General features: G+C 37.4%; 2 protein-coding genes across 2 annotated transcripts; one reads left to right on the forward strand and one right to left on the reverse strand.

Moving 5' to 3' along the window:
* The first annotated feature begins 10,924 nt into the window (after positions 1-10,924).
* Positions 10,925-167,830, forward strand: ZDHHC15 (zinc finger DHHC-type palmitoyltransferase 15). The gene is made up of 12 exons (XM_059050472.2): positions 10,925-11,386; positions 22,241-22,267; positions 39,460-39,554; positions 88,934-89,054; positions 96,967-97,036; positions 98,488-98,520; positions 99,240-99,360; positions 103,922-104,054; positions 105,858-105,984; positions 116,027-116,130; positions 146,822-146,900; positions 162,480-167,830. Exons 1-11 carry the CDS (start codon positions 11,251-11,253, stop codon positions 146,866-146,868), a joined length of 1,014 nt encoding a protein of 337 aa, XP_058906455.1. The 5' UTR covers positions 10,925-11,250; the 3' UTR covers positions 146,869-146,900; positions 162,480-167,830.
* A 39,296-nt stretch (positions 167,831-207,126) lies between these two features.
* On the reverse strand, positions 207,127-239,900 carry UPRT (uracil phosphoribosyltransferase homolog). The gene is made up of 7 exons (XM_059050473.2): positions 239,335-239,900; positions 224,265-224,307; positions 221,485-221,554; positions 220,361-220,423; positions 211,926-212,087; positions 210,496-210,594; positions 207,127-208,338 (listed from the first exon to the last, which is right to left on the reverse strand). The coding sequence occupies exons 1-7, from the start codon at positions 239,712-239,714 to the stop codon at positions 208,232-208,234; spliced, it is 924 nt and encodes a 307-aa protein (XP_058906456.1). The 5' UTR covers positions 239,715-239,900; the 3' UTR covers positions 207,127-208,231.
* Positions 239,901-288,358: the final 48,458 nt, after the last annotated feature.

Genomic DNA, 288,358 nt, shown 5'->3' on the forward strand with positions numbered 1-288,358 from the left:
GATGGCTTCACAGGCAAATTCTACCAAACATTTAGAGAAGAGTTAGCACCCATCCTTCTGAAACTATGCCAAAAAGTTGCAGAGGAAGGAACACTCCAAAATGCATTCTAGGAGGCCACCATCAATCTGATACCAAAACCAGACAAAGATACCACAAAAAAAGCAAATTACAGACCAATAGTACTGATGAACATAGATGCAAAAATCCTCAACAAAATACTAGCAAACAGAAACCAACAATACATTAAAATGATCATGCAGCATGATCAAGTGGGATTATCCCAGGGATGCAAGGATTTTTCAATATCTACAAATCAATATGTGATACAACATATTAACAAATTGAAGAATAAAAACTGGATGATAATCTCAATAGATGTAGAAGAAGCTTTTGACAAAATTCAACACTGATTTATGTTAAAAAATTTCTGGAAAGTGGGCAAAGAGGGAACCTTCCTCAATATAATGAAGACCATATATGATGAACCCACAGCTAACATCATACTCTATGATGAAAAGCTGAAAGCATTTCCTCTAAGATCAGGAACAAGACAAGGATGTCCACTCTAGCCACTTTTATTCAACATAGATTTGGAAGTCTTACCCATGCCAATAAGAGAAGAAAAAGAAATAAAAGGAAACCAAACTGGAAAAGAAGAAGTAAATCTGTCACTGTTTGGAGATGACATGATACTATACATAGAAAATCCTATATACACCACCAGAAAACTACTAGAGCTCATCAATGAATTTGGTAAAGTTGTAGGATACAAAATTAATACACAGAAATGTGTTGCATTTCTATACATCTACAATGAAAGATCAGAAAGAGAAATTTAAAGAAACAATCCCATTTACCATCACATCAAAAAGAATAAAATACCTAGGAATAAACCTACCAACGGAGGCAAATATCAGTACTCTGAAAACTATAAGACACTGAAGAAAGAAACTGAGGATGACACAAACAGATGGAAAGATCTGCCATGTTTTGGATTGGAAGAATCAATTTTGTCAAAATGAGTATACTATCCAAGGCAATCTACAGATTCAATGCAATCCCTATCAAATTACCAATGGCATTTTTCACAGAACTAGAACAAAAAATTTGAAATTTGTATGGAAACACAAAAGACCCCAAATAGCTAAAGCAATCCTGTGAAAGAAAAACGGAGCTGGAGGAATCAGACTTACTGGCTTCAGACTATACTACAAAGCTACACTAATCAAAGCAGTATGGTACTGGCAAATAAAACAGAAATGTGGACCAGTGGAATAGGAGAGAAAGCGCAGAAATAAATCCATGCACCTATGGTCAATTAATCTATGAGAAAGGAGGTTAGAATACACAACAGAGAAATGACAGTCTCTTCAATAAGTGGTGCTGGGAAAACTGGACAGCTACATGTAAAAGAATGAAATTAGAACATTCACTAACACCATACACAAAAATAAACTCAAAATGGATTAAAGACCTAAATGGAAGACCAAACACTATAAAACTCCTAGAGGAAAACATAGACAGAACAATCCTTGACATAAATCGCTGCAATATCTTTTTGGATGCACCTCCTAGAGTAATAAAAATAAAAACAAAAAAAAATAAGTGGGACCTAATTAAATTTAAAAGCTTTTGCACAGCACAGTAAACCATAAACAAAACAAAAAGCCCACAGAATGGAAGAATATATTTGCAAATGAAGTTACCAACAAGGGATTAATCTCAAAAATATGCAAACAGACTAAACAGCTCAATAAGAAAAAACAAACAACCCAATCAAAAAATGGGCAGAATATCTAAATATACATTTCTGTAAAGAAGACATATAAATGGCCGAAAAGCACATGAAATGATGCTCAACATCACTAATTATTAGAGAAAAGTAAATCAAAACTACAATAAGGTGTCACCTCACTGGTCAGAATGGACATCATCAGAAAGTCTACAAACAATGAATGCTAGGGAGGGTGTGGAGAAAAGGGAACCCTCTTGCACTGTTGGTGGGAATGTAAATTGGTACAACCACTATGAAGAACAGTGTGGAGGTTCCTTACAAAGCTAAAACTAGAACTACCATATGACCCAGCAATCCCACTCCTGGGCATATATATATGCAGAAAACTAGAAATGAAAATGAACATGCACCCTAATGTCTATAGCAGCACTATTTACAATAGCCAAGACATGGAAGCAGCCTAAATGTCCATTGACAGAGGAATGGATAAAGAAGATGTGGTACCTATATACAGTGGAATATTATTCAGCCATAAAAATGAATGAAATAATTCCATTTGCAGCAACATGGATGGACCTAGAGATGATCATATTAAGTGAAGTAAGTTAGGCAGAGAAAGACAAATACCATATGATATCACTTATATGTAGAATCTAAAACAATAATAGAAATTATTGACAGATAATGGATAAAGAAGATGTGGCACATATATACAATGGAATATTATTCAGCCATTAAAAAGAAACGAAATTATTTGTAGTGAGGTGGATGGACCTAGAGTCTGTCATACAGGGTGAAGTAAGTCAGAAAGAGAAAAACAAATACTGAATGCTAACATATATGTATACATACATATATATATATATATATATATATATATATATATATATGGAATCTAAATTTTAAAAATGGTCCTGATGAACCTAGGGGCAGGACAGGAATAAAGATGCAGACGTAGAGAATGGACTTGAGGACATGGGGAGGTGGAAGGGTAAGCTGGGACGAAGTGAGACAGTGGCATTGACATATATACACTACCAAATGTAAAATAGATAGCTAGTGGAAAGCAGCTGCATCACACAGGGAGATCAGCTTGGTGCTTTGTGACTACCTAGAGGGGTGGGATAGGGAGGGTGGGAGGGAGAAAGTTCTAATTTCAGTATTTTACATGTATCTGTCCAGTTTTCACAGCACCACTTATTGAGGAGTCTGTCATTTCTCCACTGTATATTCTTGTCTCCTTTGTTTTAGGTTATTTGTCCATAAGTGTATGGGTTTATTTCTGGGCTCTCTCTTCTGTTACATTGATTCATGTGTTTGTTTTTGTGCCAGTACCATACTGTTTTGATTACTGTAGCTTTGTAGTATAGTTTGAAGCCAGGAAGTCTGACTCCTCTAGTTCAGTTCTTCTTTCTCAAGATTGTTTTGGCTATTTGGGGTCTTTTGTGTTTCCAAACAAACTTTTAAATTATTTGTACTAGTGTTGTGCAAAATGCCATTGGTAATTTGATAGGGATTGCATTGAATCTGTATTGCTTTGGGTAGTACAGTCATTTTAACAATATTAATTCTTCCAATTCAAAAACACAGTATTCTTTCCAACTGTTTTTGTCATCTTTAATTTCTTTCATCAGTGTCTTATAGTTTTCAGAGTATGGACATTTTACCTCCTTAGATAGGTTTATGCCTAGGCATCATTTTTAATTTTTTTTGATGTGATGGTAAAAATAGAACTACCATATGACCCAGCAATTCCACTACTGGATACATATCTGAAAAAACCAAAAACACTAATTCAAAAAGATACATGCAACCCAGTGTTCATAACAGCATTATTTACAATTACCAAGATATGTAAGCAACCTAAGTGTCCATACAGAGATGAATGTATAAAGAAGATATGGTACATACATACAATGGAATTTTGCTCAGCCATAAAAGAAAACCAAACAAAATAACGCCATTTGCAGCAACATGGATCCACCTAGAGATTGTCATACTGAGTGAAGTAAGTCAAATATCATATGGTATTGCTTATATATGAATTTTTAAAAGGGGTACAAATGAACTTATCTACAAAACAGAAATAGATTTACAGATGTAGAAACCGAACATAAGGTTATCGGGGGTAAGGTGGAGAGGAATAAATTGGGAGATTGGGACTGACATATACACACTACTGTATGTAAAATAGATAACTAATGAGGACCTACTGTATAGCACAGGGAACACTACTCAATACTCTGTAATGGCCTATATGGGAAAAGAATCTAAAGAAGAGTGGATATATGTATATGTATAACTGATTCACTTTGCTGTACACCTGAAACTAACACAACATTGTAAATCAACTATACTCCAATAAAAATTTTTTTAAAGATGTGGTATATCTGTATATGTGGTATGTGTGTGTGTGTATGTACACAATGGAATACTGCTCAGCCATAAAAAGAACGGAATTTTGCCATTTGCAACAACATGGATGGACTTGGAGTGTGTTATGCTAAATGAATTATTCCAACAAAGACAAATACTGTATGTTGTAACTTGTATGTGTAATCCAAACAATAAGTGAATAAATATAACCAAAAAGAAGCCAACTCACAGGTATAGGGAACAAACTAGTGGTTACCAGAGGGGGAAGGAAGGAGTGGGGCAAGATATAGGTAGGGGATTAAGAGGTACAAACTACTATGTATAAAGTAAATAAACTACAAGGATATATTGCATTTCACAGGGAATATAGCCAAATATTTTATTTAAAAAATTAAAAAATAAATGAACCAAACAGAAATCCTGAATCTGAAGAATACAATGACAAAACCTAGAAAATTCAATACACAGCTTCAACAACAGACTCAATTATGCAGAAGTATTGGGTTGGCCAAACAGTTCGTTAGGGTTTTTCCATAACATCTTATGGAAAAACCCTAACGAACTGTTTGGCCAACCAATAATAACCAGAAAACTTGAAGGCAAGTCATTTGAAATAAGGCAATTAGAGGAAGAATTAGAATAAAGACTGAAAAAGAGTAAAGAAATCACACAGGACCTGTGTGACACCATCAAGCATGCAAATATATACATTATGGGAGTCAAAGAAGGAGAAGAGAAAGAGAAAGGGATAGAAAGCTTAGTCAAGGAAATAATGGCTGAATATTTCCCAAATCTTGGGATGGATATGGACATCTGGACTCATGAAACCAAATATCCCCAAGCAAGATCAAACAAAAGATTTCCCCACAGCACATGATAATCAAATCAAATTGTAAGAAGTCTAAGACAAAGAGAATTTTGAAGCAGCAAGAGAAATGCAATGTATGACATACAAGGCAACCCCCTAAGGTTTTCAGTGGATTTTTCTGCAGAAACCTTGCAGGACAGGAAGGAGTCAGATGATAAGTTCAAACTGCTCAAAGAAAAACATGCTAACTAGGAATACTATTCCAAGAAAAGCTGTCATTTAGAAATGAAGGAAAGATAATTGCATTCCCAGAAAAACTAGAGCTGAGGAAGATAATCACTATTAGATCTGACTCATGAGAAATGCTAAAGGGAGTTCTTCAACTTGAAAAGAAGCTAACAGCATGAAAACATATGAAAATATAAAACTCAGTGGTAAAGGCAAATATATAGTCAAATTCAGAACACTCTAATACTGTAATGGTGGTAATGTAAATCACTGAAATCTAAAATAAAATTTAAAATATAAAAGTATTAAAAGTAAATGCAGCTATAATAATTTGTTAATAGATACACAATATAAAAATATGTGAAAGGTCATAACAGTAGCATAAAATGTGGGGAAGTGTAAAAGTATTTTTTCAAATGACTGAAGTTAAATTCTTATTAGCTTAATACAGAATGTCATAATTATGCATTTTGTAAGCTTCACAGTAACCTCACATGCAAAAAAAACCCCTCTAGTGCACACACAAATGATAAAGACAAATGAATCAATGCATACCACTGGAATAATGAACAAATCAAAAGGGACATAGCCAGAGAGGAAAAAGGAACAAATAAACTAAAGAAACAGTCAGAAAATAATGAACAAATTGGCAACAATAAGTACTTATCTGTCAATAATTGCTTTAAAAATAACTGGATTAAGTTCTATCAAAAGTCACAGAGTGGCTGAATGGATTAAAAATAAAAGATCCAACAATGTGCTGCCTACAAGAGATTCACTTAAGCTTTAAGGACAAGTGAAGGGATAGAAAAATATATTCCATTCAAATAGTAATGAAAAGAGAGTAGAAGTGGCTATACTTAAATTAAACAAAATAGACTTTCATTCAAAATCTGCCACAGTAGACAAAAGTCACTATATAATGATAATGTAGTCAATTCATCAAGAGGATATAACAATTATAAACACAGTCAACACTGGAGTACTTAAATATATAAACGAACTATTAATCGAACTGAATGGAGAAATAGACAGCAATATAATGATAGCAGGGGACTTCAATAATCCACCTTAGGGAACTAGAACAAACTAAGATGAAGTTAGCAGAAGGCAGAAATTAATGAAAATTAGAACAGAAATAAGTTAAGTAGAGACTGGAAAGACAATAGAAAAGATCATAGAAACTAAGAGTTGGTTATTTGAAAAGACAAAAAAAATTGAAAAATTTTAGCTATACTGACTAAGAAAAAAGATAAATAAAATTTTAAATGAAAGAGAAGACATTTTACCTGATACCAAGAAATAAAAAGGATAATAAGAGACTTTAATGAAAATTATATACCAACAAATAGAATGACCTAGAAGAAATGGATAAATTCCTGGAAATATATAACCTACCAAGACTGAATCATGAAGAAATAGAAAATCTGAACCAACCAATAATAAGAATTTTGAATCAGTAATCAAAAATTTCCCAACAAATAGAAGTCCAGGGCCAGGTGGTTTCACTGGTGAATTCCAACAAACATTTAAAAAAGAATTAATGCTAATCCTTCTCAAACTCGTCCCAAAAAATTAAACAGGAAGAAATACTTCCAACTCATTTTACAAAGCCAGCATTACTCTGAAACCAAAGCCAAACAAGGACACTAAAATTAGGAAAACCACAGGACCATATCCCTGATGAACAAAAGTCTTCAACAATATACCAGCAAACCAAATTCAATAGCACATGAAAAGGATCATATACCATGATCAAATCAGATTTATCCCTGGGATGCAAGAATGACTCAACATATGCAATTAATAAATGTGACACATCATATTAACAGAATGAAGAATAAAAATCATAAGACCATCTCAATAAAAACAGAAAAAGCATTTCACAAAATTCAACATCCTTTAATGATTAAAAATTCTCAACAAATTAAGTATAGAAAAAATGTCCCTCAACTTAATAAAGGTAATATACAACAAGCCCACACCTAACATCATACTCAGTGGTGAAAATCTGAAAGCTTTTCCTTTAAGATAAGAAACAAGACAAGGACGCCCACTCTCACCACTTCTTCTCAACATAGAGCTAGACAGAATAGGCAAGAAAAAGAAATAAAAGGCATCCAAACCAGAAGGGAAGAAGTAAAATTATATTTGTTAGCAGATGACATGATCTTATATGTAGAAAACCCTAAAGACTCCACCAAAAGCCTGCCAGATCTAATAAATGAATTTAGTGAAACTGCAGGATACAAACTCAACAAAAATCAGTTACATCTTTATATGGTTATAGCAAACTATTGGAAAGGGAAATTAAGAAAACAATCCCTTTTACAATTGCATGAAAAAGAAAAAAAATACTTAGAAATAAATTTAACTGAGGAGATGAATAAATCTGTACACTGAAAACTTTAGGACATTGGTAAAAGAAATTGAAGAAGATACAAATAAATAGAAAGATATACTATGGTCATGGACTGGAAAAATTAATATTGTTAAAATGTCCATACTATGCAAAATGATCTACAGACTCAATGCAATCTCTGTCAAAATTTGAGTGGTATTTTTCATAAAAATAGAAAAAAAACTATTGCAAAATGTATATGGAATCACAAAAGCCTGAATAGCCAAAGCAATCTTGAGCAAGAACAAAGCTGGAGGCATCACACTTCCTGATTTTAAATTCTATTACAAAACTATTGTGATCAAAACAGTATGGTACTGGCATAAAAAACAGGCACATAGTCCAGCGGAACAGAGTAGAATCTAGAAATAAACCCACACATAGGCAGTCTACTGATTTTTGACAAGAGTGAATACACAATGAATACACAATGGGAAAATGATAGTCTCTTTAATAAATGGTTCTCGGAAATCTGGATATCCACATGCAAAAGAATGAAATTGGACACTTATCTTACATCAAACATAAAAATCAACTCAAAATGGATTAAAGACTTAAACGTACAACCTGAAACTGTAAAACTCCTAGAAGAAAACATAGGGAAAATGCTCTTTGACATTAGTTTTGGCAATGATTTTCAGGATATGACTCCAAAAGCAAATGCAACAAAAGCAAAAATAAACATGTGGAATTATATCAAATTAAAAAGCTTTTGCACAGCAAACAATCAACAAAATGAAACAGCAACCCATAGAATGGGAAAAAATATTTGCAAACCATATTTCTGATAAGGGGTTAATCTCCAGAATATATAAGGAGCTTATATAATTAATTAAATAGCAAAAAAACCCCTGATTTTAAAATGGACAAAGAACCTGAATAGTCATTTTTCCAAGGAAGACATACAGATTGCCAACAGGTATGTGAAAAGGTGCTCAACATCACTAATTATCAGGGAAATGAAAATCAAAACCACAATGATATATCACCTCACACCTGTTAAATGATTATCATCAAAAAGATGAGATAACAAGTGTTGGTGAGGGTGTGGAGATCAAAGGAGGCCTTGTGCATTGTTGGTGGAAATGTAAACTTGTTCATCCACTATGGAGAACAGTATGGAGGTTCCTCAAAAAATTAAACATATAACAACCATATGTTTCAGCAATCCCACTTCTGGGTATATATCCAAAGGAAATAAAAAAGGTTACTGAGGAAACATATGTTCTCCCATGTTTATTGCAGCATTATTCGCAATAGCTAATGTACATATAAAATGCTATTCAGCTGTGAGTAAAAAGGAAATTCTGCCATTTGCAACAACATGGATGGATCTTGAGGACATTATGTTAAGTGAGATAAGTCAGACAGAGAAAGACAAATACTGTATGATATCTCTTACATGTGGAATCTAAAAAGAAAATAAAAACAGATATTGTTACCAGGAGCTGTGGTGGGGTGGGGGGGGAATAAGAGGGAAGTTATTTAAGTGCACATACTTGCATTATGTGATGCGACAGAGCTGTTAGCTAAGGCTACAATGGCAATCATACTGCCACAATGGCAATCATACTGCCAAGCAATATGTTGTACACATTAAATTTACACAATGTTGTATGTCAAATATACCTCAATAAAAATAATTGTCAAGGGATTCCCTGGTGGGGCAGTGGTTGAGAATCTGCCTGCCAATGCAGGGGACACGGGTTTGAGCCCTGGTCTGGGAAGATCCCACATGACATGGAGCAACTAGGCCCGTGAGCCGCAACTACTGAGCCTGTGCGTCTGGAGCTTGTGCTCCACAACAAAAGAGGCCGCAACAGTGAGAGGCCATGCACCGCGATGAAGAGAGGACCTGCTCGCCGCAACTAGAGAAAGCCCAGGCACAGAAAACGAAGACCCAACACAGCCAAAAATAATTAATTAATTAATAATTTTAAAAAATAATTGTCGAAAAATGGTAGCTATGTGAGGTGATGGATGTTAATTAGCTTGATTGTGGTAATCATTTCACAATGTATATGTATATCAAATCATCAAATATATATACTTTTATTTGTCAACTATATCTCAAAAAGGTGGAAAAATATCTAAGTATCCATGTCAGAACCTTAGGGAACAAATCATTAATAAGGCTATTAAAATAAATATTGTAAACTGAAATGAGTCTGCATTTCATTACAACATTAATTTAGCAATACCAATCATGAATGTAACTTAATCTGAAAAGAAACAACAAAGTTCTTATATCAGTTCAGAAATTTACTCCATACATAACCATGAAAAAGAATAGAGAGCAACATGGGTCTCAGCAAAATCACAAATTTGTTCATGTCATAGACTTTTGTAAATCTTTGAACAGTAGGTATCAAATCCATAAATGTCAAAAGTTTACTATACTTCTATCACTGTACTTATGTCATTGAACACCTATTGCTCTGATGAGAACATGAACTTCCTGGAGACAGGCCCCCTTTTTTCATCCTTTTTATACCAAATTTGACTTAACACAATGCAACCACTCCAAGAACATTTGCTGAATTAAATTGCCTCCTAATTTGTGTCTCTGTTTCCAGGCCATCCTCCTCCATCCTTCCAGTTATTTTACAAAAATACAATTCTGATAATGTCGCCTTTATTGTCTCAAAATCTTTATTGGCTTTTCCTAATCTGCTTTACAAGATTACATCCACATACCCTGGCAGGGCATTCTGTGCCCACAGCCTGTATTCCCAGCCTCTCCTCTTCACATACCAACCCTCTCCTCAAGCCATGCTAACTGTTCCTCGAACACTTTTGGATTTTCATTACTCTATGCCCTTGCAAATGCTGTTTCCTCTGTCTGAAAGTTCCTTCCCCCTCCATCTGCCCAGCAAACTCATTTATTATTAAAGTTCAGCTTAAATATCACTACCTTGTAGCTTTCCCTGACCCCTCACAGAATTAGTATCTCCCCCATTTGCTTTTTATGTACCAATATGTTTATTTATTCTTAAAATGGACTAAGCTGACTCAGGGGAAAGGGAAGAAGAGAAGGAAGGAGGGAGCGCCCTGCCAATGGACTTACCCAAGCAGCGACTGCGGCACTACGTGTTAAGCATATTGTTCAAGCAGCAGTCGGAGGATGGGGCTGGATGACCTTTAAGTCATTAGATGCTACGGTTCGCATCTTTCACATCGCGTGTCTGTGTGCTCGTGTGTGTGTGTGTGTGTGTGTGTGTGTGTGTGTGTGTGTGTGTGTGGAGTTGGGAGGGAGGGGACAAAGAGAGAGAAACAGAGACAGAGATCAGAGACGAGACGAGGCGGGACGCAGTGCGGTAAGAACAGATGGGCGGACCCAAATTTCTTCCGCTTTACAGTTTTGCAGAGGTCTAGCCCTGCATCTAGTGCTGTGGCAAGGGGGTGGGAAAGGAGGAAAGAGGAGGGACTGCACTCCCTCTGAGAGTGTCCAGCCTCGACTGCCTGACGGATCACTTTCCGCTCCAACACCGCCAGTACCTCCTCGCCGTGACTCATGCCTATTGTGCCAGGCAGGGCGCACTCTGCCCTGCAGCCCCACAGGTGGTATCGACTAGGGGAGACTGTTCCCGCCAGGCTAGGCAGTGGAGCGCCGCACAACGCGCCTTCCCGCCTCTCAGCTGCTGCCCCAGCAGTTCCGACCCAGCGCCAGCAGGCCTGCTCGGTCGATCTTCGAGCCGAAGATGCAGCGGGGCTGGAAGATGGCTCTGTCCGGGGGGCTACGGTGCTGCCGCCGTGTACTTTCCTGGGTTCCTGTGCTTGTTATCGTCCTCGTCGTGCTCTGGTCCTACTATGCCTACGTCTTTGAACTCTGCTTGGGTAAGTGGAGCTAGCACCTAAGGTGGGGAAATTATGCTCCCCCTATGTTCTTAGCCCTCACACTGCGGTTTTCCTTTAGCTCCCTGGAGAGCTCCTGGTCTCCAACCTCTGGCTTCCCACAGTATTTCTTGCGGCCTGCCACGAGGGTCCCGCCATGTCACCATCGCTTCCTACCCAAGGTTTCTTACATTATTTCCTGGCCCTACCCACAAGAATTTACTGGCTTTTTCCACTGGGGCCCCCATTTGTCATACAGGACAACCACTTGTGCCTTGTGCTCTGGTTCTGGGGGCTCCCATCCAACTGAGTTGAGGAAACAACATACCCTGTATACTTAAACTGTCCATTTACACTATGAATCCCACCAATTCACCCAACTAGAAGCCCCACATTTTCCCATTCCTTCCTACTAGGAATCCCAAAATATTTTCTGTACTCTCTTACTAGCCCGCCTTTATCCAACACTAGGATTCCTCCTTTTTCCGTGATCCTCTCAAGCCAGTTGAAGTGATTCACATTTTTCTGCCACTTGGGACCCCACAGTACACTTTGTTCTATCCCACTGTGGTCTCCTCTTTTCACAAAGTAATAAGCCCTCCATTCCTCTTTCCCTGTGGCTTCAACATTTTCTCATCTTCTCCAGCGGAATACGAGTCCTGCAATACATCCTGTCCTGTCTCCTCACGCAAAAGGCCCTGATTTTGTCACACTGGAGCTCCCTGTAGTCTCCTGCCTGCCTGCTTTGAGGTGTTTTCGCTCCTTCCCATTTGGGGCCCCACTGAACCTCATACTAGTCACCCTGCTTTTATCACACTATGGCCTGCTTTGTCCACTGTCTTCTCACACTAGAGTATCCTCATTACCCTCCCACAAGGGTTCCCACAGTATCCCCCACACCCCTTCCAAGGGCCATTACTTTTCTAATGATGATCTCCCCTTGCTATCTTTTTTGAAACCTACTTTCTACCTCCTGCAATACTCTTCCACTGTTAGCCACACATTTTGCCATCCTCTTCCTCTGGGTTCTTATTATCTTCACTTATTTTCCTCTAGGATTGCACTTGTCCTTTGTCTTCTCGAACTAGGGAAACACCATCCTTTCCTACGGGGGTTTCTAGTATTTCCTGCTCCTTCCAATGGGAGCCTCATTTCTTGTTCCCTCTCTTAAGACCACCCTTTTATAAATCCGGAGTCTCCTCTTTGTACCCTGTCCTGTAACACCAGGGAGCATTTCATCCCCTCCATATCTATGAAATGGTTCCCACAGTGTATCTTCTGCTTGCAAACTCAGAATTCCACAGTATTTCTGGACACAGATCTCAAGACCCTATCCCACTTGGATTACCCCCAGCCCCCTATCTTTATCACATATGGCTTTATAGTGTTCTAATCAATTCACAGTGTAGTCTTCATGGTATATCCTGTCTCCTCACAAAAGAGCCTCTGCTTTTCTCATAGTGAGATCTCCCCTTGCCTCTCACATTGAAGAATCCCTATCTCTTCTCAAAGGAGAATCCACTAATAGTTATTGTGACTTCAGTACTAGAATCCCACTTCTAACACCCTTAGAACTGTGTTCTACAATGTTCCCTATTCATTCAGTGTGAGGTCCCAGTATATTTCCAATCCCCTCACATTAAGTCTCCTATTTGTCCTGTTGGACATCCCCTCACAGAACACTGGCCTGCACAGTGTTTTCTTAACATTTTACATCAGATACCATTATTTAAAAACCAGAAGGATAAGGTAGCCTTGATTTCCAATTCTGTTTCTACCAGTCCATCCTGTCATCTTCACTTGACAATCTTTAACAAATGAGTAGCCTTGGTTTGAGAAAGTTAGATCAAATTTTCCTAAACTCACATATTTAGTAAATAATATAGAATAGGATATCAAAGTTGCCTGATAACCAAAGCAACACAACCAAAACAACAGATTTGAGTTTCAGTATGACTCAAAAAGTAATATTAAGGACCTAACTTCTTTCTAGAAACAGAACCTGTCTTTCTCCCTAATATCAGGTTAGAGCTGAAGTCAAAAGTGGTATTTTTGTCTTATAAATCTTAGAGTTTGGATTCTGCCACTTACTAATTAGGATACCTGATGCAACTTACCTAATCTCTCTCAACTTCAGTTGCCTCACATGCATTTTGCTTATATGGTTGTTCATTCATACCACAAATACTTCCTTATCACCTACTATATGCCATTATAGCATTGTTATGAGATTTAAATAATATGGTGTATGAAAAGCATGCATCACAGTTGACAGCACATTGTAAGAGCTGATTAAATAATAACTTGTTATTACCATTATTAATGGGGATATAGGTTTCTGCTTGACTCAAGAAAATAAGCTTAGACTTTAAACAGGGAGAAAAGTAACAGGATCCATTTTTTTAAGGTACAATTCACATAACATAAAATTAACCATTAACCATTTTAAAGCATTCAATTTAGTGACATTTAGTACATTCACAGTGTTATACAGCCATCACTAATATCTAGTTCCAAAACACTTTCATCACTCCAGAAGAAAACCTCATAGGCTTTAGACAGTCACTCCCTATTCGCCCCTTCCCCTAGTCTCTACCAACCACTAATCTGTGTTCTGTCTCTATGGATTCTGGATGTTTCAAGTAAGTGGTATCATACAGTATATCTCCTTTTGTGCCTGGCTTCTTTCAATTGGTGTAATGTTTTTGAGGTTTATTCACATTGTAGTATGTAACAGTACTTCATTTCTTTTTATGGCTGAATAATATCCCATTGTATACCACACTTTATCCATCTTATCCATTCATCCCTTGATGGTTGATGGACATTTGGGTTTCCACTTTTTGTCTATTCTGAATAGTGCTGCTATAAACATTAATGTACAAGTATTTGTTTAAATACTTGTTTTCAACTCTTTTATGTAAATACCAGGGAGAGGGGTGGTAAAGCTGGGCTGTATGTTAATTTTATGTTTAATTTTTTGAGGAACCTCCAAACTATTTTCTACAATGGCTGCACAATCTACATTTCTATCAGTAATGTTGGAGGGTTCCAATTTCTCCACATTCTCACCAAAACTTGTTATTTTCCTTTTTTTAATTATAGCCATCATAGTGGGTATGATGTGGTATCTCACTGTGATTTTGATTTGCATTTCCCTGATGACTAGAGTAGTGATACTGAGAATCTTTTCATGTGTTTGTTGGCCATTTGTATATCTTCTTTAAAGAAATGTCTATTCAAGTCCTTTGCATGTTTTTGTGTGTGTGTGTGTGGTACACGGGCCTCTCACTGTTGTGGCCTCTCCCGTTGCAGAGCACAGGCTCCGGATGTGCAGGCTCAGCGGCCATGGCTCACGGGCCCAGCCGCTCTGTGGCATGTGGGATCTTCCCGGACCGGGGCACGAACCCATGTCCCCTGCATCGGCAGGCAGACTCTCAACCACTGCGCCACCAGGGAAGCCCCTGCACGTTTTTTTTTTTTTTTTTTTTTTTTGCGGTATGCGGGCCTCTCACTGTTGTGGCCTCTCCCGTTGCGGAGCACAGGCTCCAGACGCGCAGGCCTGGCGGCCATGGCTCACGGGCTTAGTTGCTCCGCGGCATGTGGGATCTTCCCGGACCAGGGCACGAACCCGTATCTCCTGCATCGGCAGGCAGATTCTCAACCACTGCGCCACCAGGGAAGCCCTACATGGAGCTTTTTTTTTTTTTTTTTTTTTTTCCTGCACGTTTTTAATTGGGTTATTTCTCTTTTTGTTGTTGAATTATGAGATTTCCTTATGTATTTTGGATACTCAACCCTTATCAGATAAATGATTCACAGATACTTCTCACATTCTGTGAATTGTCTTTTCACTTCCTTGATAGCATCATTTGATACACAAAGTTTTTAATTTTGATAAAGTTCAATTTATCTATATTTTTTACTTGTGGCCTATGCTTTTGGTATCATATCTAAGAACCCATTGCCAGATGCAAGGTCATAAAGGTTTACCCCTGTGTTTTCTTCTAAGAGTTTTATAGTTTTATCTCTTACATTTAAGTCTTTGATCCATTTTGAGTTCATTTTTGTATATGGTGTGAGGGAGGAGTCCAGGTTCATTCTTTGCATATGGCTATGTAGTTGTGCTAGCATCATTTATAGAAGAGACTATTCTTACCCCATTGAATAGCCTTGACATGATTGTCAAAAACCAATTGACCATAGAGCTATGGATTTATTTCTGTACTCTTAATTCTGTACCATTGATTCATTTGTCTGTTCCTCTGCCAGTACCACACTTGTTTTGATTATCATACCTTTGTTTTAAATTTTGAAGTCAAGATGTGTGAGTCCTCCAACTTTATTTTTCTTTTATAAGACTGTTTTGGCTAGGGTCTCTTGCAATTCCATATGAGTTTTAGGATCAGCTTTTCCACTTCTGCAAAATGGTCATTGGAATTTTGATAAGGATTGTACTGAATCTGTGTACTGTTTTGAAGAGAATGCCATCTTAAAATCAAGTTTTCTAATCCATGCGCATGGGATGCCTCTTCATTTACTTAGGTCTTCAGTCACTTTCAGCAGTGTTTTGGAATTTTAAGTGTATAGGTCCTGAGCCTCCTTGGTTAAATTTATTCCTGAGTATTTTTTTTGATGCTATTATAAATGGAATAGCTTTCTTAATTTCCTTTTCTGATTGTTCACTGCTAGTGTATTTAGAAATAAAACTGATATGGAGTGTTGATCTTGTGTTCTGCAACTTTGCTTGAATTTGTTCATTGGTTCTAAGAGGGTTTTTTTGGTGGCTTCTTTAGAATTATTTATACCTAGAATCATATCATATGCAAATAAAAATAATTTTATTTTTTTTTCCAATTTGGATGCTTTTTTCTTTTTCTTGCCTACTTGCACTAGCTAGAACTGTCAGTACAATGTTGAATAGAATTGATGAAAATCAACATCCTGACCCTATTTCTTAGCTGAGGGAGAAGATTTCAACCTTTCACCATTGAGTATACTGTTAAGTGTGGGTTTTCCGTAAATGCCCCTTATCAAGTTGAGGAACTTCTCTTCTATTTCTAGTTTCTTGAGCATTTTTTTTTCATGAAAGTGTGTGGACTATTGTCAAATGCTTTTCTAGCATCAATTGAGATGAATGTGTGCATTTTTTTCCTTCATTCTGTTAATGTAGTGTATTACATAATTGATTTTCATGTGTTGAATCACTCCTTACATTTCTTGGGTGCATCTCACTTGATTATGATATGTAATCTTCTAATATGCTGTTGAATTTGGTTTGCTAGTAATTGCTTGAGTAGTTTTGCATCTATATTCATAAAAGATGTATGTAGTTTTCTTTCCTTGTGATGTCTTTATCTGGCATGGGTGTCAGGACAATGCTGGCCTCCTAGAATGAGTTAGGAAGTGTTCTCTTCAATTTTTTTTAACTTTTTGAAAATAATCTTTAATGAGAAACTTGAGCTTGCTTTCACAAACTTTTTTTTTTTTTTTTTGCGGTACGCGGGCCTCTCACTGTTGTGGCCTCTCCCATTGCGGAGCGCAGGCTCCAGGCGCGCAGGCTCAGTGGCCATGGCTCACGGGCCCAGCCGCTCCGCGGCACGTGGGATCTTCCCAGACCGGGGCACGAACCCGTGTCCCCTGCATTGGCAGGCGGATTCTCAACCACTGCACCACCAGGGAAGCCCTCACAAACTTTTTAATATCAGGTTTTTTATTTGAAATGGCTGTACATAAATCGTAATCAGGATTTTAATAGTTAGCATTGGAACACATATGTTGTAGCAAATGGCAGAATAATGTCTTTTATTCCTCAGCTGGCAGAAACCTCCCCCTCACCACTAGCCAGAATTTATATAATTTGATCTATTTAAGTTGTTATTTAAGGGTAAGATGATTCTTTACTTAAATCCAGCAGCTTTTCTTTTTCTTTCATTGACAAATATAATATCTTATGATAATGTGAATGGATTTAGAATGAAATCAAACTTGATCATATTAGTTTTTCTAAATAATAATGAAGCTTTTCCTTAAGCCTACACAAATGTTCTGCTGTTGGTTTTTAATCATTTTTAAGATTCATGTATTCATCTTGATTATTATCACCAGTAAATCACATTAACCCCACTTATCCAAAAAACTGCATGAAAGCATATAAGTGTGGATGGACAAAGTTTATGAATTCTCTTCAATTTTTTGTAAGAATTTGAAAAGGATTGGTGTTAATTCTTTAAATATTTGGTACAGTTTACCAGTGAAGCCATCTGGTCTTGGCTTTTTTCTTTGTTGGGAGATTTTGATTACTGATTCAATCTTTTACTTGTTAAAAATATGCTCAGATTTTCTCTTTCTGCTTTTGTCAGTTTTGGTAGTTTCTGTGTTTTCTAGAATTTATCCATTTCATCTAGGTTATCCAGTTTGTTAGCATAAAATTGTTCCTACTATTCTATTATAATCCTTTCCATTTATGAATGTTCTCTATTAATATCTCCACTTTCATTTATGATATTAGTAATTTGAGTCTTCCCTTCTTTTTTCTTGTCCAGTCTAGTTAAAGGTTTGTAAATTTTGTTTTCTTTATAAGGTCCCAAATTTCAGTTTCCAGAGTTCTGCAAAAGTTGATTCTGACAGTTTCTGCCACTTCATTCATGGCTTTTAGGGAAGGACAAAAGCCTGGAATTCCATACTCTGCCATTTTTGGTGATTAACAGTATCCATTTTGAGATTAAAATTAAAAGGTCCAGGAAATAATTCTACTGAGAAACTAGAATTTCTTCAAAGAGAGTCAGAAGAAATGAAAACTGATAAGTCAAAAAACCAGAAGGAACAGTTTCTAGAAACCAAATTTCTATAGAAGTAAAAGCTATCCATTTAAGCCTATATGAATCATGGTATTCTTATATCTAAAATAGTTTTATAACTCATCCATATATGAAACAGTCAAAAGCATCACACCTGAGTAGTTAAGTATCATATGAAACATCTAAAATAATTCCAATGATTCTTAAACCTGGATGATAATGGTAATCACCTGCTGAGTTTTGTGTAATACAGATTCCTACACCTCCACCCAGGGATGTGTTATATGAAGGAAGCCCTAGAATCTATATTTTTATCAGTTCCCTAGGTGGGTATTAAAATCATCTAGATTTGGGAATGGCTGCTGAAAAAGTAAATGAATGGCTAGTATGAGTAACTTTTTCAGAGGAGTAAATGAAGACTGGCATGATTAGTTTGCTTTCAACAAGCAGAACATAATGAGAAATGTATCTAGGTTCTCCATTTCAATTTCTATTCTCTCTCCTAACCTAAAGTATAAGAAACATCTATTGGAAAAAGTGAGTATCAAATTTATTCATTTTGACATTGAATACATTATTTTAAAACCATCGTATTTAACTTTGGGATCAATATCATAAATAATTTTTAAAATAAGACTTGTTTTGTCCCAAACTATTGTAAAACCTAACCTCACTGAACAGTTTACGTTTTTCAGAAAAATAATAAATAGCTAACAATAATTAAGTACCTATTACTTATCAGTCACCCAAGTACTTTACATGTATTTTATAATTTAGTTCCTATAACAACCTTATAAATTAATTTATCCTCAGTTTACGTATGAAAAAACTGAGACACAAAGAGATTAAATAATTGATCACAGAACAAGTAAGTCTCAGAGCCAGAATATGAATACATACCATATTCATCAGTGATGATTGCTAAACATCACTGCAATAAACTCCCTTCCCAAATAAGTCATCAATTAAAAGAGAACTTCATGATGTAACTGAGCACTAATCTCACTAGACTCATATTTTCAGCCTTCCCACTCTCCTTCCACAAGTTCTTTTGAGCTTCACTAATTTGGTAGCCATTAGCCATATGTGGCTATTAAACACGTGAAATATGGCATCTGAATTGAGACATGCTGGAAACTTAAAATATGCACCAGATTTCAAAAATTTAATGCAAAATGAAGTATGCAAAATATATAGTTAATAATCTGTGTAGATAACATGTTGAAATGATATTTTTGATATATTGGATTAAATAAAATATATTATTAAAGTTAACTCCACTTTTTCATTATTATTTTTAACTTTAAAAAATGTTCCTACTAGAACATTTAAATTACATGGTTTGTATTATATTTCTCTTGGACAGCACCGTTGTAGAATTTCTTCCATGTCCTTGGACTAACATTGTTGACCATCTGCATATGGTCCCAAATTAGGTTTATTCTACCAATACCGTTCTGTGAATTCTAAAATGTGTCTATTTAAAGGAAGTCATGATATGCGCTTTCGTTTGAAACTAGTTGTCTTTGATGAAAAGCCCTTGCATATATTCTACCCTTCCATACCTTTTCTCCATAGTTGGTTGCAAAGAATCAGTAAACAGGTAAAAGAAAAGAGCAGAGAGTAAGAAAAGCTATTTGATGATAATCCCAGTCACTTAACTTGCCGGTAGTGAGCTAAAATTTGAAGGAACAGAGCAGGTGTGTAATTATACATATCACCACATCACTCTATAATCATGTATGACAAATTACCCATAGTATGGCTAAGTGTACATTTCCCCAAGAGATTCATGATAAAGGATTCATTTTGGAAAAGTTTATAGTCATTTTCATTTTAAATATGACTGAAGTATCTTAGTCTTTTCCTTTAATAATGCAAAAGGCAATATTCGAAAAATAAAGGAAAGGCAGAACTACCAAGATAAGTGCCACAATGTTTTAGAATAAAGACCACTTTTTTTTCTCAGAAGTATGTAACTTCTAACAGGGAATTTTACAAGAAAATATTTTTCCCTTAGACTTATTGACTCTGTACAGATTTTAGGAGTGAAAAGACTTTAAAAGTCAAGTCCAATACCTAACTAATGTCTAAATGTCCTACAGGACATTTCCAAGTGTTTATAATGGGAAACTTACTCCTTCCCAATGCTGCCAGTCTGGCTGCTCATTGTTATCATCATCATCATCATTATCTTCTCTTTTATTGAACTGAAATGTGTTGACCTGCAGCTTTTACTCATTGGTTCTATTTCTGCCCTCTGTTCTTGTATCATATAAACCAATCCCACTTGCACATGATGGTCCTAAAATTACTTAAAAACAGCTATCCCCCACCTAGAGACTTCACAGGTCCCCACTCATTTTTCTGTATATACATTGTCTCATTCCAATATCTGCAAAGCACTGGATGTTCTCCTTCCCTCGCCCACAAATGCTGTAGCAAGTGGCCAAGCAAATGGGAGTTAGGATCTCCACTTTTTGTTTCGCAGTAATTGTTCATCGATAGAGGTAGAAGGAGATATACCAAACAGCAATTTGTCGGCTACTCTTTATTAATATTGTTCTCCAAGCAACTGTGCTCTCTCTAATTCCATTTTAAAGAGATGTTATTAACCCAATTCAGGGCCTAGTGGGACTGATGTAGTCACACAACATGTATGTGCAAAATCATGTAGTTCCAGGTTGACCCATCAAGACTTCTTGTTTCCACTTCCATTTGTCAAAGTAGAGGATGTGCTTCTGTCAATCATTCTTAACCAGGATTCTCTAACTGAAAAGAAAAAAAAAGAAATTGGTATCAATCTCCAGGCCAGTGTATTAGAAAAAAGAGGACATCAACTGGTCGGATTTTTAGCACAGACAAAATGGAACAGTTTTAACAAAGTCCATTCAAAAGATCATTACAAGGAGCATTTTTTAAAGATTCAACAAAAATAGACTTGCAAATAAAGAGGAGAAGTTATGACTAATGAAGAACTTGAGGAAATAACCCCTAGAGTATAGTCTCATTCTCTGTTTGGATTTTTCCCCTTTTCTGATCCTTAAGAGTTTAACAATGTGTATGAAAACCATTTTAATTTAATAGCTTCTCAAGATTGAGATCTATGCCTTATAATTTCACTTATACCTTAGCACCTAGTACAGATGCACACTTATGTTGGTGGTGAGTAAAGACAGGTAGGCCCCATTTTGTACAAATGACATTCTGAACAGAAGTTACATATATATCACAGTAAGCCAACAAGGAATGATTGGAGAAGGTAGACATAATACATAGAAAAAGTCCTGGAGACTGGAATATAGTCCCAACTCCACCACTAACTTGTTCTGTGACCTTGGGCAAATCATATGATACTACTCTAGTCCATTTTTCCCATCTGTAAATGAGACAGATAAACCAGATAATAGTTAAAGTCCCTTCCAGTTCTAATATTCTGTGAAATCTTCATTCAAATATAATAATTAATATTCATTAAGTACTTGCCTTGTGCTAGATACTATGCTAGACAGCATTTACATACATTAACTCATCTAATTCTCAAGTAACCTTGTGAGATAGGCAATGTTATGGAAGTTAAGGAACTTACCCAGGGTCACAAAATAGTGCAACTGGGCTTCTAACCCAGAAAATCTGACATCAGAGCTGGCATGCAACCTCTACACTATATTACCTCTAAATATACAAGAGAAACTTGGTTTTTAAAGATGTTCTACAGTGAATACTTTGGGAAAATGAATAGTCATCTCCTAATTTATCATCTTTTAAGTTCTTACTGCCATGTTATATAGCTTGAGTGTTTCCCATTTGTTGGCTTTTTTAAAGTCAGATTATCTTTGTATTTGTTGAATGAGTAGAAATTCTTACTCAAGGTTTAAAATGAAGGAAGGTAGCAAAAGATAGAATTTAATCATCCTTGCCTTGTGTTATGTTAGCAGTCTGGTGGTTTCCTAAAGTATCATTGAATAAATTACTAAAAATGATGCTATGGAAAAATGCATTAGAAAAATAATGTTTTAAGGATCTCTAATCTTGACCTTTCTCTCTCTTTTCACAGTGACTGTTTTGAGCCCAGCAGAAAAAGGTAAGCGGGTATTATAAATTGTTTTGGTCAAGACTGTATTCCTCTTTCTGTCTAAAAGTGAATTACATTAAATCCTATAAATTGAGCAACATTCCCAAGAATACACTGAGGTTAGTGGAAAGTTTAGGATAATGGTTTTTAGGAAGCTTACCCAGAGATAGAGAAGAACATATTTTAAGTAGCTCCTCTGGCTGTAGGACAGGAATTTGAAGTTACCAGGATTTATGATAGAAAAGGGCACAGGTAGCCACTCTGTTTGCCATACTAACCCTAGGCTTTCTCTTGGTTCATCACTATTGTCCTAGGTGCCTTACCTTTCTGCCCAATTCATTCCCTCTTCAAGCCCACAGCAGGGCTTTTAAGGGCTAAGTCCTTCACCATCACAGTTCCAATATATTTACTATACTACTCTTCACTCCTCACCCCCATTGTGGCTTGATCTGCAATTTATACTACCATTCTAAACAGACTGAGGCATTCTTCATTAAAAAATGTGTAAGCTAAACATGTGTCTTAACAAACCTTTAGTTTCACATTATTTTATCAGGTATAACCATAAGTATTCATATAGCCACTTTTAATTCTCACTTCATGGGAATTGTTGTAATTCATTAACTACATAACTTTCATATTATGCTGTTTTAAAGCTGCAGTTTGCTATTACTCATTTAACAGAGGTGTTGGCTGTAGAGGCAATAGAGCAGAGTGGTGGGAAGATAGTAGAGCATTGTAGTTAAAAGTATGAGAACTGTCTAAATTCAAATCCTGGCTCCACTACTTCCTAGTAAATTATTTGACCTCCTTGTGCTCACTTTATTCATATGTAGAATAGAAATAATAATAATACCTATTTCATAGAGTTATTGTGAAAATTTAATGAGGTATACATGTAAAGCCCTTAGAACAGTGGTAAATAAAGCACATACTGATGACTCAATAAATGTTTGCTACTTTTTTACAGCCTTAGAGGAAGTCTTGAGTTGCCTCTTATTGTTATGGATGGTTCTTAAAGTCAGAGATCATTTTCTGTATACATATATAAATATTTATAAATAAATGTCATTTTCCATAATAACCTTTCAAGATAAGTTGGGTGGGGGCTTAGATGATGCTCCACCATAATAGGAATAATGACAATAATATTGTTATTATTATTGGAAACTACAACTTATTGTGCAGAGTACCCTGCTAAGTATTGTGTGTGTGTGTATAATCTTTCAATATTTACGTCAACACAATGATGTAGACATTCTTATATCCATTTTATTGAGAAGGAAACTGAAGTTTAGAGAGGTTAAGTAACTTATCCCAGGTCATCTAGCTAGTAAGTGGTAGGATGCAAACCAAGAACTACCTGACTTCGAAGTCCATGCTGTTAAGCAAACCTATACTTGTTCTTTTTAATTTTCAGTCTACAACTCCCTCATTTGCTTAGTTGACCTCCTTACTCAGAAAATTGATGCTCAAATGATCATTTTTCTAGTGTCCAAAGTAGTATATTTTCATTTCTTGCGTGTTGTCAATGAACTCAGCCACACCAGTGTAGAGTGTCACTTGTAAGCCAAACTCAGTTCAAAGCCTTTCTAATAGCATGAATCCACTTACCAGAATTTGAACTCTTTAGGAAACTGTTACCACAATGTATGATTTTAAGGTCCCTCTGACTCTAGAATTCTGTAATTCCAAAGCACCTCTCTCCTGACAGCTCTTAAATTTATCAAAACACTAAAAAAATAAGATTAGACTTTGTTTCTTTATTATGAAGTGGGGTATAATGGGACAAAGCACAGGATTTAGGGACTGAAGATCTGGGTTGGAGTTCCAGCTCTATCATTTACTAGCTCTATGACCTTTGGTAAGTAACTCAACTTGTCTGAACTTCAATTTCTGTTAAATAAGGCTAGTTTAATAACATCTTACAGGTTTACTGTAAGCTAGCAGGAGTAAAAGTATATAGGAGTAAAATATGCAGCATTAAACTGCTTTGTAAATGTTAAGTATCAACAATCTCATTGTAACATTTTTTTATATGTCAGGATTCTCAAGACAGTAAAATCCATAAACTAAAATTCGCTTCAATTGTAGCCAGAAGTTTGAAAGTTAGACTTGAAAAGAGCTTCTGAACACTAGGGCAGGTTACTAGGAGATGCCATGAAAACTATTTAGAAAGTATCAGGCACCCAACTATCTGGCATGAATCAGTGAGCCTTGCCTAGAAGCAGACCAACAGGCCTAATGAGTATCTGAGATCAGTTCTAACCATATGAATCTGTGACTTGTTTCAAATTATACTACACTATTAACTTAGAATACAGTACAACATATGACTGCCAGTAGGAACATTATTTGGCATAAGCAAAGAAAATATAAGGGACAAAGAAATGAAAGCCTCAAATCACGTAACCTTTTATTCATTATTCACAGCTTAGGAAAACCATAGTCAGACATACTGCAAAAGTTTTTACATTTCTTGTCTGCTTAATGGTTCCTCTACTGGGTAGAAGAGTGTCCCTCCAAAATTCATGTCCACCCAAAACCTGTGAATGTGAATTTATTTAAAAATAGGATCTTTGCAGATGCAATCAAGTTAAGATGAGGTCACATTGGATTAGGGTGGACCCTATGGCTCGTGTCCTTATAAGAAGAGGGAAATTTGTATACACAGATACACACAGAGATAAGACAGCCATGTGAAGACAGAAGCAGAGATTAGAGTTTTGTTGCCACAAAGGAACACCAAGGATTACCAGAAATGGCCAGAAGCTAGGAAGAGACAAGGAAGCATCCTCCCCTGGAGCCTTCAGAGAGAACATGGCCTTGCCTATACCTTAATTTCAGACTTCTTGCCTCCAAAACTGTAAGAGAATAAATTTATGTTGTTTTAAGCCACCCAGTTTGTGATAATTTGTTATGACAGCCCTAGGAAACTAATACAGTTCCTGATAAATTTCAATATCTAATGCACTGTTAAGTAGCAAATTAGCAGACTTTGGTGTCGGATGTACCAGGGATCAAATCTTGACTTTGCCACTTACTATATATATGACCTTGGGGAACTTAAGCTAAGTTTCACTTTCTTCCTCTGTAAAATGGGAATAACAATACCTACCTTTCATGGTTTAAAGCACTAAATGAGATGATGTATGTAAGTCTCTTGGCATAGTACATGGCATATGATAAGTACAAAATAAGTAGTAATAGATACTATTGTTATTAACATTGGAAAGAACCTAAAAGATCTTTCTTCTAAGAACGAAAACATATTTCAGGACTATAATTCTGACTACTACCCTTGTAAATATATTGTCAAAATCTTTGCACTCATATTTTATAAGTAGAACAACTGAGACCCAAAGAAGTAAAATATTTTGACCTAGTCATGTTGATTCTAGTGCACAGAAAGGACTAAAGCTCAGATCATCTGAACCACAGTCCAGAATATTATATATTATGTCATCCTTGATTATACAGGACTCAGAAATTCTTTAAGATATGAGTCCATCTGTTCTTCCATAGACCAAACTAGAAAACACAATATTTGCTTTCATAAGAGTGTTTTGCATGGATGATCTCATTCAGCATCTTACTATCTGTATTTTGAAGACCTTGAGTAGAAGGTCTTCCCTCCTCTACTCCTAAAGTGAGGCTATGAGATGAACTAGAGGTTAAGAATTTGGTAGAGCCCAAGGATTGGTAAGGCTAAGGGATGAATTTAGAAATGAGATTAGGCACAATCTGTCAGGGAATCCACATATAATCAAGAGTAATGCATTGACCACAGTTGTTCATCTTCAAAAAGGGCCATCAGTCATTTTAAGCAAATGTTTAACTCATTATCTGAGAATTCATTTGTATTTTGAATGGTTTGCATACTAAATTCTCTAGTTTCCCATTTAAAGTTAAAAATGATTGTAATTATTTACCTTTTTAGAAATAGGTGCAATTCCTAAATAATAGAACTGTTATGGGCTGAACTGTGTCCCCTCAAAATTCATATGTTGAAATCCTAACCTCCAGTAACTTAGGATGTGACCATATTTGGAGATAGGGTCTTTAAAGAGGTAATTAAATGAAAATGAGGTCACTAGGGTGGGCCCTCATCAATATGACTCGTGTTCTTATAAGAAGAGGAGATTAGGAAAAAGACACACACAGAGAGAAGACCATGTGAAGAGACAGGGAGAAGATCACCATCTACAAACCAAGAGGAGAGGCCTCAAAAGAAACAACCTTGTTGACACCTTGATATTGGACTTCCAACCTCCAAAATTGTGAGAAAGAAAATTTCTGTTGTTTAAGCCACTTAGTCTGTAGTACTTTTCATGGCAGCCCTAGCAAACTAATAAAAGAACTTATTCGGGTTTCCATTTGAAAACTCTGCTTTGTGTCAGTTTTTTTTATTATACTAACCTTAATTTATTGGTGATATATTAGACACCATCAGGGTGAGAGGGCATTGGGAGGAAAAAGTTTGGGCCACAATATGATCTTTTATACTCACCTCCATACTGTATAGGGAATCTTCAATTTTTGTTGTTGTTGTTGTTTTCCTTTTTTAAAAATTACAGTATAGTTGATTTACAATATTATATTAGTGTCAGGTGTACAACAGAGTGATTCAAAATTTTTATAGATTATTCTCAGTTTATAGTTCAGTTATTCCCTGTGCTAGCTATACAATATCTCCTTGTTGCTTATTTATTTTATACATAGTAGCTTGTGCCTCTTTATCCCCTACCCCTATCTTGCCTCTTCCCCCTTCCCTCTCCCCACTGGTAACCACTAGATTGTTCTCTATACCTGTGAGTCTGTTTCTTTTTTGCTATATTCACTAGTTTGTTTTATTTTTTAGATACCACATATAAGTGATAACATACACTATTTGTTTTTCTCTGTCTGACTTATTTCACTAAGCATAATACCCTCCAGGTCCATCCATGTTGTTGCAAATGGCAAAATTTCATTCTTTTTTATGGCTGAGTAGTATTTCATTGTATATATATATATATATATATATATATATATCACATCTATATCTGTTCGTCTGTTGATGGATACTTAGGTTGCTTCCATATCTTGACTATTGTAAATAATGCTGCTATGAATATTGGGGTGCATGTATCTTTATGAATTAGTGTTTTTGTTTTCTTTGGATATATACCCAGGAGTGGAATTGCCGAATCATATGGTAGTTCTATTTTTAGTTTTCTGAGAAATCTCCATACTGTTTTCCACACTGGATGCACCAATTTACATTCCCACCAACAGTGTATGAGGGTTCCCTTTTCTCCACATCTTCACCAACATTTGTTATTTGTGTTTGTTTTGATGATAGCCATTCCGACAGTTGTGAGGTGACATTATGGTTTTGATTTGAATTTCTCTGATGATTAACAATGTTGAACATCTTTTCATGTGCCTGTTGGCCATCTGTATGTCTTCTTTGGGAAAATGAATATTCAGGTCTTCTGCCTATTTTTTGTTTGTTTTTTTGATATTGAGTTGTATGAGCTGTTTATGTATTTTAAATACTAACCCCTTATCATTTGCAAATATTTTCTCCCATTCAATAGGTTGTCTTTTCATTTTGTTGATGGTTTCATTTGCTGTGCAAAGCTTATAATTTAAATTAGGTCTCATTAGTTTATTTTTCCTTTTGTTTCCTTTGCCTTAGGAGACAGATCCAAAAAAATATTACTATGATTTATGTCAGAGTGTTCTGCCTACATTCTCTTCTAGGAGTTTTATGGTTGCCAGTCACATTTAGGTGAGTTTATTCACCTAATTCATTTTGAGTTTATTTTTGTATATGGTGTGAGAAAATGTTCTAATATCATTCTTTCACATGTAGCTGTCCAGCTGTCCTAGGCCCACTTATTGAAGAGACTGTCTCTTCTCCATTTTATATTCTTTTTTAATTGAAATATAGTTGATTTACAATGTTGTGTTAGTTTCAAGTGTACAGCAAAGAGATTCAGTTATACATATATATATATACTTTTTTACGTTCTCTTCCATTATAAGTTATTACAAGATATTTAGTATAGTTCCCTGTGCTATACAGTAGGTCTTTGTTGGTTACCTATTTTATATATAGTAGTGTGTATATTTGAATCCAAAACTCCTAATTTATCCCTTCCACCCTTTCCCCTTTGGTAATCATAAGTTTGTTTTCTATGTCTGTGAGTCTATTTCTGTTTTGTAAATAAGTTCAAGTGTATCAATTTTTTTAGATTCCACATATAAGCAATATCATATGATATTTGTCTGGCTTACTTCACTTAGTATGATAATCTCTAGGTCCATTCATGTTGCTGCAAATAGCATTATTTCATTCATTTTTATGGCTGAGTATTCCATTGTGTATATATACCACATCTTCTTTATCCATTCATCTGTCGATGGACACTTAGGTTGTTTCCATGTCTTGGCTATTGTAAATAGTGCTGCTATGAATATTGGGGTGCACGTATCTTTTTGAATTAGAGTTTTCTCTGGATGTATGCCCAGGAGTGGAATTGCAGGATCATATGGTATCTCTAATTTAAGTTTTTTAAGGAACCTCCATACTGTTCTCCATAGTGGCTGTACCAATTTACATTCCCACCAACAATGTAGGAGGGTTCCTTTTTCTCCACACCCTCTCTAACATTTATTTTTGTAAACTTTTTGATGATAGCCATTCTGACTGGTGTGTGATACCTCACTGTAGTTTTGATTTGCATTTCTCTAATTAGTGATGTTGAGCATCTTTTCATGTGCCTGTTGGCCATCTATATGACTTCTTTGGAGAAATATGTATTTAGATCTTCTGCCCTTTTTTTTTTTTTTTTTTTTGCGGTACGTGGGCCTTTCACTGCCGTGGCCTCTCCCGTTGTGGAACACAGGCTCCAGACATGCAGGCCCAGCAGCCATGGCCCATGGGCCCAGCCTCTCCGTGGCATGTGGGACCCTCCCAGACCGGGGCACAAACCTGCATCCCCTGCATTGGCAGGCAGACTCTCAACCTCTGTGCCACCAGGGAAGCCCTTCTGCTCGTTTTTTGATTGGGTTTATATATATATATATATATATATATATATATATATATATATATATATTGAGCTTTATGAGCTGTGTCTATGCTTTGGAGATTAATCTCTTGTTGGTCACATTGTTTGCAAATATTTTCTCCATTCTGTAAGTTGACTTCTTGTTTTGTTTATGGTTTCCTTTTCTGTGCAAAAGCTTTTAAGTTTAATTAGGTCCCATTTGTTTATTTTTGTTTTTATTTCTATTACTCTAGGAGACAGATCCAAAAAGATATTGCTGTGATTTATGTCAGAGAGTGTTTTGCCTTTCTTTTTGCTCTAGGAGTTTTATGGTATCTGGTTTTACATTTAGGTCTTTAATCCATTTTGAGTTTATTTTTGTGTATGCTGTTAGAGAGTGTTCTAATTTCATTCTTTTACATACTCTGGCCTCCTTTGTTGTAGATTAATTGACCATAAGTGCATGGGTATAATACACTATTTTATATTTATTATTGTAAAATTACTTTGTAATGAGGATTTGGGAACCAGACAAAAGCTCTCTTTATGGGCTAGCCCACTTCTAAAAGAATATTATGTTGATGTTAATATTAGTGTAATAATAATAATTATATATAATTATAATAATTAGTATCAATATGCTGATTTATATCAATATAATTTTGTTACAAAAATAATGCTTATTGAAAATTCAAACTAAACAAAAATATGTAAAATAAAAAATAAAGTCCTCCTCACACTCCCCCCTCCCCTATCAATGTCTATTCACAGATAGCTAGTATATTTGGTTTGATTTCTATCCTTCTAGATCTTTCTATCTGTATTTACATATAAACATATGATTATGGATTTGTATAATTTGTTTAGGATTGGTTGTTTTTTAATCTGGATGATACTGTGCATATTTTCCTATGATTTACATTTTTCACTTAATAATATATCATAGATATCTTTTCATATTAGTATATACAAACATATTTCATTTTTTTAATGACCTCAAATTATTCCATGGTATGGATATATTGATAGTATGGTTTATTTAACCATTCCTCAATGATGAACTTAAAAAACAAAACTTTATTGTTTTTCTTGATTATAAAGGTAATAGAATCTCATAAAATGCAAACAGTATAGAAGTGGATAAAATAGAAAGTGTAAGTCCTTTGTAGTCACTGCAGAGGTTAAGGATGAAGCAAGATTCAAGATTCAGTGGTGTGTATAGTGCACACCTCTTGATAAATGTTTTAAAAAGTGATTTTCCTTTCTTACATTTTGACAAGTCTCTTTTGCTATAGCTACATCTAGATGTTCTGTTTCAAAGATATGACTCTCCCAAGATTCAATTTGCTCCTCTCCAGTGGGCTGAGCTGCAACTTCCATGCTCCTGAGCCCTTCCCAATATGTCTTCTGCAGCCCCCACTTGTATCTGGCTACCATTTGGTGCAGGCATGTATGCAGCCAAAATGGTGAGATCTATGTATGTGAAGAAAGATCAGCCAGAGTTCAGCCAATGCTAGGTTTCACAGACATGATTTTGCTTCCTACCCTAGCTGTGTACCTGTCAACACTGTTTTCAGTCATACAGCCTATAACTTCTAACACATTTAAATGTGGCTATGAGGAAAATAAGAATATTAGACTTGAAGTAAGAATAAATAGCTAACTGTTAGAAAATCTATGATGAAAAGACATCAAAGGGAAAGGCCAATGTAATCTCTTATTTATTTATTTTCTTATTTACTTATTTATATTCTTTGGGTGTTAAACTAAATATTTTGAAGCAACTGACAAAGGATTAATCTCCAAAACTTACAAGGAACTCATGCAGCTAAATAACAAAAGAACGAACAACCCAATCCAAAAATGGGCAGAAGACCTAAATAGACATTTCTCCAGAGAAGATATACAGATTGTCAACAAACACATGAAAGAATGCTCAACATCATTAATCATTAGAGAAATGCAAATCAAAACTACAATGAGATATCATCTCACACCGGTCAGAATGGCCATCATCAAAAAATCTAGAAACAATAAATGCTGGAGAGGGTGTGGAGGAAAGGGAACACTCTTGCACTGCTAGTGGGAATGTAAATCGATACAGCCACTATGGAGAATAGTATGGAGGTTCCTTAAAAAACTACAAATAGACCTACCATACAACCCAGCTATCCCACTACTGGGCATATACCCTGAGAAAACCATAATTCAAAAAGAGTCATGTACCAAAATGTTCACTGCAGCTCTATTTACAATAACCAGGACATGGAAGTAACCTATGTGTCCATCATCGGATGAATGGATAAAAAAGATGTGGCACATATATACAATGGAATATTACTCAGTCATAAAAAGAAGCAAAATTGAGTTATTTGTAGTGAGGTGGACGGACCTGGAGTCTGTCATAGAGTGAAGTAAGTCAGAAGGAGAAAAACAAATACCGTATGCTAACACATATATATGGAATCTAAGAAAAAAAATTTCATGAACATCCCAGGGGTAGGATGGGAATAAAACACAGACCTACTAGAGCATGGCCTTGAGGATATGGGGAGGGGGAAAGGTAAGCTGTGACAAAGTGAGAGAGTGGCATGGACATATATACACTACAAAATGTAGGTTGGATAGCTAATGGGAAGCAGCCGCATGGCACAGGGAGATCAGCTAGGTGGTTGGTGACCACCTAGTGGGGTGGGATAGGGAGGGTGGGAGGGAGGGAGGGAGACGCAAGAGGGAAGAGATGTGGGAACATATGTATATGTATAACTAATTCACTTTGTTGTAAAGCAGAAACTAACAAACCATTGTAAAGCAATTATACTCCAATAAAGATGTTACAAAATATATTTTGATTTTTATCAGTTAACAGGTGAAGGAACTTGAGGCTAAAGACAACTAAGGTCACTTAACTATTAAAGAGTCATAATAAATACTACTTCAAGTGCATTTAATGTGTGCCAGCTACTGCTCTAATGTGCCTTACGTATATTGATTCATTTAATTCTCATTTACAGCCCTATAAAGTATCATCATATGCCCATTTACAGATGAGAAAACTGAGTATAGCAAGTATATTAGTTTGCTAGGGCTGCCATTACTAATTACCACAAGCATAGTGATATAAACCAACAGAAATTTATACTTTCATGGACCTGGAGGGCAAAAGTCTGAAATCAAGGCACCGGCAGACCATGCTCCCTCCAGAGGCTCAAGAGGAGATTCCGAATCTTATCTCTTCCAGCTTCCAGTGACTGCCTTTGTTCCTTGGTTTGTGGCTACATCACTTTACCTTAGAAAAGGCCCATTTTAAAATCTCTTTGTTTTTTGTTTTTGTCAGGTTTATTGAGATATGATTTACATACAATAAGAATCACACCTTATTAGTGTACAGGTTATTGAGTTTTGGCAAATGTATACAATGATGTAAACACCACTACCATCAAGATATAGAATATTTACATTACCCTCAAAATATCACCTCTCCCCAGAGTTCTCTGACTTTCCAACCTGGCGACCAATAATCGGTTTTCTGTCCCTATAGTTTTACCTTTTTCAGAATGTCATATAAATTGAATATTACAATGCATAGCTTTTTGTATCTGGCTTCTTTCATTTAGCAGTATGCATTTAAGATTCATCTTTGTCAGTGCATGTATGAGTAGTTTGTTCCTTTTTATTGCTGAGTAGTGAACTATATAATAAATGTGCTACAGTTTGCTTATTCATTCACCAGCTGATGAGCCTTTGGGTTGTTTTCAGTTTTTGGCTATTATAAATAAAATTGATAAGAATATACATGTACAGGCCTTCATGGAAATGTGTGTTTTTATTTCTCTTGGGTAAATACCTAGGAGTAGGATTGCTGGGTTGTGTGGTAATTTTATGTTTATCTTTATAAGAAACTGCCAAACTGTTTTCCAAAGCAGTCCTACCATTTTATATCTCTATCAGTGATATGAGGGGTCTAGTGGCTCTGTATCTTCACTGTCACTTAGTGTTGTCTGTTTTTTTTGTGTATGAAGTGGTATCTCCTAAGGTTTTAATTTACCCTCTGTAATGACTAATGATAAGCATCTTTTCATGTGCTCGTTTGCCATCTGTATATCTTCTTTTATGAAGTGTCCAAGTCTTCTGCCTAATTTTTTTGAATTGTTTGTCTTATTATTGAGTTGTAAGAGATCTTTAAATCTAAATACAGGTCTCTATGTTTTTAAGCAAATATGATTCCTCTCCATGGGGAAAAAAATTAGGATCAACCAGGAGGGCGTTACCAGGAAGCATATTTCTGCTTAATATGACAAAGATGTGTCTAACAATCAGAGTTATCCAGTGATAGAATGGACTGCCCAAGAGTTGATAATTTTCCTGTGACTTCAGGTGTTCAAATGAAAGTTGGGTGACCAATTGTTAGGGATAATGCAAAGCAGATTTATTAATCATGGAGACTGCTGGACCAAATGACATCCAAGGTCTCTTTCTAATCTAAATTTTTATAATACTAGGATAAATCAAGTCAACATCATATTAATAAGGGAGAGGTCTTATTGGTTGTATAAACAAAACAAATAGATTCTGAGGGAACCAAGCTGGGATTTGGACAAACCCTACCACTTCCCCAGCCAGTGAAAAATTGGCTCACAAATCCCTAGCCACCATATAGACAGTAAAGCGTCTCTGTTCTGCTTCAGTGTGCTCTGTGAATATCCCTGACAACATGGGGGCATTGGGCTATACTTAATCCAAATGATACATACAGAATGATGACATCTCAACTGTCCATTTTAAACCAGGAAAGTAGACAAAGATAATTCCCCAAGGAATGTAGCTCTGTGTATTTCTTTATTCCCAAGATGAATGAATCAATGAAATGTTAAGTAGATGTTATCAAGAAGAGGACTAGAAACAAACCATTTTCCTCTTTTTGAACAAAACCATGGTGTGTCTGTCCCTGAAGTCTGTGTAATTTTTACCACCATATGTCAGAAAACAGATCACTAAGATTTAAGAGGAAGGATGGGAGAGGAAGAAAGCTGATGTTAATTAAGTCCTTAGAGTATGTAAGATACTTCCGTATTTAAGTCAATTAGTTCTCACAACTTGACAAGGTGGTTGTTGTTTGTGTGTGTGTGTGTGTGTGTGTGTACACACACACGCATATATATATATACCCAAAGTGGACCAAAAAGAGAGGCCTCTTCAGCGTGGAAAAACAAAAACTGAAAGGGGCTATAATCCAAGACTGTAAACACACGAAGGCTATATATCTTGTTAGCTTTGTGTTGTTTACCAAACTCCAATACACAGGACTAGAAAACTCTTTGAAAGTGAAAAATAGTTTAAGGCAACTAAAATGAAGCCCTGCTTTTGCACAGTGGCTGACAAACTTATGAGACTTACTACCCCCCAGAATTGGTATAGACTGGAGACATAATCAGCTTCATAAAAGTTTATATAAATTGAAGAGTGGTAGATATCTGATGGGTAACTAAGGGAAATTAGTATACTTGGAGACAACCCTAACTTTTGAAGTTGGTATCAATAAGGAAAACCATGCTCTTTCAAAACATGATGCCATGTTTTGGCTCTAGAATTTGATCTCACCATCAGAGAGACTCCTGGGGATAGCTGGCTAAACCTTAGAAACAACTATTGAGAAAATCTTGTATTCTCCTAGGCGGTGGCTAAATCATAGAAACAACTCTTGAGCCAATCTTATATTCTTGTGAATTGTCCCTAGCTCCTTGATTACAACCTATGGGCCTCTAACTCCATTCTCTCTAAACATTCCTTCAAATAGCTGAGAGACAAGTTTCAGCTCTTTGTTAGAGCTTTTAAGGCAGTGAAAGTAAAGTAAGGCAGTGAAAGTAAAGTAAAGCAGTGAAATCAAATATTAGAGTCAAGACCTCTTTACTAGGTATCCCATTCAAAGGGAGAAGTGACTATCAAGTTGAAAGTTTTCCCCTGATCATAATCTGGGGTTTTCTATATTGAGCCAAAATGGGGATTTTAGTGAGGACTCTTTCAATTGCTAAAGCTACAGCTGATATTCCTATTTGAATTATAGTATGTAATTGAAAGGTGCACCCCTCTCCCCATCACCCCCTTCTACCAACTAAAATGCTGTTTTCAATTGATATAAAAGATATTACAGAAAATAGTGTCTTTTAAAACTAAACATAGTTTCCAACATTAGCTTTTTAAAGAAAAAAGGTATGCTAGATAATTGCCACAGCAACAGCCTTAGCATTTATGTGTCTGAGTATATATAGTAAAGCATTATTATTTTCCTGTTTTCCCCATTTTGGTGCTGATCTTGCTGCATTCAAAGCAGTCTATCTGCTGCATTGATTTTTATTCACACAAGAATGTATACACATATATACACATGCACACATATACACACAAAATCATTCACTTCTCATTAGTCCCTGGGAGCAATACCTAGAAAGGCATCCTGCTGACTGAAGATGTTGCTAATAACAACTTTATGCTGCTTCCACCATGTGGTTTCAATTCCATAATTTTTATCAAGAAGTTTATGAGTCATTATTTCAGGAAAAAAGCTCAAGTAGTCATTCTCATTTCAGAAGCTATTCCCACAATGGGATATTGACATTGCAACCCAGTGACAAAATTCAGAACAACTGCATGCTGAGGTGGATTTTTCTTTGACATTTGGTCATTTCCTTATGGCTGATTTCTCCTTCTCCTGAAAACCTTTGTACATTATGAAGGGAAAAAAAAAAACCACTTGAAAGGCTTTTGGCTTTCATGTGGTAAACAGCTTCAGCGGCTTCAGATGCCCCATGACTGTGATCACTACCAAATAAGTGAAGGGCTCTACTTTGCCTGTTTGCTTAAAAAAGATATTTTCCAATTTCATTCTAATGTCAATGAGTAGTGGCAGTTCAGGGATACATTTCACAAGCTGTTTGATTTCTCTAGTTATCTGAAATCTCACTAGAGCGTCACACTTAAAAAGAAGGACTCAGTATCCTTGCAGTTCATAGGGATGATTATTCTAGGTACAAAATTAGTAATTATAGAGAAATATGTTGCTCATTTTTAAGACAGAAAAAGAATGGACTTCTATACATTTGGGACTATAGCTTAGGAAGATTATATATATATATAGGGAGAAACATAAAATTGAGACTCATGGGGCCTATTCATAATACTCACTGCAAGATGAAATGTGACAGAGATATGGTAATTGCCTGCCAAGGATTTTGGAGAGGAGCTTCCTCCTTGGGATGGTAAGCTGGACAACCCAATGACCTCTAAGGCCCTATTTCTCATGGTTCATCTGCCTCAGAATTACCTGGGGAAGTTGGTAGATTCTTGGACTCCATCACAGACTACTGATTCAGAATATTTGGTGTAGAATTTGGGAATCTGCATTTTAATAATCTCTCAAAGTGATTTTGATGCACACTAAAAATTGAGAACCACTCCTCTAGGGAAAAGAGCTCTGGACTAGGGGTGAGGAAACCTGGATTCTGGTCCCAGTGTTTCCGTAACTTTGCTGGGTAACCCTGATCAAGTCACTTACCCTCTCTAAGTCTCAGTTAACTGTCTGTAAAATGAGGATGTTGAACTAGATGATCTCTATGTTCTCATCCAACTCTAGATTTTTATGAAATCTATAGTATAGTCCCTATTCTACCAATCTACTGAATGACTTTGACTTAATCATTTGACCTCATGAGTCCTCATTTTCCATCCATCTATAAAGTATTCATAACTTCTATGAAACCATGGAATGCGGAAATGGGAGCCAGCTGTTTCTAGTTCTATGATTAAGCCAGGTATAGATTTGTACTATGACCTAGAACAAGTTAAAATCCTACACTTCCCATCTCAATCACTGGAACTAAAGCAAAGTAAATATCCTTAAAATACTACCAAGTGTAAGAGTTTAGTTCTCATCATTCAAATGATCCAAATTGCTGAACTTTATTGTCTTTGAAGTGCACAGTGAGAAGGTAAACATAAAATTATTTTCTCCTAATTTATTTGCAGCCAAAAGTTCCATACTCCCATTCCATACTGAAGGAACAGGGGTTACTATATGTCCCATGTAACTTAGATAGTCATGGAATCTTCCCTGTATAAACCTCCTAAAATCAAAGAAACAAAAACATAGCAAAGGATAACACAGAAGGAAACAATTTAAAAGTCTTGCCTAAGAAAAAATTCTAATAACATTTCACAAGGACTAGGCTGTGGAAGAAGAATTACTCTCATTTATTGGTGAGGAGAATGTAAAGTAAATAAAACTTTTTTAATGGCAATTTGGCAGTATCTATCAAAAGGCCTTTGTTTGTATCTAGCAATCCCACTTCAGGGAATTGATCCTATACATATTTTTAGTACATGTGCCAGTGACATGTATACAAAGCTTTTCATTACAACATTATTTGTATTAGCAAGAGAAGGGGAAAAACTAAGTATCCATCAGAGACAATCTGGTTAAATAAATTATGGTACCTTCATGCATTGGAATCCCATGCCACTTTTTAAAAGGAGAATGAGGAAGCTCCCTCGCTCCAAGTTATATTATGTGGAATGATCTCCAACTCATAGCAGGTGAAAAATAAATAGGTTGCAAAACAATGTGTACAGAATACTGCTATTTGTGTGAAAAAGCACACTGTTTTGGTGCTTTTATATGTATAAAATCTGATAGGATACAGAATGAAGTCATGATGCTTTGACTTTTGTGGCTTCCAGGGAGGGGTACTGGGTGGCTGAGGACAGGGATAGAAGGGAGACTTTTCACTGTGTACTATTTTGAACCTTATGAGTATATTACCTTTCAAAAATACAATGAAAAAAATTTAATATAACAAAAATTCCATATGTGTACTGTGTTTATATACTTATATAAACATAAAAATAGAGGATCTGGAATGATACACATCAAACACAAAATAGTTATTATGCCTTAGGAGGAAGGGGGGGAGGTTAGATATATGTGTGTGGTAGACATTTACTTTTACTTTCTATTGCTTGAATTTCAAAATGAGATTTCATAATTACTCAAAACAAACACATTAAAAAGGTCTTATACCACAGGGCTGGGAGCACTGGGCCAGCTTTTTTCAATTCCATCATAAATATGTGAGAGACTCAGCCTTATTAACTTTGTCTTGAGTCACATCATTCCCTTGCGTCTTCCTGATGGATTGAAGTAATCAGACCTTACTATGCAATGACTCACAATGAAACAGTAAACTGACCTTCAGTCTTACAATGACCTCTTTGGAGAATACTGAAATTTCCCATATCAGAAGAGCTATCTAGGAGGCAAAGAATATAAAAACAAAAATGGTGGGGAGCCACAAATGTCTCAAAGGTACGACTCACATTTCAAAAGTGTGTAGTCTTGGGGACTTCCCTGACGGTCCAGTGGTTAAGACTTCACCTTCCAATGCAGGCAGTGTGGGTTCAATCCGTGGGCAGGGATCTAAGATCCCACATGCCTCGGGGCCAAAAAACCATAATATAAAAACAGAAGTAATATTGTAACAAATTCAATAAAGACTTTAAAAATGGTCCACATCAAAAAAAATATTTTAAAAAAAGTGTTTAGTCTTTGGGGCTACTGAAACAAAAACTTGTGATTTAGAGTCAGAAGTCCTGTGTTTAAGACCTGGCTATATTATATAGTAGCTGTGTGACTTTGGATAATCAACTACCCCTGATAGTTAATCAACTGTCCTTATCCTGTTACCTATCTCACAAACTTGTTGAAAAAATAAAATTGGATAATATTATGAGATCACATTGTAAACTGTATAGCACTGTGCAAATACTATCATTATTATCTTTCAGTACCCACAGTGGCAGAGAGAATGACAATTGGCAACAGTAGCTTCCCCCACATTTTCATAAAGGACATTTCCCCTTTACTCCCAGAATCACATGGCAACTTTTAAAATATGCGACTTCCAGAAAGTTTCTGGTTCCAAATTTGGCATTATAAATTGTTTCTGTCACTGCATGGGAAAAAGGTAAGGATTAACCTTTCATAATAATACTAGAAAATACTTGGTAATAGGAAAACAAAATAGAGATTTGTTGAGATTTACATCTTACTGAACTCTTAGAAATGGCTGAAAATATAACATAAACACTGATTTTTTTCTTAAATTTCAGTTATCTACCTCATATTCTACCATGCCATCTTTGTGTTCTTTACCTGGACCTACTGGAAGTCTATTTTTACACTCCCACAACAGCCAAACCAGAAGGTAAGAATACTGTTTACTTCATAAAGGCTAAAAACAGAGGAAAGTAGAAATGCCAATAAGGCAAGAAGAGGGCAAAAAGAGGAGCAAATAATCTTCCATTACAAAAGAGAGATTCAGCGTGATCTTTAAAATTTTAAAGATCAGAAATGATAATGGATAAACATTATCATCTATCTTTATGCTGTCTACAAATATAAATGGATTAAACTATCCAATTAAAAGGCAGACGTTGGCATAATGGATAAACATTATCATCTATCTTTATGCTGTCTACAAATGACTCACTTTAGAGCCAAAGACATAAATAGGTTGAAAGTGAAAGGATGGAAAAAGTTATTCCAAGCAAATAGTAAGGACTTGTAGTGATAAATGTAAATTAAGAATAAGATAGTCTATTGAAGGAGTCTGTGAAATCACCAGCCATGGATATCTTTAAGACTAGGAAACCACTACCTGTATAGGTGATAGATTGAGAGAAACAAGAAACCACTTGGATTCTGAGGACTCATCTATTTCAATTCTATGAAACTATAATAACTTAGGACTCAGTGAGACTCTAGGAGACAACTAGAAAAAATTACAGTAGTTAAATTGATCATTTTCAAATTGTGTTCCCTTGAATGAAAGTGTTTCATGCAATATTTGGAAGGGTAAATACAAAAATTCTAATCATATCAGGCATTTATAATATGTGACTACTGTGAAACAGATTAGTTTCCAAAGTAGGAAAAAAAAAACAATGGAAGAAGTTTCAACAGCCTCCAAACATTAGGGAAAGTACTGGTTTTAATTTTCCCATTTATGGGATCAAAATTGTACACATACAAAATAAAATTAAACACAGAGAAAGACAAATATCATGTGATATCTCTCATATGTGGACTCTAATTTTAAAAATGATGCAAATGAACTTATTTACAAAACAGAGACAGACTCACAGATATTGGAAACAAACTTATGGTTACTGAAGGGAAAACATGGTGGGGAGGGATAAATCAGGAGCTTGGGATGAACATACACACACTACTACATATAAGATAACCAACAAGGACCTACTGTATAGCACAGGGAACTTTACTCAATATTCTGTGATAACCTATATGAGTAAAGAAAGAATGAATATACGTATATGTATAACTGAATCACTTTGCTGTACAACTGAAACTAACACAACATTGTAAATCAATTATATTCAAATAAAATTTTTTAAAAACACAAAGGAAGGTAGTAATGCAAGGATTGAGGAACATTAGATATAGGATATATAGAAAATGGCAGAAGTTCTTCCTTATGAGTAATTATTTGAAATATAAATGGATTAAACTATCCAGTTAAAAGGCAGACATTGGCATAACGGATAAACATTATCATCTATCTTTTTGCTGTCTACAAATGACTCACGTTGGAGCCAAAGACATAAATAGGTTGAAAGTGAAAGGATAGAAAAAGTTATTCCAAGCAAATAGTAATCAAAAGAGAGCAAGGGTAGATATACTAATATCACATGAAGAGGCTTTAAGGCAAAAACTGTTACAAGACACAAAGAAGAAAAAGACCTACTGAATGATGTCAGAAAGATGGCAGAGTAGGAGATACCAGCCTCTATCCCTGCCCCCCCAAAAAAAAACAACAGACAGCTATACAGAAATGAAAATATCCCTGGGGGGGCTCAAGTGTCTAGTTAAGAGCTTGCAGCAACATAGTGGGGAAACAATGGAGAATAACCACACAGAAAGGATTGCTGGGGAAATCAGCATGGCACAGACATCTGAAGAGGGCTAAGAACAAAGAAACAGGGCAGAGACTATCAGTATCAGCCCTGCAGCAGATGCCCATACAGTCCCCACTGGCCTGCTCTGTGGGGGATCCTGGCAACTTTTGCTTCTGAGAATCTCAACAGCTCCCATGACAGCCATGAATTTCGGCAGCTGTAACAGCAGAGGACCCCATAGTGTTTGTTGGTGTGGACCCCAGCAGCCTGCTCTGTAGAGGATACTGTCAGCTTTTGCCACTGAAGTAACCAACAGCCAACATTGCCACAGACTCCCCAGGGAGTGAGACACTGCTTAGACTTCTCTACAAGAAGAAGCTGCTGTTGTGCTGCCTCAGTACCAGGGCTGCTACCCGCCCCCAACACTGTGCTTGCCCTAGACACCAGACCTATGGCCACTCCATGTGTACCTACCACCTGATCCCAGCACCTGCCACCAGACTCCATGCATGCCCATGCTCCAGAAACTGGCTCCATGGCCACTCCACATACACCAATAACTCAGACACCAGAGCCACTGACACTGCAGGGTATCCCATGCCCCAGACACTGGAGACACTATCACTCCATGAGCACATGCTCCGGACCCTGTATCCACGGCCAATCTGCAAGTGCCCGCACCACAGAAACCAGAGCACTGCTGCAATGGGTGTACCTACCCTCTAGAACCCAGGTCCATTAGCTGCTTCACAAGTGCTCAAACATGGGACACCCAAGCCACTACTGTAGCAGGCTTATCCATGCACCACGCATACCTGCTATCCAGACCATAGCTCCATATCTGCTCTGCAAGTGCATGCACCTTGCACACCATTACCAACACTGCAGTGGGGTTGCCTGTGCCCCAGTCACTAACACCACCACCTCCCTAGACCCCCAAGCCACTCCAGTGGCTTCACACATGCCTCCATTCCAGACTCTGTCTCCATGGCTTCTCCATAGGCACCCATGCGTCAAACATCATAGACACAACAACAGTAAGTGTGTCCACAAACTGGACCCAGGGCCTCGAAGGATCCCCTCAGCCATGACTTCCACCATGCTATAAAAAGGTATCAGGAGGACCTCAGAAGCCTTTACCACTGAACACCTCAACAGCCCACACTTCTTCTGCAGACATCCACAGCCTTGGCCACCAACGTCTCCTTCAGTCTTTGCTGATGCTGATGACAGCTGACAGAGCTGCACAGAGACTACACCACTGCACCTTCCCTGGAGTCAGAACTGCTTCATCCCACCCAGCTGGCAGCCTTTTACCCACCAATAGATGAAGGGCTTTCCCCACTGAAACCAGTCCATAAATTCTGGAAGAAGTGATTGCTACATCAAATGTGAACACATCCATGCAATGATACAAGAAATACAAACACTCAAGGGAAAATAACACCAAAGGAGCACAATATTCCAGTAAGCAACTGTAAAGAAATGGAGATCTATTAAAAAAATCAAAATAATTATTTTAAGGAACTTGGCAATTTACAAGAGAACACAGATAGACAATGAAAAAAGGAACAAAACAAGAAGTTAAACAAATAGAGATAAACCATTAAAAAAAGAACAAAAACAATTCTGGAGCTGAAAAATACAATGAATGAAAGGAAGAATAATATAGAGAGCATCAACAACAGATTTGATGAAGTGGAAGAGAGAGCCTGAAAACTCAAGGATAGGTGATATGAAATTATCCAGTTAGAGGAACAAAAAGAAAAAAAGAATGAAAGTGTGAAGACAGTTCATGGGACTTATGAGACACCATCAAGCATAAGAATATATGCATTATGGGGATAAAAGGAGAAGAGAGAAAGGGGCAGAAAACTTATTTAAATAAATAATGGCTGAAAATTTCCCAAATTTGGGGAGAGATATGGATATCCAGGCACATGAATCTCAAAAGTCCCCAGTTTCAACCAAAAGAGGACTTTACCAGGACATACTATAATCAAACTTTCAAAAGTCAAAGACAAGGAGTTTTGAAAGCAGAAAGAGAGAAAGAGTGGTCAGTCACAAGGGAAACTGCATAAGGCCATCAGTGGATTTCTCAGAAGAGAAATCCTGTCCTGCAGGCCAGGACAGAGTGGAATGATATATTAAAAATGCTTGTAGAGAAAACTACAAGCATTTTTACAAAGGTTGTCTTACCCAGCAAAGCCATCCTTCAGAAATGAAGGAGAGTTAGTTTTCCACCAAACAAAACCTGAACGAGTTCATCCCTAGGAGAACTGCCTTACAAGAAATGTTGAAGATGAAATGAAAAGATGACAATTAGTAATGTGAAAACCTATGAAAGTAAAACAAAAATGTACTGGTAATGGTTAATATATAGAACAATTCAAAATACTGTAATACTGTAATGGTGGTGTGTAAATCACTTTTAACTCTGGTATAAAGATTAAAAAACAAAGTATTAAAAAATAACTATGGGGCTTCCCTGGTGGTGCAGTGGTTGAGAGTCTGCCTGCTGATGCAGGGGACACGAGTTCATGCCCCAGTCCGGGAGGATCCCACATGCCACAGAGCGGCAGGGCCCGTGAGCCATGGCCACTGAGCCTGCACGTCCGGAGCCTGTGCTCCACAACAGGAGAGGCCACAACAGTGAGAGGCCCACATACCACCAGAAAAAACAAAAACAAAAAAAACTATGAGTAAAATATTTTAATGGATACACTATAAAGTGATGTAAATTGTGAAATCAAATGCATAAAATGTTGGGGAGGAAGTAATATGATAGTGTTTATGTATGCAGTGGAAGTTAACTTCTTACCAGCTTCAAATGGAATGTTATAAGTATAAGGTGTTTTATGTAAGCTCCATGGTAAACCCCAAAAAACCTCTAGCAGATACACAAAAGATAAAGAAAAGGGAAAAAAATACACTACTACAGAATATCAAACCACAAGAAAAAACACTTATGAGGAACAAAGAAACTACAAAACAGGTAGAAAACAATTAACAAACTGGTATAGTGCATCCTTACCTATCAATTATTATTTCTAATGTTAATTGGTTAAATTCTCCAATCAAAAGACATAGAGTAGCTGAATGGATAAAAAAAAAGCAAGACACAGTTACATGCCTATAAGAGACTCACTTAAGATTTAAGGATACATATAAGCTTAAAGTGAAGGGATGGAAAAAGATACTCCAAGCAAATGGAAACCAAAAGAGATCAAGGATAGCTACAATATATCAGACAAACAGACTTTAAGTCAAAAACCGTAAGTGGAGACAAAGTAGATCATTATATAATGCTAAAAAGGTAAATTCATCAAGAGGATATGACAGTTGTAAATATATATGCACCTAACATTAAAGCATCTAAACATATGAAGCACATATTAACAACACTGAAGGGAGGAATAGAGAGAATAAAATAATAATAGAGGAGAGGAGCTTCAAGATGGTGGAAGAGTAAGACGTGGAGATCACCTTCCTCCCCACAAATACATCAGAAATATATCTACATGCAGAACAACCCCTACAGAACACCTACTGAATGCTGGCAGAAGACCTCAGACCTCCCAAAAGGCAAGAAACTCACCACGTACCTGGGTAGGGCAAAAGAAAAAAGAAAAAAAGAAAGAAGAATAGGGATGGGACCTGAACAAGTAGGAGGGACCTGTGAAGGAGGAAAGGGTTCCAAACACTAGGAAACCCCTTCGTGGGTGGAGACTGTGGGTGGCGGAGGGGGGAAGCTTCGGAGCCACGGAGGAGAGCGTAGCAACTGGGGGACGGAGGGCAAAGCAGAGAGATTCCCGCACAGAGGATTGGTGCCGACCAGGACTCACCATCCTGAGAGGCTTGTCGGCTCACCTGCTGGGACAGGTGGGGTCTGGAAGCTGAGGCTCGGGCATCGCTCGGATTGCAGGGACAGGACTGGGGTTGGCTGCATGAACACAGCCTGAAGGGGGCTATTGTGCCACAGCTAGCCAGAAGGGAGTCTGGGAAAACGTCTGGACCTGCCTAAGAGGCAACAGACTTTTTCTTGCCTCTTTGTTTTGTAGTGCGTGAGGAGAGGGGATTAAGAGTGCCACTTAAAGGAACTCCAGAGATGGGCGTGAGCCAAGGCTATCAGTGCGGACCCCAGAGACGGGCAGGAGATGCTAAGGCTACTGCTGTAGCCACCAAGAAGCCTGTGTGCAAGCACAGGTCACTATCTACACCTCCCCTCCCGGTAGCCTGTGCAGCCCACCACTGCCAGGGTCCCATGATCCAGGGACAACTTCCCAGGGAAAAAACATGGCACGCCTCAGGCTGGTGCAATGCCACACTGGCCTCTGCTGCCACAGGCTCACCCTGCATGCCCTACCCCTGCCTCCCCCTGGCCTGAGTGAGCCACAGCCCCCAAATCAGCTGCTACTTTAATGCCATCCTGTCTGAGTGAAGAACAGACAACCTCAGGTGACCTACATGCACAGGCGGGGCCAAATACAAAGCTGAACCCCAGGAGCTGTGCAAAGAAAGAAGAGAAAGGGAAAATTCTCCAAGCAGCCTCAGGAGCAGCGGATTAAATCTCCACAATCAACTTGATGTACCCTGCATCTGTGGAATACCTGAATAGACAACGAATCATCCCAAATTGAGGAGGTGGACTTTGGGAGCAATGATATCTATATATTTTCCCCTTGCTTTTTGTGAGTGCGTGTGTGTATGCTTCTGTGTGTGATTTTGTCTGTATAGCTTTGCTTTTACCATTTGTCCTAGGGTTCTGTCTGTCCATTTTCTTTTCCTTTTTTTAGTATACTTTTTAGTGCTTGTTATCACTGGTGGATTTGTTTTTAGGTTTGGGTGCTCTCTTCTTCCTTTCTTTTTTAAATTACATTTTAAAATCTTTCTAATTTTTAATTTTAATAACTTTGTTTCATTTCATTTTATATTTTTCTCTCTTTATTTCTTTTTTTCTCCCTTCTATTCTGAGCCGTGTGGAAGACACGCTCTTGGGGCTCTGGCCAGGAGTCAGGACTGTGCTTCTGAGGTGGTAGAGCCAAGTTCAGGAGATGGGTCCACCAGAGACCTCCCAGCTCCATGTAATATCAAAAGGTGAAAATCTCCCAGAGATCTCTAAATGAATGCCAAGACCCAGCTTGCACTCAATGACCAGCAAGCTACAGTTCTGGACACCCTATGGCACAACTAGAAAGATATGAACACAACACCACCCATCAGCTGAGAGGCTGCCTAAAATTGTAAAAAGGTCAAAGACACCCCAAAACACACCACCAGATGTGGACCTGCTCAAAGGAAAGTCAAAATCCAGCCTCATCCACCAGAACACAGGACCTAGTCCCCTCCACCAGGAAGCCTACACAACCCACTTAAACAACCTTAGCCACTGGGGGCAGACACCAAAAACAATGGGAACTATAAACCTGCAGCCTGCAAAAAGGAGACCCCAAACACAGTAAGTTAAGGAAAATGAAAAGACAGAGAAACACACAGCAGATGAAGGAGCAAGGTAAAATCCCAAAAAACCTAAGAAATGAAGAGGAAATAGGCAGTCTACCTGAAAATTCAGAATAATGATAGTGAAGATGATCCAAAATCTTGGAAATAGAATGGAGAAAATACACGAAACGTTTAACAAGAACCTAGAAGAACTAAAGAGCAAACAACAATGATGAACAACACAATAAAAGAAATAAAAAATTATCTAGAAAGAATTATTAGCAGAATAACTGACGTAGAAGAAGGGATAAGTGATCTGGAAGATAAAATAGTGGAAATAACTACTGCAGAGCAGGATAAAGAAAAAAGAATGAAAAGAATTGAGGACAGTCTCAGAGACCTCTGGGACAACATTAAACACACCTACATTTGAATTATAGGGGTCACAGAAGAAGAGAAAAAGAAAGAGCCTGAGAAAATACTAGAAAAAATTATAGTTGAAAACTTCCCCAATATGGGAAAGTAAATAATCAAGTCCAGGAAGCACAGAGAGTCCCATACAGGATAATCCAAGGATAAACACGCTAAGACACATACTAATCAAACTATTAAAAAGTAAATACAAAAAATTTATTAAAAGCAGCAAGGGAAAAACAACAAATAACACACAAGGGAATCCCCATAAGGTTAACAGCTGATGTTTCAGCAGAAACTCTGCAAGCCAGAAGGGAGTGCCAGGACATATTTAAAGTGATGAAAAGGAAAAACCTACAAACAAGATGACTCTACCCAGCAAGGATCTCATTCAGATTTGATGGAGAAATTAAAATCTTTATAGACAAATGAAAGCTAAGAGAATTCAGAACCACCAAAGCACATATTTTGAAGTGTCAAAAATATTCGTTAGTTATTAGGTGAGGTACAGATATCTTATCTTATTTAACATTATATATATATATATATATATATATATATATATTTTAACATCTTTATTTGAGTATAACTGTTTTACAATAGTGTGTTAGTTTCTCCTTTACAACAAAGTGAAACAGTTATACATATACATATGTTTCCATATCTCTTCCCTCTTGCATCACCCTCGCTCCCACCCTCCCTATCCCACCCCTCTAGGTGGTCACAAAGCACAGAGGTGATCTCCCTGTGCTATGCAGCAGCTTCCCACTAGCGATCAAATTTACATTTGGTAGTGTATATATGTCCCTGCCACTCTCTCTCTTCGTCACAGCCCACCCTTCCCCCTCCCCACATCCTCAAGGCCATGCTCTAGTAGGTCTGTGTTTTATTCCCGTCCTACCACTAATCTCTTCATGACATTTTTTTTCTTAGATTTCATATATATGTGTTAGCATACGGTATTTGTTTTTCTCCTTCTGACTTACTTCACTCTGTATGACAGACTCCAGGTCCATCCACCTCACTACAAATAACTCAGTTTCATTTCTTTTTATGGCTGAGTAATATTCCATTGTATATATGTGCCACATCTTCTTTGTCCATTCATCTGTTGACGGACACTTAGGATGCTTCCATGTCGTGGCTATCGTAAATAGAGCTGCAATAAACATTCTGGTACATGACTCTTTTTGAATTACGGTTTTCTCAGGGTATATGCCTAGTAGTGGAATTGCGAGATCGTATGGTAGTTCTATTTGTAGTTTTTTAAGGAACCTCCATACTGTTCTCCATAGTGGCTGTATCAATTTACATTCCCACCAACAGTGCAAGAGTGTTCCCTTTCCTCCACACCCTCTCCAGCATTTATTGTTTCTAGAGTTTTTGATGATGGCCAATCTGACCTGAGTGAGATGATATCTCATTGTAGTTTTGATTTGCAATTCTCTAATGATTAATGATGTTGAGCATTCTTTCATGTGTTTGTTGGCAATCTGTATATCTTCTTTGGAGAAATGTCTATTTAGTTCTTCTGCCCATTTTTGGATTGGGTTGTTTGTGTTTTTGTTATTGAACTGCATGAGTTGCTTATAAATTTTGGATATTAATCCTTTGTCAGTTGCTTCATTTGCAAATATTTTCTCCCATTCTGAGGGTTGTCTTTTGGTCTTGTTTATGGTTTCCTTTGCTGTGCAAAAGCTTTTAAGTTTCATTAGATCCCTTTTGTTTATTTTTGTTTTTATTTCCATTTCTCTAGGAGATGGGTCAAAAAAGATCTTGCTGTAATTGATGTCATAGAGTGTTCTGCCTATGTTTTCCTCTAAGAGTTTGATAGTGTCTGGCCTTACATTTAGGTCTTTAACCCATTTTGAATTTATTTTTGTGTGTGTTTTAGGGAGTGTTCTAATTTCATACTTTTCCAGGTAGCTGTCCAGTTTTCCCAGCACCACTTATTGAAGAGGCTGTGTTTTCCCCACTGTATATCCTTCCCTCCTTTATCAAAGATAAGGTGACCATATGTGTATGGGTTTATATCTGGGCTTTCTATCCTGTTCTATTGATCTATATTTCTGTTTTTGTGCCAGTACCATACTGTCTTGATTACTGTAGCCTTGTAGTATAGTCTGAAGTCAGGGAGCCTGATTCCTCCAGCTCCATTTTTCGTTCTCAAGATTGCTTTGGCTATTCGGGGTCTTCTGTATTCCATACAAATTGTGAAATATTTTGTTCTACTCCTGTAAAAAATGCCAGTGGTAATTTGATAGGGATTGCATTGAATCTGTAGATTGCTTTGGGTAGTAGAGTCATTTTCACAATGTTGATTCTTCCAATCCAAGAACATGGTATATCTCTCCACCTATTTGTATCATCTTTAATTTCTTTCATCAGTGTCCTATAGTTTTCTGCATACAAGTCTTTTGTCTCCTTAGGTAGGTTTATTCCTAGATATTTTATTCTTTTTGTTACAATGGTAAATGGGAGTGTTTTCTTAATTTCCCTCTCAGATTTTTCATCATTAGTGTATAAGAATGCCAGAGATTTCTGTGCATTAATTTTGTATCCTGATACTTTACCAAATTCATTGATTAGCTTTAGTAGTTTTCTGATAGCATCCTTAGTATTCTCTATGTATAGTATCATGTCATCTGCGAACAGTGACAGCTTTACTTCTTCTTTTCCTATTTGGATTCCTTTTATTTCTTTTTTGTCTCTGATTGCTGTGGCTACACCTTCTAAAACTAGATTGAATATGAGTGGTGAGAGTGGGCAACCTTGTCTTGTTCCTGATCTTAGTGGAAATGGTTTCAGTTTTTCACCATTGAGAACAATGCTGGCTGTGGGTTTGTCATATATGTCCTTTATTATGTTGAGGAAAGTTCCCTCTATGCCTACTTTCTGCAGGGTTTTTTATCATAAATGGGTGTTGAATTTTGTCAAAAGCTTTCTCTGCATCTATTGAGATGATCATATGGTTTTTCTCCTTCAGTTTGTTGATATGGTGTATCACATTGATTGATTTGCGTATATTGAAGAATCCTTGCATTCCTTGAATAAACCCCACTTGGTCATGGTGTATGATTCTTTTAATCTGCTGTTGTATTGTGTTTGCTAGTATTTTGCTGAGAATTTTTGCATCTATGTTCATCAGTGATATTGGCCTGTAGTTTTCTTTCTTTGTGATGTGTTTGTCTGGTTTTGGTATCAGGATGATGGTGGCCTCATGGAATGAGTTTGGGAGTGTCCCTCCCTCTGCTATCTTTTGGAAGAGTTTGAGAAGGATAGGATTTAGCTCTTCTCTAAATGTTTGATTGAATTCACCTGTGAAGCCATCTGGTCCTGGGCTTTTATTTTTTGGAAGATTTTGAATAACAGTTTCAATTTCAGTGCTTGTGATTGGTCTGTTCATGTTTTCTATTTCTTCCTGGTTCAGTTTTGGCAGCTTGTGCATTTCTAAGAATTTGTCCATTTCTTCCAGGTTGTCCATTTTATTGCCATAGAGTTGCTTGTAGTAATCTCTAATAATCTTTTGTATTTCTGCAGAGTCAGTTGTTACATCTCCTTTTTCATTTCTAATTCTATTGATTTGAGTCTTCTCCCTTTTTTTCTTGATGAGTCTGGCTAATGGTTTATCAATTTTATTTATCTTCTCAACGAACGAGCTTTTACTTTTATGTATCTTTACTATTGTTTCCTTCATTTCTTTTACATTTATTTATGATCTGTTCTTTATGATTTCTTTCCTTCTGCTAAATTTGGGGGGGGTTTGTTCTTCTTTCTCTAATTGCTTTAGGTGCACATTTAGGTTGTTTATTCGAGATGTTTCCTGTTTCTTAAGGTATGAATGTATTGCTTTAAACTTCCCTCTTAGAACAGCTTTTGCTGTATCCCATAGGTTTTGGGTTGTCTTGTCTCCATTGTCATTTGTTTCGAAGTAGTTTTTGATTTCTTCAGTGAACACTTCGTTATTAAGTAGTGTATTGTTTAGCCTCCACATGTTTGTATTTTTTGCAGATCTTTTCCTGTAATTGATATCTAGTCTCATAGCGTTGTGGTCGGAAAAGATACTTGATATGATTTCAATATTCTTAAATTTGCCAATGCTAGATTTGTGACCCAATATGTGATCTATCCTGGAGAATGTTCCATGAGCACTTGAGAAAAATGTGTATTCTGTTGTTTTTGGATGGAATGTCCTATAAATATCAATTCAGTCCATCTTGTGTAATGTATCATTTAAAGCCTGTGTTTCCTTATTTATTTTCATTTTGGATGATTCTGTCCATTGGTGAAAGTGGGGTGTTAAAGTCCCCTACTATGATTGTGTTACTGTCGATTTCCCCTTTTATGGCTTTTAGTGTTTGCCTTACGTATTAAGGTGCTCCTATGTTGGGTGCATAAATATTTACAATTGTTATATCTTCTTCATGGATCGATCGCCTGATCATTATGTAGTGTCCTTCTTTGTCTCTTGTAATAGTTTTTATTTTAAAGTCTATTTTGTCTGATATGAGAATTGCTACTCCAGCTTTCTTCTGATTTCCATTTGCATGGAATATCTTTTTCCATCCCCTCACTTTCAGTCTGTATGTGTCCCTAGGTCTGAAGTGGGTCTTTTGTAGACATCATAAATACGGCTCTTGTTTTTGTATCCATTCAGCCAGTGTGTGTCTTTTGGTGCGAACCTTTAATCCATTTACATTTAAGGACATTATTGATATGTATGTTTCTATTACCATTTACTTAATTGTTTCGGGTTGTACTTGTAGGTCTTTTCCTTCTCTTGTGTTTCTTGCCTAGAGAAGTTCCTTTAGCAATTGTTTTAAAGCTGGTTTGGTGGTGCTGAACTTTCTCAGGTTTTGCTTGTTTGTAAAGGTTTTAATTTCTCCATCAAATCTGAATGAGATCCTTGCTGGGTAGAGTCATCTTGGTTGTAGGTTTTTTTCCTTTATCACTTTAAATATGTCCTGCCACTCCCTTCTGGCTTGTAGAGTTTCTGCTGAAAGATCAGATGTTAACCTTATGGGGATTCCCTTGTGTGTTTTTCCCTTGATGCTATTAATATATTTTCTTTGTATTTAATTTTTGACAGTTTGATTATTATGTGTCTTGGCGTGTTTATCCTTGGGCTTATCCTGTATGGGACTCTCTGTGCTTCCTGGACTTGATTGACTATTTCCTTTCCTATATTACGGAAGTTTTCAACTATAATCTCTTCAAATATTTTCTCAGTCCCTTTCTTTTTCTCTTCTTCTGAGACCTCTATAATTTGAATGTTGGTGCATTTAATGTTGTCCCAGAGGTCTCTGAAACTGTCCTCAGTTCTTTTCATTCTTTTTTCTTTCTTCTGCTCTGCAGTAGTTATTTCCACTTTTTTATCTTCCAGGTCACTTATCCGTCCTTCTGCCTCAGTTATTCTGCTATTGATCCCATCTAGAGTATTTTTCATTTCATTTATTGTGTTGGTTTTTCGTTGCTTGCTTCCTCTTTATTTCTTCTAGGTCCTTGTTAACTGTTTCTTGCAATTTGTCTATTCTATTTCCAAGATTTTGAATCATCTTTACTATCATTATTCTGAATTCTTTTCCAGGTAGACTGCCTATTACCTCTTCATTTGTTAGGTCTGCTGTGTTTTTATCTTGCTCCTTCATCTGCTGTGTGTTTTTCTGTCTTCTTATTTTGCTTAACATACTGTGTTTGGGGTCTCCTTTTTGCAGGCTGCAGGTTTGTAGTTCCCGCTGTTTTCGGTGGTTGTCCCCATGGGCTGAGGTTGGTTCAGTGGGTTGAGTAGATTTCCTGGTTGGGGGGACTAGTGCCTCTGTTCTGGTGGATGAGGCTGGATCTTGTCTTTCTGGTGGGCAGGTCCACGTCTGGTGGTGTGTTTGGGGATGTTGGTAGCCTTATTATGATTTTAGGCAGCCTCTCTGCTAATGGATGTGGCTGTAGACCTGTCTTGCTCTTTGTTGGGGATAGGGTGTCCAGCACTGTTCATTGCTGGTCCTTGAGTGGAGCTGGGTCTTGATGTTGAGATGGAGATCTCTGGGAGATGTTCGCCATTTGATATTGTGTGGATCTGGGAGGTCTCTTGTGGACCAGTGTCCTGAGGTTGGTTCTCCCACCTCAGAGACACAGCCTTGACACCTGGCTGGAGTGCCAAGAGCCTTTAATCCACACGGCTCAAAATAAAAGAGAGAAAAAATAGAAAGGAAAGAAAGGAAGGAAGGAAGGAAGGAGCGAGGGAAGGCAGGAAGGAAGAAAAGAAGGGAGAGAGGAAGAAAGGAAGTGAGGAAGTAAGAACGGAAGGAAGGAAGAAAGGAAGGAAGGACAGAGGAGAGGAAGGAAGCGAGGAAAGAAGGGAGGAAGGAAGGAAGGAAGGAGGGAAGTAGGGAAGAAAGGAGGAAAGAAAGAAAGGGAGAAGACAACATAAAGTAGGTTAAAATACAGTAATTAAAATAAAAAATAATTTTTAAGAAGTAAAATTTCTATTAGAAAAAAACGGGTCAGTCTAACCCTAGGACAAATGGTGAAAACAAAGCTATACAGTCAAAATCTCACACAGCAGCACACACGTACACACAAAAAGAAAAAAAGGGGAAAATAATTGTATATCTTGCCTCCAAAATCCACCTCCTCAACTTGGGATATTTCACTGTCTATTCAGGTTTTCCACAGATGCATGGCAATTCAAGTTGACTGTGGAGCTTTAATCCGCTGCTTCTGAGGCTGCTGGGAGAGACCTCCCCCTCTCCTCTTTGTTCGCAGAGCTCCTGGGGTTCAGCTTTGGACTTGGCCCCGCCTCTGCATGTAGGTCGTCCAAGAGCGTCTGCCCTTCGCTCAGACAGGACGGGATTAAAGGAGCAACTGATTCGGGTGCTCTGGCACAGGCTGGGGGGAGGGTGGGGCATGGATGCGGGGCGAGCCTGTGATGGCAGAGGCCGGCTTGATGCTGCACTGGCCCGAGGTGCACCCCGCGTTTTACGGGGGAAGCTGTCCCTCGATCACAGGGCCCTGGCAGTGGTGGGCTGCATGGGCTCCCGGGAGGGGCAGTGTGGAGAGTGACCTGTGCTCACACACAGGCCTCTTGGTGGTGGCAGCTGCAACCCTAGCGTCCCACACCTGTCTCTGTTGTCCATGCCAACAGCCGCGGATCACGCCCATTTCTGGAGCTCCTTTACACGGTGCCCTTTATCCCCTCTCCTCACGCACCAGGAAGCAAAGAGGGAAGAAAAGGCTCTTGCCTCTTCGGCATTTCCATACTTCTCCTGGACTCCCTCGGCTAGCCGTTGTGCACTAACCCCTTCAGGCTGTTTTCACTCTGCCAACTCCAGACCTTTCCCTGGGATCCAACTGAAGCCGGAGGCTCAGCTTCCAGCCCCGCCTGCCCTGGCAGGTGAGCAGACAAGCCTCTCGGGCTGGTGAGTGCTGGTCGGCACTGATCCTCTGCTGAATCTCTCCGCTTTGCCTTCCATACCCTGTTGCTGTGCTCTCCTCCGTGGCTCCAAAGCTTCCCCCCTCCACCACCCGCAGTCTCTGCCCATGAGGGGGCTTCTAGTGTGTGGGAACCTTTCCTCCTTCACGGCTCCCTCCCACTGGTGCAGGTCCCGTCCCTATTCTTTGTCTCTGTTTATTCTTCTTTCTTTTGCCCTACCCAGGTACGTGGGGGAGTTTCTTGCCTTTTGGGAGGTCTGAGGCCTTCTGCCAGCGTTCGGTGGGTGTTCTATAGGAGAATTTCCACTTGTAGATATATTTCTGATGTTTCTGTGAGGAGGAAGGTGATCCCCACGTCTTACTCTTCTGCCATCTTCTCGCCTCCCACCAAACCACATTTACAACAAATGCTAAAGCAATTTCTCTAGGTGGGAAAAACAAGAGAAGAAAAACACCTATAATAACAAACCCAGAACAATTAAGAAAATGATAATAGGAACATACATATCGATAATTACCTTAAATGTAAATGGATTAAATGCTGCAACCAAAAGACAAACACTCGCTGACTGGATACAAAAACAAGACCCATATATACGCTGTCTGCAAGAGACCCACTTCAGACCTAGGGACACATACAGACTGAAAGTGAGGGGATGGAAAAAGATATTCCATACAAATGGAAATCCAAAGAAAGCTGGAGTAGCAGTTTTCATATAAGACAAAATAGACTTTAAAATAAAAATTATTACAAGAGACAAAGAAGGACAGTGCATAATGATCAAAGGATCAATGCAAGAAGCAGATAGAACAATTGTAAATATTTATGCACCCAACATAGGAGCACCTCAATACATAACACGAATACTAACAGCCATAAAAGTGGAAATCGACAGTAACACAATCATATTAGGGGACTTTAACACCCCACTGTCACCAATGGACAGATCATCAAAAGTGAAAGTAAATAAGGGAACATAAGTTTTAAATGATACATTAAACAAAATGGACTTAATTGATATTTAAAAGACATTGCATCCAAAAACAACAGAATACAATTTTCTCAAGTGCTCATGGAACATTCTCCAGGATAGATCATATCTTGGGCACACATAAAGCTTTGGTATATTTAAGAAAACTGAAACCTTATCAAGTATGTTTTCTGACCACAACGTTTTGAGACTAGGTGTCAATTACAGGAAAAAGTCTGTACAAAATACAGACACATGGAGGGTAAACAATACACTACTTAATAATGAAGAGATCACTGAAGAAACCAAAGAAGAAATAAAAATTACCTAGAAACAAATGACAATGGAAACACGACAACCCAAAACCTATGGGATGCAGCAAAAGCTGTTCTAAGAAGGAAGTTTATAGCAATAAAATACTACCTTAAGAAACAAGAAACGTCTCAAATAAACAACCAATCCTTACACCTAATGCAATTAGAGAAAAAAGAAAAAAAGAAACCCCCGAAAGTTAGGAGAAGGAAAGAAATCCTAAAGGTCAGATGAGAAATAAATGAAAAAATATGAAGGAAACGATAGCAAAGGTCAATAAAACTAAAAGCTGTTTATTTGAGTAGATAAAAAAATTGAGAAACCATTAGCCAGACTCATCAAGAAAAAAAGCGGAAAGTCTCAAATCAATAGAATTAGAATTGAAAAAGTAGAAGTAAAAACTGACACTGCAGAAATACAAAGGATCATGAGAGATTACTACAAGCAACTCTATGTCTATAAATTGGACAACCTGGAAGAAATGGACAAATTCTTAGAAATGCACAACTCTGTGGGGCTGAACCAGGAAGAATAGAAAATTTGAAACAGACAAATTGCAAGCACTGAAATTGAAGCTGTGATTAAAAATTTCCAACAAACAAAAGCCCAGCACCAGATAGCTTCACAGGTGAATTCTATCAAATATTTAGAGAAGAGCTAACACCACTCCTTCTTAAACTCTTCCAAAATATATCAGAGGGAGGAACACTCCCAACCTCATTCTATGAGGCCACCATCACCCGGACACAAAAACCAGACAAAGATGTCACACAGAAAGAAAACTACAGGCCAGTATCACTGATAGGCCTGGATGCAAAATTTCTCAACAAAATACTAACAAACAGAATCCAACAACACATTAAAAGGATCCTACTCCATGATCAAGTGTGGTTTATCCCAGGAATGCAATGATTCTTCAACATACGCCAATCAATCAATGTGATACACCACATTAACAAACTGGAGGAGAAAAACCACATGATTATCTCGGTAGATGCAGAGAAAGGTTTCGACAAAATTCAACACCCATTTATGGTAAAAACCTTCCAGAAAGTAGGCATAGAGGGAACTTACCTCAGCATAATAAAGGCCAGATATGAGAAACCCATAGCCAATATTGTCCTCAATGGTGAAAAACTGAAACCTTTTCCACTAAGATCAGGAACAAGACAAGGTTGCCCACTCTCACCAATATTATTCAACATAGTATTGGATGTTTTAGCCACAGCAATCAGAGAACAAAAAGAAATAAAAGGAATCCAAATTGGAAAAGAAGTAAAGCTGTCACTGTTTGCAGATGCCATGATACTATACAGAGAGAATGCTAAGAATGCTACCAGAAAACTACCAGAGCTAATCAATGAATTTGGTAAAGTAGCAGGATACAAAATTAATGCACAGAAATCTCTTGCATTCCTATACACTAATGATGAAAAATCTGAAAGTGAAATTTAGAAAACACTCCCATTTACCATTGCAAGAAAAAGAATAAAATGTCTAGGAATAAACCTACCTAAGGAGACAAAAGACTTGTATGCAGAAAACTATAAGACACTGATGAAAGAAATTAAAGATGATACAAATAGTTGGAGAGATATACCATGTTCTTTGTTTGGAAGAATCAACAATGTGAAAATGACTCTACTACCCAAAGCAATCTACAGATTCAATGCAATCCCTATCAAACTACCACTGGCATTTTTCACAGAACTAGAAGAAACAGTTTCACAATTTGTATGGAAATACAAAATACCCCGAACAGCCAAAGCAATACTGAGAAAGAAAAATGGAGCTGGAGGAATCAGGCTCCATGACTTCAGACTATACTACAAAGCTACAATAATCAAGACATTATGGTACTGGCACAAAAACAGAAATATAGATCAATGGAACCGGATAGAAAACCCATAGATAAACTCACACACCTTATCTTTGATAAAGGAGGCAGGAATATACAATGTAGAAAAGACAGCCTCTTCAATAAATGGTGCTGGGAAAACTGGAAATCTACTTGTAAAAGAATGAAATTAGAACACTCCCTAACATCATACACAATAATAAACTCAAAATGTGTTAAAGTCCTAAATGTAAGGCCAGACACTATCAAACTCTTAGAGAAAAACATAGGCAGAGCAATCTATGACATAAATCACAGCAAGATCCTCTTTGATCCACCTCATAGAGAAATGGAAATATAAACAAAAAGACATGTGGGGGGCTTCCCTGGTGGCCCAGTGGTTGAGAGTCTGCCTGCCGATGTAGGGGACATGGGTTCGTTCGCTGGTCCGGGAAGATCCCACCTGACGTGGAGTGGCTAGGCCCATGAGCTATGGCTGCTGAGCCTGCGTGTCTGGAGTCTTTGCTCCACAACGGGAGAGGCCACAACAGTGACAGCCCCACGTAACACACAAAAAATAAAAATATATATACAAGTGGGACCTAATGAAACTTAAAAACTTTTGCACAGCAAAGCAAACCATGAACTAGATGAAAAGACAACCCTCAGAATGGGAGAAAATATTTGCAAATGAAGCAACTGACAGAGGATTAATCTCCAAAATTTACAAGCACCTCATGCAGCTCAATATGGAAAAAACAACCCAATCCAAAAATTGGCAGAAGACCTAAACAGACATTTCTCCAAAGAAGATATGCCAATTTCCAACAAACACATGAAAGCATTCTCAACATCATTAATCATTAGATAAATGCAAATCAAAACTACAATGAGATATCATCTCACACTGGCCAGAATGGCCATCAGCAAAAAATCTACAGGCATTAAATGCTGGAGAGGGTGTGGAGAAACGGGAACCCTTTGCACTGTAGGTGGGAATATAAATTGATATAGCCACTGTGGAGAACCGTATGGAGTTTCCTTAAAAAACTAAAAATAGAACTACAATACCACCCAGCAATCCCACTACTGGGCATATACCCTGAGAAAACCATAATTCAAAAAGAGTCATGTACCACAATGTTCACTGCAGCTCTACTTACAATAGCCAGGAAATGGAATCAACCTAAATTTCTATTGACAGATGAATGGATAAAGAAGATGTAGGACATATATACAATGGAATATTACTCAGCCATAAAAAGAAATGAAATTGAGTTATTTGTATTGAGGTGGATTGATCTAGTGTATCCTACAGAGTGAAGTACGTCAGAATGAGAAAAACAAATACCATATGCTAACACATATATGTAGAATGTAAAAAAAAAAATGGTTATGAAGTACCTAGGGGTAAGATGGGAATATAGATGCAGACCTACTAGAGAATGGACTTGAGGACACAGGGAGGGGGAAGGGTAAGCTGCGACAAAGTGAGAGAGTGGCAGGGACATATATACACTACCAAATGTAAAATAGATAACTGCTGGGAGGCAGCCGCATAGCACAGGGAGATCAGCTCATTGCTTTGTGACCACCTAGAGGGGTGAGGTAGGGTGGCTAGGAGGGAGGGAGATGCAAGAGGGAAAAGATGTGGTGATATATGTATATATATAGCTGATACACTCTGTTATAGAGCAGAAACCAACATGCCATTCTAAAGCAATTAAACTCTAATAAAGATGTTTAAAAAATAAAAAATAAATTAATTAAATTTAATAATAATAGAGGACTTTAATATCCCAATTTTATGAATGGATAGATGATGTAGACTGAAAAGTAATAATGAAAAATCATATGAATAATTCAATAGACCAAATGCACCCAACAGATGTGCACAGAACATTCTACACAACAGCAGTAGAATACATATTCTTTTCAAGCACATACGGAAGTTTCTCAGGGATAGAGCATATGTTAGGCCAAAAAACAAGTCTTAAAATTTAAGAAAATTGAATTATATTGATGATATTTTCTAATATAATTGTGTGAAAGTAGAAATCAGTAACACAGGGAAACTGGAAAACTCACACATGTGGAAATTAACACCCTCCTGGACAACCTATGGGTCAAGAAGAAATCAAGAGAGAAATCAAAGAAATCGAGAGAAATCAAAAAATATGTTGACAAAAATGAAAATGGATTTACAATATACCAAAAGTTATGTGATGCAGCAAAAGTAGTTCTAAGAGGGAAGTTTATAACAATTAATGCCTACATTGAGAAAAAAGAAAAATCTCAAATAAACAACCTAAGTTTTCATCTCAAAGAACTAGAAAAAGAAGAAACTAAGCCCATAATTAATAGCAGAAAGGAAGTAACAAATATCAGTGCAGAAATAAATGAAGTAAAAACTAGAAAAAACAATAGAAAAGATCAGAGAAACAAGGATCTGGTTTTTTGCAAAGATAAAAAAAAATTGACAGACCTTTAGCTACACTTACTAGAAGCAGAAAAGAGAGAAGACTCAAATAAATAAACTTTCAAAAGAGATGTTATGAGTGATGCTACAGAAATACAAAGGATCATAAGAACAATTAATAAATGAACAATTAATTAACAATTAATATGAACAATTAATAAATTGGATAACCTAGAAGAAGTGAATATTCCTAGAAATATACAACCTTCCAAGACTGAAACATGAAGAAATAAAAAATCTGAACAAATCAATAACAAGTAAGGATTTTGAATCAATAATTTTAAAAAAATTCTCCAAACAAATAAAAGTCCAGGACCAGATGGATTCACTTGTGAATTCTGTCAAACATGTAAAGAAGGATTTATACCAAACCTTCTCACATTCTTCCAAAAAAATTTAGTATGCCTCAAAACATTTACAAAGACAGCATTACCATGATACCAAAGCCAGAGAAGGACACTACAAGGAAAGAAATTAGGCCAATACCCCCAAACAACATAGATATAAAATCCTTAAAATACTATCAAACCAAATTCAACAGCATAATAAAAGGATCATTCACCACAGCCAAGTGGGATTTATACCTGGGATGCAAGGATGGTTTGACATACGTATATCAATAAATGTGGTGCACCATATTTTTTAAATTAAAGATTTAAAAAATCATATAATCATCTCAAGAGATACAGAAAAAACATGACAAATTTCAACATTCTTTCATGATAAAAATTCTCAACAAATTAAAGAACAAATGTACCTCAACATAATAAAGACCATATATGACAAGCCTGTAGTGAATATCATACTCAATGGTGAAAATTTGAAAGATTTTCCTCCAACATCAGGAACAAGACAAGGATGCCCACTCTCAAAACTTCCATTCAACATAGTACTGGAAGTCTTAGCTAGAACAATTAGGCAAGAAAAGGAAATAAAAGTCATAAAAATCAGAAAGGAAGAAGTTAACTTCTCTATTTGCAGTTGACATAATGTTATATATAGAAAATCCTAAAGACTCCACCAAAAACAATTTAGAATAAATGAATTCTGTAAAGTTGCATGATTTAAAAAAATCAGTTGTGTGTTTATACCCTAAAAACAAGCTATCCAATAAAGAAAGTAAGAAAGCAATCCCATTTACAATAGCATAAACAAAGAATAAAATACTTAAGAATAAATTTAACCAAAGAGGCAAAAGATCTGTACAAGTAAAGCTATAAAACAATGATGAAAGAAATTGAAAACACAAATCCATATCATGCTTATGGATTGGAAGAATTAATATTGTTAAAATGTCCATACTATCCAAAGCCATCTATAGATTCAATGCAACCCCTATCAAGATTCCAATGGCATTTTTTACTGAAATAGAAGAAACAATCCTGAAGTTCATTTGTAACCACAGAAGATCCCCGATAGTTAAGGCAATCTTGAGCAAGAAAAGCAAAGCAGGAAGCATCACACTCCCTGATTTCAAATTACACTATAGAGCTATAGTAATCTAAACTGTATGATACTGGCATAAAAACAGACACATAGACCAATGGAACAGAATTAAGAGCTGAGAAATAAACTTATGTATATGGAGTCAACTAACTGTCAACAAAGTTGCCATGAATATGCAATGAGAAAATAATAATATCTTTCAATAAACATTGCTGGAAAAACTACATATCCACATGCAAAAGAATAAAATTGGACCTTTATCTCAGACCATTCACAAAAATTAATTTAAAATGGATTAATGATTTAAATATAAGACTTGAAAACATACAAATCCTAGAAGGGAAGAGAGGAAAACTCCTTTACAGTGGTCTTGGCATGATTTTTTGGATTTGAGACCAAATCACATACAAACAAAAGCAAAAACAAACAATTGGGATTATATCGAACTAAAATGTTTCTGCACATGAGGAAACAATCAGCACAATAATAAGGCAACCTATGGAATAGGAGAAAATATTTGATTACCATATATCTGAAAATGGGTTATTATCTAAAATATATATGGAACTCTTACAACTCAATAGCAAAAAGCCAAATATCCCGATTTAAAAATGGGCAAAGGACCTGAATAGATATTTTTCAAAAGAAGACAGACACATGGCCAACAAGTATATTAAAAGGTGCTCAACTTGACTAATCATCAGGGAAATGCAAACCAAACCTACATGAGGTGTCACCTCACAGCTGTCAGATGACTATTATGAAAAAGTCAAAACATAACAAGTGTTGGTGAGGATATGGAGAAAGGGAACCTTCGTACACTGTTTGTGGGAATGTAAATTGGTATAGCCATTATGGAAAACAGTACAGTGGTTCCTCAAAAATTAGTAATAGAACTACTGTATCATCCAGCAATCCCACTTCTGGGTATATATCCAAAGGAAATGAAATCTGTATCTCAAAAGAGATACCTGCATTCCTATATTCATTTCAGCATTCACAGTCATAAATATATGGAGATAACCTATTAGTTCACAAATGGATAAAGAAATATGATATATACATATAATATAATATTATTCAGCTTTTAGAAATAAAGAAATCCTGCCATTTGTAACACCATGATGTACCTGGAGGACATTATGCTAAGTGAAATGAACCAGACACAGAAAGACAAATACTGCATTATCTCACTTATATATGGAATTTTTTTTAAAAAGTCAGACTCATAGTAACAGAGCAGAATTGTGTAATAGTTATAAACATATATGTACCTAACAAGAGAGCTCCAAAATATAGGGGGGGGGGAAATGACAGAACTGAAGGAAAATATACACAGCTCTACAATAATAATTGGAGATTTCAATACCCTATTTTCAATAATGGATAGAACACCTAGACAGAATATCAATAAGGAAAGTCAGGATTTAACAACACTAAAAACCAATTAGATGTAACACACATGTATGGAACACTCCACCTCAAAAATAGAAGAATACACATTCTTCTCATATGCACATGGAACATTCTCCAGTATACACCATATGGTTGGTAACAAAAGAAGTCTTAATAAATTTAAAAGATTGAAACCACACAAAGAATCTTCTCTGACTTCAGTGGAATGAAACTAGAAATCAATAACCAAAGGGAAATTATAAATTCACCAATGTGTGGAATTGAACAACACACTCTTAAACAACCAATGAATTAAATAAGTATCCACAAAGGAAATTAGAAAATACTGTGAATGAATGAAATTGAAAAATAGCATTCCAAATATTATGGGATGCAAGAAAACAGTGCTCGGGGGAAATTTATAGCTATAAACACCTATAGTATAAAAAGGAGTAATATATTAATTCAGTATTTTTTATACCTTAAAGAAACAGAAAATCAAGAGCAATCTGACCCCAAAGGTAGCAGAGGTAAATAATAAGGATTAGAGCAGAGGTAAACTAAATAGGGAATAGAAAACAATAGGGATAATTAAGAAAACAAAAGTGGGGCTTTGAAAAGATCTACAAAATTGACAAACCTATAGCTACACTGACTAACAGAGAGAGAGAGAGGGAGACAGAGAGGACACAAATTACTAACATCAGAAATGAAAGTAGGACATTACTATAGACCTTATAGAAACAGAAAGGATTACAAGAAAATACTGTGAATAATTGTGTGTCAACAAATTAAATAACCAAGATGAAATGGGCAAATTCTTAGAAACACACTAACTAGTAAAACTGAATCAAGAAGAAATTTTAAAAATTGAATATACCTATAGTAAGTTAAAAGATTGTATTAATCAAAAACTTATCAAGAAATAATAGCCCAGGACCAGACAGTTTCACAAGTAAATTCTATCAAACATTTAAAGAAGAATTAGCACCAATCTTTCTCAAATTATTCCAAAAAAAGTGAAGAAGATGGAGAAACACTTTTACTACTCAGTGCATGTAGGCAAGAAAAATAAATAAATAAAAGGCATCCAAATTAGACAGGAAGACATAAAATTATCTCTGTTCACAGATAACATGATCTTACTTATATCCAACTCTAAAGGTTCCACCAAAAATCCTGTTAGAACTAATAAATGATTTCAGCAAAATTGCAAGATGCAAAATTAACATATCAACAGACTGTACACTAGCAACGAGCAATCAGAAAAATTAAGAAAACAGCTACCTTTACAAAGCATGAAAAAGAATGAAATACTTAGAAATAAATTTAACCAAGGAGGTGAAAATCTTGTGTACTGAAAACTACAAGACAGTTGCTGAATGAAGTTAGATACATATAAATGGAAAGACATCCTGTGTTCATTAATTGGAAGAGTTAATATTGTTAGGGACATCATTACTACCCAAATTACTCTACAGATTTAGTGCAATCTCTATCAAAATCCCAATGACACTTTTTGCATAAATAGAAAATTCCATCCTAAAATTCATATGGAATCTCAAGAGACTCCAAATAGCCAAAACAATCTTGAAAAAGAACAAAGTTGGAGGTCTCACATTTCCTCATTTCTAAACTTACTACAAAGCTACAGTAATCAAAACAGTGTGGTACAGACATAGAGACTAATTGAATAGAATAAAGAGGCCAAAATAAACCCTCACATATATGGTCAGATGATTTTTGAAAAGTCTACCAAGACCATTCAAGGGGAAAGGAGGGTCTTTTCAGCAAATGGTGTTGGGAAAACTAGATACACACATGCAAAATAATGAAGTTGGACCCTTACCTTATACCATGTACAAAAATCAACTCAAATGGATTAAAGACCTAAACCTAAACCTATAATTTTTAAAACTAGAAAACACTTAGTAGAAAAACTAGGGAATAAATTTCATGACATTGATTTGGCAATAATTTCTTGGATATGACACCAAAAACAGAGTAAATGAAAGTTAAAAACAAATTGGATGACATTAATACATTTAAAGTTCTAGACATCAAAACACAACAAACTGACTGAAAAGGCAACCTATGGAATGGAAGAAAATTTTTACAAATCATATATCTGATAAGGGGTTAATATCCAGAATATAAAAGAACTCTTACAACTATACAACAACAGAAAACAAACCAATCTGATTTCTAAGTGGACAAAGGACTTGAGTAGACATTTTTCCAAATGACCAACAAACACATGAGAAGATGCTCAACATCATTAATCATTAGGGAAATGCATATCAAAACCACAATGAAATACCACTTCACATACATTGGGATGGATACTATTTTTTTAAAAAGCAGAAAATGGCAAGTGTAGGCGAGAATGTGGAGAAGCTGGAACACTCGTGAGATGTTGATGGGAGCATAAAATGGTGCAGCCACTATGGAAAATAATACGGTATCTCCTCAAATAATTAAAAATAGAGCTACCATATGATCCTGTAATTCCACTTCTTGGTATGTACCCAAAAGAATTGAAAGCAGGGTCTCAAGGCAGTATTTGTTCACAAGCAGCATTATTCACAATAGCCAAAATGTGGATGCAAGCCAAATGTCCACTGACAGATCAATGGATAAGCAAAGTGTAATATATACAAACAATGGAATATTATTCAGCCTTCAAAAGGAAGGATACTGACACATGCCACCACGTGGATGAACTTTGAGGACTTTATGATAAGTGAAATAAGCCAGTCACAAAAAGGCAAATACTGTATGATTCCACTTACATAAGGTACTTAGAGTAGTCAAATTAGCAGAGACAGAAAGTAAAATGGTGTCTTCCTGGAACTGGAGGGAAGAGGTATAGGGAGTTGTTTAATGAGTATAGAATTTCAATTTGGAAAGATGAAAAAAGGATTTAGGATGGATTGTGGTGATGGTTGCACAACAATGTGAATGTACTTAATGCCACTGAGCTATACACTTAAAAATAGTTTAAATGGCTGAACTATATGTTGTGTATATTTTATCACAATAAAAAATGGATCAAACACCAAAATGTAAAACTTAAACCTCTTAAACTCTTAAAAGAAAACATAGGGTTAAATCTTAATGGCCCTGGATTTGGTAATGGATTATAAGACAAGACATTAAAAACAAGAAACAAAAGAAAAACAGATAAATTATACTTTATCAAAATTTAAAACTTTTGTGCATCAAACAACACTATTCAAAAAATTGAGAAGACCACTCAAAGAAGGGGGAAAATATTTGCAAATTATATATCTGATAAGTGTCAACTATCCAGAATACAAAAAAGATTCTTACAATTCAACAACAAAAAGACAAACAACCAAATTTAAAATAGGCAAATAATTTTATTTTGTATCTATACGAGATGATGGATGTTCACTAAACTTATTGTGGTAATCATTTCCTTATGTATATAATTCAAATCATTATGCTGTACACCTTAAAATTATACTGTGCTGTATGTCAATTATACTTCAATAAAACTGGAAGAAAAATATTAGGTGAAAAAATAGTATGGAAAATTAAAGGAATGATTGTATATACAAATGAAAGGAAAGACTGTACACCAAAATAGTAATGGCTCTTTATGAATAAGATTAGAAGGATTTTTTTCTTAATGTTTTTCTGTAACGTCCATATATTCTACAATGAACTTGTATTACTTTTATAAAAATAAAACAATAACTCTTGTATACTGATACAATGAAAAATAAAATTAAAATTTACATTTAGCCATGTGATCCATTTTGAGGTAATTTTTAAAAATTGGGGTATAGCTGTTTTACAATATTGTGTTAGTTACTACTGTACAGAAAAGTGGAGTTCCCTGTGCTATACAGCAGTTTCTCATTAGTTATCTATTTTACACACATTAGTGTATATATGTCAATCCCAATCTCCCAATTCATCCCACCCACCCTTTCCCCCCTTGGTGTCCATACATTTGTTCTCTACATCTGTGTCTCTATTTCTGCCTTGCAAACCAGTTCATCTGTACTGTTTCTAGATTTCACAGGTATACGTCAATATACAATATTTGTTTTTCCCGTTCTGACTTACTTCACTCTGTATGACAGTCTCTAGGTCCATCCATATCTCTACAAATGACCCAATTTCATTCCTGTTTATGGCTGAGTAATATTCCATTGTATATATGTAACACTTCTTTACCCATTTCTCTGTCGATGGGCATTTAGGTTGCTTCCATGACTGGCTATTGTAAATAGTGCTGCAGTGAAGACTGGGGTGCATGTGTCTTTTTGAATTATGATTTTATCTGAGTTTAAGCCCAGGAGTGGGATTGCTGGGTCATATGGTAGCTCTATTTTTAGTTTTTTAAGGAACATCCATACTGTTCTCCATAGTGACTGTGTCAATTTACATTCCCACCAACAGTGTAAGGGGGTTCCCTTTTCTCCACAGCCTCTCCAGCATTCATTGTTTATAAATTTCCTTATGATGCCCATTCTAAAGGGTGTGAGGTGATGCCTCATTGTAGTTTTGATTTTCATTTCTCTGATAATTAGTGATGTTGAGCAGCTATTCATGTGCCTCTTGGCCATCTGTATGTCTTCTTTGCATAAATGTCTATTTAGGTCTTCCACCCATTTTTGGATTGGAATGTTTGGTTTTTTGCTATTCAGCTGCATGAGTTGTTTATATATTTTGGAGATTAATCCTTTGTCCATTGATTCGTTTGCAATATTTTCTACTGAGGGTTGTCTTTTTATCTTACTTGTTGTTTCCTTTGGTGTGCAAAAGCTTTTAAGTCTCATTAGGTCCCATTTTTTAATTTTTGTTTTTATTTCCATTACTCTAGGAGGTGGGTCAAAAGAGATCTTGCTGTGATTTATGTTAAAGAGTGTTCTGCCTATGTTTTCCTCTAAGAGTTTTATAGTGTCCAGTCATACATTTAGGTCTTTCATCCATTTTGAGTTTATTTTTGTGTATGGTGTTACGGTGTGTTCTAATTTCATTCCTTTACATGTAGCTGTCCAGTTTTCCCAGCACCACTTATTGAAGAGGCTTTCTTTTCTACATTGTATATTCTTACTTTCTTTTTTTTTTTTTTTTTTAAACATCTTTATTTGAGTATAACTGTTTTACAATAGTGGGTTAGTTTCTCCTTTACAACAAAGTGAATCAGCTATACATATACATATGTTCCCATAACTCTTCTCTCTTTTTTCACCCTCCCTCCCACCCTCCCCATCCCACCCCTCCAGGTGGTCACCAAGCACAGAGGTGAACTCCCTGTGCTATGCTGTAGCTTCCCACTAGCTATCTAATTTACATTTGGTAGTGTGTATATGTCCCTGCCACTCTCTCACATCGTCACAGCTTACCCTTCCCCCTCCCCATATCCTCAAGTCCATGCTCTAGTAGGTCTGTGTTTTATTCCCTCCTACCACTAATCTCTTCAGAACATTTTTTTTTTAGATTCCATATATATGTGTTAGCATACGGTATTTGTTTTTGTCCTTCTGACTTACTTCACTCTGTATGACAGATTCCAGGTCTATCCACCTCATTACAAATAACTCAGTTTCATTTCTTTTTATGGCTGAGTAATATTCCATTGTATATATGTGCCACATCTTCCTTATCCATTCATCTGTTGATGGACACTTAGGTTGCTTCCATGTCCTGGCTATCGTAAATAGAGCTGCAATAAACATTTTGGTACATGACTCTTTTTGAATTATGGTTTTCTCAGGGTATATGCCCAGTAGTGGGATTGCTGGGTCATATGGTAGTTCTATTTGTAGTTTTTTAAGGAACCTCCATACTGTTCTCCATAGTGGCTGTATCATTTTACATTCCCACCAGCAGTGCAAGAGTGTTCCCTTTTCTCCACACCCTCTCCAGCATTTATTGTTTCTAGAGTTTTTGATGATGGCCAATCTGGCCGGTGTGAGATGATATCTCATTGTAGTTTTGATTTGCATTTCTCTAATGATTAATGATGTTGAGCATTCTTTCATGTGTTTGTTGGCTATCTGTATATCTTCTTTGGAGAAATGTCTATTTAGTTCTTCTGCCCATTTTTGGATTGGGCTGTTTGTTTTTTTGTTATTGAGCTGCATGAGTTGCTTATAAATTTTGGATATTAATCCTTTGTCAGTTGCTTCATTTGCAAATATTTTCTCCCATTCTGAGGGTTGTCTTTTGGTCTTGTTTATGGTATCCTTTGCTGTGCAAAAGCTTTTAAGTTTCATTAGATCCCATTTGTTTATTTTTGTTTTTATTTCCATTTCTCTAGGAGATGGGTCAAAAAGGATCTTGCTGTGATTGATGTCATAGAGTGTTCTGCCTATGTTTTCCTCTAAGAGTTTGATAGTGTCTGGCCTTACATTTAGGTCTTTAACCCATTTTGAGTTTATTTTTGTGTATGGTGTTAGGGAGTGTTCTAATTTCATACTTCTACAGGTAGCTGTCCAGTTTTCCCAGCACCACTTATTGAAGAGGCTGTCTTTTCTCCAATGTATATTCTTGCCTCCTTTATCAAAAATAAGGTGACCATATGTGTGTGGGTTTATCTCTGGGCTTTCTATCCTGTTCCATTGATCTATATTTCTGTTTTTGTGCCAGTACCATACTGTCTTGATTACTGTGGCCTTGTAGTATAGTCTGAAGTCAGGGAGCCTGATTCCTCCAGCTCCATTTTTCGTTCTCAAGATTGCTTTGGCTATTCGGGGTCTTTTGTGTTTCCATACAAATTGTGAAATTCTTTTTTCTAGTTCTGTAAAAAATGCCAGTGGCAATTTGATAGGGATTGCATTGAATCTGTATATTGCTTTGGGTAATACAGTCATTTTCACTATGTTGATTCTTCCAATCCAAGAACATGGTATATTTCTCCACCTATTTGTATCATCTTTAATTTCTTTCATCAGTGTCTTATAGTTTTCTGCATACAAGTCTTTTGTCTCCTTAGGTAGGTTTATTCCTAGATATTTTATTCTTTTTGTTGCAATGGTAAATGGGAGTGTTTTCTTAATTTCATTCTCAGATTTTTCATCATTAGTGTATAAGAATGCCAGAGATTTCTGTGCATTAACTTTGTATCCTGCTACTTTACCAAATTCATTGATTAGTTCTAGTAGTTTTCTGGTAGCATCCTTAGTATTCTCTATATATAGTATCATGTCATCTGCAAACAGTGACAGCTTTACTTCTTCTTTTCCTATTTGGATTCCTTTTATTTCTTTATGTTCTCTAATTGCTGTGGCTAGAACTTCCAAAACTATGTTGAATAAGAGTGGTGAGAGTGGGCAACCTTGTCTTGTTCCTGATCTTAGTGGAAATGGTTTCAGTTTTTCACCATTGAGAACAATGCTGGCTGTGGGTTTGTCATATATTGCCTTTATTATATTGAGGAAAGTTCCCTCTATGCCTACTTTCTGCAGGGTTTTTATCATAAATGGGTGTTGAATTTTGTCAAAAGCTTTCTCTGCATCTATTGAGATGATCATATGGTTTTTCTCCTTCAGTTTGTTGATATGGTGTATCACGTTGATTGATTTGCGTATATTGAAGAATCCTTGCATTCCTGGAATAAACCCCACTTGATCATGGTGTATGATCCTTTTAATGTGCTGTTGGATTCTGTTTGCTAGTATTTTGTTGAGGATTTTTGCATCTATGTTCATCAGTGATATTGGCCTATAGTTTTCTTTCTTTGTGACGTCTTTGTCTGGTTTTGGTATCAGGGTGATGGTGGCCTTGTAGAATGAGTTTGGGAGTGTTCCTACCTCTGCTATCTTTTGGAAGAGTTTCAGAAGGATAGGTGTTAGCTCTTCTCTAAATGTTTGGTAGAATTCGCCTGTGAAGCCATCTGGTCCTGGGCTTTTGTTTGTTGGAAGATTTTGAATCACAGTTTCAATTTCAGTGCTTGTGATTGGTCTGTTCATGTTTTCTATTTCTTCCTGGTTCAGTCTTGGCAGGTTGTGCATTTCTAAGAATTTGTCCATTTCTTCCAGGTTGTCCATTTTATTGCCATAGAGTTGCTTGTAGTAATCTCTAAAAATCTTTTGTATTTCTGCAGAGTCAGTTGTTACATCTCCTCTTTCATTTCTAATTCTATTGATTTGAGTCTTCTCCCTTTTTTTCTTGATGAGTCTGGCTAATGGTTTATCAATTTTATTTATCTTCTCAAAGAACCAGCTTTTACTTTTATTGATCTTTGCTATTGTTTCCTTCATTTCTTTTTCATTTATTTCTGATCTGATCTTTATGATTTCTTTCCTTCTGCTAAATTTGGGGTTTTTTTGTTCTTCCTTCTCTAATTTCTTTAGGTGCAAAGTTAAGTTGTTTATTCGAGTTGCTTCCTGTTTCTTAAGGTATGATTGTATTGCTATAAACTTCCCTCTTAGAACTGCTTTTGCTGTATCCCATAGGTTTTGGGTCGTCGTGTCTCCATTGTCATTTGTTTCTAAGTACTTTTTGATTTCCTCTTTGATTTCTTCAGTGATCACTTCGTTATTAAGTAGTGTATTGTTTAGCCTCCATGTGCTTGTATTTTTTACAGATCTTTTCCTGTAGTTGATATCTAGTCTCATAGCGTTGTGGTCAGAAAAGATACTTGATACGATTTCAATTTTCTTAAATTTGCCAAGGCTAGATTTGTGACCCAAGATATGATCTATCCTGGAGAATGTTCCATGGGCACTTGAGAAAAATGTGTATTCTGTTGTTTTTGGATGGAATGTCCTATAAATATCAAGTAAATCCATCTTGTATAATGTATCATTTAAAGCTTGTGTTTCTTTATTTATTTTCATTTTGGATGATCTGTCCATTGGTGAAAGTGGGGTGTTAAAGTCCCCTACTATGATTGTGTTACTGTCGATTTCCCCTTTTATGGCTGTTAGTATTTGCCTTATGTATTGAGGTGCGCCTATGTTGGGTGCATAAATATTTACAATTGTTATATCTTCTTCATGGATCGATCCCTTGATCATTATATAGTGTCCTTCTTTGTCTCTTGTAATAGTTTTTATTTTAAAGTCTATTTTGTCTGATATGAGAATTGCTACTCCAGCTTTCTTCTGATTTCCATTTGCATGGAATATCTTTTTCCATCCCCTCACTTTCAGCCTGTAAGTGTCCCTAGGTCTGAAGTGGGTCTCTTGTAGACAGCATATATATGGGTCCTGTTTTTGTATCCATTCAGCCAGTCTGTGTCTTTTGGTGGGAGCATTTAATCCATTTACATTTAAGGTAATTATTGATATGTGCGTTCCTATTACCATTTACTTAATTGTTTCAGGTTGTTCTTGTAGGTCTTTTCCTTCTCTTATGTTTCTTGCTTAGAGAAGTTCCTTTAGCATTTGTTGTAAAGCTGGTTTGGTGGTGCTGTACTCTCTCAGCTTTTGCTTGTCTGTAAAGGTTTTAATTTCTCCATCAAATCTGAATGAGATCCTTGCTGGGTAGAGTAGTCTTGGTTGTAGGTTTTTTTCCTTCATCACTTTAAATATGTCCTGCCACTCCCTTCTGGCTTGTAGAGTTTCTGCTGAAAGATCAGATGTTAGCCTTATGGGGATTCCCTTGTGTGTTATTTGTTGTTTTTCCCTTGCTGCTTTTAATATGTTTTCTTTGTATTTAATTTTTGACAGTTTGATTATTATGTGTCTCGGCGTGTTTATCCTTGGGTTTATCCTGTATGGGACTCTCTGTGCTTCCTGGACTTGGTTGACTATTTCCTTTCCTATATTAGGGAAGTTTTCAACTATAATCTCTTCAAATATTTTCTCAGTCCCTTTCTTTTTCTCTTCTTCTTCTGGGACCCCTATGATTCGAATGTTGGTGCGTTTGATGTTGTCCCAGAGATCTCTGAGACTGTCCTCAGTTCTTTTCATTCTTTTTTCTTTCTTCTGCTCTGCAGTAGTTATTTCCACTATTTTATCTTCCAGGTCACTTATCCGTCCTTCTGCCTCAGTTATTCTGCTACTGATCCCACCTAGAGTATTTTTCATTTCATTTATTGTGTTGCTCATCGTTACTTGCTTCCTCTTTATTTCTTCTAGGTCCTTGTTAACTGATTCTTGCAATTTGTCTATTCTTTTTCCAAGATTTTGCATCATCTTCACCATCATTATTCTAAATTCTCTTTCAGGTAGATTGGCTATTACCTCTTCATCTGTTAGGTCTGGTGTGTTTTTATCTTGTTCCTTCATCTGCTGTGTGTTTTTCTGTCTTCTCATTTTGCTTATCTTACTGTGTTTGGGGTCTCCCTTTTGTAGGCTGCAGGTTCGAATTTCTATCTATTTTTGGTGGCTGTCCCCAGTGGCTGAGGTTGGTTCAGTGGGTTGAGCAGGTTTCCTGTTTGGGGGGACCAGTTCCCCTGTTCTGGTGGATGAGGCTGGATCCCGTCTCCCTGGTGGGTAGGTCCACGTCTGGGGGCGTGTATGGGGATGTCGGTAGCCTTACTGTGATTCTAGGCCGCCTCTCTGCTAATGGATGGGGCTGTAGACCTGTCTCGCTCTTTGTTGGGGATAGGGTGTCCAGCACTGTTCGTTGCTGGTCCTTGAGTGAATCTGGGTCTTGGTGTTGAGATGGAGATCTCTGGGAGATATTCGCCGTTTGATATTACGTGGAGCTGAGAGGTCTCTTGTGGACCAGTGTCCTGAGGTTAGTTCTCCCACCTCAGAGACACAGCCTTGACACCTGGCTGGAGTGCCAAGAGCCTTTAATCCACACGGCTCAAAACAAAAGGGAGAAAAAAGTAGAAAGTCAAGAAAGGAAGGAAGAAAGGAGGAAGGGAGGGAAGGAAGAAAGAAAGGAAGGGAGGGAGGAAGAAAGGAAGGGAAGAAGGAAGGAGGGAATAAAGAAAGGAAGGGAGGGAGGAAGGAAGGAGGGAATAAAGAAAGGAAGGGAGGGAGGAAGAAAGGAAGGGAGGGAGGAAGGAAGGAGGGAATAAAGGAAGGAAGGGAGGGAGGAAGAAAGGAAGGGAGGAAGGAAGGAGGGAATAAAGAAAGGAAGGGAGGGAGGAAGGAAGGAGGGAATAAAGAAAGGAAGGGAGGGAGGAAGAAAGGAAGGGAGGGCGGAAGGAGGGAATAAAGGAAGGAAGGGAGGGAGGAAGAAAGGAAGGGAGGAAGGAAGGAGGGAATAAAGAAAGGAAGGGAGGGAGGAAGAAAGGAAGGGAGGAAGGAAGGAGGGAATAAAGAAAGGAAGGGAGGGAGGAAGGAAGGAGGGAATAAAGAAAGGAAGGGAGGGAGGAAGAAAGGAAGGGAGGGAGGAAGGAAGGAGGGAATAAAGGAAGGAAGGGAGGGAGGAAGAAAGGAAGGGAGGAAGGAAGAAAGGAAGGGAGGAAGGAAGGAGGGAATAAAGGAAGGAAGGGAGGGAGGAAGAAAGGAAGGGAGGAAGGAAGGAGGGAATAAAGGAAGGAAGGGAGGGAGGAAGAAAGGAAGGGAGGAAGGAAGGAGGGAATAAAGAAAGGAAGGGAGGAAGGAAGGAGGGAATAAAGGAAGGAAGGGAGGAAGGAAGGAAGGGAGGAAGGAAGGAAGGAGGGAAATAGGAAAAGGAGGGAAGAAAGGAAGAAAGAAAGGGGAGAAGACAAAATAAAGTAGGGTAAAATACAGTTATTAAAATAACAAAATAATTATTAAGAAGAAAAATTTCTATTAAAGAAAAAAAAAAAATGGTCGGTCTAACCCCAGGACAAATGGTGAAAACAAAGCTACACAGACAAAATCTCACACAGCAGCACCCACATACACACTCACAAAAAGAAAAAAGGGGAAAATAATAGTATATCTTGCTCCCAAAGTCCACTTCCTCAACCTGGGATATTTCGCTGTCTATTCAGGTTTTCCACAGATGCAGGGCACTTCAAGCTGACTGTGGAGCTTTAACCCGCTGTTTCTGAGGCTGCTGGGTGGGACCTCCCCCTCTCTTTGTTCGCACAGCTCCTGGGGCTCAGCCCTGGACCTGGCCCCGCCTCTGTGCGCAGGTCGTCCGAAGGCGTCTGCCCTTCGCTCAGAGAGGGCGGGGTCAAAGGAGCAGCGTTAACGGAGCAGTTGATTCGGGGGCTCTGGCTCACTCAGGCGGTGGGTGGGGGGGCACGGATGTGGGGCGAGTCCGCGGCGGCAGAGGCCGGCGTGACGCTGCACCGGCCCGAGGCACGCCGCGCGTTTTCCCGGGGAAGCTGTCCCAGGATCCCGGGACCCCGGCGCTGGTGGGCTGCACAGGCTCCCGGGAGGGGCGGTGTGGAGAGTGACCTGCGCTCGCACACAGGCCTCTTGGTGGCTGCAGCAGCAACCGTAGCGCCTCACACCCGTCTCTGTTGTCCGCGCCGACAGCCGCAGCTCGCGCCCGTTTCTGGGGCTCCTTTATGTGGTGCCCTTAATTCCCTTTCCTCGCGCCCCAGGAAGCGAAGAGGCAAGAAAAAGTCTCTTGTCTCTTCGGCAGCTCCGCGCCTGTTTCTGGAGCTCCTTTAAGCGGCGCGCTTAAACCCCTCTCCTCGCGCAGCAGGAGGTAAAGAGGGAAGAAAAGGTCTCTTGCCTCTTCGGCAGCTCCAGACTTCTCCCGAACTCCCTCCCGGCCCGCCGTGGTGCGCTAACCCCTTCAGGCTGTTTTCGCTCTGCCAACTCCAGACCTTTCCCTGGGATCCGCCCGAGGCTCAGTTCCCAGCCCCGCCCGCCGCGGCGGTTGAGCAGACAAGCCTCTCGGGCTGGTGAGTGCTGATCGGCACCGATCCTCCGTGCGGGAATCTCTCCGCTTTGCCCTCTGCACCCTGTTGGCTGTGGTCTCCTCCGCGGCTCTGAAGCTTCCCACTCCGCCACCCGCAGTCTCCGCCCGCGAAGGGGCTTCTAGTGTGCGGGAACCTTTCCTCCCTCTCGGCTCCCTCCCACTGGTGCAGGTCCCGTCCCTATTCTTTTGTCTCTGTTTATTCTTTTTTCTTTTGCCTTAACAAGGTACGTGGGGGGGGGTTTCTTGCCTGAGGTCTGAGGTCTGAGGTCTTCTGCCAGCGTTCGGTGGGTGTTCTATAGGAGAAGTTCCACGTGTAGATGTATTTCTGATGTATCTGTGAGGAGGAAGAGTGATCCCCACGTCTTACTCTTCCGCCATCTTCTCGCTCCCCAGGATTTTCTATGTATAGTATCATATCATCTGCAAACAGTGACAGTTTTACTTCTTCTTTTCCAATTTGCATTCTTTTTATTTCTTTTTCTTCTCTGATTTCAATGGCTAGCACTTCCAAAACTATGTTGAATAATATTGGTGAGAGTGGACATCCTTGTCTTGTTCCTGATTTTAGAGGAAATGCTTTCAGTTTTTCACCATTGAGAATGGTGTTTGCTCTGGTCTGTTATATACAGCTTTTATTATGTTGAGGTAGTTTCCCTCTATGCCAAGTTTCTGGAGAGTTTTTATCAGAAATGGGTGTTGAATTTTGTCAAAAGCTTTTTCTGCATCTATTGAGATGATCATATGGGTTTTGTTCTTCAATTTGTTAATATGGTGTACCACATTGACTGATTTGCATATAATAAAGAATGCATATATCCTTGCATCCCTGGGATAACTCCCACTTGATCATGGTGTGTGATCCTTTTGATGTGTTATTGGGTTCTGTTTGCTAGTATTTTGTTGAGGATTTTTTCATCTGTATTCATCAGGGATATTGGTCTGTAATTTTCTTTTTTTGTAATATCTTTGTCTGGTTTTGGAATCAGGGGGATGGTGGACTTGTAGAATGAGTTTGGGAGTTTTCCATACTCTGCAGTTTTTTGGAAGAGTTTCAAAGGATGGGTGTTAGCTCTTCTCTAAATGTTTGATAGTATTTACCTAGGAAGCCATCTGGTCCTAGATTTCAGTTCGTTGGAAGACCTTTAATCACAGTTTCAATTTCATTACTTGTGATTGGTCTGTTCATATTTTCTATTTCTTCTTGGTTCAGACTTGGAAGGTAATACCTTTTTAATAATTTGTCCATTTCTTCCAGGTTGTCCATTTCATTGGCATATAGTTGCTTATAGTAGTCCCTTATGATGTTTTGCATTTCTGCAGTGTCCATTGTAACTTCTCCTTTTTCATTTCTAATTTTTTTGATTTGAGTCCTCTCCCTCTTTTTCTTGATGTGTGTGGTTAAAGGTTTATCAATTTTGTTTATCTCCTCAAACAACCAGCTTTTAGTTTTTATTAATCTTTGCTATTATGTTGTTTCTATTTCATTTATTTCTGCTCTGATCTTTATGATTTCTTTCCTTCTACTAACTTTGGGGTTTTGTTTTTTTGTTCTTCTTACTCTAGTTCCTTTAGGTGTAAGGTTAGATTGTGTATTTGAGATTTTTCTTGTTTCTTGAGGTAAGATTGTCTTCCAATAAACTTTCCTCTGAGAACTGCTTTTGCTGCATCCCATAGGTTTAGGGTCATCATGTTTTCATTATTTGTCTCTAGGTATTTGTTGATTTACTCTCTGATTTCTTTAGTGATCTCTTGGTTATTTAGTAGCATGTTGTTTAGCCTCCATGTGTTTGTGCTTTTTACAGTTTCTTTCCTGTATTAGATTTCTAATTTCATAGCTTTGTGGTCACAGAAGATACTTAGTACAATTTCAATATTCTTAACTTTACCAAGGCTTGATTTGTGACCGAAGATATGATCTATCCTGCAGAATGTTCAACGTGCACTTGAGAAGAAAGTGTAATCTGCTGTTTTCAGATGGAATGTCCTCTTAATATCAATTAAATATATTTGGTCTATTGTGTCAGTTAAAGCTTGTGTTTCCTTATTTTTTTTTCATTTTGGATCATCTGTCCATTGGTGAAAGTGGGGTGTTAAAGTCCTCTACTATTATTGTGTTACTGTCGATTTCCCCTTTTATGGCTGTTAGCATTTGCCTTATGTATTGAGTTGCTCCTATGTAGGTGCGTAAATATTTACAATTGTTATATCTTCTTTTTGGATTGATCCCATGATCATTATGTAGTGTCCTTCTTTGTCTCCTAATAGTCTTTATGTTAAAGTCTATTTTGCCTGATATGAGAATTGATACTCCAGCTTTCTTTTGATTTCCATTTGCATGGAATCTTTTTCCATCCCCTCACTTTCAGTCTGTATGTGTCCCTAGGTCTGAAGTGGGTCTTTTGTAGACAGCATAAATACGGGTCTTGTTTTTGTATCCATTCAGCCAGTCTGTGTCTTTTGGTTGGAGCATTTAATCTATTCACTTATGTGTGTTCCTATTACCATTTTCTTAATAGTTTCGTGTTTGTTTTTGTAGGTCCTTTTCTTCTCTTGTGTTTCCCACTCAGAGAAGTTCATTTAGCATTTGTTGTAAAGCTGGTTTGGTGGTGCTGAATTCTGTTAGCTTTTGCTTGTCTGCAAAGCCTTTGATTTCTCTGTCAATCTGAATGAGATCTTTGCTAGGTAGACTAATCTTGGTTGTAGGTTTTTTCCTTTCATCACTTTAAATTTATCATGCCACTCCCTTCTGGCCTGTAGAGTTTCTGCTGAGAACTCAACTGAGAACCTTATGGGGATGCCCTTGTATGTTATTTGTTGCTTTTCTCTTGGTGCTTTTAATATTTTTTCTTTGAATTTAATTTTTTTTGATTAATATGTGTCTTGGTTTGTTTCTCCTAGGGTTTATCCTGTTTGGGACTCTCTGCACTTCTGGACTTGGGTGGCTATTTCCTTTCCCATTTTGGGGAAGTTTTCGACTATAATCTCTTCAAATATTTTCTCAGACCCTTTCTCTTTCTCTTCTTCTTCTGGGACTCCTATAATTTGAATGTTGGTGTGTTTAATGTTGTCCCAGAGGTCTCTCAGACAGTCCTCAATTCTTTTCGTTCTTTTTTCTTTACTCTGCTCCATGGCAGTTATTTCCACTATTCTATGTTCCAGCTCACTTATCCATTCTTCTACCTCAGTTATTCTGCTATTGATTCCTCATAAAGTATTTTAAATTTCAGTTATTTTGTTGTTTATTACTGTTCATTTGCTCTTTAGTTCTTCTAGGTACTTGTTAAACATTTCTTGTATTTTCTCTATTCTATTTCCAAGATTTTGGATCATCTTTACTGTGATTACTCTGAATTCTTTTTCAAGTTGACTGCCTATTACTTCTTCATTTGTTTGGTCTTGTATGTTTTTACCTTGGTCCTTCATCTGCTGCATATTTCTCTGTCTTCTCATTTTGTTTAAATTAGTGTGTTTGGGGTCTCCTTGCCACAGGCTGCAGGGTCGTAGTTCCTCTTACTTCTGGTGTCTGTCCCAGTGGGTGAGTTTGGTCCAGTGGCTCATGTAGGCTTCCTGGTGGGGGGGACTGGTGCCTGTGTTCTGGAGAGTGTGGCTGGATCTTGTCCCTCTGGTGGGCCAGGCCACATCCGTTGGTGTGTTTGGGGTGGCTGTGAGCTTCATATCACTTTAGGCATCCTGTCTGCTAATGGGTGGGCTTGCTTTCCTGTCTAGCTAGTTGTTTGTCATGAGGCATCCAGCATTGGAGCTTGCTGGCCGTTGTGTGGAGCCATGTCTTAGTGTTGAGATGGAGACCTCTGGGAGAGCCCCACCAATTAATATTCCATGGGGCCGGGAGTTCTCTGGTGGTCCAACCTCCTGGACTCAGTTCTCCCACCTCAGAGGCTCAGGCCCAAACCTTGGCCAGAGCACTAAGACCCTGCCAGGCACACAGCATGGAAAAAAAATGAACAGACAAAACCCCAAGAAAAATGGTAAAAGCAAAATTAAACAGACAAAATCACACAAAGAAACACACACACACATACACTCACAAAAAGAAAAATAAAAAAGAGAAAACAAAAAGGGAGAGAGCAACCAAACCAATAAACAAACCCAAAAGTGAAAATAAACACTAAGAACTAAACTAACAAAAACAAAAAACCAAAATCAAATCAAACACAGAAGCAATCTAAAAAAGGCAAAGAAGACATAAAACACACAAAAATGTTCAAAAGAAAACTAAAACAAAAGAAAGATGAAAACAAAAGGAAAAATGTATGAAACAACAAAGAAGTAAACATAGAAAAATATAAAATATAGTTTAAAATAAAAGAAAAACAATGCAAAACAAAGAAAAACCAAAACAAGTAAAAACTACAATATAACGAAAAAATACAATAGAAATAGGAAAAAACTAAATTAAAAATATATTAAAAATAAAAGCATAAAAGAGAAAATGAAAAGTAAATTAAAAGAATAATAAAAATCAACAAAATTTTGAAAAATAGTAGTAATAATAATAATATTTTTCTGTGGCCTCAGCTTTCTGTGTCCTTGCCCCCACAGTGAGCCATAGCCAGTCCCTGCCTACCTGAGAAGTCCTCCAATACCTCTAGGTAGGTCTCTGGACCTGCTGTGGGCACTGTGGCACCAGCTCAGACTCTGATCTGGCCTTAGTCCTGTATGTACTTGCCTCCAAAGTCCACATGCTCAATTGTGGGAACACCCGTCTGTTCAGATATTCCCAGATGCAGTGCTTACCAAGCTGATTGTGGGTGTTTAATCTGCTACTCCTGTGGCTGCTTGGGGAGATTTCCCTTTCTCTTTGGTCGCATGGCGCCTGGGGTTCAGCTGTGGCTTTGGGCCTGCCTCTGCATGTGGACTACCCTCAGGCGTCTGTTCCCTGCCCAGGCAAGAGGGAACAAAAGCAACGACTAATTAGGGCTTACTTGTTCTCTCAGTTCAGTGAGAGGGACAGATACGGCAGTCACAATTGGGATGTGCTGGGACTGGCTTGCAGCGGCAGAGGCAGGCATGAAGTTGCAACAGCCTAGGTGCACCATGCATTCTCCTGGGGATGTTAGCCCTGGGTCACAGGACCCTCAGCAGTGGTGGGCTGCACAGGCTCCCAGGAAAGTGTGGGCATTGACCTGCGTTTGGTCACAGTACCCTTGGTGGCAGCGGCAGCAGCCGTTGCACCCACCTCTCAGGCTCACGCCCACCTCTGGAGCTCGCATAGGTGGTGCCCTGCCATCTGTGAGCACATGGAGCAAGAAGCTCATATGGTAAGCCTGCCCCTCTCCTCGCGGACCCCATGACAATAGTCTCTTGCCTCTCTGGCAGGTCCAGACTTTTTCCTGGACTCACTCCCAGCTAGTTGTGGTATACTAGCCCCCTCAGGTTGTCTTCACACAGCCAGCCCCAGTCTTCTCCCTGGTGTCTGACCTCCAAAGCCCATGCCTCAGCACCCAGTCCCCACCTGACCCAGCAGGTGAGCAGACAGTGTATCAGGCTGGTGAGTGCTGGTTGGCACTGATCCTCTGTGCAGGATTCTCTCTGCTTTCCCTCAGCACCCCTGTTTCTCCTCTCTCCTCTGAGGCTCTGAAGCTCCCCCAATTCCCGCCAGTGAGGGGGCTTCCTAGTGTGTGGAAACTTTTCCTCCTTCACAGCTCCCTCCCAATGGTGCAGGTCCCATCCCTATTCTTTTGTCTCTGTTTTTTCTTTTTTCTTTTGCCCTACCCAGGTACATGGGGGTTTTATTGCCTTTGGGGTAGTCTGAGGTCTTCTACCAGTGTTCAGTAGGTGTTCTGTAGGAGTTGTTCCACATATAGATGTATTTTTGATGAATTTGTGGGGATGAAGGTGATCTCCACGTCTTACTCCTCCACCTTGAAGTTCCTCCATTTTGAGGTAATTTGTGGAAGATGTGAGGTATATATTGAGGGTTTGTTTTTTTTAATATTATGTCCAATTGTTATAGTACAGTTTGCTGAAAAGATGATCCTTAATGTTTTCAATAGGGACTATCCTTTAAAAAAATGGGCAAATGACTTGAATAGATAGTTCACTAAACAATACATATGTGTGTGTATATATGTATATATATATATATGTATATGTATATATAGTAGAGAAATGCAAATTAAGACCACAATGAGATAACATTTCACACTGGATGGCTAAAATATGACTAACTGAACAGATACATGCAAAAGAATGAAATTGAACCACATCTTATACTAAATACTAAAATTAACTCAAAATGTATTAAAGACTTGAATGTTAGACCTAAAACCATGAAACTCTGAGATGAAAACATAGCTGGTAAGCTCCTTGATATTGGTCTTAGCAGTGCTTTTAGGGATCTGACTCCAATGGCCAGGGCAACAAGAGGAAAAATAAACAAATGGGACTACATCAAACTAGAAAGCTTCTGCACAGCAAAGGAAATTATGAACAAAACGAAAAGGCAACCTACTGAATGGAAGAAGATATGTTCAAGTCATATACCCAATAAGGGGTTGATATCCAAAATATATCAAGAACTCATACAATTCAATAACAAAAAACAAATCTGATTAAAAATGGGCAGAGTATCTGAATAGACATTTTTCCAAAGATGTACAGATGGCCAACAGGCACATGAAAGGATGCTCAACATCACTAATCATCAGGGAAATGCAAATCAAAACCACAGTGAGATATCACCTCGTGCCAGTTAGAATGACTATTATAAAAAAGACAAGAAATAACCAGAGTTGATGAAGATGTGGAGGAAGGGGTACCCTTATTCACTGTTGGTGGGAATGTAAATTGGTGCAACCAGTATGGAAAACAGTATAGAGGTTCCTCAAAAAATTAAAAATAGAACTACCATATGATCCAGGAATTCCATTTTTGGGTATCCATCCAAAGAAAACAAAAACATGAATTAGAAAAGATGTGCACCCCTATGTTCATTGCAGCATTATTTATAATAACCAAGGTATGGAAGCAACTTAAGTGTCCATCAGTGGATGAATGGATAAAGAAGATATGGTATATATACAATGGAATACTACTCAGTCATTAAAAAGAAAGAAATATTGTCATTTGCAACAACATGGTTGGGCCTTGAGAGTATTATGCTAAGTAAAATAAGTCAGAGAAAGACAAATACCACATGATTTCACTTATATGTGGAATTTAAAATACAAAAGAAACAAACAAAACAAAACTGAACTCAGACTCATAGATACAGAGAACAGATTCCCAGAAGAGGTTGCCAGAGGAAGAGGGGTAGGAGGGAGGGCGGGAAATGGGTGATGGGGATCAAGAGGCATAAACTTCCAGTTATAAAATGAAAAATCATGGGGATATAATGTATAGTATATGGAATACAGTCAATATTGTGTTAACTTTGTATGGTGACAGATGGTAACTGGACATTGTAGTGATCATTTTGCAATGCATAGAGATATCAAATCATTATGTTGTACACATGAAACTAATATAATATTGTATGCCAGATACATTTCAATAAAAGAAATCATGGAATCATATACCATAAAAAGGTAAATTTTACTGAATGGAAATTTTTTAAACATAAAGGAAAAAATTGTCAGTGATCCTCCAATATTAAATCAAGCCAAATTCCTAATCACGTGAGCTCTCTTCCTTTGCCCAAGAAACAAAAAAGAAAATTGTAGGTGTGATAGAGTGATCAAATCAATTTTTCCAATTTCTCATGCTTTCCTGTAGTCATGAACTTTGCCATAACCTCTGATGTCCTCCCACTCTCTCTGCATCTAGCCATGTAACTTGCTTTATCCAATGGGATGTTAGTAGATGTGAGATAAGTAGATGCTTGACAGAGCACTTACATGTTTCCATTTGGATTTCTGCTCTTGCCTTCTATCACCATGTTGACAACATACCAGTATAGCCTGATGGGACACAAACATGGGAGCAGAATTGAGTCATCATGGTCATCCCAACCAAGATGGGCCAATAGTCAGACAATTACCAGATACATGAGTGAGTGGGGACCAGAACTGCTTAGTCAATTCAGCCAAAATTGCCAGCACACAGACCCTTGAACCTTGATGCTTATTATTCTAGATTTCAAAGTTGTATGTTATGAAACATTATTGTGACCATAGATAACTGATACAAAAAGTAAAGAATTATGAACCATAAGAAAAAGGCAAACACCAAGGAAAATGTTAACTTTGGGGAGGTGGGAAACTGGGAGTTGGGCACACTTTCTTGAAGTGCTAGTGTCTTAATTATTTTTAAATAAGGAAGGCTATCTGAATAATGCTATGCAGGAATATGAAAATAAGACTGGAGTAGAACCAAACTAGAGGTATATCATCTTGTGATCAGTTCATGACTTTCCCTAATAATGAGGGTCTCTTCACATCTTTGAATTTTATTCTATGAAATCAAATATGTACAGCCGGGGCTTCCATGGTGGTGCAGTGGTTGAGAATCTGCCTGCTAATGCAGGGGACACAGGTTCGAGCCCTGGTCTGGGAGGACCCCACATGCCGTGGAGCAATTAGGCCCATGAGCCACAACTACTGAGCCTGCGCGTCTGGAGCCTGTGCTCCACAACAAGAGAGGCTGCGATAGTGAGAGGCCTGCACACCACGATGAAGAGTGGCCCCCACTTGCCACAACTAGAGAAAGCCCTCACACAGAAACGAAGACCCAACGCAGCAAATAATAATAATAATAAATTAATTAATAAACTCCTACCCCCAACATCTAAAAAACATATACAGCCTCAGATGAATGTAATAAAATAATTGTAATAAAAACAAAACAAAGACAAAAAGAAAGAAAGAAGGAAGGAAGGAGGAAAGAAAGAAAGAAAGAAAGAAAAGAAAAATGTAAAATAACAAATGTTAATGTAAATATGGAGAATTCTGAATCCTCATACATTGCTACTGGGAATTTAAATGTTGTGGCTGGTGTGGAAAACAGTTTTGCATTTCCTCATAAGGTTAAACATAGAATTACCATGTGACCCAGCAATTCTACTCCTAAGTATATACTCATGAGAATTGAAAACAGTTGTTCAAACAAATAGTTATACACAGTTGTTCACAGATCACTATTCACTGTAACCAAAAGGTGGGAAGGAACCAAATGTCCATCAACAGGTGAATGCATAAACCAAGTGTGGTATGTCCATACAATAGAATATTATTCAGCCATTAAAAAGGAATACATTACTGACTCATGATACAACATGGATGAACCTTGAAAACATTATGCTAATTGAAATAAAGCAGACACCAAAGGCCACATATTGTTTGATTCCATTCATATGAAATATCCATAAAGAAAAATCTAGTGAGGCAGAAGGTAGATTAGTGATTGCCAGGGAATGGGAATGGAGGGAATAGGGAATCACCACTTAATATACAGAGGGTTTCCTTTTGGAGTGATAAAAATATTCTGGAACTAGATAGCAGTGATGGTTGCAAAACACTGTGAATGTACTAAATGCCACTGACTCGTACACTATAAAATGTACATATTAAAATGAAATTTTATGTTATGTGAATTTTAGCTCAATAAAATAATTGTCTTTGTCACACTATTTATAAAGCTTGTAGACCAGTAAAAAGGCTGAGTGGTTAGGAATTTTGTTGGCCTAAACTGGGTGACATGATGACAGGATTTAGATAATCACTGCAAATGTCTAACATTTAAGACCACATGTTAATCATTTATAATGGCTAAAAAGAAAAAGTGAATCTTTGGGGCCTATTTGATAGCCATGATATTAATTTATCTAATACCAAATACATCCCAGTCTATCACCAGTTGTCTCACCCAAAGTGCATTTACTGGCTCATTGCATCCTAATCCTCAAAAATGCTTGGTTAGTGCCAGAAATAGGGCATCCAGGCATGACATCCTATTCCAAACCAAGCCTACTGGCTATATAACCACAAGGTTTCATCACATACAAGCAGTAACAACACTGCCTCTGCCTTTCAAGCTGGGGCAGTATACCATAAGAAAGTTATATTCCCAAGACCATCCCTGAACTTAAAGGGCTGCCCCAAGGTGCTACTTTTAATTATCAACATTAAAAAGGAATTGTTTAAAACTTTATACTTTTAAATCAACTATACTTCAATAAGAAGGTTGAAAATAAGTTAAAAAATAAAACTTTATACTTTCCAGTTAGTATAATTGTTCTTCCAAGAAAACAAAAATAACCCAGTTGTTTTTATATTAAATTTATATTGTTTAGTTACCATTTTATAATATTGACCTATAGACTTTTGGTTCTGAAAATACTTAGTTGTGTGAGCCTATACAGTTCATCGCAGAATCCTTGGCTCCCTGGGCCTCCACCCATTAAATGCCTATACTGCAACATATTTATTGTAATAGCCAAAAATTCCCCTACACATTTCCACATACCCACAGGCAGTCACTCTTCTTTAGAATGACATGGTACCATAAAAATGCACCACAGGTATGGTTCTTAAAATAGAGTGATTTTATACATTTCCAATTTTAAAAGTCAGATATATTTAAATTATCTTAAATATTTTATTAATTTATTTGTTTTACTATTTTACTGAGGTATAAATACATACTCTATTCCAAGAACTAAGCTGTAAAGAGTATGATTTCATGATTTTTTACCTATATTTACACCCATATAATCACCATCCAGGTTAAGATTTTGAACATTTCCAACACCTCAGGAATCTCCTTCAAACCCTTTCCCAATCAGCTTCCTATCAGACATAACCACTAGTCTTTCTATCACCATAGAATAATTTTGCCTATTTTTGAGCCTCACACAAAAAAGGAATCATAGTATGCACTGTTTTGTGTAAGCCTTTCACTCAGTGTAATGTTTTCCAGATTCATTCATGTTGATGCATGTTTCAGTTATTCATTCCCTTTTACTGCTGTTAGTTATTCTTTTATCACAGTTGATTTATCCATTCACCAATTAAAGGACACTTGTGTTGTTACCATTTTTTTCTATTATGAATAAAGCTTCTATAAACAATCTTGTACCTGTCTTTTGGCATACACACAAACACACATACATATATACACACATACACACTCATTGTTCTCTTAGGTATATAACTGGGAATGGAATTGCTGAGTCATAGGGCGGCACATATTTAGCTTATGTAGATAATGCCAAACAGTTTTCCAAAGTGGTTGCATAAATCTACACTCCCACCAAGATCTTAAGATCCTCAAAATGCACCATAAAGGAAGTAAAGAGGAAAGCCACAGGCTGGTAGAAAATATTCAACAAAGGACTAGTATACAAAATATATAAATTTCTCCTCAAATCATTAGAATACAAATCAATAATAAAAAAGAGACATAACCCAATTATTTTTTAATGGACAAAAGACTTGAATGTAAATTGATACAGCCAATATGGAGAACAGTATGGAGTTTCCTTAAAAAACTAAAAATAGAACTACCATACAACTCAGAAATCCCACTACTGGGCATATACCCTGAGAAAACCATAATTCAAAAAGAGTCATGTACCAAAATGTTCATTGCAGTTCTATTTACAATAGCCAGGACATGGAAGCAACCTAAGTGTCCATCAACAGATGAATGGATAAAGAAGATGTGGCACATATATACAATGGAATATTACTCAGCCATAAAAAGAAATGAAACTGAGTTATTTGTAGTGAGGTGGATGGACCTGGAGTCTGTCATACAGAGTAAAGTAAGTCAGAAGGATAAAAACAAATACCATATGCTAACACATATATATGGAATCTAAGAAAAAAAAATGTCATGAAGAGACTAGGGGTAGGACGGGAATAAAACACAGACCTACTAGAGCATGGGCCTGAGGATATGGGGAGGGGGAAGGGTAGGCTGTGACGGAGTGAGAGAGTGGCATGGATATATATACACTACCAAACGTAGGATAGATAGCTAGTGGGAAGCAGCTGCATGGCACGGGGAGATCAGCTAGGTGGTTTGTGACCACCTAGATGGGTGGGATAGGGAGGGTGTGAGGGAGGGAGACGCAATTGGGAAGAGATATGGAACATATGTATATGTATAACTGATTCACTTTGTTGTAAAGCAGAAACTAACAAACCATTGTAAAGCAATTATATTCCAATAAAGATGTTAAAAAAGAGGCTTGAATAGGCATTTCACAGGAAGATACCCAAATGGCCATTAAACTCATAAAAAGGTGCTGAAAGTCATTAGTAATCAAAGGAGTGCAAATTAAAATCACAATAACATACTGCCACACGCTATCTGGAATAGTTAAAATTTTAAAGATTGGCTATATCAAATATTTCTAAACGATTTAAGAAATTGGACTTGTAGAAGAGACTTTAATTACTTGTTATTATCCAGCACTGTTACACCAGTCTTGTGAAGTAAGTATTATTTCCTCAGTTTTACAGACAAAGAAACTTAGGTTGAGAGTATCTGATTTTCCAAAGTGATTTTTGAACTATTAAATGGCAGAGATTCTTTAAATCCAGAGAATGTGATCACAGATCTTTCTCTTTTTCACCTCTGCCTACACTTTGGCCCAAACAGAAGAAAACTTACAGGTTTTTATTACTTTGGAAAATCATTGGCATTTTTTTTGCCAGATTAGCAAAGTGTAGCACAAACATGGCAACAAGCTCCATACCAGCCTAAAAATTTCTGAAATAGTGAGAATATCCAAATTTCTATTCATTTGAAAAATTATAGAATGTGGAGACAATGTTGCAAGTAGTCTCATCCAGCTTCTCCAAGAGTGTCACCTATGAAAAATACTCACAACTTAATAGCAAGCATAGTTTATCATCAACAAGGTCCTGGCAGCAAGGTATCACATATCAACATGCAATATCATATTGTATAATGGAGTGGAAATGGCATAAGTCTTGAGGTCAAGTGAACTGGGTTTGGGGCTTAGTTTTGCTGCTTTTATTAGTTGAGTGAGTGTAACCATAGACAAGGTACTTAATCGAAGTTTTATTTTCTGTAGTTATAAAACAATATTACCTATCACATAGTTATGAATATTTAGATAAAAGCCAAATAAGATAAATGAGATAATTATCCAGAGAAAGTTATAAGCCAAATTGGTACCTGAGCTTCAAGGATAGGTAACAAATATTTTCATCCAAATAGTTATTGTTTTTAATCTTTTCTGTGAATTTTGGAAAGTAAAGTCTTGCCTCTCACTTCTCCTTCCAGTTCCACCTGTCATATACCGACAAGGAGCGCTATGAAAATGAAGAGAGACCTGAGGTCCAGAAGCAGATGCTTTTTGATATGGCCAAGAAGCTACCAGTTTACACAAGAACCGGGAGTGGAGGTCAGTTCATCTAAAGTCGCTTAGGGAGACAGATCAACAAGGATCTCAGAAAGACTGAGTCATAAATATCCTCAATCTAGCCCACTTTTTCCTCCTTTCTTCTGAAGAACACTGTGGAGTTTTTTCTCAACATTTTATTATAAAATATGTCAAACATTTACCCAAGATGGAATAATTATATTATAAACATCTGTATACCCACCACTGGAGTCACCACTAACATTTTACTATATTGCTTTATCACATATCTGTCCACAAATCCACCCCTCTATCCATCATCCATCAAGATATCTTATTTTTAATTTTTTTTTTTACTGAAATATAGTTGATATACAATGTAGTGTTAGTTTCTGGTGTACAATAAAGTGATTCCATTAAACATACATAAATGTATATATATATATATATATATATATATATACTTTTTCATATTCTTTTCCATTATGGTTTATTACAGGATATTGAATATAGTTCTCTGTGGTATGCAGTAGGTCCTTGCTGTTTATTTCATATATACTAGTTTGTATCTGCTAATCCAAAACTCCTAATTTATCCCTCCCCACCTCCTTTCCCCTTCAGTAATGATAAATTTATTTTCTATGACAGTGAGTCTGTTTCTGTTTTGCAAAAAGTTAATTTCTATCATTTTTTTTAGATTCCACATATAAGTGATATCATATGGTATTTGTCTTTCTCTGTCTGTCTTATTTCATTTAGTATGATCATCTCTAGGTGCATCCATGTTGCTGCAAATGGCATTATTTCATTCTTTTTTGTTGCTGAGTAGTATTCCATCGTATATATATATATATATATATATATATATATATATATATATATATATATATATATATACCACATCTTCTTTATCTATTCATCTGTTGATTGACATTTAGGTTGCTTCCATGTCCTGGCTATTGTAAATAGTGCTGCAGTGAACATTAGGGTGCATGTATCTTTTCAAAGTATGCTTTTCTCTGGATATACACCCAGGAGTGGGATTGCTGGATCATATGGTAGTTCTATTTGTAGTTTTTTAAGGAACCTCCATACTGTTCATTATAGTGATTGTACCAATTTATATTCCCACCAACAGTGTAGAAGGGTTCCCTTTTATCCACATCCTCTCCAGCATTTGTTATTTGTAGATTTTTAATGATGGCAAGCCATTTTATTTTTTGATGCATTTCAAAGTAAGTAGCCAATATCAATACACATTCACATAAATATTTTGGGTGAAATTTACATACAAAACATGCACAAATCTTAAGTGCACCATTCAGTATTTTGACAAATGTACACACCTGTGTAACTAAAACCTCTGAAAACATTACCACACCCCACAAAGTTCTCTCATGCTCCTTCCCAGTCAATCCCACCACCACAACCAAAGACAACCACTATTCTGATAGTTTTCCACCATATATTACTTCTACCTGCTCTAGAATTTTGTATAAATGAAATCATACAGTATGTACTGTTGTATCTGGCTTCTTTTATTCATCATAATGTTTCTGAGACTCATTCACATTCTTGAATCCTTTTACTGCTGAGTAGTATTTCTTTTTTTTTACATCATTTTTTTCATCTTTATTGGAGTATAATTGCTTTACAATGTTGTGTTAGTTTCTGCTGTACAAAAAGGTGAACCAGCTATATGTATACATATATTCCCATATCCCCTCCCTCTTGAGCCTCCCTCCCACCCTCCCTATCCTACCAATCTAGGTCATCACAAAACGTTGAGCTGATCTCCCTGTGCTATGCAGCAGCTTCCCACTAGCCATCCATTTTACATTTGGTAGTGTATATATATATCAATGCTACTCCCTCACTTCATCCCAACTTCCCCTTCCCCCACTGTGTCCTCAAGTCCATTCTCTATATCTGTGTCTTTATTCCTGTCCTGCCATAAGGTTCATCAGTACCGGTTTTTTAGACTCAATATATATGCATTAGCATATGTTATTTGTTCTTCTCTAACTTCACTCTGTATGACGGACTCTAGGTCCATCCACCTCATTACAAAAACTCAGTTTCATTCGTTTCTATGGCTGAGTAATATTCCATTGAATATATGTGCCACAACTTCTTTATCCATCCATCTGTCAATGGACATTTAGGTTGCTTCCATGTCCTGGCTATTGTAAATAGTGCTGCAATGAACATTGTGGTACATGTATTTTTTGAATTATGGTTTTCTCAGGGTATATGCCCAGTAATGTGATTGCTGGGTCATATGGTAGTTCTATTTTTAGTTTTTTAAGAAACCTCCATACTGTTCTCCATAGTGGCTGTATCAATTTACATTCCCACCAACAGTGCAGGAGGGTTCCCATTTCTCTATACCCTCTCCAGAATTTATTGTTTATAGATTTTTTTTTTTTTTTTTTTTTTTTTTTTTTTGCGGTATGCGGGCCTCTCACTGCTGTGGCCTCTCCCGTTGCGGAGCACAGGCTCCGGACGCGCAGGCCTAGCGGCCATGGCTCACGGGCTTAGTTGCTCCGCGGCATGTGGGATCTCCCCGGACCAGGGCACGAACCCGTGACCCCTGCATCGGCAGGCGGATTCTCAACCACTGCGCCACCAGGGAAGCCCTGTTTATAGATTTTTTGATGATGGCCATTCTGACTGGTGTGAGGTGATACCTCACTGCAGTTTTGATTTGCATTTCTCTAATGATTAGTGATACTGAACATCTTTTCATGTGTTTGTTGGCAAGTATGTCTTCTTTGGAGAAATGTCTGTTTAGGTCTTCTTCCCATTTTTGGATTGGGTTGTTTGTTTTTTTGATATTGAGCTGCATGAGCTGCTTGTATATTTTGGAGATCAATCCTTTGTCAGTTGCTTTGTTTGTAAATATTTTCTCCCATTCTGAGGGTTGTCTTTTCATCTTTTTTATGGTTTCCTTTGCTGTGCAAACGCTTTTAAGTTTCATTAGGTCCCATTTGTTTATTTTTGTTTTTATTTCCATTTCTCTAGGAGGTGGGTCAAAAAGTATCTTCCTGTGATTTTGTCATACAGTGTTCTGCCTATGTTTTCCTCTAAAAATTTTATAGTGTCCAGCCTTACATTTAGGTCTTGAATCCATTTTGAGTTTATTTTTGTGTATGGTGTTAGGGAGTGTTCTAATTTCATTCTTCTACATGTAGCTGTACAGTTTCCCCAGCACCACTTATTGAAGGGGCTGTCTTTTCTACATTGTATATTCTTGCCTCCTTTATCAAAGATTAGGTGACCATATGTGCGTGGGTTTATCTCTGGACTTTCTATCCTGTTCCATTGATCTATATTTCTGTTTGTTTGCCAGTACCATTCTATCTTGATTACTGTAGCTTTGTAGTATAGTGTGAAGTCAGGGAGCCTGACTCTTCCAGCTTCGTTTTTCTCTCTCAAGATTGCTTTGTCTGTTTGAGGTCTTTTGTGTTTCCATACAAATTGTAAAATTTTTTGTCCTAGTTCTGTGAAAAATGCCATTGGTAATGTGATAGGGATGGCATTGAATCTGTAGGTTGCTTTGGATAGTATAGTCATTTCCACATTACTGATTCTTCCAATCCAAGAACATGGTGTATCTCTCCATCTGTTTGTATCGTCTTTTATTTCTTTCATCAGTGTCATAGTTTTTTGCATGCCGGTCTTTTGCTTCCTTAGGTAGGTTTATTCCTAGGTATTTTATTCTTTTTTTTGCAGTGGTAAATGGGAGTGTTTCCTTAATTTCTCTTTCTGATTTTTCGTTGTTATTGTGTAGGAATGCAAGAGATTTCTGTGCATTAATTTTGTATCCTGCAGCTTTACCAAATTTGATTTACTCTATTATTTTTCTGGTGGCATCTTTAGAATTCTCTATGTATAGTATCAGGTCATCCACAGACAGTGACAATTTTACTTCTTCTTTTCCAATTTGTTTTCCTTTTATTTCTTTTTCTTCTCTGATTGCCATGGCCAAAACTTCCAAAACTATGTTGAATAATAGTGGTGAGAGTGGGCACCCTTGTCTTGTTCCTGATCTTAGAGGAAATGCTTTCAGTTTTTCACCATTGTGAATTATGTTGGCTGTGGGTTTGTCATATATTGTTTTTAATATGTTGAGGTAGGCTCTCTCTCTGCCCACTTTCTGGAGAATTTTTATCTTAAATGGGTGTTGAGTTTTGTCAAAAGCTTTTCTGCATCTATTGAGATGATCATATGGTTTTTATCCTTCAGTTTGTTAATATGGTGTATCACATTGATTGATTTGTGTATATTGAAGAATCCTTGCATTCCTGGAATAAACCCCGCTTGATCATAGTGTATGGTCCTTTTAATGTGCTTTTGGATTCTGTTTGCTAGAATTTTGTTGAGGATTTTTGCGTCTATTTTTATCAATGATATTGGCCTGCAGTTTTCTTTTTTTGTCACATCTTCATCTGGTTTTCCTATCAGGGTGATGGGGGCCTCATAAAATGAGTTTGGGAGTGTTCCTCCCTCTGATATATTTTGGAAGAGTTTGAGAAGGATAGATGTTAGTTCTTCTCTAAGTGTTTGATAGAATTCTGCTGTGAAGCCAACTGGCCCTGGTCTCTTGTTTGTTGGAATATTTTTAATCACAGTTTCAATTTCAGTGCTTGTGATTAGTCTATTTATATTTTCTATTTATTCCTGGTTCAGTCTTGGAAAGTTATACTTTTCTAAGAATTTGTCTGTTTCTTCTAGATTGTCCATTTTATTGGCATATATTTGCTTGTGGTAGTCTCTCATGAACCTTTGTATTTCTGCAATGTCAGTGAGTAACTTCTCCTTTTTCATTTCTAATTTTATTGATTTGAGCCCTCTTCCTTTTTTTTCTTTATGAGTCTGGCTAAAGGTTTATCAATTTTGTTTATCTTTTCAAGGAACCGTCTTTTAGTTTGATTGATCTTTGCTATTGTTTCCTTCATTTCTTTTTCATTTATTTCTGAACTGATCTTTATGATTTCTTTCCTTCTGCTAAGTTTGGGATTTTATTCTTCTTCTTTCTCTAATTGCTTTAGGTGTAAGGTTAGGTTGTTTCTTTGAGATTTTTCTTGTTTCTTGAGGTAGCATTGTATTTCTATAAACTTCCATCTTAGAACTGCTTTTGCTGTACCCCATAGGTTTTGGGCCCTAGTGTTTTCATTGTCATTTCTGAGTAGTATTTCATTGTATGAATGTCATATTTTCTTTATCAGTTCACCAGTTGATGCTCAAATGGGTTGTTTCCAGTGCTCAGCTATTATGAGTAAATCTGCTATGAAATTCTTGTACAAGTGTTTGTACAGATATATCTTCATTTTTCTTCAGTAATACTCTATGGGGTTTTATTGTTAGTTGTCATCTACATGAGTAGAACAGTACTGGCTGAGCAATTCTCCTTTTATTTAGTTTTTAAAATAAATGTATGCATTTATTTATTTATTTTTGGCTGAGTTGGATCTTTGTTGCTGTGTGTGGGCTTTCTCTAGTTGTGGCGAGTGGGGGCTACTCTTCATTGCAATGCATGGGCTTCTCATTGCGGCAGCTTCTCTTGTTGCAGAACATGGGCTCTAGGTGTGGAGGGTTCAGTAGTTGTGGCTCGTGGGCTTTTTTTTTTTTTTTGCGGTACATGGGCCTCTCACTGTTGTGGCCTCTTCCATTGAGAAGCACAGGCTCCGGACATGCAGGCTCAGCAGCCATGGCTTATGGGCCCAGCTACTCCGTGGCATGTGGGATCTTCCCAGACCGGGGCACGAACCCGTCTCCCCTGCATCGGCAGGCGGACTCTCAACCACTGCACCACCATGGAAGCCCTGCAAGCAGATGCTTAACCACTGCACCACCAGGGAAGCCCTCTCCACCTTTTAAAATGTGAAAACAAATGCTTTTTTGACAAGTAATTCTAATGTTTCTAATAAGGAAGATCGTGTTTCAAGGCTTTGGGAAGTATACTGTTGGACACTTATGTTCATCTATTTATCATTTATTTATTCAATCAATATTTATTAGGATCCCATATGACAATTGGGGATGTCTTAATATAGTCTGAGTATTAGATGATATTAAAGATTTATTGTTTACTTTATTAGAGCATTAATGTCATGGTGGTTATGGTTTTTTTTAAGTCTTCATGCATTCTGAAGTATATTGAAAAGGAGACAGACAGGAAATTTTCTAAATAATTTCATACAGTAGTAAACAGAATGGTGTGATAGAGCAGATACTACAAACTAGAAGTATATGGGAAGAATTGGGCCCAGAGAAATATTCTGTTTGATCTCTAATGTGTCTTTTAAAACTTTGCATTTTTTACTAATTTTTAACAATTAGAATATTTCTGCATGAAAATCCACAGTTTAGGCTACTCTTGAAAACTCAGACACTGGTAACATTCAATCTGCATTTCCCCATGGCTAAAATTAGCTACAGCTGAGTAGTAGCCACTCTTTTTAAACATGGCATGAATTCTCAGGTTCTTCACTCACTACTCACTGTTCCCTGGACCCTTGAAGCATTTGTTTGCAGCCCTCATGATATAGAGTAATAGAGAAGGCTTCTCTGAGGCAATGTCCTTTGATCTGAGACCTTAATAAGAAAAAGTAACTTGCAGGAATTCCCTGGTGGTCCAGTGGTTAGGACTCAGTGCTTTCACTACCGGGGCCAGGTTCAATCACTGGTCAGAGAACTAAGATCCCACAAGCCATGCAGAGCCACCAAAAAAAAAAAGTAACTTGCCATGCTAAGGGTTTTGGAACTCCATTGAAGGTTTTTAGTGGAGAGTGATATGATCTGATTTAGATTTTAACAAATCACCTGGCTATTCTGTAGAGAATTTATTGTGAGGGGGCAAGAATGAAAGCAAAGTAAATAATTAGGCAGCTATTGCAGTCATCTAAGTTAGAGGTGATGGTGGCTTAAACTGGACAGTGGCATTTGACCGTATCTTTAAAATCATGTTGAAGGAACTAAACATGCATGTCCCTCTCCCCTCCTTGTTACCTCAGTTATACCCATACTTTGGTCACCACCACCACCACATTGCTAGAATGAACACAGAAACTCTGCTGAATTAATAGTTCATTATGTTGCATCAGTTATGTGTGCTTAAGGTACACTTTAGGCTTAATTATTATATTAGCTCAAATTTTCATAATTTTAGTTGTTACACTTAATAATCACATTAAACAATCATACTATATCAATGAACACAGAGAAAATTAGAAGGAAAGGAAAATGTCTTTCATGTAAGGAATTAAAGAAAAGAAGGAAGGAGGTAGAGAGGGAAGGAGAACTGATTTTTTATATCATACTTACAAAGTGAAAAGAATCCTGAACTAAAGGGTCAGAAAAACTGTACTAGTCAGCCTTGCCACTTGCTTACTGTGTGATTTTGTGTAAGTTACTTGGCATGGCTCAGGCCTCTATTTTCTATATCTGTGGAATGGTCAATCGAACTAATTTGTTCTAGAATGTCTGTTCTATTCTTCAAATTCTTATTCTAAGAACCACCTTCTTTACCATGCTTTAGGAGTTTTATCCACCTCATACAATCCAACCTCTGGAGACAGGAGATAAATTATGAATCCTGTTTTCAGATAGGAAAGTTGGAATAAACAGAGGCTAAATGATTTTTCCAAGATAACTCAAGCAATTGACAGTATAGTTTGTTTCATAATACAGAATTTTATGATCAGATATCCAGATATGAAAACGTTTCCCCTTATACTCATACCCCAAAAGGTGGTTTTAAGATTGATCCAACAGGGAAAAAATACATACCACAATTCTCTTACGTGATCTGTCTTTTGCTTGGTAACTTGAAATGAGATGAGTTTGAGTACCTGTAATCAGTGTATAACAAGCCATCCAGATTGGCTAGTAAGATATATGGTGTCATATTGATCCCTAACCAGTGCTAACCACCTTATTTTTCCTATAGCCGTAAGGTTCTGTGACCGGTGCCATTTGATCAAGCCAGATCGCTGCCACCACTGCTCTGTCTGTGCCATGTAAGTGACAGCCATAATTCCCCTGGGCTGAGCTTGGCCACTGATGGTTGCCTTAAAAACCAAGTGACTGATCCTAACATGTTGATCCTAAAGAGCATTTCCTTAAAATCATAATGAGCACATGCCAAATACCCTCACAGGGATGATGATGATTCAAACTATTATAATGATAGGAAAGAGAAATAAAACTGCATTTTTAAAAATAAACATTTTATATTAGAACAGTTTTAGATTTATAGAATCATTATAAAGATAGTTCTCATATACCCCACACCATTTCCCATGTAATATCTTACATTAATATGGTACATTTCTTACAATTAATGAATGAGCATTGATTTTTTATTTTTAGCCAAAATCCATACTCTATTTAGATTTCCTCAGTTTTTCCCTGATGTCCTTGTTCTGTTCCAGGGTCCTATCCATGATACCATATTACATTTAGTTGTCATGTCTTCTTAGGCTCCTCTTAGCTGTGACAGTTTCTCAGACTTTACTTGTTTTTGATAACCTTGACGGGTTTTAGAATTGTCAGGTATTTTGCAGAATATCCCTCAGATGGGATTTGTCTGATATTTTTATCATGATTAGATTTAGATAATGTCTCTTGGGGGAGGAAGACCAGAGAGATTAAGTGCCATTCTCATTATATCATATCAAGGGTACATACTATAGACATGACTTATCACTGCAATGTTAATCTTAATCATCTGACTGAGGCAGTGTTTGCCAGATTTCTCCACTGTAGAGTTACTCTTCTTCCACCCCCACTCCATACTGTACTCTTTAGAAGGAAATCTCTGTGTACAGCCAACACTAAAGGAATGAGAAGTGATGCTTCCCTCACCCTGCCTTGCAGTCAGAGTATCCACATAAATTATTTGGAATTCCTTTACATGGGAGATTTGTCTCTTCTCCCTCATTTATTTATTAAATCATTTACTTATATCAATATGTGGGCATGGACAATCATTTTACATTTGGGGTTATAAGTCAATACTACTTTATTTTTTTATTCAAATTGCTCCAACTTTGTAAAATCCTATTTTTATGCTAATAAATATAAGCTTCATGTCCTTCTTCTTGAGTGCTTGTTCCATCCATGTTTCTCTTACCCTTGATTCAAGCACAGGCTGCAGTCATGTTTTCTTCTTTACTTTTATTAAACTAAGTAAATAAAATGAGGAGAGGTATCTTGGACCTATTCTCTGTGGCAGTATCCTAGAGATCCCAATGCCTTTTAAAGGTTGGAATTTTAGGCATGTAACTTGCTGCCAGCATGATCCTAAAGTTTTGTGATTGGCTTATCCTAGGAACAACTGAGGACAAATAGTTTTAGAGAAGCTATAGTGGAAATCTAAGAATGAGTGTACTGGGACCATGTAAAAATACTGGTGATACGCTGAGTTCAATTCTGAAGTTTATCACACTGTATTTTGTTCCTTTTGTAGGTGTGTATTAAAAATGGATCATCATTGCCCTTGGTATGTCCTTTTGATTAATTTCTCCCCTCTAATAGGGTCAAAGTTGTTCAATGCCTACTTTCCTAAGCATAGTTGTAAAATGCCTGTTTCCCCTACCATAATTCATTGGGGTTTGTATTTGTGTGGGGACCAGGGAAGGCGTAACATTTTAAAGCAAGAATAAATATACCACCAAAGGTGTGATAGTGAATTCCTGGTGTCACAGAGCTAATGGTCTCTTGTCCATTAGCTATAATAGCGAAAGAGAGTACAGATAGTTGTCGTCTTTGACATTACATAATTCAGTTCTTTCTTTAGCTGTCTTGATGTTTGAAAAACTGGATTAATTTAAGCAATTCTCCAAATTTTGTATGTCTGACCTAGAGAACCAGTATGAAATCATCTTACTATAAAGAGAACATGCCATACTATACTAAGTATAGCTGCAGAGATTGTAGTAGTTTTTCAGCATCCAAGATCCAGGTTTGCTTGGATGTGTCAGGAACCAGTCCAGAACTATTAGGTAGGCCAGCTGTCTCTGTGTCAGTAAATAAAAGGAAAAACAAGTGAGACATGAACTTGTGTTTCCAGTCTGTTCCTATTAAGGGACTTCAATTTCTGTTGAGTTTCTACACAACAGATAATGAAGCAGCAGGGGTAACATAGTTCACTCTGTATCAGTGTGTTCTCAATCAATGGATCCTGATTTCAAATTAGTTTTTCTTTTTTTCCTTTTTTAGGGTTAATAACTGCATTGGATTTTCCAACTATAAATTCTTCCTTCAGTTCTTAGCTTATTCTGTTCTCTATTGCCTGTACATTGCTACAACGGTCTTCAGCTATTTCATCAAATACTGGAGAGTAAGTTAAAAAATCCAGAAGGGTCCCCCCACCAAGAATAAATATACACCTATTCCAGTCTGTGACATTGTTCACATTATCTTTTTTTTTTTTTTACATTTTGAAGTAGCTAATACTGAATTAATCAGAAGGGAAAGCACAGAAAACAAGTTTCCCACATTAAATATTCTGAGATTTAGGAGGCTGTTATTTAGATGTCAGTTAAAGCTTCTATCATACATGAGAATCTTGTTGGGCCTCCAGGAACCTAATCTCTTGAGACTTACTGATTCTTTACAATGTATTTATCTAATCAAGTTTTAAAAATCCACTTCTTACCAATTTTAGGTTTGAAAAATGTTGAAACTAATTCTAAATCCCTAGTTTCCTAAGAAAAAGGCTGACAAAGCACTCCCTCGTTGTCAGAAAATACTTTCTAAATCCCTGTTCAAAGGACAGAAAGATTCATTAACTCATCTTCACAAAAGACCAAAATGAAAAGGGAGAGTCTTATTTGAACTTTGTATGACAAACTCTGGGTAGGGTATTAGCAGAACTGAGTTCTAATACTGGCTCTGCTACCTGCTTCACTGGCTCATTGCCAAGATCAAATGAAACATGTTGAGGGACTTCCCTGGCAGTCCAGTGGTTAAGACTTCACCTTCCAATGCAGGGGGTGCAGGTTCGATCCCTGGTCAGGGAGCTAAGATCCCACATGCCTCGTGGCCAAAAAACCAAAGCATAAAACAGAAGCAATATTCTAACAAATTCAATAAAGACTTTAAAAATGGTCCACATCAAAAAAAAAAAAAAGAAAGAAATGAGGAAATCATAAGATATTATCCAGTGCAAGGTTAAAAGAAAAAGATTAACCTTACCCTGGATAATACCTTTAAAAAAATGAAACAGATGTTGAAAGTATATTACTTTTCAAAACATGATTCCAATCATTATTATGAAATCTTTTTAAAAATCCTACTTTCACCTTTCTTCTGCTTGAAGATATCAGTTATATCCCATCTATTTCCAAAAAATGAAGGCAGATTTTCAGTTTACATATGTATATGGGGTCTGCAGTAGTATAGTGATTTCTTTTTTAATTTAATGCCAATGGACTCCAGAAGATATGTCTTCCCCACATACAACTACAATACAGTTACTAAGACATTATAACCTTACATGATGAGGGCTTTCCAAACTGAACCTGAATAGCAAAAAGCAGATGTGGGCAGAGCTACTAGTTATTACTTTAGGAATTGCACAAGAGCCTGTATAACAGGAATATCTCACCTCAGGGGGAGAGGTAAAGCACATAAGTCCTGTGAGTAGAATATAGATTGTAATAAACTGGAGAACAAAAGGAGAAAGGCAAGGCAGTGAGAGCCTAAATAGCTGAGAATATTTAAATTATTAATTAGTGCTTTGATCCCTACTAGTGTAGAAAATATAGTGTAGAATATTATAGACGTATGGGCTTTGCATTCTCCCTTCGACTTGCTTAATCAATTCCAATATTTAATAACTTTAAGAATCAGGAATTATATAATGCATATCAAAATCTTCAACTCAGGGATATAAAAGTATAAGCAGAAATGAAGTTTTATCATAAATTTTCCCTAAATACAAAATGCATCATCATCCTTGTGTCTCTTCTTTGGCCCCTTTCCACATCGCAGGATCTCTTATCTATTGCCCAGGTTTCCATGACCTTTTTGGCATTCTATTCACACACTGAGCCACTACCATAAAAAAAAATCTCCTGCAACCAATTCAGCAGGGAAAGTGTCAGCCTTGGTCTTCACTACACTTTACTTGGTCCTTAACACAGTAGGCTACTGTTTAAAAGCTACCCTTTGATAACAGAGTAAACAATGTTGTATTTCATACATTTTGCCTTTGGCCCTCCTAGTCAGCCAATAATCAAATACCACAATGCCAGCCAGGTGCTGTATGCTTCTTTTACCCTTGAAAGATAATATCTAGATATGAATTAATCTCCAGAAATGTGCCAGTATTCACAAGCTAGGGGTGAAAATAGCCTTGCCCTTTTCCTATTCCTTCATTTTTTTCTCCACAATAAACTAGCTCATGCCTGACAGATGCCAGGTGAGGAAACCTGTCCTGGCTTGCCCTCATAATGAAAAGGGCATTGACAGTTCAGAGAAATGCTTCTTTGCAGTCTCTCCAGCCAGAGAGCACTTTGGTGTGGTTTAAAGATGGCTTTCTCAATTCAAATTGAATCCCCCCTAAAATGAAAAGTAAACACTGCCATGTATTTTAAAAGCCATGTATCAAGGAGACTAGCTGTGCTCCTAAGAATAGCAACCTCCATTTGTATGGTACTTTACCATTTTCAAAGCACTTTTATATCTATTACATCATCTTATCCTCACCACAACTTTGTGAACTAGGTAGAGCAGGAATTATTAGTCTAATTTAAAGATGATAAAACTGAGGGTCATAGTAGTTAAGTGACTTGCTCAGGATCACCCAGCTTCTAAGTTGCAAAGTGAGAACTTGAACTTGTCTGACTCTTAAGCCCAGTAATCTTAAACACTGTACCATGTCCTACTGCCCATTATGGTCCTACTATAGAGAAGCTGTAGCTCCTTTGAAATAAGAGTTCAGAAGACCATCAGATTGTGGTTCTCCTCTCAATATTAACTTAAAGAGTAGCACTTTGATAGGAAATTGATATTTGACTTATGAAAAAAGTAGTAATATACACCTCCCACACTGGGCCATAAATCTCCTCATAGAGGCTATGAATTCTTTTAGAACTAAGATAATAGGATTAATCTACCAATATTCCCCTGAACTGTTTCTGGTGGTTATTGCTTTGAGTAATTTAGCTTGGTTATCTCCTGAGTAGGTAATTTTGAACATAGGGCCCATCACCCTCTTCTAACAAAAAAGAAAATTAAATATTAAGGACTTTATCAAGGGACAACACAATAGATATGTTTTGACAGACAGAAGACAGTTCTATAAGAGCAATTAGGGAAGGGAAAGACTTGCAGCTCAGCCCCTCAGAGTGTGAACTGACTTTATATCAGTCTCTCCTGCCCATCTATTTCCTGTTGTCCATTTAAACATGAAAGATAAGAAGTAAAATAAATGTGAGCTTTAAAAGCTTTTGAAAACTTATTTAAAAAGTAGAGATTATGAAAACAAAAACACAGCCAGGCAAAAACCACTACAAAATCTTTCCTATAAATTCAAAACAAAACAAACAAAAACCAATCAAATTCAGTTTGGGTGCTTAGCCCAAGATTTTGTAGAGGAATCATTTCAAAAAGGAGTTTCACATAAAAGTTCCTGAAGGTCAAAGTCCTTGGTATAGCTATTTCCTGGGGTGCTCTGCCCCCAGACAAATTTCACCCAGACCACCCCTCAGCTGAAAGCATCTGACTGGTTTACTTCACCTTATCTTCATCCTTCAAACACTTACTGTCTGGAAGATTCCTAATATTTCCTTACATCAAAATAAATATATATCTCCTCTAAGAGAAGAAAAAAATCTGTACCGTCTGAATTTGCTAAGTGTTTCCAAGCCTTAACTTTCTCCTTCCAAACTGTAGTAGAACTAGATCCTAGTGTCAAGGTCCACTTCAACCAAGAATCACCATTACTACTCAAGAGCATTTGGAAATATTTCAAAGCAATTCATCACACCAAAACAATGATCAGCACAGGAAAGGGGGAAATAAAGAAAAGTCTTTCTCCCAAATGCTTACTCCAAAATTGAAAATGTTTTCTAAAGTTCTCTTCAGAAGACAAAATGTTACATGCTGTGCATGCTATAGAACTTTAGAAAATTCATTCTAGTCTGGGGCTGCTTTAAAAAGAAAACTGTTGCCATATGGAAAATGAGATGTCCCAGCTAACTATAAAAATCTTTAGCTACCTACTTTTACAATTGCCTGTCAAATCTTGCATGATTTTACTGTCTAAACAGCTGTTTCACAGGATGTAATATACCAGCACATTCTACTTCAACTATAAAAAACAACCACACAAAATTTGCAGTAGCTTTAAAATCAAGTCGACTTAGAGGTAGAACATTTTAAAAGTCTACCTATGTGTTTTAACTTCCTACATATATCACTGTGACATTTTTAGCACACATATATCCAAAGAAACATGACATATAAAGTATTCTAGAATAACCCACCTTGAAACAAGAGTATGAACCATATGACCTCAAGATCACCTCTAGCCAATGACTCAAAATTTACAAACTAAATGGAATACAAGCTTTAAGAGGTTGCATACCAGTTATGGCTTCAGTATACTCTTTTAACCTTACCCTTTTCTAATTGGTATATTATATACTCTATTTTACACTGAACTGCACTTAAGCAAAGATCCATTTTAGGCTGTGTAGGCTGATAGCATATCCATAATAAGGTATGGTCATACACAGAAAGAACTGTTTTGTAAAAATATTACAAAATCTACTTTTTAAATTACAGCTAGACATTTTATACATATGGAAGAAAGTACTAACCTATATAGAAAAACTAGCCAAACCTTGTGACTTTAATCCTTTGTTTCTGTTTGTTTATTATTTCTTTTCTAGGGGGAATTGCCCAGTGTTCGCTCTAAGTTCCATGTCCTTTTTCTCCTCTTTGTGGCCTGCATGTTTTTTGTCAGCCTTGTGATTCTCTTTGGTTACCATTGTTGGCTTGTCAGCAGAAACAAAACCACCTTAGGTAAGACTGGATATTAAGACTAGGAAAAATCATATAAATGTATATCCCTGTGACCTATGGATTGTTCCCAAGGAAGAGAAAAACTTCCAATGAAACATTTCACCTGCAGTGACATCTCTTTGCCTCCAAATAGAAACAGATGTAAACACATTTTACCAAACTGGAAAGCCATAGTGAATGAAGCTTACAGACTAAAGAGAACATTAGTGAATAAAACCTCACACAAAACCAAAAATGACCATTGCTTTTTGTGTGTGTGTGTGGTACACGGGCCTCTCACTGTTGTGGCCTCTCTCCCGTTGCGGAGCACAGGCTCCGGACGCGCAGGCTCAGCAGCCATGGCTCACAGGCCCAGCCGCTCCATGGCACGTGGGTTCCTCCCGGACCAGGGCACGAACCCGCGTCCCCTGCATCGGCAGGCGGATTCTCAACCACAGCGCCACCAGGGAAGCCCGACCATTGCTTTTTATAGTTCATTCTGGGTAATAGCTCCCCAGATTTACAGCTTGAAAATTTTGAAAGGGTGTTCACATGAGAAAGTGAAGGAAACAATCAGTACAGAAGGGAACATCAGAAGGAGGAAGTCAAGGTCAATAAAGATAGAAAAATCTAATTTATTGAACACTTCTAAAAACAGAGTCCTGAGAAAAAATCCAAACCAACAAATCATTGAATATCTATAGTTATCAGGAGCTGTGTAGAGACTGTGGGAATGAGATAAACACATTGAACAAGTGAGTCTCTAGAAAGTGAGCACAAGAAATGAAAATTTTTCCATTACTCTATACTCTGGGCTTTTATTTGGAGAATTGCATTTCTGATGGATCCAGTGCAATAATCGTTTTCATGGTGAAACAAATATTTATACTGTACACAAATCAATGCATGAGGGTTAAGGAGAAAGTGTCGGAATACTGAATGTTTAGCTAAGATAAATTTGGGGAAAGTATAGTGCAAAAGCCACTATGCTTTTGGGATTCATTTGCTAATAATGATAACAACTAAGAAAGTATTTGCACTTATTTTCTAAACCAAATATATATGTAGCACTTAGTTGCTAGGGTAGTAGATTAGCATATTTGGCTTAGAGATCAGCTACAACAGTAGAAAAGTACTAAAATCTTCATGATAACACAATCTGAAAACAAAGAACAAAAAAGAAATGGCCAGATATAGCCAGAGTCCAACAGTGAAAGTGTTTGCTTAATGGGATAAATGTGTATCTAAAAATAATGTGCACTGACATGGTCCAATTTCTCATAGTCATTGAGGTGATTATAGCTCACCCATTGACATTTTTTCTGGAGTAAATCTCAATTCCTTACGTTGCAGGCTTCAGTGTGAACATGTTCATCTCTGAAATGTTTCAAAACCAAATCAATGTCATTACCATCTCTTTGTGTCATTACTTTCATCCCAGCTCTAAATATAGAGACCATTTGGCTGTTACTGCCATTTAGATTCAAATACAGGGCTGTTAGATTTGTTCTTTCACTCCTTACATGCAGTACAAAATACATACTACCCCTATGACTGTTCAATTATTTCTACCATCATGTGTTTCTTCTGCATTTTTTTAAAAAGTGTATACCAATTCTTTATATTTAATAACAAACTTACTTTGTATTAACGTGATTAAGCTGGTTTTTACCAAGTAATTTAGCAATAACTAAGAATGAGAGACCTATGCTACCACAGCAAAAAAATATTGTAGAAGCAAGTCACATTCATGGAGAACTGTAAAATTGTAATAGTCCTGATTATTGCTCTCTTCTTTTCTTCAACTTCCCTACCCTGCCACAGAGGCCTTCTGTACTCCAGTGTTTACAAGTGGCCCAGAGAAAAATGGGTTCAACCTTGGCTTCATCAAAAATATCCAGCAGGTGTTTGGAGATAAAAAGAAGTTCTGGTTAATACCTATTGGGTCCAGGTAGGTAATTATTACCACTGAAAGAAGTTGATGCTGGACCATGCCTTGAAGTAGCAAATTCAATTTTGACTGTATTATGCACTAGATATCAGTCCAATGTAAAACTGTGTTTCCCGAGTTTTTCATTACTAGGTTAGTAAAGATAAATCAGGTGGTGAGGGCATGATAAAATAAGCATTCTCATGCTTTGTTTGTAACAGTGTAAACTGGTACCAGTCATTTGTAAATGAATTTGGTTTTAAAACAACTCTGTTGTTTTTCTTCTGTATATATTTGTACATATTTTTAATCACAGTATACATACCACTTTGAATTTTACATTTTTCACTTAAAATATAGTAAACATTTCCCCTTGTTGTGACATAGTCTTTATTTTTTAAATTTATTTATTTTTGGCTGCATTGGATCTTCATTGCTGTACACAGGCTTTCTCTAGTTGTGACAAGCAGGGACTACTCTTCATTGTGGTGGCTTCTCTTGTTGCAGAGCATGGGCTCCAGTCACGTGGGCTTCAGTAGTTGTGCATATGAGCTCAGTAGTTGTGGCTCGTGGGCTCTAGAGCTCAGGATCAGTAGTTGTGGCACACAGGCCTAGCTGCTCTGTGGCATGTGGGATCCTCCCAGACCAGGGATTGAACCCATGTCCCCTGCATTGGCAGGCAGATTCTCAACCACTACGTCACTAGGGAAGCCCTGTGACATAGTCTTTATAACCATTACTTTTAACTACATCATATTCCAGCCAGTGGGGAAATATATAGTCCCATAGTGTTGGATGTTTAGTTTGTTTCCTAATTATTGCCTGGAAATAATGCCACAATGAACATTTTTGTGCCTAGTTTATCTCTAGCTTTATTTTTTTCTAGCTTTAGAATAATTCCCAGAAATGGAATTACTGGAACACTGGACAGGGAGATTCTTAAGTTTTTTGATATATACAAATATATGGACTTTCTATCCTGTTCCATTGATCTATATTTCTATTTTTGTGCTGATACCATACTGTTTTGATGGCCATAGCTTTGTAGTATAGTCTGAAGTCCAAAAGCCTGATTCCTCCAGCTCCGTTTTTCTTTCTCAAGATTGCTTTGACTATTCGGGGTCTTTTGTGTCTCCATACAAATTTTAAGATTTTTTTTGTTCTAGTTCTGTGAAAAATGCCATTGGTAATTTTATGGGGATTGCATTGAATCTGTAGATTGCCTTGGGTAGTATAGTCATTTTGACAATATTGATTCTTTCAATCCAAGAATACAGTATATCTTTTCATCTGTTTGTGTCATTCTTGGATTTTGTTCAGCAGCGTCTTATAGTTTTCAGAGTACAGGTCTTTTGCCTCCTTAGGTTTATTCCTAGGTATTTTATTCTTTTTGGTGTGATAGTAAATGGGATTGTTTCTTGAATTTCTCTTTCTGATGTTTCATTGTTAGTGTATAGAAAAGCGACAGATTTCTGTGTATTAATTTTGTGTCCTGCAATTCTACTGAATTCACTGATTAGTTCTAGTAGTTTTCTGGTGATATCTTTAGTATTTTTTATTTATAATATCATGTCATCTGCAAACAGTGATAGTTTAACTTCTTCTTTTCCAATTTGGATTCCTTTTATTTTTTTGCTTCTCTGATTACTCTAGCTAGGACTTCCAAAAGTATGTTGAATAAAAGTGGTGAGAGTGGACATCCTTGTCTTGTTCCTGATCTTGGAGGAAATGCTTTCAGCTTTTCACCATTGAGTAGGATGTTAGCTGTAGGTTTGTCGAATATGGCCTTTATTATGTTGAGGTATGTTCCCTCTATGCCCACTTTCTGGAGAGATTTTATCATAAATGGGTGTTGAATTTTGTCAAAAGCTTTTTCTGCACCTATTGAGATGATCATATGGTTTTTAGTCTTCAATTTGTTGATGTGGTGTATCACACTGATCGATTTGTGGATATTGAAGAATCCTTGCATTCCTGGGATAAATCCCACTTGATTATGCTGTATGATCCTTTTAATGTATCGTTGGATTTGAATTGCTAGTGTTTTGTTGAGGATATTTGCATATATGTTCATCAGTAATATTGGCCTGTAATTTTCTTTTTTGTGGTATCTTTATCTGGTTTTAGTGTCAGGGTAATGGAGTTTCCTTAAGAAACTAAGAATAGAGCTGCCATATGATCCTGCAATCCCACTTCTGGGCATATATCCAGAGAAAAGCATAGTCTGAAAGGATACATGCACACCAATATTCACTGCAGCACTGTTAACAATAACCAAGACATGGAAGCAACCTAAATGTCTATAGACAGATGAATGGATAAAGAAGTTGTGGTATATATACACAATGGAATTTTACTCAGCTGTTAAAAAGAATGAAATAAAGCCATTTGTGGCCACACAGATGGACTTAGAGATTGTCATACTAGGTGAAGTAAGTCAGACAGAGAAAGAGAAAGATCATATGATATCAATTATGTGGAATCTAAAAAAATGATACAGATGAACTTATTTACAAAACAGAAACAGACTCACAGACTCAGAGAACAAATTTATGGTAACCAGGAGCAAAGTTGAGGGAGGAGATAGTTAGGCAGTTGGGGATTGACAAAAAAAAATTGTATGTCACTGGGCTTCCCTGGTGGTGCAGTGGTTGAGAGTCCGCCTGCCGATGCAGGGAACATGGGTTTGTGCCCCAGTCTGGGAGGATCCCACATGCCGTGGAGTGGCTGGGCCTGTGAGCCATGGCCACTGAGCCTGTGCATCTGGAGCCTATGCTCCGCAATGGGAGAGGCCACATCAGTGAGAGGCCCATGTACCGCAAAAAAAAAAAAAAAAAAAAAAAAATTGTATATCACTATATTGTACACGTATAACATATAATATTGTACATCAACTATACAACAATTAAAAATAAAATAATTTATAAATGAAAAAACAAATATATGGAGAAGAAAAACAACAGAGGGGAAATATACCCCCAAAATGCTCTAAGTGTTATGGGCAACAGTCTTAGAAATTATTATTTTTTGTCTCCACTTTTCATATTTTGGGATTAAATGCTTATATTACTCTCATGGAGGTAAAAGTTAAAGTTTTCAATTTAAACAAGAACAAAAAGCAAGAACAAACAAAGATTGATTTAGAGATTCTAGATAATTCTTATAATTGCAACAAGAATGAAGAGAAAGCAATGAAGGAGAGATGAGCTTGTGTCCTCTGAGTGACTTCATGAATCAGATTAAAACTACCATCAACTAAACCAGCTCTGGAGCAAAGCTTATTTATAGGCTTCTTGCATTCCCCTTTAGATCCATTCTTCAGACAGGGATATAGCCATTTGTTCACTTATTTGAGGAAACTTTCCTGGAGTAAGGTGGTAATTAAGAAAGATTTTCTCCTCTTCATTAATTGCCCTAGTAGTTCCTCTGTACCAGTTAGTGTTTTATAGGCTCATTTATTTAACAGATGTGGTTTATCCTGTGCCCTGGCTATAAATCACAAGGCAAAACTGTGTCAGTGGGTAATGTTGATTAATAACTAATACCTGCAATTATTTGCACCCCACTCACACACATACAAACACACAATATCACTACACCAAAGGGAGGTCTAAAATGAGTCTTCTTTGGAATAAAGAACAAGAGCAAAAATCAAAGCCCACTCACTTATAATCAGTATAGTTACATCCTCTGTAGAGAACTATCAATTCTGGGGGAGGATAATTGCCCCCAGGATCTGTACTCTTAGAAATGCCTCACTTTGGCTCTTTCTCCCAGCATTTTTTTTTTTTTTTTTTTTGTGGTACGCGGGCCTCTCACTGTTGTGGCCTCTCCCGTTGCGGAGCACAGGCTCCGGACGCGCAGGCTCAGCGGCCATGGCTCATGGGCCCAGCCGCTCTGTGGCATGTGGGATCTTCCCAGATGGGGGCACGAACCCATGTCCCCTGCATCGGCAGGTGGATTCTCAACCACTGCGCCACAAGGGAAGCCCTCTCCCAGCTTTTAATAATGTTTCTGCCATACAAGCCAAATAACAGGTCATTCAGCCATTATTATTATCTATCACCAATTCACAGCACCTTATCTCTGGTGAATTCAATGATTCTTTTTTTTTTATTCAAACAGAAAGTCAGAAAAATTATAACCATCCTCATCAGTACACTTAGTCCCATGTAATTAATTTTTTTTATCTTGATCTTTTGTTAGCACTTTTATGAATTCATCAGTTTTCCATTGGAGTTCTCAAAATGCTTATTTATTCAGTTCAGCAGTATAGCCAGTTACCAGAAACCTGTACTTGTCAGTCTTTTCCATGAATTCCTTGAAGATGAAACCCATTTATAGGAACATTTTTGCAAAACCATCAGAGTACACCCAGAACTCTCTGTAAATGACAAAAGACTTAAAAATGACCATGGTTAAAGTTTTGATGAAAGTTCATAATAATGCAGTTGACAAGGATAGTTAGTTATTTCTGAGATATACATTTTAAAGTAATAACAAGAATTATGACTTATTTTACCAAAACATATAAGATTTTTAGGAATTTCATGTAATGTCTGAAACATCTATATTAACATATTTCCATACAAATAACCCAAAGAAAGTTTAGTATTAGTTGTTTTTTGTTCGTTTGTTTTTTATACTGCAGGTTCTTATTAGTCATCATTTTTATACACATCAATGTATACATGTCAATCCCAATCACCCAATTCAGCACACTACCATCCCCACCCCACCACAGTTTTCCCCCCTTGGTGTCCAAACATTTGTTCTCTACATCTGTGTCTCAACTTCTGCCCTGCAAACCAGTTCATCTGTACCATTGTTCTAGGTTCCACATACATGTGTTAATATACGATATTTGTTTTTCTCTTTCTGACTTACTTCACTCTATATGACAGGCTCTAGATCCATCCACGTCTCAACAAATGACTCAATTTTGTTCCTTTTTATGGCTGAGAAATATTCCGTTGTATATATGTACCACATCTTCTTTATCCATTCGTCCGTCAATGGGTATTTAGCTTGCTTCAATGACCTGACTATTGTAAATAGTGCTGCAATGAACACTGGGATGCATGTGTCTTTTTGAATTATGGTTTTCTCTGGGTATATGCCCAGTAGTGGGATTGCTGGATCATATGGTAATTCTATTTTTAGTTTTTTAAGGAACCTTCATACTGTTCTCCATAGTGGCTGTATCAATTTACTTTTCCACCAACAGTGCAAGAGGGTGCCCTTTTCTCCATACCCTCTCCAGCATGTGTTGTTTGTAAATTTTCTGATGATGCCCATTCTAACTGGTTTGAGATGATACCTCATTGTACTTTTGATTTGCATTTCTCTAATAATTAGTGATGTTGAGCAGCTTTTCATGTGCATCTTGGCCATCTTTATGTCTTCTTTGGAGAAATGTCTATTTAGGTCTTCTGCCAATTTTTGGATTGGGTTGTTTGTTTATTTAATATTGAGCTGCATGAGCTGTTTATATATTTTGGAGATTAATCCTTTTTCTGTTGATTCATTTGCAAATATTTTCTCCCATTCTGAGGGTTGTCTTTTCATCTTGTTTATGGTTTCCTTTGGTATGCAAAAGCTTTAAGTTTCATTAGGTCCCATTTGTTTATTTTTGTTTTTATTTCCATTTCTCTAGGAGGTGGATCAAAAAAGATCTTGCTGTGATTTATGTCAAAGAGTGTTCTTCTTATGTTTTCCTCTAAGGGTTTTATAGTGTCCGGTCTTACATTTAGGTCTTGAATCCACTTTGAGTTTATTTTTCTGTATGATGTTAGGCAGTGTTCTAATTTCATTCTTTTACATGTACCTGTCCAGTTTTCCCAGCACCACTTATTGAAGAGATTGTCTTTTGTCCATTTTATACCTTTGCCTCCTTTGTCATAGATTCGTTGACCAAAGGCACATGGGTTTGTCTCTGGGCTTTCTATCTTGTTCCATTGATCTATGTTTCTGTTTTCATGCCAGTACCATATTGTCTTGATTACTGTAGCTTTGTAGTATAGTTTGAAGTCAGGGAGTCTGATTCCTCCAGCTCCGTTTTTTTCCCTCAAGACTGCTTTGGCTATTCAGGGTCTTTTGTGTCTCCATACAAATTTTAACATGATTTGTTCTAGTTCCATAAAAAATGCCATTGGTAATTTGGTAGGGATTGCATTGAATCTGTAGATTGCTTTGGGTAGTAGAGTCATTTTCACAATATTCATTTTTCCAATCCAAGAACATGGTATGTCTCTCCATCTGTTGGTATCATCTTTAATTTCTTTCATCAGTGTGTTATAGTTTTCTACATACAGGTCTTTTGTCTCCCTAGGTAAGTTTATTCCTAGGTATTTTATTCTTTTTGTTGCAATGGTAAATGTGAGTGTTTCCATAATTTGTCCTTCAGATTTTTCATTGTTAGTGTATAGGAATGCAGGAGATCTCTGTGCATTAATTTTGTATCCTGCAACTTTACCAAATTTGTTGATTAGCTCTAGTAGTTTTCTGGTGGCATTTTTAGGATTCTCTACGTAAAGTATCATGTCATCAGCAAACAGTGACAGTTTTACTTCTTCTTTTCCAATTTGTATTCCTTTTATTTCTTTTTCTTCTCTGATTGCCGTGGCTAGGACTTCCAAAACTATGTTGAATAAGAGTGGTGAGAGTGGACATCCTTGTCTTGTTCCTGATCTTAGAGGAAATGCTTTCAGTTTTTCAACATTGAGAATGATTTTTCTGTGGGTTTGTCGTATATTATGTTGAGGTAGGTTCCCTCTATGCCCACTTTCTGGAGAGTTTTTTTCATAAATGAGTGTTCAATTTTGTCAAAAGCTTTTTCTGCATCTATTGAGATGATCATATGGTTTTTATTCTTCAATTTGTTAATATGGTGTATCACAGTGATTGATTTGCGTATATTGAAGAATCCTTCCATCCCTGGGATAAATCCCACTTGATCGTGGTGTATGATCCTTTTAATTTGTTGTTGGATTCTGTTTGCTAGTATTTTGTTGAGGTTTTTTGTATCTATGTTCATCAGTGATATTGGTCTGTAATTTTCTTTTTTTGTAGTATCTTTCTCTGGTTTTGGTATCAGGGTGATGGTGGCATCATAGAATGAATTTGGGAGAGTTCCTTCCTCTGCAATTTTTTTGGAACAGTTTGAGAAGGATGGGTGTTAGCTCTTCTCTAAATGTTTCATAGAATTCACCTGTGAAGCCATCTGGTCCTGGACTTTTGTTTGTTGGAAGATTTTTAATCACAGTCTCAATTTCATTACTTGTGATTTGTCTGTTCATATTTTCTGTTTCTTCCTGGTTCAGTCTTGGAAGGTTATACCTTTCAGAGAATTTGTCCATTTCTTCCAGGTTGTCCATTTTATTGGCATAGAGTTGCTTGTAGTAGTCTCTTAGGATGCTTTGTATTTCTGTGGTGTCTGTTGTAACCTCTCCTTTTTCATTTCTAATTTTATTGACTTGAGTCCTCTCCTTTTTCTTGATGAGTCTGGCTAATGGTTTATCAATTTTGTTTATCTTCTCAAACAACCAGCCTTTAGTTTTATTGATCTTTGCTATTGTTTTCTTTGTTTCTATTTCATTTATTTCTGCTCTGATTTTTATGATTTCTTTCCTTCTGCTAACTTTGGGTTTTGTGTATTCTTTCTCAAGTTCCTTTAGGTGTAAGGTTAGATTATTTACTTGAAATTTTTCTTGTTTCTTGAGGTAGGCTTGTATAGCTATAAACTTCCCTCTTAGAACTGCTTTTGGTGCATCCCAAAGGTTTTGGATCATCGTGTTTTCATTGTCGTTTATCTCTAGGTATTTTTTGATTTCCTCTTTGATTTCTTCAGTGATCTCTTGGTTATTTAGTAACGTATTGTTTAGCCTCCATGTGTTTGTGTTTTTTACGTTTTTTCCCTTTAATTCATTTCTAATCTCATAGCATTGTGCTCAGAAAAGATGCTTGATATGATTTCAATTTTCTTAAATTTACTGAGGCTTGATTTGTGACCCAAGATGTGATCTATCTGGAGAATGTTCTGTGCGCACTTGAGAAGAAAGTGTAATCTGCTGTTTTTGGATGGAATGTCCTATAAATATCAATTAAATCTATCTGGTCTATTGTGTCATTTAAAGCTTCTGTTTCCTTATTTGTTTTTATTTTGGATGATCTGTCCATTGGTGTAAGTGAGGTGTTAAAGTCCCCCACTGTTATTGTGTTACTGTTGATTTCCTCTTTTATAGCTGTTAGCAGTTGCCTTATGCATTGAGGTGCTCCTATGTTGTGTGCATATATATTTATAATTGTTATATCTTTTCTTGGTTTGATCCCTTGATCATTATGTAGTGTCATTCCTTGTCTCTTGTAACATTTTTTTAATTTTAAAGTCTGTTTTATCTGATATGAGTATAGCTACTCCAGCTTTCTTTTGATTTCCATTTGCATGGAATATCTTTTTTTTTCTTTTTCTATCTCCTCACATTCAGTCTTTATGTGCCCCTAGGTCTGAAGTGGGTCTCTTGTAGACAGCATATATGTGGGTCTTGTTTTTGTATCCATTCATCAAGCCTGTGTCTTTTGGTTGAAGCATTTAATCCATTCACATTTAAGGTAATTATCGATATGTGTGTTCCTATGACCATTTTCTTCATTGTTTTTGGTTTGTTTGTGTAGGTCCTTTTCTTCTCTTGTGTTTCCCACTTAGAGAAGTACCTTTAGCATTTGTTGTAGAGCTGGTTTGGTGGTGCTGAATTCTCTTAGCTCATGCTTGTCTGTAAAGCTTTTGATTTCTCCATTGAATCTGAATGAGATTCTTGCTGGGTAGAATAATCTTGGTTGTAGGTTCTTCCCTTTCATCACTTTAAACATATCATGCCACTCCCTTCTGTCTTGTAGAGTTTCTGCTGAGCAATCAGCTGTTAACCTTATGGGAGTTCCCTTGTATGTTATTTGTCATTTTTCCCTTGCTACTTTCAATAATTTTTCTTTGTCTTTAATTTTTGCCATTTTGATTACTATGTGTCTCGGCATGTTTCTCCTTGGGTTTATCCTGTATGGGACTCACTGTGCTTCCTGGACTTGGGTGGCTATTTCCTTTCTCATGTTAGGGAAGTTTTCCACTATAATCTCTTCAAATATTTTCTCGTTTCCTTTCTCTCTCTCTTCTCCTTCTGGGACCCATATAATGCAAATATTGTTGCATTTAATGTTGTCCCAGAGTCCTCTTAGGTTGTCTTCATTTCTTTGCAATTTTTTTTCTTTATTCTCTTCTGCAGCAGTGAATTCCACCATTCTGTATTCCAGGTCACTTATCCGTTCTTCTGCCTCAATTATTGTGCTATTGATTTCTTCCAGTGTAGTTTTCATTTCAGTTATTGTATTGTTCATCTCTGTTTGTTTGTTATTTCTTATAGGTCTTTGTTAAACATTTCTTACATCTTCTTGATCTTTGCCTCCATTCTTTTTCCAAGGTCCTGGATCATCTTCACTATCATTATTCTGAATCATTTTTCTGGAAGGTTGCCTATCTCCACTTCATTTAGTTGTTTTTCTGGGGTTTTATCTTGTTCCTTCATTTGGTACATAGCCCTCTGTCTTTTCATCTTGTCTCTTTCTGTGAATGTGGTTTTTGTTCTACAGGTTGCAGGATTGTAGTTCTTCTTGCTTCTGCTCTCAATGATTCTGAATCTAATTTTTCTTGAAAATCTAGAACCAAAACAATAATGTAATGGGATATAAATTGGAATCCTCCTCATTAAATTATGTTTATGAAGTTTGCTTTATGTGTATTTTGCCATATTTGCCATTGTGGGAAGCAATTAAAGAGTTGCTTAAAAACTAAAAGAGTCAAGACTGATGCAGACAAACAAACAGATATAGAAATTGAGAGCAGTAGGGCAACTAAATGATGCCATTGCAAGAGCCTATTTCAGAATGGCTTTTGCCAATAAGCTAAATGGTTTAAATCTTTCTAAGAATCCCACTCCTATTTCTAATAGGGTTATTACCTTCATAAAATGTCTATGTCAGCTGCAAGATCTCACTGCCTTCATTTCCCCAACAGCCCTGGTGATGGACACTCTTTCCCTATGAGGTGTATGAATGAGTCACAGAACCCATTGCTAGCAAATGAAGAGCCCTGGGAAGAAAATGAGGATGACAACCAAGGTAAGTAGGGTGAGAAGGAAGTATTTTCTCCACTCAGCAGACTAATAAAGACTATGTTAACACAACAAATGTAGTGTAGTGAGAAAATAGTGTACAGAAGGATTATATAAGCATGTCAACCTCATAAGTGCCCTTTGGATGGAGAAGGGCAAGTATGGCCAGATTTGTTTAGCAAGTATAGGTGGCTTAGGTAGGATTAGATGACAGCTTGGAAGGTTCCCTACCAGCTTTGTGATACTATAATTTATAACCAATCAGATAAATTAGGAAACATAATAAACAGTGTTGTGCATGTTTGTAAACAATCCTGCCAATTTTCACTTGGAGTGCTTTGCTTGAATTGATTCAATCAGTGGGTAACAGCTCACCTTTCTGTACCCTGATTCATGAACATTGGCTACATTTTCTTTAAAATCTCATTCCCATTCTGCTGTAGAATGGTCTAATACATGAAAAAATAAATGATAGTATATAGGGGTAAGGCTACACCTCCACGTAGTATACTTTTCTAAAAGGCAGCCCTCAAAGGAAAAATAAGGAATCGGAACTTTGCCCTCCACCTTTCTCCCACCAGATTATTGAGTCATCTTGAGATTTTTATGAAGAGCTAAAAGTTAAGTTCTCATGTCATGTAACCCATTGCCACCTATTCTTTGTCTCCATGCTTACTTCTGTGCCTCTAACTTTTGTTTATGTTGTTAATAGCAGAATGGTCCCAATAATGCAGTAGCTGACAGAAATTTTGAGTGAGAACTTATAGTAGTTATTACAAACTGTACCTGGGATGAACGCAGCTGAATAAGGACATGGAAAGGCATTGAGGTAGGGAGCAGAGGTGGGAAACAAGCCTTTCTAAATGTTTCCCCAGTTAGATGATCTAGTCCCAGCTTCTCTACCTGGAAGTCCAGTTTTAGAGTGAGGCATTGTTACTAGGACTAAAGAAGACAAAACAGTCCAAACTTTATAGTTAGAAAAGGAAGGTGTTCCTACTCAGCCCAAAGAACTTATAACACAAGCAGCTCCTTTACCTCACCCTGCTGACTCTTTATTGAAAAACTGACAGTATTTTGACCTACCATCCTTCAGCTATCAGACTTTTACTTACCGTGGTTACAAGTGATAAGAACTTTTGTTTTGGTATTAAGAAATCCAAACTCTAATAGAAATTATAGACTTCTAGGGTCTTAACATGGTTTGAAATATCTCCCCAATGGAAAAAACTATTCATATCTGAGCCTTGTTTTGGCAAGTGGAAAACTTTAATTATAGATTCAGTACTGCATTATAAAGAGGTTATTTTCTTGAAGTAGTTTTCAATGCCAGACTTTTTAAAAAATAGTCAATCATAAAAATAGGTACACCATTTTATAGTTTACAAAGAATTTTCATATACTGTTTTTCATCCTTTTGTCTCACAACTGTCAGGTTAAATAGGCATTATTATTTATACCATTCCCATTTTATAACTGAGGAGACTAAGATATGGAGATGTGAGGTAACTTATGCATGATCACATAGCAAGAAAGAGGCAGAACTTGGACTTAAAGTAAGGCATCCTGATTCCAAATACTGGATTCTTTCCAATATAATGTTGTATCTGTCCTTTGGACAAATACACACGAGACACAGTGCTGCGACTGCATGCTATCTTACTATATAATGCATTCAACTGCTTCTTACATAAATTGTAAGTCACAGAGTATAAGCCACCTATAGCTTTAGCAAGAACACTGTACCATCCCAAATAAGTGATTATTTTAAAAAGTCCATTGAGGGCTTCCCTGGTGGCGCAGTGGTTGAGAATCCGCCTGCCGATGCAGGAAACACGGGTTCGTGCCCTGGTCCGGGAAGATCCCACATGCCGCGGAGCAGCTAAGCCCGTGAGCCATGGCCGCTGGGCCTGCGCGTCCGGAGCCTGTGCTCCGCAACGGGAGAGGCCACAACAGTGAGAGGCCCGCATACCGAAAAAAAAAAAAAAAAAAAAAAAAAAAAAAAAAAAAAAAAAAAAAAAGTCCATTGAAAGAGTTTCACAACCCTCCTTTATCACCATTACAGTATCTAACAAATTTAAATATTGGAAAACTCTCCTTTTTCTCTAACACACATTCTCATGCTGTACTATTTGTCTGGTTCTGTGTTATCCTCACTTACCCAAAATTTCTGTGCAAAACTGGTCATATACAAGTAGTCCTTGCACTTTTGACAACTTAGATTCCTGGGAAAGTTACTATAAGTTAAAATTTCATGTATTGAACTTAATTTATTTAAGGAATAATATCAGCGTTTCAGTCCTAGCCCCAAATATAATATTTAGTTTACTATAAATGATGTACTTGTACATTATATTATGCAAAGCATTCTAAAATTTATATAAATTGGTAAAATAGGTAAAAAGAGTAACCTGTTAAGAAAATATGTAATATCATGGGCTTCCCTGGTGGCGCAGTGGTTGAGAGTTCGCCTGCCGATGCAGGGGACACGAGTTCGTGCCCCGGTCTGGGAAGATCCCACATACCGCGGAGCAGCTAGGCCCATGAGCCATGGCCGCTGAGCCTGCGCATTCGGAGCCTGTGCTCCGCAACGGGAGAGGCCACAACAGTGAAAGGCCCGCGAAAAGATCCCATGAGAGAGGTTGAAAAATACTCTTATCAAAAAAAAAAAAAAAAGAAAAAAGAAAATATGTAATATCATAATCAGGAACTATATACAGTCTTTATCTTGTTGAAAATCCCCACCTTAATTTATTTTTTATTACTTTGCATTTTATTTATCTATTTTAATTTATTTTAATAGAAGTATAGTTGATTTACAATGTTGTGTTACTTTCCAGTGTACAACAAAGTGATTCAGGTATACATACGTATAAATCTATTTTTTTTCATTCTTTTCCCTTTAGGTTATTACAAAATATTGAGTATAGCTCCCTGTGCTATACAGTAGGTAGGTCCCTGCCTTATTTTAGTACAGCAACATATGAGGTAAAGAAACACCTTTATAAAGTCAAGAGATTTAAAGAGGCTTCTCTGATGAGATTAATGTACATATGCATAGAAAAAATGTGCAAGTCAAAAGTGACAGATCGATGCATAATTGTGAGGATATTTTCTTTGGCTTTTATGACTTTTTATTAACTTTAACAATAGGAAGAATTCATGAATATACAAATCATTAAAAGTTGTAAAACATGTATAGAATAAAATCCCTTTTGACTACTGCTGGCAATTCTGACCCTTTCATCACTTATTACCATAATTTTTCTTCATTTTTTTGGTATGTTATTATTTTATTATTAATTTAATTTTTATTTTATGTTGGAGTATAGTTGATTTACAATGTTATGTTAGTTTCAGGTATACAGTAAAATGATTCAGTTATACATATATATATCCATTTTTTTTCAGATTCTTTACCTGTATAGGTTATTACAGAATATTGAGTAGAGTTCCCTGTGCTGTATAGTAGGTCCTCATTGATTATCTGTTTTATGTATAGTAGTGTGTATCTGTTAATCCCAAACTCCTAATTTATCCCTTCCCCCGCCCCAACCTTTCCCCTTTGGTAACCAAAAGTTTGTTTTTGAAGTCTGTGAGTCCATTTCTGTTTGTAAATAAGTTCATTTGTATCCTTTTTTTAGATTCCAAAAATAAATGATATCATATGATATTTGTCTTTCTCTGTCTGACTTACTTCACTGAGTATGAGCATCTCTAGGTCCATCCATGTTGCTATAAACAGCATTATTTCATTCTTTTTATGGCTGAATAATATTCCATTGTATATATGTGCTTCTTTATCCGTTCATCTGTCGATGGGCATTTAGATTGCTTCCATGTCTTGGCTATTGTAAATAGTGCTGCTATGAACATGGGGTACATATATCTTTTTAAAGTATGGCTCTCTCTGGATATATGCCCCAGAGTGGGATTGCTGGATCATATGGTATTTCTATTTTTAGTTTTTTAAGGAACCTCCATACTGTTCTTTATAGTGGTTGTACCAATTTATATTCCCACCAACAGTGTAGGAGAGTTCCCTTTTTTCCACACCCTCTCCAGCACTTATTGTTTGTAGACTTTTTGAGGATGGCCATTCTGACCAGTGTGAAGTGAGACCTCAATGTAGTTTTGATTTACATTTCTCTAATACTTACCAATGTTGAGCATTTTTTCATGTGTTTTTTGGCCACCTGTATGTCTTCTTTGGAGAAATGTCTATTTAGATCTTCTGCCCAGTTTTTAATTGGGTTGTTTGTTTTTTCAATATTGAGCTACATGTGCTGTTTGTATATTTTGGAGATTAACCCATTGTCAGTCACTTTATTTGCAAATATTTTCTCCCATTCTGTGGGTTCTCTTCATTTTGTTTATGGTTTCCTTTGCTTTGCAAAACCTTTTAAGTTTAATTACTCCCATTTGTTTATTTTTTTTATTTTAATAATCTAAGAGGTGGATACAAAAAGATATTACTGAGATTTATGTCAAAGAGTGTTCTGCTTAGGTTTTCCTCTAAGAGTTTAATAATATCCAGGCTTACATTTAGGTCTTTAATCCATTTTCAGTTTATTTTTGTTTATGGTGTTAGAGAATGTTCTAACTTCATTCTTTTACATGTAGCTGTCCAGTTTTCCCAGCACCACTTATTGAAGACACTTTTTCTCCATTGTATATTCTTGTCTCCTTTGTCATGGATTAATTGACCATAGGTGCTTGGTTTTATTTCTGGGCTTTCTATCCTGTTGCATTGATCTATATTTCTATTTAATGCCAGTACCATACTCTTTTGATGAGTGTAGCTTTGTAGTATAGTCTGAAGTCAAGGAGCCTGATTCCTCCAGCTCTGTTTTTCTTTCTCAAGATTATTTGGCTATTCGGGGTCTTTTGTGTTTCCATACAAATTTTAAAATTATTTGTTCTACTTCTGTGAAAAACACCATTGGTAATTTGACAGGGATTGCATTGAATCTGTAGATTGCCTTGGGTAGTATAGTCATTTTGACAATATTGATTCTTCCAATCCAAGAACATGAAATATCTTTCCATTTGTTTATGTCTTCTTCCATTTCTTTCTTCAGCATCTTACAGTTTTCAGAGTACAGGTCTTTTGCCTCCTTAGGTAGGTTTATTCCTAGGTATTTTATTGTTTTGATGTGATGGTAAATGGGATTGTTTCCTTAATTTCTCTTTTTGATCTTTCAGTGTCAGTGTATAGACATGCAACAGATTTCTGTGTATTAATTTTGGATCCTGCAAATTTACCAAGTTTATTGATTAGCTCTAGTAGTTTTCTCATAGTGCATTTAGGATTTTCTATTTACAGTATCATGTCATCTGCAAACAGTGGCAGTTTTACTTCTTCATTTCCAGTTTGGATTCCTTTTATTTCTTTTTCTTCTCTGATTGCCATGGCTAGGACTTCCAATACTATGTTGAATAAACGTGGCAAGGGTGGATATCCTTGTCTTGTTTCTGATTTTAGAGGAAATACTTTAAGCTTTGCACCATTGAGTATGATGTTAGCTGTGGCTTTGTCATATATGGCCTTTAGTATGTTGAGGTAAGCTCCCTCTATGCCCACTTTCTCGAGAGTTTTTATCATAAATAGGTGTTACATTTTGTCAAAAGCTTTTTCTGCATCTATTGAGATGATCATGTGTTTTTTTTGTTTTCAATTTGTTGGTGTGTTGTATCACAATGATTGATTTGTGGATATTGAAAAATCCTTGCATCCCTGCAATAAATCCCACTTGATCATGGTGTATGATCCTTTTAATGTGTTGTTGGATTTGGTTTGCTAGTATTTTGTTGAGGATTTTTGCATCTATGTTCATCAGTGATATTGTCCTGTAATTTTCTTTTTTGTGGTTTCTTTGTCTGGTTTCAGTATCAGAGTGATGGTGACCTCATAGAATGCATTTTGGAGTGTTCCTTCATCTGCAATATTTTTGGAATAGTTTGAGAAGGATGGGTGTTAACCCTTCTCTAAATGTTTGATAGAATCTGCCTGTGTAGTCATCTGGTCCTGGACTTTTGTTTTGTGGAAGTTTTTTAATCATAGTTTCCATTTCAGTACTTGTGATTGGTTTGTTCATATTTTCTATTTTTTCTTGGTTCAGTCTTGGAGGGTTGTTCCTTTCTAAGAATTTGACCATTTCTTCTAGGTTTTCCAATTTATTGGCATCGAGCTGCTTCTAATAGTCTCCTATGATCCTTTGTATTTCTTCAGTGTCAGTGAGTAACTTCTCCTTTTTCATTTCTAATTTTATCGATTTGAGCCCTCTTCCTTTTTTTCTTGATGAGACTGGCTAAAGGTTTATCAATTTTGTTTGCCTTTTCAAAGAACCAGCTTTTAGTTTCATCATTCTTTTCTATTGTTTTCTTCGTCTCTATTTCATTTATTTCTGCTCTGATCTTTATGATTTCTTTCCTTTGGGAAACTTTGGATTTTCTTTGCTCTTCCTTCTCTAGTTGCTTTAGGTGTAGCATTAGGTTGTTTATTTGAGATTTGTCTTGTCTCCTGAGGTAAGACTGTATTGCTATAAACTTCCCTCTTAGAACTGCTTTTGCTGCATCCCATAGGTTTTGTGGGGTTTTTTGTTTGTTTTGTGGTTTTTGTTTGTTTGTTTGTTGGCTGCACCATATGGCATGCAGGATCTTAATTCCATGACCAGGGATCAAACCCGTGCCCCCTGCAGTGGAAGCATGGAGTTTTAACCACTTGACCACCAGGGACGTCCCTGTGTCCCATAGGTTTTGGATCATCGTGTTTTCATTTTCATTTGACTCTAGGTAGTTTTTGATTTCTTCTTTGCTTTCTTCAGTGATCCATTGTTTGTTTAGTCTCCACGTGTTTGTGTTTTTTACAGATTTTTTCCTTGTAGTTGATTTCTATTCTCATAGAGTTGTGGTCAGGAAAGATGCTTGGTATGATTTCAATTGTCTTAAATTTATTGATGCTTGCTTTGTGGCCCAGCATGTGATCTATCCTGGAGAATGTTCTATGTGCACTTAAGAATGTGTATTCTGCTGCTTTTGGATAGAATGCTCTTTTTTTTTTTAACATCTTTATTTGAGTATAACTGTTTTACAATAGTGTGTTAGTTTCTCCTTTACAACAAAGTGCTCTTTAAATATCCATTAGGTCCATGTGGTCTAATGTGTCATTTAATGGCTGTGTTTCCTTATTGATTTCCTGTCTGGGTGATCTGTTCATTGATCTAAGTGGGGTGTTAAAGTCCCCCACTATTATTGTGTTACTGTTGGTTTCTCCTTTTATGGCTGCTAGCATTTGCCTTATATATTGATGTACTTCTATGTTAGGTGTGTATATATTTACAATTGCTGCATCTTCTTCTTGGATTGATCACTTGACCATTATGTAGTGTTCTTTTTTGTCTCTTGTAACAGTCCTTATTTTAAAATCTATTTTGTCTGATATGAGTATCGCTACTCCAGCTTTCTTTTGATTTCCATTTTCATGGAATACCTTTTTCCATCCCCTCTCTTTCAGTCTGTATGTTTCCATGGACTTGAAATGGGTCTCTTTTAGACAGCATATATACAGGTCTTGCTTTTGTGTCCATTCAGCCAGTCTCTGTCTTTTGGTTGAAGCATTTAATCCATTTACACTTAAGGTAATTATCGATATGTATATTCTTATTGCCATTTTGTTAATTGTTTTGGATTTGTTTTTGTAGGTCTTTTTCTTTCCTTCCTCTTTTGTTCTCTTGTGATTTGATGACTATCCATCAACTATTCCATCAACTATCCATGAATATTCCATCAGCCTGGTTTGAGAATCCAGTAGGGAGCTCTAGGTCAGGATCAAGTCCTAGAGTACACAATAATTATGCACAGCCTATTCTAGTTACTCTATACCAATGTATTAACTATGACAAGAATGATATTTTAAAAGAATCCAGCAGAAAAGAACCAAGCTTTCCTTAACTCACCAAAATTGCTTTCTAGCTGTAGCTAATGAGACTGAAAATCAACTCTTTAATTTTGATAATTTTAATATTCCAGGTGATATATTTTTATCAAGTTAAAAAATCTTCATATGAAAAACAAAATTTGCTTGAATTTGCTAATACAACTTTCCAATGTTAATGATAACCAGGGCTTGGAAGAATTAAACTCCTTGTCAAATTCTGGACACTTATCCAGGAAAATATTGACCTCAGATTCTAACATATTATATGCTTTATGTAGAACATAATTTCCTACTCCTTTGGTAAAACTTTTTTTGTATGAGATCATTAGTAACTGCTCAAGGTAGAAGAAGTTTCTAATTTATTTATTTTCAATCTGGTAGTTTCTGCTGCTGTGATAAATAACCCATTATGAAAAAGAACAGAAGAAATAAGCTAGTATAATTTGAGAGCATATTAAGTGTATGACATTGAACCCATAAGGGACATTATGCATTTTTGTGTCTGAACTCAAGTGTCTTGCATTTATTTGGGAAGATAAGACACATACATGAAAAGTTGTCTTACAAAACACAATAGAGGGTATGTTATTGACCAAATAAATAGAACCATAAAATTTCCTATAGGAATTCAAAGGAGAGAGTGGTTCTTTTAGGCTGGGCTAGTCAGGAAAGGCTTTATAGAGGAGAGAGAATTGGGGCCTTAAAGATGAGATGGGATTTGGATTTGTGGCAAGGAATGAAACGGCAGAAGTTAAAAGGAAAATTACAGGTTATAATGCATGAGACCACAAGCTAAGTGAGGAGGATATGAAGAAGAAAGTAGCCTAGCTCCAACAAAGAGTTTGAATGGTAGTGGATTGGATGGGAACTACTTGAAGTCATAGACCTCACTCATCACCTTCATTTCAGTACTTTCTTCAACCCTTGCAAAATAAGGTTGCATATAGAAGATGATTGTTAGCTTAATGCCACAGGTGAATTAGTGTTTGATTGAATAGGACCTTAGGTACAAGACTAAGGACTCTTCTGTGGATAATGGGGAACTACTGATGTTTTTTAAGCAGGGGCTTGATGTGAGGATAATGTTGTTTTAGGAAGATGATGAGGTGATACTCTACCAAAGCACACTTCACTTCCATTCTATGCCAGAGATTGCTCTAATTGCTGTACCTTCTGAAAGCGTTGGTAAGAGTCCTTCTCTTCATCAGAACTCAGAATCTCTAAGGATATCCTATATATAAGAACTCTGGTTCTGAGATGAGACCTTACACATCAAGAGCTTTATTGTTTAGAATTATCTCTGGGTGATATTCTGTGCAATCACCTCCCAATCAGAGACAGCCATTGAATCTTGCTTGAAGAGAAAATTACCTTATCACTTAATTCTTTGGGCCTAACCAGGCCTCTATGATTATGGCTGAGGAACTTTAATATACTACCACAGGACTTAGGCAAGGTCATAAGTTAAATTCATGCTTCCTTCCTTAAAGAATATACCCCTTCAAGGGCACCAAAGTGCCTTTACTTATTCCCATGCATAGTGGCAATAGGTAGGGCTAAATTGGAAGAGTCCTTAGTCTCAGTCAATTCTTTTTTTTTTTTTAGGTAAGAATTAGATTTAGATTAGAGAGATACACACTCAATAGACAGAGTGTGGGGAAGGCAAGAGGTACTGAAATATGGGGTGGTTAGTTTTTATGGGCTGGGTAATTTTATAGGCTAATGAGTGGGAGGATTATTCCAACTATTTCAGGGAAGGGGCGGGATTTCCAGGAATTGGGCCACTGCCCACTTTTTGGTCTTTTCGGGTCAGCCTTGAAACTGTCATGGCACCTGTGAGTGTGTCATTTAGCATGCTAATGTATTACAGTGAGCATATAATAAGGCTTAAGGTCTACTGGAAGTTGAACCTTCTACAATCTTGGACCTAGTTGTTTCTAACCAGTTTTTGTTGTGTCCTCAACAGCTATGTCATTCTTTTAAAGGTTGTGCCCTGCCCCCTTCCCTCCTGTTTCATTCCCCCCTTAGAGATTTTACTCCCATATTCTTATGGGAAGCTTAGGGGCAACGGTCTGTCTTCTGTAACTGCTTCAAGGCTGAGCAGATGCATCGACCCTGCCTGTCAGGGAGTAAAAAGTCTCTGGATGCCTGATATAGGGGCCCCAGGGGCCAAATGCCTCCTTGTTTTAAGTCAATATGGGCTGGAATCCTCATAGCCATCATCTTGTTGTGGAACTGTTGTAACTGCTTCCATATCCTTCCTATGAATCTTCTTGAAGATGAAGCACTTTTGCAACAGCATCAAAGTACAAAAATAACTATCTATAAATGACAAAAGACTTAAAAGGCATGGTTAAACATCTGATTGCAATGTAATTGATAAAGAAGCTTGGTTACAATAACCAGAATTATGACTGATTACATTTAATTTAACATACCAAATAATCCTAGTTAAATATTTCTCTCTGAGATGCCTCAGGGGCCTCCCAAAGCATCCCAAGGTTAGCTGGAAGTCAAAAGAACTTTAATTAAAATTCAGTATTTGGGAAGCTTGCCAAAAAGTTTCAAAACACTTGGTCAAATAAGATCATAGGTCACTGTGAGATAATACTTATTCTTCAACAAAAGTTACAAGAGATCTCAAAAGCAAATACAGATCACTTAAAGGCAAAGAAACTCACACAATCTGTTATCAAAAGTAGTGTTCCAAGAACACTTTGTTCTCTTAACAGAGAGAGAAACCAATTCCAAGTCTTGCCTCAGCTTACTCCCAACAAAATCCATTTACCCAACTAAATTCAATCCAATCTTAGAAAATCCTGATCATGCACAACTCTTTTCTTAGTGTTCCTTTCCCATTCCTCACACATCTTTTACTGAAAACATACATCTTACTTTCCTTAAAAGTTTTATTTTCACATTGAGTCACTTACTTTCCTTGCTGACAAATTTGCAACAGATATAAGGTCTTATTTGACCTCTAGTAAACCTAGGTACAACAGAAGTACTATACTTAACATTGATGACTCTAAAGACATTAAACCAACAAGCTTAAGCCAACTTTAATACCACATATCTGATTAGTACTGAATATTTCTCAGATGACATGAACCTGAAATTCATTCTAGCCAGATTCTTTTACATTTCTGAGTATTTATATAAGTGCTTAATGTCCTTTAAGTCAATTAAATAGAGCTCTTTTACAAATTAATTATGGCAATACCATACATCTACAACACACATAGATACATATGAACACACAAACAAGCACAGAGACCTCATAGTTCTCATTCCAAAATTTCAGCCCTGAATCAGGTAAAACAATGTAAAACCCATCAGTTACAAGAGGTTGGATTCAAATTGAGCTTCTGGCAGATGGACCAAATCAAGATCATCTGTCTAGATGGCTAAATCCTGTTTACTATTGTTTATGGAGAAGACACTTAAGATTTTTATTTTACCTTGATAAGCCAAGTTCCAAATTCTCTAGCCCTTTTCCCAAAATTTGCATTATATTTTATTTTTTTTAACATCTTTATTTGAGTATAACTGTTTTACAATAGTGTGTTAGTTTCTCCTTTACAACAAAGTGAATCAGTTATACATATACATATGTTCCCATAACTCTTCCCTCTTGTGTCACCCTCCCTCCCACCCTCCCTATCCCACCCCTCTAGGTGGTCACAAAGCACAGAGGTGAACTCCCTGTGCTATGCTGCAGCTTCCCACTAGCTATCTAATTTACATTTGGTAGTGTGTATATGTCCCTGCCACTCTCTCACATCGTCACAGCTTACCATTCCCCCTCCCCATATCCTCAAATCCATGCTCTAGTAGGTCTGTGTTTTATTCCCATCTTACCACTAATCTCTTCATGACTTTTTTTTTTTTAGATTCCATATATATGTGTTAGCATACGGTATTTGTTTTTGTCCTTCTGACTTACTTCACTCTGTATGACAGATTCCAGGTCTATCCACCTCATTACAAATAACTCAGTTTCATTTCTTTTTATGGCTGAGTAATATTCCATTGTATATATGTGCCACATCTTCCTTATCCATTCATCTGTTGATGGACACTTAGGTTGCTTCCATGTCCTGGCTATCGTAAATAGAGCTGCAATAAATATTTTGGTACATGACTGGTTTTGAATTATGGTTTTCTCAGGGTATATGCCTAGTAGTGGGATTGCTGGGTCATATGGTAGATCTTTTTTTTTTTTTTAAAGGAACCTCCATACTGTTCTCCATAGTGGCTGTATCAATTTACATTCCCACCAGCAGTGCAAGAGTGTTCCCTTTTCTCCACACCCTCCCAGCATTTATTGTTTCTAGAGTATTTGATGATGGCCAATCTGGCCGGTGTGAGATGATATCTCATTGTAGTTTTGATTTGCATTTCTCTAATGATTAATGATGTTGAGTATTCTTTCATGTGTTTGTTGGCTATCTGTATATCTTCTTTGGAGAAATGTCTATTTAGTTCTTCTGCCCATTTTTGGATTGGGTTGTTTGGTTTTTTGTTATTGAGCTGCATGAGTTGCTTATAAATTTTGGATATTAATCCTTTGTCAGTTGCTTCATTTGCAAATATTTTCTCCCATTATGAGGGTTGTCTTTTGGTCTTGTTTATGGTATCCTTTGCTGTGCAAAAGCTTTTAAGTTTCATTAGATCCCATTTGTTTATTTCTGTTTTTATTTCCATTTCTCTAGGAGATGGGTTAAAAAGGATCTTGCTGTGATTGATGTCATAGAGTGCTCTGCCTATGTTTTCCTCTAAGAGTTTGATAGCGTCTGGCCTTACATTTAGGTCTTTGACCCATTTTGAGTTTATTTTTGTGTATGGTGTTAGGGAGTGTTCTAATTTCATACTTCTACAGGTAGCTTTCCAGTTTTCCCAGCACCACTTATTGAAGAGGCTGTCTTTTCTCCACTGTGTATCCTTCTCTCCTTTATCAAAGATGAGGTGACCATATGTGTGTGGGTTTATCTCTGGGCTTTCTATCCTGTTCCATTGATCTATATTTCTGTTTTTGTGCCAGTACCATACTGTCTTGATTACTGTGGCCTTGTAGTATAGTCTGAAGTCAGGGAGCCTGATTCCTCCAGCTCCATTTTTCGTTCTCAAGATTGCTTTGGCTATTCGGGGTCTTTTGTGTTTCCATACAAATTGTGAAATTCTTTGTTCTAGTTCTGTAAAAAATGCCAGTGGTAATTTGATAGGGATTGCATTGAATCTATAGATTGCTTTGGGTAATAGAGTCATTTTCACTATGTTGATTCTTCCAATCCAAGAACATGGTATATCTCTCCACCTCTTTGTATCATCTTTAATTTCTTTCATCAGTGTCTTATAGTTTTCTGCATACAAGTCTTTTGTCTCCTTAGGTAGGTTTAATCCTAGATATTTTATTCTTTTTGTTGCAATGGTAAATGGGAGTGTTTTCTTAATTTCATTCTCAGATTTTTCATCATTAGTGTCTAAGAATGCCAGAGATTTCTGTGCATTAATTTTGTATCCTGCTACTTTACCAAATTCATTGATTAGTTCTAGTAGTTTTCTGGTAGCATCCTTAGTATTCTCTATGTATAGTATCATGTCATCTGCAAACAGTGACAGCTTTACTTCTTCTTTTCCTATTTGGATTCCTTTTATTTCTTTATTTTCTCTGATTGCTGTGGCTAGAACTTCCAAAACTAGGTTGAATAAGAGTGGTGAGAGTGGGCAACCTTGTCTTGTTCCTGATCTTAGTGGAAATGGTTTCAGTTTTTCACCATTTTGAACAATGCTGACTGTGGGTTTGTCATATATGGCCTTTATTATATTGAGGAAAGTTCCCTGTATGCCTACTTTCTGCAGGGTTTTTATCATAAATGGGTGTTGAATTTTGTCAAAAGCTTTCTCTGCATCTATTGAGATGATCATATGGTTTTTCTCCTTCAGCTTGTTGATATGGTGTATCACGTTGATTGATTTGCGTATATTGAAGAATCCTTGCATTCCTGGAATAAACCCCACTTGATCATGGTGTATGATCCTTTTAATGTGCTGTTGGATTCTGTTTGCTAGTATTTTGTTGAGGATTTTTGCATCTATGTTCATCAGTGATATTGGCCTATAGTTTTCTTTCTTTGTGACGTCTTTGTCTGGTTTTGGTATCAGGGTGATGGTGGCCTCATAGAATGAGTTTGGGAGTGTTCCTCCCTCTGCTATCTGTTGGAAGAGTTTGAGAAGGATAGGTGTTAGCTCTTCTCTAAATGTTTGATAGAATTCGCCTGTGAAGCCATCTGGTCCTGGGCTTTTGTTTGTTGGAAGATTTTTAATCACAGTTTCAATTTCAGTGCTTGTGATTGGTCTGTTCATGTTTTCTATTTCTTCCTGGTTCAGTCTTTGCAGGTTGCGCATTTCTAAGAATTTGTCCATTTCTTCCAGGTTGTCCATTTTATTGCCATAGAGTTGCTTGTAGTAATCTCTAATAATCTTTTGTATTTCTGCAGAGTCAGTTGTTACATCTCCTTTTTCATTTCTAATTCTATTGATTTGAGTCTTCTCCCTTTTTTTCTTGATGAGTCTGGCTAATGGTTTATCAATTTTGTTTATCTTTTCAAGGAACCGTCTTTTAGTTTGATTGATCTTTGCTATTGTTTCCTTCATTTCTTTTTCATTTATTTCTGATCTGATCTTTATGATTTCTTTCCTTCTGCTAAATTTGGGGGTTTTTTTGTTCTTCCTTCTCTAATTGCTTTAGGTGCAACGTTAAGTTGTTTATATGAGATGCTTCCTGTTTCCTAAGGTATGATTGTATTGCTATAAACTTCCCTATTAGAACTGCTTTTGCTGAATCCCATAGGTTTTGGGTTGTCGTGTCTCCATTGTCATTTGTTTCTAAGTACTTTTTGATTTCCTCTTTGATTTCTTCAGTGATCACTTCGTTATTAAGTAGTGTATTGTTTAGCCTCCATGTGTTTGTATTTTTTACAGATCTTTTCCTGTAATTGATATCTAGTCTCATAGCGTTGTGGTCAGAAAAGATTCTTGATGCGATTTCAATTTTCTTAAATTTGCCACGGCTAGATTTGTGACCCAAGATATGATCTGTCCTGGAGAATGTTCCATGGGCACTTGAGAAAAATGTGTATTCTGTTGCTTTTGGATGGAATGTCCTACAAATATCAAGTAAATTCATCTTGTGTAATGTATCATTTAAAGCTTGTGTTTCCTTATTTATTTTCATTTTGGATGATCTGTCCATTAGTGACAGTGGGGTGTTAAAGTCCCCTACTATGATTGTGTTACTGTCGATTTCCCCTTTTGTGGCTGTTAGTATTTGCCTTATGTATTGAGGTGCACCTATGGTGGGTGCATAAATATTTACAATTGTTATATCTTCTTCATGGATCGATCCGGTGATCATTATGTAGTGTCCTTCTTTGTCTCTTGTAATAGTTTTTATTTTAAAGTCTATTTTGTCTGATATGAGAATTGCTACTCCAGCTTTCTTCTGATTTCCATTTGCATGGAATATCTTTTTCCATCCCCTCACTTTCAGCCTGTAAGTGTCCCTAGGTCTGAAGTGGGTCTCTTGTAGACAGCATATATATGGGTCCTGTTTTTGTATACATTCAGCCAGTCTGTGTCTTTTGGTGGGATCATTTAATCCATTTACATTTAAGGTAATTATTGATATGTGCGTTCCTATTACCATTTACTTAATTGTTTCGGGTTGTTCTTGTAGGTCTTTTCCTTCTCTTATGTTTCTTGCTTAGAGAAGTTCCTTTAGCATTTGTTGTAAAGCTGGTTTGGTGGTGCTGAACTCTCTCAGCTTTTGCTTGTCTGTAAAGGTTTTAATTTCTCCATCAAATCTGAATGAGATCCTTGCTGGGTAGAGTAATCTTGGTTGTAGTTTTTTTTCCTTCATCACTTTAAATATGTCCTGCCACTCCCTTCTGGGTTGTAGAGTTTCTGCTGAAAGATCAGATGTTAGCCTTATGGGGATTCCCTTGTGTGTTATTTTTCCCTTGCTGCTTTTAATATGTTTTCTTTGTATTTAATTTTTGACAGTTTGATTATTATGTGTCTCAGCTTGTTTATCCTTGGGTTTATCCTGTATGGGACTCTCTGTGCTTCCTGGACTTGATTGACTATTTCCTTTCCTATATTAGGGAAGTTTTCAACTATAATCTCTTCAAATATTTTTTCAGTCCCTTTCTTTTTCTCTTCTTCTTCTGGGACCCCTATGATTCGACTGTTGGTGCGTTAAATGTTGTCCCAGAGATCTCTGAGACTGTCCTCAGTTCTTTTCATTCTTTTTCCTTTATTCTGCTCTGAAGTAGTTATTTCCACTATTTTATCTTCCAGGTCACTTATCCGTCCTTCTGCCTCAGTTATTCTGCTACTGATCCCGTCTAGAGTATTTTTCATTTCATTTATTGTGTTGTTCATCTTGCTTTCTTCCTCTTTATTTCTTCTAGGTCTTTGTTAACTGTTTCTTGCAATTTGTCTATTCTATTTCCAAGATTTTGCATCATCTTCATCATTATTCTGAATTCTCTTTCAGGTAGACTGCCTATTACCTCTTCATTTGTTAGGTCTGGTGTGTTTTTATCTTGTTCATTCATCTGCTGTGTGTTTTTCTGTCTTCTCATTTTGCTTATCTTACTGTGTTTGGGGTCTCCCTTTTGCAGGCTGCAGGTTCGTAGTTCTATCTATTTTTGGTGGCTGTCCCCAGTGGCTGAGGTTGGTTCAGTGGGTTGAGCAGGTTTCCTGGTTGGGGGGACCAGTGCCCCTGTTCTGGTGGATGAGGCTGGATCCCATCTCCCTGGTGGGCAGGTCCACGTCTGGTGGCATGTATGGGGATGTCGGTAGCCTTACTATGATTCTAGGCAGCCTCTCTGCTAATGGATGGGGCTGTAGACCTGTCTCGCTCTTTGTTGGGTATAGGGTGTCCACCACTGTTCATTGCTGGTCCTTGAGTGAAGCTGGGTCTTGGTGTTGAGATGGAGATCTCTGGGAGATTTTCGCCGTTTGATATTACGTGGAGCTGAGAGGTCTCTTGTGGACCAGTGTCCTGAGGTTAGTTCTCCCACCTCAGAGACACAGCCTTGACACCTGGCTGGAGTGCCAAGAGCCTTTAATCCACACGGCTCAAAACAAAAGGGAGAAATTAATAGAAAGGCAAGAAAGGAAGGAAGAAAGGAGGAAGGGAGGGAAGGAGGAAGAAAGGAAGGGAGGAAGGAAGGAGGGAATCAAGAACGGAAGGGAGGGAGGAAGAAAGGAAGGGAGGAAGGAAGAAGGGAATAAAGAAAGGAAGGGAGGGAGGAAGAAAGGAAGGGAGGAAGGAAGGAAGGAATAAAGAAAGGAAGGGAGGGAGGAAGGAAGGAGGGAATAAAGAAAGGAAGGGAGGGAGGAAGAAAGGAAGGGAGGAAGGAAGGAGGGAATAAAGAAAGGAAGGGTGGGAGGAAGAAAGGAAGGGAGGAAGGAAGGAGGGAATAAAGAAAGGAAGGGAGGGAGGAAGAAAGGAAGGGAGGAAGGAAGGAGGGAACAAAGGAAGGAAGGGAGGAAGTAAGGAAGGAGGGAAATAGGAAAGAAAGGAGGGAAGAAAGGAAGAAAGGAAGGGGAGAAGACAAAATAAAGTAGGGTAAAATACAGTTATTAAAATAACAAAATAGGGCTTCCCTGGTGGCACAGTGGTTGAGAGTCCGCCTGCCGATGCAGGGGACGCGGGTTCGTGCCCCGGTCCGGGAAGATCCCACATGCCGCGGAGCGGCTGGGCCCGTGAGCCATGGCCGCTGAGCCTGCGTGTCCGGAGCCTGTGCTCTGCAAGAAAAAATAATAATAATTATTATTATTATTAAGAAGAAAAATTTCTATTAAAGAAAAAAAAAAGGTCGGTCTAACCCCAGGACAAATGGTGAAAACAAAGCTACACAGACAAAATCTCACACAGCAGCACCCACATACACACTCACAAAAAGAAAAAAGGGGAAAATAATAGTATATCTTGCTCCCAAAGTCCACTTCCTCAACCTGGGATATTTCGCTGTCTATTCAGGTTTTCCACAGATGCAGGGCACTTCAAGCTGACTGTGGAGCTTTAACTCGCTGTTTCTGAGGCTGCTGGGAGGGACCTCCCCCTCTCTTTGTTCACACAGCTCCTGGAGCTCAGCCCTGGACCTGGCCCCGCCTCTGCGCGCAGGTCATCCGAGGGCGTCTGCCCTTTGCTCAGAGAGGGCGGGGTGAAAGGAGCAGCGTTAACGGAGCAGCTGATTCGTGGTCTCTGGCTCACTCAGGCTGGGGTGGGGGGGGCACGGATGTGGGGCGAGTCCTTGGCGGCAGAGGCCGGCGTGACGCTGCACCGGCCCGAGGCGCGCCATGCGTTCTCCCGGGGAAGCAGTCCCTAGATCCCAGGACCCTGGTGGTGGCGGGCTGCACAGGCTCCCAGGAGGGGTGGTGTGCAGAGTGACCTGTGCTCGCACACAGGCCTCTTGGTGGCGGCAGTAGCAACCCTAGCGTCCCACACCTGTCTCTGTTGTCCATGCCGACAGCCGCAGCTCGCGCCCGTTTCTGGAGTTCCTTTATGTGGTGCCCTTAATTCCCTTTCCTCACGCCCCAGGAAGCGAAGAGGCAAGAAAAAGACTCTTGTCTCTTCGACAGCTCCGTGCCCGTTTCTGGAGCTCCTTTAAGCGGTGCACTTAAACCCCTCTCCTCGCGCAGCAGGAGGTAAAGAGGGAAGAAAAGGTCTCTTGCCTCTTCGGCAGCTCCAGACTTCTCCCGAACTCCCTCCCGGCCAGCCGTGGTGCACTAACCCCTTCTGTTTTCACTCTGCCAACTCCAGACCTTTCCCTGAGATCCGCCCGAGGCTCAGTTCCCAGCCCCGCCCGCCACGGCGGGTGAGCAGACAAGCCTCTCGGGCTGGTGAGTGCTGATCGGCACTGATCCTCTGTGGAATCTCTCCACTTTGCCCTCGGCACCCTGTTGCTGCACTCTCCTCCGTGGCTCCGAAGCTTCCCCCTCCGCCACCCGCAGTCTGCCCGCGAAGGGGCTTCTAGTGTGTGGGACACGGCTCCCTCCCACTGGTGCAGGTCCCGTCCCTATTCTTTTGTCTCTGTTTATTCTTTTTTTTTTTGCCCTACCCAGGTACGTGGGGAGTTTCTTGCCTTTTGGGAGGTCTGAGATCTTCTGCCAGCGTTCGGTGGGTGTTCTATAGGAGAAGTTCCACGTGTAGATGTATTTCTGATGTATCTGTGAGGAGGAAGGTGATCCCCGCGTCTTACTCTTCCGCCATCTTCTCGCTCCCCAAAATTTGCATTTTAAAAAATGGCAGAGATAAGGGTTTCCCTGAGAAGACCAGATAGAACATTTGTATCTCAAAGGCATGAGAAAGGCAGGCAAATTCCTTCTAGGATGATTTTGTTCCCTTAAGTCCAGACAATTTTTTTTTCTTTCCCTCAAAGAATTGGGTAGCTACCTCAATGTTATCAAAGAACTGGCACACCCATTCACCTATGTTGGAATGTTTTATTTTCCCTCATTTGCCTTAGGGGAGAAGGGTTCCCCCCAAAATCCTATCATCTATGGTCAATTTAGTCAGACTGGTGGTCTCCCATTTTGGTTCAGGTATTAATAATCACCAGCTGGATATCTTTGACCAAGTCTGGGACCTTGATATTTCATACTCCAGGGTCTACTAAGGCTTCTATTTCAGCTCCAGATTTAGTCTGTTACTTTCCACTTTCTGTTAGAATCATTTGGTGATGAGAGTGATTCCCTTGCCCCTCAAGAAACAGAGTGGCCCCTAACTTAGTTTATAAGTCTCTTCCCATTAAGGAGATGGGACAATCAGGCACAAACAGAAAGGAATGTAGAAACAGCTGGCATTGATGTTGCACAAAAGGGGTTCCTAGAAAGTGTGCCCCTTCCACTTCCCTGACACCTCATTGCATACTCCTTGTAATTGCTAAGGCTTCCAATTCTTTGGGTTAAGATTGAAAAGGTTGCACCAGTATCTATAAGAAATTCTGTCAAGTGGCCTGCCACATCAATGACTACCTGGGGCTCAACACTAGTTATGAGATGTTATCTCTAGGCATGACGCCGAAATCTCAGCCTCTATACACTGGTGCCAAATGGAATCTCAGAAACAGAGTTTTGGGTGAAGTAGAAGAATAGCTTTATTGCTTTGCCAGGCAAAGGGGGACACAGTAGATTCCTGCCCTTGAAAACTATGTGTCCCAATCTGGGAGGGCTTGATGAAGAGTTTTATAGCAATAGCTAAGGGTGAGGTTACTGACAAGATTAGGGTGTGTACAGAGCCTGTCCTCCTTTAATCTCATCTCAGGTAATCTTGATGGGCTTCTCTGGTTCCTTTAGTCTGGCCTTAATTGGTCTTCTCTGGTATGGAGAATGCTGACATCTTCCATTTGTTGGTTTTTAATTCTATAAAAGGGCTTAAAGATATTGTTATGTGTATCCCTTGAGGTGGAACCAGGACTCTGACCCAAGGCTGCACTATTGTTTCTTGGCTGTTCCTCCCTTGACTCTGCATCCCTTCCCTTCCCAGATTAGCAACCGTTCATGAATCTTAGGGAAGGTCATGGAAGCTGAACAGAAAGGCTCTCTGTGCCCAGGAGCCCCTACAGGGTCCTGCTCGGTTTCAGGCAGAGCAGCTTTTGGCCTTGGACCCCTTCAGTCTTCTGATTGCAAAACCATCAATGGCCAAGGGGTCCCCATTGCTGTCTGGCATCTGGAGCATTCCCTCCTCCAATGTCCTGGCTGTTTGCAAAGGGCACATTGATTTTGATCCTCCCTGCAGTACCCCTTTTGTCTACACAGGGAACACTGGTCCTGTCTGGGTACCCGTGGGCCTGATGATCCACCAGGGCCAGATTGGCCCAGGAAAGTTGGCTTCCCCTTTGGTGATCTCTGAGGGAACAAAGCCACTGCCATCTTTTGAGCCTTTTGCATATTTATCTGGGTGCATTTAGCCTTTTCAGCCACACCCCTATTATTGAAAACTGAATAAGCCAATAGGAGCAAATCATTCATTGGAGTCTGAGGACCAGCAGTTGCTTTCTGAATTTTCCACCTGATATCTGGGGCAGACTGGGCTATGAAATTCATAGCCAAAATGTCCTGTGCCTTAGGGGAGGAGGGACCCATGTTCATATATTTCCTAAAAACTTCCACTAGTCTCCCTTGGAAGATGGCAGGATTTTCGTCCTGTCCCTATTGGACCTCTTTCACCTTTTCATAATTAACAGGCTTTACTGTAAATTTCTTCATACCATCTATCAAACAGACCCCGTCTATCCCTATCAATAGAATTCCATTGTGGTTCTACCTCAGGGACAGCATCATTCCCCACCCGGTGTACTGCATGGCCTGTAGGGTGGGTCAGTTAAAATGTCCTCTGTGTCCTTCCTAGGGTTATCCCTCCAAGCTATGCATGCCTTAAATTCCTTTTGTGTTTCATTGCCTAAATACAAGGCCATGAAAATTTGGACATATGGTACCTCACCCCATTTTAAATTTCCTAACTCATATTGTGGCCAAACCTGATTACATAACCTAATAAGTTCTTTCTCTTTTAATTCCTGTTGTCTGAATCTTTCCCAATCCCGGAGTATATGGTCCAGAGGGGTATCAGTCAGGATTGATGCAGCCTGACCCATTTCAGACCCAAGCCTGAGGTAATGTCTCTAACTCTTGTGCTATCCAAAAGTTCTGCTCTCATGTCAAAATCCACCACACAATTTGGTCAAGATTGTCATTTATGATTTTAGATGCTACCCCTTCCAAGGTAGTCTCCCAACCAGGTGTTAATGCCTGAAAAGTTGCCACAAAGGAATGGTACAGAAGGTGTCCCCCATAGTGTCAATGATGAGCAGGAGTGGGCCTAGCTGTAAGTCAGGAATAAAGGATCAGCACTTGTAAGGGTTGGAGGGAGGGGAGAGAAAGAAATAAAAAGAGAGAGGGAGAGAGAGAGAGAGAGAGAGAGAGAGAGAGAGAGAGAGAGAGGAAGGATTGAAGGAAAGAAGAAAGAAGGGAGAGAGGGAAATAAAGGGAACAGGAATAAACATAGAATGTAGGAGAAAAACCTCAAAGTCAAGGAGAAGAGTACAGATTATCGAATCCTGCAGCAACAATTTTGTCCTGGACCTGCATTAAGCATATGGGGTTGACCGGCTCATCAGAAATGAGCATACATTGGTGGAGCATCCTCCCCAGTACACCTGACTCCTGGCGTCCCACAGGCCCATTTAGGACCAAGACCTGACTCTCAACATTTTTCTACCTTATCACTGTCCCTTCGTGGCTCACCAGCTGAAACCACACACTTCACATTGGGACTTGAACCCACTGACTGGGACTCAAACCCAGCCAAAACCCGGATTGGGACTTGAACCCACTGTCTTTTGAGATTGCACACCTGGCCTCAGGACTTGCTGTAATTCAGGTTCTTTATGTCTCAGCACAGAAGGAATTCAGCGAGAGGCAAAGTGATAGGAAAGAAGTAGGTTTATTGAGAGAGATACACACTCCATAGACAGAGTTTGGGCCATCTCAGAAGGTGAGAGGCAGTCTCAGTCAATTCTTTATCAGTGTTCTATATAGGAATTCAAGATATGTTGGCCTATACTAACATCTTACCAACCTGATATTCCTATGAGTCGTATACTTATGATTATACATTTGGGATGATTAAGTGTGTGGCTCTTTTCCAGAAGGCTGTTTTCTCTCATTCCTACATATAGAGGACAGTACTATTCTGGGGGAGAATGTCTGGCTGGTTGACCAAGAACATATAGGAAAAAGAGAAGGGAAAGGGAGAAACTAACATTTATTAAATTTATTTCGGGAGATAAGACACATGTATGAAAAGTTGATTGACAAAACATGATACAGGATATGATGTTGACCAAATGAGTAGAACTATAAAGTTTGTGCTATAGGAACTTAAAGGAAAGTGATTTCTGTAGGCTGGGCTCATCAGGAAAGGCTTTACAGAGACGGTAGAATTTGAGTGTTAAAGATTAGATAGCATTTGGATTGGTGGCAAGTAATGAAGAGGCAGAAGGTACAAGGAAAGTCACAAATAATCAGGAGACCTCAAGCTAAGTGATGAAGAAAGTAACCTGGCTCCATAAAAGAGTTTGAATGGTAAGGGACTGGATACGAACTCCTTGAATTTATAGACTTCATAACCTTCATTTCATTGTTTTCTGCATCCCTAGCAAAGTAAAGTTACATATACATGATTATTTGAATCCAGGGGTACAACTAACATTTGTTGAATGACTATTATATGCCAGGTGATTTACAGGCACTGTCACATTTAAGACTCATAATCACTTTGTAAGTTGTAAATATTAAATTGCTCCCATTTTATAGATGAGTACACTCAAGCACAGAGAATCCCAAAGTCACACAGCCAGTCAGTGACAGAATCTGGCTCCAAAATCCAAACCCTTAACGACTGTACCACCCAGTGTCTCTCCTTTGATCCTACTTACTCTTCAATTTGTAGAATTTTTTAAGGTCCATTTAAAAGAAAACTTATCCATTCCCATGCCTCTTTCATCAGAAATAGAATGATGGACAATCCTACCTTAAGAAACAGGAAACATCTCGAATAAACAACCTAACTTTGCACCTAAAGCAGTTAGAGAAAGAAGAACAAAAAAACCCCCAAATTTAGCAGAAGGAAAGAAATCATAAAGATCAGATCAGAAATAAATGAAAAAGAAATGAAGGAAACGATAGCAAAGAACAATAAAACTAAAAGCTGGTTCTTTGAGAAGATAAACAAAACTGATAAACCATTAGCCAAACACATCAAGAAAAAAGGGAGAAGACTCAAATCAATAAATTAGAAATGAAAAAGGAGAAGTAACAATGGATACTGCAGAAATACAAAAGATTATGAGAGATTACTACAAGCAACTCTATGCCAATAAAATGGACAACCTGGAAGAAATGGACAAATTCTTAGAAATGAACAACCTGCCGAGACTGAATCAGGAAGAAATAGAAAACATGAACAGACCAATCACAAGCACTGAAATTGAAACTGTGATTAAAAATTTTCAAACAAACAAAAGCCCAGGACCAAATGGCTTCACAGGCGAATTCTATCAAACATTTAGAGAAGAGCTAACACCTATCCTTCTCAAACTCTTCCAAAAGATAGCAGAGGGAGGAACACTCCCAAACTTTCTATGAGGCCACCATCACCCTGATACTCAAACCAGACAAAGATGTCACAAAGAAAGAAAACTACAGGCCAATATCCCTGATGAACATAGATGCAAAAATCCCCAACAAAAGCTAGCAAACAGAATCCAACAGCACATTAAAAGGATCATACACCATGATCAAGTGGGGTTTATTCCAGGAATACAAGGATTCTTCAATATACACAAATCAATCAACGTGATACACCATATAAACAAACTGAAGAAGAAGAACCATATGATCATCTCAATAGATGCAGAGAAAGCTTTTGACAAAATTCAACACCCATTTATGATAAAAAAAAAAAAAACCCTGCAGAAAATAGGCATAGAGGGAACTTTCCTCAACATAATAAAGGCCACATATGACAAACCCACAGCCAGCATTGTTCAAAATGGTGAAAAACTGAAACCATTTCCACTAAGATCAGGAACAAGACAAGGTTGCCCACTCTCACCACTCATATTCAACCTAGTTTTAGAAGTTCTAGCCACAGCAATCAGAGACAAAAAAGAAATAAAAGGAATCCAAATAGGAAAAGAAGTAAAGCTGTCACTGTTTGCAGATGACATGATACTATACATTGAGAATACTAAGGATGCTATCAGAAAACTACTAGAACTAATCAATGAATTTGGTAAAGTAGCAGGATACAAAATTAATGCACAGAAATCTCTGGCATTCTTAGACACTAATGATGAAAAATCTGAGAATGAAATTAAGAAAACACTCCCATTTACAATTGCAACAAAAAGAATAAAATATCTAGGATTAAACCTACCTAAAGAGGCAAAAGACCTGTATGCAGAAAATTATAAGACACTGATGAAAGAAATTAAAGATGATACCAACAGATGGAGAGATATACCATGTTCTTGGATTGGAAGAATCAACATTGTGAAAATGACTCTACTACCCAAAGCAATCAACAGATTCAATGCAATCCCTATCAAATTACCACTGGCATTTTTTACAGAACTAGAACAAAAAATTTCACAATTTGTATAGAAACACAAAAGACCCCAAATAGCCAAAGCAATCTTGAGAACAAGAAATGCACCTGGAGGAATCAGGATCCCTGATATAGGACTATACTACAAAGCTACAGTAACAAGACAGTATGGTACTGGCACAAAAAACAGAAATATAGATCAATGGAACAGGATAGAAAGCCCAGTGATAAACCCACACAGATATGGTCACCTTATCTTTGATAAAGGAGCGAAGGCTATACAGTGGAGAAAAGACAGCCTCTTCAATAAGTGGTGCTGGGAAAACCGGACAGCTACATGTAAAAGTATGAAATTAGAACACTCCCTAACACCATACACAAAAATAAACTCAAAATGGGTTAAATACCTAAATGTAAGGCCAGACGCTATCAAACTCTTAGAGGAAGACATAGGCAGAACACTCTATGACATAAATCATGCAAGATCCTTTTTGACCCACCTCCTAGAGAAATGGAAATAAAAACAAAAATGAACAAAGAGGACATAATGAAATTTAAAAGCTTTTGCACAGCAAAGGATACTATAAACAAGACCAAAAGAAAACCCTCAGAATGGGAGAAAATAGTTGCAAATGAAACAACTGACAAAGGATTAATCTCCAAAATTTATAAGCAACTAATGCAGCTCAATAACAAAAAAACAAAAAACCCAATCCAAAAATGGGCCGAAGACCTAAAGAGACATTTCTCCAAAGAAGATATACAGATAGCCAACAAACACATGAAAGGATGCTCAACATCATTAATCATTAGAGAAATGCAAATCAAAACTACATGAGATATCATCTCACACCAGTCAGAATGGCCATCATCAAAAACTCTAGAAACAATAAATGCTGGAGAGGGTGTGGAGAAAAGGGAACACTCTTGCACTGCTGATGGGAATATAAATTGATACAGCCACTATGGAGAACAGTATGGAGGTTCCTTAAAAAACTACAAATAGAACTACCATACAACCCAGCAATCCCACTATTGGGCATACACCCTGAGAAAACCGTAATTCAAAAGGAGTCATGTACCAAAATGTTCTCTGCAGCTCTATTTATAATAGCCAGGAGATGGAAGCAACCTGAGTGTCCATCAACAGATGAATGGATAAAGTAGATATGGCACATATATACAATGGAATATTACTCAGCCATAAAAAGAAATGAAACTGAGTTATTTGTAGTGAGGTGGATGGACCTGGAGTCTGTCATACAGAGTGAAGTAAGTCAAAAGGAGTAAAGCAAATAACGTATGCTAACACATATATATGGAATCTAAGAAAAAAATGTCATTGAGAGACTAGGGGTAGGACGGGAATAAAACACAGATCTACTAGGGAATGGACTTGAGCACACGGGGAGGGGGAAGGGTAAGGTGTGACGAAGTGAGAGAGTGGCATGGACATATATACACTACCAAACGTAGGGTGGATAGCTAGTGGGAAGCAGCCACATGGCACAGGGAGATCAGCTAGGTGGTTTGTGAACACCTAGAGGGGTGGAATAGGGAGGGTGCGAGGGAGGGAGATGCAAGAGGGAAGAGATATGGGAACATATGTATATGTATAACTGATTCACTTTGTTGTTAAGCAGAAACTAACACACCATTGTGAATCAATTATACTCCAATAAAGATGTTAAAAAATAATAATTAAAAAGACTCGTAGAAAAAAAAGAAAGCAAGAAATAGAATGATGGAAAAATATGGATAATACTGTGGCATGGGGATCATTTCCCAGCTCTGCCACTGGGCTCAGTGTATGCCTTTTGGAAAGTCCCTTCTCTTCTCTGAAACTCAGTTTCAATCCCATGATCTCTAAGCTATCTTCAGCTCTAAGGTGTGATGTTCTATGATCACATTTGATACTGAGGAGTCAGAAATTAAGCTGAATAATCACAACTTTATATCTTTCACCAAATGGCTCTTTTCCTTTTTTGGAAGATATTGATATATTTTAGCATCCACTGTGAGCTTACATTTATTAATGTACTTTCCATATCCTGGAACCAAATTTCTTTCTTCAAGTATCCTCTCTAGGTATACCAGTTGCTCTCTCTTATAACCTCCACCTAGCATTTTGACCACCATGCTATAAACACCCTATTCTCACACTTGTCATTTGCCTTTACTCAAGAATAAGAATCCTAGATCTCATCACTGAAAGCATAAAAACATAATATACTGAGTTAGGGAGGGACTATTCTTTTGAGCACCTAGGCATTTTTCAAGAGACTTGTTCCTCCTGTTTCTAGATAAGAAGGGAATGGCCATGCCCTCAGATCCTGGAAAACTTAACTTATGAAGTAATATCATGGATATTCATTTTACTGCTTTACCTGCATTGTCCAACCCTGAGCCCTGAATTGGTTCATGTCCCTGAAATATTCCAGGTCTCCAATCAATCAGTTCAATTCAGAAAGTATTTCCTGAAGGTATTCCTCAGACAAGGTATTGTGGAGGTATATAAAGATAGATAAAACACAGCCTCTGCCCTCAAGGAATTTGCAGTTGTACAGAAGGATACGAAAATCACAAGTCTAACACAAGATTTAATGTGCTCATTGCTATAAAAGTGATGTTAGCAATTACATACCTAGGTAAGCTTAGCCCTGTGCTAAGTACTGTGTGGTACACATGGTAAGTGTGTGATTGTCAGTGATACTTAAATAATATCGATATCAATATCAGTATATCAATAAAGGAGGTAAGTGGTTTATGGGCTATAGTGGTGAAAGTTTTGAGGAAGAAATAGGACTTCAGGTAGATGTTATTAGGATGGGTAACATCTGGGTAGATGCTCGGAAGAAAGAAATGTCATTCTATGTAAGAAGTGTGACTTGAATGTGGTAAGAACACTAAGGAGGCCATCCATTCCTATGTACTGGGTGGGCATTTTGGGTTGTGAGCAGTAATATTAGAGAAGTAAGATGGCCACATGGTAGAGATTTTTGTAGTTTTGCTACAGTAGGGAATAGATATTAATTTTATGATCTTGAGTGATATTAATATAATGAAAGTTAAATTTTAGAAAAGTTACTCAGGTAGTAGCATGCGGGATATATTTAAATTTGCAGAGACAGGAACCATAAAAAGCAATAAATAGTTGAGCATGTGTCACAATGGCTTCCAGAGGGGTGTGACACTAGAAATGGAGAAGAAGGATTAAAGCCAGGAGACATTTTAAATAACTGGAAACAATCCCAGTGACTAGAGAGATCTGGGAGTCATTCATATAGAGATGGTGTTTAAACCCATGAATGGTGTAGGAGATAATCAAGAAAGAGAATAAAGCTAGGGAAAGGAGATAAAATATAAAATTTGGCATCACCTAAGCAATGTTGACATGTATTCATGTGGACAAGGAAATGAATGGAAAAGAGAAAGTGGGTAAAAGATAAAACATAAAGGACACTCATAATTCAGGAAAGAACATTACAAAAATACTGTGAATGAGAGAGTATTGCCCTGTTTTACAGATGAAAAAGTTGAAGCTGGGGAGGTAAAGTCACTTATGTAAGGCAATAAAACAGTCATAACTCAACCTAAGTTCTTCAAGATTCCATATTATGTCCATTTCCCTATTCTTTCCAATCTCTGAGAACCAATGGCTACAAAGAAGTGTACATATACTGTTATGGTCACTTCCTGTAGTATCAAAGGTTTATGTAGGAATATAGAATTTTAAAAGAAGGGAGGAGAGCTAGGAGGATGAGACAGGAAGAGAAACAGCTGAGCCAGAATACACTAGGACTAAAAAGACATCATTCTTGGTTCAAGTAAACATTTATTGAATAATGGTAAAAATCACTACAGCATAGGCAATAAGAGCAGGTGGGGGTAGTGAAAGCAGTATAGGTGCAGATAGTAGAAGGAGAAAGTAGATTGTTTTCCTAAATTCTGCATTTGTCTTCTGTTATGCAGAGCCTGATTTTTTTGAAGTATCTGCATTCTTTCAGTTTAGTCCTCACCTGGTGATGACTCTACCTTTGCCATCTTAGCTTAATCTCCTCTGGGAGTGAAACTATGAAGGAAGTTGATAATCGAGTTTTTCAGCCCAAGTTTCAATGTCTGCAAGACTGATTTTAATTTAAATAATTGCTAGGGGGAAGTGTTCTGTGCCAAATAGAAGTATGGATTGCAATAGTAAAGAGTAAAAGAAACCCATTCAGTAGAATACTAAAAGCCAATTTCTGAAAAGGTGCACTACCAAACCATACCTACAAAGTTCTGAAACAGCCAACCGTCAGGAGGAAACAACAAGGCAAATAATGCATTGAAGTTCCAGAATTGTCTTTTATACTTATCAATTGCTTTCTTGGTAGAAATGTATAGGTAAGATGAGATGTATGCTCAAGCACTTGCTCCCTCTTTTTCTCTTTTGAGGTGTTTGACAAATATAAGTAATTCTCTGTATATCCTTCACTGAAGAGCTGGGCCAATACCACTGCTTTTTGTTCTGACTTAAGGGCAAGAATACCCTAGGCCCAGGATTCCAAACAAGACAGAATGTTGTGCCCACTATGATTCCAAAGACAGACATTCTAAGAGCCACTTTTTTTTTTTTTTTTTTTTTTTTTTTTGCGGTATGCGGGCCTCTCACTGTTGTGGCCTCTCCCGTTGCGGAGCACAGGCTCCGGACGCGCAGGCTCAGCGGCCATGGCTCACGGGCTTAGTTGTAAGAGCCACTTTTTAATTCCACTCTTCCTGGAAGAAAGCAGACTTGTCTCTGGAGTGTGCCTGGTTAACTCAGTGGCATGAGAAGTTGCCATCCTGCTGTGGCAAGGGTAACCCACCCTGGATGGCCTCTATCTTCTGGGATCCAGACCACACACTTATGGGAGCACTCCAAACAGCACATCAATTTCATAAAGGACAATGTACTAAGCAGAAACTCTAAGGGAAAACCACTGTCAACATTTTTTTTATCTCAAAGTACCAAGTACATTATTAGGCAAGGAATATAAAGAAAGTGATTATCTGTACATTAAGCAAGCTGATTCAGAGTGTACTTTGCTCCTCAAAAGGCTGGTTGTTGAAAACAAGAACATTTGTACCATAAATGATGTTGCTTGTTGATTCCAAAGCCTCTTATTTTCTGGATACTTCATTCCTTTTTAGAAACACACCAACACCTAAAGTACTATAACAGCTATCTCAGTTATGTCCAGTGGAATAACAAGACAGGGTAATTTTGTGAGTAGCAAGACCCAAAACATTCTATTAAAGCCAAATGATGTTCAGCTGTCATCACAGCTATTTAAGTCAAATACCAGCCACTATTATAGATCAGATAATGCTGACAAATAAAATAATCTTAGTTCATAGTACAGCAGGTTGACAACTCTTAAAATGTGAATGCTTGGACTGGTTACAAATGCTTCAGTATATAGCACATCAGTCTTTAGATATTTGTGGATGTCTGCTGCCTCCAGGGATTGACTGAGAAAGAAACATGCCAATAAATAAATACCCACCCATACAAGAGAAAGGGACATTTGTTTACTGCACTTTTCAACCTTACAGGTTATCCAGAAGGATCATCATCTCTTGCTGTGGAAACGGAAACGTAGCAGTTTTCACATTTCCTGCATCTCTCAAACAGGTCAGTATTCTGAGGGAGGCACATAGAGTACCAACTGGACTGCTAAGAGGCAGTCTGGGGAGCAGAACTGGAAAAGGAGTAAGTTATCACCCTGGCAAACAAGATGGTGAATTCTTCGCTCTTGTATTGTTCACATAAGCAGAAGTTTCATAAATAATTTCCCTGTGTATTGTACTGAAAAAGACTCCCTTACTCCCTGTAAACTCACACTATTCACTTTGGCTAAAAGACCCCAGGGTATCCAGGAACAGCCATACATATCATTTAGGTTATTTACTTTCATACTATGAATTATAAACCTTGTCCTAGTGAATTTCAGGTCTCTGAGATGAAAAAGATTACAAATAGGTTCTTTTTGCCTGACTCCATTATGTCAGTTAATAACCTACTCTTACCCACTAACAGGCAAAAAGCACCATCCCTACACTGCAACTCTCCCAAAATGCTACTAATTTGTCCATCAGTGGCAGGCAGCCTTACACATGGGATTCTCTTTGTACTGGTGAAAAGCTAAAAAGCCTTCTCTTTGAAACACTGACAGGTAAATAAACCCAATGTAATTCAGTATGAAAAGGAAAACTTTAGTAATAAAAATACCATGGAGCTTGAAGCTCTGATCTGATAAGCCTTCCAATTCTATTCCCATGAAAAAGTTGGCAATCATTCAGAAGCCTATCAATCTGTGGGCTCTCAGGTCTTCACTTCTTTACCTTACAGAACCCTGCTGTGCACCAGTATAGGTACTATATAAGACCTTCTATATGATAGTCACTTTGCTATGTACTTTACTTATATCATTTAATCCTCACATCAACTCTGTCAGGTGAATGTAACTATTCCCATTTTACTTATGAGAAAACTGAAGTCCAAAGAACTTAAACCACCTATCTAGCTAGTAAGTGGATAACCTAAGATTGCAACAGAGGTCTGTCTGACCTCAGATCATGCCCTTTCCACTATGGCACTACATTTAAAGACCTGACTTGGGATATTTACTGCACCTTCACTTATAATCAAAGGTTTAAAAGAGGTAAGAATTAAATCTGTCTTCTTATCCAAAGCCCTGATGAAATGTGTGACACTTGTATGGTACTAGAACCTAGATTTCAGATATCCATGGTGCTTATCTCTCTCATTTTCTTATTTTAGCATTTTACTATGGGTATTCTTTGACATGTCAACAGAAGTTAAAGGGGAAAAAGTTACCTGGTGAAATAAATTTAGGAAACCCTGTATCAAAATTAGAGAATCATCTTTAGCATAGGAATTATGCAAATAAGTTTTGTGACTCTCCAAGAGAGGGGTATAGTAGCCCTCTGAACTTATTTGACTGAACTTATTTTCTTGTGTGCACATCATGGAACTTTGTCTTTAGTGCAACACTTCTCAAGACTTAAAATATGCTAAGGAATTTTGTCAATCCCCTAAAGTGGAATAAGTTTTTTCCAAACTTATATGACCATGTAACCTTTTTTATTCAGAATATCTTGGGTAAATATTAAGCCATATAATATATAGATGTATAATTTTTAGATTTTATTTTATTTTTTAACGTTTTTATTGGAGTATAATTGCTTTACATTGTTGTGTTAGTTTCTGCTGTATAACAAAGTGAATCAGCTATACATATACATATATCCCCATATCCCCTTGCTCTGGCGTCTCCCTCCAACCCTCCCTATCCCAGCCCTCTAGGTGGTCACAAAGCACCGAGCTGATCTCCCTCTGTTATGGGGCTGCTTCCCACTAGCTATCTGTTTTACGTTTGGTAGTGTATATATGTTCATGCCACTCTCACTTCTTCCCAGCTTACCCTTCCCCCTCCCCGTGTCCTCAAGTCCATTCTATATGTCTGTGTCTTTATTCCTGTCCTGCGGCTAGGTTCTTCAGAACCTTTTTTTTTTAGATTCCATATATATGTGTTAGCATACAGTATTTGTTTTTCTCCTTCTGACTTACTTCACTATGTATAACAGACTCTAGGTCCATCCATTTCAGTACAAATAACTCAATTTCATTTCTTTTAATGGCTGAGTAATTGTATATATGTGCCACATCTACTTCATCCATTCATCTGTTGATGGACACTTAGGTTGCTTCCATGTCCTGGCTATTGTAAATAGAGCTGCAATGATCATTGTGGTACATAACTCTTTTTGAATTATGGTTTTCTCAGGGTATATGCCCAATCCAAAAATGGGCAGAAGACCTAAATAGACATTTCTCCAAAGAAGATACACAGATTGCCAACAAACACATGAAAGGATGCTCAACATCATTAATCATTAGAGAAATGCAAATCAAAACTACAATGAGGTATCACCTCGCACCAGTTAGAATGGGCATCATCAGAAAATCTACAAACAACAAATGCTGGAGAGGGTGTGGAGAAAAGGGAACCCTCATGCACTGTTGGTGGGAATGAAAATTGATACAACCACTATGGAGAACAGTGTAGAGGTTCCTTAAAAAACTAAAATTAGAGCTATCATATGACCCAGCATAAAATATATTTTTGTTATGATTCCCTAGGTAAGCAAAATTGCCTTTAAGCAATGCTTTTCCCAGGGCACTCTGTTCAAATAAATTAACCAGTTAATTTTGTAGGAATAACAAAGTTATGTTCTAATAATAATAGAAAAGTATTTGGAAACAAGGGGGGAAGAATGAGGCAATCATTTCAACATTTAACAAGATATGAAGAATTTTTTAATGTACATAATTACAACAGTAATGTTTGTAAAAGCCCCAAACAAAAAACAACTTGAATGTCTATCAACATGAGAATGGTTGAGTAAGTTATGTATGTCTATAGACTGGCTGAATGGATACAAAAATAAGACCCGTATATATGCTGTATGTGTCTCTAGGTTTGAAGAGACCCAATTCAGACCTAGGGACATGTACAGACTGCAAGTGAGGGGATGGAAAAAGATATTCCATGCAAATGCAAATCAAAAGAAAGCAGAGGTAGCAATTCTCACATCAGACAAAATAGACTTTAAAATAAAGACTATTACAAGAGACAAAGAAAGACACTACATAATGATCAAGGGATCAATCCAAGAAGAAGATATAACAATTGTAAATATTTATACACCCAGGATAAGAGCACTTCAATACATAAGGCAAATGCTAACAACCATAAAAGGAGATCATTGCAAAAAAAGAATAAAATACCTAGGAATAAACCTACCTAAGGAGACAAAAGACCTGTATGCAGAAAACTATAAGACACTGATGAAAGAAATTAAAGGTGATACAGACAGATGGAGAAATATACCATGTTCTTAGATTGGAAGAATCAACATTGTGAAAATGACTATACTACCCAATGCAATGTACAGATTCAGTGCAGTCCCTATCAAATTACCAATGGCGTTTTTCACAGAACTAGAACAAACAATTTCACAATTTGTATGGAAACACAAAAGACCCCAAATAGCCAAAGCAATGTTGAGAAAGAAAAACAGAGCTGGAGGAATCAGGCTCCCTGACTTCAGACTATACTACAAAGTTACAATAATCAAGACAGTATTCTACTGGCACAAAAACAGAAATATAGATCCATGAAACAGGTTAGAAAGCCCAGAGATAAACCCATGCACATATGGTCACCTTATTTTTGATAAAGGAGGGAAGGCTATACAGTGGAGAAAAGACAGCCTCTTCAATAAGTGGTGCTGGGAAAACTGGAAATCTACATGTAAAAGAATGAAATTAGAACACTCCCTAACACCATACACAAAAATAAACTCAAAATGGATTCAAGACCTAAATGTAAGGCCAGACACTATCAAACTCTTAGAGGAAAACATAGGCAGAACACTCTATGACATAAATCACAGCAAGATCCTTTTTGACTCACCTCCTAGAGAAATGGAAATAAAAACAAAAATAAACAAATGGAATGTAATGAAACTTAAAAGCTTTTGCACAGCAAAGGAAACCATAAACAAGATGAAAAGACAAGCCTCAGAATGGGAAAAAAATATTTGCAAATGAATCAAGGGACAAAGGATTAATCTCCAAAATGTACAGGCAGCTCAATATCAAATAGACCAACAACCCAATCCAAAAATGGGCAGAAGACCTTAATAGACATTTCTCCAAAGAAGATATACAGATTGCCAACAAACACATGAAAGGATGCTCAGCATCAATAATCATTAGAGAAATGCAAATCAAAACAACAATGAGGTATTACCTCACACCAGTCAGAATGGCCATCATCAAAAAATCTACAAAGAATAAATGCTGGAGAGGGTGTGGAAAAAAGGGAACTCTCCTATACTGTTGGTGGGAATGTAAGTTGATACAGCCACTATGGAGAACAGTATGGAGGTTACTTAAAAAACTAAAAATACAACTAACATATTACCTAGCAATCCCACTACTGGGCATATACCCTGAGAAAACCATAACTCAAAAAGAGTCATGTACCAAAATGTTTATCGCAGCTCTATTTACAATAGCCAGGACATGGAAGCAACCTAAGTGTCCATCAACAGATGAATGGATAAGGAAGATATGGCACATATATACAATGGAATATTACTCAGCCATAAAAAGAAATGAAACTGAGTTATTTGTAATGAGGTGGATAGACCTGGAGTCTGTCATACAGAGTGAAGTAAGTCAGAAGGATAAAAACAAATACCGTATGCTAACACATATATATGGAATCTAAAAAAAAAAAATGTCATGAAGAGATTAGTGGTAGGATGGGAATAAAACACAGACCTACTAGAGCATGGACTTGAGGATATGGGGAGGGGGAATGGTAAGCTGTGACGATGTGAGAGAGTGGCAGGGACATATACACACTACCAAATGTAAATTAGATAGCTAGTGGGAAGCTGCAGCATAGCACAGGGAGTTCACCTCTGTGCTTTGTGACCACCTAGAGGGGTGGGATAGGGAGGGTGGGAGGGAGGATGACACAAGAGGGAAGAGATATGGGAACATATGTATATGTATAACTGATTCACTTTGTTGTAAAGGAGAAACTAACACACTATTGTAAAACAGTTATACTCAAATAAAGATGTTAAAAAAAAAAGTCATGTACCACAATGCTCATTGCAGCACTATTTACAATAGCCAGGACATGGAAGCAACCTAAGTGTCCATCAACAGATGGATAAAGAAGACGTGGCACATATATACAATGGAATGTTACTCAGCCATAGAAAGAAACGAAATTGAGTTATTTGTACTGAAATGGATGGACCTAGAACCTGTCATGCAGAGTGAGGTAAGTCAGAAAGAGAAAAATAATTACCATATGCTAACAATATATATGGACTCTAAAGAAAATGGTTCTGAAGAACCTAGCAGGAGGACAGGAATAAAGGCGCAGATGTAGAGAATGGACCTAAGGACACGGGGTGGGGGAAGGGTAAGCTGGGACAAAGTGAGAGAGTGGCATGGACATATATACACTACCAAATGTAAAATAGATAGCTAGTGGGAAGCAGCTGCATCATGCGGGGAGATCAGCTCGGTTTTTTGTGACCACCTAGAGAAGTGGGATAGGGAGGATTGGAGGGAGACACAAAAAGGCGATATGGGGATATAAGTATGTGTACAGCTGATTCACTTTGTTATACAGCAGAAACTAACACAACAGTGTAAAGCAATTATACTCCAATAAAGATGTTTTAAAAAGATAAAAAGAAAAAAGAATTATGTATGTCTAAATTATTAGATATTTTATACATTTTTGTTCTCTTCTAAAAAGTTTTTAAACTTATTCAACTTCACTAGAAAGAAATACAAATTAAAATAACCCAAAATATCAGTTTTTGTCCACTAAAGCAGCCAGTTTTTACAATGTTGGCAAGAACAGGTTGAAACACATGCTTTTATATGCTGCTGATATAAGGTTAAAATCTCAGATAATTTTTTGAGGGCAAAATATATAACATATATCAAAATCTTAAATGGCCCTTGCAATTTTATCTGTTAACTCCATTTTAGGAATGTATTTTAATGAAATAATCAGAGAACTGTATGACTTTTCATCTTTAATTTATTATAGTACCAGAAAATTGGAAACAAAGCTAAATATCTAACAATAGGGGAATAGTGAAATGAATCATTAAATCATTATGATGAACTATTATGTACGGTTAAAAGTAATTGTTCTGAAAAATAATTGATAAGATTATGTGGAAAAGCTGTATGAGTGCATTTAATTCTAAAATTTTATTAAGATATAATTCACATACCATGTAATTTGATCACTTACAGTATACAATTCAGTTGTTCTTAGGATATTCACAGTCATACAGCCATCACCACAATCAATTTTAGAACATTTAGAACATTTAGAACATTTTTATTGTCCCAAAAGGGTCCCCATACTCATTAACAGTCACTCCCCATTCGTCCACTCCCACCCCTAGGAAACCACTACTCTACTTTCTGTCTCTATAGATTTGCCTATTCTGGACCTTCAATATATTCCATGATTCCATGGAAGCATATGATATGTGATCTTTTGGGAGAAAACATTTGTAAATCAAATATTTGATAGGAGGCTTGTAGGCAGAATATATAAAGAACTCTTACAATTCTATAAATGAAAAGATAATACAACTTTTTAATGAGCAAAGGATTTTAATAGACATGTCTCCATATACAAATGATCAATAAGCACATGAAAAATGCTTAACATCATTAGCTATTAAGGAATACAAATCAAAACCATGAGATACCATTTAATTTCCACTAGGATGGCTATAATCCAGAAGACAGATAACAAGTGTTAGTGAGGATGTAAAGAAATCGGGATCCTCATACATTTCTGGTGGCAGTGTAGAATGGTGCAGTCACTTTGGAAACAGTTTGGAAGTCTTTCAATATGTTAAACATAAAATTACTATATGCCCCAGCAATTCCACTCCTTGGTATATAACCAAGAGAAATGAAAACATATGTCCAAACAAAAACTACTGCATAAATGTTCACAGCAGCATTATTCATAATAGCCAAAAAGTGGAAACATCACTGATATCCATCTACTGATAAGTAGATAAATAAAATGTGGCATATCCGTACAATGGAGTGTCATTTGATAACCAAAAGAATACATGCTAGAACATGGGATGGACCTTGAAAACATTATAAAATTACATTTTAATTTAATTAAAAACTTTTAACTATTAAAATGTATCTACATATATAGAAAAACACAAACTAATTATACCAAAAATATAAGTAAAAAATTTTTTACATGGGTTAATTCCTTCTCTATCAAGGCTTAATACTTCAACATCTCTCTTGCCAATATTTTTTTCTCCTTAACTCCATTGCTTTAGCCAGCAAAAATCCAAATTCCAGATTCAATCCAGCTGTCTGTCTTCTCCATTTCTATACTCAAGCTGCTGAGAACCACTACAAAAATAACACAACTGATTATAAATACTGATTGCAGCTGATTAGAAATAACACAACTGAGACTACACATTTGTGGCCTCCAACCTTAACTGGCCTGTTAAGTCTTCACTATTTACCAGTAGTTTTTTCCTTTATTAACCACAACTTCATATAGTCTCTCATATCACTCCTATCTCATATCATAATGAAAGTTCTAACACATGAAATAGGGCTAAAAAAGGAGATAAAAGTCACTTTAATTGTAAAAGAAGAAGTAAAATTATCTCTATTTGCAGATGTCATGATTGTCCACATAGATCATCCAAAGAATCTACAAAAACTCCTAGAACTAATGAGTGAGTTTATCAAGTTCACAGCATACAAGGTCAATGCACAAACATCTATTATGTTTCTATACACTAGCAATGCACAACTGGGAAACCAAAATCAAAAACACAATACAATTTACAGTAACTTCAAAAAATTAAATAACTAAATATAAATGTAACAAATCATACACAGTATCTGTATGCTGAAACTTGTAAAACACTGATGAAAAAAACCATGGAAGACCTAAATAAACAGAGATATATACTACGCTTATGGGTCAGAAGACTCAGTATAAGTAAGATGTCAATACTCCCCAAATTGATAGACAACTTTAATACAATCCTAATTAAAATTTTTTATTTTAATCAAATATTTTGTAGAGATAGACAAGCTTACATTAAAATTTAAATGGAAAAGTAAGGGAACTAGAATAGCCAAAACAATTCTGAAAATAAATACATAACTGAAGGACTCAAACTGTCCAATTTTAAGATATACTATAATGCTACAGTAGTCAAGACAGTGTGGTATTAGCCAAAGGACAGACCCATAAGCAGAATAAAAAATAAAATACAGAAATAGACCCATATAAAGATTCTCAACTGATTCTTACACAAAGACATAATGGTAATTCAATGGAGAAAATACAGTCTTCAACAAACAATGATAGAATAATTGGACATACCTATACTATTACACCTCACAACATATACAAAACTTAACTCAAAATGGATCATAGACCTAAATGTAAAATGTAAAACTATAAAAATCTTAGAAGAAAACATAGGAGAAAATGTTTATCACTTTGAGTTAGGCAAATAGTTCTTAGATATGACATCAAAAGTAATATACATAAAAGAAAAAAATTTACAAATTGGACTTCAACAAAATTAAAAATATATTCTCTGAGAAGAACATTGTTAAGAGAATAAAAAGACAAGCCACTGACTGGGAGAAAATATTTGCAAAACACATATCTGATAAAGGACTTGTATCCAGAATATGTAGAGTGCTCTAAAATCTCAAAAGTAAGGAAACCAACACAATAAAGTAATGGGCAAAAGTTTGCAATGGACACTTCACCAAAGAAGTGGAAATAAACATAAGAAAACATGCTTGATGGAGTTGCCAAGATAGCAGAGTAGGAAGACCCTGAACTTATCTCCTCCGATAGACACACCAAAATTACAACTACTTACAGAGCAGCTATCTATGAGAAAGACCTGAAACCTAGCAGAAAATATTTCCTATAACTAAAGACATAAAGAAGGAACCACAATGAGATGGGTAGGAGGGGCAGAGATGCAGTATAGTCAGAATCCACACCCCCAGGTCAGCGACCACAAATGGGAGTAATATCACAGTCATAAACATTCTCCCCAAGGAGCAAGGGGTCTGATTCCCATGTCAGCCTCCCCAGCCTGGGCATCCTGCACTGGGAAGACGGGATCCCAGAACATCTGGCATTGAAAACTATCAGGGCTTAGGTTGAGAGAGCTGGAAGGCTGTAAGAAACAGACTCTGCTCTTATAGGGCACATGCAAAATCCCACATGTTCCAAGTCCCAGGGCAGAGGCAGTAGTTTGAAAGGAGCCTGGGTCAGACCCACTTGTTGATTTTGGAGAGACTCCTCTAGAGACAGGGGGGCAACTGCTACTCACCTGAGGAATGGAGACAGTGGCAGCAGCCATTGGGGACCTCATTCTATTGTGATAATACCAGCACTGGCAAGCACCATTTTGGAATCCTCCTACCAGCCTGTTAGCACTGGGGACTCAGCCCCACATACCAGCAGGCTGGCAGCAGCTCCAAACCCCTCTGGGCCACACAGCCAACCATGTAGGAAGCGTATCCCACACTTCAGTGGGCCCACAGCTACTGCACAAGGAATGGCCTCACAGCCAACCAGACTGGGATCAAGACCTACCCACCAACACACCCCCAGTAGTTAGCCCTGACACAAGAGAATGGCACATGCAGACCCTAGAGCATATAGCACTGGTGACCTGAGGGGAGCATGCTGCTGGGCCCCATAGGACGTATCCTACATAAAGTCACTTCTCCAAGATCGGGAAACATAACCAACCTACCAAATACATAGAAATTAAAACAGCAAATTAGGCAAAATGAAGTGACAGAGGAATATGTTCCAAACAAAGGAACAAGATAAAACCCCAGAAGAAGAACTAAATGAAATGAAATAGAGATAAGCAATCTACATGATGAAGAGTTCAAGGTAATCATAATAAAGATGTTTAACAAACTCAAGAGAAGAATGGATGAACACAGTGAAAATTTCAACAAAGGGTTAGAAAATGTAAAGAATAATCAAATACAGTTGAAGAATACAATAACTGAAATAAAAAACACTAGAAGGAGTCAACAATAGATTAGATGACACAGAGGAATGGATCAGAGACCTAGATGACACAGCATAGTGGAAATCACCCAAGCTGAACAAGAAAAAGAAAAAAAGAGCTTTTAAAAAAATGAGGATCATTTAAGAGACCTCTGAGACAACATCCGCATACTACATTATTATAGGGATCAAAGAAAGAGAAGAGATAGAGATAAAGGGTTAGAGAACTTATTTGAAGAAATAATAGCTGAAAAATTCCCTAACCTGGGAAAGGAAAAGACATCCAGATTCAAGAAGCACAGAGGGTCCCAAACAAGATGAACACAAAGAGGTGCACACACCAAGACACATTATATCTAAATGGCAAAATTAAAATAGAACGAGAATCTCAAAAGCAGCAACAGAAAAGCAACATGTTATGTACAAGGGCACTCCCATAAAGCTACCATCTGACTTTTCAGCAGAAACTCTGCAGGCCAAAAGGGATTGGCACAATATACTGGAAGTGATGAAAGGAAAAAAGTTACAACTAAGACTACTCTACCCTGCAAAGTTCTCATTCAGATTTGAAGAAGTGATAAAGAGTTTTACAAAGCAAAAGCAAAAAGAGTTCAGCACCACTAAACCAGCTTAACAAGAAATGTTAAAGGCACTTCTCTAAGCAAAAAAGGCCACAACTAGAAATATGAAAATTATGAAAAGAAAAATCTCACTGGTAAAGGCAAACATGCAGTAACAGTAGTAGAATAACCACTTATAAATCTAGTAGGAAGGTTAAAAGACAAAAGCAGTAAAATCATCTATATCCACAATAAGTAGTTATGGGATACACAAAACAAAAAGATGTAAAATATGATGCCAAAAACAATAAACACTGAGGGTGGGGAGGAGTATAAATGTAAGATGGTTAGAATGCACTTGAACTTAAGAGATCATCAACTTAAAATAATCACATATATATAGAGAGGTTGTTATATATGTACCTCGTGGCAACTACAAACCAAAACCATATAATAGATACACAAAAAAGAGAAACGCTAAAGGTAGTCATTAAATTATAAGGGAAGAGAGCAAAAGAAGAAGGGAACAACAACAAAAAGAACTACAAAACCAACCCAAAACCAGTTAACAAAATGGCAATAAGTAATACCTATCAATAATTACTTTAAATGTAGATGGAGTAAATCTAAAGACATAGAGTGGCTGAATGGATTAAAAAGCAAGACCCATACATATGCTCCCTACAAGAGACTCAACTTCAGATCTAAAGCCACACACAGACTGAAAGTAAGGAGATGGAAAAATGTATTCCATGCAAATGGTGGCTAAAAGAAAGCTGGGGTAGCAGTACTTGCATCAGACAAAATAGATTTTAAAACAAAGAGTGTAAGAGTGTTACAAGAGACAAAAAAAGGACATCACATAATGATAAAGGGATCAATCCAACAAAGAGATATACCAATCATAAATATATATGTACTCAACATAGTAGCACCTAAATACATAAAGCAAATATTAACAAACATAAAGGAGAACTTGACAGTAATGCAATAATTGTAGGGAAATTTACTACCCCACTTACATCAATAGACAGATCATCCACACAAAATCAATAAATGCTGGCCTTAAATATGAATATGTTCAATAATATTGTAATAACTTTGTATGGAGACAGATGGTTACTAGACTTATCAGGGTGATAATTTCATAATGTATGCAAATGTCAGATCACCATGTAGTACACTTGAAGCTAACATAATGTTGTACATCAACTATATTTCAATTAAAATAAATTAAAATTGTTTGTGAATATTCTATGAAATTAGTGCCAAAAGTCTTTGTTAAAATATAGTCATTCACATATGAAAATTGGTAGTATGGCAGTGGAGTTTCTTTTAAAAAACAGATATCTATGGGACTTCCCTGGTGGTGCAGTGGTTAAGAATCTGCCTGCCAATGCAGGGGACATGAGTTCGAGCCCTGGTTCGGGAAGATCCCACATGCCGTGGAGCAACAAAGCCCTTGAACCACAACTACTGAGCCTGCACTCTAGAGCCTGTGAGCCACAACTACTGAAAGCCCGCACACATGTGTGCCACAACCACTGAAGTTCGTATGTCATAACTACTGAAGCCACGTGCCTAGAGCCCGTGCTCCGCAACAAGAGAAGCCACCACAATGAGAGGGCCATGCACCACAACGAAGAGTAGCCCCTGCTTGCCACAACTAGAGAAAGCCCACACACAGCAACGAAGACCCAACACAGCCAAAAAATAAATAAACAAATTATGTTTTTAAAAGAAAAAAAATTAATAAATAAAAAAATATAGATATCCATTGAGGAGGCAGGGGGAAGGAAAGCTGCTCAATATCACTAGCCATTAGGAAAATGCAAATTAAAACCACAAGGAGATTCCTTTATACCCATACTGGAATGAATAATTTTTTTTTTACATAGGGATAATTCCAAGTGCTGATAAGGATGCAGAACAATTGGAATTCTCATACATTTCTTGTGGGAATGCAAAATAGCTCAGGTACTCTGAAAAACAGTTTGACAGTTCCTTATAAAGTTTCTTATAACGTTAAACATAGACTTACCATATGACCCAGTAATCCTACTCCTGCATATTTCCCCTAGAAAATGAAAACCTGTGTTCGCACAAAAATTTGTATATGAATGGTTATAGCAGCTTTATTTATACTAGCCCAAATCTGGAAAACAAAAGAAATGTCCTTCAATGGGTAAAGAGTAAACAAAGTATACTACTCAGCAATCAAAAGTAATGAACAATTGATACTCATAGCAACATAGATGAACCTAAAATGCATTATTGTAAGTGAAAAAATCCCAGTTCATAGCACAGGGAATGTAGTCAATAATATTGTAATAACCTTTGTATGGTGCATAATCTATAAAAATATCAAATCACTATGTTGTATACCTGAAACTAATATAATATTGTAAGTCAACTATACTTCAATTTAAAAAAAATATTTTTTAAAGGCTATGTGCTTTATGATTCCATTTGTATGAAATTTTGGAAAAGGCAAAAATACATAGAGAGAAAACAGATTGGTGGTTGCCTGGCTTAGGGGGCTGAGGAAGTTCTACATTGTATCTGAGATGGTGGTTACAAGATTCTACCCATGTGTAAAAGCTCACAGAACTATAAACCAAACAAAAGATAATTTTACTACATTTAAATTTAAAAATTACAAAAATCCTTCTCTCATGCTTCTCTGGAACTTCCTACACCCTTCTTCCCCCCACCCCTACCATCAGACATCTCCTTCTTAAGACAGTGTCTTCCCAAACTTTGCTAGGTTTTCTCCTGACCATCACATAAGTCTACTCATTCCTTAGGGAATCTATCCATTTCTTGACTAAAGGGCATACGTATGCTGATAACTACTGGATATGTATCTCCAGCCCAGAATTCTTTCCTGAGTTCCAGACCTGAATAACCAAGTGCCTTTCAATTTCACCCACCTCAAAATCCATTTCCTGTTTTGTTCCTTCTCCTTCATCTCCCACTCACGTCTAATTATTCACTGAGGTGTGTTGATTGTACTTCCTAAATATCTCTGGAAGCTGTGTACTTTTTCTAGCCTGATTACCATGACCCCAGACCATATGTCTGTCATCTGTGTTACTGCAATAGCTTTTTAACTGATTTTCCTGATTCCCATCTTGCCCCTCTTCCAGTCCATTCTCCATATTGCAACTAGAATGATGAAAAACTTAAATCTGTGTAATGTCTCTTTTTTGGCTTCAGCATAGTCTGAACTCCTTAACATGGCTTACAAGCCCTTTTATGATCCAACCCCTGCTCATCTCTCCAGATTCTCAACTCTGAAGCTTCCTCTCCACCAGTTCTATCCCCACATTCTATACTTGAGCCACACCTCAACTTCTTTCAGCCCCTCAAACATGCCACTGATGCTTCCCATGATTGGGATGTTTCCTCAGCAACCTCCCATCTCCTCCATTCCAGTCTCCTTCAGCTGGCTATATAGTATTTATTCTCTAGGTTTCAGTCTCCACATCATTTACTCGGGTATATCACTGACTGATGTCTTTTGGGTGCCACCATAATAACATTATGAGAGCCCTTTTATTCTGTGTTGTAATAGCCTACTTAATTTTCTGTCGCCCAAACTAGATTGTAAGCTCCTTGAGAGCAGCCACTATGTCTTGTTCACATTTTAGTGCCAACTTCTAGCACAATGCCTGGCACATGGTAAGTATTCAATAAATATTTGTCAAATGAATGAATGAGAAAGGGGGGGTGGAAAACAGTCTCTGGGGTTATAGGTCATTTTTTTTCTTTATCCCTTTGTATAGTTTCCAATTATTCTATGATGAACATGAATTGCTTTTATAATAAAAAAAAAACTTTAGGAAATTCACTGGAGGTCCAGTGGTTAGGAGTCGACAGTTTCACTGCCATGAGCCCAGTTTCAATCCCTGGTCAGGGAACTAAGATCCCGGAAGCCACACGGCATGGCCAAAAGGAAAAGTTAGAAATAATTTTAAAAGTATATTAAACATAAAAGAAAAGAGAAAAGGTTATGAAGAAAATTTAAATCACCTATAATCCCACGACCTGAAGATAACTCATGTTAACATTTTGTTATATACCATCCATGTTTTATATGAATATATTTGTTAAACATTGAGACCATATTGTGTTCAGTTTTGAATTCTGCTTTTTTCACTAATGCTGGAAGTAATTTCCCATTACATCAAGATGCTATTATTTATTTAACCAATTCTCTGCTGTCCAACATGAAGATTTTATTCCGTTTTTCACTATTATGAGTAAGGCTGCCAATAATATCATTGAACTTAAACCTTTTTCCTCATTTATAATCATTTTCCTATGATAGGCTCCTAGAAGCAAAACTACTGGTATGAACTTTTTAAAAGACCATTAATATATATGGCCAAATTGTTTTCCAGAAAGCTTATACTAATAATAGCTGCTTGAGTACCTACTATAAGCCAGATATTGTTTTAATTAGATTTTGTTATGCCTGTTTTACAGATGAAGAAACTAATTTGTCCAGAATCACAGAGATAGCAAATAGCAAAGTTAGAATTCAAATTCAGAATTGCCCAGTTTCAAAGCTTATGTTATTTCTTGTGAATTTCAGAAATAAATATTTTTGCATTATCAAATTATTATGTATATGTACTAGAGGAAATGTGGAAAATACAAGTAGAATGTAGAGAAAATGAAAATAAATTACCCATGAATCCACCAATTTCAACAACTTAGTGTATTTCATTGGTCTTTGTTCCAGATAATGATTCTGGGTTAAAAATAAGTATAACATTGTATATATAATTTTGCATCCTGCTTTTTTCACTTAATATTTTTCAATGCTGACCCATACTCTTCAAAAATATATAACAGTTGCATATTATTGTCAATGGTTGTTACCATGTGGATATTTACAGTAGTTTAGCTCACTTGTGAATTTCTTTTTTTCATTCCCAGGACCCTCTATCTCCAATGAAGCTTACAGAGTTCAGTGTTGGGAACCATTCTAATCGTCAAAATAAGTCACCATGGCAGATTGGAAGCTTCACACTTTGAAAGCATCCCGTCAAATACTTGCTGTGCAGATAGATGTTTCAGGATTTTACAGATTATTTAATTTACTAGCTGAACTCATCAATCTGGTACCAATTAATTCAAGCCAGTCTTCCTCTGCTTTTTTCTTCATTTCCCCTCTCCCCATCTGTAAAAGCCTAAATGTAAAATATTTATCTTTCCAGAGGCTCTTTTCATTCCTCCTGTCAGGTAAAGGGGAACTAAAAAGACTTCTTTGGAGTCTTTAACTCCCCTAGAAAGACTGTTAATCATATCTATAGAGTCTTTGTTTTATTGAGGGGAATCAGATTAGCTTGCTGCTTGTACACATGTGCATTTATAAGCATGCATATGTGCAGCATATTTACACAAAATTCTTCTGTGGTGTTGTGAAAATTGAGGCTTAAAAAAATCTGAAGTTTTTATTCAATCATATTTTTTAAAATAGCAATTTAAATATTTGCTGAGCTGTGAACACCTTCCCTATATCAGGTACCTAAAATTCAAGAGGGAGATTCAACACTGTGATCAAGGTCCTCAAACTGGGAATTGAACAACTATGTAAAACTTGTTCTCTGTCATAGATGTGTGATATTCCTGAAAACACTACAGCTAAGAGAGAAGATCAGATCAGATTTCCATTTTATTTAACATAATGATTGGTGTTTTAAAGACTTTTAATGCCAGACTGTGGTAAAATTCTCCAATAATGTTTATTGTTTTCTCTGTTACCTAGCTTTATTTTAGCCTTTATGAATTACTCTTATGATGAAAGAAAAACTATAAGCCTAAGTTATGGACCATTAGCTTTGTTAAGGGGTTTAAGGATGATGTTCAGGTTTAATTACAATACCGTTAATAAGGGTGAAGTTTCACAGTTGAAATTAGCCTAAGGATTAGCACTAAACATATTTTTTTTCACAACAGGGATTAGTGTACAGACAGTGAAAAACCTAATAGTAATATGCCAATTCTTTCTCTTTTTTCTTTTCTTTTCTTTTTGTTTTTTTAGTTCCAGTGGTAGTGCAGCCATTAAGATAGTTTACATCCATTTCCCGATTTATTTATAATAAGCCTTTATTTTAGTCCTAGTGCCTGAATTAATGAGTATGGACATTAATGATGCTTCTCTATAATAATAATACCTAAGAGTATTGATGGTTTTCATTTCTCAGTGTCATAGTGCCCAGCTGCTAACAGTAGAAGTCCCAACTCTTACAGAGATCAGTGAGTTAGAGGCATCGTACTGATATCAAGTTGTTGAGCTCCTAGAGGGATGTTAGTTTTGCTAAATTATTCTCCCTAAAACCTTTTTGAGTAAAAAAGAATTGCCTGCCACAAACAATTCAGTGTTCATATTCCAGTAGAACTGTGAATGTGAGCAATTCAGCTACTTAAAACAACGAAAGACCTGTTCATTTGAATCCTCTAGGTAATTTTGGTCACGGTAAGACTTTCAGCATAAATTAAATGGATTGTGATTGTGGCCAGCATTTCATTTGAGAGGATACTAGACATGACTAAATCTATTAGGTCTAGGGACTGTTTCTCAAACTCAGATGCCAAGAACCAGCCTAGAGGACTATGCACACTGGGTTTCATGAAGAAATCGTGTATATTCAGATGGGAAGATTTTTTTTCCCCTTCCTCTTTCCCTTTAAAACACTCTTGTTTGGGTTTATCTTGAAAGCTTATTTGATCATCCATACGGTCTTATGTTTGACAAGCCTTGTCTTATATTCATATAGAAATGCATCTTTCCTAAAGGTAGGGCTGTTGCTTACTCCACAGCCAGTAGGCCTCAAAGCAATCTTTCCCATCCATCATCTTCTGCCAAGAGTTTAGGCAGAATAGCCGCTAACTATGATCCAAAGTCAGGAAGGAATCAAGAACTTATTTAATGAATAGAGTGTATCAGCACTCAGCACTCATAGAAATCAGGTCATAAAAGACAGTGTCAGGGAACTACAAAAAAGCACTGGAAGGGTAAAGCTCAGGAAAGCTATAATGCAACGTTGATTGTTTAATGTCTTACAGACTTACACTGTCTTCAAAAGGCCAAATAAATCAGGGTTTTACCTGGGGGCTTAGGGAAATAAACCCTATTCCTATCTCTGAACCTTTATTCCAATAGCTTATAAGTTCTGATACTCTCCCCGTTATAGGTCATTGAGTATTGACTTCTGTACCTAGATACCGCCCCCCAATTGGTTGACTACAAGGAAGACAGACAGGTTTGTTTGATAATTAGCATACCCTGATCTGGCTCCTTTGCTTGCTTTTCCTTGGGGCCATTCCAATAACCTCTGTGGGATCTCATTCCCCAATCTTTGGTACCCATCTTCCCCATTTGCAAAACAAAGACACTCATTGTTAGGATCATACAGGTGAAAGGTGCTATGTAACTCCCCAGTACTTTATATATACTTCATTGCAGGAATGGAATGCAAAGTTTAACCAGAACAGTATTTCTAATCAAATCAGTGTGCTCCATTCTTTCTTCCACGCTCTCATTGATGATTTGTTCTTGAAGAACTTAGAGTACCTTATTAATGTTATTCCATTCATTCCAACAATGTCCTTGGAAAGAGGCGGAATAGAAATGATTTTCCCCATGGCTAAACCTGAAAAATTAAGGACAAAAAAAATGAAGCACCCTCCAAAAGCACATAGCTGTCTGGGACAGAACTCACAGTTGCCATGTCCAGTGCACCGTTAGAGTGGTTTGGCTTCCCAGTACTGGGATAACCATGGAGCAGCTTAGAACACTGAGAGCAATTGGGGCAGGACCACATTTCAGAAGAGTCTCACTTTGCCCAAAATCTGAAAGTATGCAATTTATTCAATTCTTATTTTCTATGTGATAGAAATGTAATATGTGCCTCTTTCCCCTTCTGGCCCCATGTGACACATATATTTCACACTGTGTGGCATCAGCCAGTGCCATTATGTCCTCTGGCACCCATAGAGCCCACTCTCAGGATTGTCTTTGCCAGAGAAAAGAATATGCTTCCTCATGTTTATGCCAAGTTGCACAAAGTGTAGACATTGAGATTAATGAAGATTTAAGCACAATCCTAGCATGTATAAGAATATTGAATATACATTATTGAAACGTGCATCTGAAATTTAATATGGCCCAAATTCATAGGAATGTAACAGTCATGCAAAGCCTATCCCTTTCACCTATCATCACACATATATATCTATTAATGTGTGCATACACACAGTGCCCCCAAGGCAGGCTGCCTGGTCATCAGGAGCAAATACTTTAAAGGAATGAGTCTCTGTCCTCTTAGAAAAAACTCCAGAAGTCACTGAAATTGAAGAATATTCCATTCATACATTCTAAAACTTCTGCTCCTAGAGTAGCTAAGGTACTCAGTTGGTGCCAAAGACATGTTCTGTGCCTCTATCAGAGTCACAGAAGGTATGTGACAAGATTGTTAGACCTTTCCTCAAGTCTCATGTTCTTTGAAAATTCATGAGTTCCATCCAATCAGTAGTAAATAGTTTGTGAGGTATGGTACATGTGCATTTCTTTAACCAGAGCTATAATGTACCATATTAAATTGTAGTCTTTTGCATGCAGGTATTATGTAATGTAATAATGAACGGATGGCACCTAATAGCATGCAACCCATGACCGTTTACTTCCCAAAAAGGGCTAGGGCTGTGTCCCACACAGTGTTCAAAACTATTAAATGTATTCTTTGTAGCAGCCTTGTATATGGCCATCAGCAGATTGAGTTAGACATGAATGTAATACATCAGGAAATAGATTCTTAGTAGGAAATGGTGTTAAAGGGGGAGAAAAACAGTAAGATAAGATGCATTTAAGGAATAATGGTTGTCATCCTGCTGGCTAAATCAGCAAAGGGATGCAGCAGGAAAGCTTGTACTGTGTCTTGGTAATATATGAAATGCATTGGAGAGCCAGAAAAAGAAAAGCACTGGAGACCTCAGCAGTTAAGCTCAAGTTGACAATTTGCTACAAATCCTTTTTTCCACCAATCTGCTCAAAGTAATTGTATATAATATTCTTAAAACCATGTGTCTTGCTACAAAAATACCCACAAATACTGACCAGCTTTATCTTCCTAAGTTCTTTATTAAAAGCATATGCATAAAATTTTCATTTCTTTTCTAGATTTTGGAGCTGTTAAACAATGTTGGCAAAGGCTAAAATTTCAGACCACCTTGATGGAAGTTTCTATACTTCTCATTTCATGGGTATAATAGTGGAGTTTATTCACTCCCAGGTTAATTTGTATGTGGTATGTAGACTCCTCTGTAACATCTCATCTTCCAAACACCCCCCCAACGCTGTGCTCAGTGTTTCTTATGTTCCTACATGGATATTAGTTGGGAAATTAACAGCAGTGGCTTTTAGATAGAATGCTGACTAGTCTGATGTCACTTAATCAAGTTGTCTGATCAGCCTCACACATCTTTTGCCTTTCCCTCTGTTATTGTGATAAGTAAAAAAAAAAAACAAAAGAAAACATATGTCTAAGGGTGATATGAACTCTGGTTTCCTTTTTCTTACAGTGAAGACTATGTTTATTATTCTCCAGATGCATGTTACCTGAAAAAAAATACAATGATGCTGAGAAAAGATTACAGTGGTCCACTTACTCCTAAGTTATATCTTACCCTCAGAGAAACATTTGGAGAGGCCCTTATTCAGTAAGCCTCAGATAAGCTTCCCCTCAATAGATGCTTCATTTGCACAAAAAAAAACCATTTTCAGACAGAATTAGCCAACAAGAAGGCAGAAGTCATTGAAAATGCAGAGCACTGAAAGCTGAAGTTTGGAACAAAATTGCTGACCATGACTAAATAATAATGGAGAATCACTTTGGAAAGGCCCAACCTGTAGAGGTCAGACTTAACACAAACCAGAAAGAAGTATTTTATTCCAGTTAAGCTTATTTTAAAAGTACTTACTTTGACTAGGTAAAGACCTCACAACATCTCAGTTGAAAAATCCCATTTCATTTATTCCAATGCATCAGCTACAAACAGCTTTAATTTGCATGACAAACACAATGTAAAAAATTCAAATACCAGAAACAAAGGTAGCTGATGATTCTAGATTTTAAAAATGCATAAAAGAGGAGACCTTTATACAGGAATCTTATTTGAGTAGAGGTTACTAAGGAAATTCAAGGCATAGATGTTTAAAAGGAAGCTTTAATTTATAGATATACATAAAATGGTTCATACAAGAATGTGTAAAGATATAGACATGTATTTTCTTCATGTTATAAACAACAAAATTTACAAATTAATTTTCTCACCAAATGTAGGGACATTGAAAAATTAGTTTGGTTTTGAATGTTAAAATACTCATTCTCACACAGTAGCATGTTTCATTGTTTAGACTTTCACGGGGTGGAAAATTTATGATAGTAAAAAGTACATTTTAAGCAAACTTTTATTAAAAGTATTTGAATATGTTTATGGTTTTTAAAAGAAATTTTTCTCATAAACCTTAACTGAAGTATTTATATCAACTTTGCAAATTAGCACAATATTAGACCCAGATCCTGACAATGTTGGTGTTGACAAAAAAAAGAACAAACCCCACAATGTGAGAGCTGTGAGTTCAGTTTTATTGGGGGCTAAGGACTATAGCCCATGAGACAGCCTCTCAGAGAGCTCTGAGGAGCTACTCTGAAGAGGTTGGGGGGGTTGGGGGAGGTCAGTATATGTGTGATTTTGGTGAAGGGGGTATGTGCAATTAAGCACACATCTCAGTAGAAGGTTGCTGCTAGTCACGAGGAGCAGTTGTCTCCATTAATGATTTTAGTGCTTTTCTAGGTATGAGAAGATGCAAGAATTTGGGTTCATAAAACTTCCTACTGAAAATATCTATCTGAAGGCCTGTTCTGCCAGCTTTTCCCAGAGTGCCTCATTCCTGATCTCCACCCTGAACTCATTTCAGGATGCGTTAAAGGTCAGTGACTACAGTGACCAGTGACTTAAGCCTTGTAGAGCCAGATGGCAAGCAACATTCTTTATTTGGCATTGGCAAACTCTAAAATAAATATGGCTGTAGTATATAAGAATTTCAAGAAAAATAAAATGCAATTCATTGTACAATGAAAGAAAAAGTTTTGCTATTGGAACATTAAAGAATGTGGGCTACCAATTAGTAAGAAATTGTTATTAAGTTATATTTACCAATCCACTGTCATACCATACATAAATTACCCTGGACAATTAGAAAGCACTTATTAGAGTAATGTATTTCAGAGGGAACAAGTACAAATGCAAATCTGAAGTGGATTCTGAATCATAAATGTGTGTGTGGCAGGGCTACTGGGTACTGAGGGTTGAGGGTTCTGTGAGTTGTAAAAAATTAAGGGGGAATACTGGGGGAAACAAGCCAAGATGGGAAACATTAACATTTTAACCTATTTTCCACTTGATTATGATTTCCCCTAAATTTTGAAGCCTTCTATTTTCTACCTACATATTATCAATCTATTAAAACTGTAATTTTGTTATGGGTAAAATTAACTTACCTCTTCTATGTCTATACTGATCCAGAGAACTTCAGATTTGCATTTCTATCACTGCCTCTGTCTGATTATTGTAACAAAACCACCTGGAGCTCTATATATAAACATTACTTTTAAATACTTTCATTTATCATGAACTTGGGAAGTTTTCTACTTTTTACTCACCTGGTAGTTTTAGACAAGTTCAGTTCAACCAAAGTCGTCAGAAACAACTTTGCCATTATATGACTGTTTTAAAAGGGTGTAGACACTACAATCCTAGTTGATAAATAAAACAATGTATTTTTTATGGAGTCTTTCTAGTGCTACCCAATCCAGCTTTAAATATACTTCTTTATAATAATTCTCACTGCAATGAGCTATTACCTTTGTGAATACTATTGTCAAGAAAGAAAAGGGTAGTAGGAAGAGAGGGAGAGAGGGAAATTAAACTCATTTGAGGTTGCCTTAAACTAGGTACCCTAAATCTTATTTTGGTCATGCACTCCTTTAAGAATCTAAAGAAAGCTATGGACACTCTCCACAGAAAAGTACATGCACACACAAACACACAGAGAATTTTATAATTTCAGAGGGTTTCCAGATACTCTGAAATATGTTCATATATCCTAGTTAAGAATTCCTACTTTAAATTGTGTCCCATCTTTATAGAATCATCAAATCAAATAAGTGAACCTGTATGTGATACTGTGTTGCATTATCAAACTGGGCTACAGGTTACCAATTGATGCAAAGTCTATGGCTGAGTTTATTATATTTTCAGAATTTGCTATTTCCATAATCCTCCTCCCTATTACCCAAGGCTTTAGAGCAGTTGGATGAGCAGCAGAATGGCTGTTGCTAAGGATATCAGAGAGATCGGCTATGTACACAGCAGGTACTATATAAAGTCTTCTCTTCAGACAACAGGGGACCAAATGTTTCTCATCAAATTCAAGGAGTTTTAAGATGACAGCTGTTGGAATATTTAGTTCATGTCAGTGTTATTTTTAGTGACACTGACACTGGTTTTTAAATGTCAGAAATGGGCTTTTAAGGAGAATTTTCTATTATAAGCATTATGCCTTTTTTAAAAATTCTCAAACCCCCTGTCATTTATTGGATCTTGCAAATTGCATGCCTAAAGTTTAAATATCTCTTTTAATGTTGTGTGAATTTATGCTACATGGCAGTGGTTCTCAAAGTGGAGACCCTCAAGAACTATCCAAAAGGAACACAGGAAACAATCTCTGAATCTCTGGGCCAGAAACAGTTCATTTTGCCTTCAGCCAGAGTGGAAAGAACTGGTAACTCATGGACCAAGAGCTATAAGTGTTCACAAGGGTATTATGTAGTGAGTAATGGGGGAAATTATGCCTTGACTAAAGGGTGCTCTGGACCTACTGAGCAAAGCTTAAGAACAAGGCTTATGAAGATCAAATTGTTCATAAGTAAATTCACTGTGTCTCAGAACAAAACTCAAGAATTATGGGACTTCCCTGGTGGTGCAGTGGTTAAGACTCAGGGCCCAGGTTCAATCACTGGTCTGGGAACTAGATCTCACCTGCATGCCACAACTAAGGAGTTGGTGAGCCAAAACTAAGGAGCCCATGAGCTGCAACTAAGGAGCCCACCTGCTGCAACTAAGGAGCTGGTGAGCCACAAGTAGGGAGACCTTGGGCTTCAACTAAGGAGCCTGCCTGCCACAACTAAGAAGCTGGCTAGCTACAACTAAGGAACCCATGAGCCACAACTAAGGAGTCTGCCTGCCACAACTAAGACCCGATGCAACCAAAAAAATTAAAGTAAATTAATTAATTAATTTTAAAAAAAGAATTAACAGTAATGAAAATATCTAGTGGACTTCCCTGGCGGTCCAGTGGTTAAGACTCCATGCTTCCAATGCAGGGGGTGTGGGTTCAGTCCCTGGTCAGGAAACTAAGATCCCACATGCTACATGGCCAAAAGATTAAAAAAAAAAAAACAGAAAAGAACATATCTAGCACCTGACATGAAAAAATTTGCAGTATCTGGCGCTCAATACATAATTACCAGCCATTCAAATGAGCAGTAAAATAAAACCAATAAAGGAAAGAAAAATTAATGGTAAAAACAAACCCGGAAGTGAGATAATAGAAATTGTAGAAAACAAATGTTAAAACAGTTATTATAATTATATTTCATATGTTCAAAAAGGTAGAAGAAAACATAAGCATGTTAAGAAGAAACATGAAAAATATAAAAATTGAACTTCTATAGTTAAAAAAATGACAGAGATGAAAAATGTGCTGTATGCTATTAACAGATCATTAGAAACAGAAGAAAAATGATTAGTGAACCTGATTGCATAGCAAGTTGTTTAGAAATTATCTAAAATTAAACAGAAGAAAAAAGACTGAAATAAAAAGAACATACAATCATTGAGCTGTGGGACAACTCCAAGCTCCTTAATATAGAAGTAATTGTTTGTTCTAAGGGGAGGATGCAGAGAAATACTTTGAAGAAATAATGGCCAAAGGAGATAAATTCCAGAATAGTGGTGTGAAAACCTCCACAGACACTTTCCCCATCAAAAATTATTTTTAAAACAGACATTTTAAGTCTCTGGGAATTCTCCTAAGAGCATATAGCAAATGAAGAAACAGTGATGTAAGAAAATCTACTTCATTTCACTACTAACAGCAAGTTTATGACATTTGAAACACAACCTGCTCCCTGCATTTGCCCACTCACTGGCTTAGCATGTTGCAAGCTCTACCCCAGGCAGGTGCAGCCTACCTCTCCCTGCAAGTTACCAGTGAAGGCTATGGAATTTGCCCTGGAGTGGCAGACCACCCTCATCCCACCCTCCAGTTCCATGTGGCAGAAGCTCTATCCTAGGCAAGAGTGGATGATAACTTTGGGACTCTTCATCCACCAGCCCACAATTGTGGGACAGAAGTTCCACCCCAGGCAAGGCAGACTGAGAATACCAGTGTCTGATCATCCTCACACAGGTTTGCTCATGCAGCAAGGAGAGGCAGCCAAGGAGAGAGCTCCAGGAAAGGTAAGCCAAGAAGACCAGAGTTTACTACCCCCAACCAGTGTCCTGCTCATAAATCAGAAGTTTCACTCTGAGAGAAGTGGGCCACTTTTCCTGCCAGCTGTTCTGGGGCAGCAGTGTAGAGATTTTGCCCAAGGATGAGAGGCAGGAAATAAGAACAGATAGCTCAATGCTCTCCCCAAGAGAATATAATTTATTTGGAATACAATATAGGGTAATTCAAGCTTAATGGTGCTCTTAAAAGCAATGGAGATTTTAGTAGTAAGCAATGAAGAGGATGCTATAGCTCCATTAGAGAAATAAGATAAGCCATAGACCAGCTAGATGTTTAACAGGGAGAATCATGGAAAGAGACAACTGAAGGGGAGCAGATTTTGCCACCCCAAAATATGACTCTTTGGCATATTGACTATCTTAAGCTGGTTATTAAAAAAAAAAAAAAGACATGAGAGAAGCTCTGAAAACTGAGTAGAATTTATCCTTTTGTAAGAAACATTTACATATATAAGGGAAATCTCTATTTGTAAGCATGTCTCCCTCTCTGTACCAGGAAGAGAAGAATGACTCTAAATCTCTAAAAACTCTTATCAGTGGAGAGGCAATGACTTCAATCTGTATAACTACTATGCTTTTCCTGTTAATGTCCCATAAATGATTCTCCACCCCCAACATTTTTTGTCTTTAGCTGAAGATAGTACTTAAAGTGACGACTTAACCCATTTGAGAGAGTTACTCAGTTTTCCTGGGTATCTCCCATTTATGCAGGAAGTATACATGTTATTAAACTTTTGTTGTTTTTCTCATTAACCTGTCATATCAATTTAATTATTAGACCAGCCAAATAACCTAGAAGGGGGAAAGGAAAAAGTTTCCAACCCTACACGGCAAACCAGAGCCCTCCTGTAGTAGGGACAAACTTCAAAAACTGGTTTCAAAGACTACTGCTGCAAAAATGCCCAGATTCAATTGGATCAGACTGTACAGCAATTTATGACCCAGGTCGCTTTTAATAAATAGAGCAGTCACCCAGCAATTAGTAGATGCAAATGGCTGGATATTATACTAACAGAGACAGCTTAACAGATATAAGGGAAAGACATAAAGAGGTCTGCTAAAATTATGTCATCCCATGGGGACTGTATGCATGTCCAAGGCTGCATGCTCTGAAGAGTGACATCAGATACTTCACATTGCAGCAGAAATAGAGTTCATTTAAGTAGTACATCTAAGTCTCTAAACTAAAAAACAAGCCAAAAAAAGCCCCAAAGGCAGAGTGATCAGTACCCCTGAGTTACTACAATGTGTTATCAGAAATGTCCAATTTCCAAAAACAAATTATGGAACATGCAAAGAAAAATGAAAGTATGATCAATACATGAGGGAAAAAATCAGATAACACAAACTGCCTTTGAGAGAGACCACATATTGGACTTAGCAGGCAAAGCCTTCAAAGCAGCTATAATAAATATGCTCAAAGAACTAAAGGAAACCATGATCAAAGCAATAAAAGTACAATGATACTTTTTTTCAAATAGAATCAATAGACAAAAATTTACCAAAAAAAACCCAACAATAGGAAATTCTGGAGTTCAAAACTAAAATAATTTAAATGAAAAATTTACTGAGGTGCTCAACAGTAGATTTAAGCTGGAAGATGAAAGAATCAGCAAACTTAAAAGACACATGATGGAAATTATGTAATCCAAAGAATAGAGAGGGAAAAGGATGAAGAAAAGTTAGTAGAGTCAAATAAATGTAGGGTATCTTTAAATAAACCATCATATATGTAATGGAAGTACCACAAGGATAAAAGAGAGGGAAAGGAGCACGAAAAGTATCCAAAGAAATAATGGCTGAAAACTTCCCAAATTTAATGAAAAATATTAAGCTATATATACAAGAGCTCAAAGAACTCCAATAGGATAAATGCAAAGAGAGCCACACCCAGACAATTTAAATTTAAAAAAATTTGAAACCCAAAGACAAATAGAAAATCTAGAAAACAGCAAGAGAAAAATGACTCATCATGTACAAGACAATCTCAATAAGAGTTTATTTCTCACTAGAAACCATGTAGGCCAGAAGATATAAAGGTGATATATGCAAAAGGCTGAAAGAAAAGAAAACTATCAATGAAGAATTTTACAAGCAGCAAAACTATCTTTCAAAATTAAAAGAGTTACATCAACAAAATGGCTGAGCAGGCAACTCTAAGCTCCTGTCCTCTCACAGAAATATTTTCTTCTTTTGGCCACACTGCATGGCATGTGGAATCCTAGTTCCCTGACCAGGGATCAAACCTGCACCCCCTGCAGTGGAAGCATGGAATCTTAACCACTGGATCTCTGGGAAGTCCCTCACAGAAATATTAAAAAATAAAAAAATAGCAGAAACAGAACCAACTTTGTCAGAATCTGGAAAACAGTCAACTGTTTACAGCAACCAAGTGAACATTGAATCAGGAAAAAGAAAATTTGAAAATGATAGGAAAACTTTCTGGCATTTTTACTTGCCCTTGTCATACCCACTCCTTGATGCAGTGGCAGTCTTGAAGTGGTGGCAGACCATGTTCCCCCCTGTGGGACTTTGCTCTCTAGTTCCAGTTGGAGCAGAGCAGAACTTACTCTGATGGGACCTGTGTATGTCTGTTCAAACCTGTCTTGGAGCAACTTGAAGGACTGATGCAAGACACCAATCTTTAGTTTCCAAACTTGGAACTCAGAATGGAATAGTTGTGAGCATTGCTGGAAAATACTGCAAGGAGCAATAAAACCCTACGGATGACTGGGGCAAAAGATATGGCTAAGATAATACACTACCTAAAGTTTGAGAGGAGAAGCTGAGGGAGATTGTTTGGAAAATTAGGAAGCACCCTAAAGCACCCATGGATGCAGGTGAATTTAGATACCCACCTCCATGTCCAGGGCAAGAGAGAAGTTCTCATCTTTCACCTTGGGCTGATCCTTAGGTTCAGTGCAAGGCTGTTAAAGGAGTGCCCCAGCACAGAGCCAATCTGCAAAGACTGGAAAAGGTGTTTGGTTGGAGAGGTTGATTTTATTTCTCTTTTATGATTCTTTTGTTATCCATTGCTTTGTCTTTATCTCCTGGCATTCAAGAAAATCTCTGTCAGAACATTAGCTGAACATGAGCAAAAGGAACAGAGACTTCAGTGACTACAACCAAAAGGAACATGGTATACACAAAATAGTTTGTAAAAGTCACTAAACATATAGTGAAAATTATTTTAAAATTAAAATATTACAGTGTAAAATATCCACTTAAAAATAATCAGGGAATTCCCTGGTGGTCCAGTGGTTAGAACTCCACACTTCCACTGCAGAGGGCATGGGTTTGATCCCTGGTCGGGGAACTAAGATCCTGCAAGCCACATGGCATGCCCCCCCAAAAAAAATCAGCAAAAGAAGAATAAAAGAAGGAGAAAGAATGAGACACATAGAAAATAAAAAGTAAAATGGCATCATAAATGCCACTATTTCAGGACTTCCCTGAAATAGGGAAGTCCTGGTGGTCCAGTTGTTGAGACTTCACCTTCCAATGCAGGGGGTTCAGGTTCAATCCCTGGTCAGGAAGCTGAGATCCCACATGCCTTGGGGCCAAAACACCAAAACATAAAACAAAAGCAATATTGTAACAAATTAAATAAAGACTTTAAAAAGGGTCTACATTAAAAACAAAAGAAAACTTAAAAAATGCAACTATATCAATATTTTTTAAAAGTCACTAAACAAACAGACTACAACAGTCTTCCAAAACAAAAAATTAAACCAGCAAACCCTGGTGTTATGGATTGAATTATGTCCCCTCTAAATGCATAAGTTCAACTCCTAAATCCCATTGTAATGGTATTTGGAGATATGGCATTTAATGAGGTAATTAACATTAAATGAAGGCATAATGGTGGGGTCCTAATCTAATAGGACTGCTGTCCTAATTGACAGCAGGCATGACACCAGGCATGCATATACATAGAAGAAATGTCATGTGAGATCACAGTAAGGAGTTTGAAAGCCAGGAAGAGAGGTCTCATCAGAAACCAACCCTGCTAGCACCCTAATCTTGGACTTCCAGCTTCCAGAACTATGAGAAAACAAATTTGTTTTTGTTTTGTTTTGTCTTGTTAATTTATTTTATTTATTTATTTTTGGCTGCATTGGGTCTTTGTTGCTGCATGCAGTCTCTTTCTAGTTGCAGCAAGTGGGGGCTACACTTCATTGCAGTGCACAGGCTTCTCATTGCAGTGGCTTCTCTTGTGGAGCATGGGCTCTAGGTATGCAGGCTTCAGTAGTTGTGGCACACGGGTTCAGTAGTTGTGGCTCATGGGCTCTAGAGAGCAGGCTCAGTAGTTGTGGCACACAGGTTTAGTTGCTCCATGGCATGTGGGATCTTCCCGGACCAGGGCTCAAATCCATGTCCCTTGCATTGGCAGGCAGATTCTTAATCACTGCACCACCAGGGAAGACCCAAATTTGTTGTTTAAACCACTCAGTCTGTGGTATTTTATTATGGTACCCTAAGCAGATCAATATACATGAGAAAGGGAAGAATCTTATTTTCAGACTTGCCACATGATAATATTCAAATGCCCAATATTTTTTAAAAAGTTATTTTTTAAAAAACAGGAAAGTATGGCACAAAGGAAGACATACATTGATAGGAACAGACCCTGAAGAAGCCCAGACATTGAACTTACTAGGTAAAGACTTTAAATCAACTGTCATAAATATGATAAAAGAGTTAAGGAAACCATGGACAGAAAAGAAAAAGAAACCAAAAAATTAGGTATAAAAAATGAGAATATCAAGAAAAATATATAATTATTTTAAAAAAACAGAAATTCTGAACCTGAAAATTAAAATGACTGAAATTAAAATTCGATAGAGGGATTTAACAGACAATTTAGCAGGCAGAAGAAAGAAATCAGTGAACTTGAAGACAGAACCATTTAAATTAAGTCTAAAGAGCATAAAAGAATGAAGGAAAGTGAACACAGCTTAATGTATTGTGGGAGACAAGAAAGGAGGAAGAAGGAGGAGGAGGAGGAGAAGAAGGAGAAGGAGAAGAAGGAAGAAGAGGAGGAGAAGGAGGGGGGAGGAGATGGGGAAGGAGAAGAAGAAGAAGGAGGAAGAAAAGAGGAAGAAGGAGAAGGAGGAGAAGGAGGGAGAGGGGGAGGAGAAAGAGAAGGAGAAGAAGAAGAAGGGAAGGAGGAGTAGGGTAGGAGAAAGAGGAGGGGGAAGAGAAGGAGGAGGAGAAAGAAGAGAAAAAGGGACACAAAAATATTTGAAGAAATAATGTCTGTAAACTAACCAAATTTGATGAAAGACATGAACTTACAAATGACTGACAAAAGGTCAATCAACTCCAAGCAGGATAAACTCAAAGAGACATGTGCTGAGACACAGTATAAACAAACTGTCAAAAGCCAAAGAAAATGAAAGAATCTTGAAATCAGCAAGAGAGAAGTAATTTGTCACATACATGTGATCCTTGATAAGACTAACAACTGTTCTCATCAAAAGCAGTGGAGACAAGAAGGCAGTTGGATGACATATTTAAAGTGCTGAAAGAAAAAACTGTCAACCAAGAATTTTATATCCAGCAAAACAGTCATTCAAAAATGAGGGAGAATAAAGACATTCCCAGATAAACAAAGCTGAGGGAGTTTGTTACCATTGGGACTGCCCTACAAAATATGCTTAAAGGAGTCCTTAGATTTGAAATGAAATGAAGAACTAGACAATAATTGAAAGCTATTTGAAGAAATAAAAATTTGTGGTAAAGGTAGATACATGGGAAAACATAAAAGGCAGTATTTTTGTATTTTTATTTATGTTTATAATTTTAATTTCCTACATGATTTAAAAGATGAGTGCATAAAAATAATTATAAATCTATGTTATTAGGAACACAATGTATAAAGATGTAATTTGTGACAACAGTGACGTAGAGAGAGAATGGAGCTATGGACCTATATAGGAGCATAGTTTTTGTATGCTATTGAAGTTAGGTTGGTATCAATACAAACTAGATGGTTATAAACGTCAGATACTAAATAATAACCCCATTGTAAGCACAATAAAAGTAACTAAAGCATATACACAAAAATAAATGATCAGGGAATCAAAACGGTTCACTACAAAAAATCATCTGACTATAAAAGAGGGCAGAAATGGAGGAAATGAGGGATTAAAAATGCTGTAAGATAGAAAACAAATGACAGAAGAAAGTCCATCCTTATCATGAATGTAAGTAGATTAAACACTCCAGTCAATATCAGGGATTTGCAGAATGGATTAAAAAAAACATAATCCGGGGCTCCCCTGGTGGCACAGTGGTTGAGAGTCCTCCTGCCGATGCAGGGGACATGGGTTTGTGCTCCGGTTGGGGAGGATCCCACATGCCACGGAGCAGCTAGGCCTGTGAGCCATGGCCGCTGAGCCTGCATGTCCAGAGCCTATGCTCTGCAACGGGAGAGGCCACAGCAGTGAGAGGCCCACATACCGCAAAAAAAATGCATAATCCAAGAATATACTGTCTACAAGAGACTCATTTTAGAACCAAAGATACAAATAGGTTCAAAGTGAATGAATGGAAAAATACATTCCATTCAAATAGCAACCAAAAGAGAGTTAACATCACTACACTAATATTAGACAAAATAAATTTTAAGTCAAAAATTATTACAAGAGAGAAGGACATTATATATTGATAAGTGTCTATTCATCAAATATATATTTAGCAATTATAAACATATGTGACCCAAACAACAGAAGCACCAAATACATAAAGCATATATATATATATTCAGTATTATATATATATATAGAGAGAGAGACAGAGAGAGAGAGAGAAGCACTTCATCCAACAACAGAAGAATCTGTATTCTTAGGAACACATGGGACATTCTCCAGGATAAACCATATATTCGGCCACAAAAATGTCTCATTAATTTAAAAGATTGAAATCAACAAAACATCTTCTCAGACCATGATATGGATTGAATTTTGTATCCCCTGTAATTCATATATTGAAACCACAATCCCCAGTGTAATGATATTTGGAGATTGGGCCTTTGAGGAGGTAATTAAAGTTAAATTAGGTCATAAGGGTGAGACCTTAATCTAATAGGACTGGTGTCCTTGTTAGAATAGTGAGTGACACCAGAGATCTATTTCTTCATATGCAAACAGAGGAAAGGCCATGTGAGGACATAGCAAAAAAGCAGCTATCTGCAAGCCAGAAAAAGAGGACTCACATAAACTGACCCTGTTGGCACCTTGATCTTGGACATCCAGCCTCCAGAAATATGAGAAAATAAATATCCATTGTTTAAGCTACCCAGTCTGTGGTATTCTGTTATGGTGGCCCAAGCAGACTAATATAGACCATAAGGGAATGAAGCTAGATATCTAAAACAGGAGGAAAATGGAAAATTCACAAATATGTAAAAATTAAACAGCATATTCTTAAACAACCAAAGAAGAAATAATGAGAGAATTTAGATAATACTTGGAGATAAAAGAAAAATAACACACAGACCAAAACTTAAAGGATGCAGCAAAGGCAGTGGTTAGAGGGAAAGTTATAGCTATACATGCTTACATTAAGAAAGAAAGATCTTGAAGAAATAACCTAATTTTATACCTGGGGGAACTAAAAAAAATAGAGCAAACTAAACACAGAACAGAAGAAAATCATAAAGACTGGAGAAGAGAAAGACAATAGAATCACAGATATCTAAAATTGAGACTTTGAAGACAACAATATTGATAAAACTAGCTAGAATGAGGGAGACAAAAAGAGAATACACCAACAACTAAAAAAAAAATGAGGAGCGATGTCACCAAGATGGTGACATAGATTATTCATCACTTCACTCTCTCTCACAAGAAGAACAACTACCAACTATTCATGAATAAGACACCACTGAGATAATCCTAGAACACATGGGTGAGGCCAAAACAGCTCCCTGCACTACAGAGACCAAGACAGACTTCATTAGAAGGGTAAGGGAAGCAGCTACACACAAAACCACATTGCCCATACCCCAAGCCAGTGCAGCACCACATGGAGGGGTCTCCACTGAGCCCCCAGTTCCTCCAGTGGGAAAAGAGCCCAGGGAGGACAACCAACACTCCTAGCATTGTGGGTCACTTCATGGAAGCCCCTATTCTAGTCTTGTCTCATGGGGACTGCAGGGGAGCCTGCAGGGCTCAACCACTGGGAATCTGACTGTTACAAAGTAGGGGGAAGGGCTTACAACAACCAGCACACAGGCATTGGCAAACCGAGTTCATACCAGCAGTGTTTGAGTGGTAATCTCAACCAGTGGCTTTGCTTATCTGCAGAACCAAGTTGATGGTGCACTCAAGGAACTCATTGTGGTGCAGATCTGTCTGACTCAGGTTTTCAAAAAAGGAATTTTGCTAGCACTAGAGGCTGGTTTGCCCACACCCATACAAGGAGCTGAATCAGCCCCACCCATTGGGGATTGTGTCTTCCAGCCCCATCTGGCCAGAGGGGCTGGTGAGAGTACCTGGAAGCTGGGTACTGAGAGGTGGGTAGGCAGAGCTGATTGTCCCCAGAAGAAAGCCAGTACTGGGTGTGGTGGGTTCCCCTGCTATGCCCAGGCAAGGGGATTAATTCATTAATTAGCCAAAGTTGAAGGTAGCTCTCAGACCCTCCTGACAAGAAAACCTCTTTGGGAAAAATTGGGAGAGGTCTGGAGTAGCTCCTCCCCATCCTACCCAGGCAGAAGAACTGAGACATGGCCCCACCACTCTAGAGAGTGTCTCCTAGCTCCATCTGATGAGAAGGAATGGTGAGAATACCTGGAATCTGTTTAAGCCAGCATCACTCAAGCCAGGAAATGGGCAGGCACAACCAATAGTCTCCAGGGCAAAGCCAGTGGACTTGTTCAGCCAGTGAACTTGGGTCATGGGTTAGCTTAAGGCAAAAAAAGAATTTTACCAGATTTAGAGCTGCTTCTTCCATTGTCCCTGGACAGGGAAACTAATTCATAGCCCTAATCAGTGCTCCCTGAACAGGGAACCTAGCCAGAGCGCATGCGAGGCTGCATAACCCAACCAATAGCCCTGCTTACAGTGGCACTTGAACAGAGAGCACATCCCTAGTTTTCCCTGTATGCAGAGCAAAACTGGTGGCCATACCTAACCAGGGAATTCAGTGTACACTATTGCCTGATTTGGGTTCCTAGTGAGCCATACAGGTCCTGGATCCCATAATGCTGCCCTGCTAAGAGAGAGAACATAATTCATAGCCCCATCTACTACTGAATATAGTACCCAGTCCTGACCACCTAGTAAGCCTGATCAGAGAATCTAGGCAACTGAGGAGCTCATCCTCACTGGGGTAGGGAAACAAGCCAGAAGTCCTATCCAGCTGTTCTCAGCCAGTAGCACACATCCTCCCCCTCCCTGACAGGAAAATAAGGAAAAATAAGCTTAAATACAATAACCTGTTATTAGTTACACAATATAGAAATATGGAAATTGTAACAGTAATAAACTAAAATGTAAATGGGAGAAGTAGAAATGCAAAGTTTGGGAATTCTATTGAAGTAAAGTTGTTATCAGCTTAAAATAAGATGTTATAATTTTAAGATATTTTTCATAAGCCTCATAGTAACCACAAGGGAAAAACCTGAAGCAATTGCACAAAAAAATATAATAAAGAAGTCAAAGCACACTGATACCAAAAGACATGAAAACAAGGAAAAAGACAGCAGGATAAGAAACAAGGGACAATGGATCTACAAAAGAGCCAGAAAACAATTAACAAAATGACAATACTAAGTCCTTATGAATAATTACTTTAAATGTAAATGAATTAAATTATCCAATCAAATGACACAGAATGGATGAATGGATAAAATATAAGATCTAACAACAAGAGACTCATTTTGGCCTTAAAAACACAAATAGACTGAGAGTAGAGGAATGGAGAAAGATATGTTCAAGCCAATAGTAACAACAAGAAAAACCTGGGGTAGCTATAATACATCAGACAAAATACTTTAAATTAAAACTAGTAATTAAAAAAGACAAAGAAAGTCATTATATAAACATAAAAGGGTCAATCCATTAAGACAATATAACAAGTGTAATATCTGTGTGCCCAGCATCAGAGCACCTAAATATATTAAGTAAAAACTAACAGAGCTAAAAGGAGAAATAAACAGCAATATGAGAAGAGTTGAGGACTTTGATATCCCACTCTCAACAATGGGTAGATCATCCAGAAAGAGAATTAATAAACAGCAGATCTGAATGACACTGTAGATCAAATGAACCTAACATATATATATGTATATATATATATATATATATATACATTCTATCCAACAACAGCAGCATACAAGTTCTCAAGCACACATGGAACATTTTCTAGGATAGACCACACGTTAGGCCACAAAATAAATCTTAGCAAATTCAAGAAGATTGAAATTATACTAAATACCTTCTCTGACCACATTGGCATGAAACTAGAAATTAATAACAAGAGGAAAACTGGAAAATTCATAAACACCTGGAATTTAAGCAAACTCTCCTTAACAACAAATGAATTAAAGAAAACATTAAAGGGGAAATTTAAAAGTTTCTTGGGAAAAAGGAAAATGGAAACACAACATACCAGAACCTATTGAATGCAGGAAAAACAGTTCTAAGAGGTTAGTTTATAGCGATTAACAACTAAATTAAGAAGTAAGAAAAATCTCAAATAAACAACCTGACCCTACCCCTAGAAAAAGAACATACTGAGCTTAAAGTTAGTAGAAGGAAGGAAATAACAAAGATTAGAGCATAAATAATAAAATAGAGACTAAAAAGACAATAGAAAATATCAGTAAAACTAATAGTTCATTATTTGAGAAGATAAAGAAAATTGGCAAAACTTTAGTGAGGCTTACCAAGAAAAAAATCAGAGGACTCAAATAAATAAAATAAAAAATGAAAGAGAATGTTACAACTGATATCAGAGAAATCAAAGAATCATTACTATGAACAATTATATGTCAACAAATTAGACAATACAGAAGAAATGAATAGATTCCTAGAAACATAAAACCTACCAAGACTGAATCATAAACAGAAAATCTGGACTTCCCTGGTGGTGCAGTGGTTAAGAATCTGCCTGCCAAAGCAGGGGACATGGGTTAAATCCCTGGTCTGGGACAATCCCACATGCCATGGAGCAACTAAGCCCATGCACCACAACTATTGAGCCTGTGCTCTAGAGCCTGAAAGCCACAACTACTGAGCCCACATGCCACAAATACTAAAGCCCACATGCCTAGAGCCCATGCTCCACAACAAGAGAAGCCACCACAATAAGAAGCCTGTGAACTTCAACAAAGAGTAGCCCCTGCTCTCCACAGCTAGAGAAAGCCCATGTGCAGCAACAAAGACCCAATGCAGCCATAAATAAATAAATAAATAAATTTATTTATTTATTTATTTTTAAAAAAGAAGCAGAAAATCTGAACAGATTGATTACTACTAAGGAGATTGAATCAGTAATCAAAACTTTCCAAGAGGGGCTTCCCCGGTGGTGCAGTGGTTGAGAATCTTCCTGCCAATTCAGAGGACACAGGTTCAATCCTTGTTCTGGGAAGATCCCACATGCCGCAGAGCAACAAAGCCTGTGCACAACTACTGAGCCTGCACTCTAGAGCCTGCAAGCCACAACTACTGAAGTCTGCATGCCTACAGCCTGTGCTCTGCAACAAGAGGAGCCACCACAGTGAGAAGCCCGAGCACTGCAAAGAAGATCCAATGGAGCCAAAAATAAATAAATAAAACAAATAATTTTTTTTTTAATTCCAAGAAACAAAAGTCCAGGGCTAGACAGCTTTACTGCTAAATTCTACCAAACATTAAGAGAATAATTAATACCAATCCTTCTCAAACACTTGGGAAAACTGAAGACAAGGGACCTCTTTCAAATTCATTTTATAAGTCCAGGACTACCATAATAATATCAACTGACAAAGATACCACAAGAAAAGAAAATTACAAGCCAATATCCCTGATGAACTTAGATGCAAAAATTCTCAATAAAATAGTAGCAAATTGAATTCAACAATACATTAAAAGGATCATACACCATGATCAAGTGGGATTTATTCCAAGGATGCAAGAATGGTTCAACATTCACAAATCAGTCAATGTGATACACTACATTAACAAAATCATCAAGATTGTTGAAAGACGTCAGAGTAGGCAGACTCTGAGCTCACCTCTTATGGGCACACCAAAATTCAACTGCTTATAAAGCAACTATTGAACAGAAAAACCAGAATCTACCAGAAAAGATTTTCTACAACTAAAGATATTAAAAAGAACCACAAGACAGGTAGGAGGGACAAAGATGCAGTATAGTCAAGACCCACACCTCTGGGTGGGTGAACCACAAATGGGAGGATAATTATAATTGCAGAGGTTCTCCGAAGTGAGTGAGGGGGAAAAAGCTCCACATTAGGCTTCCCAGCTCAGGGGTCCTGTACTGGGAAGATGAGCCCCCAGAACATTTGGATTTGAAGGCCAGCATGGGTTTCTTCTGGGAGACTGGGAGGGCTGTGGGAAATAGACTCCACTCTTAAAGGGCACACAAAAATCTCACACACTTGGACCCAGGGCAGAAGCAATAATTTGAAAGTAATCTGTGTCAGACCCACCTGCTTATCTTTGAGAGACTCCCAGAGAGGCAAGAAGCAACTGCAGCTCACCCTGGGGACACAGACACTGGTGGCAACCGTTTTGAAGAGCTCATCCTACCACATGGACACAGGTGCTGGCAAGTGCCATTTTGAAAACCTCCCTCCAGTTATGTGTACAGGGAACCAACCCCACCCTCCAGCTTGTTGGCACCAGTACTGGGATGCCTCATGTCAAGCAAATAGCTGTGTGGGGACACAGCTCCACCTACCAGCAAGCAGGGTGCCTTAATACCCCCTGAGGATACAGATGCCCTGGATACAGTCCTATCTACCAGAGGGCCCAGGACATAGCACCATACACCAGTGCACAGATACTAGAACCAGGACCCCTAGAGACCAGCAGCCAGAGACCACAGAACAAGCTCTACAGACCAGTGGGCAGACACCAGCCAGAGGATCTCCTAGGACTTGACCCCACCCACTGGTGAGCCAGCTCGAACCTCAGGATCAGCCTCACCCACCAGTGGGCAGGCACCAGCCCAGCAGCAGGTGGACAAAAGCCCCATGACAACTGCAGCACCACAGCCTGCCATGGCAGGACGCAGCCCAACTACCAGATCCTACCAACCTAAAAAACAGCTTCACCCACAATGATCTCTTAGACACTGGCCATGCACACCAGCCTGGACATAGGCCCCAGGACAACTGCAGTCCTGCAGCCTGCCTTGTCAGAACACAACTAGCACATAACCAGGCTGGAACCAGCCCTGGGAACCTCCAGACCCTGGTACCACTCACCAGCAGGCCAGCACCACCTATGGGACACCAAAGAACATGCAGCCAGCCATGTCAAGAAATAGTTCCATACACCAGCAGGCCAACAATAGGTCCAGGAATGCTGGCCCAATAACCACACATCCTAGAACCCAGCTCTGCCCACCAGTGAGCCAGCACTAGACCCAGGACTCACTGGGATTCTGCAGCCAGCTGCCTTGTGACTCAGCCTCACCAGCCAGCCACCAACAGCCTCTGCACAAATCAGGGTCTGGCAAATAACCAGACTAGGGGCCAACCATGTTATCAGACCATGCACAGTAGTCAGCCAGCCACAACAGAAAGACCCACACAGCCCAACGAGGGGGTACCCTAGAGCTTATAGCTTTGGTGACAAGAGGGGAATGAACTACTGGAACACATAGAATGTCTTCTACAAAAGGCAACTTCTCAAGGTCAAGAAATGTAACCAACCTATCATATACATAGAACTAAAAACAGCAAATTAAGAAAAAGGAGACAACAGAGAAACATGTTCCAATTGAAGAAACAAAATAAAACTCTAGAAGAACTAAGTGAAATGGAGCTAGGCAATCAACAAGATAAAGAATTCAAGATAATGACTGTAAAGATGATCAAAGAACTGTGGAGAACAGAGGAGAAGTATAAAAAAGAGCTAGAAAATATAAAGAAGATCCAAACAGAGGGGAAGAACACAATAACTGAAATGAAAAATACAATAGAAGGAATGAACAGTAGATTCAATAATACAGAAGAATGGATCAGCAAGCCAGAAGACAGAGTAGTGGAAATCACTGAAGCTGAACAAAAAAAGAAAAAAGAGTAAAAAGAAATGAAGAGAGTTTGAGACCTCAGATACAACATCAAACCTACTAATTTTAGCATTCTGGTGTCCCAGAAGAAGACAGAGAGGAAGAGGCAGAGAACATAATTTAAAACATAATAGTGAAAATTTCCCTAGCCTGAAAATGGAAACAGACATCAAGGCCCACAAAACACAGAAAGTTCCAAATAGGATCGATCCATTGATGACCACAACAAGACCCATTGTAATTAAAATGGCAAAAATTAAAAATAAAGAGAAAATATTAAAAGCATCAAGGGAAAAGCAACAAGCTGCATACAAGGGAATTCCCATAAAGCTATCAGTTGACTTTTCAGCAGAAACTCTGCAAGCCAAAAAGGAATGGCATGATATATTTAAAGTGATGAAAGGGGAAAACCTACAGCCAAGAATACTCTACCAGGCAAGGCTTCCATTCAGATTTAATGAAGAGATCAAAAGTTTTATAGACAAGCAAAAGCTAAAAGAGTTTAGTACCACAAAACCAGTTTTACAAAAAATGTTAATGACTTCTCTAAGTGAAAAAGAAAAGGCCACAACAAGAAACATGAAGTTTATGAGAGCAAAACCATATTAGTAAAGTCACATATGTAATAAGGCAGTAAATCACACAACTATAATGGACAACCTAGAAGAAATGGACAAATTACTAGAAATATACAATCTCCCAAGACTGAACCAGGAAGAAATTGAAAATATGATAAGACCAATCACCAGAAATAAAATAGAATCAATAATAATAATTTTAAAAACCTCCCAACAAACAAATATCCAGGACTTAATGGGTTAACAGGTGAATTCTACTGAACATTTAGAGAAGAGTTAACACTTATCTTTTTCAAACTATTCCATAAAATTTCAGAGGAAGAAACCATTCTGAACTCATTGTGTGAGGCTAGCATCACTCTTATACCAAAACCAGACAAAGATATCACAAAAAAAGAAAAGTACAGGCCAATATCATTGATGAACATACATGCAAAAATCCTCAACAAAATATTAGGGAACTGAATCCAAAAATAAAACAAAAGGTTCATATACCATGATCAAGTGGGATTTAATGCACAGATGCAAGGATGGATCAATATCCACAAATCAATCAATGTTATGCAACGCATTAAAAACTTGAAGAATAAAAATCACGTGATCATCTCAATAGATGCAGAAAAAGCTTTTGACAATATTCAAATTCCATTTATGATAAAAAAAAACTCTCCACAAAGTAGGTATAGAGGGAACATATCTCAGATTAATACACGTCATATATGATAAACCCACAGCTAAAATCATACTCAAAGATGAACAGGTGATAGCATTTCCTCTAAGATGAGGAACAAGACAATGATGCCCACTCTCACCATTTTTATTCAATACAGTATTGGAAGTCCTAGCCACAGCAATCAGACAAGAAAAAGAAAGAAAATGAATCCAAATTGTAAAGAAAGAAGTAAAACTGTCACTGTTTGCAGATGACACGATACTATACATAGAAAATCTTAAAGAAACCACCAAAAACTACTAGAACTCATCAATGAATTTGGTACAGTTTCAAGATACTTAGTATATAGAAATCTGTTGAATTTCTATAAATTAACAACAAACTATCAGAAAAAGAAATTAAGGAAACAATCCCATTTACCACCGCATCAGAAAGAATAAAACACCTAGGAATAAATCTAACTAAGGCAGTAAAAGGGCTGTACTCAGAAAGCTATAAGACACAGATGAAAGTAACTGAAGACAAAATGAACAGATGGAAAGGCATACTGTGTTCATGGATTGGAAGTATTGATATTGTTAAAATGACCATAATACCCAAGGCAATCTACAGATTCAATGTAATTCCTACCAAAACACAAATGGCATTTTCCCCAGAACTAGAACAAATAATTTAAAAATTTGTATAGAAACACAAAAGACTCTGAATAGCCAAAACAATCTTGAGAAGGAATAACATTGCTGGAGGTATAACCCTCCCAGACTTGAGACTATACTACAAAGCTACAGTAATCACAACGATATAGTACCTACATGAAAAGAGACATATATGTCAGTGAAACACAATAGACAGCCCAGAAATAAATGCAAACTTTTATGGTCAATTAATCTACCAAAAGAGGCAAAAATATGTAACAGAGAAAAGACAGTCTCTTCAATAAGTGGCGCTAGAAAAACTGGAAACCTACATGTAAAAAAATGAATTAGAATACTCCATCGCAACATATATAAAAATAAACTCAAAATGGGATAAAGACCTAAATGTAAGCCTGGAAACCATAAAACTCCTAGAAAAAAACATATACAAGGGAATCCTCTTAAGGCTATCTACTGATTTTTCTGCAAAAACTTTGCAGACCAAAAGGGAGTGGCATGATATATTCAAAGTGCTGAAAGGAAAAACTTGCAACATGGATACTAGCTAACAAGATTACCATTTACAATAGAAGGAGAGATAAAGAAATTCTCAGACAAGCAAAAACTAAAGGAATTCATCAATAATAAACCTACCCTAAAATAAATGTGGAAGGGTCTTCTCCAAATGGAAAAGAAGTAAGAATCTATAGAAAATGGAAAATCCCAATAGGAAGGGCAAATATATATTAAAGATTAAAGATGACTTAAATAAGCCAGCACATAGACTAAAAGACAAAAAAGAAATTGCAAAAGCAACTGTAACTACAATAAACTATAAAGGGATAAGCATGAAGATATAAAATATGATTCCAAAAATACAAAAAGTGGGGGAGGAGAGTAAAAAAATGTAGATATTTTAGTATGTGTTTGAACTTAAATGACTCAGTTTAAGCTAAGTAGATATAATTATGGGTCAACATAGATGAACCCCATGGTAACCACAAATCAAAAACCTAGAACAGAGACACAGAAATCAAAAAGGAATGCATGCACACTATTTAAAAAGTCATCAAACTACAGTAGGAGAAAGAAGAAGAAATGAACAAAAACAACTGGGAAAAATAATAAAATGGCAATATGTTGAGGTATGTTCCCTCTACGCCCACTTTCTGGAGAGTTTTCATCATAAGTGGATTTTGAATTTTACCAAAAGCTTTTTCTGCATCTATTGAGAGGATCATATGGTTTTTATTCTTCAATTTGTTAATGTAGTATATCACTTTGATTGATTGGCATATATTGAAAAATCCTTGCATTGCTGGCATAAATCACACTTGATCATGGTGTATGATTCTTTTAATGTATTATTGGATTTGGTTTGCTAGTATTTTGTTGCAGGTTATCGACATCTATTACAAACCCACAGCTAACATCATCAACACTGAAAAGCTGAAAACATTCCATCTAAGATCAGGAACAAGACAAGGATGCACACTCTCACCACTTTTATTCAACATACTTTTGGAAGTCCTAGTGACAGCAATCAAAAAAAGAGAAAGAAATAAAAGGAATCCAAATTGGAAAAGAAGTAAAGATAACATGATACTACCATACATAGAAAATCCTAAAGAGTCCACAAGAAAGCTAGAGCTCATCAATGAATTTGGTAACATTGCAGGATACAAAATTAAAGAAATCTGCCTCATTTCTACACACTAACAATGCAATATAAGAGAAATTAAGGGGAAAAATCCCATTTACTGTTGCATCAAAAACAATAAAATACCTAGGAATAAACCTACCTAAGGAAGCAAAAGACCTGTACTCCAAAAACTATAAGATGCTGATGAAAGAAATTGAACACGGCACAAACAGATGAAAAGATCTACCATGTTCTTGGATTGGAAGAATCAATGTTGTTAAAATGGCCATAATACCTAAGGCAATCTACAGATTCAGTGCAATCCCTATCAAATTGCCAATGGCATTTTTCACAGAACTAGAACAAATAATTTTAAAATTTGTATGGAAACACAAAAGACCCTGAATAGCAGAACGAATCTTGAGAAAGAAAAACAGAGCTGGAGGAATCATACTCCCTGACCCCAGACTATACTACAAAGCTACAGTAATCAAAACAGTATGGTACTGGCACAAAAACAGATACATCGATCAATGGAATAGGATAGAAGGCCCAGAAATAAACCCATGTACTTATGAACAATTAATCTATAACAAAGGAGGCAAGAATATACAATGGAGAAAAGACATTCTATTCAATATGTGGTGCTAAGAAAATTGGACAGTTACATGTAAAAGAATGAAGTTAGAACATTCTCTAACACCATACACAAAAATAAACTCAAAATAGATTAAAGACCTAAATGTAAGATCAGATACTATAAAACTCCTAGAGGAAAACAAAAGCAGAACACTCTTTGACATAAATCACAGCAATAATTTTTTTGGATCCATCTCCTAGAGTATTAAAATTAAAAAGATAAACAAATGGGAACTAATTAAAATTAAAAGCTTTTGCACAGCAAAGGAAATCATAAACAAAATGAAAAGACAACCCATAGAATGGGAGAAAATATTTGTGAATGAAGTGACTGACAAGGGATTAATCTACAAAATATAAAAACAGCTCATGGACCTCAATATCAAAATAAACAAACAACCATATTACTTTTATGGTCAAAAAACCACAAACAACCGAGTCAAAAAATGGGCAGAATATCTAAATAGACATTTCTCCAAAGAAGACATACAGATGTCCAAAAAGCACAGGAAAGGATGCTCAGCATCACAAATAATTGGAGAAATGCTAATCAAAACTACAGTGAGGTATCATCTCACACTGGTTGGAATGGACATCAACAAAAAGTCTACAAGCAGGGAATTCCCTTGCGGTCCAGTGCTTAGGATGCTGCACTTCCACTGCATGGGGCAGGGGTTCAATCCCTGGTCAGGGAACTAAGATTCCACAAGCTGTGCCACGAGACCCCCCCCAAAAAATGTCTACAAACAATGAATGCTGGAGAGGGAACCCTCCTACACTGTTGTTGGGAATGTAAATTGGTACAACTATGAAGAACAGTATGGAGGTTCCTTAAAAAACTAAAATAGAACTACCATATGATCCAGCAAGGCTACTCCTGGGCATGTAGCTGGAGAAAATAATAATTTGAAAGGATACATGCACCCCAATGTTCATTGCAGCACTATTTACAATAGCCAAGACATGGAAGCAACCTAAATGTCCATCGACAGATGAATGGATAAAGAAGATGTGGCACATATATACAATGGAATATTACTCAGCCATAAAAAAGAAAGAATGCCATTTGCAGCAACATGAATGGACCTAGAGACAATTGTACTCAGTGAAGTAAGTCAGATATAGGAAGACAAATATCATATGATATCACTTATATGTGGAATCAAAAAATTATACAAATTAACTTATTTACAAAACAGAAACAGACTCACAGACTTTGAAAACAAATTTATGGTTACCAAAGGGAAAAGGTGGGGGGTGAATATAAATTAGGAGTTTGGGATTAACATATACACACTACTCTCCATAAAATAATCAACAAGAACCTACTGTATAGCACAGTGAACTCTACTAAATATTCTATAATAACCTACATGGGAAAAGAACCTGAAAAAGAATGGATATATGTATATTTATAACTGATTTACTTTGCTGTACACCTGAAACTAACACAATATTGTAAATCAACTATACTCCAATATAAAATAAAAGTTAAATTTAAAAAAAAACCACAAGGGAAGAAACTTAAAAAAATAGAAAAGAACAAAGAAGTACACACACAAACAGAACACAGGTAACAAAATGGCAGTAAGTACGTACGTATCAACAGTCAATTTGAAAGTCAATGGAGTAAATTTTCCAATTGAAAGATATAGGGTAGTTCTATTTTTAGATTTCTGAGAAACCTCCATACTGTTTTCCACAGTGGATGCACCAATTTACATTCCCACCAACAATGTACAAGGGTTCCCTTTTCTCCACACCTTTGCTAACATTTCTTATTTGTGTTGTTTTTGATGATAGCCATTCTGACAGGTGTGAAGTGATATCTCATTGTAGTTTTGATTAGTATTTCCCTGATGATTAGCCATGTTGAACATCTTTTCATGTGCCTGTTGAACATCTGTATGTCTTCTTTGGAAAAATGTCTATTCGGGTCATCTGTCCATTTTTGCTAGGGTTATCTGTTTTTTGATATTGAGTTGTATGAGCTGTTTATTTATTTTGGATATTAACCTCTTATCTGACATATCACTTGCAAATATTTTCTCCCATTTAGTAGGTTGTCTTTTTGATTTGCTTTATCCAGCCAGAAACAGAAAGATCGCCCTGGAACCTCTGTCCTGGAATATGCACATCTGTGGGTCAAGGTTCTTAGAAGGGAGATGAGGTCAAATACTCTGCACTTTCCTTCCCTTTGGTATTACTTTTATGGTCAAAGCGGGGAGATAAACACCTTTTTGGTACAGCCAGCTGCTACTTGTTTTTACATGGTAAGTTAGACTTTAGGTTTTACAGTGTTGGGTGTTTTTATTTGGAAAGGCCCCCTTTGCGCAGCCTGGCATTCTAGTCTTGGTCATGTACATTGTCCCCATGATCTTTCACGGAGCCCTCAGGAATCCTGAGGACGTTTTGCAAGTTCCCAGAATTTAGGGATTGATTTCCTGACTGTAGTAGAGGCAAAAATTGCTAAGGAACCATCCTTGGTGTGAAGCTTCACTGATAGGGAGAGGCTAGGGAAAATGAGCTGGGGCTTATGTATACTGTTATTCTTTGAGTGTTTCTAGGAATAAGCTGTGGAGGTTGAACAGGAAGGAGGAGAGAAGTTTTTTGTTTGTTTGTTTTTAAGAGAAAATAAATGATTTTCTCTTAGATGCATCTCGAGTTGGGGTTTTTTAGCCAGCACAGACTGCCAATGCTGTTTTTCCATTTGGGGAGCAGGGGTTGGACTGAAATCACTTTGGGATTTTTTTTTTTCTGCAACACTGGTGAATTTTGCCTTTTAAAAAAAACACTTATGGAGATATGTATATATATATATATATTTTTTTTTAATCCTTTTTATGAGACTCTCTTCATTAGGTGTGCACCTCCATCCTAGATCCTGTTAGAGACATTGTTTTGCTGTCAGCTAGGTTAAAGGGCTAAACCTGCATGAGTTTGTTTATAAGAGAATTTTGAAGTTTAAAAAAAAATGGGCAGGGCTTCCCTGGTAGCACAGTGGCAGTCTGCCTGCCAAGGCAGGGGGCGCAGGTTTGAGCCCTGGTCCAGGAGGATCCCACATGCCGTGGAGCAACTGGGCCCATGTGTCACAACTACTGAGCCTGTGTTCTAGAGCTCGTGAGCCACAACTACTGAGCCCTCATGCCACAACTACTGAAGCCTGCACACCTAGAGCCTGTGCTCTGCAACAAGAGAGGCCACCGCAGTGAGAAGCCTGTGCACCGCAATGAAGAGTAGCCCCCACTCGCCGCAACTGGAGAAAGCCCACACGCAGCAACGAAGACCCAACACAGCCAAAAATAAATAAATAAATTTATTTTAAAAAAATAGGCAGAAGGTCTGCATAGGCATTTTTCCCAAGAAAACATGCAAATTGGCAACAGGTACATGAAAATATACTCTACATTATTATTCATCAGTGAAACACAAGTCAAAACCACAATGCAATATCACCTCGTTCTAATGGCTATATCAAAAATATTAACTAAAAATAACAAGTGTTTAAGATGATGTGGAGAAAAGGGAATTCTGCTCACTGATGGGAATGTAAATTTGTGCAGTTACTATGGAAAACTGTATGGATTTTCCCAGAAAAATTAAAAATAGAACTACCATATGATCTAGCGATTTCAGTTTATTTCATATGCAAAGAAAACGAAAACACTACCTTGAAAAGATATATGCTTAGATAACTAGTGGGAAGCTACCTCATAGCACAGGGAGTTCACCTCTGTGCTTTGTGACCACCTAGAGGGGTGGGATAGGGAGGGTGGGAGGGAGGGTGATGCAAGAGGGAAGAGATATGGAAACCTATGTATATGTATAACTGATTCACTTTGTTGTAAAGGAGAAACTAATACACTATTGTAAAACAGTTATACTCAAATAAAGATGTTAAAAAAAAAGATATATGCATACATGTTCATTACAGCATTATTTACAGTAGTCAATATATGGAAACAACCTAAGTGTCCATCGAGGGATGAATGCATTAAAAAGTTTTGATATATACATATATGTATATATATATATATATATACATATGTATATGCTTATATTTATATTTATATTATTCAACCATAAAAATGAGGAAATCCTACCATTTGCAACAACATGAATGGACCTTGAACACATTATGCTGTGTGAAATAAGTCAGGCCAAGAAAGACAAATACTGTAAGATTTCACTTATAGGTGGAATCTAAAAAAACAAAAACAAAACTCCCCCAAACCCCACCTAACTCACAGAAAAAGAGATCAGATTTGTAGTCACCAGAGGTGGGGTTGGGGTGAGGGATAGGGAACTGGAGGAAAGTGGTCAAAATGTACAAACTTCCTGTTTAAGACAAATAAGTACTAGAGATGTAATGTACAACATGATGACTCTAGTTAACACTGCTGTATGATACATAGGAAAGTTAAGAGAATAGATTCTAAGAGTTTCATCACAAGGAGAATTTTTTTTCTTTTCTTTTGTTGCATCTGTATGACATATGTTCACTAAACCTATTGTGGTAATTCTTTCACAATATATGTAAATCAAACCATCATGCTGTACACCTTAAACTTATAGAGTGATGCATGCCAATTATTTATCAATAGAATTGGAATAAAATAAAATAAGAAATGAAAGGGAGCCATTACCATCAACCTTACAGAAACTAAAAGGATTATAAGAGACTACTATGAAGAACTGTACACCAACTAATTAGATAACCTAGATGAAATGGGCATATTCCTAGAAACACACAAATTATTTACACTGACTCAGAAAGAAACAGAAAACCTGAGCACCTGTGACAAGAGACTGAATCAAAACCTCCTAACAAAGAAAAGCCCTAGAACAGGTGGTTTCAGGGGTGAATTCTACCACGAATTGAAAGAAGAATTAACACCAATCCTTCTCAAACCCTTCCCAATAATTGAAAAGGAAGGGACAATTCCTATCTCAGTCTATGAGGCCAGTATTATTCTGATACCAAAGCCAAATAAAAATATCATAAGGAAAGAAAATTACATACCATTATCCTTTATGATTATAGCTGGAAACATCCTTGACAAAATACTGGTAAACTGAATCAAATAGCATATTAAAAGGATTATACACTCTGAACAAGTGGGATTTATTCCAGAAATGCAAGGGTGATCTAACATGAGAAAATCAATCAATACCTTATATTGATAGAACAAAGAAAAAAACACATGATTATCTCAATTAATGCAGAAAGGCATTTGAAAAAATCTAACACTTTCATGAAAGAACACTCAGAACATTAGAACAGAAAGGAAATTCCTCAATATTATAAAGGGCATTAATGAAAACCCCCAAAGTAACCTCATATTCAATGGAAAAAGACCTGAAAACCTTCTTTCTAAGATCAGGGACAAGTATTCCCACTTTTGCCATTGTTATTCAACATTGTATTGGAAATTCTAGCCAGAGCAATTAGACAAGAGAAAGAAATAAAAGGCACCCAAATTGGAAAGTAAAACTACCCCTATTTACAGATGATATGATCTTATATAGGGAAAACCACAAGGAATCCACAAGAAAGCTACTAGAGCTAATAAATGATTTTAACAAAGTTGTAGGGTACAAGAACAATACACACAAATCAGTTTTGTTTCTATAAATCAGCAATTAACAATCTGAGAAAAGAAATAAAGCAATTCCATTTATAATAACATCTGAAAGAATAAAATAACTAGGACTAAATTTAACCAAGGAGATGAAAGACCTGTACACTGAAAAACTACAAAACAGTGCTGATAGAAATTAAAGAAAACCTAAATAAATGAAGAGACAGCAAGCATTTATTGACAGAAATACTTAACATTGTCAAGACATTCATACTACTCAAAACAATCTATAGATTTAATATAATTTCTATCAATATTCCAACAGCCTATTTAGTGGATATGGAAAAGTTGACCCTCAAATTCATATGGAATTGCAAAGGGCTCCAAATAACCAAACAATCTTGAAAAAGAAGAACAAATTAAGAAGACTCACACTTCTTGATACCAAACCTTACTACTAAGCTATAGTAATGAAAACAGTGACAGTGTGCTGCTAGGATAAGGACTGACATATAGACAGTGCAATAGAAATGAGAGGCCAGAAATAAGCTCATATGTCTATGGCCAGTTGATTTTTCATAAGTGTGCTAAATCCATTCAGTGAGGAAAGAATAGCCTCTCAACAGATGGTACTGGGATGACTGGATATCCACATGCAAAAGAATGAAGTTGGACACTTACCTCAAACCATATTAAAAAATTAACTCAAAATGGACCAAAGACCTAAAAATAAAGCTACAACAACAAAATTCTTAAAAGAAAACATAGAGGAAAATATTTATGACCTTGGATTTGGCACTGTATTCTTAGATATGACACCCAAAGTACAAGCAACAATAACCAAAAATATATAAGTTGGATGTCATCAAATTGAAAAGCTTCTGTGCATCAACAGATATTAGCAAAAAAAGCAAAAATATTATCTATAGGAGAAAATATTTGCAAATCATATAACTGGTAAGGGTTTAATATTGTTTATATAAGTACTCCCACAACTAAATAGCAAACAAACAACCCAATTTAAAAATGGGCAAAGAACTAGAATTGACATTTCTGCAAAGAAGATATACAAATGGACAATAAGCACAAGAGAAGATGATCAAAATCCAGTCATCAGGAAAATTCAAATCAAAACTACAATGAGATATCACTTCACACCCATTAGGATGGCTATTATATATATAATTACAAGTGTTAGTGAGGATGTAGAGAAACTGGAACCCTTGTACATTGCTGTTGAAAATGTAAAATAGTACAGCTGCTGTGAAAATGTTTACCAATTCCACAAAAAGCTAAACATAGAATTACCATATGATCCAGCAATTCCACTCCTACATGTATGTCCAAAAAAAATGAAAACAGGGACTCAAACAGATACTTGAATGCTAATGCCCACTGCAGCCTTACCACAATAGCCAAAAGGTAGAAGCAAGCCAAGTGTCCATCATCAGATAAATGAATAAACAAATACTGTTATTTACATACAGTGGAATATCATTCAGCCTTAGAGGAATGAAGTTCTGACACATGCTAAAATGTGGATGAACTTTGAAAAATTATGCCAGACACAAAAGGATATATATTATATGATTCCACTTACATGAAATATCTAGATTAGGCAAATTCATAGAGAGAAAAAGAAGATATAAGGTTACCAGTGTCTGGAGGGAGAGAATGGGGAATTATTGCTTAATGGTTAGAGTTTCTGTTTGGATAACAAAAAATGAAATAGTGGCTTGGTTGTACAACACTGTAAATATAATTAATGCCAGTGAAATGTGCACTTAAAATAATTAAAATGGCAAGTTTTATGTTATATATATTTTACCATGATAAAAAAACAGAGAAATAAATACATTCCTAGACAAACAAGAAAGAAAGAATATGTTGCTAGCAGCCTTGCCTAATAAGAAATTTGAAAGGAAGTTCTTTGGTATGAAAACAAGTGACCTCAGACAGTAATTCAAATCCCCACACACAAAGAGTATCAGTAAAGGTAATTATAATTATATGTAATATATACAATTAAAATTCATAATATAATTATAAATGTATAAATGCATATTTTTTCCTTTCTTAACTAATAAAAGCAATTGTACAAAACAATTTGTTTACAATGTACTGTTGGACCTATAACATATAATAATATCATATATTTGGCAATTGAAGCACAAGGGAGGTAGGAGGGAGCAAACCCATATCAGAGTAAGGAGATGATATAAGATAGTAAGTTGAATCTATACAAAACAATGAAAAAAAAAGAAATGATAAATAGGAAGGTTAATATAACAAATTCTGTGACTATATATTTATTCTTTCTTAGTTTCTTTAAAAGACATAAAATTATACAAAGTAACAATTGTAACAATGAACTGTTGGGTTTGTAACATTTACATGTAATATATTTAACAATAATAGCACAAAGAGGGGGAAGAAGGAATAGAGCTATACAGGAATAACATTTCTATATGTCATTGGAATTAAGTTAGTATGAATCTAAAGTAGATTCTGGTAAGTTGAGATGTATATTAAGCCCTGGAGTCTAAAGTAACCAATAAAAAAAACACAAAAATATAGTGAATGATAATTAAAGTATAATATTATAAAACTTAATGCAAAAGAAAGTAGGGAAGGGAGAATGGAGGAACAAGAAAGATATAAGACATACAGAAAAGAAAAAGTAAAATGGCAGACACAAACCCAAGTATTGATACATCGATAATAATATTAAATGTGAATGAATTAATACAATCAAAAGGCAGAGATTGTCAGAATGGATAAAATAATATCCAACTACATGCTGTCTACAGGAGAGACAGTTTAGATTAAAAAATAAAAATAGACTGAAAGTAAAGATGTGTCATGCAAAGAGCAACCTTAAGAAAACTGAAGTGAGTATACTATTATCAGCCAAAATAGACTTCAAACAAAACATGTTAAGAGAGATGAAGAGGTATACATTTTATAATGATACTCAATGATGAAATTATCCCCCCCTAAGATCAGAAGCAAGACAAAGATGTCTGCTTTCACCACTTTTATTCAACATTATAATGGAAGTTCTAGCCACAAGCATTTGGCAAAAAAGAAATAAAAGGCATTCAAATTGAAAAGGAAGTAAAATTATTTCTATATGCATATAACATAATCTTATATATAGAAAATCCTAAAGATTACACACACAAAAAAAACCTTTTAGTGCTAATAAACAAATTCAGCAAAGTTGCAGGATATAAGATCAACTCAGGGACTTCCCCGGTTGTCCAGTGGTTAAGACTTCGCCTTCCAATGCAGGGGGTGCGGGTTTAATCCCTGGTCAGGGAGCTAAGATCCCACATGCCTCATGGCCAAAACACCAAGATATAAAAACAGAAGCAATATTGTAACAAATTCAATAAAGACTTTAAAAATGGTCTACATCAAAACACTTTAAAGAAAAAAAAAGATCAACCCAGAAAATCACTACTATACCTATATAGTAGCAATGAACATTCTGAAAGGAAATTAAGAAAACAATTCAATTTACAATGGCATCAAAATGAATGAAATACTTGGGGATAAATTTAACCAAGGAGGTACAAGACTTGTACAATGAAAACTACAAAATATTGTTGAAAGAAACTAAAGACACAAATAAACGGAAAGATCTCATGTTCATGAATTGGAAAACAATATTGTTAAGATGTCAACATTACTCAAAGTGACCTGCAGATTCAATGTAATCCATATCAAAATCCCAGTGGCCCATTTTGCAGAAATGGAAAAGCTTATCTTAAAATTCATAAGGAATTGCAAGGGATTCCAAGTAGCCAAAATAATCCTAGAGAAGAAAAAAGTAGAACTCAAACTTCCTGATATCAGAACTTACTAAAAAATACAGTAATCAAAACTGAAATAAGGATAGACAGATACAACAATGAAACAGAATTGAGAGTCCAAAAGTATACTCTTACATTTATGGTCAATTGATTTTTGACAGGGTACCAAGACAATTCAGTGGGGAATAAATACTTTTTAACAAATGGTGCTTAGATAACTGGATAACCACATGCAAAAGAATAAAGTCAGGAACTTCCCTGGCAGTCCAGTGGTTAAGACTCCGTGCTTCCACTGCAGTGGGTGCAGGTTTGATCCCTGGTCGGGGAACTAAGATCCTGCATGCCACGCACAGCTCAGCCAAAAAAAAAAAAGAATAAAGTCGAACTCTTTCCTTACAATATACATGAAAATCAACTGAAAACGGATCATATATTATACGATTACATTTATATCAAAGTTCAGAATAGGCAAATCCAAAAAGACAGGAAGTAGATTAGTAGTTTCCAGGGACTGATGGAGGGAAAATGGAGAGTGACTACTGCAGTAAGTCCCCTACATACGAACCTTCAAGTTGCGAAATTTCAAAGATGTGAACATATGTTTGCATGTCGAATCACCTTAGTTAATTCACGTGTCTGGCATACGTTGTCACATGTGTGCATCCTCTACAAGTGGTTGTGCTTTTGTGTACTTTGTTGTACAGTACTGTATAGAGGACAGTAGTACAGTATCTTTATTTCAAGCCCAGGATGACAAGAAAAAAAGAGCTACTACCCAGACATCACTGGATTGTTTTTTCAAGAGGGTAGATAGAATTGAATCCAGCAAGGAACCAGAATCTGTGCCATCAACATCACGTGTGAGTGAAATTGCAGCTTGCCCTCCGTCTCCTATTGCTGAGGATCCTTCAGCTCTACCATCTCCCAACTCCTCTCCCTCCTCCGGTAAGTAACTTCTTGCCTGTTCACTCGATGCCTGCCCCTGTATGCCAGCTGTTGTACTGGACTACTGTACTTTTCAAGGTACTGTACTGTAAGGTTAAAAATGTTTTATTTTTTGTGTTTGTTTTTATGTATTATTTATGTGAAAAGTATTATAAACATATTACAGTAAAGTACTATATAGCCTATTGTGTTAGTTCGGTACCTAGGCTAACTTTGTTGGACTTACAAACAAATTGGACTTATGAACAATGCTCTTGGAACGGAAACTGTTCATATGTAGGGGACTTTCTGTAATGAATACAGGGTTTCTTACTGAGTTGATGAAAATGTTCTGGTAGGCTTGTATCCCCATAGGAAATGACCCTACCTTGAGACAAGGAGGGCCTGGGGAGGCCTTTATGGAATACTCAGAGTAAATTACATCTAGGTGTGACTACTACCCATATAACCTTAGTATGGGGGAGCCAACATTTTTGGGTACAAAACATGTATCCTAATCAAACTCAGGCAATTAGTATGCAATGGCAACAACATGCCTGGTAGATTGGTCCATGAGATAGAAGACATTGGTCATGATATAAAAGAGAGCTGTAGGAGAGATAGGTGCCAGTTTAAGCATCAAAGGGCAAACTCAATTCACTTTTAATGAGTGGCAATCAGAAGAAAAAGTTGTGTTAGTGAGAACAGACCAATTAGAAAGGATACTCTTTCAGAAGAAAGGAAAAGAATGGGAATCAGCCTGGGAAGATGAGGAGGCTTTAGTGAACTAGACCAGGCAGATTCAATGAATAATGCTGGACAATGCTAGGCCTTGATGTTGGGAAAGGGCTTGTACCTTAATCCCCAACAGGGTCTCTTGACTATTTTAAAACAGATTAAACCTGAAGTAGCAATGGAGCAATGACTCTTCACCTAGGGCACACTTATGGAAACTTTTGGACCTTCAGACGTATGGAAGTTCTCTGGGGGCAAAGAGTAATTTGCATTGATGCAACTCTGCTAGCCCTCATCCCAAGAATGGATCAAAATCAGATATACCCTGTAATGCAGTCAGCAGGAGTAAGAACCATACTGAATTACACTCTTGTCCTTGCCGTAGGAAAGAGATGGGCCCTGCTACACAACAGCACATAATGGAAACAGTCTCAGTAAAATCATGTAAACGCCAAAAAGATGACTAGCTTTGTCTCCCTATTAGGGACAAAAATCATATGTTGAAGCCTTAACCCCCAGTAACTCTGAATATGACTGTACAGGAAACAAGGCCTTTAAGCGGCTGATTAAGTTAAAATGGGGCCATTAGGGTGGGCCCTTATCTAATATGACTGGTATCCTTATAAGAAGAGGAAATTAGGACACACAAGGGGAGACCAGGGATATGTACACACAGAGGAAAGACCATGTAAGGACAGAGAAGACAGCCATTTGCAAGCTAAGAAGAGAGTCCTCAGAAGAAACTAAAGCTGTCAACACCTTCATTTTGGACTTTTAGACTCCAAAACTGAGAAAATAAATTTCTGTTGTTTAAGCCACTCAGTCTATGGCATTTTGTTATAACACTAGCAAATTAATACACATGTGACTTAGAACCTGGAAATAACCCAATCCTGGCCAGTTGCAACAATACCCATCCATAATAACATCTTGTAAATGGGCAAAGGTCAATTATGCTGGGAAGGTATAATAAGTACCTCTCTTGATTCTTACTGGCCTGTGGAATGAAACAAAACTGGACTATAACCATAGTGTGATACAGTTTAATAATGGCATTGCTTGTAAGATTCAATTACCTCATATAAATATTGATAAGTATATGTATTGGGAAACTGAATTAAAGCCTCATCAGGATGTGATATCAATGGGAAATGGTTGATGTTAAGAGGAATCTGATGTAGTTAACATCAGTTAATTAATGTGCTAAATAGTTCTACACAAGTTTATCATAAGGTACAAATAACTATAGGCCAAAGACAAATTAATACAAAAATATGGAGATTTATATAATGGCTTTATAGGATGGACTAGTTGCTTCTTCATGTCTATCCCTATCCTGCACTGGCTCCTTCATGCTGGGCATACTCATGTTAATATATTACTACATCTTTTATATCAATATAAATGCTAAACTAAATGTAGGTACTCAGAAAAATACAATCATTTTCCTGTAAGAAAGCCAAAGGCCAAGAGGGTGAATTTTGCAGAAAGAGTTGACTTAGCAGGTCTAAGTTGCTCAAAATTTGCACATTCCCATTAAGAGTCTGTTTTCGGGCTTCCTTGGTGGCGCAGTGGTTGAGAATCCGCCTGCCGATGCAGGGGACACGGGTTCATGCCCCGGTCTGGGAAGATCCCACATGCCGTGGAGCGGCTGGGCCCGTGAGCCATGGCCAGTGAGCCTGCGCGTCTGGAGCCTGTGCTCCGCAATGGGAGAGGCCACAACAGTGAGAGGCCCGCGTACCACAAAAAAAAAAAAAAAAAAAGAGTCTGTTTTCATAAATGGCCCTTGTCCAAATACCAGGAATTGAGCTCTTAGAATATTTTAACTCATAAAAGTGTTTTTGCACACTTGGACGTTTGAAACACAGTCTATCAATATGTCTAGATAGTCTGTAAATAATGGTGAACACTTGCTTGGTGAGCACTGTAAATTATGGTGAACACTTGCTTTCCTTAAGGTGGTCTGTTTTGATAACTGTGATCAATCATGCAGGCATTGGGTGCCTATGTGACCAAACCTCAATAAAAACTCTGGAAACTTAAGCAAATGAACTTCCCTGGTAGACTACACTTCACACATGTTGTTACAATCTATAGATAGAGGAATTAAGTGCATCCTGTGCAGTTCTACTGGAAGAGGACTCTTGGAAGCTTGTACATGATGTCCTCCAGACTTTGCCCCATGTGCCCTTCCCTTTGCTGATTGTGCTTCATATTCTTTTGCTGTAATAAGCCATAACCATAATTATAATGAATCCTGAGTCCTAATGAGCCCTGGGAGTGGTCTTGAGGATACCTGACACAGGCACACTAGAAAATATCCAATTAACATAAAAGAAAGCAGTAATGGAGGAATAGAGGAACAAAATAGATATATAAGACATATAGAAAACAAATAGCAAAATGGCAGATGTAAATCCTACTTTATCAGTAATTGCATTAAACATAAATGGAAGAATAACAGCAGACCTATCAATAACATGACAAGAAAGACAGTGAAGCAACATCTTTATGGTACTGAAAGAAAAAAACCTGCCAAGCTAAAATTCCACATAGGAGAAATATCTTTCAAAAGCAGAGGTGAAATAAAGACTTTTTCATACATACAAAAGCTGAAAGAATCTCTTACTAGGAGACATGCACTACAAGAAATGTTAAAGGAAGTCCTTTGGGTAGAAGGAAAATAATATGTGATGGAAACCTGGATCTACAAAAACAAATAGAAAGCACCCAAAATGGATAAATTAAAATGACTTCTTTTTTTTTCTTATTTCTTTTTACATCTCTTTAAAAGATAACTGTTGGGGCTTCCCTGGTGGCGCAGTGGTTGAGAATCCGCCTGCCGATGCAGGGGACACGGGTTCGTGCCCCGGTCTGGGAAGATCCCACGTGCCGCGGAGCGGCTGGGCCCGTGAGCCATGGCCGATGAGCCTGCGCGTCCGGAGCCTGTGCTCCGCAACGGGAGAGGCCACAACAGTGAGGCCCACATACCACAAAAAGAAAAAAAAAAAAAAAAAAGATAACTGTTGGAAGCAAAATATAATAGCAATGAATTATGGAGTGTAACATATGTAGAAGTAAAATGTATGACAATAATAGCACAAAGGCTGGGGAAGGGGGAATGGAAGTACAATATATTTAAGTTCTGAAATGTGAAATAGATTGTGATAAGTTAAAGGTGTATACTATAAGCCCTAAAGGAACCACTAAAAAACAAAGCATTATAACTAATAAGCCATTAAAGAGACAAAATGGAATCATAAATATTCAGTTAATCCAAAGAATGTTGAAAAAGAGGAAAAAGCAAATGGGACTAATAGAAGGCAAATAGCAAAATGGTAGATTTAAAAACCAAGCATATCAATAATCACATTAAATTAAAATGATCTAAACATCCCAATTAAAAAAGAGACTTGGATGTAAAAGCAAGATCCAACTCTAGGCTGCCTGCAGGAAACCCAGAGTAAATATAAAAACACAATAGGTTAAAAGTAAAAGGATGAAAAAAATACCATACTAACACTATAAAAAGAAAGCTGGAATGTTTATATTTATAGCAGCCAAAGTAGATTTCAGAACAAAGAATATTACTAGGGATAAAAGGAGATATTTCATAATGACAAAGTATCAATCCATCAGGAGGACATAACAATCCTAATAACAGAGCTTCAAAATACATGAAGGAAAAACTGATAGAACTGAAAGGAGAAACAGACAAGTCCAAAATTTTAGTCAGCTATTTCAACACCCCTCTCTCAATAATTGATAGAATAAACAGAAAATTTGTAAATAAATCAAAGACCTGAACAACACCATCAATCAACATGACCTAAGTGACATTTATAGGACACTCCACCCAACAACAGTAGTATACACATACTTTTAAAGCACACCGGGAAGATTTACTAAGAGAAACTATATTATGGGCCATAAGACAAATAAATTTAAAATTGAAAAGGATTCAAATTATATGATGTATATTCTCTGAATTAAATTAGGAATCAATACCAAAAAGAAATCTAGAAAATCCAATAAATATTTGAAGATTAAATAGCACACTTCTAAATAGCCCTAGATCAAAGAAGGAATCAAAAGGGAAATGAAAAAAGTATTTTGACCCAAATGAAAATGAAAACACAACATATCAAAATTTGTGGGGTATAACCAAAACAGTATTTATAGGGAAATTTGTATAATTAAATGCTTATATAAGAAGAAATGTCTGAAATCAAGTTGTGGCCACCCAACCAGCAACATCAGTATCATCTAGGAACTTAGACATGCAAGTCCTTGGGACCTACTCCAGACCTACTGAATCAGAAACTCTAGGTGTGAGGCCCAGCCATCTGTGGCCCTCCAGGTGATTCTGATGCACATTCAACTTTTGATAAACACTCATGTATACGGCTTGTTTTTATTGTGTTAGGGTTTCTTTCTTCAATAAGGAATCTACACAGTTTATACTGTTGTGAAGTTCATGTCATTAAAAACAATCGTTTTGAATAGACTGTTAATTTTGTGTCATTTAGAAATTTTCCTGGGTTCAAAAGAGTCCTGCAACTGATTAACCCTACAAATAATGCCTCATTTGCTAAAAAGATCCAAACTTCAAAAGACATAGTTGCAACTGCTCTTGAAATCTGCAGAGGGGTAGAGGACAATCACCAGTGGGAAATGTGACCCCACTGAATAATTCCTACTGCTTAGAGTAGGAATTCCATTTATGTGGGAACCAAATGTAGTCAATTCCCAATCATGTTCAGTGTTGAAAAGGAACAGACACATTAAATTTAAATGGCTGATAATATAAAATTAATTTGCTTGAAATATCATTTTATACCTATACTCAAATATGAATTTGTCTAATGTTCTGGAAAGTCACTTCAAACAAAATATTGAAACCCTAATATAAGCACTAACTCAGAAGCACTGATTCCTACAGTGGTAGACATCACCTTTCCAAACTAATTCAGTGCATCAACCTGAAGCAGATCTGGTCTCTATCTAAATTTGCTGGCTCACATCTTTCCTGGGACAAGGAGATAAAGATCTTGGTTTTAATGGTCTTCAGTTAGAGCTTCTGCTAATCAGGAATAAACAAAATCTACATTATATCAAAATACTTAACTGACAAATACAGATGATAATTTCAACAAGAACATGAGAGCAACATTTGCCTTGGAAGAATTGTAATATGGGTAATCTATCAATTAATCTCAGTTTATTATGATAGTCTTCAAAAATAAAGGGAAAAATATAGTGAAGTCCTTCTAGGCTCCAAAGGGAAAATGCAGCCCATTCTACACCAGCTTTCCTTCCTTTCCCTGAATCTTTATTGACTTCTGTCAGCTTTGGTTCTTTCTAAGAAACAGTCTTCTGTTCTTTTCTGTTTTTTTTTTTAAACAGAAGCCCACAACAGCTGCCTATGGGGCTATAGGAGTATAATTAATCAAGTAATCAGCCAGCCACCATTGTTAAAATGTTTTAATATCAATGTAAAATGAGATCAGGGTTTTACAAGCAAGTTTCAGAACACGAACATCCTTTCCTAAAATGATTTCTCTTCCTTTCAGAAGCCTAAATATGAACACATATAAATCTTAGGGATTTTTTTAATATCATGGTATTTTTCCCATTTTAATACATCTACAGTTGACAAACATGCAAAAGAACTAAGTTCCAAATCAAAGGCCTCTAGTCGAAACATCCAAATTAAAAATGAAGCATTTTAATTTACTTATTGGCCATACGCCCAGCAAGAAACCATCCTTTCCCCCACACCTCAGAAAAATCACCACCAATTCATTTCTAGGGCATTGACGGCATTAACAGTATTTAGCCCTCCCTTGTCAACATCCAGACACCCCTGGTTCAATCTAAGCAAATTAATGTTACAGTTCCAGTTGCTGTAAATACCCCACCATCGTCTTCACTGCATTACACTTGACAAGGCACCTACCAACAATGCACAGGGTAGGAAGTGAGCCATGAAGAACATAATGGCTTAAACGAAGAGCTAACTGTATACCCTGGATCTGCCAACTGAGTGAGGACATTAATGGAAACATAAAATTCTATGAGGCATTCTTTTTTCATCCTCTCCAAGTTACCAGTGTGTATTGTACTAGGAAGTAAAGAGTAGAGGAAGGTGACAACAGCCACATACATGAAATCTCCCTAGAACTAAAAGCAAACTAAACAAAATGCAAACTAGAGTGGGCCAATGAACTGACTCCCATTTGGGTTTTATTTGTGACTGCAAGCAACCTCTAAACTGAGGTTTATAAATTAGGGAACAGTTTCAATGCACTGATGGATCAGCAATTTGCATAAGAACATTATTAAAATATTTTTGAAGAGTTGCGTGTGCTTCATTGCTGAATATGGTGCCAACAGTCAAGAGATAACTAAATAAAAAAACAAACCTCAAGTATTTCCTTTTAATATACCCACTTGCAAAAATTACAAAGTATCTTTATCACAATTTTCTATGTCATTCCTCAAGTGAATTAGTCAAACAGGTAGAAACTCATAACTGTAATATTACAGAATAGAATAATTTTCCTTCAATAACTTAGTCTGTTCCAAAGTATTTCTGTCCGAAATGTGTAGGCGCAACAGGATGAACTTCAGTAGTTAAAATTGTGATCTCTGGAAACTCTTGAATGATTGATTTGGCACCTTCAAAAAATAAAAGAGAATTGTCATTATGGCAGAATTTTTTGATAACATTACTTGGAATTCAGTAATTTTATAATCAGTCACTAGGTCTAATATTGACAGAAGACCAAGAGCAATGACCTTTGGACACATAGTCAGACTTGGTTAATCTCTTAGTTTATATAATGTCTGTATCTGAAAAGTTTTGATAGTAGTCAGACTATGTTTCTACCCACTCACTAAAAAATTCTTAGAATCAAATTGTCTTCTATCCAAGACTTAAAAAATATATTCAGTTATAGCAACTTTTCCCCTGAAGAGTCTTTTTTTGTTTTATTTTAAAGGTAGCTGGAATACAGAGAATACAGTCCTTTCTGGAAACAGGATCATACATAAGATGCTGGTTTCTCAACTGGAACACTGTTGAAACAAGTGCAAAGACTTCTTTGTTATGTTAGAGAAAGCTAGCTTTTGAGAAGTTATGACTCTAGCTTGGGTGGGGAGGAGATGGAGGAAGAAAGGAAAGGGACTAGCTAGGATGCCAGTCAAACTAAAAAGCCATAGCAAGGCTGCCATGGAATAAGATTTTTTCATCTATAATGTCAAAGAATTAGTATACTATTCTAATGTATACTATTACAACTAACACGGTTACTTTCCTAGTCCCAAAGACAGAAAACCCAATAATTATTTGGTTATCTCAATGTTTACAATGCCACCTCTGTTATATGGATGGATAACCAAGCAAATTACCCTTTGTCACCATCAACATTTGAACTACAGGTAATTTTTTATTATGAAACAGCAAAATAATCAATGGCATACTAAACGCAGCCCTCCCAGCTGGTTTCTCTGTAGCCTCTTCAGGGTTGGCCGGGACTTGGAACCTTTGGAAATGAGGAAACACCCTAACTAGAAGCCACATACTTCTCTTTCTTTTCAATTATGAAACAAATACAAATTCATTGTAGAACATCTGGAAAATACAAAAGAAAAGCTTAAAAAAGAAAACGAATCATTTAGAATCCAACTGCCCTAAGACAACCACTATAAATATTATGTGATTTAAAATGAAAATTGAAATAGTATTGTGCATCTGTCTAGCCTTTCATGCTGAGGAAAGATTTATTAGGTCCCATCTTAATCCAAGTCTGATTTTGGTAGTCATAATATGTATTAGTCATCTCTAAACTTGGTGATGACATTTTATACTATTCTAATGTTGTTTATTCCGCTCTTACATTTACCAGATTTTTTGATGTCATTAAATATTTTTTCAAAAACATGATCTAACAGTTATATAATATTACATTCTTTGAATAGACAGTTGACCCTTGAACACCATGGGGGTTAATCCACATATATAACGTATAGTTGACCCTCTGTATCTGCAGTTCCTCTGCATACATGAATTCAACCAACCATGGACTGTGTAGTACTGTAGTTTTCAGTATTGAAAAATATCCACATATAAGTGGACCAATGCAGTTCAAACCCATGTTGTTCAAGGGTCAACTGTACATTTATTTAACCATTTCCAAGTAAGTCATTTATATACTTTCAAATTTTCTCTTACATGAAATACAGCTCTACAGTGACTATCCTAAATGCTGAATTTCTACATGCCTTTATGATTATTTTCTTAGGATACTTTCACAATCGTCTTAGATTACATGGCAAAAAAAACTAGGGTCTTAAATTAGGCTTACCTCTCTCAGGAAATGGAGGACACAAGTTCTTTCATTGCGCCCTTTGAGCAGAAGTCTCACTTTACAAACTTTTGATCTTTGCTTCACACTACAAAGCTTACTTCAGTAAGACCATAGGGCTAGCTAGAACCTCAAGTTTCTTGCTGTTTGAGAGCAGTTTTCAGGCTCAGGTGGGGAGCCAGGAGAAATAGTGACCTTTTAGCCATTTGCAAGCTCTACTCAAACAGGGCCACCATGAAAACAACTGCAATCCCCTTCAATGGAGTTAGCTCATACTTCTCCATTTGAATTTGAACAAGAGTAGAATGGTGTAAAGTATTACCACTAAGCTTAGATATGACGAACACAAGTTATAACTACCAAAATTCAATTTAGATTTAATGTGGAAGCAAATGAACTTTTCCTCAGGATGAGAGGCTGGGCAGATGTATACATAACCACCCCATGACCATCCAGAGCATGAACTCACCATGAGGAGTGGAGAACAGACTGAGTAGGATAATAACACTAGGTTGAACTCCATGTTCTATGAGAACCTTTACAGCTTCAATTACAGTATTTCCAGTGCCTGAAATAAAATGACAGCCAAATGCATTGGCAACTTTAACACTCATCTCAAAATGTCTTTGAATTTCTTCGAAGTAAAGGCAGTTTAGAAATGTAACATAAGATACTACTAGACACCCTGAGAAAACCATAATTCAAAAAGAGTCATGTACCACAATGTTCACTGCAGCTCTGTTTACAATAGCCAGGACATGGAAGCAACCTAAGTGTCCATCAACAGATGAATGGATAAAGAAGATGTGGCACATATATACAAGGGAATATTACTCAGCCATAAAAAGAAACAAAATTGAGTTATATGTAGTGAGGTGGATGGACCTAGAGTCTGTCATTCAGTGAAGTAAGTCAGAAAGAGAAAAACAAATACCATATGCTAACACATATATATGGAATTTTAAAAAATGGTTCTGAAGAACCTAGGGGCAGGACAGGAATAAAGACACAGATGTAGATAATGGACTTGAGGACACGGGCAGGGGTAAGGGTAAGCTGGGACGAAGTGAGACAGTGGCATGGACATATATACACTACCAAATGTAAAACAGATAGCCAGTGGGAAGCAGCCACATAGCAAAGGGAGATCAGCTCAGTGCTTTGTGTCCACATAGAGGGGTGGGATAGGGAGGGTGGGAGGGAGACGCAAGAGGGAGGAGATATGGGGATATATGTACATGTATAGCTGATTCACTGTTATAAAGCAGAAACTAACACACCATTGTAAAGCAATTATACTCCAATAAAGATGTTTAAAAAAAGATACTGCAAGACAAAGCTTCATTTCAAGGTTCCTGTTTTTATCAATGATGTTATTTTCAATAACAGACATAACCCATATACTTTTCAGTTTTCAAATGCACAACAAGCCCTAAATTCGTTCACTATTTGAGATATCAAATATAACACCCACTCACCACCCCCAACCCCAGGATCTGAGTAAGCTTAGGAAACAGACTAGAATAGGAAAAAAATATTACCTCCAAAGAGGATAAATCCTTGAGAAAATCATTGCTATACTCACTGGGCTAGAGAAGGGACATATTTCAATGTATTTTCTGTGTTCTATATATTTTGCTTCATTAAATCCTTTGCTTCAATGTGTTAATTTTAAGATAGAAGTTTTTGGAGCTAATAAAGTTTGACTAATGTGTATTCTCTTATTACACAATAAAAATTCCCCAGAGAACTGCCCAGGACAACTCCAAATCAAACTGAGAAAAACAAAAAACACATTTAGAAATGGTTTTTGCCTTTATATAAGGGTACCTAGAATGCAGGCACTAAGTTGAATTTAAACCCTAACCAAAGGTTACAAATTAAACACAAGTCACTCACTGAGAATCGGATACATCAAAAGGACTTTTCTCCTGTAAATATCTGGGGGGAACTTGGCATAATATACTTTGGCTCTTTGTGTCTCCTCATCACTCTGAATCAGGATCTTTCCAATTCGTATGGATCGACAGCAGTCTCGTAAACCTTGTTCCATTGCCTCACCTTGAAGAAGGAAATAAAAAAGAAGGAAAGAGGGATTAGGAGGAGATACATTGAAAGTCCAAGAATGGACCAAAGCAGAGTTTTTGACTGTTATTAATACAATAAATAAAGACATTGTCAAAATGGAAGCAATTCTTCTTAAGCTAACAGCTTTTACTTCTGATATGCTCATATTTTATACGTAGTTCAGGTCAATGAAACTAGGGTAAGCTAGTTTTATTGCTGGCTTGCAAGTTTAGAGCTGTCATGCTTCCATGATTACAGCAAATAAAGTGTTTTATTAAGCTGCTCCTTGAACTTTTCTAATATCAGGAACATTTTACCCCTATTATTTTAAAGAAACTGTGTTACTTTCATCTGACAAAAATATAAAATATTTATGGAAGAATGGGCACTACAGACCAAAGGCTCTCCATTTAGATTAAGTTGGCATCAAGAGATATCACTTAGACCCAGCAATGACTTCAATGGCAGAGGCTTTACTGGAAAACAGTGAAAAAGTAATATATGTTCCCTTTCCCCCCTAAAGAACCACAACCAACACCACCACCACACCCTTGGTTTCAGAACACAGAGCTATTTTTGAGTCTGAATTCCTTTAAGGAAGTGTTTGCTGAAGGTCAATCATTTTCATAGCATCGTCAAGATTTTAGGCCACAAAAAATTCTACTTTTATGGTTACTTAGTTAATATTTTTCATTAAATTAACTGTTTTTTAACATCTTTATTGGAGTATAATTGCTTTACAATGTTGTGTTAGTTTCTGCTTTACAACAAAGTGAATAAGTTATACATATACATATGTTCCCAAATCTTTTCTTTCTTGCATCTCCCTCCCTCCCACTCTCCTTATCCCACCCCTATAGGTGGTCAAAAGCCACCTAGCTGATCTAACTGTGCCATGTGGCTGCTTCCCACTAGCTATCCATGCTATATTTGGTAGTGTAAATATGTCCATGCCAATCTCTCACTTTGTCACAGCTTACCCTTCCCACTCCCCATATCCTCAAGTCCACGCTCTAGTAGGTCTGTGTTTTATTCCCATCCTACCCCTAGGCTCTTCATGACATTTTTTTTCTTAGATTCCATATATAAGTGTTAGCATACAGTATTTGTTTTTCTCCTTCTGACTTACTTCACTCTGTATGACAGACTCCAGGTCCATCCACCTCACTACAAATAATTCTGTTTCATTTGTTTTTATGGCTGAGTAATATTCCATTGTATATATGTGCCACATCTTCTTTATCCATTCATCTGTTGATGGACACTTAGGTTGCTTCCATGTCCTAGCTCTTGTAAATAGAGCAGAAAAGAACATTTTGGTACATGACTCCTTTTGAATTACGGTTTTCTCAGGGTATATGCCCAGGAGTCGGATTGCTGGGTCGTATGGTAGTTCTATTTGTAGTTTTTTAAGGAACCTCCATACTGTCCTCCGTAGTAGCTGTATCAATTTACATTCCCACCAACAGTGCAAGAGTGTTCCCTTTTCTCCACACCCTCTCCAGCATTTATTGTTTCTAGATTTTTTGATGATAGCCATGCTGACTGGTGTATGATTGCAGTTTCTCATTGTAGTTTTGATTTGCATTTCTCTAATGATTAATGATGTTGAGCATTCTTTCATGTGTTTGTTGGCAATCTGTATATCTTCTTTGGAGAAATGTCTATTTAGGTCTTCTGCCCATTCTTGGATCGGGTTGTTTGTTTTTTTGTTATTGAGCTGCATGAGTTGCTTATACATTTTGGAGATTAATTCTTTGTCAGTTGCTTTGATTGCAAATATATTCTCCATTCTGAGGGTTATCTTTTGGTCTTCTTTATGGTATCCTTTGCTGTGCAAAAGCTTTTAAGTTTCATTAGGTCCCCTTTGTTTATTTTTGTTTTTATTTCCATTTCTCTAGGAGGTGGGTCAAAAAGGATCTTGCTGTGATTTATGTCATAGAGTGTTCTGCTCATGTTTTTCTCTAAGAGTTTGATAGTGTCTGCCCTTACATTTAGGTCTTTAACCCATTCTGAGTTTATTTTTGTGTATGGTGTTAGGGAGTGTTCTAATTTCATACTTTTAGATGTACTTGTCCAGTTTTCCCAGCACCACTTATTGAACAGGCTGTCTTTCCTCCATTGTATATTCTTGCCTCCTTTGTCAAAGATAAGGTGACCATATGTGTGTGGGGCTTTCTATCCTGTTCCATTGATCTATATTTCTCGTTTTGTGCCAGTACCATGCTGTCTTGATTACTGTAGCTTTGTAGTATAGTCTGAAGTCAGGGAGCCTGATTCCTCCAGCTCCATTTTTCGTTCTCAAGATTGCTTTAGCTATTCGGGGACTTTGGTGTTTCCATACAAATAGTGAAATTTTCTGTTCTAGTTCTGTGAAAAATGCCAGTTGTAGTTTGATAGGGATTGCATTGAATCTGTAGATTGCTTTGGGTAGTAGAGTCATTTTCACAATGTTGATTCTTCCAATCCAAGAACATGGTATATCTCTCCATCTATTTGTATCATCTTTAATTTCTTTCATCAGGGTCTTATAATTTTCTGCATACAGGTCTTTTGTCTCCTTAGGTAGGTTTATTCCTAGATATTTAATGCTTTTTGTTGCAGTGGTAAATGGGAGTGTTTTCTTAATTTCACTCTCAGATTTTTCATCTTTAGTGTATAAGAATGCCAGAGATTTCTGTGCATTAATTTTGTATCCTGCTACTTTACCAAATTCATTGATTAGCTCTAGTAGGTTTCTGGTAGCATCTTTAGGATTCTATATGAAGAGTATCATGTCATCTGCAAACAGTGACAGCTTTACTTCTTTTTTTCCGATTTGGATTCCTTTTATTTCTTTTTCTTCGCTGATTGCTGTGGTTAGAACTTCCAAAACTATGTGGAATAATAGTGGTGACAGTGGGCAACCTTGTCTTGTTCCTGATCTTAGTGGAAATGATTTCAGTTTTTCACCATTGAGAACAATCCTGGCTGTGGGTTGTTCATATATGGACTTTACTATGTTGAGGAAAGTTCCCTCTATGCCTACTTTCTGCAGGGCTTTAATCATAAATGGGTATTGAATTTTGTCAAAATCTTTCTCTGCATCTATTGAGATGATCATATGGTTTTTCTACGTCAGTTTGTTGATGTGGTGTATCACATTGATTGATTTGCGTATATTGAAGAATCCTTGAATTTCTGAAATAAACCCCACTTGATCATGGTGTATGATCCTTTTAATGTGCTGTTGGATTCTGTTTGATAATATTTTGTTGAGGATTTTTGTATCTATGTTCATCAGTGATATTGGCCTATAGTTTTCTTTCTTTGTGACGTCTTTGTCTGGTTTTGGTATCAGGGTGATGGTGGTCTCATAGAATGAGTTTGGGAGTGTTCCTCCCTCTGCTATCTTTTAGAAGAGTTTGAGAAGGATAGGCGTTAGCTCTTCTCTAAATGTTTGATAGAACTCGCCTGTGAAGCCGTCTTATCCTGGGCTTTTGTTTGTTCGAAGATTTTTAATCACAGTTTCAATTTCAGTGCTTGTGATTGGTCTGTTCATATTTTCTAGTTCTTCCTGATTCAGTCTTGGCAGGTTGTGCATTTCTAAGCATTTGTCCATTTCTTCCAGGTTGTCCATTTTATTGGCATAGAGTTGCTTGTAGTAATCTCTCATAATCTTTTGTATTTCTGCAGTGTCAGTTGTTACTTCTCCTTTTTCATTTCTAATTCTATTGATTTGAGTCTTCTCCCTTTTTCTCTTGATCAGTCTGTCTAATGGTTTCTCAATTTTATTTATCTTCTCAAAGAACCAGCTTTTAGTTTTATTGATCTTTGCTACTGTTTCCTTCATTTCTCTTTCATTTATTTCTGATATGATCCTTATGATTTCTTTCCTTCTGCTAAATTTGGCATTTTTTGTTCGTTTCTCTCTAATTGTTTTAGGTGCAACGTTAGGTTGTTAATTCGAGATGTTTCCTGTTTCTTAAGGTAGCATTGTATTGCTATAAACATCCCTCTTAGAACTGCTTTTGCTGCATCCCATGGGTTTTGGGTCGCTGTGTCTCCATTGTCACTTTCTTCTGGGTATATTTTGATTTCGTCTTTGATTTCGTCAGTGATCGCTTCGTTATTAAGTAGTGTATTGTTTAGCCTCCATGTGTTTGTAGTTTTTACAGATATTTTCCTGTAATTGATATCTAGTCTCATAGCGTTGTGGTCGGAAAAGATACTTGATATGATTTCAATGTTCTTAAATTTACCAAGGCTTGATTTGTGACCCAAGTTATGATCTATCCTGGAGAATGTTCCATGAGCACTTGAGAAAAATGTGTATTCTGTTGTTTTTGGATGGAATGTGCTATAAATATCAATTAAGTCCATCTTGTTTAATGTATCATTTATAAGTTGTGTTTCCTTTTTTATTTTCATTTTGGATGATCTGTCCATTGGTGAAAGTGGGGTGTTAAAGTCCCCTACTATGACTGTGTTACTATCGATTTCCCCTTTTATGGCCGTTAGTATTTGCCTTATGCATTGAGGTGCTCCTATGTTGGGTGCATAAATATTTACAATTGTTATATCTTCTTCATGGATCGATCCCTTGATCATTATGTAGTGTCCTTCTTTGTCTCTTGTAATAGTTTTTATTTTAAAGTCTATTTTGTCTGATATGAGAATTGCTACTCCAGCTTTCTTCTGATTTCCATTTGCATGGGATATCTTTTACCATCCCCTCACTTTCAGTCTGTAAGTGTCCCTAGGTCTGAAGTGGGTCTCCTGTAGACAGCATATATATGGGTCTTGTTTTTGTATCCATTCAGCCAGTGTGCGTCTTTTGGTGGGAGCATTTAATCCATTTTCATTTAAGGTAATTATCGATATGTATGTTCCTATTACCATTGACTTGTTTCGGGTTTGTTTTTGTAGGCCTTTTCCTTCTCTTGTGTTTCTTGCCTAGAGAAGTTCCTTTAACATTTGTTGTAAAGCTGGTTTGGTGGTGCTGAAATCTCTCAGCTTTTGCTTGTCTGTAAAGGTTTTAATTTCTCCATCCAATCTGAATGAGATCCTTGCTGGGTAGAGTAATCTTGCCTGTAGGTTTTTTTCCTTCATCACTTTAAATATGTCCTGCCACTCCCTTCTGGCTTGCAGAATTTCTGCTGAAAGATCAGTTGTTAACCTTATGGGGATTCCCTTCTGTGTTATTTTTTGTTTTTCCTGTGTTGCTTTTAATATTTTTTCTTTGTATTTAATTTTTGATAGTTTGATTAATATTTGTCTTGGCGTATTTCTCCTTGGATTTATCCTGTATGGGACTCTGTGCTTCCTGGACTTAATTAACTATTTCCTTTACCATATTAGGGAAGTTTTCAACTATAATCTCTTCAAATATTTTCTCAGCCCCTTTCTTTTTCTCTTCTTCTTCTGGTACCCTATAATTAGAATGTTGGTGCATTTAATGTTGTCCCAGAGGTCTCTGAGACTGTCCTCAGTTCTTTTCATTTTTTTTCTTTATTCTGCTCTGCAGTAGTTATTTCCACTATTTTATCTTCCAGGTCACTTATACATTCTTCCGCTCCAGTTATTCTGCTATTGATCCCATCTAGAGTATTTTTAATTTCATTTATTGTTTTGTTCATTGTTGCTTGCTTCCTCTTTATTTCTTCTAGGTCCTTGTTAACTGTTTCTTGCATTTTGTCTATTCTATTTCCAAGATTTTGGATCATCTTTACTATCATTGTTCTGAATTCTTTTTCAGGTAGACTATGTATTTCCTCCTCATTTGTTGGGTCTGGTGGGTTTTTACCTTGCTCCTTCATCTGCTCTGTGATTTCTGTCTTTTCATTTTTCTTATCTTACTGTGTTTGGGTTCTCCTTTTCGCAGGCTTCAGGATCGTAGTTCTCATTGTTTTTGGTGTCTGCCCCTGGTGGCTAAGGTTGGTTCTGTGGGTTGAGTACGTTTCCTGGTTGAGGGGACTAGTGCCTGTGTTCTGGTGGATGAGGCTGGATCTTGTCTTTCTTGTGGGGAGGTCCACGTCTGGTGGTGCGTTTTGGGGTGTCTGTAGCCTTATAATGATTTTCGGCAGCCTCTCTGCTAATGGATGGGGCTGTGTCCCTGTCTTTCTAGTTGAGAAAATGGTTTTAATTTTAATTAAAGCACCTTTAATTAATTAAGCACCCTCTTGGTGCTCTAGCTCTAGCGGGCGGCACAGGCTCCCGGGAGGGGAGGTGTGGGGAGTGACCTGTGCATCCTCACAGGCTTCTTGGTGGCTGCAGCAGCAGCCTTAGCATATCATGCCTGTCTCTGGTTTGCGCACTGAGAACTGTGGCTCGCACCCATTTCTGGAGCTCGTTTAAGCGGTGTGCTTAATCCCCTCTCCTCGCACACCAGGAAGCAAAGAGGGAAGAAAACGTCTCTTGACTCTTCAGCAGCTCCAGACTTCTCCCGGAGTCCCTCCCAGCTAGCCGTGGTGCACTAACCCCTTCAGGCTGTGTTCACGCTGCCAGACCTCTCCCTCAGATCCGACCGAAGCTCGAGCCTCAGCTCCCAGCCCCCGCCCATCCCAGCAGGTGAGCAGACAAGCCTCTTGGGCTGGTGCATGCTGGTCGGCACCGATCCTCCGTGCGGGAATCTCTCTGTTTTTCCCTCCGCAACCTGTTACTGTGCTCTCCTCCATGGCTCTGAAGCTTCCGCCTCTGCCACCCGCAGTCTCTGCACGTGAAGGGGCTTCTAGTGTGTGGAAACCTTTCCTCCTTCATGGCTCCCTCCCACTGGTGCAGGTCCTGTCCCTAATCTTTTGTCTCTGTTTATTCTTTTTTCTTTTGCCCTACCCAGTAACGTGGGAAGTTTCTTGCCTTTTGGAAGGTCTGAGGTCTTCTGCCAGCGTTCAGTGGGTGTTCTATAGGAGCAATTCCACATGTAGATGTATTTCTGATGTATCTGTGGGGAGGAAGGTGATCTCCGCATCTTACTCTTCCGCCATCTCTCAAATTAACTGTTTTTGTTTACATTTATTTTAAAAGGAAACTTTATATCACTAGTGAAAATATAAAAACAGTTTCTTTCTATTGGGTATGAAAATCAACCAATTGCTATTAAGGTTAAAAACACCCTATCTATGCATAACCCCCAAGGTCATCCTGTATACACTAGGGGTGCGAGGACCATGCTGCTGCCTTTAGGGCAGAAGCTGGACTAAAACAGAAGAAATTGTGCCTTAAAAGCCCATCTCCATTGTCTTCAGCTGTTTTAAGAGGTTGAACAGCATTGTCCTGAAAATCCTATTGTTGCTTAAGAGCTACCTTCTATAAAAAAGGGAGCTTAAAGCTCCTATTTTATCGGAGATATTCAATTGTTCACAAACAGAACTTCATAGCCAGATAAGCAAAGGGAATGTTTATATGTGAAATAAAAATCCAGGGACTTCCCTGGTGGTCCAGTGGTTAAGACTCCATGCTGCCACTGCAGGGGACACAGGTTGGATCAGTGGTGGGGGAGCTTAAGATCCCACATGCTGCGTGGTGTGGCAAACACAACAAAACAAAACAAAACATCTGTTTCCAATGCAAGCAAGTGGGGCTTCTACCATACCTTGGATCTTGTACAAAGAATAATTAAGGAATTAAGTTGCTGAATGGAAATAATCATCCCCATATAACAGTTATAGGTCCTAATTACAGGCATGTGAGTTTGCTGCACAAAGGTTGATTTAGAAGGACAATCGGTTGGACTCAAACACAAATATTTATAAGACTAGCACTTGGAAATACCTAGAGTTAATCACAGTTAAGTTCTTTTGCCTACATAGTCACATACTCATCAAATATAAAACTAAAAATATTAAACAAGCCATTCAGTCCAGCTCCTGACAGGGTAGGACTGTTCCTCACAAAAGAAATTTAAAAACCAGAACAAAGATTTTCTCTAGTTGGGTGTTCAGAGTTCTACAGGCCTGAATTTGTGCTGTATTCCCTCAAAATTCAAGCTGCCCTGTTCTCTCCGAGATAGCATCATTGCACCCTCTTGTTCTCCCACCCTCCTCTGAATCTTTCAAAGCTGTCTTGCCCATGGGGATAGGCCACTAGGGAAGATGCTCTGCAGTTAAAATTAGCCAAACGTGGCAACACATAGGCTATGATTCCAAGGCACCATGAGGATAGACAACACAGGTGGTGAGATTTAAGCTAAGGAAGGCTGCAATTGTGACAGACAAGACTGCCTCTCTCCTAGAAAATAGCAACTGCATCTATGCATGCAAAGAGACAAAGTCACACATATGCAAACCTACCGCTTCTCATTATGCTGACCCCACAGTTTCCCTTCTCAAATTTCACTCCTTCATACTTGTACCCTGTTGGGGAATAAAACCAAAGAATTTATCTTTCATCATTGGAGCAACCTACTTATTTAATAAAGTATCTAAGCTTTAAAGCAGATGGGTACAGAGCAACTCTTGTCCAGACATACTGTATAACATATTAGGTTCCCTGTGAAAGTAATAAGAAGAGTCATGATTTTTCATATTTACTTTTTAATTCTTCATAAAAATCCTGTGGGAATAATTGGGAGAGGTAGACTTCATTGAGTGGGAACAGGCCTTATGATAGAATGATATTCACATACATGTTCCTCAAACTGAATTCAGACAAGAATGGTACTCCAAGAATGCTAGAAAGCCCATCAATTCAAACTGGGACCCCACTGTGAGCCACAGCAGAGAGCCTCCTCATTCAGTCCCTTTTTATGAGCCTCCATTCTGCATTAACAAGCAGAAGAGAAAGGTTGAAGTAATTATCAAGACATGTTCATGCCCTGGTCTCATCCTGAATTTGTATCAATTATGATGCAGCAAGTTCAGCCCCCAATTTTCATGAAATCAACCTTTGGATGTAACAGCTTCCATTATTTACTAAAGAACCAAATCAGAATTTCAAATCCCTAAAATAGGGATCCTTGGCTTCTTTCTATTAGAGCAGAACAAAACCCCTTCTTCTCTAATCCTCATCATTTTTAGTTTTCTTTTTCTTTTTTACTTTTCATCCTTTTACCTGGAGTTTCAATGCCAAACCAGCCCACCCATTTGTTAACACCAGAAGCTTCCCTACAGAGGTGAAGATAAGCTGCCAGCAGTTCTTAGCTCTGGTCCCAATGTGTCATCATCAAAGACAACACCTGCATGTTGAATAGTATTTATTAACCTTTCTTGAACTGACCAGCAAGCCATTAACAAAAGGTCATCCACATAAATTTCTTTGCTAAATGTCTCCAAGTTTATTAAGTTGTTTAAAAGAACAGCTCCACATAGACTCCTAATTTTGCATACTGATTTACTCAGACTGCTTTTTTCTATTTTCCCCCAATTCTATCTCAGAATTTTTATGAGGTGAATATGAGAGTAACAGCCCTGGTTACCTGTCGGAGTGGTCACCATGCATTCTTTATATGGTAGCTGATTCAATCCCTCTTCCACAACAAGTCTGATCTAGAGAGTCAAAGGAAGAATAAGTTGAGAACTTGCTAAGAATCTCCTATTAGCTGTTAGCCTCAGGAGCTGAAAACTAGGCAAAAAGTCAGTAACATGCTAGGCAAGGATTTAGCTTATGGCAGTAGGAGGGGGGCCCCTATCATGTGTTAGATACAGAGATAGAAACAAATGCCAGGCTGCTTGCTGCTAGGTATCCAACCTCAGTTAGGCACATGATTGCCACTAAAAGGCTCAAGTATGCTTTCTGATTCTCATTCAGTCAGTCCAGGCTATATTATGATAAATGCAAAACTACAGCAAGTGGCAAGAGTCATGGCAGGAACACTTGGAAATAATATACTTCTGGCTACTCTAGAAACAGTTCTCACTGGAAACTTCTTTGCCTTGTTTAGTACTTTGAAATTGTTAAGTCGGATACTTTTTAACAAAGGCCCACCACAATTCAAAATAAAGCCTGAATTTCTTAGGAGGAAATAAATGAGTGAAGAAGAACTTGAAGAAGGATCCAGTCGAATGCACTGGGACTTCCCAGCTTAAAAAAAAAAAGGGCTCCTAATGATCTTAATATGTGGTACAGAGGAAAAAATCCATCAGAACTACTAGGAATAGCCTCCAAAAACCACCAGATATGGTATTTCTATGACTACCCAAAGCCCACTACAAAAAGGCAGTGCTGAGTCTGCAAAGCAAATTTTCTCCAATCAATATTACATTACTGATTAAGAATCAGGAACATCAGGGAGAAATGCCAGGCCCCATGTTCTGTTATCACAACAAAACATCCTGCTATCATTAAAATGATCAATGCTAAATAGGCCAGCATTTTGTCAACCTGCAACACCAGAGGGTCAAGGAAGCTCATGAATACTGTGTGTGTGTGCATACTCACCTCTAGCCACCACCTTCTGTGGAGGTTAATGTTTCTTATGAGCAAAAATTACAAGGGAAGAAGAGGATAATTTTCTTTGAAGAGCCTAGTTCTCCTCCTAGTAACACTCCTCTAAAGAGTCTTACCTCCTGCCCATCTCCTGCAACTCTGGGACAGAAATTAGTGTGTCCAAGTCTTACAGGAGAACATAAAACCAGAAGAAGGGTAACAAAAATATAAAGAACTCAAGATCTGAGAGCCAGGAGAGCCAATCCTGACAAATTCAGGATAGAATTAATGTCCACTATAACAGGACCCTTGTGCTAGAAGAGACAGTGTACTAGAAATCCTCAACACTAGAAACCTCAACAGCTCCTGTCCTTACCACAGTCACAACTGACCTCCACCCCACCCCCACCCCCAATATCAGGACCTTCAAATCCAACTGAAGAGAAAAGAGAGGTCCTAATTACCATCCCCTGAGGTGAATTATGCCCTGCGTCCTTATTATTTCATTTGACTAAGATATAATGCTTGCCCTTTCAGGCAAGCATTTTACAATAACCATGAACTTAATTCCTATGTTCTCCAGAAAAATGGCACAAAGAGCGCAAAAGAAAGAGCAATCATTTTCTACCAGTGAACACCAAGACCTCTGTTTTCCCCACAGCAGCCACTGACACAATTGCTTTGAACCTGTCCCTTTGGTTTGATAAAAGCATAAAGACAGAATAACCTAAGTATCACTCCAAGAATGTTAACTACATTTATCTTGATGCAATCCAAGGATTATTACTGTCCCTGGAAGCTCAAATAGAAGTGGCCTTCGAACCAAGAATACTTAGTCAAAAATAGAACAGGAGTTGTCTACACTCTTTTGGAATAAAGATTTCCCTAGGGAAAAGGTAAATAAACAGTTTCAAGCCTCCCCCCACCAACACCATCACATTCCCTTTAATAATCTATCTTCTACTATCTGATTATAACCATAAGCTTAATAATTCACTTTTCTTTCTTTCCCAAACTAAATACTGAGAACAGTATTTAGACTGTAAACCCACGAGATCAGGGACCATGCTGTATGCTTTACCACTGTATCTCCTCCCCCCACAACACAGTCTAGCACAGTGTCTGACTCACATGAGTTCAATGTATATTTCATGAACAGATGAATACTAATAACCACAGCAGAATATGTGTCAACCTCATTCTAAGCACTCAACAAACTTAGACATAAACACAAGAAGTAAAGAGGGCTTACCCAAGACAGCCCAATTTGGCCTGAGATCCTCTCAGATGATACTAGCTAAACAGAATTGGGCTTGGTCAATCCTTAACAGGAAGTCCCTGAGCATAGACAGTACAACTTAGTATTTCACGTGTGAGGATACTACAGAAAAGAAGAGGCAAAATAGATATCCAACCCCATGTAAACTACAAGCTAGGTATTAGTTTTTGTGCATTCGATGGATCCCATAAGGGTAACTACTAGGTCTTTTACATCTTTGGTTTCCTTTTAATTTACTTCACTTCACTGCCCTAAGAGGAGGCATTTAAGGCTCAGGATCAGGTTACCAAGATCCACTTGAAAGGTAGTGAGTGGTACCCCAGAACTACAGAGAATGAGTTCATGGACAATGCTTTGAGGTGAATGGGACTGAGGCAGAGCTTTAATGCAACAGTAGATACAACACTTGCAAAGTCTAGCAAGATGTGGGTTACTTGGTACAATCTCCCTCGACCCCAGAATGCTCTAGAACAAAAAAGCCCCTTGGCCTACTATGATTGTATCACTAGGAACAACAATGAAATGAAAATGGAAAGCCTCCATCCACCTACCAAACGATCCGCAGAAAACATGAAGTCCCCTCTACTGGCTGTCCTAAAAAAAAAGTACAAGTTTTAGTCTAGATTAGAGCTTTAAAGTGAAATATTACTTAATATATATAGTAACTCTGATATTAAAATGTATTACATGCTAAAAGCTTAAGAGCTTACCTGTAACAGCCTATTATTGAGACATGATATTTTTCACTAGGATACAGGAACCTAAATGGAATGACTTGGTAAATATTATTGAAAATGCTCGTTTGATATTAACACTAGAGAGAGGAATTGGAAAGATCATGTAGTCTCCCACTGAACTGCCCAAGAATATACTCTTCAACCAGGAGATGAACAAGTTCTCCCTGAAACATGGCATCAAGTCCAGAGCTCAAGTTAAGAAAAAAACTTTGCAGTGAGAAAACCAAGTTCTCCCCATTCTTGCACACCAGTCACCTTGATCTAAAACCCTATTACCAACATAAGTAACCCATCTATTGATACTTTGTCTCTAATCCTTTTTGGAATTAGAATGGCACAAACAAGTAAAGCCTCTGTTTCTGCCACTGCTTTCAAGAACACATAACCTAATTTCCAAGACCTCTTTCTCAAACTACTGATAAATGTTTCCCTTTGCCTGTTTTTCAATCAAATAGTTTATTCCATAGATCTTTCTACCAACTTCCTGTACACTTCCTTCTGGTCAGTACTTTCAGATCCTGAGGTACCTAAGTAATAATAATCGAGGGTTGCACCTACCCACGAACTGTTAACCAGCCAAAAGAAGAATGTTTATAAGGCTGACATTTTTTTCTGTATGTAAAAACCTAGTATTGTTCCTCCTCTTTCTCTCATGTAAGTTAAATGATCTGACAGATTTACAGTTTATGTACTTAAAAACCCCCATCTGCCTATCCATAGCATACCTAAAATATTCCCCAACACAGCAACGAAATGGCATATGCAAGCATATATTATCTCACTATACCATTAATCATGACTCTTTTTCAAGCTTCATTTACTTTCTCTGACAGGGGAAAGCAATGAAATGCCCGTGCCACAAATGGCATTAGGTTCCTTAGAGTAACCACAGTTCTATCATTATTACAGATACTAACTCTCTAAAATAGGGACCATAATTGAGCAATAGGAAGAATATAGGTCTGTATTCTTTATATATAACTACTCCCTAAATGCAGAAAACTCTATCCACACACCTACACATAGCCCATTTAAAACAGGGTTTATGTACTATGGTTTCCAAATAAAACTATACTATTGATATTACACTTGTACCTTTCATAACTATAATTAATCTTCACAACATGCTTGTCAAAGAAGTAAAAGTCAGTGAACTACAAAAAAAGAAGACTGAAGCTTACTGAAGATAAGTCTGGATTTGTCTTAAAGAAATATCCAGTAGTATATCTTGAGAACACATCTGAAATGTTTGTCTTTAATTTTTAAAGAGTTACACAAATATATTACATAGGAAGGTTAGGTTAATTGATCAGAGTTACCCAAATTCATTATTTTACTTTAGAATCAGACATTTTAACATCTTCACACTCTCCTCAAAAATATCAGCCTGTTCTGATAACATCTGCATGATAAGCACTTTTCTACATTCCAAAAAAGGTACACACTATGAGAACTTAATGTGAACTGTTATCCCTTGATAGCTATTTGACTCCCAATTAAAGGAGCCACTGCTCAAGGTCATCCCACTATGAACAGTAATTACTAACTTATCCCCTGCTGTTTTTGACAGGCATCAGACCGGCACTGTTGACTCTAAATCAATTTAGAAATTAAAGTAGAATTCTCATATCAGACAAAATAGATGTTAAAATAAAGACTATTACAAGAGACAAAGAAGGACACTATATAATGATAAAGGGATCAATCCATGAAGAAGATTTAACTATTGTAAATATTTATGCACCCAACATAGGAGCACCTCAATACATAAGGCAAATACTAACAGCCATAAAAGGGGAAATCGACAGTAACACAATCATAGTAGGGGACTTTAACACCCCACTTTCACCAATGGACAGATCATCCAAAATGAAAATTAAAAAGGAAACACAACTTTTAAATGATACATTAAACAAGATGGACTTAATTGATATTTATAGCACATTCCATCCAAAAATAGAATACACATTTTTCTCAAGTGCTCATGGAATATTCTCCAGGATAGATCATATCTTGGGTCACAAATCTAGCCTTGGTAAATTTAACAAAATTGAAATCGTATCAAGTATCTTTTCCGACCACAACGCTATGAGACTAGGTATCAATTACAGGAAAATATCTATAAAAACTACAAACACATGGAGGCTAAACAGTACACTACTTAATAACAAAGTGATCACTGAAGAAATCAAAGACGAAATCAAAATATAACCAGAAAAAAATGACAGAGGAGACACGATGACCCAAAACCTATGGGATGCAGCAAAAGCAGTTCTAAGATGGAAGTTCATAGCAATACAATTCTACCTTAAGAAACGGGAAACATATCGAATAAACAACCTAAACTTGCACCTAAAACAATTAGAGAAAGAAGAACAACAACAACAACAAAAATTTAGCAGAAGGAAAGAAATCATAAGGATCATATCAGAAATAAATGAAAGAGAAATGAAGGAAATGATAGCAAAGATCAATAAAACTAAAAGCTGGCCCTTTGAGAAGATAAACAAAATTGATAAACCATTAGACAGACTGATCAAGAAAAAAAGGGAGAAGACTCAAATCAATAGAATTAGAAGTGAAAAAGGAGAAGTAACAACTGACACTGCAGAAATACAAAAGATTATGAGGGATTACTACAAGCAACTCTATGCCAATAAAATGGACAACCTGGAAGAAATGGACAAATTCTTAGAAAGGCACAACCTGCCGAGACTGAAACAGGAAAAAATAGAAAATATGAACAGACCAATCACAAGAACTGAAATTGAAACTATGATTAAAAAATTCCAACAAAGTCCAGGACGAGATGGCTTCACAGGCAAATTCTATCAAACATTTAGAAAAGAGCTAACACCTATCCTTCTCAAACTCTTCCAAAAGATAGCAGAGGGAGGTACACTCCTAAACTGATTCTATGAGGCCACCATCACCCTGATACCAAAACCAGACAAAGACGTCACAAAGAAAGAAAACTATAGGCCAATATCACTGATGAACATAGATGCAAAAATCCACAAAATACTAGCAAACAGAATCCAACAGCACATTAAAAGGATCATACACCATGATCAAGTGGGGTTTATTCCAGGAATGCAAGGATTCTTCAATATATGCAAATCAATCAATGTGATACACCATATCAACAAACTGAAGGAGAAAAATGATATGATCATCTCAATAGATGCAGAGAAAGCTTTTGACAAAATTCAACACCTATTCATGATAAAAACCCTGCAGAAAGTAGGCATAGAGGGAACTTTCCTCAACATAATAAAGGTCATATATGACAAACACACAGCCAACATCGTCCTCAATGGTGAAAAACTGAAACCATTTCCACTAAGATCAGGAACAAGACAAGGTTGCCCACTCTCACCACTGTTATTCAACATAGTTTTGGAAGTTCTAGCCACGGCAATCAGAGAAGAAAAGGAAATAAAAGGAATCCAAATCGGAAAAAAAGAAGTAAAGCTGTCACTGTTTGCAGATGACATGATACTATACATGGAGAATCCGAAGGATGCTACCAGAAAACTACTAGAGCTAATCAATGAATTTGGTAAAGTAGCAGGATACAAAAATAATGCACAGAAATCTCTGGCATTCTTATACACTAAAGATGAAAAATCTGAGAATGAAATTAAGAAAACACTCCCATTTACCACTGCAACAAAAAGAATTAAATATCTAGGAATAAACCTACCTAAGGAGACAAAAGACCTGTATGCAGAAATATAAGACACTGATGAAAGAAATTAAAGATGATACAAATAGATGGAGAGATATACCATGTTCTTGGATTAGAAGAATCAACATTGTGAAAATGACTCTACTACCCAAAGCAATCTACAGATTCAATGCAATCCCTATCAAACTACCAAAGGCATTTTTTACAGAACTAGAACAAAAAATTTCACAATTTGTATGGAAACACAAAAGCCCCCGAATAGCCAAAGAAATCTTGAGAACGAGAAATGGAGCTGGAATAATCAGGCTCCCTGACTTCAGACTATACTACAAAGCTACAGGAATCAGGACAGTATGGTACTGGCACAAAATGAGAAATATAGATCAATAGAACAGGATAGAAAGCCCAGAGATAAACCCATACACATATGGTCACCTTATCTTTGACAAAGGAGGCAAGAATATACAGTGGAGAAAAGACAGCCTCTTCAATAAGTGGTACTGGGAAAACTGGACAGGTACATGTAAAAGTATGAAATTAGAACACTCCCTAACACCATACACAAAAATAAACTCAGAATGGGTTAAAGACCTAAATGTAAGGGCAGACACTATCACTTATAGGAAAACATAGGCAGAACATTCTATGACATAAATCACAGCAAGATCCTTTTTGACCCACCTCCTAGAGAAATGGAGATAAAAACAAAAATAAACAAATGGGACCTAAGGAAACTTAAAAGCTTTTGCACAGCAAAGGATACCATAAACGAGACCAAAAGACAACCCTCAGAATGGAGAATATATTTGCAAATGAAGCAACTGACAAAGGATTAATCTCCAAACTGTATAAGCAACTCATGCAGCTCAATAACAAAAAAACAAACAACCCAATCCAAAAATGGGCCAAAGACTTAAATAGACATTTCTCCAAAGAAGACATACAGATTGTCAACAAACACATGAAAGAATGCTCAACATCATTAATCATTAGAGAAATGTAAATCAAAACTACAATGAGAAACTACAGTCTTACACCGGTTAGAACGGCCATCATCAAAAAATCTAGAAACAATAAATGCTGGAGAGGGTGTGGAGAAAAGGGAACACTCTTGCACTGTTGGTGGGAATGTAAATTGATACAGCCACTATGGAGAACAGTATGGAGGTTCCTTAAAAAACTACAAATAGAACTACCATATGACCCAGCAATCCGACTCCTGGGCATATACCCTGAGAAAACCGTAATTCAAAAAGAGTCATGTACCAAAATGTTCATTGCAGCTCTATTTACAATAGCCAGGACATGGAAGCAACCTAAGTGTCCATCGACAGATGAATGGATAAAGAAGATGTGTCACATATATACAATGGAATATTACTCAGCCATAAAAAGAAACGAAACTGAGTTATTTGTAGTGAGGTGGATGGACCCGGAATCTGTCATACAGAGTGAAGTAAGTCAGAAGGAGAAAAACAAATACCGTATGCTAACACATATATATAGAATACAAGAAAAAAATGTCATGAAGAGCCTAGGGGTAGGATGGGAATAAAACACAGACTTATTAGAGCATGGCCCTGAGGATATGGGGAGGGGGAAGGGTAAGCTGTGATGAAGTGAGAGATTGGCATGGACATATTTACACTACCAAACGTAGGGTGGATAGCTAGTGGGAAGCAGCCGCATGGCACAGGGAGATCAGCTGGGTGGTTTGTGACCACCTAGAGGGTGGGATAGGGAGGGTGGGAGGGAGGGAGATGCAAGAGGGAATAGATATGGGATCATATGTATATGTGTAACTGATTCACTTTGTTGCAAAGCATAAACTAGCACACCATTGTAAAGCAATTATACTCCAATAAAGATGTTAAAAAAAGAAATTAAAGTATAGTTAGAATACAGTAAGTTGGTTTCATTTTTAAAATACCCACAGTGGTCTGCAATATCCACATCTAAATCCCTTACATTGTTAACACTAGAGTTTCATAAAGCATATATTTGCTTGTTGGATCAATCAAGTTGCACGTAATCTTTGGGCCCCTACTTTAGGCCCAACACTGAACTAAAGTATGTGTTAATAAAGTTGTTTTAATGTAGACCAGACCCCGGGTCTTATTGACTCCGTAGACTTTGTTTCAAATCAAAACTCTATTCACTTCTGTCTCAAAACCATTTTTTTAAAAACTCTATCATACTGGAAACAAAGTTTTGAAAGACATTTTAATCATCTTGTATAACTGTCCCAAATAAAATCTAATGCAAAATTATCACAAAGCAACAAACACATTGACACACATCCCTGGAATATTCTAAAATATATTCAAATATTTAAAGAGTGATATCCAGGCTGTCATAATTCAGAGCATAGAAATCTAATGTTAAGCAGAGTATCTTTTAAATTGTGCAAACCCCAAAAAGGATTAACAATGCAGACCTAACCATATCTGAGAATATACTTTTCTTGACACTCCCCCCCAACAAATGTGTCACACATCTATAGTAACAAAGTGGAAGCCAAAGGTAGCCATTTAAAAAAAAAATGATATTCACACAGAAACAACAAAAGAATGAGAATCATACCAGAAGCCAAATCCTCATTTTAATGTGGATTTAGTAAACCAGACTCTTCCCTACTTAAGACCGTCTATAAAGCACTTTAAAATTTCCAGAGAGGCTATAGCAATTGTATATGTATATATTTTAAAACACGTACATCTCATAGCAAATCCAAACCAAGATGAAATCAAGAGAAATCTCTGACCTTTCTTCCAAAAGGCTAATAGGTATTTACTTATCATCCATAACATATGGAACTATGAGAGGAATGTCTTTATAATATTAAAAACTTAGGACTTCAAGTAGAGATCCTCTCCCCTCTTCTTACTAGACCTCACTACTACTACTGCTGCTGCTGCTATTACTACTACCACCACCACCATCACCACCACCACCATCACCACCACCAGAGGGATTCTCTAGTGTGTTGGAAGACATCCTCTCCTGGGGCAATTACAACTTCAATTTCTACAGCAGAAACTTCCATTTGATCACTATCTGCTACTTCTCTCTATTCAGAATAAACTTGACAACTTCTCTTCTTTTTTAAAGAAAATTCATTTAATAACTCACACACACACACACACACACACACACACACACACCCCAAGCATACAAGATTTATTTAGAAGGCTTTTCTTAAAAGGTCCAAAAGTTATAGCAGGTACGTAATATTATACATATATTACTCCCTTCGTTCCCACAGGTCATCATTTATTAAAAGCTTCCTTGGTGCCAAGTATTAAGCACTTTTCGTGCATTAACTGGTCTGATCCTCACATAATCTTAAAAGGTAGATTCTATTCTTACCACCTCTTTAGTGAGGCTTACAGAGGTGAAGTATTCCAAGGTTCTTCCCAGCCTGAAGCTCCCTTAAGTCCCTGAGTAAAGCCATTATCTATATTTTGCTCTAATAAGGGAATGTTTACTAAAAGGTAACCAGTTTTTAGGTGTATTTTAATGATATTTCTCTCCCTGTCAATCAGACTGGCATGTACATACAATGCAAATAATGAAATAAAGAGACTGACAGGCAAATAAAACATCATTAAAATGTTCCTTCCCAAGATGGAGAAGCTGCTATTATGTGGTTTGTAAAGAATATGTAATTAAGGTTAAAACAAGAATACACCCTTTTCAAATGATTAAATTAAAACCTCTGACTCATAACTTAAAAAACAATTTAATTTAAATCAAATCCCAGTAGTACTGAATTAGGTATCATTTTTCTTTCTCTAAGTACTTTTTGATTTCCTCTTTGATTTCTTCAGTGATCTCTTGGTTATTTAGTAACGTATTGTTTAGCCTCCATGTGTTAGTATTCTTTACATTTTTTTCCCTGTAATTTATTTCTAATCTCATAGTGTTGTGGTCAAAAAAGATGCTTGATACGAGTTTAATTTTCTTAAATTTACCGAGGCTAGATTTGGGACACAAGATGTGACTTATCCAGGAGAATGTTCCATGTGCACTTGAGAAGAAAGTGTAATCTGCTGTTTTCAGATGGAATGTCCTATAAATATCAATTAAATCCATCTGGTCTATTGTGTCATTTAAAGCTTGTGTTTCCTTATTAATTTTCTGTCTGGATGATCTGTCCATTAGTGTAAGTGAAGTGTTAAAAGTCCCCTACTATTATTCTTTTATTGTAGATTTCCTCTTTTATAGCTGTTAGCATTTGCCTTATGTATTGAGGTGCTCCTATGTTGGGTGCATATATATTTATAATTGTTATATCTTCTTGGATTGATCACTGTGTAGTGTCCTTTCTTGTCTCTTGTAACATTCTTTATTTTAAAGTCTATTATATCTGATACAAGTATTGCTACTCCAGCTTTCTTTTGATTTCCATTTGCATGGAATATCTTTTTCCATCCCCTCACTTTCAGTCTGTATGTGTCCCTAGGTCTGAAGTGATAATCTTTAGACAGCACATATATGGGTCTTTTTGTATCCATTCAGCGAGCCTGTGTCTTTTGGTTGGAGCATTTAATCCATTCACATTTAAGGTAATTATTGATATGTATGGTCCTATAACTATTTTCTTAATTATTTTGGGTTTGTTTTTGTAGGTCCTTTCCTTCTCTTGTGTTTCCCACTTAGAGATGTCCCTTTAGCATTTGTTGTAGAGCTGATTTGGTGGTGCTGAATTCTCTTAGCTTTTGTTTGTCTATAAAGCTTTTGATTTCCCCATTGAATCTGAATGAGATCCTTGCTGGCTAGAGTAATCTTGGTTGTAGGTTCCTGCCTTTCATCAAATATATCATGCCACTCCCTTCTGGCTTGTAGAGTTTCTGCTGAAGAATCAGCTGTTAACCTTATGGGAGTTCCCTTGTGTGCTATTTGTTATTTTTCCCTGTTGCTTTTAATAATTTTTCTTTGTCTTTAATTTTTGTCAATTTGATTACTATGTGTCTTGGCGTGTTTCTCCTTATCCTGCCTGGGACTCTCTGTGCTTCCTGGACTTGGGTGGCTATTTCCTGTCCCATGTTAGGAAAGTTTTTGACTATAATCTCTTCAAATATTTTATCAGGTCCTTTCTCTCTCTCTCTTCTCCTTCTGGGACCCCAATAATGTGAATGCTGGTGCATTTAATGTTGTCCCAGAAGTCTCTTAGGCTGTCTTCATTTCTTTTCATTCTTTTTTATTTATTGGTTCCATAGCAGTGAATTCCACCATTCTGTCTTCCAGGTCACTTCTGCATCAGTTATTCTGCTACTGATTCCTTCTAGTGTGTTTTTCATTTCAGTTATTGTATTGTTCATCTATGTTTGTTTGTTCTTGAATTCTTCTAGGTCTTTGTTAAACATTTCTTGCATCTTCTCAATCTTTGCCTCCATTCTTTTTCCAAGGTCCTGGATTACCTTCACTATCATTATTCTGAATTCTTTTTCTGGAAGGTTACCTATCTCCACTTCATCTAGTTGTCTTTCTGGGGCTTTATCTTGTTCCTTTTATGTCGTTCCTTGTTCCTACACAGTCCTCTGCCTTTTCATTTTGTCTATCTTTCTGTGAATGTGACTTTTGTTCCACAGGCTGCAGGATTGTAGTTATTCTTGCTTCTGCTGTCCTAGGTCTCATTTTTGAAAATGAGGATTATACACAAAGATTGTCTTTAGCATTGGGGGTGGGAGAAGTTAAGTGTGGGCATAAAGTTGCCAGATTTAGCAAATAAAAATACAGGATACCCCGTTAAATTTGTATTTCAGAAGTATGTCCCATACAATGTTTAGGATATACTAAGAAAAGTATTCATTGTTTATCTGAACTCAAATTTAACTGGGTGTCCTGTATTTATCTAGCAACCTAAGCTAAGGAGGAAGAACTAAATGGACTCAGTTTTAGCTCTAATATGTTCTTGTGTTTGTTTTTGTTTTTTAAAGCAACAGTTTAAAGGGAAGTAAAAAATAAAAGCTTTTCTGGCAGGTTTAAACCAAAGGAATGTTTCACTTAGAGTTAATGTTTAGTGGAAGCTCTGAAAATATAAGCTCTACTTCCATAGCTACTTTCTTATGTGATCATTAAAATAAAGAAGCTCTAAGGTTTGCCATGGTATGCAGATGATTTATAAATGATTTTCCTCCTCCTTCCTTTCCCCTCAAAAAAATAAAACCCAGTGAAGTACTTGCAGCAAACCTAATCTGATGTGAAAACCAAAACAAACACAAATGAAAATAGCTTTTACTACCTGCCAGATGCAAGTCATCAGGGCCACAGATCTTCGGCACCTTCTTAACAATCTCATAAAATAGTGTCATTAATTATTTATTTGCACCTCAAAGCAGAATTCAATGTAAACATTCGAGATCAGGTAGAAAAAGAAGAGATGCTATCATTTTCCTTTAGAACCTAGGCCTCAGTCATTCAAGTTGATTTATTAATTTTTATAATGATTGGAACATTAATTCCCCTATGTGCCAGGTACTGTGCCAGGCCACACTTTCTTTCTGCCTCCCCAGAGTCCAGACTAGCTGGTAACAGATTACTAGGATATGCCCAATAAATATTATAAGAGGGGTATGTATAAAGCGTCGACTTCCTCACTCCTGGCCTAAAAGCCAGTTAGAACATTCACATGGAAAACCAAAACTATGTCCATGATTTACTGATAAATAACTTGCAGGTCATAGTGTTTTCTGTGGTGGACGTTTTGGTTTTGTATAAGTTGAAGGGAACAGTTCTGAGATTCCTCCAGGCTCAGGGTGATACCTGGCCAGGTTCTCTAGGCTGGTTCTGTTTAGTTTAGAATCCTTGGCTCAGCCTATACCCTAAATTCAAAACTAGCCAAATCACCACACAAGGGAGAATGGCCATTCTCCTGTGGGCAGTGGCCCAGCCTGAGCACAGCACAATCACCTGTGGTGTTTGAAAAGCTACAAGTGCTCAGGTTCCACCCAAGACTACTCTACTACTCCACTCTAAGGATGGGTTCTCCCCCAAAAAAACAAGACTCCCCAAGCAATTCAAATGTACAGCTTTGGTTAAGAACACTACCTAGCCAAATGATGCAAATCACATCAGGCTGCGCTCATATTAGGGCTGCACAGGATGTTCATATGTCCTGAGGTTAATTGTCTCCCCACCAGGTGACTAAAAAAAAAAGTCACAAGAATGAATGTGTTCTTTCTTTAGTGCTATTTCATGGACTAAAATACTCTAAGATGGCTCAACTTTCATCCAAGCTGCCTGCTGAGGCCATGGTGAAACCCCTTTGAGGGCAAATATACAGGAAACATTCAATAGCTCATGAAACAGCTTTATTTTAATGTTTCAGAAGACAAAAGAAAACAAAAACTGGGGAGAAGAGATGATCTTTTAAATACACTGCACTGCCTTATATATGAGGTCATGAACTGTGTTCAAGGGAACAGTATATTACACTCAGATTTTGCTGGGTTTAGTATATAAAGGAAGAAGAAAGGGAAGGATGTGTGGTTTAAATCCACTGCAACACAAAAACTGCAAATGAAGCAGTCATTTCTTCCTGAGTTCACCAGTGACCCCTGTGTGACAGAGTAAATTATCTGATCATTTGATGTTTAGATTACTGCATACTCAAGTAGAGGAAAAAACATTTCCTTGAAATTCAATAATACCACCACATTTTATGCTGCAAATACTGCACATTTCAAAAAAATAAGTAAAAAGATATTTTAAATCAGTCCAATGTTTTCAGTCTTGCCTGCTTTATGTATTTACAACAACATGCAGTCCTCTGGCTCAACCCCATTTCCCCATGCCAAAGTCAGTTCAGAAAGCAATCCCTTCACTAGATAGACATTAAGGACCAGGAACAATAAAAGGAATAACAAGTACTTCAATGGCCTCTATCATCAGACAGTTCCATAGTGCACATATACGATGTCACATCAAAATAGAGAAGAGCATAAGGGTACAAGGAAGACAGACTGATAACTGATGGCACCTTCCATAACTAGACCCCTGTAAATATAGCTCCTCTAACCACGAGCACTCCACACCAGCCCCGGATAAAACAAGTCCTGTTTGTGTGAGGGGATGCCAATTTTTTTTTAAGGTAAGACGTGGATTTATTTAGAGAGAAACACACTCCACAGAGTGTGGGCCGTCTCAGAAGGTGAAAAAGCCCCCAATTTTTTAAGATAAAGGAACAGAAGCCTCCATTAACAGATTTGATTAATAGAAACAAAACTAAAACTCTGTCTCCACCCTAAATAAATAAACATCAATTAGTTATTAAAAATTGTAGTGAGTTTTTCTATTCTGTATCATAGCAGGATAAAAATAATCTAGGATCTCTCAGTGTTGTTTTTTAAAATAAGAATGTGCATTCTATGTAGTTAAATTCCTTTTACTGTCTCCCAAAAGCTGTAGAAACCAGCACTTATGGATACAATCTGAACCATGCACAAATCTAAACATAAAGGCTTGAAATGCCATAAATATGCGTACTGTTCACAGTTTACAACAAATGTTCATAGACAGTATCTTGTTTTAGCCTCCCAGGAGCTTCATGAGATATTAGGAACATCCTCATTTTACAAATGATAAAGCTAAAGCACAGAAATGCTAAACATGTTGCCTAAGATGACTCTGGATCCTGCTGTCTCCTTCCAAACTCAGAAAAAAAAAAAAAGAAAGAAAGAGATTTTGCTTACACCCAGGTTTACTACACCACCCAGGCTTTTCTGAGTAATGCAGTAAAATCAGGTATTGATACTGTTATATATGAATGCTGAATGTCATGCCCTCTCCAAGTTCTATAGCAACTGTTCACTTTTACATGGTCAGGAAGACCCCTTTGTGAAATCTAATGAAAGCGAAGGAATCCCCACCCCATAAAAAAGCACATATGCAAATGTTCATAGTAGCATTATTCATAATAGCCCCAAAATGGAAACCAAACCACCCAAATGTCCATCACCTGATGAATGGATAAACAAAATGTGGTATATCGATACAGAGGAATATCATTCAGCCAAAAAATAAATGGTGTACTGATACAAGATGGATAAAGCTTGAAAACATTATGCTAAATAAAAGAAACTAGCCACAAAAGACCACATGTCATATGATTCTATTTACCTGAAACGTCCAGAATAGGCACATCAATAGACACAGAAGGTAGATTAGTGGTTGTCTAGGGCTCTTGGTGGGTTGGAGGGAAATGGGAAGTGACTGCTCATGGGTGTGGGCTTTCTTGTTGAGCTGATGAAAATGTTCTAAAATTGTGTGGTGGTGGCTGCAAAGCAATAAACATACTTGAAAACCTCTGAATTGTACACTTTAAAAGGTGTATTGTATGGTATGTAAATTATAGCTCAATAAAGATGTTATGGGACTTCCCTTGTGGTGCAGTGGTTAAGAATCTGCCTGCCAAGGGGACATGGGTTTGAGCCCTGGCCTGGGAAGACTGCACATGCCCATGGAGCAACTAAGCCCGTGTGCCACAACTACTGAAGCCCATGCACCTAGAGCCCGTGCACCACAACAGAAGAAGCCACTGCAATGAGAAGCCCGTGCACCACAACGAAGAGTAGCCCCAACTCGCCACAACGAGAAAAAGCCCACGCACAGCAACCAAGACCCAATGCAATATTTTTGTATTTATTTACAAAAATAAATAAAATTATTTTTAAAATACTAAAAAATAAAAATGTTATTTTAAAAAACCATTATAAATGCACATACAAATAACATTTCCCAGATAATTTCTGAGGGTTTGCTAAAACCCAGAATCCCGTCTACAGGTACAGCACAAGGTCCAAGACAGCACAGGTCCAAGACACAAGGTCAGTAACTCTTGCTCTATAGAAACAAGAATCATCCTAGGGCTTCCCTGGTGGCACAGTGGTTGAGAATCTGCCTGCCAATGCAGGGGACACGGGTTCGAGCCCTGGTCTAGGAAGATCCCACATGCCGTGGAGCAACTAAGCCCATGAACCACAACTACTGAGTCTGCGCATCTGGAGCCTGTGCTCCACAACAAGAGGCCCGCGCACTGTGATGAAGAGTGGCCCCCACTCGCTGCAACTAGAGAAACCCACGCACAGAAAGGAAGACCCAACACAGCCAAAAATAAATAAATAACTTTTTTAAAAAAAGAATCATCCTATTTTCTTTGTTTTACAGATTAAATCTTATTTCAGTTGCCCCCACCACAACTACCAAGCCTATGTCTCCTACTTTTTAAGATCACTACTTCATTTATTGGTTCACATGACCAGAGTTTTCAATATTGATTCATTAAAAACCATTAAATACTTTCATAAATATAACTTTAACAGCTACAAATAACTTTTAGTAATTGAATGACTATTGCTTGCAAGGCATGGTTGGAACTCAAAAATGTAAAAGATACAACTTTTGCCCTCAACAGAAGGTGAATCTTGCATTAAAAAGGCCAGGGAAGATCAGTGAGGAAGAATGATTGAAGGAAAGCTTCTTGTTAGAGGTGGACATTTAAGGTTGAATGTTGAAGAGTAGGTAGGATTTGAACATGCAGAGGAGTAAAGAAAATTTGAGTGCGAGGAGAAGTAGGGATGTTTCCGAATAGTTCCTAGGAACCACGAAGATGGGACTTAATGTCAAGCTAAGGATCCTGACTTCATTTGGTAGGCTCAGAGAAGCTAAAGAAGGCTGCTGAGTAGGGTAGTGAGCGAATCAAAGCACTATACTAAGAAGATTAATTGTTCAGTAATGTGTGGGTACACGTAGAAGAAAGAAATGGAGACAAGCAAACAAAGTGGGAGTCTATTAAACAGTATGAAGTGAAAGGGCTACGCTCTCTGCCCTGTGTCTGTTCACGTGGTAAACCTACAACCCAGAAATGGTTACTGCCCACGTAAACAGGCACAGGGCCGATCAGCACATTTACCTGATTGGAATGACTGAGTATTCAACTCATAAGAGACAAAGAGGAAACAGGAGGTTACCTAAAATGCTTCCTCCTTACACAAAGCAATGTTAAACACAGGTACTGGGAAAGAGGGTAGGAGGCCTGAGTCAAGTGACACCGCCCCGCAAAGAAAAGGCCCTGCCTTAATCTCCACAGACCAGCTTCCCTAGGCCAAGAACCTTCGCCCTTTTACTTTCAATCCCCGCCCACCCCCTGAGAGACCCTCCACCTCCCCTTCCCCTTCCGCTCTGGCTCACTTGTCCCTGATGATGGTCTGCAGCTCCCGGATCTGATCATTCATGGGCAGGAGCTTAAGCTGCGCCCCGATCTGCAGGGAGAGTTCGCAGTCCCCTAGGAGGGAGTCGCTGGCTGGCGTGTCAGAGTTGCCAGTGCCACCATTGCTCTCTGAGTTGAGGGTGGCGCCGCCGCAGGCCTGAGAGTCCCGCTCAGCCTGTACGCTAGAAGAGCTTACTCCCCCCCTGAGGAGAGTCAGCTTGGCCGCGGAGTCGCTGTTTCCCCCGGCATGGTCCGTGATCAGTTCGCCAGGCTGCTGCGGCTCGGGGTTTTGGGTCGAGGCACAGTTTACCTGCTGGTTGTGACAGGGCATGGAGTCCAGACACCGTAACTCCGTGGCCATACACCGGGCACCGGGCCGTCCCCGACCCCTAAGGATAAAGGAGAGCAGGGAGAACAGACCAAAGCTCCTACGCTCTCCCGGTCGCCCCGCCTCCTCGCAACCTCTAACCGCCGCTTCCCTCTCACCCCTTGGCCTCCACCGCTTCCCTTTCGCACATTACGTCCAGGCCCCGCCCACACCAGACTTACCGCCCGCCTAGACACTCGATTGGCTTCGCTCCCTGCCACTCTGCAGCGAAAGGCCTGTTAACCCTTTGCATTTCCCTGGCTGCGTGGGGTCCCACACCGAACTTGGCAGACAAGGTGAGGCCGGGGATACTTGATTTCCGGGTCTCCCGGGAGCCGCTAGGGATTCTGCATGCAGAACTTTGAGTGAGTGATAAAGCCGGGAGAAAACTAGGGGTGGAGAGTGCTAAAATGATGACACACAAAGACCCATGTTTTCAGACTTTGTGTCTTGGCAGAAAAGTTAAACTTTAGTAACTGCATCTACTGTACGCTTGTCTGTGTAGCCCAAAAAGGAAGTTTAAAAATGCCTAGCAGCATGCTGAAGAGCCTGCCCTCTACTAGCCTGTTGTACCAGCTGCAGCTTCCCAAATGTGCTTGACTGCTAGAGCTTTCCTTATCTTTATTCGTTGGACCCTACACTGTACAGTTACCATGAGGATTCTGACAGCATTTCAGACCCACTACCGCTTTGCTTCTTTTAAATACTTGGAAAGACACGTTTTTGTTTTTTAGCGTGCGAACATCGTATAAAGGCTTGAGCTAAGAATGCCTAGGGCAGTGCTTTTCAACACCTTTGTGTATTAGAACAATTGTAAAGTTTGTTAAAATGCAGATTGTCATGGCCTACCTTTGAGATTCTGATTCAGTAGATCTGAGATGGGACCCAAGAATCTTTATTTTTAACACGTAACCCAACAATTCTGATTTTTTTTAAATGGTACTTTTTGAGAACAGTGGCTTACAGGCTTCCTTTTTGAAGAGCTACAAAGCCAGAAACCTGCTAATTCTACTAAAAAATTATTGAGCAGCATTTAACAAGTTCCCTCCCATCTCTGGACTTGATTTTGTCCATCCATAAATGAGATGCATTAACTATTTGACCCCTAAATGTTCTTCCAATTTTGACATTCTTTAATTCTATTTTGCCTTCCAAAAGCCAATTCTTAAAATTCCTTGTTCCACACCGGAACATAACCAGCATATGCAGAGATTCAAACAAATATGAGTAACGGGTAACAGGAATATCGAGGCCTTTGGTGAGACTTGAGCCTTGATCTGGCTCTCTTTTCCATTTTTTTCTTTGTTTGTTTGGTTGTTGCTTTGGTATCAGTATTAATGGTATTTTTCTCCCTTTTTTCTCTCCCATATTCTCTGCTTTGTGTCTTACCCTCTAGGTCAGTACACTATTAGCTGTAATTATGGAGAGTATAAATTTGATTGGATGATAAAAATTGCAGCCTTAAACTGTAACCCCACTCATTTTTGAAAGCCTGTGCATCTTTTCTCCTAGCACACAATGTGACTCAAAGGATCTCTGGGTTTAAAAGCTGAATCTGATAACATGAAGTGGGCAGGAGCAATTAAATGGCTACTTTGCCAATGAATACTCTAAGGAAAACAATGAAATACAGTATTTTTCATTATTGGTACTTTAAACGCAGTAATGAATTTTAAATGGTATTGTGAGACATCCCAGGACCAAAACTGTACTGAAGTCATTTTTGTCTAGTGTTTCATCAGGCAAATGACCTTGTTCTCAGTGCCATAGAATATGAATTAGAACAGTACAACCACCAGTGTGTCTTGTGTTTTCACTCTTATAGGAAACACCTATGCATATACTTACCTATATTAACCAATAATCATTAGCAAATCTATCTAGTCAATTTAATTATTTAAGATGCTACTGAAGTAAAATTCACTGATGATTAATGATAACACCTTAAATTTGGTGGTTTATAACCTACAAAGACCTTCTATACATTTTCAAAAAAAAGTTTGAGGATTACCAAGCCCTGTTTATAGATGATAACTATGTAATTCTTTTCCTAAAGTGACTTCTCCAAGGTCACACATCCAAAACGGAGAAAAGCAGAGACAGAAACCCCAGTCTTTTCACTTTAAATCCAGTCTTTTTTAAACAACTACAGATTCATGAAATCATTTAGTTAACAAATATTGCTTGAGTCCTTACTATTTGCCAACCATGTTTCTAGGTGCCAGAACAGATACAAAGAAAAATGAATGAAGATCTTAGAATTCTCCATGGTTGTAGAGGGCATGGAGGTCATGGATAGTATGGATCTTTGAAAACCGTGACAAAGTGAGAGTGGCATGGACATATATACACTACCAAATGTAAAATAGATAGCTAGAGGGAAGCAGCTGCATAGCACAGGGAGATCAGCTCGGTTCTTTGTGACCACCTAGAGGAGTGGGATAGGGAGGGTGGGAGGGAGGGAGACGTAAGAGGGAAGAGATATGGGAACATATGTATATGTATAACTGATTCACTTTGTTGTAAAGCAGAAACTAACACACCATTGTAAAACAGTTATATTCCAATAAAGATGTTAAAAAAAAGAAAACCAAAGGATAATGTTAGGCAGCATGGAAGCCTATGCTAAAGAGACTAACAGCAGAACGGACAAATGTGAATATAGCTCTCTTGCTTCCCACTTTTTGATGGAGTACAAAGCCAGATAAAGCAAAAAGGTGGAAAATTCTCCTGTAATAATTGAGATGACTGTAAACCTCACTGTGGTTTTGAGTTATAAATTTGAGATGATCCCTAAAAATTATGAGAAGTAGTAAACCAATTGCATGTATCAGTAGATATCCTTCACATGCGTCTACATAGTGCCTTTACAAAACACTTTTTTATAGGTTATCTCATTCAACATTGTGGAGCAGTTGGCCTCAGTATTATAATTCCTGTTTTACAGGTGAGAAAATTGAAACTTAGGAGACTAATTTATAGTCACATCATAAGTAGTAGAGTTAGGAGAAGGCAGAAGAGTTAATTTATTATTAAATTATTAATATTAAACTCTATTTTACATGCAGTATGCTTTAGTTATCTCATTTAAGCCTTTCAACAACCTTAGGAGGTAGGCTCTATTTTGTTATCCCCATTTTATAGCTAGGAAAACAGATGTAGTGAGATTGAGTATCTTGATAATGTCACACAGGTGATAAGTGCAGGAGCAGGGATTTGAACCTATGTGTGATCAGGTCAATTTGTTTCTGTAACCCAGGTCCGTAGAGTAGTCCAGGTTATATTCCTCTACTGTATACCATACTTTTTGCTTGTACTAGATAGTATCTTACCTGCAACACCAGATTTAACCTATGAACCCAAAATTGTACTTTATGACTGAGCTGGGGAATTCCGATATAATTTTCTATTAATGCTTAGTACTCTGATGAACTCCTTGACAATCCCTTTGTGCCATAAACTCCATCAGTTCTCTAATTGAAGTTGACTTGGTGATGCTTACGCCATTGCATTGTAATTTCTTGTGAACAAAAGTCTATTAATTAAAAGAATAGCCAATATTCTGAGCAAATAGTGTTATTCACTTTGCTTTCAAAATGAATAGCTGTATCACCTTTCAGATGTATACCTTACCTTTGTTCTGTGGTTCCCAATGACCTCAAAATGTCTATTTGGATATCTTTTCAGATATATGTATCTTTTCTTCTTCACCGTTACTCCCCACAGTTTCAAAAATTTTTGAATCACTTTTTAAATACATATTTACAGCCTTATGAAGTTAGTTTACTTGTGAATACAAAACCTCCCCTGTAGATCTTAAACAATTCCTGGCAGATGTGTGGGGCAGGACAGGCAGATTTTGTATAAAAGATTATACCATCTTCTATAAAAGAGTATACCTTGTATAAAAAGTATAAAAGAGAACCTGTAAAAATGATATATTAAGAACTGAGGTGTCTCCCTTTGTGTTTTGTTGATTTTTTGTATTCATTTCTATTTTTATAGAAAGGAATTTATTTCTATACAAAGGAATACAAATATTCCTTTGTATTCCTTTCTATTTTTCTTTTGTGTAAATTCTAGAGGTATTTTTGTTTTGTGGTTACCTTGGGACTTACATAAGATATAACAGTCTAACTTAAGTTGTTAACAACTTAAGTTCAATCACATACAAAAACTCTACATTTTAACTTCTCTCCCACTGTGTTACTGTTGTCACAATTTACATTTGTTCCTAATATGTATCTTTAAACATATTTTAGTTATAGCTATTTTAAATAATTTTCTCTTTTAACTTTTATATTTGAATTAAAATAGATTTACCTTACACAATTATAGTAATAGTGTTCTTTATTTGCCTGAATATTTACCTTTACCAATGAGTTTAATATTTTCTTATGCTATTATGTTGCTATCTAGCACCCTTTTGTTTCAACTTGAAGGACATCCTTTAGCACTTTTTTTCCTGAAGTATAGTTGACTTATAATATTATATTAGTTTCAGGTGTACAGTATAGTGATTTGATATTTTTATAGGTTATACTCCATATAATGTTACTGTAAAATATTGGCTATTTTCCTTGTGCTGTACATTACATCCTTGTGTCTTATTTATTTCATAATTGTAGTCTGTACCTCTTAATCCCCTTCATCTACCTTGCCCCACCCCCACTATTGTCCCCACAGGTAAGCACTAGTTTGTTCTCTGTATCTGTGAGTCTGTTTTGTTATATTCGTTCATTTGTTTTATTTTTTATATTCCACATATAATTGAAAACATACAGTATTTGTTTTTCTCTATCTGACTTATTTCACTAAGCATAATAGCCTCCAGGTCCATCCATGTTGTTGCAAATGGCAAAATTTCATTCTTTTTTATGGCTGAATAATATTCCATTGTGTGTGTGTGTGCATGTGTGTATATATACCCCACATTTTTATATTGCTACATTTATCTGTTGATGGACACTTAGGTTGCTTTTATATCTTGGCTATAGCATTTCTCATAAGGCAGGTATAGTGAGGATGAACTTCCTCAGCTTTTGTTTGGGAAAGTCTTTATCTCTCCTTTATTTTTAAAAGACAGTTTTACTACATATAGTATTCTTGGCAGTTTTTGTCTTTCAGCACTTTGAATAGGTCATCCTACTCGCTTCTGGTCTGCATGGTTTCTGCTGAAAAATCCACTGATAGTCTTATGGAGATTCCCTTGTATGTGGCCAGTCATTTTGCTCTTGATGCTTTCGAATTTCTCTCTTTGTTTTGACTTTTGACAATTTGATTATAAAGTGTCTCATTGTGGATTTGGTGGGGGATTCATCTTATTTGATGATTTGGGGACTTTGCATCTGGATATCTGTTTCCTTCTCCAGATATGGGGAGTTTTCAGTCATTATTTGTTTGAATAACCTTTCTGGTCCTTTCTCTCTCTCTTCTCCTTTTGGGACTCCCTTAATGTGTATATTGGATGTCATGATGGTCTCCCATAAGTCCCTTAACATTTCTTCACTTTTTTTCATTCTTTTTTCTTTTCGTTATTCTGACTGGATTATTTCCATTGACTTGTCTTCAAGTTTACTGATCCTTTCTTTGTTTGATCTAGTTTGCTGTTGAATCCCTATAGTGATTTTTTCACTTAATTATTGCATTCCTTAGCTCCCTAATTTATATTTGGCTTTAAAAAATATTTTCTATCTCTTTGTTGCAATTCTCACTTACAATTCTCTTGACCTCAGTGAGCATTTTTGTGACACCTATTTTGAATTCTCTGTCAGGTAAATCATATAGCTTCCTTTTATTAGGGTTGATTTCTGGAAACTGATCTTGTTCCTTTGCTTGGAACAGCTTTGATTGATTTTTCATTTTTATTGATTCTCTCTGTTGATATCTTTGCATTAGGCAAAGTAAGCACCTCTCCTGGTCTTCACACTGACTTGTACAGGAGACAACTCCTACCAATCAGCCCAGCCTGAGATTCTGAGGTCCTCTATCAACCACTTCCCTGCTCAGGGAGAAGGAGGCAGCTGTGGTTTTTGTCAGGTCACTTTGTGGTAAGCCAGCAGGGTGACCTATGGTGTCTTCCAGCCCAAGCTGCCATTTCCATTTTCCCCCCAGGCTGCTTGACTATGGTGGACCTGGCTGAGACTGGCAGGACAGAGGTCAGTACTCTGGGAGTGAGGTCTTGGAGAAGTTGGGGCATTGTACACAGAGCTTGACTCTTTCCCTCCCCAGGGGGAAGCAGAGAGCTCAACCCTTTTGTCCACATGCTCTGTACTGGGCAGGAGTGGGAGCTATGGTGTCTGCAAGCTACAAGGATCATATACCATGACTAAGTGAGATTTATCTCTGGAATGTGACAGTGGTTCAATATGCTAAAATCAAATAATACATCACATCTAGAGAATAGGGGATAAAATCACATGACCATATCAATAGATGCAGGAAAAGTATTTGTCAAAATTCAACAGTTTCCAGTTAAAAACTTCCAGCAAACTAGGAGTAGATGGAAAATACCTCAACATAATAAATATCATATATGAAAAACCTACAGATAACATCATGCTCAATGGTAAAAAACTGAAAGCTTTTCCTCTAAAATCAGGAACAAGACAAGGATGCCCACCTCTCACCACTTCTATTTAACATAGTATTGGAAGTCCTAGCCAGAGCAGTTAGGCAAAAAAAGAAATAAAAGCTATCCAAATTGGAAAGGAAGACGTAAAGTTATCCCTGTTTGCAAGATGGTATGATCTTACATAGAGAAAACCCCAAAGACACCATTTTTAAAAAAACTATTAGAACTAACAAATGGGGACTTCCCTGGTGGTTCAGTGGTAAAGAACCCACCTTCCAATGCAGGGTACATGGGTTCGATCCCTGGTTGGGGAACTAGGATCCCACATGCCATGGAGCAACTAAATCCGTGCGCCACAACTACTGAGCTTGCGTGCCTTGACAAGAGAGCCTGTGTGCTGCAAACTACAGAGCCCACACACTCTGGAGCCCATGTGCCACAACTACAGAGCCCATGTGCCCTGGAGACCATGCACAACAACTAGAGAGAGAACCTGCATGCCACAACTAGAGAGAAGCCTGTACACTGCAACAAAAGATCCCATGTGCTGCAACTAAGATGCGACACAGCCAAAAAAGTAAAGAAAATAAATACATTTTTATAAAAATGACCATGGGTTCCTTTTTTAAAAAAAGTAACAAATGAATTAAATAAAGTTCCAGGATACAAAATCGACATACAAAAATCATTGCATTTCTGTACATTAGCAACAAACTATCTGAAAAGGAAATTAGGAAATAATCATTTTTTTATAATATACCAAAAAGAATAAAATACTTAGGATTAAACTTAACCAAGGAGGTGAAAGATTCATATACTGAGAACAACAAATTATTGATGAAAGAAATTAAACAAGACCCAAACAAATGAAAAGACAACTTGTGTTCATGGATTGCAAGACTTAATATTGTTAAAATGTCCATACTCCCCAAAGAAATCTACGAATTCAATGCAACCCCTATCAAAATTCCAAAGGTATTTTTTAGGGAAATAGAAAAAACAATTTTATAATTCATATAGAACCACAAAAGACCATGAATAGCCAAGCCTATCCTAGAAAGAAGAAGAAAGCTAGAAGCATCACACTTCCTGACTTCAAAATATAGTATGAAGCTACAGTAATAAAAACAGTATGGTACTGTCATAAAGACAGACATATAGACCAATGGAACAGAATAGAGAGTGCAGAAATAAACCCACGCTTATATGGTCAACAAATCTTTGAGAAAGGTGCCAAGAATACACAATGGAGAAAGGATTGTCTTTTCAACAAATGGTGTTGGGAAGACTAGATATTCACATGTAACAGAATGAAATTGGATCCTTATCTTACACCATACACAAAAGCCAACTCAAAATGGATTAAAAACTTAAATATTTTTAATAAAATAAGCTATAAGGATATATTGTACAATACAGGGAATATAGCCAATATTTATAATAACTATAAAAGGAGTATAACCTTTAAAACTTGTGAATCACTATATTGCACACCTGTAACATATAATATTGTACAACTATACACTTCAGTAAAAAAATAAAATTAAAAAAACCTTAAATATAAGACCTGAAAATGTAAAACTCTTGGAAGAAAATATAGGAGAAAAGCTTCATAACATTGGTTTTGGCAATGATTTCATGGATATGACAGGAAAAGCACAGTCAAGAAAAGCAAAAGTAAACAAGTCATACTACATTGAATTAAAAAGCTCCTGTACAACAAAGGAAACAATCAACAGAATAAAGGCAATCTGTGGAATGGGAGAAAACATTTGTAAAGCATATATCTGTTAAAGAGTTAATCTCCAAGATATAAGGAATTCATACAACTGAATAAGCTAATAACCCCATTTAAAAATGGGCTAAGAAATTGAATATACATTTTTTCAAAAAAGGACTATGACTGACCAACAGGTATATGAAAAAAATGTTCATCAGCACTAATCATCAGAAAATGCAAATCAAAACCAAAATGAGATACCACCTCACACCTGTCAGAATGGCTATTAAAATAAAAAAGACAATAAAAAGACACAGTGCCTGTGTAAACCTGATGCTTCAAACTGTCAAAAGAATCAAAAGAAAAGAAGCAATGCTGTAGCTGTTTAGACTCCTACTTTGCAAATTGCAGTGTCAGACCTAGTTATCAGTGTGTTGGAATGACAAGATTAATTAAATGTGTTCTGCTTTGATTTGTTAAAAGGAAGTTAGAAGACTATGATCTCATATGTACCTGCTTGCAAAAGTCTTGATACAATCCTCAGTTATTGCTGAGATGAAGTACTCTGGCACCCTATTTCATATTGCATTTGGCTTCCGTTACAATATTTCTGTTGACTTTAGAGGTTCTCTGAAATTAGAGCACAGCACAAGAAAGAATTCAATGTCTACTGCTTGAAAGAGCATGAGCCTAGTCTATCTTAGATGTGCTCAGAACACTTACATTAACCTACAGTTGGGCAAAATCATGTAACACAAAGCCTATTTTATAATAAAGTGTTGAATATTTCATGTAATTAAATACTGTAATAAAAGTGAAAAACAGAATGATTGTGTGGGTACAGAATGGTTGTAAGTGCATTGGTTGTTTACCCTCATGTGATGTGGCTGACTGGGAGCCGCAGCTTGCTGTGGCTTCCCAGCATCATGAGAAAGTATTGTACTGAATATCACAAGCCCAGCAAAAGATCAAAATCCAAAATTTGAAGTACAGTTCCTATTGAATGTGTATCACTTTCACACTATTGTAAAGTGGAAAAATCATAATTTGGGGACTGTCTTTACTACTGTTATTCCAAGGTGACTGTGGCATACACAAAGTTGTGCTCCCCTGAGAAGCAAAACCAGAAACTTAACAGTGTTGAAGATGGAGGAGGAAACAGACTTCACTAAAAAAATTCAACCAGTCTCTAAACAAATAAAGAAGCAAATAACAAGTTGGGGAGGGGTAGCAGTACCTAGAGTTGCTATAATATATTATCCAAAATGTTCAGTTTTCAACAATAAATTACAAGGCATGCAAAGGAACAAGAAAATATGACCTATACACTTGGGAAAAAACAGGCAACAAAAACTACCTGTGAGAGTGACCAGATTAATATTGAAGTCGAAAGTACAATGAGTAAAATTTTAAAAAATCTTTATGGGTCTCAACAGTACACTCAAACTGACCTAAAAAATAACCAATAAACTTGAAGAGATATTGATAGAGATTGTGCATGCTGAACAACAGAGGGGGAAAAACTTGAAGAAAAATAAACAGAGCCTCAGAGAAGTGTGGGGTACCATTAAGTACACCAACATACTCATAACTGAAATACAAGAAAGAGAGGAGAGGAAGAGAAAGGAGAAAAAATTGAAGATAGAGTGACTGAAATTCACATTTACTGGAAAAAGCCCCACAATTGTTTACACATCCTGAAAACTCAGCAACCTCTAAGAAGGTTAAATGCAAAGAGACCCACAAACAGACACATCATAGTAAATATACTGAACATCAATGACAAGGAGGCAATCTTGAAATCAGGAAGAGAAAAACCACATGTCACGTAGAAGGGTACCCCAGTAATATTAACAGCAGACTTCTCAGTAGAAGCAATGAAGGCCAGAAGGCAGTGGGAAAACATATTCAAAGTGCTCCCCAAGAGGGGGGAGTGTCCAAGATGGCAGAATAGGAAGACCTTTAGCTCACCTCCTCCCATGGGCACAGCAAAATTATAACTGCTTACAGAACAACTGTTGATGAGAAAAACTGGAAGGCTAGCAGAAAATATCTTCTCCAAGATACAAAGAAGAAACTACAACTAGACAGGTAGGAGGGGTGGAGATGTGGTATAATCAGGACCCATACCCCCATGTGGGTGACCCATAAACAGGAGGATAATTACAACTGCAGAGGTTCTCCCTAAGAAGCAAGTGGTCCAAGCCCCATATCAGACTCCCCAGCCTGGGGGTCCTGTAACAGGAAGATGAGCCCCCAGAATGTTTGACTTTGAAGGTGAGTGGGACTTACTTTCAGAAGAGCCAGATGGCTGTGGGCTATTCTTAAAGGGGGCACACAAAATTTCACCCACTCTGGGGCCCAGGGCAGAAGCAGTCATTTGAAAGGGTCCTGGGTCAGAACACCTGCTGATCTTGGAAAACCTCCTGGACAAGCAGGAAGCAACTGTAGCTCACCCTGGGGACATAGACACCAGTGGCAGCCATTTTGGGGAGCTCATTCTGCCATGTGGACACTGGTGCTGGCAAGTGCCATTTTGGAATACTCCCCCTAGCTTATTAGCACCAAGACCCAGCCCTGCCTACCAGCGTGTCATCACCAGCACTAGGATGCCTCAAACCAAGCAACTAAAGGCCTGCTGCCTTAAGAACCCCTGAACTCATAGTTGATCTGGAACCTGGTGCCACACACCAGTGTGCCAGCACTAGCTCCAGAACTACTAGGGACCTGCAGCCAGGGACCCTGGGACCTGGCTTCATCCACCAGTGGGTAGGCACCAGCCCTAGGACCACCTGACCTCTGACCCTGCCCACCAGCAGGCTGAATCACCAACTCCAGGACCCACAGGACTCTGAAGACAGAGACCCTGGGGAGCCAGCTCTACCCACCAGTGAGCTGGCATTAGTCCTGGGACACCACTGGGCCTTGGCCCCACCCACCAGTGGGCCAACACCAACTCCAAGAATCTCAGGCCCTACAGCAAGAGACCGCAGGACCTGGCTCAGCCCATTAATGGGCCAACACTAGCCCCAGGATCTGGCCTCACACACCAAGGGGTGGGCACCAGCCCTACGATCCCCAGGACCCAGCATACCCACCAGCAGGCTGGCACCAGCTCTGAGACACTTTAGGCCCCTCAGCCAGCCAACCTTGAGTCTGGCCGCACCCACCAGCTGTTTGACACCATTTTCAGGGCACCCTGGACCCCACAGCCATATGTGTCAAGAAATGGCCCTGGCCACCAGAGGGATAACAACAGCTCTAGAACCTACAGGGCCCTGCAACCAGTTACCTAGGAACACAACATTGCCCACCAGTGGGCCAGCACTTGCCCTAGGACCCCCCCAGGGCCCCACCACAAGCACCCTTATGACCTGTCCCCATCTACCAGGGCCAGCAGCCTCCACACAAGGCAGGGCCTGGCAACAAACCTGAGTGGTTGCCAGCCACACCTACCAGACCACCCACAGTAGTCAGCCCACCACAACACAAGGACTCATGCAGCCCAAATAAGGGACACGCCTAGAACATGTAGCTCTGGTAACCAGAAGGGAGTGCACTGCTGGGACACATAGGATGTTTCCTACAAAAGGCCAGTTCTCCAAGATCAGGATACATAACCAACCTACCAGATACATAGAAATAAAAACAGCAAATTAGGCAAAATGAGGCAACAGAGGAATATGTTCAAAATGAAGGAACAAAATAGAACCTCAGAAGAACTAAGTGAAGTGGAGATAGGCAACCTGCTCAATAGAGTTCAAGGTAATGATCATAAAGTTGTTCGAAGAACTCAGGAGAAGATTGGATGAACAAAGTGAGAGGTTAGAAGTTTTTTAAAAAGAGTTAGAAAATATAAAGAAGAACTAAACAGATGAAGAATACAATAAATGAAATGAAAAATATACTAGAAAGAATCAACAATAGAGTCAGTGATACAGAGGAAGGGATCAGAAACCTGGAAGACAGAGTAGTGGAAATCACTGAAGTTGAACAGAAAAAAGAGAAAATAATTTTTAAAAAGGAATGAGGACAGTTTAAGATACCTCTGGCACAACAAAGCATACTAACATTCACATTACAGGTGTCCCAGAAGGAGAAGACAGACAGAAAGGGGCAGAAAACACATTTGAAGACATAATAGCTAAAAAAATTCTTAACATGGGAAAGGAAACAGTCACCCAAGTCCAGGAAGCTCAAAGAGTCCCAAGCAGGATAAACACAAGGAGGAATACACCAAGACACATTGTAATCAAAATGACCCAAATTAAAGATAAAGAGAGAATATTAAAAGCAGCAAGGGAAAAAGCAACAAGTTGCATACAAGGGAACTCCCATAAGGTTATCAATAGAAAGGACTTTTCAGCAGAAATTCTACAGGCCAGAAGGAAGTGGCACAATATATTTAAAGGGATGAAAGGGGGAAATCTACAACCAAGAATACTCTGCTTGACAAGGCTTTCATTCAGATTTGATGGAGAGATCAAAATTTTATAGACAAGCAAAAGCTAAAAGAGTTCAGCACCACCAAACCAGCTTTACAACAAATGTTAACAGGACTTCTCTAAACGAAAAAGAAAAGGCCACAACTAGAAACATGAAAATGATGAAAGGAAAAATCTCACTAGTAAAGGCAAATATATAGTAAAGGTAGTAAATCAGCAAGGTATAAAGCTAGTAGAAAGGCTAAAAGACAACAGTAGTAAAATCATCTGTATCCTCAATGAGCAATAAAGTGATACACAAAACAAAAAGATGTAAAATATGATGTCAAAATCAGTAATTTTCAGTGGGAGGAGTAAAAATGCAAGGTTGTTAAAATGCATTTGAACTTAAGAGATCAGCAACTTAAAATAATTTTATATATAATATATATATATATGGCTACATACAGTGTGGGGAATATAGTCAATAACTATGTAATATCTTTGCAATGGTGACATAGCATAATAGCCTTATCATGGTGATCAGTTTGAAATGTATAGAGATATCAAATCACTATGTTGTGTAACAGGAGCTAACAGTGTTGTAGGTCAATTACACTTCAAAAATAAACCAAATTCATTGAAAAAGTGATCATATTTGTGGTTACTAGAGGGGGTTGGGGGGAGGGGGAATTGGATAAAGGTGGTCAAAAGGTACAAACTTCCAGTTATAAGATTCCAGTACTAGGTATTTAATGTGCAACATGATAAATATAATTAACACTACTCTATTTTATATATGAAAGTTATTAAGAGAGTAGATCCTAAGAGTTCTCATAATAGGAAATTTTTTTGCTATTTTATTACTTTGTATCTGCATGAGATGATGGATATTCACTAAACTTATTGTGATAATAATTTCATGAAGTATGTAAGTCAATCATTATGCAGTACACCTTAAACTTATACAGTGCTGTAGGTCAATTATATCTCAATAAAACTGAAAGAAAAATTAAAATAAACAAAAGAGGATTCTTTAAAAGTAGTCAAAGAAATAAAACTGTTTAAACAATAATCCTATATCCAGCAAGACTATTATTCAAAAATGAAGAGGAGGGGCTTCCCTGGTGGTGCAGTGGTTGAGAGTCTGCCTGCCAATGCAGGGGACACGGGTTCGTGCCCCAGTCCGGGAAGATCCCACATGCCGCAGAGCAGCTGGGCCCGTGAGCCATGGCCGCTGAGCCTGTCCATCTGGAGCCTGTGCTCCACAACGGGAGATGCCACAACAGTGAGAGGCCCATGTACCGCCAAAAAAAAAAAAAAAAAAAAAAAGAAGAGGACATAAAGACCCAGAAAAAGAAAAATTGAGAGAATTCATTGCTAGAAGACACACCATGCAAGAAATGCTAAAGGAAGTTCTTATAGCTGAAAGCAAGTGATCCCCAGATGATAATTTGCATCCACAAGTACAAACAAAAAGCACCAGTAAGGTAATTATGCAATTATAATATGTATTATTAATGCATTTTCTCCTTTCTTTTCTTAATGAACTTAATAAGCAATTGTATAAAATAATATGCACATTCCCACCAACAGAGCACAAGGGTTCCAATTTCTTCACATCCTCACCAACATATGCTATCTTTTGTCTTTTTGATAATAGCCATCCTAACTAGTATATGGTGATATCTCATTGTGGTTTTGGTTTGCATTTCTCTGGTGATTAGTGATGTTGAGCACCTTTTCATATACCTGTTGGCCATTTGTATATTTCTTTGGAGAAATGTCTGTTCAAGTCCTTTGCCTTTTTTTTTTTTTTTTTTTGCAGTATGCGAGCCTCTCACTGCCGTGGCCTCTCCCATTGCAGAGCACAGGCTCCGGATGTGCAGGCTCAGCGGCCATGGCTCACAGGCCCAGCCACTCCACAGCATGTGGGATCCTTCCGGAACGGGGCACGAACCTGCGACCTCCACATTGGCAAGTGGACTCTCAACCACTGCGCCACCAGGGAAGCCCCCTTTACCTATTTTTAAATCAGGTTTGTTTGTTTGTTTTGCTATTGAGTTGCAGGATCCAGGAATATCACTCGGGTATATATCCAAAAGAATTGAAATCAGGATCTCAAAGAGGTATCTGCACTCCCATTGTTATTGCAGCACTATTCAAAATAACCAAGATTTGGAAAAAACCCAAATTTCCATTGACAAACAAATGGATAAAGAAAATGGGATATATACATACAATGGAATATTATTCAGCCTTTAAAAAGAAGGAAATCCTACCATTTGTTGCAACATGGATGGACGAGGAAAACATTTTGCTAAGTGAAATAAGTCATTCACAGAAGCACAAATACTGCATGATTCAACTTACATGAGGTATTTTAAATAGTCAAACTAATAAAAGTGGAGATTAGAATGGTGATTTCCAGGGGATGAGAGGAGAAGGAAATGGGGAGCTGTTCAATTGGTATAAATTTACAGTTATACAAGATGAAAAAGTTCTAACTGGGGGTCCTGGGGTGAGTGCAGGTGCACTGGTGTGCAGGGCCGGGTCCTGGGCCCTCTGGTGGATGCTGAGTCTCAGGGTGGGCTGTGGGCAACAGGCCTGCTGGTGAGTTGGGCTGTGTGTCAGCCCAGCTAGTTGCTTGGTTTAATACATCTCATTACTGGTGCTGAAAGTCTGATGGGCGGGGCCAGATCCCAGCGCTAATAAGCTAGAGGGAGGATTCCAAAGTGACATTTGCCAGTACCAGTGTCCTCTTGGTGGAATGAGCTCCCCAAAATGGCTGCCTCCAGTGTCTATGTCCTCAGCATGAGCTCCAATTTCTTCTTGCCTCTTTGGGAAGCTCTCCAAGATTAGCAGGTGGGTCTGACCCAGGCTCCTTTCAAATTACTGCTTATACCCTGGGTCCTGGAACATGTGAGATTTTCTGTGCACCCTTTAGGAGTGGAATCTCCAGTTCCCACAGCCCTCTGGCTCTCCCAAAATAAGCCCTGATGGCCTTCAAAACAAAGCATCTGGGGACTCATCTTCCCAGTGCAGGACCCCAGGCTGGGGAGCCCGATGTGGGACTGGGGCCACTTGCTCCTTGGAGAGAACCTCTGCAATTGTAATTATTCTCTTGTTTGTGGGTTACCCACCTGGGGGTATGGGTCATGACTATACCACCCCTCCTACCCATCTCATTGTGGTTCCTTCTTTATATCTTTATTTGTAGAAGGTCTTTTCTGCTAGTGGTCTTTCTCATCAGTATTTTCTCTGTATGGATAAACAACAAGGTCCTACTGTATAGCACAGGGAATAATATTCAATACCCTGTCATAAACCATAATGGAAAAGAATATGAAAAAGAATATACATATATATATGTATAACTGAATCACTTTGCTGTACACCAGAAACTAACACAACATTGTAAATCAACTATACTTCAATTAAAACTAAATTTTAAAAAATAGTTGCTCTGTAAATAGTTGTAATTTTGGTGTGCCCATGTGAGGAGGTGAATTCAAGGTCTTCCTACTCCACCATCTTGGACACTCCCTGAGAATTGACCTTTTTATCATTATGTATGCCCCCTTTCCCTGATACTTTTCCTCACTCTGAGGTCTGCTCTGTCTGAAGTTAATATAGCTACTCCTGCTTTCTTTTGATTAGCGTTAGCATGGTATATCTTTCTCCATCCATTTACTTTTAAGCTATATGTGTCCTTATACTTAAACTGGGTTTCTTGTGAGCAGTATATAGTTGGGTCTTGTTTTTTGTTCCACTCTGACAATTTCTATCTTTTAATTGGTGTATTTACACCATTGATGTTTAAAGTGATTATTGATATCATTGGATTAATATTTACCATATTTGTTATTGTTTTCCATTTATTCCCTTGTTCTTTTTTTCCTATTTTTGTCTTTCAATCTTTTTCTGAATTTTTTGGTTTTAATTGAGCATTTTATATGAATCTACTTTCTCTCCTTTCTTAGCCTACCAGTTTTACTAATTTTTAAATTTTTAACCTTTTTTAGTGCTTGCCCTACAAATTGCAATAAACTTTTACAGCTAATCCAAGGTCACTTTCAAATGACACTGTATTGCTTCATGAGTAGTGTGAGTCCCTTAATAACAAAATAATTCAAATTACCCCCATCTCATATATCATTGCTGTCATTTGTTTCATATATATATATATATATATATATATATATATATATATATACACATACACATAAAATATATGGTATACATTCCATCATACATATGGAATATTTTTGCTATTATTATTTTGAACAAACAGCTGTCTGTTAAATGAATTAAGATAAAATAAAATAAAATAAAAATTGTTATTTTACTTTCACTATTCTTTCTCAGTGCTCTTCATTTCTTTATGTAGATTTGATTTTCTGACTGACCTATATTATTTTCCTTCTTTCTGAAGAACTTCGTTTAACATTTCTTACATGGCAGACCTACTGGCAACAAAGTCCCTCAATTTTGTTTGTTCAAGAAACTCTTTTTAAACAAAATATCAAAATTTACTTATTTTGTATGTATTACATATATATATTTAATTAATTAATTAACTAATTGGCTGCGCCAGGTCTTACTTGCGGCATATGAGATCTTTGTTGCCACCCAGGATCTTTGTTGTGGCATGCGGGCTCTTAGTTACAGCATATGAGATCTAGTTCCCTGACTGGGGATGGAACAGACCCCCTGCATTGTGAGCGTGGAGTCTTAACCACTGGACCACCAGGGAAGTCCATATATATATATATATTTTTTTTTTTTAATATTTATTTATTTATTTTTGGCTGTGTCAGGTCTTAGTTGTGGCATGCAGGATCTTTCATTGCAGCACGTGAGCTCTTCGTTGCAGCACACAGGCTTCTCTCTAGTTGTGGTGCAGCACAGGCTCAGTAGTTGCAGTGCATGGGCTCTCTAGTTGTGATATGCAGGCTCCAGAGCACATGGGCTCTGTAGTTGTGGCACACGGGCTCACTAGTTGTGGCTCACAGGCTCACAGTCTTAGTTACCCCGTGGCATGTGGGATCTTAGTTCCCCGACCAGGGATTGAACCCACATCCCCTGCATTGGAAGGTGGATTCTCAACCACTGGACCACCAAGGAAGTCCATATATATATATATATGTATATATATATATATATATATTAACATCTTTATTGGAGTATAATTGCTTTACAATGGTGTGTTATTTTCTGCTTCATAACAAAGTGAATCAGCTATACATATACATATATCCCCATATCTCTTCCCTCTTGCATCTCCCTCCCTCCCACCCTCCATATCCCACCCCTCTAGGTGGTCACAAAGCACAGAGCTGATCTCCCTGTGCTATGCAGCTGCTTCCCACTAGCTATCTATTTTACATTTGGTAGTGTATATATGTCCATATTTAATCGAAGCATAGTTGATTTACAATGTTGTGTTAGTTTCAGGTGTACAGCACAGATTATAAAACTGAATCACTGTGTTGTACACCTGAAACTAACACAGTGTTGTTACTCATTAACATATATATGTATATATATTCTCTTCAGATTATTTTCCCTTATAGGTTATTACAAAATATTGAATATAGTTCCCTGTGCTATACAGTAGGTCCTTATTGGTTATCTGTTTTATATATAGTAGTGTGTATATGTTAATCCCAACCTCCTTATTTATATCCCCCCTTTCCCCTTTGGTAACCATAAGTTTGTTTTCTATGTCTGTGGGTCTATTTCTGTTTTGTAAATAAGTTCATTTGTCTCTTTTTTTTAGATTTCACATAGAAGTGATATCATATGATATTTGTCTTTCTCTGCCTGGCTTCCTTCACTTAGTATGATCATCTCTAGGTCCATCCATGTTACTGCAAATGGCATTATTTCATTCCTTTCTACAGCTGAGTAATATTCCATTGTATATGTATACCACATCTTCTTTATCCATTCATCTGTTGATGGGCATTTAGGTTGCTTCCATGTCTTTATTTCTCCTTCAACTTTGAAGAATAATTTCACTGGGTGAAGAATGCTAGAGTGGTGGGGATTTTTCTCAATACTTTATTTCACTCCACTCTCTTCTTGCTTGGTGGTTTCTGAGGAGAAGTTGAATGTAATTCTTATCTTTGCTTCTCTATAATTAAAGTGTTTTCCTCTGGCATCTTTCAAGATTTTTTCTTTATCTTTGATTTTCTTCAGTTTTAATAAGATATGTTTAGGAGTAATTCTTTTGGCATTTATCCTGCCTGGAATTCTCTGATCTTGCTGGATCTGTGGTTTGGTGTCTGATATTAATTTGGGGAAATTCTCAGTCATTATAGTTGTGAATATTCTATTCCTTTCTCTCTTTATTCTCCTTCTGGTAATGTTACACCTTTTGTAGTTGTCCCACAGTTCAAAGATATTCTGTTCTACTTTTTTGATATTTTTTTATCTTTGCTTTTCAGTTTTGGAAATTTCTGTTGACATAGTCTCAAGCTCAGAGATTCTTTCCTCAGCCATACTCAGGCTACTAATGAGCCCATCAAAGGCACTCTTCATTTCTGTTACAGTGTTTTTGATTTCTAGCATTTTTTGTTCTTTCCTAGAATTTACATCTCTCTTCTTACATTGCCCATGTTCTTGCATGCCGTCACCTTCACTCATTAGAGCCCTTAGCATACTTATAGTTGTTTTAAATTCCTGGTTTTGTAATTTCAACGTCCCTGCCATATCTGAGTCTGGTTCTGACACTTGCTCTGTCTCTTCAAACTGTGGGGTTTTTACCTTTTATTATGCCTTGTAATTTTTTCTTGATAGACAAACATGATGTAGTGGGTAAAAGGAACTGCTATAAATAGGCTTTTAGTAATGTGATGTGAAGTGTAGGGGGAGAGGAAGCATCTATAGTCATATAATTAGGTCTCAGTCATTTAGTGAACCTGTGCCTGTGGACTGTTTACTTCACAAGTGCTTCTCAGTCCTCTTCCCCTTAGGTGGGACAGGATAGCTAAAGTAGACTGGAGTTGTATATTTCCCTTCCCCCACATGGAGGGCTACAGAGGGCTAAAGTTGGGTATTTTCTCTCCCTCAGGTCAGTTAGTCTCTGAAAAAGCCTTAATAGTTTAGGATATGGTTAAAAAAAGAAAAGTTTTCTCTTGAGGGCAGACTTTGTTAAGAAGAACAGAATGCTCTGGCATATTTTTAAATGTTTACCTTTTCCCTCCCCCTGCTGGAATTATGAGGGGATTTTTCTCCAATATTCATTTTGAGGACTTGGCTTGGCTTTTGGAGGCAAAACTCACAAAAGCATGCCCCCACCCACCCCATGGCTGTGTCTCCCTGGAGTTTTTAACTATCAGACTTATCCACATTGAGCCTCCAACAATTCATCAATTATAGTTCAGGTTTTCGTACCTCAGTACTGGTTCTTGCATGGGTTTCTGCTCTGGTTAAGTTGTGATTCTTTGGATTTGCCTCTCCATCTCTCCAATTTGGTGGGCAGTGGTTTGCCCTATGACTTCACTTTTCTAAAGTATCTAAGAAGACTTGTTGAATTTTCAGTTTATTCAGCATTTTCCTTGTTTTTAGGATGGAGTGACTGCTTCCAAGTTCCTTACATGCCGGGCTGGAAATTGCTAGTGTTTTTAATTCTATCTCTTTGTATTTTAATCATTTCCCTAAGGATTATAATATCTAACTTTACATAGTCAAATTGAGTTAATATTTAACCACTTTTAAAATGTAGAACACTTGCAGCCATATGTCCCTTCATCTACCTATTACTGACCTTTTAAAAAATATATAGTTGTCATATGTCTGACATCATTATAAATTGAAATCCCCATAAAATGATAAGTATGGCTTTCAACATCACATGTATTTTTTAAATCTTAAAAGGAAAATATAGTTTTAATATTTACTTAGATATTTATTACTTTGCTCTTCCTTGATGCCTTAGAACAAAATCCCTTTGGTATCATTCATATCCCTTTAACACAAGTGTCTTCATTAGCATTTTGGGGAACAGGTCTGTTATCAATGATTTCTCTTAGTTATTCTTCCCCTGAGAATTTCTTTATTTTACCTTCATTTCTGAGTATCTTCCCTGGATATGGAATTCTGTATTGACAGCTCTTTTCTTTCAGCACTTTAAAAATATTGTTCCACTCTCTTGTGGCCCCTATGAAAAGCCCAGTTATTCAAATCATGGTTCCACTGCATCTAATGTGTCCTTTTTAACTAGCGGCTTTCCATATCTTTTTATATGTGGTTTTCATTAGTTTGATTATGATATGGACATCGTTTTCTTTGAGTTTATCCTATTTAGAGTTTTTTGAGCTTCTTGAATCTATAGATATACTCACCAAATTCAGGGAGTTTTCAGCCATAATCTCTTCATACAGTTTTTTCTCTGCTTGCTTACTCCTCACCTCACAGACCCAAAGACATGAATATTAAACTTTTTATATGTCTTATAGATCCCTAAGCCTTCATTTTGTCCCAAAAATGTCCTCTTTTCTTCAAATTGGTTAATTTCTTTTGATCCAAATTCAAGACCATTGACCTTCTACTCTGTCATTTCCATTCTGCTAATGAGTCCACCTAGTGAGTTCTTTTTTCAGATACTATATTTTTCAGTTCTAAAATTTACATTTGGTTATTATTTTATAATTTCCATTTATCTGCCAAGAATGTGTGTTTACCTTTATCTCACAGAGTATAGTTAAAATATCTGCTTTAAGGTCTTTATCTGATTATTCCTGCATTTTGGTCATCTCAGGATTGGCATTATTGGATTATCATTTATGTTGAAAGTTGGTTATGTTTTCCTGGTGTTTTATGTTGAATAATTTTGGATTATATCTTGAACTTTTTAATATTATGTTGTATAGACTCTGTATTATGTTTTAATCCTCTGGAGATTGTTATTTTTCTTGCTGTTCTTTTATAGACAATCAACCCAGTTTTGTTCAAACTCCAAGTTCTGTCTTGCATTCTATGAGCATGGATCTAATATCAGTTCAATTGTCAAGGCCTTTCCTATGTTACTTTGGTTCTGTCTCATGCATGTATCACTCAGGGGTTAGTATGAGACTTGGACCATGGTTTAAAACTATTCTATTTTCAAGGCTTTTGTTAAGCTGCTTTTGTTCTGTCCCAATTATGTGCAGTTTAACAGTAAGCCCAAGATTATACAGGTTTGTGTACAGAATTAAAAGATTCTCGTCTTTTGTTTTTCCCTTCTCAGAATCTCAACTCTTCCAGGCCCACGAGGTCCCTTTTTTCAATTTCCTCTGACCCAAAATATGGGCTTTTAATTGAGATTTTAGTTGTGCATGCCACTGCTCTGTCATGCATCTCCTTGACTTTGGTCTACTTTTGTTTTCTTTTCAGAGTTCTTGGATAGTTGATTTATGCATTCATCCTGAAGTTTTATTCGTAATCAGGTAAAGAATTATGCTGCCTATTATACCCTACCATGCTAGATGAAGAATTCCTGAATGACCTTTTAAATCACTTAACCTCTCTGAGACTTCATTTCATTATCTGTAGAATGTGAATAATAATCCTTGTTCTATTATTTTCACAATTGTTGGAATGGTAAGGCGAGCTAATTTATATTAAGAGATGATTATATATTAACCTTTTTCCCACTGACATGGTTCCCACTCAGTATCACTGCTAAGTAATGGGAAAATCTTCTGATAAAAATAATTTTTAACTTTTTATTTGAAAATAATTTTATACTTCTAGAAAAGTTACAAGAATAGTACAAGGAGCTCACATATATCCTTCACCAGGTTCCTCCAAAATTAATAATTTACATAACTAGATCATAATTATCAAAATCAGGAAATTAATAGTTAATTTGATGCTATTAACTGAATTACAGATGTTATACCAATTTCTTTGGTATAACATTTTTTATTTGAATGTCCTTTTTCTGTTCTACTATCTAAGTCAAGGTCCCACATTGCATTTAATTGTTGATACTCCTTAGTCTGCTACAATCTGCAGCAGTTCCTTTCATGACCATGACACTTTTCATGAGTACTTGTCAATTGTTTCATAGAATGTCTCTCAATTTGAGCACATCTGATATTTTATTTCGATTAGATCAAAGTTATAGATTTTTGGCAAGTATACCACAGAAGTGATGTTATGCATCATATCACATCATATCTACATGAAGTTGGCACATTTTATTTGCTGGGGATGTTACCCTTGATCTCTTGGTAAGGATGATATCTACTGGGTTTCTCCACTGAAAATGTACTAATGTTCCCCATAGAAATAAATATAAGTGGTATGTATATTGTATAGATACCTTGAGACTATGCAAGTATCCTATTTTTCTTCAGACTTTCACCTGCTAATTTTAGCATGCATCAATGTGTCTTGTCTACAACAATTATTACTGTGATGTTTGTCTAATTGTGATTTTCTATTTTTCTTATTTCTTCTACATTTATTAATTGGAATTCTTCTCTAAGGAGGAGCTCTCCCCATCTCCCACTTATTTATTTATTTGATTATTCAATTGTTTATATCAGTATGGATACATTAATATCTATTTTATAGATTGATAATTCAATATTATAATTATTTATTTTGTTGCTCAAATGGTTCTACCTTTGGCCTTAAGAACTCCTTCATGTTGGCTTCTTATCCCTTCAATAGGCCCCCATTCTATTTCAATATGTCCTTGTTTTCTGGTACTCAAAGTGTGCTAGGCTTATCTTATACTTCTGCTGCTCCGATCCTGGAATCAACCACTTCCTTAAGAAGTCCAGTTCCTTCTTTGGGAGACTGTTATTTAGAAAGCAAGATTTGGGCTCTAGATGTGCTTGCTGCTAATGGAATTTCATTACTCCTGGGACCTCTCAGTGGACAGAGCGAGGAAATATATGTATGTATACTAATACACACATCTATATTTATTTCTACATTTAGCTATCTATTATCTTTTTTTTTTCTTTGTGGTACGCGGGCCTCTCACTGTTGTGGCCTCTCCTGTTGCGGAGCACAGGCTCCAGACACGCAGGCTTAGGGGCTATGGCTCACGGGCCTAGCTGCTCCGTGGCATGTGGGATCTTCCTGGACTGGGGCACGAACCCGTATCCCCTGCATCGGCAGGCGGACTCTCAACCACTGCACCACCAGGGAAGCCCTATCTATTATCTTTAAAAACATGAGTTCATACTGACATCTCTGATTCCAATCCAACATATTTTGTTCATTCTAACCTCCCCTCTATCTATATTTGTAACTGCTTCTTCTGGGTCTAAGAATTCTAACTATAATTATCTCTCTCCTGTGAGAAACAAATTTACAAAGTAGTTTATAATATTTGTATATAATTCTTTTTGTCTTTAGCCTTACAGCATCTAGTCAAAATGCTGTTTTCCAAAGTTACTTGCTGTATTAGTTTCCTAGGGCTGCTGTAACGAACTACAAAAAACTGTGCAGCTTAAAATAGAAATTTGTTGTTTCACAGTTCTACAGGCTAGAAGTCCAAAATCAACGTGTCATTAGAGTTGGTTCCTTCTCAGGGGTGTGAAATAGAATCTGTTCCATAGCTTTCTCCTAGCTTCTGACAGTTTGCTAGCAATCTTTGGCTTTTAGATGCATCACTCCAATCTCTACCTTTATCTTCACATGGTGTTCTTCCTTTGCATTTATCTCTTCATATTGTCTTCCTCTGCGCATATGTCTCTATGTCCAAATTGCCCCTTTTTATAAGGTCATCAGTCATATTGGATTAGAGCCCAATGGAATGACCTCATTTTAATTTGATTACCTGTTTAAAGATCCTATTTCCAAATAAAGTCACATTCTAAGATACTGGGTGATAGTGCTTCAACATATCTTTTTGGAGAGACACAATTCAATCCATAATACTTAGTTCTTTTCTTCCCCACCTGCTTCAGTTATATTGTGATTATATCATGCATTTTAATATAGTCATGTATACTTGTTATTGTTTTTATTCAATATTTATTTATTTATTTTTGAGATATGTGAAACATTCCTATGGTACCAAGAGTCAAAGTTATATAAAAGGCATACTCAGATAAGGGTCACTCCTCCCTCATCCTTACTACCTTATTCCCATTTCCCCATTCTGTTCCAACCTTCACAACCACCCCATGTAAGTAACCCCATTTAGTGTCTGGTTTATTCTTCCTGTATTTCTTTTACACAGGTGAGCAAATACACATTATTTTCTTATATTTCCTTTCACAAAGGGTAATATACTATAGATACTCTTTTATACGTTGCTTTATTCACTTAACAGTATGTCTTGGAAATCATGCCAAGTCAGTTCATAGCTTTCTCATACTTTTTTACAGCTACATAGTATTTGTAACAAAACAGACTCTGAAGGTACTCCATGATCTCTGCCTCCTAATGCTCATGTCCTTGTGTAATTCTCTTCTCTTGAATGTGGACATGATTTATGACTTGCCTCTAAACAATAGAATATGGCAAAGGTGATGGGCTGTTACTTCCATTATTATGTTGAATAAGATTGTAACATCTGTCTTTCTAGAAGACTGTATTGAGTCTCTCCCTTGTTGGCTTTAATGAGGGAAGCCACCATATGGAGAGGTCCACAAGGCAAGGAACTGTGGGAAGCCTCTAGTTGCTGAGGACAATTTCCAGTTGACAGCTAGCAAATAGGTGAATCTCTCAGTCTAACAATCTACAAGGAACTGAATTCTGCCGACAACCATATAAGCTTGGAAGTGAATCTTTTCCCAGTTTAGCCTCAGGTAAGGGTCAGCACTGGCCAACACTTTGATTGCATCTTGTAAGTGTCTCTGAAGCAGAAGACCCAGCTAAACCATGCCAGGATTGCTGACCCAGAGAAACTTTGAAATAATAAACATGTGGTTTTAAAGCCACTAAGTTTGGTAATTTATTTCACTGAAATATATAACTAATGCTGTTCTTCATTGTTTAGATATACCATAGTTTATTTGACCACTCTCCTATGTGTGAACATTTAGGTTGTTTCCCAGTATTTTGCGATTGCAAAAAAAGTGTTGCAGTAAACAATCTTGCACATACGTATTTTCATGTTGTTGGAGGTGTATCTTCAGATTAGATTCCTAGAAATAGGGTTGCTCAGTCAAAATAAAAGTACATGTATGGTTTTGTTAGATATTGTGTCAGATTTCATTCCAGAAGAGTTGTACCAATTAGAATTCCCACCAGTGATATATCAGAATATCTGTTTTCCCACAACCTAACAAACATCAGATTTCATTCCAGAAGAGTTGTACCAATTAGAATTCCCACCAGTGATATATCAGAATATCTGTTTTCCCACAACCTAACAAACAGACTGTGTTGTCATACGTTTTATTTTTTTATACATGTATTTATTTTATTTATTTATCTTTGGTTGTTTTGGGTCTTCATTGCTGCATGCAGGCTTTCTCTAGTTTCATCGAGTGGGGCTGCTCTTCCTTCCAGTGTGGGGGCTTCTCACTGCAGTGGCTTCTCTTGTTGCCGAGCACAGGCTGTAGGCATGCAGGCTTCAGTAGTTGTGGCTCATGGGCTCTAGAGCGCAGGCTCAGTAGTCGTGGTGCATGGGCTTATTTGCTCCGCAGCATGTGGGATCTTCCCAGACCAGGGCTCAAACCCGTTTCCCCTGCATCGCCAGGCATATTCTTAATCACTGAACCACCAGGGAAGCCATACTTTTTTAATTTTTGCCAATTTGAGAGTTGAAAAATGTAGCTCAGTGTGGTTTTAGTTTGATTTTATCCAATTATGAGTGATTTTATTTTCCCCTTAGGTTTGAAAGCCATTTTATTTATTTTTTTGCCACACTGCATGGCTTGTGGAATCTTAGTTCCCCCATCAGGGATGGAACCAGGGTGCCCTGCAGTGGAAGCACTGAGTCCTGACCACTGGACAGCCAGGGAATTCCCCATTTTAATTTTTCTTTGTGGTTGGATAAATAGTATTGGGGGAACTCAGAGAATGAATCTATTCTATATGTAAGGATCTTCAGAGCTCAAGATGAGGTTCAAGAATTATATTCAAGGTACCAAAGGTTTTGAATAAAGCTTATTGAATAAAAGATCCGTGTGAATGAGTTGGTTAGTTCCTAAACTCTAAAATTTTATCTGAGGACCCTTGTTGTTATTCACATTAAAATGAAATGAGAAGAATGTCTTCAGAAAGCATGCTAACTGGAAGTGGCATAGTAGGGGAAGGAACAATGGTTTTGGAGTTAATAAGATCTGAGTTTTATTCCTGGATCTGTTTTCATACTAGGAAAATGAACTTGGGGAATTTACCAGACCTCTCTGTGGCTTGTTTTTTTTTTTCATCTGTAAAAACAGAAATAATAATACCCACTTCTGGTGGTTGTTGTGAAGGTTAAATATGATAGTATATGTATAGTTCCTAGCATATGGGAGCCTCTTCGTAAATGTAAGTTATATTTCCTCCATTCCCTTTCCCTTATCCCTCTCACCAAGCGAGGAGAAAGATACCAAGAATAAAAATCACAAAAATAAGTAATAAAATAATGACCCATATTTTGGGCCTTTAGGAACCATTTCACGAATTTATCCCAAAACTCAAAGTTGAACACAGAAGTGATATTCTTGGTATCCCAACCCTTTACTCTCTGCTTCTCCAAACCTTCTCTCTGAATTTCTTCAGCACTTACAACCTATGCTACAAACTCAAGCGCTTAATGATTTCTACCCAATGTGTTCAATAAGAGTTTGTTTGAGCACCTACTGCTTTGCTGGGTTCATTACCATTGTCACACCTTACACAATGTCAAAGCATGAAAGGACTTTAGACATGACCTGGTTGAACTTCATCCTTTTACAGACTTTGCATTCTGGCTACTCTAACCCTGTGTGATGCACGTGCTTATTTTTCTCAGCTCTTATGCTTTTTGAAATTCATGCTTAACTACTGTGGGAGAAAATAAATGTAAAATATTTGATTAAACCATGCTTACAGATTTTTTTTCTTACACTCCAATTTATGCTTTTGGTATATTTGATCTTTAAAAATTAAATGGCCTTTCCCTGAAAGCCAAAGCAATCTTGAGAAAAAGGAACAAGGCTGGAGTCATCATGCTCCCTGATTTCAAACTATATTACAAAAAACAGACACACAGATCAATAGAACAGAGTAGATAGCCCAGAAATAAACCCATGCACATATGGTCAATTAATTTACAACATAGGAGCCAAGAATATACAATGGAGGAAGGACAGTCTCTAAAATAAATGATGTTGTAAAAACTGGACAGCCACATGCGAAATAATGTAACTGGACCATTATTTTACCCATACACAAAAGTTAACTCAAAATAGGTTAAAGACTTGAATGTAAGATCTGAAACCATAAAACTCCTAGAAGAAAACATAGGTGGTAAGCTCCTTGACATAGGTCTTGGTGATGAATTTTTGGATTTGACACCAAAAGCATCAGTCTTAGCAATAGTATTTTGAATCTGTGTTCTCAGACAAAGCAACAAATGCAAAAATATACAAGTGGGACTACATCAAACTAAAAAGCTTCTGCACAGCAAAGGAAATCACCAACAAAATGAAAAGGCAACTTACTGAATAGGAGAAAATATTGCAAATCATATATCTGATAAGGGGTTAATATCCAAAATATGTAAAGAACTCATACAACTTAATAGAAAAACCCCACAAACAATCCTATTAAACAATGGACAGAGGATCTGAATAGATATTTCCTAAAGAAGACATACAGATGGCCATGAGGTACATAAAAAAATGCTCAGTATCACTAATAATCAGGGAAATGCAAACCAAAACCACAATGAGATATCACCTCACACATTTGAGAATGACTATTATCAAAAAGATGAGAAATGGCAAGTGTTGGCAAGAATGTGGAGAATAGGGAACCCTTGTGCACTGTGGGTAGAAATATAAACTGGTTTAGCCACTATGGAAAACCCTATGGAAATGCCTCAAAAAATTAAAAATAGCATTACCATATGCTCCAGCAATTCCACTTCTGGGTATTTACCCAAAGAAAATGAAAACACGAACTTGAAAAGATATATTCACCCCTATGTTCACTGCAGCATTATTTATAACAGCCAAAATGTAGGAAAAAAACTAAGTGTCCATCAACAGATGAATAGATAAAGAAAATGTGATATATATGTATATAAGCATATATATACATACACATACACACAATGGAATGTTATTCAGCCATTAAAAGAATACACGCATACAATGAAAGGTTATTCAGCCATACAATGAAAGGTTATTCAGCCATAAAAAAGAATGAAATCTTGCCATTTATGACAACATGGATGGATCTTGAGAGCATTATGCTAAGTGTAATAAGTCAGACAGGGAAAGACAAATGCTGTTATGATCTTACTTAAATGTGGAATCTTAAAAAAATCAAACAAGCTCATAGATACAGAGAAGACATTGGTGGTTGCCAGAGGCAGGGGGTGGGGGATGGGCAAAATGGGTAAAAGGAGTCAAAAGGGATAAACTTCCAATTATAAAATAAATAACTCATGGGATGTAATGTACATCATGGTAACTGTGGTTAATAATAATGTTGCATATTTGAAAGTTGCTAAGAGAGTAAATCTTAAAAGTTCTCATGTCAAGCAAAGAATTCTGTAACTATGTATGGTGAAAGATATTAACTAGACTTACTGGGGTGATTATTTCACAAAACATACAAATATTAAATCATTATGTTGTACATATGAAGCCAATATAATGTTGTATGTCAACCATATCTCAATTAAAAATTAAATGGTCTTTGATAATGGATCTATCTTGTATTGCTTTATTAAGACCCAATACTTCTTGTCATCCCATTCTTTATCCCCTCCTTTTGTGGAATTGCTATCTTTAATTAAAACTGTTTTAAACACTGAAAAAAAGATTGCAGATTAGATTACAGATTAAAAAGAAAACGTATTTTTTTTTTACAAATTTATTTATTTATTTTGGCTGCGTTGGGTCTTCGTTGCTGTGTTCTGGCTTTCTCTAGTTGTGGCGAGCATGGGCTACTCTTCGTTGCAGTGCACAGGCTTCTCATCGTGGTGGCTTCCTTGTTGCAGAGCACGGGCTCTAGTCGTGTGGACTTCAGTAGTTGTGGCTCATGGGCTCTACAGCACAGTCTCAGTAGTTGTGGCACACAGGCTAGTTGCTCCGTGACATGTGGGATCTTTCTGGACCAGGGCTCAAACCCATGTCCCCTGCATTGGCAGGTGGATTCTTAACCACTGTGCCACCAGGGAAGCCCCAGAAAAAGATTTTTTTTTTTTTTTGGATTGGAAGAATTAATATTGTTTTTCTTTGTTTGTTTTGCTTTTTTTAATATTTAAATATTTCTAACATCTTTATTGGAGTATAATTGCTTTACATTGTTGTGTTATTTGCTGCTGTATGACAAAGTGAATCAGCTATACGTATACATATATCCCCATATCCCCTACCTCTTGCGTCTCCCTCCCACCCTCACTAACCCATACCTCTAGGTGGTCACAAAGCACCAAGCTGATCTCCCTGTGCTATGCGGCTGCTTCCCACTAGCTATCTATTTGATATTTGGTAGTGTATATATGTCAATGCCACTCTCTCACTTCATCTCAGCTTACCCTACACTCTCACTGTGTCCTAAGGTCCATTCTCTACATCTACATCTTTATTCCTGTCCTGCGCCTACGTTCTTCAGACCATATTTTTTTACATTCCATATGTACGTGTTAGCATGCAATATTTGTTTTTCTCTTTCTGACTTACTTCACTCTGTATGGCAGATTCTAGGTCCATCCACCTCACTACAAATAACTCAGTTTTGTTTCTTTTTATGGCTGAGTAATATTCCACAGTATATATGTGCCACCTCTTTCTCCATTCATCTATTGATGGACACTTAAGTTGTTTCCATGTCCTGGCTATTGTAAATAGTGCTGCAATGAATATTGTAGTACATGACTCTTTGAATTATGGCTTTCTCAGGGTATATGCCCAGTAGTGGGATTGCTGGACCATATGGTAGTTGTATTTTTAGTTTTTTAAGGAACCTCCATACTGTTCTACATAGCAGCTGTATCAATTTATATTCCCAGCAACAGTGCAAGAGGGTACCCTTTTCTCCACACCTTCTCCAGCATTTATTGTTTGTAGATTTTTTGATGATGGCCATTCTTGACCAGTGTGTAGTGATACCTCATTGTAGTTTTGATTTCCATTTCTCTAATGATTAGTGATGTTGAGCATCCTTTAATGTGTTTGTTGGCAATCTGTATATCTTCATTGGTGAAATGTCTATTTAGGTCTTCTGCCCAGTTGTGGATTCGGTTTGTTTGTTTTTTTGATATTGAGCTGCATGGGCTGCTTGTATGTTTTGGAGATTAATCCTTTGTCAGTTGCTTCATTTGCAAATATTTTCTCCCATTCTGAGGGATGTCTATTTATCTTATTTATGGTTTTCTTTGCTGTGTAAAATCATTTAATTTTCATTAGGTCCTATTTGTTTATTGTTCTTTTTATTTCCCTTTCTTTAGGAGGTGGTCAAAAAGGATCTTGCTGTGATTTATGTCATAGAGTCTTCTGCCTATGTTCTCCTCTAAGAGTTTTTGGCCTTACAGTTAGGTCTTTAATCCATTCTGAGTTTATCTTTGTGTATGGTTTTAGGGAGTGTTCTAATTTCATTCCTTTACATGTAGCTGTGCAGTTTTCCCAGCACCACTTATTGAAGAGGCTGCCTTTTCTCTACTATATATTCTTGCTTGCTTTATCAAAAATAAGGGGACCATATGTGCATGGGTTTGTCTCTGGGATTTCTATCCTCTTTCATTGATCTATATTTCTGTTTTTATGCCAGTACCATACTGCCTTGATTACTGTAGCTTTGTAGTATAGTCTGAAGTTTGGCCGCCTGATTCCTCCAGCTCCATTTTTCTTTCTCAAGATTGCTTTGGCTATTTGGAGTCTTTTGTGTTTCCAAACAAATTGTGAAATTTTTGTTGTAGTTCTGTGATAAATGCCAGAGGTAGTTTGATAGGGAATGTATTGAATCTGTAGATTGCTTTGTGTAGTATAGTCATTTTCACAATGTTGATTCTTCCAGTCAAGAACATGGTATATATCTCCATCTGTTTTTATCATTTTAATTTCTTTCGTCAGTGTCTTATAGTTTTCTGCATACAGGTCTTTTGTCTCCTTTGGTAGGTTTATTGCTAGGTATTTTATTCTTTTTGTTGCAATGGTAAATGGGAGTGTTTCCTTAATTTCTCTTTCAGATTTTTCATCATTAGTCTATAGGAATGCAAGAGATTTCTGTGCATTAAGTTTGTATCCTGCTACTTTACCAAATTCATTGGTTAGCTCCAGTAGTTTTCTGGTATCATCTTTAGGATTCTCTATGTATAGTATCATGTCATCTGCAAACAGTGACAGCTTTACTTCTTTTCTGATTTGGGTTCCTTTTTCATCTGATTGCTGTGGCTAAAACGTCCAAAACTATGTTGAATAATAGTGATGAGAGTGAGCATTCTTGTCTTGTTCCTGATCTTAGTGGAAATGGTTTCTGTTTTGCACCATTGAGAATGATGTTGGCTGTCAGTTTCTCACATATGGCCTTTATTATGTTGAGGCAAGTTCCCTCTGTGTCTACATTCTGGAGAGTTTTTATAATAAATAGCATTTGAATTTTGTTGAAAGCTTTTTCTGCCCCTATTGAGATGATCATATGGTTTTTATCCTTCAGTGTGTTAATATGATGTATCACATTGATTGATATGTGTATATTGAAGAATCCTTGCATTCGTGGGATAAACCCCACTTGATCATGGTGTATGATCCTTTTAATTTGTTCCTGGATTCTGTTTGCTAGTATTTTTTGAGGATTTTTATCTATGTTCTTCCATTATTTTGGCCTTTAGTTTCCTTTTTTTGTGACCTCTCTGTCTGGTTTTGGTATCATGGTTTGGTGGCCTCATAGAATGAGTTTGGGAGTGTTCCTCCCTCTGCCATATTTTGGAAGAGATGGAGAAGGATAGGTGTTAGCTCTTCTCTAAATGTTTGATAGAATTCGCCTGTGAAGCCATCTGGTTCTGGGCTTTTGTTTGTTGGAAGATTTTTAATCACAGTCTCAATTTCAGTGTTTGTGATTGGTCTGTTTATATTTTCTATCTCTTCTTGGTTCAGTCTTGGAAGGTTGTGCTCTTCTAAGAATTTCTCCATTTCTTCCAGGTCGTCCATTTTATTTGCATACAGTTGTTTGTAGTAATCTATCATTATTCTTTGTATTTCTGCAGTGTCAGTTGTTACGTCTACTTTTTCATTTCTAGTTCTCTTGATTTGAGTCTTCTCCCTTTTTTTCTTGTTGAGTCTGGCTAATGGTTTATCAGTTTTGTTTAACTTCTCAAAGAACCATCTTTTAGTTTTATTGATCTTTGCTGTCATTTTCTTCATTTCTTTTTCATTTATTTCTGATATGACCTTTATGATTTCTTTCCTTCTGCTACCTTTGGGGTTTTTTTATTCTTCTTTCTCTAATTGCTTTAGGTGTAAGGTTAGATTGTTTATTTGAGATGTTTCTTGTTTCTTGAGGTAGGATTGTTTTGCTATAAACTTTCCTCTTAGAACTGCTTTTGCTGCATCCCATAGGTTTTGAGTCATCGTGTTTCATTGTCATTTGTTCCTAGGTATTTTTTGATTTCCTCTTTGATTTCTTCAGTGATCTCTTGGTTATTTATTAATGTAGTTTTTAGCCTCCATGTGTTTTATGTTGTTTACGTTTTTTTTCCCTGTAATTTATTTTGAATCTTATAGTGTTGCAGTCAGAAAAGATGCTTCATATGACTTCAATTTTCTTAAATTTACTGAGGCTTGATTTGGGACCCACGATGTGATCTATACTGGAGAATGTTCCATGTGCACTTGAGAAGAAAGTGTAACCTGCTGTTTTCGGATGGAATTCCTATAAATATCAATGAAATCTCTCTGGTCTATTGTATCATTTAAAGGTTGTGTTTCTTTATCAATTTTCTGTCTGGATGATCTGTCAATTTGTGTTAATGTCACCCACTATTATTGTGTTACTGTCGATTTCCTCTTTTATAGCTGTTAGCATTTTCCTTATGTATTGAGGTGCTCCTATGTTAGGTGTATATATATTTATAAGTGTTATATCTTCTTGGATTGATCCCTTGATCATTATGTAGTGTTCTTCCTTGTCTCTTGTAACATTCTTTGTTTTAAAGTCTATTTTATCTGGTAGGAGTATTGCTACTCCAGCTTTCTTTTGATTTCCAGTTGCATGGAATATCTTTTTCCGTCCCCTCACTTTCAGTCTGTATGTGTCCCTAGGTCTGAAGTGGGTCTCTTGTAGACAGCATATATATGGGTCTTGTTTCTGTGTCCATTCAGTGAGCCTGTGTCTTTTGGTTGGAGCTTTTAATCCATTCACATTTGAGGTAATTATCGATATGTGTGTTCCTATTACCATTTTCTTAATTTTTATGGGTTTGTTTTTGTAGGTCCTTTTCTTCTCTTGTGTTTCCCACTTAGAGAAGTTCCTTTAGCATTTGTTGTAAAGCTGGTCTGGTGGTGCTGAATTGTGTTATCTTTTGCTTGTCTGTAAAGCTTTTGATTTCTCCATCAAATCTGAATGAGATCCTTGCTGCGTAGAGTAATCTTGGTTGTAGTTTCTTCCCTTTCATTACTTTAAATATATTGTGCCACTCCCTTCTGGCTTGTAGAGTTTCTGCTGAGAAATCAGCTCTTTATCTTATGGGAGTTTTTCCCTTGTTGGTTTTCATCATTTTTCTGTCTTTAATTTTTGTCAGTTTGATTACTATGTGTCTTGGCATGTTTCTCTTTGGGTTTATCCTGCCTGGGACTCTCTGCCCTTTCTGGACTTGGGTGGCTATTTTCTTTCCCATGTTAGGGAAGTTTTCAACTCTAATCTCTTCAAATATTTTCTGGGGTCCTTTCTCTCTCTTCTCCTTCTGTGATGCCTATAATGCGAATGTTGGTGCATTTAATGTTGTCCCAGTGGTTTCTTAGGCTGTCTTCATTTATTTCATTCTTTTTTCTTTACTCTGTCCCATAGCAGTGAATTTCACCATTCTGTCTTCCAGATCACTTATCCATTCTTCTGACTCGTTTATTGTGCTATTGATTCCTTCTAGTGTATTTTTCATTTCAGTTATGGTATTGTTCATCTCTGTTTGTTTGTTCTTGAATTCTTCTATGTCTTTGTTAAACTTTTTTTGCATCTTCTTAATCTTTCCTCCATTCTTTTTCTGGCATCCTGGATCATCCCACTATCATTATTCTGAATTTTTTTTGGAAGGTTGCCTATCTCCACCTCATTTAATTGTTTTTTTGTGGTTTTATCTTGTTCATTTATGTGGGACAGAGTTCTCTGCCTTTTTATTTTGTCTGTCTTTCTGTGAATGTGGTTTTCTTTCCACAGCCTTCAGGATTGTACTTGTTCTTGCTTCTGCTGTCTGCCCTCTAGTAGATGAAGTTATCTAAGAGGCTTGTGCAAGCTTCCTGATGAGAGGCACTGGTGGTGGGTAGAGCTGGGTGTTGCTCTGGTGGGCAGAGCTCAGTAAAACTCTAATCCACTTGTCTGCTGATGGGTGGGGCTGAGTTCCCTCCCTGTTGGTTGTTCCTCCTGATGCGACCCAGCACTGGAGGCTACAGGCTCTTTGGCAGGGCTAATGGTGGACTCTGTGAGGACTCATGCCAAAGAGTACTTCCCAGAACTTCTGCTACCAGTGCCCTTGTCCCCACAGCAAGCCACAGCCACCCCCTGCTGCTGCAGGAGACCCTCCAACTCTAGCAGGTAAATCTGGCTCAATCTCCTATGGGGTCACTGCTCCTTTTCCCTGGGTCCTGATGTGCACACTACCTTGTGTGTGCCCTCCAACTGTGGAGTCTCTGTTTCCCCCAGTCCTCTTGAAGTCCATCTCACTGCAGTTTCTCATTTGTCTTTGGATGTGGGATATCTTTCTTTGGTGAGTTCCTGTGTTTGCCTGTCAATGGTTGTTCAGCAGTTAGCTGTGATTCTGGTGCTCTCTCAAGAGGGAATGAGCACACGTCCTACTCCACCATCTTGAACCAATCTCTCCTATTTCTTCTTATAATAAATTTATATTATAAATATTATTTGACATATTGTAAGACTACATTTAAGTATACCTAGGTATACTTTGACACATAACTCATACATCCATATGATTTTCTGAGCTATGGTACCAGACTGAATCTTCCAAGGTGGCTTCAAACTGAGGAGAACCCTCTTCCTCAATTCATCCAGTTCCAGACAGGCAGCCACAGAGCAATACTACAACCTTTTAAGACTGTATTTATGGACTGGGGTTCCAGATGACCTGTTGGGCATGATTGCATTGACAAATATAAATATTTGTTGTGAACTATTTATATTGTGACACTGCCTTTTGCAGTCCCTTGACCCATGAGCTGATAATCAGGTTTTTAGGGAACAGTGTAGAAGAAAACCCTTATTTTAAGTTACTACAAAGCCCAAGTTTTAAGAAGAACAAACAAAGCAGCAGTGGTTCCTATTTTCATGCTACTGTTGTTTTTAAAGATATTGAAATTACTTATATATGTAATATACTCCAAGGCATTTTTTACATCTGATGTTTTGAAACTTAACAAGTAAATAAATGCCATTGAAATTCATAATTTTCTAGTATCTAAAACAGAGGGATAAAGTGGTATTGCTTCACTGGCTCATTGTGATAATGGGGAACCACATTATTGTATGGAAATAATCCAGAAATCATTGAGAACACATTGAATGGGGGTATTGCTACACCTTCTTTAGTCACTGTTGAGTATTATAACATTTCTGACAGTCAAATATAAAAGCAAATTGTTGAGCTTCATGATTGACTTACATATTTTTAAATTTTACATTGAATGACATTATGTAAAAACCACAACCCCAAGCAACTATAAACTTCAGCAAGGTCTTTTTTTGTCTGAACCCGAAAAGGTAGCCACATCTGCTCAATAAAGCAACATAGACCAAAGAAATAATTTTGCAACCTGTCTTATATGGAGAAAAATAAAATGCTGTATGTCTCTTGACTGTCTGCCAGAGTCATAAATGTTGGAAGCATTTGAAGCCTTCAGAAGTGGCAACCAGCATCAAATTGTTTTTTACTCCATGCTTCCTCACTCTAAGGCAGAATGAAACAATCAGCTACCATTTGCCATTAAGTATAAGGCTGCAATCATGCACATTTTTCTATATAATGTCTCTGTAATAATCATTGCCCTGTAATTCTGAGTGCATTAAGACAGACACAAAGTTGGGAAGATGTGACAGGCAAAATTCACTCTGCAGGCGTGAGAGTTGTCATGGGTTTCTGCATGTAAGGCTGAAAGCAGAAATTGGACCTCTGAGATGTTTACCTTCATTGGTGCCTAGTTATGGGCAGAATGAAAAGCATATGATCTCACAATCAGAATGTATGGACCGACCACATAAATCAATCAGTTAAGTAATTATTAAACATCTTATATGTGTTTAGTCTTGTGCTAGGCTCTGTCTTTGGGAGATGCAGAAAAACAATACAATTCCTGCCATAAAATATTTACATTATTGGACATAATGGTCACAGGAATGAAATAAGAGCAACTAGCATAAGATAAAGGATTAAAACTGTGTAATACAGATTATATTGAGCAATACTATTCCAAGAACAGAGAGATCAATGGAGTCTTGAACTGGACTGGATAAGCTCTTAGGACCAGGATGAGAGTGGAGGAGAGAACATTCCAGGCAAGGAAAATAGAATGGATGGACATAAGAAGAAAAGAATAAATTAATGGGACTGACAGAATGCAAAAAGACTGAAAACTAAGTAGAGAGATCATGTAAGGCAGTGGTTCTCAAAGAGTGGTCCCCAAACCAGCAGCATCAGCATTGCCTGGGAACTTGTTAGAAACGCATATATTGAGCCCTACTCAGACTTACTTAATCAGAAACTCTAGGGGTGGGGTCCCCCAAAATCTGCATATTAACAAGCCATCCCAGTGATTTTGACGCATGCTCAAGTTTGAGAACCATTGATGTAGAGGAATAGAGAATCACTGATGTTGAAAAATGGAGAGAAATAAGATTGTAAGGTAGAATAGGTGCCTTGAAAGCCAGGCAGATGGTTGTTTCACTTGATGTAGTAGTAAATGAGTTACTGGGTGTTCTGAAAAAAGGAAGTGAGAATGATTATTGTGGCAGTGATGGACCAAAGAGGTGAAAGTCAGAAGGAGGCTGTTGCAGTAATCCAAACATAAGATGATGAGGGTCTAGCCTTAGTTAGAGGCATCAGAAATGGAGAGAAATAACAGTAATAATGATAATAATAACCATTTACTAAGAACTTATATGCCAGGTATATGCTGAGCACTTTACACGGGTTAATTTATTTAAGCACCTTAAAAATCTTATGAGATTAGTACCATTCTTATTCCTACTTCAGAGATAGAGAGGCTAGAAAATGGAGAGATTCTGGGTCTGAGGGTAAAAATGTAGTGATTAGGCTTTAAGATAAGTCTTGAGCCTGGGAACTTTTCTGATCTATTTTTTGTCCTAAACTCTTTACCACATCCTCCTCCTGTTTTCGTGTACATAACTCTTTTCACCACCACCACCCCAATTTCTGAGCTCTGGGGAAATATAGATAGCTAATAAACATAAGATTGTCAGCCTCTTTAGTAACCAGGGAAATGGAAATTTAAAACAAAATATTTTGTAAAGCTTTTAAAAAGGGAGAAATATGGCTGAACACTTCCTAATTCAGTTCACTTTTATTTGATTCAAAATATTAATATAGCATGTAATTATCTCTCTGGATACATCTCAATATGTAAGTGATTCAAATCTCATATATTTTTAACATGCTAACAAAAACACCAGGGTTTCAGAATATAAAAATAGCATAGTGGGTAGGGGGTAATACAAAACCACCCTCAGGTTTAAGTGATTAGCTAGCACTCAAGACTCAAAATATAATCGTATTCATGGCTGAGATTTATCACAGCAAAATTATAAAAACCAAAATCAGCAAAGGGGAAAAGTGCATGGGGCAAAATCCAGAGGAAACCAGGCACAAACTTCCACGAGTTCTGTCTAAGTGGAGTCACACAAGAGGTGCTTGATTCCCCTAGCATTGAATGTGACAACACATGTGAGGTATCTACCATGGAAACTCATTAAAGATTCAGTGCCACAGTTTTCTATTGGGGCTGGTCATGTAGTCACCCACTGTCTAGCATGTATGAAGATTTCCCACCTCCAGAAGGAAAGCAGGATTCAGCCCATTGTATAGTTTAGGCACAATAAGCCACCTCTATCAGTTAGGGAGTAGTGGTCCCAGATCCAAGTTCCCAGACACAAGCCAAGGTCCAATCTTGCAACTAGGCTTTTCTAAAAATAGCAGTCTCAGGCCTGCTATGTCAACTCTTTCCTCCACAGACTGTATACTGGAATCGCAAAAATAGCTTTTGGAAAAGTTATTTGTTTGCTTTTCATTCTATAAAAGATTCCATGATTCAATTCTCTTTCCAAGGACCATTCTATATTTTTATAATACTATAGCTAACACTAATAAACAGGATTATGTCATTAGATTATTTCATTATCTGAAGCATAGAATGAAATGATTCAAAATCAATTTCAAGACTACTCAACAGGAAAATGCTTTCTCCACTTTTATGCTCTGATTGACCACAGTTTTGAGTTACCCAGCTGATAATACACATAATATTCGTGATATTCTTGCTTTCATTGTAAAGCATAATGTTAACTTTCCAGATTGGTGCATTTTCATGATCTTATTATTTTATATGTAAATCTCTGGATTTCAATTCACATATATTTCAAGTACTTCTCTGCCATTGCACAAATCTCCTATGAGCACAGAGCTGATGAATTTTTACAGATATGATTATTCCACTTATGCTGCTAAGCCATTTCATGTATTTGTTAGCAAAACTGTCTAAAACATGAGCAGCTCAATAAGGGCCTTGTTGGTAACCTCAGGAAATACAGAGAACTTAGAGATTTAAGAAAAGAATGGGAGAGATATTCTTTATCCTCCAGAAATTCAGTTTTTATTTCTCTTTATTCTAGGATTGAAATACTTAAACGTCAACCTTAGATAGTGATGAAAAGTTATTTTTCTTTGGCCTGTCTTAGATGGAGTTGTAGAAAATGCACAAAAAGAAATAATAAAAAACATTCTGTGAAAAATTTTAATCCTCTTACATTAAAAGCAAAAAAGAAACTTTACCAGAAAAATTGTCAGCTGCGTTAACAAATTGGAACTTGGGTTTTAAAAATTGTTTTCATTAAATATTGAATAGTTACATAAGGGATTTTTAAATAAAATATATGTAAGAAAGAAAGAATCACATACCCCTCAAATACCCTCATTTTCTCTACCCACTTTAAAACTCAGGAGTCTCTGACAGATTTCATTCCCTTCTTCCCTCCTCAGAGGTAACCAATAGCCTGAATTTTGTGCTTATCATTTCCTTGCTTTCCTTTATGTTTTTCCCCACATATATAGTATATTTAAAGCATACATTGTTTGTTTTCACATGTTTACAAACTTTATATAAATGGAATAATGGTGTAGATATTTTGGGAGAACTACTTTTCTTGCTCAATATCATGCCCCTAATATTTATTTATATTGTTTCTTGTAACTGTAGTTCATTCATTTTCACGCTGAAAAATATTCCAATCTATGAATACATTTCTATATTCAGTCCTTCAGTGAACAGTTGAGTTTTTTTTTAAGTTTTAGCTTTTACAAATAGTGATGTTCCATTTCTTTTAGTACATATGTCCAAGAGTTTCTCTGGGGAATCGATTTCAAACTTTTCTGACTATGTGGTGGACAAACTCTAGGATAGCCCACCCATTGTCTCCACCTGCTGATTTTCAGACGTTTCTGTAGTCCCCTTCACTTGAGTGTGGACGGGATGTGTGATTTGCTTTTAATCAATAGAGCACAACAAAGGTCATTGGATGAACGTCATTACCTATGTAAAATTGTAGCACTTATCTTGCTGGAGTCTCTACTGCTTTGAGGAAGCAAGTGGCCATGTTGGTGACTCCCACACAGCAAGGAACTGAGGGTGGCCTTTATGGGGTAAGAGTGATCTCTGGACTACAGTTAACAAGAAACAGAAGCCATCAGTCCTTCAGCTGTAAGAAAGTAATTCTGAAAACAACCTGAGTGAACTTGAGATTGAATCCTACCCCAGTTCAGCCTCAGATGAAACTGCAGCCCTAGCCAATGCTTTGAGTGCAGCCTTTTGAGACTCTAAGAATAGGACCTAACTGAGCTATACCTGGACTTCTGATCCACAGATACAATAAAATAATAAATGTGTGTTTTGTTTTAATCCGCTAAGTTTGTAGTACTTTTTAGATAACAATAGAAAACTAATACAGACTGCAACCCACAACAGGAAATACATTTTACATTTTAACCAAGTACAAACACACACACACACACACACACACACACACGTGCACAAGTATCCGATGTATCCAAAAATCTTTTTAAAAATTCTAATTGTCACATTTGTATACATTTTTCTGTTTCCTTTTCATTCAAGCTCTGATTTCTGTAGGGTGACCTTTGTCCCTTGGCGTCAAGGGTTTGAAAAACTACAACCCAAATGGCAGTGTCTTTCCCTCTCAAACATCAGACCCACCCTGAGAATCTTTTTCTCCAAAGTCCTTTTCTAAACACGACCTGAGCTACTGGCATGAAAGAAGCATTCCAACTTGGCTTCAGGACAAATCATGGTCCTTTTAGGTTCTTCTCACCTCCTCTTTCTACCCACCCTCCCCCACCCCTGATCCAGGGACTAGTTAGATAGTGCTAACTAACCAGGTGATTTTTCTAGGTCCAAATGCAGGAAGGGAGGGTCTTGCTGAAAGATCTTCTCTGGAGAAGAGACCCCACCCACCCCCACCCCTGATCCAGGGACTCTGGACAGACGTACTGGATGCTAAGTAACCAAGTATAGGGTTGCTTTGTCTCTTTTTTTCCTTGCAAACTCTAAGCTCGTTCCCAGTAATCTCCAAAATCTCTGGGGTCTCCAGTCACTGTCTACTCTGTCTGTTTTTTGGAAATCTTCTACACCAGCCTCCTCCACCTCTTAAGCCCAGGGTTCCAGCAAACATCCCACAGATGGCTGGCCCACCCGCCATGTCTGGAGTTGCCATAAACTTGGTTGACAACCTTGCCCAGGAGATGCCCATCTGTGAGAAAGATGCTTGGGAAGTTCACAAGGCAGCCTGTGATTGCTGAGAGGTGCTGGGGCTGAGTTTCCTAATGGATCTATGCCCAGCAGTGGACTTCCCAAGAGGTGAAAGTCTCTCTTGATATATCCACTCTTTGTAAATGGTGTCAAAACATGCCTCCCTTCTCCCTCACCACACCTCCTGCAGTCTCTGTTTGTCTCCCAAGCTCTTCTTCCTCCCTTATCTTCCTTCACCACCTCTTTCCTCTCTTGGCAGTGGCAGGAGGGAGATCAGGCCTGTATCTCCAGGTTAAGACAAATGCCTGGGCCCTGGAGAGGGGTTGTGGTTCAGCACCATGGACAGTGACCACGGGCCCTCTCCCTCCCTGAGTCCTGTTGGCTGAGCTTTGGCTACTGGATGGCCAGTTGTTGGGGCCTGTTGCCCGGGCAACCTTGTGCATCTGGAAACCTCCTACATCTGTGTCTGGAGGTTTGGTCCTGCTTGATCATAGTTTGTATTCTCCTCATTCCCTGAGTTTGGGGGTCAATCTATTCTCTCTGGCCATTTGGGGATTTAATCCTTTCAGGAACTGCTTCAGTTAATTTTTCTTATTTTTTAAAAAATTTTAATTTATTTATTTATCTTTGCTGTTTTGGGTCTTTATTTCTGTGTGAGAGTTTTCTCTAGTTGTGGCAAACGGGGGCCACACTTCATCGTGGTGTGTGGGCCTCACACTATCGTGGCCTCTCCTGTGGTGGAGCATAGGCTACAGATGTGCAGGCTCAGTAGTTTTGGCTCAGGGGCCCAGTTGCTCCACGGCATGTGGGATCCTCCCAGACCAGGGCTTGAACCCATGTCCCTTGCATTAGCAGGCAGATTCTCAAGCACTGTGCCACCAGGGAAGCCTCTTTCTTATTTTTTAAAGATCCAGTTCAGGGGCTTCCCTGGTGGTGCAGTGGTTAAGAATCTGCCTGCCAATGCAGGGGACACGGATTCGAGCCCTGGTCTGGGAAGAGCCCACATGCCACAGAGCAACTAAGCCCATGCACCACAACTAATGAGCCTGCTCTCTAGAACCCATAAGGCACAAGTACTGACCCCACATGCCACAACTACTGAAGCCCGTGTGCCTAGAACCTGTGCTCCGCAACAAGAGAAGCCAACGCAATGAGAAGCCCATGCACTGCAACAAAGTGTAGCCCCTGCTCGTGACAGCTAGAGAAAGCCCACGCGCAGCAAAGAAGACCCAATGTAGCCAAAAAAATAAATAAAACAAATAAATTTATAAAATAAATAAATAAAGATCCAGTTCACATTTTATTTCACTTTTGACGTAGTGGCTTTCCAGGTCAATAGGTCCCCATTTAAAAGAAGACCCTGACTTCTTTTCTTGGCTACTGTCTTTCTTTGTCTTTCTAAAGGTGGGAAGGACTCTTGGTACCATCTTAGGCAGTAGGAAGTGATCTGCTCTATTCAGTCAGTACATTGATACTCACCATGCAAAACTCTCAGTTTTGAATTAGTCATGTTTCAGCCCAGGTATACCTAACAGGAAAGAAAAGAACATGAAAACACACACACACACACACACACACACACACACACACACACACACATTACATAACTGAATCAAAAGTTTCAATAAACCATACTAATAGTTTCTACCTATAATGAACTCTTTTTTCTATACTATTCACATTCATTTTTTAACATATTTAATGGAGTATAATTGCTTTCCAATGCTGTGTTAGTTTCTGCTTTATAACAAAGTGAATCAGTTATACATATACATATGTTCCCATATCTCTTCCCTCTTGCGGCTCCCTCCATCCCACCCTCCCTATCCCACCCCTCTAGGTAATCTCAAAACGCCGAGCTGATCTCCCTGTGCTATGCGGCTGCTTCCCACTAGCTATCTATTTTACGTGTGGTACTGTATGTATGTCCATGCCACTCTCTCACTTTGTCACAGCTTACCCTTCTCCATCCCCATATCCTCAAGTCCATTCTCTAGTAGCTCTGTGTCTTTATTCCTCTCTTGCCCCTGGGTTCTTCATAACCTTATTCTTTTTTTTTCTTAGATTCCATATATATGTGTAAGCATACAGTATTTGTTTTTCCACTTCTGACTTATATCACTCTGTATGACAGATTCTAGGTCCATCAACCTCACTACAAATAACTCAAATTTGTTTCCTTTTATGGCTGAGTAATATTCCATTGTATATATGTGCCACATCTTCATTATCCATTCATCTATTGATGGACACTTAAGTTGCTTTCATGTCCTGGCTATTGTAAACAGAGCTGCAATGAATATTTTGGTACATGACTCTTTTTGAATTATACTTTTTGCAGGGAATATGCCCAGTAGTGGGATTGCTGTGTCGTATGGTAGTTCTATTTGTAGTTTTTAAGGATCCTCCATACTGTTCTCCATAGTGGATGTATCAATTTACATTCCCACCAACAGTGCAAGAGTGTTCCCTTTTCTCCACACCCTCTCCAGCATTTATTATTTGTATATTTTTTCATGATGGCCATTCTGACTGAATGGCCAATGAGATGATATCTCATTGTAGTTTTGATTTGCATTTCTCTAGTGATTAATGATGTTGAGCATCCTTACATGTGTTTGTTGGCAATCTGTATATCTTCTTTGGAGAAATGTCTATTTAGTTCATCTGCACATTTTTGGATTGGGTTGTTTGTTTTTTTTCCTACTGAGCTGCATGAGTTGCTTATAAATTTTGGAGATTAATCCTTTGTCAGTTGTTTCACTTGCAACTATATTCTCCCATTCTGAGGATTGTCTTTTGGTCTTGTTTATGGTAACCTTTGCTGTGCAAAAGCTTTTAAGTTTCATTAGGTCCCATTTGTTTATTTTTGTTTTTATGTCCATTTCTCTAGGAGGTGGGTCAAAAGGGATCTTGCTGTGACTTATGTCATACAGTGTTCTGCCAATGTTTTCCTCTAAGAGTTTAATAGTGTCTGGCCTTACATTTAGGTCTTTAACCCATTTTGAGTTTATTTTTGTGTATGGTGATAGGGAGTGTTCTAATTTCATACTTTTACATGTACCTGTCCAGTTTACCCAGCTCCATTTATTCAAGAGGCTCTGTTTTCTCCACTGTATATTCTGGCCTCCTTTATCAATGAAAAGGTGAACATATGTGCATTGGTTTGTCCCTGGGCTTTCTATCCTTTTCCATTGATTGATATTTCTGGGGTTTTTTGCCAATACCATACTGTCTTGATTACTGTAGCTTTGTAGTATAGTCTGAAGTAAGAGAGCCTGAATCCTCCAGCTCCATTTTTCTTTCTCAAGATTGCTTTGGCTATTCGGGGTCTTTTATGTTTCCATACAAATTGTGAAATTTTCTGTTCTAGTTCTGTGAAAAATGCCAGTGGTAGTTTGACAGGAATTGCATTGAATCTGTAGATTGTTTTGGGTAGTAGAGACATTTTCACAATGTTGATTCTTCCCATCCAAGAACATGGTATATCTCTCCATCTATTTGTATCATCTTTAATTTCTTTCATCAGTGTCTTATAATTTTCTGCATACAGGTCTTTTGTCTCCTTAGGTAGGTTTATTCCCAGATATTTTATTCTTTTTGTTGCAATGGTAAATGAGAGTGTTTTCTTAATTTCACTCTCAGATTTTTCATCATTAGTGTATAAGAATTCCAGAGATTTCTGTGCATTAATTTCATTTCTGGCTACTTTACCAAATTCATTGATTAGGTCTAGTAGTTTTCTGGTAGCATCTTAAGGATTCTCTATGTATAGTATCATATCTCTATGTATAGTATCATGTATACTATACTATGTATAGTATACATATTATGTATAGTATGCAAACAGTGACAACTTTACTTCTTCTTTTCAGATTTGGACTCCTTTTATTTCTTTTTCTTCTCTGATTGCTGTGGCTAAAACTTCCAAAACTATGTTGAATAAGAGTGGTGAGAGTGGGAAACCTTGTCTTGTTCCTGATCTTAGTGGAAATGGTTTCAGTTTTTCACCATGGAGGATGATGTTGGCTGTGGGTTTGTCATATATGGCCTTTATTATGTTGAGGAAAGTTCCCTCTATGCCTACTTTCTGCAGGGTTTTTATCATAAATGGGTGTTGAATTTTGTCAAAAGCTTCCTCTGCATCTGTTGAGATGATCATATGGTTTTTCTCCTTCAGTTTGTTCATATGGTATATCTCGTTATTTGATTTGTGTATATTGAAGAATCCTTGTATTCCTGGAATAAACCCCACTTGATCATGGTGTATGATCCTTTTAATGTGCTGTTAGATTCTGTTTGCTATTATTTTGTTGAGGATTTTTGCATCTATGTTCATCAGTGATATTGGCCTGTAGTTTTCTTTCTCTGTGACGTCCTTGTCTGGTTTTGGTATCAGGGAGATGGTGGCCTCATAGAACGAGATTGGGACTGTTCCTCCCTGTGCTATCTTTTGGAAGAGTTTGAGAAGGATAGGTGTTAGCTCTTCTCTCTAGCTTTTGTTTGTTGGAAGATTTTTAATCACAGTTTCAATTTCATTTCTTGTGATTGCTCTGTTCATATTTTCCATTTCTTCCTGGTTCAATCTCGGGATATTGTGCATTTCTAAGAATTTGTCCATTACTTTCAGGTTATCCATCTTATTGGCATAGAGTTGCTTGTAGTAATCTCTCATAATCTTTTGTATTTCTGCAGTGTCTATTGTTACTTCTCCATTTTCATTTCTTATTCTATTGGTTTGAGTCTTCTCCCTTTTTTTCTTGACGAGTCTGGCTAATGGTTTGTCAATTTTGTTTATCTTCTCAAAGAATGAGATTTATTTTTATTGATCTTTGCTATCATTTTCTTCATGTCTTTTTCATTTATTTCTGATGTAATCTTTATGATTCTTTTCCTTCTGCTAAATTTGAGGTTTTCTTGTTCTTTTTTCTGTAACTGCTTTAGCTGTAAGATTAGGTTGTTTATTTGAGATGTTTCGTGTTTCTTAAGGTATGATTGCATTGCTATAAACTTCCCTCTTAGAAGTGCTTCTGCTGCATCCCATAGATTTGGGGTCATCATTTCTCCATTGTCATTTGGTTCTAGGTATTTTTTGATTTCCTCTTTGATTTCTTCAGTGAACACTTCGTTATTAACTACTGTATTATTTAGCCTCCATGTGTTTGTATTTTTTACAGAAAAATACAAACAATTACTTTTCCAGTAATTGATATCTAGTCTCATAACGTTGTGGACTGAAAAGATACTTGATACAATTTCAATTTTCTTAAATTTACCAAGGCTAGATTTGTGACCCAAGATATGATCTATCCTGGACAATGTTCCACGAGCACATGAGAAAAATGTGTATTCTGTTGTTTTTGAATGGAATGTCCTATAAATATCTATTAAATATCACTGATGAACATAGATGCAAAAATCCTCAACAAAATACTAGCAAACAGAATCCAACAGCACATTAAAAGGATCATACACCATGATCAAGTGGGGTTTATTCCAGGAATGCAAGGATTCTTCAATATACGCAAATCAATCAACGTGATACACCATATCAACAAACTGAAGGAGAAAAACCATATGATCATCTCAATAGATGCAGAGAAAGCTTTTGACAAAATTCAACACCCATTTATGATAAAAAAAAAACCTGCAGAAAGTAGGCATAGAGGGAACTTTCCTCAATATAATAAAGGCAATATATGACAAACCCACAGCCAGCATTGTTCTCAATGGTGAAAAACTGAAACCATTTCCACTAAGATCAGGAACAAGACAAGGTTGCCCACTCTCACCACTCTTATTCAACCTAGTTTTGGAAGTTCTAGCCACAGCAATTAGAGAAAATAAAGAAATAAAAGGAATCCAAATAGGAAAAGAAGAAGTAAAGCTGTCACTGTTTGCAGATGACATGATACTATACATAGAGAATACTAAGGATGCTACCAGAAAACTACTAGAACTAATCAATGAATTTGGTAAAGTAGCAGGATACAAAGTTAATGCACAGAAATCTCTGGCATTCTTATACACTAATGATGAAAAATCTGAGAATGAAATTAAGAAAACACTCCCATTTACCATTGCAACAAAAAGAATAAAATATCTAGGAATAAACCTACCTAAGGAGACAAAAGACTTGTATGCAGAAAACTATAAGACACTGATGAAAGAAATTAAAGATGATACAAATAGGTGGAGAAATATACCATGTTCTTGGATTGGAAGAATCAACATAGTGAAAATGACTGTATTACCCAAAGCAATATACAGATTCAATGCAATCCCTATCAAATTGCCACTGGCATTTTTTACAGAACTAGAAAAAAGAATTTCACAATTTGTATGGAAACACAAAAGACCCCGAATAGCCAAAGCAATCTTGAGAACGAAAAATGGAGCTGGAGGAATCAGGCTCCCTGACTTCAGACTATACTACAAGGCCACAGTAATCAAGACAGTATGGTACTGGCACAAAAACAGAAATATAGATCAATGGAACAGGATAGAAAGCCCAGAGATAAACCCACACACATATGGTCACCTTATCTTTGATAAAGGAGGCAAGAATATACATTGGAGAAAAGACAGCCTCTTCAATA

Source organism: Kogia breviceps, chromosome X (assembly GCF_026419965.1).
Source record: "Kogia breviceps isolate mKogBre1 chromosome X, mKogBre1 haplotype 1, whole genome shotgun sequence".
NCBI lineage: Eukaryota > Metazoa > Chordata > Mammalia > Artiodactyla > Physeteridae > Kogia > Kogia breviceps.

What these genes read in the sequence shown, in the direction of transcription:
- ZDHHC15 (XM_059050472.2), top strand. Translation starts at nt 11,251, where the DNA reads ATGCAGCGGGGCTGGAAGATGGCTCTGTCCGGGGGGCTACGGTGCTGC. An exon ending in CGTCTTTGAACTCTGCTTGG is followed by an intron (nt 11,387 to 22,240) that starts GTAAGTGGAGCT and finishes CTCTTTTCACAG; the next exon opens with TGACTGTTTTGAGCCCAGCA. An exon ending in TTAATACCTATTGGGTCCAG is followed by an intron (nt 105,985 to 116,026) that starts GTAGGTAATTAT and finishes TTTCCCCAACAG; the next exon opens with CCCTGGTGATGGACACTCTT.
- UPRT (XM_059050473.2), bottom strand. Translation starts at nt 239,714, where the DNA reads ATGGCCACGGAGTTACGGTGTCTGGACTCCATGCCCTGTCACAACCAG. An exon ending in CATGGTGACCACTCCGACAG is followed by an intron (nt 220,424 to 221,484) that starts GTAACCAGGGCT and finishes ATTCCCCAACAG; the next exon opens with GGTACAAGTATGAAGGAGTG. An exon ending in GGTCAGCATAATGAGAAGCG is followed by an intron (nt 212,088 to 220,360) that starts GTAGGTTTGCAT and finishes TCCTTCTTCAAG; the next exon opens with GTGAGGCAATGGAACAAGGT.